The 253246-nt window shown below is 35.2% G+C and overlaps 2 protein-coding genes and 2 pseudogenes across 4 annotated transcripts; 1 reads left to right on the top strand and 3 right to left on the bottom strand.

Moving 5' to 3' along the window:
- Positions 1-28163: 28163 nt before the first annotated feature.
- On the bottom strand, positions 28164-213346 carry ATF6 (activating transcription factor 6). 3 transcript variants are annotated; one of them, XM_031936786.1, is made up of 17 exons: positions 213126-213346; positions 203584-203660; positions 199356-199443; positions 198217-198323; positions 194200-194329; positions 193216-193419; positions 182841-183061; positions 163254-163439; positions 161757-161848; positions 146162-146305; positions 142039-142152; positions 140306-140408; positions 138472-138510; positions 133642-133709; positions 130199-130310; positions 84363-84447; positions 28164-34138 (listed from the first exon to the last, which is right to left on the bottom strand). In XM_031936786.1, the coding sequence occupies exons 1-17, from the start codon at positions 213181-213183 to the stop codon at positions 33927-33929; spliced, it is 2040 nt and encodes a 679-aa protein (XP_031792646.1). In that variant the 5' UTR covers positions 213184-213346; the 3' UTR covers positions 28164-33926. The 3 variants fall into 3 exon arrangements, with proteins under 3 accessions (XP_031792646.1, XP_031792647.1, XP_031792648.1); XM_031936787.1 differs by lacking the exon at positions 213126-213346 and adding an exon at positions 208093-208126; XM_031936788.1 differs by lacking the exon at positions 138472-138510.
- Positions 112084-113409, bottom strand: LOC116419054 (annotated as a pseudogene).
- Positions 113698-117647, top strand: LOC111720374 (annotated as a pseudogene).
- Positions 213347-222056: 8710 nt separating the features above from the next.
- On the bottom strand, positions 222057-235266 carry DUSP12 (dual specificity phosphatase 12). Its single transcript, XM_031936785.1, is given in 7 exon segments — positions 222057-222409; positions 227934-228117; positions 229391-229487; positions 229615-229733; positions 229846-229959; positions 234852-235167; positions 235170-235266. Coding segments are annotated over 7 exon segments (1074 nt in total). The 5' UTR covers positions 235252-235266; the 3' UTR covers positions 222057-222247.
- Between the last annotated feature and the right edge of the window lie 17980 nt (positions 235267-253246).

The following is a 253246-nucleotide window of genomic DNA, read 5'->3' as shown; positions in this document are numbered from 1 at the left end:
ATAAATATCCACGTGATTCTGCCTTGGCTTGGGCCTTTTTGTTTGATTTGGACTTCCTCAAGTGGCCAAAACAACATAACAAGCTATGTTATTATATGGAGCTTTAAAGTCACAAAGAGATTTTCATAGATTATTTCACAATCTTTTCAATTCCATTGAACTCATTTCTAATTTAATAAGCACGTGCTAAACACCTGCTATGTACTAATTGTTATGCTGCATATTGGGGACACAATTCTGCCTTCAAGGAATATATGTTCTACTTGGGGAAAACAATAAGTATACAGACAAATAAACCATTAAATACAAAGCATATTTGGTGGGAGAAGGGAGTGCACTGGGGATCTCCTGCAGGAGGTGAAGAGTTGAGCTTTGGAGGGAACTAGGAGTTTGTGATGACCGAGTTAGCACCCTGGATACTTAAGAATCAGCCCAGAGTCAGGATAAGGAAAAGTCCTTGATCTTTATTCTTTGTGGACATGAGAGGAATGGACACAGGATTCAGGCCAGGAGTCACACAGGCTTGTCTTACTCCACCTTCTAATCCCTCCTCCAAAAATCTCTCTATACACCAACAGATCAAGCCAGCACAGAGTGGTGGGGTGGGCCATTTTCCAAGCATATGCTAATAGAGTATTGTCCAACTGGACACCAACTGGTGATTAGCCTTAAGTGCTTGGACCTCAGTGCATCAATTCAGTTTCAGCCCATTACAGGGCTTGAAAGAAGCAGGGCAGAAAAGAAGAGGGAGAGTATTGTAAATATGAAGATGGGGGGCATCTGCATAAGGAGATAGAGAAGAAATGAGAGATGGAAAGACACAGAAGAACAGGAATCAGACCAGCTTGGTTGAAATAGAGTCCATGAAGGGAAAGAGTATGTAATCACTCTGGAAAGAGAGTTTGGTGTTTGGGAAGGCTTTCAATGCCAGTGATCCTTTGATTTCCACAGTTGAGATATTAATGCTTCTTTTGTATAGAGTAAACTGGAACTCTAAGAGGCTGAATTGCCCAAGCTCCTATAGCTATTACATTGATTGTAGTCTTACTGAGTTTCAAGAGAAAGTTTTAGCTACTTAGGCACTTTAGGTACTTCTGAGGAATAGAGATCTGGATGACTTACAGGTAGAGAATGAGGCTGAGAGTACCATTCCACAGTGAAGGTTGCCAATTCAGGCTCTCCTTTCTGGCCAGGATTAGGAGAGCTCAAAATGAATTCTGGCTCAATGGCAGCTTGGTTAAGTTGGAATCAATAAAATGAGGTGAGTTGAGGCCACTAATGACTATAGAGTTTGGAAACTTTGGCAGAGATCCAGGCATCCATGGTCAGGAGACCCTCCCCCCACGACCTACCACTTCCTTCACCTTCAAAGCAGAGTTTCTCAAAAAGAACTGAGAAATGTTTTCAGAGCCAGGCCACAGTGAGAGACATTGGAGGGGAAATGAAATTAAACCTAGTAAAAATTAAATGTTGCTTTTACTAGATTTTTTCAAGAAAAAAAAAAAGAAAATACATGGTAGGTTAAGGAATTGGGGGCACATCAGGGCCATTCAATTCTTCTCATACTTCTAGGCCACCAAAATTTCTCTCAAGGACCCCCTCTTTTTCCTGGCTGCCCAGTTCTATTTGGAGGTGGTATTTTAAGATCAAAATAAAGATGAGGAGGAATAGAAGGACACATTCTCTACTTCCAGAGACTAGATGAATCAACATCTCTAAGTTATCAGCTCAGGAACTTGACTACTTCCACATCAGATATCTTCATTCATTCATTCATTCCTTCAACAAACATTTTATTAGGCACTTATAGCACACAACTATTATGTACCTATAGGCTTGCCAGAAAACTTACTTTAAAAAGGAACTTTATATTAAAGCATGGATTATTACCAAGAAAGAAGGGTTACATGGTACAGCCTGGGGAAGTGGGGAAAGGGAGGGAGGACATTCTTCTGGGAACAATAAGAATGTTTGGAGACTTTTGCATTTGTCATTGCTGTTCCTGGGTTTCTTCTCTCTCTATCCTCCCTCTGACCATCTCATCTACTGCTCTGGCTCCAGGTCTAATCTCCCTCTGAATTACTTTCTCTTTGACTGTAGATCTGCATCTTCTCTTCAATTTTAGGAGTTTTCTAGGATTACTGAGAAGTAAAATCAAGTCAACAAATATTTATTAAGCACCTACTAAGTGCTAAGCACTGCAGCATTTTTGAAGAAAAGCAAGCTTTCCTCAAGGAGTTTAAATTTGACAGAGTCATGTATGAGGGGTAGGTCTTAAATCCAGATTTTTCTGACTGGGGACCTGAGTTTTCATCCCATGGCTATGTGAGTGCATGGTGCATACATGCATACACACACACACACACACACACACACACACACACATACACACACACACACACACACACACACACACACAGAGCTACTAACCTCTTAGTACTCCTAGGAAAATCTCTAAAGTTCTGTGATGCTATTGAAAGCAGAGATTGTCTTTTTTGCATTGTATCCACAGTCCTAAGTTCAGTGCCTGGATAACAAATGATTAATAAATTAATAAATGTTTATTGACTAATTTGCAAAGAAGGTCTCAAGTCTGCTTTGGTAGAGGATATTTTCTATATCAATGAAATCAAATGTCTGGTCCCCATTGCCCACACACACACATACACACACAAATTGTAATATATGTATATTAACATAATTATTAATTCATAATTTTATGTGATAATAAGTGACCTCTAGTGACTGGGTTTATTCTCATTCACCCAATTTTCACTCTGACTTCACTAACCCTTCATGCAAATTAACATGTGGATTAAAAAGTCCTGAGTTCTAATCCCACTGGCTCAATTAACTTCTTTTAACTTCAGTTTCTTGGGTTACGTTTTTGTTTTATGTTTTTGGTTTTTGGTTTTTGGTTTTTTGGCAACTAGGTGTGCAGTGGATAAAGTATCAGCTCTGGAGTCAGAAAGACCTAAGTTCAAATTCAGACAGACATTTATTAGCTGTGTGATCCTGAGCAAGTCACTTAATCCTGTTTGCCTCAGTTTCCTCATCTGTAAAATGAGTTGAAGAAAGAAATAGCAAACCACTCCAGTATCTCTACCAAGAAAACTTCAAATGAGTTCATGGAGAGCTGGACACAACTGAACAACAATAACAACAACATGTTAACATTCATCATTTTATGAGTCCATTGTGAAGACTGTATTGACACTGGATAACCACAAAACTAACACTGTTAAGTGGTGAGCTAACAACACTTCTCAAAATGTACCTAGTACTTGCTCATTAATGTACTCTGTGTCTTTATTCCAATTCCCTTGGCACCTGAGTGTTTTAAAAGTATCACTTCCTTTTTATGGAGAGAGACATTGATTTAAAAAAAAAAAAAAAACAACCCACAACATTTTATCAAGCACCTAGGATCAAGGATAATCATGTAAGGAAATTAGTCCTTATCTTATTTGGGTCATTGCTGAAAGTTAAGAATGAACATTTGGAATGAGGATAAAAAAGGCACACTGTTAAGGCAAATCCAAGACAGAAATAAAGGTTCCATATACATCAAAATATTCTGATAACAAAGAGTTAGAAATAAAATAAATGTCCATTCACTGGAGAATGGCTAAACAAATTGAGATATAGGAATAGAATAGACTATCATTGTCATAAAAATCAATATGAATAATTTACAGAAGAATGAAAAGAGTGATATTAACTGATTCAGAATGAAGTAAGCAGAACCAGGAAATATATAGCAAATACAGCAATGCAAATGGAAAGGCTAACAATAACTGAATGTGGTATAATTATAATGACTAAGGTTGGACCCTGAGAAGACATAAGAAAATGTCTCTCTCTCTCCATTTCTTCCTTTCAAGACATGAAGAATATGTGTCAGGAATGCTGCCTATATTGTTGAATTTGGATCATAAGCTGCTTAGTTTTGCTGATCTGCATGATTTTTTTTCTATCTCTCTCTTTAAAAATTCTTTTTTTGCAAGGTATAAATCCATGAGTGGGAAAGTAGGGAAGTATATATTTAGACATGAAAGTAAAAAACAAAAGATAGTAATAAAAATAAAATTTAAATGATATTAAGTATTTTGTCATTTTCTAGTTATCTGTACTACTTACTTATAAACTTACAGGCAGGGACTTTCTCATATACATCTTTGCAGCCCTCACAGTGGATGCATGTGAAAATGAGGGTTGGGCACTCATCCTGTTTCAGGAGATATTTGGTTCACTTCTTACTCATAAGATTCCCCAGCTATGAGATCATGGACAAGTCATTTCCTTCTGGCTTGGTTTTCCCTTCTGTAAAAATAAATAATGACAATGTTTATTATGTTATTCTGAAAGACATGAATAATGAAATAATATGCATATAACATGCTTTTAAAATGTCTACTATTATTATTAGGTATTTAATTATTAGGTATTTAATATTGGATGAATGAATAGAAAATTTTACATGGATTCCCAAAGAGAACTCAATTTCAAAGCCAAATCAGTGTCTTGGGGGACTTGAATGTGGTGTTAGGGAATGACAGTCACTGACCATACTGCTATTGACTTTAGTGGTGTTATTTCCAAACATCGTCTGTGCTTTGCTCCAAGAGATTTTCCTGTATACAGAAACTCAGAGGGAATGATTTTTTTCCACTTGCTGAGGTGGAATGGATCTTGTCCTCTCATCTATGGGGGAATGAAGACTTGGGAAATAAAACAAAGTTAATAATTCTTTGTTAGAAGGAAAGGGGGTAATCCAAACAGAGACCTCTGGATAGTACAGGATAGCCAGAAAAGCCATATGATTTCAAGCTTTGAGAGAGTCCTTGAAGGTCTTCAAGTCTACTGCCCCCCTCAATTGTAGTGGAGGAAGTCTAGAATCAAAAATATAATTCTATAGTGATTGACAGAGACTAGACCCAAAAGGCTCCTTTTACTATAAATCCTGAGCTCTTGTTCAAGGTTTGAATTTATTACTGGGTCACTCAAAAATTTTCTGAAGGATTGTTCAAAATCTTCCCAACTTTCAGCAGTAATGATGTAGAGGAAAGAGTGTTAGACTCAGATTTAGGAGGAAACTAAATTTGGATTCTACTTGTAATTCTTAATAGTTGTGTAACTATGGACAAACTTCTTCAAAGCCATGAGGATAGAAAGAAATACATAGTATAAATTAATTAATCTTATGAAAAGAATCAATATCAGATGGATTCTTCTATGGCAACGTCATAACCTATCCTTGTTTAGTTTGGCTGTAGGCCTGGATGTAATCAACTATTCATGGGAATGTGGATTTAAAGTTGAAAGAGACCTCAAAGTCCTAATTTAGATACTGTTGGATCTTGACCATCATTAAACATGTCAACTACCTTCTCTGGTTTTGTGTCATCTATTCAAAGGTCCATATCACTGATTACAAAAGATCTTACTGACTGCCCTTCGAGACTTTGCTCCAAATTTATGTTGGTGGTTGTTTATTCTTCAAATATATCTGTCTTTTCAAGCCTCCATTTGTGGTTTCTTGGCAAAGATATTGGAGTAGTATTGCCATTTTTTCTCTAGATCATTTTATAAATGTGCTGAGGCAGCCAGGGTTAAGTGACTTGCCCAAAATCACATAATAAGTGTCTGGGACTAGATTTGAACTCATGAAGATGAGTCTTCCTGATATCAACCATTAATGACAGATCTTTTGATATAGCCCTTCAACTCCTTCTGCAATAGTCAGAATATAAGTGTGCTCCTGGTAAAGATTGGGCCCATTGAGAAGATACTGGTCAGGACAACTGGAGATGGTCCTGGATGCAGTAGGAGGCCTTGGTCTTTAGGAACTAAAGTCTTTAAAGTCTCAGTTTGATGTAGGCAATATCCAACCACTGATAAAATGCTAGGTAAGAAATAAGGCAGAAAATGGGACCTTTTACCTAGTTAAAAATAATCAGTCTGGGAAAGGAAGACCGGTAAGGATTTTCTTTTTCTTTCTCTTTCTTCTTCTTCCCTCCTTCCCTCCCTCCTTCCTTTTCTCCCTCCCTCCCTCTCTCTCTCCTTTCCTTCCTTCCTTCCTTCCTTCCTTCCTTCCTTCCTTCCTTCCTTCCTTCCTTCCTTCCTTCCTTCCTTCCTTCCTTCCTTCCTTCCTTCCTTCCTTCCTTCCTTCCTTCTTTATCTTTTTCTTCCTTCTTTCCACATAAGGTATTAGATCCTTACCTGCAGGTGCTCTATACAAAGAAATGTAGAACAATTTTTTTTTAATGCTGAAACATCCCAAGATATCTTAGAGTTTACCTGTTAGATTTCTTTCTTAAGGACCAACACTTAAACTCAAATCATTCTGACTCTCATTGATTGCCCAATTATAGGTCTCAGGCCAAGCCCCAGTTGGTCATTATTTGGGCCCTAATTGACACAGAATAAATGTAAATAGCAAACAAGATGTTAGGGAGGTAGTGAAAGAATTCTTTTGCACAAAGAGTTTAATTACAAAAATGTTTATAAGAGCTAAAATGCATGGGATGGAACTTATTAAACTTCTATACTTCATTTCCATAAAAGGCAGCAGTGCTGCTAATGCTAGGGAAATCACAGCCCCCACCTTTGATTGAATGTATAACTTTGGCCACTCCTTGATGTTTTCCTAAAACTGTATCCTCTGGAACTTCATTTTATTATGTGCTTCATTGTGTGCCCTGGATAGAGGCTAAAAACTGAGGGTCAACCCCATCAAGAACAGACATAGATGAGAGGCTCTGGTCTCCCTGTCTCCTCCCTCTTCCCTGACCCCCTTCACTCCATTCTAACAATTTGTTCTGAATTTGTCTCTCACTCCCTTCATAACCTATTCTTGAAATTAAATAATTGGCGCAGTTAGGTGGTACAGTGGATAGAGCACCAGCCAAGAGTCAGGAGGACCTGAGTTCAAATATGACCTTAGACATTTAACACTTAGTACTTCCTAGCTGTGTGACTCCGGGCAAGTCACTTAACCCTAATTACCTCAGAAAAAAAAAGAAAGAAAAGAATTTAAATAATAAATGTTAGTTTATGGGGGGGGGAGTCCATTTTATCTACATTTTATTTCCTGGGAGTTGGTTATTAAACATTTACAAGCATACCCCTGGGTGATGATGATGGAAATGCCAGATGACTTCTGACTTAAGCTGGGTTACATAAAACAAACCCCTTTCATTTTTCTGACTTTCTCTTCCTAAGTACACAGACTCTGTTTCATTTTACAAGAATTAAATTAATCTTTTGTGTGTGGTCATGCAGGGGAGTTCAATGCTGTATAGAGGCAAGTATGGTTGATTCCTCAGCAATCAACTTAAATTCATTTCCCAACTAACACACAGATATCACATCAAAGAGGGAGAAAAAGGGACACTGGAAACTAATAGATATGAGAAAAGAAAGATGTAGATCCAATAAAGTAAGAGAAAGAAAGAGAAATGCTGAAAAGACATTGTAGTTATGTACTTGACAGAAAAGGGAAAAGAGGAGAGGGGAATGAAAAAGATATTACTGTGGCTGTGTCTCTCTAAACTTAGGCCACATTTATAATTGGATATTGTACTTTATAGGATGGTTCAGCTTCATATTCTTTTAAATGGTGAGTTTTGCTTAAGGGGTAATAGAAAGAGTAATAGGGTTTGCTATATCAGATTGCTTGCTGTCTAGATCAGGGAGGGAGAAAAATTTAGAACTCAACACCTTACAAAAATGAATAGTGAAAACGATCTTTATATGTAATTGGGAAAAATACTCTTAAGTAAAAAATAATAATAATGGATTTGGTATTAGAAATGAGTCCAAAAACCAGCTCTGTTGATTATTCCCTGAATAACTTTAGGCAATTAATCAGACCTTTTGAGATGTCACAAACAGGAGAGTATCTCACTCCAGACATAGGGTTGCTTATTTAGGCCATGAATTTACCAGATTCATGATGGTTTGGGGGGAGAGAGAGTGTTTCTAGGGCTCCTCTGCCAGAGAAGTTCACACTTCTTACTACAACATAGCCATAGAAGAAAAGAAGATTGAGTTGCCTCCATAGGAGTCCTTTATGGAAATTCAGTGTCTGACTCGGCCAATTAAAAAGATGTTTTTTTATTGTAAAAAAAAAAAAAAAAAAAAAAAAAAGAAAGTAAGTAAGAAAGAAAGAAACATAGAATGCCTGTGCCTAATCTAAAGTTGGAGCAGAACCCTGCATAATATATGCCTAGAAATAGGTTCCTTAAGCATCCATGGGGAACATTATATGGACAGAGCACAATCCACATCTCTGAGGATGGGACTTTCATTAACTCCAATATATAGAAATACATACAAAATATACACTAAGTAATTGGGAGTAGGTGGAGACCTCAGCAATTCTGAGAGCTAGGCCAGCTTGAAATCCTATAATTCTTTAAAGTAAGATTTGATTTATACATTTTCAGGAATATGTCTATTATTGTAGGTTCAAATGACCATTTGTAGACAGGGAAAGTTACCATATGACTTAAGAATCTGGGCAGCCTCTCAGAATTCACTATAATTAATCCATCAACAGGTATTTGTTTATTATCTGTTATGTGTCCCACACTGGGCCAGATCCTATGGATCTGACCCGAAAAGCACTTAGGGCAATTGTAGACCATTGGCAGTTGCCCAATGTTTGATGAAGACATGTCTTAAGAGAGGGATAATAGCCTTAGAAATGTCAGTCCAGACACCCAGCAAAGGCCAAGCCTGAGACACTTAGCTCATCACTGGCCAGTTTTTTGTATTGATGCTATGTAGGCTGGGCTGGCACCTTTAGTATCCTGTAGAAACAGAGGGTCTCCTTGTACTAGTATTGGAGCAGGGGGCCACCAAGGGGTCACAAACTAGACTATTGTACTGGTTTCTCTTCTTGCATAGGAGGATTCCCAGAAGACTATATCTCAGAAGAAAATGCCTGCTTCACCCCAGCTGTGTCCCTGCTGCAAAGATCCTGGCAGACTCCTTTGCCTGTTCCCCTCATTTTCCCTGACTACAATAGGAAGAGCTGTGGAGTGAAAGAAATAGTTCAACTCCCTCATTTTCTCCATAAAGAAATGAAGAAGAGAAAGTTTAAGGTATTTTTCTGAGGTCACATAGGCAATAAGTGACAGAAATGGGATCTGAACTCAGTTCCTCTACCTCTAAACCCAGACTTCTTTCCATTTAGTCTCATAAATACTAAGCTAAAGGCAATGTCAAGATTGCCAGCTCCTGGCTGCAAGCAGTTTCAGAATAAGGGGAGGGCAATAATTCATTTTCCCCACCAGAATCTGTACCTGCTCCCTTATAAGGCTCCCTTATCAGTTACTCTCTGAGGGTTCTAGCAGCCTTTAGGTCTTAGTTTATGTAGCCCAGCCAACCCTTTCTAATTCAAAACTGCCTTTCAGGCAGTACTTAGCTCAGTGTATTGAAGAAAGGTCTACTACTGGTGGTACAATGGATAAACTAACAATCCTGCTGTCAGGAAAACCTGAGTTCAAATTTAGCCTCAGATACTCACTAGCTGTGTGATTCTGGGCAAGTTACTTAATCCTGTTTGTCTCAGTTTCCTCATCAGTAAAATGAACTGGAGGGGGAAAAAACCTAGTATTTATCTTTGCCAAGAAAACTTTTGAAGAGTTGGACACAATTGAAATGGCTCAACAACAAAAACAACAATGAATGGCTATCCTAGCTGGAAATGGAAACTGCTAGGAAAAAAGCAGATGACCACAAGCCAATAAACATTTATCAAGTGTCTACTATGTATCAGGCATTTAGCACCAAGGAAACAAAAATGGAAACAAAATAGCCCCTGCCCTCAAGGAGTTTACAATCTACATGGGGGAAGGGAACTCCATATGCATGCTCAATCAATCAACAAGTATTTATTATGCGCCCAGCATTATGTTAGGCATCGGAGAAACTAAGATAAAAGTTCCTGTTCTCAAGTAATTAATTGTTCCACAGAAAAGCAAACTTAATATAGGTTTAAAAGATAGTCATTATTGAGTTGGAAGAGGGAAATTAACAAAAAGGAGAATCAGGAAATATTTCTGGTTGGAAGAAGCCCATTTAGTGGAAAGGGATTTTTTCCCCCTATCCAGAGGTTAAGGTGAATTTCCAGATTATAATCTCTTAGTTGCTAAATCTAATTTTTTCAATTCTCAATCATCTTGACCTTTCTGCAGCCTGTGATATTGTTGCTCATCCTCCTTTTCTTTCTAGATTTTCAGGATAGCCCTCTCTCCTACTTCTCTTAGGGGTCTAACTGATCTTTTTCAATCTGTTTTGTTGAGCTTTCATCCAAGTTGTACCTGGGAGCCACTGGGGATATCCCCCAAGGCTTTGTGCTGGGCCTTCTTCTCCCTCATAAAATTTCATGTGTTGATCTCATTAGTTCTCATGGATTCAACTATCTTCTCTATGAAGATGATTCTCAGGTCTATTTATCTAGCCCTAATCTCTCTCCTGATCTCCAGTCTCTCATCTTCAAAGGCCTCAAAGTAACTGTCCCATTGACTTCTCCTTTTTAAATTTTATTTTTAAGATATACATATATATATATATATATGTGTGTGTGTGTGTGTATATATATATGTATATAGATACAATCATTTTTTACATATTTCCATATGAGTCGATTTGGGGAAGAAAAATCAGAACAAAAACTCAGAACAAAAAGAACTATAAGAAAGAAAAAAACAGAAGGAAAAAAGATGAATATACTATACTTTAATCTGTATTCAGTCTCCATAGTTCTCTTTCTGGATGCAGATAGCATTTTCCATCCAAAATCCATTGGAATTGCCTTGGATCATTGACTTGCTGAAAAGAGCTAAATCTATCATAGTTAATTATCATACAATCTTGCTGTTGCTATGTACAATATTCTCTTGGTTTTGCTCACTTCTTTCAGCATCAATTCATAGAAGTCTTTCCAGGCTTTTCTGAAATCAGCCTGTTCATCATTTCTTATAGAATAATAATATTCCATTACTTTCATATACCATAATTTATTTAGCCATTCCCCAATGGAAGGTCATTCACTCAGTTTCCAATTCCTTGCCACTACAAAAAGAGCAGCTACAAATATTTTTGCGCATAATTTTCCCTTTTTCTCATCTCTTTGGGATACAGACCCAGCAATGGCACTCTCTATTATTATGAAGGATACCCCCATCCTCCCAGTACAGCCTAGGTGCCATCCTTGATTCCTCATTCTCTTTTTGTCCTCCCTCACCCACTTCAATCTGTTGCCCAATCCTGTCACCTTTACAATGTTCTATGTTATACTCACGCCTGTAAAGCTACCATCACCTTGGTCAGGTCCCACATAGATTATCACAATCCCCTTCTAGTTGCTGAAGTCTCTGCTCTTTCCAGTCCTTCGTCCACTCAATTATAAATATGATCTTCCTAAAGTGCAGGTTTAATCATGCCATCCCATCTTTCAGTAAATTTCATTGGCTCCCTGTTACCTCCAGGATGAAATTTTAAATCTTCTATTTAGCTTTTGAAGTTCTTTATAACAAGATCTTTTCCACCTCTTTGATCTTTTTACACCTTTCTCCCATTCATGTACTCTATGATCAAATGAAACTGGACTGTCTGCTGTTCTTTGCTTAAGACACTCTAGGTCTCCATTATACACATTCTCAATGGCTATTCCCCATACTTAGAATGCTCTTCCTCCTCATTTTTGCCTTATCTCCCTTAGCTTCTTGCAAGTCCTAACTTGAAAAAAGCCTGGTTCTCCCTGAACAGTAATGTCTTCTAAAAAAACAAACAAACAAACAAAAAAAAAAAAACCCTGGTTCCCCCTAAATAGTAGTGTCTTCCCCCTGAGATTACTTCCAATTTATCCTGTATATATTTTGATGAAGGAAAGGACAATTGTTGCCTTCATCTGCATCTCTAATGCTTAGTAAGTGCTTATATAATAAATGCTTGTTGACCACTCTTGATGTAGTAGATACATCGGCTATCTCTATATTATCACTTCCTCATTACATCTGGAAGGTGGGGACTTAGTCTTTCATTCTCAGTCTTCACCAATTCTCTGGGCCCTGCTGATCTTGAAAAGCTCTGTTGACCCAGACTCTGGCAGCCCTTCTATTACAACACTCTGACCAGCCTTTGACCGGATAATTATATGGTGCAGGTCAAGAACTAATCACCATAAATTTGATGAGTATTAAAGTCCTAGTGTGGAGGAGAGACATTCCCTAGAGACAATGAAAACTCCTTCTCCAGTCCTTTCAGCCTCCTACTCTTCCCCTTCCCTAACCTCTGAGTTTCTTAGTCTCACAAAGGACACTACTGTTTAATAAGAGGGGCCACTCCTGCCTCTCTGCTCCACAGGGACAGAGGGCCTTCAGAATGACCTTTACCCTGGTCGAAGCATGCCCTGTGGGATGACCGCATGATGGCCAAGCAAGCTATTACGCCCACTGCTGCCTGGCAAGAGACAGGGATGTTGGTTGTTCCATGTCCCTAAGATGGCATCTCCCTTTTCCCCTCCCATCCCCAGTAAGTCAGAGTGATGTACTTCAGCTCTGAGGCTCTTTTTGCTCCAGAGTGGGGTCATGTTTCTCATGAAACATGGGGGTAGGGAAAGTCTAGTCAAGGAAGAAACTATATATAGTGGAAAGAAAGACAAGTTAGAGAGAGGAGAGGAAAAGTCTCACAGCTCAAGTTGCCATGTCATAGTTTATCACAGTTTAATGGGAATGCTGAGAAAGATTAAGCCACAACTGAACTTCCCCCAGGAGATGGGTTGCTGGGCAACAATGCAGCTTAAATTGAGAAATGTCCCACAAACCAGTTCTGCTAACCACGTTTTATTATTTTTCTAAGACAGTCTATGGAGAGCAAAAAGCCCTGGGAAAGTAATCAGAAGACCTTATTTTGAATCTGCCATTCTACAGTTTGTGGGACTTTGGGCAAGTCTGTGCACTTCCCCTATTCTCTATATTGTAAAATGAGTGAGTTGGATTAGATCCGTGGTGTTAAACTCAAAACAAAAATGACCACTAATCCATTCCTATTGACTTAGTTTTAAAATTGACCTCCTCAACTCCCATGATCTATTTATCCAACTCAAACTTTTCTCCAGTCTCTCATCTCCCACTGCCTTTTGCACATTTCAAACTGGATATCTTACAAGACAAGTTTCTTAAAACCAACATGTCAAAAATGGAACTTATCTTTCTTAATGTTATTTTTTATTATATTTTTCTTAAACATTTCTCAGTTATATTTTAAACTCCTGCTGGGAGTGTTGGGAATGTTGTAGGCTGCAGCTGGTGGGTTACCCTCTGAACTGGATGCCCCTAGTCAGTATTTATTAAGTGTTTACTATGTTTGAGGAACTGTGTAAAGTGTCGTGGCTACAAAAACAGTCTATCTTTCTGTAGTTTATCTAATGGTGAAGATGGCACTGCCAGGGGAATAGTAGCCAGGGCAGAGTGTTCTGAACAGAGAACTCAGAAAGAATGATGAAGAGAAATGAGATTGATTGACGGATTTGATTTATTTGTATGTTTAGAAAATTCTGACCTTAATAAACACCAGAACAAGCATTTACATTTCTTAATAGAAAAGGAAAAGAGGATTGTATATGAAGCTGTAGATCTCTATTATTCCATTTGCTTTTCTTTTAAAGGTATATGATAAATTCAACAACTTACTTTTTTCTTTCAATTAACATATTTTAGTAGTATTTTATTTTATCAAAATACATGCATAAAACCTTTTTATGAAATTTTGAGTTCTGAATTTTCTCTCTCCTTTCTTTATCTCCTCTTCCTGAAGACAGTAAGCAATTTGATATAGATTATATATCTATATTCAATCATATAAAACCTATTTCTATATTAGTCATGTTGTGAAAGAAGAAACAATTTTCAAAAAAAAATTACAGCTTGGAAAAGGAAAAAAAATGAAACAAAATCAAAATAGTATCTTCCAATCTGCATTTTGAATGTAGACAGAATTTTCCATCATGAGTCTTTTGGAATTGTCTTATCAGTGGTTTTTCAAACTTTTGTTTTCAGTATCTTTATCCTATTAAAAATTATTGAGGATCTCTCCAAAGCATTTTTGTTTATCTGGATTATATTTATAGACATTTACCATATTGGAAATAAAAACTATTTTTGAATTCGTAGACCCTCTAAAAGGGTTTCAGAGATCCCCAGGATTCTCTAGACCATACTTTGAGAACCACTGTGACTTAGATCATTGTATTGCTGAGAAGAGCTGTGTTTTAAAATTAATCCTCCACAAAATGTTGCTTTTGTGGTGTACAATATTCTCTTAGTTCTGCTCACACTACTCAGCATCAGTTCATGTAAGTCCAGGCTTTTATGAAATCATGTTGCTCTTCATTTCTCACAGCACAATAGTCTTCTATTACATTTATATATACTCAATTTGTTCAGCGGATTCCCCAAGTGATGGACCTTACTTCTATTTCCAATTCTTAGCTACTACAAAAAGAGCTGCTACAAATATTTTCCTTTCCCCCTTTTTAACATCTCTTTAGGACAAAGACCTAGTAGTGATATTGCGTAATAAAAGGATAGGCACAGTTTGAGTGCCCTTTGGGCATAATTTTAAATTGTTCTCTAGAATGGATTGGATAACTATTGTGCTATGAGAAATAATGAGTAGAATTCTCTCAGAAAACCCTGGAAAGACTTCCATGAGCTTATGCAAAATGAAATGTACTGTATACAAAGTAACAGTAATAATATAAGATGATCAATTGTGAATGATGTAACTATTTTCAGCAATACAATGATTCAAGATAATTCTGAGGGACTTATGATGAAAAATACTATTCTATACCCAGAGAAAGAACTCATGGTGTCTGAATACAGATTGAGATTGAAGCATATTTTTAAAAACTTTATATATATATATATATGCATATATATGTATGTATGTATAACATATTTTTGCTGAGGCAATTGGGGTTAAGTGATTTGCCCAAGGTCACACAGATAGGGAGTGTTAACTATTTGAGGTCAGATTTGAACTCCTGACTTCGGGACTGATGCCCTATCCACTGCACTACCTAGCTGCCCCTTAACTTTATATTTCTCGAGGGATTTTTTTTGGTCTATATTTTCTTTCACAATAATGACTATTATGGAAATGTTTTGCCTGACTAAATATATGTAACTTATATAGAATTGCTTGCAATTCTCAATGGAAGTAGAGACTAGAGAAGGGGAGAGAATCTGGAACTCAACGTTTTTTAAATGATTGTTAAAAATTGTTTTTACACATAATTTGGAAGGGAATAAAATATTAACTTAAATGAAAAAAGAAGAAAATAATAGAATGGTTGGATCAATTCACAACTCCACCAACAATGCATTATTGGACCAGTTTTCCTATATCCCCTCCAACATTTATTATTTTCCTTTTCTGTCATATTAGTCAATCTGATATGTGTGAGGTGGCACTTCAGAGTTGCTTTAATTTATATTTTTCTAATTAATAATGATTTAGAACTCTTTTCACATGATTATAGATAGCATTGATTTCTTCATCTGAAAACTGCCTGTTCATATACTCTATTAATTGGGGAATGATCTGCATTCTTATCAATTTGATTCAGTTCTTTTTATGATTGAGAAATGAGACTTTTATCAGAGATAAACAAGTAACTTTCTTTTTTTTTAAATTTTAAAAATTTTTTTAATTTTTAATTTTTTATTTATTTAATAGCCTTTTATTTACAGGTTATATGCATGGGTAACTTTACAGCGTTAACAATTGCCAAACCTCTTGTTCCAATTTTTCACCTCTTACCCCCCACCCCCTCCCCTAGATGGCAGGATGACCAGTAGATGTTAAATACATTAAAATATAAATTAGATACACAATAAGTATACATGACCAAAACATTATTTTGCTGTATAAAAAAGAATCAGACTCTGAAATATTGTACAATTAGCTTGTGAAGGAAATAAAAAATGCAGGTGGGCATAAATATAGGGACTGGGAATTCAATGTAATGGTTTTTAGTCATCTCCCAGAGTTCTTTCTCTGGGCGTAGCTGGTTCGGTTCATTACTGTTCCATTGGAAATGATTTGGTTGATCTCATTGCTGAGGATGGCCAGGTCCATCAGAACTGGTCATCATATAGTATTGTTGTTGAAGTATATAATGATCTCCTGGTCCTGCTCATTTCACTCAGCATCAGTTCGTGTAAGTCTCTCCAGGCCTTTCTGAAATCATCCTGTTGGTCATTTCTTACAGAACAGTAATATTCCATAATATTCATATACCACAATTTATTCAGCCATTCTCCAACTGATGGACATCCATTCAGTTTCCAGTTTCTAGCCACTACAAAAAGGGCTGCCACAAACATTCGTGCACATACAGGTCCCTTTCCCTTCTTTATAATCTCTTTGGGATATAATCCCAGTAGTAACACTGCTGGATCAAAGGGTATGCACAGTTTGATAACTTTTTGAGCATAGTTCCAAACTACTCTCCAAAATGGTTGGATTCGTTCACAACTCCACCAACAATGCATCAATGTCCCAGTTTTCCCACATCCCCTCCAACAATCATCACTATTTTTTCCTGTCATCTTAGCCAATCTGACAGGTGTGTAGTGGTATCTTAGAGTTTGTCTTAATTTGCATTTCTCTGATTAATAATGACTTGGAGCATCTTTTCATATGACTAGAAATAGTTTCAATTTCTTCATCTGAGAATTGTCTGTTCATATCCTTTGACCATTTTTCAATTGGAGAATGGCTTGATTTTTTATAAATTAGAGTTAATTCTCTATATATTTTCGAAATGAGGCCTTTATCAGAACCTTTGACTAAAAATATTTTCCCAGTTTATTGCTTCCCTTCTAATCTTGTCTGCATTAGTTTTGTTTGTACAAAAACTTTTCAGTTTGGTATAATCGAAATTTTCTATTTTGTGATCAGTAATGATCTCTAGTTCTGCTTTGGTCATAAAGTCCTTCCCCTTCCACAGGTCTGAGAGGTAAACTATCCTGTGTTCCTCTAATTTATTAATAATTTCATTCTTTATGCCTAGGTCATGAACCCATTTTGACCTTATCTTGGTGTACGCTGTTAAGTGTGGATCAATGCCTAGTTTCTGCCATATTAGTTTCCAATTTTCCCAGCAATTTTTATCACAGTAAGTTCTTATCCCAAAAGCTGGGGTCTTTGGGTTTGTCAAAGACTAGGTTGCTATATTTGTTGACTGTTTTATCCCTTGAACCTAATCTATTCCACTGATCAACTAATCTATTTCTTAGCCAATACCAAATGGTTTTGGTAACTGCTGCTCTATGATATAGTTTTATATCTGGTACAGCTAAGCCACCTTCATTTGATTTTTTTTTCATTAATTCCCTAAACAAGTAACTTTCAAAGCCATCCTGCTTGTCTGTGACTCTTTCTGGCTTTCCATGTAAAATCTAAGCATTAAAAAAATTCTAGAATGACCCTCTTTCATTATTATTTTTGTAATTGACTACTGTTATAAAATGAATAATAATAACTGACATTTATGTAGCTTTAATGTTTATACAGTACCTTACATCCAAAGCATGTAAAGGAGGTGAATCAAGGAATACCTTGATTATAGTGATAATAAAATAATGAAGCATTGTCAATTGCTGATCAAATTGAAAAAGATCTTCCTTCAGCTTGGTGAGATAATAAGACCTTAGTTTTCATTTATTGTTTTGCTGATTATCTAGCTTTAAGAAAGAGATGGAGAAAATATAAATAATGCAGATTAAATTAAGGGAATGTCTTAAGCACCTTATTTTTTTGATAGGGTAGAGTCATTGTTGAACATTTACCATTTTCTTTTTCCCTTATATACCTCATCAAGAGTACAATTTGGCGAGGGACAGTTATTCATTTCACTCCACCCCCAGCTCAAGCAGTAGTGGTGATATGGCAGAAGCACTTTGACATAGGAGATATTTGTTTGCAGTCTGAGAAGGGAATTACAGGCCATTATATCATTTTGTGTAGAGAAGGGAAGAAGTTGAATTCCCTAGAAATTTCATGTCAGGATCTAGTTTTTTAGCATCCCAAACCAAGGAGATCTCTAGAGAAGAACAAATTACGAGAATTGTCTTGAGGATAAGTCTAAATTCCAGAGTTAATGAGTTAAAAAATTCCTGGTAGTGCATCTTCTGGAGACAGATTTCCTAATGCAAGCTGTTCCTTGGAGAAAGAAGAAGTTGTTCTATATGGTTCCTCCACAGGGTTCCACTTGGATTGTAAAGCCAGATAAAGGTTCCTACCCTTTCTAAAAAGTGTTAATGGTTTCCTTGCCCAGGAAATGAATTAAGTTAGAAACTAGTGAAGACTACAGGAAGGAGCAGAGCCTGGGAGTGGCGTCCAGCAAAAGCTGATATCATTATTCTTTAGAGGCCATGAGACTTAAGACCAGTGGGGCAGAGCACAGAAACATGGATGACTCTTGGAGAACTATAGAACAGGAGGCATCAGTTAGTTGTCTTCTCAGATGAGTCCTATTCACACCCACATTTCCTACAGGCTTGTCTCTATACTTGCACACCCTGCAGATGCCAGAATCTTCAGTCAGTGACAGAGTTCTATTGAGAAATCTCAGGGTGACAGGAATATACAAGAGAACAGACTGATGGATAGAAAGTCACTTCATATTAGGTAATAGAAAGAGCAGGCAACTTTTCCTGGACAGTGGTTCTGCAAAAATAATCCATCACAATCATTTATTGTTTATTGGGAAGTTGAATGAACCTCTTTATGTAAAGGAAGAAGATTGTTCATAATCAGTCAAGCAGAATGGATAATAAGCTCAGAAGATGGTGACTCCAATTGTAATGTCTGGATCTACTCACTGGGGATTTCAGTACCAGCTCGAATCCTGATCATGGGTGAGGAGTGAAGGGACAGAACTCACATGGATAGTCAAACATGGAGTCTGTTTATTCAAAATTCCTTCAGCATTAGATATAGATATAGATATAGATATATATTAGCTACTTTTCAGGGCTGTTGTGAGAATCAAATGGGATATTTGTATAGCATTTTGTAAACCTTATAAAAATGTGATTAGAGGGAACCTGCAGAGCCAGGTGACAGTATCATCCCTTAGCCCAGGAATGGGACTGGAGTTTAGGAAGTCTGAGAATGTTGACAGGAAGCTTAGACCAGAGGCAATACCTTTCTTGACTAATTCTCCAGTTGTGTGTATGTGGGGGGGGGGGCAACCTAGAAAAGAGTGTACCTGCAGAGGCAGTAATGCTCAGCCTGAACCAAAAAGATGGTAGGCTCATGGGTTTGGGAATCATAAAATCACAGATTTATGCTTAGAGAGACTTTACAAGCCCTCAGGTCCAATACTTTCTTTCTTTCTTTCTTTCTTTCTTTCTTTTTTTTTTTTAAGTGTAGCTTGTGAGAGTTATATTATTTTTTTTCATTTTTCTCTTTTTTTATTTAATAGCCTTTTATTTACAGGTTATATGTATGAGTAACTTTACAGCATTAACAATTGCCAAACATCTTGTTCCAATTTTTCACCTCTTACCCGCCACCCCCTCCCCCAGATGGCAGGATGACCAGTAGATGTTAAATATATTAAAATATAAATTAGATACACAATAAGTATACATGACCAAACTGTTATTTTGCTGTACAAAAAGAATCAGACTCTGAAATATTGTACAATTAGCTTGTGAAGGAAATCAAAAATGCAGGTGGGCAAAAATATAGGGATTGGGAATTCAATGTAATGGTTTTTAGTCATCTCCCAGAGTTCTTTTTCTGGGCATAGCTAGTTCAGTTCATTACTGCTCCATTAGAAATGATTTGGTTGATCTCGTTGCTGAGGATGGCCTGATCCATCAGAACTGGTCATCATCTAGTATTGTTGTTGAAGTATATAATGATCTCCTGGTCCTGCTCATTTCACTCAGCATCAGTTCGTGTAAGTCTCTCCAGGCCTTTCTGAAATCATCCTGTTGGTCATTTCTTACAGAACAGTAATATTCCATAATATTCATATACCACAATTTATTCAGCCATTCTCCAACTGATGGGCATCCACTCAGTTTCCAGTTTCTAGCCACTACAAAGAGGGCTGCCACAAACATTTGTGCACATACAGGTCCCTTTCCCTTCTTTATGATCTCTTTGGGATATAAGCCCAGGAGTAACACTGCTGGATCAAAGGGTATGCACAGTTTGATAACTTTTTGAGCATAGTTCCAAATTGCTCTCCAGAATGGTTGGATTCGTTCACAACTCCACCAACAATGCACCAATGTCCCAGTTTTCCCGCATCCCCTCCAACACTCATCATTATTTTTTCCTGTCATCTTAGCCAGTCTGACAGGTGTGTAGTGGTATCTTAGAGTTGTCTTAATTTGCATTTCTCTGATTAATAATGACTTGGAGCATCTTTTCATATGACTAGAAATAGTTTCAATTTCTTCATCTGAGAATTGTCTGTTCATATCCTTTAGGTCCAATACTTTCATGTCTGAGGTGAGGAATGCAAAGTCCCAACAAAATGAAGATAAATTTGCTCATGGTCACACAGATAATCAGCTGAGATAAGGTTTATATCCAGATGCTCTAATGGGTAAAATCAGGTGAACCCCTTATTTGCTGCTTGGGGCAGACATGCAGTTCTACATGTGCCTTGATACCTTTCTATGGGTATGTCTTATATACCCTTCCTGAAAGACTCTTGCTTTGCTTCCTCCTTTCTGGTGGTTCCTGTGATGAAGGGATTGTGTTGAAGATGGCTGGTGACCAAGCCAGGAAGATACACCCAGTCCTAGAAGAAACAGCTCAGCCTCCTTGGGGAAGCTGCTCTTATCTTTTTTCTTTCTTTGACTTCTAATAAGAGAGTGAAGAAGAAGAGAGCAGAAGGAATTTCTTTCTTCTGCTTCCAACCCAGCATCCTAAGGGAGCTTGGTTATTGTCTATTGATTTCTGTTTCCTTCTTTGAGCATATGTCAGATACCAATGATTCTAAAAAAAAAAAAAAAAAAAAAGGCTATTTCCAGCACCTCATGAGTAGATCAAGATTTGGGCATCTGCTCCTCAGTAAAAAAAAAGAGCTTCTTGAAGAAATCAAACCAACAATACTGGCTGGGAGATCTGGAAGGTGTGAGTTGACTGCTCAGGGTAGCCCCAAAGTAAATTTTACATTTCTGTTAAGCAGTTGCAGTTATTCCAGTTGGATGAGGTGTTTTGTATTTTTCCATATTTGTTAATGTGTGCTTTGGAGTCATTTATGTTTTAAGCATTTTCTGTAATGGAAGAAACAAATCATTGTACCATGGCTAATGGGAAGCTAGTTGACCCAGTGGATGGGGCACCATAGTGCATAGAGTTCTGGCCCTGAGTCAGGAAGACTCTTCTCCCTGAGTTCAAACCCAGCCTCAGACATTTATTAGCTGTGTGATCCTGAGCAAGTCAGTAAACTGTTATCTCTGAAAATAAGATGCAGAAGGAAATGGCAAACCATTGCTTTATCTATGCCAAGAAAACCCCAAATGGAGTCACATAGAGTTGACTGAATGACTCACCAACAAATTATGGCTGGATATGTATTTATGATACTTGTGGTTCATGTTTATATTGAATACCTTTTCTAGAAAACTATTATACACATTTTTGGAGAATGCTGGACATAAAGGAATAAGCATTTATATAGTACCTACTATACACAGGGCAATATGCTACATGCTTTCTACAAATATTGGCTCATTTGATCCTCGCAACAATTACATTAAATACAAAAGCTGCTTCAAAGGCTGATTTTCGACAGATTACTGTGATAGAAGTGCTCTGCTATGTGTGAAATCCCCATCAATAAGTTATACTCAAGTTTTGTTTAAAATATTCCCCTAGTCATTACTCTGAAGTGAGGGGAAAGTTCAGAGAGAATAGTCTGTTGCCCAGTGGCTCTCTAGCCCTCCAGCATCAAATATAAAAAGCTCTGGCATTCAAAGTCCTTCCTTTCTCTTATACCTTACTCTCTAATATCTGCTTTTACCAAGTGACACTGGCCTCCTGGCTCCTGGTTATTTCCCAAGCAAGATAGCCTACCTTTCAGCTCATGACATTTTCTCTGGCTACCCACTATCCCTGGAATGCACTTTCTCCTCTGCATTCTGGTTTCCTCTAAGTCCCAGCTAAAATTCCTGGTATCTAACTGTTCTGATCTACATTGGATTGGATGCAAATGGCTCTAGAGTATAAAATGAAGCTAGTAACTGCACAATTCTCCCTCACTGAAATCCAATTCACTTTCAAGTCATGGCATCCCCTCCCTGATACCATGGTCTTCTTTGAGGAGGAAGGACACAGCAACTAAAACTTTGCCTTCTACTGGAAGCCTTCCAGAAGTCCTCTTAATTCCAGTGATTTACCTCTTTGAATTATTTCTCAAGTTTCCTACATGTCTCCTATATATTGTTTGCATGCTGTCTCCCTCTTTAGAGAAGGACTGTCTTTTGTCTCTTTTTGTATTTCCAGCACTTAGCGCCATTCCTGGCTCTTAATAAGAGCTTAACAAATGTCTATTTATTGATTGGCAGGAATACCTACTGTCTTTTGGAATAGACTGATTATTTTTTCCCAGCTTCTGTTGAGTCCAGCAGCCACAGATTTGGGTTCCCTTTCTTTCTCTCTTTGCACACCAGGCCCATCTCTTTGTCTTTCTCTCTCTCTCTCTCTCTTTCTTCCCTTCCAGGAATGTGCCCTTGCATGGAAAGTTCCATCTCCCTGGCTATTTTCATACACTTTCCCAGTTCTAACATCTCAAAGGAATGTCTGACATCATCGCTGTGAACGTCTCCAACACTTTTCCTTGCTCCCAGCCCCCTGATACTTTCTATCCCAGTCATTATTTAATCCACTAAGCTGGCATAATTATACAAATGCATTTTTCTCTTGCCCCTGTGTATCCCTTCAACTCTGAATTTCTGGGATATGGTTGTTTGATTCTAGTGCTAAAAGGGCTCCTTCCTTATGTCATGAAGGAATATAAAATCTGCAGCCAAAAACCTCCCATTGAGCCAGAGATTAGGATGGGCTCATCAGAGCTGTGAAGGATGCAAATGGGCAGATGCCATGATCACAAAAGGTTCTTTTGGGTGCCCTGGACAGGAGTATCATTCTGTTCTAATTCAATTTCAGATGCTTCTACTACTATGGGAAAATCTGTAACTAGCATTTGGGGCACCTGGAGCAACACATATCACACCTGGACAAAGCAGCATGAAACTCGTCCTCAAGGTAGTATTGGGCGTGAATTAGGATGACCCATCTTCCTGAACTCAAAACTGGCCTCTAATACTTAACTAGCTATGTAACTGGAGCGAATCACTTGAGCCTATTTGCCTCAGTTTCTCATCTGTAAAATGAGCTGGAGAAGGAAATGGCAAGCCATTCTAGGACCTCTGACAAAAAAAAAAATTCCAAATGGGGTCACATTGGAAATGACTGAGCCACATTAGCTTTCCATTTTAATTATTTTTTTCTTGCTACTTAGGTATCAGGTTCTGTTGCTACTATACTGAAGGCATCTAAGTGCTCTTGATCCATTCTCAATTCTGTTCCCTGTGGCAAAGCCCCAGTCACCTCACCCAAGTTATGGCTTAGGCTGGAAAAGAGAAAAATGCATTCTGAGTCAAATCCTGACTCGGGACCCGAGCTACACCTGAGCCTGACAGGTGTAACTCATTTTTGCTACTACTGAAAGGCTTTCCTTTTCTATAATGGCTACAGATAGCTTCCCAATTGCAGTTTCCTAGGATGCCAAATGTTTGTAGATCTAAGGCTGCTATTATAACAACTTAGACTCTGAGGCTCCTGGGTTCTATCCTCCTGCCTCTCATAATCCTTGCCCTCATCCACCACTGACTTTGCACTTTTGCTAATAGTCTGTGTTTCAAATGACCTCTTCTAATCTCTCCCTATTGGAATTCTTCCTATCTTTAAAGCCCAAGAAGAGAAGGCATCGTTCCTAGGCTTACTGCTAAATCTGTTTGTCAATATGAAATTGAATGGGATACAGAGTATGCTTGCCACGGAGATAATTTGCAAAGTAAAATCTGTATTCTTAATAGTGAGGAACATGATAAAGCCCCAGGGAATGTCATCTTTGTTTAAAACCTTCCCTGATCTTGTATTCCCCTCAAGTAGGTAATGACTTTTTTCCTCTTGGACTTCACATAGCACATTGCAATTTTATATAGTAGTTATCTGTGTGGTCCATGTTATCCCAAGTAGGCTAGAAACTCCATGAAGAAAGTGATAATGGCTTATCTGATAGTGCACTGCCCATAGTAAGTGCTTAACAAAAGTTAACTTAAGTTGAAGGGTTCTACGATCTGATTGCCACCTAGCTTTCCAGAATTATTTCATATCACTCTCCTACTTTTCACTTGTCATTGCAGTCAATTTGGTGTGTTTTTAACATGAGCGTTTCCCTACCTATTTCCCATATGGGAACCTTCTATCTATCTCCTGCCCCAGTATCTTTGCACAAACTGTGCTTAAAATGCATTCCCTCCTCCTTTCTGCTTCATAGTATTCCTTATTATTGTTGTTATTTAGTTGTATAGGACCCTTCATGACCTCAGTGGGGCTTTCTTGGCAGAGACACTGGAGTGGTTTGCCATTTTCTTCCCCAACTCATTTTACAAATGTAGAAACTGAGGCAAATTGAGCAAATGACTTGCCCAGGACTTGACATCAGAAAGATTATCTTTCCCAACTTCAGGCCCAGCATTCTATCTACTGTATCACCTTGCTGTCCCAATGCCTGAAATGAATTTCCTTCTCTCCTTTGTCTCATGGAATACCCAGCTACTTTCAAAAGCATAGATCAGGAGTCACCTCCCTTGTGAGGGCTTTGCTAATACTTCCAGATTTTACTGTTTTATCCCTCCTGAAATCGCTTCTTCTGACTTTGTATACACATTTTGTGTACATTAAATTCCTTTTTCCCCTCCAGTAGAAATATAAACTCCTTGAAAATAGAGGAATTTTTATTTATTAGGCTGGGGGCCAGGAAGATTCTCTAATAATCCGAGCTATCCTAAAGTGGAATGGACATCCCTAGAGGTAATAGGCTCTCCCTCATTGGATGTCTTCAAGCAAAAAGGCTGGATGACCACTTACTAGTTAGATTGTAGAGCAGCCTCTTGTTGAAGTTTAGATGGGGCTAGATGGCTTTTGAGCCTCCTTCCAACCCTAAGATCCTTGGAGTCACAGAATTTGAGATTTGGAAGGGATCTTAGTTGCTAACTGGTAAAACCCATACACCCAAAGGAACACTTACTATAACATCCCTGAGAAGTAGACCCATGAAGACCTTTGAGGAAGGGACTCAGTCACCTTCTGCAGCCCCATTCTACTTTAGGACACCTCGAATCTTTGGGAAATTTTTTCCTGATGCCAGGTATAAGTTTGCCTCTTTATAACTTCCACCCATCACTCCTATTTCTGCCTTTGGAGACAAATAAAACAAGTCTAATTCTCTTTTCCATATGGCAGCCTTTGAAACACTTGCAGCTGCCTTTAGTGTTCTTTTATCCATGCCCAGTTCTCCCAAATGATCCTCATATGTCATGAATTCAAGGACCACCAACATCTTGGTTATCCTCCTCTGAAGACTTTAACTTCTCTATATTTTTCTTATACCATTGTGTCCAGAATTGAATAGGATACTCCAGATGAGGTCTGACAAATGCAGACCTTCATACTCCTGGAAGCTATGACCCTCGTAATATAGCCAAAGATTGCATCAGCTTTTTTGCCTGCCACATCGCACTGCTAACATATTGAACTTGGAGTCTGCTAAAAACAACCAGATCTTTTTCATATCAACTGCTACCTATCCATAGATCTTCCATGTACTTGTAAAGTTGACTTTTTGTATTCAAATGCAACACTACATTTATCCTTATTGAATTTTCAGTCCAGTGCTCTAACCCAGGGATAGGCAAAACTACAGCTGAGGGATATATTCAGTGAATTAAGAATAGATTTTACATTTTAAATACAATACAATTCATTTTTAAATGCTAAAAATACATCAATTGATAGCTTTGATAGCAGTCTCCTTGACTTCAGTTTGTTCACTCCTGCTCTAGCTTGTCAAAATCTTCTTGGATGCTAATTTTGTTATTCACTAAGTAAGCCATCTGTCCAGTTTGGGATCACCTACAAATTTGATGAGCATACCATTTATGTCTTGATCCAAATTATTGAGAAAAATGTGCAATAGCCCAGAACTAAGCACAGAGTACTGTGTAACTCTATTAGAGAATTGCTATGTTGACCTTAAGGCAGTCTTTGAGACCAGCCATTCAACCTGAATTTGAACTGTCATCTAATCCTTATCATTTTCTGCACAGGAGTCATGACCAGTCGTTTTGACTTTTGTCTTGCCACTGGATTCTAAGTGTGGAGGAGTGAGACTGATGACTTTGCCCAACTCTGCCTCACTTTAATTCAATTCACCCACAAGTCAAGACATCACCCTCCTACCATTGATCCTCTTCAAAATGGAAGGACAAACAACATCCTCACAACTGTAGGAAATACTTTATCAAAAGCTTTCCTAAAATCTAATTAAACCTTTCTACCACAGCATTCTTCTCATCAACTAATTGAGTGCTCTTCTTAAAAAACTAGAATAGCATCACAGGTAGATGATGAACTGATTGGTTCTTGTAATCATTACTTTCTTTTCTTGATGAAGAACTGATTGGTTCTTTGTAATAATTACTTCGTTTCACCACCAAAACTTTATTCTCAGGAATTGAAATCAAGTTCACTAACTTATAGTTTGTAAATCATTCTTGACTTTTTTTTTTTTTAGTGGGGACAACTGTTGCCCTTCTCCATTCTCATTTTTCATGTTCTTTTAAATATCACTGACAATAGTTCCAAAATAACTTCTGCCAGTCTTTTTTTTTTTTTTTAAGGCGAAAGGTTTTAGCCTCTCCATGTGGCCTAAATTAGGATGCTGATGAATATATTCCAAATTCCCCTTGGATCATGGAGACAGTGCTAGGGCATTGCTGGGAACAGCCTGGCTAGATAGCAATAATCTTGGAGCAGGCAAGGAAGCTGCTGTTTCTGTCTCATTGTCTTCTTGAGACTCAGAGGAGGCAACACACAGCTCCCAGAGCCAGAAATCACAGAAATGAAATAAAACCAGAGCTAATGAGATGGAATGCATCACTCTGTGCCTTGGGGCCAACAGCAAATTATGTAGCCATGTTCTGTGGAGATGACAAAGGCATGGCTTTGGCTGACATATGACCTTACCAACCTCAAGCACTACTGAGAACTTCTTTGTCCCTGTGTGGCCCAGCTTCTTCCGCTGACCAGAATTCTCTCCATTTCAAGGGATGATGGGCTAAATGAGGATCCATGGAAATGATAGTTTGGTTTTTTTCCTTAACAGACCCTTTGCTACCATCAAACTTATGTTATTAATTTAATTCAATTCAACACCAATTAGGTGTTTTTTACAGGAAAGATACTTGCTAGGTGTTGAAGGTGAAATAAAATTCCTTTGTCTTCAGGAGCTAATTATCATGTGACATAGTAAGGGATTCCGGGTCTGTGAATTACAGAATAAAGCTTTGAGCATGGTGTCCTGCTTAGGAGAGGAGTGAACTCCCCACTCCCATTCCCAACCCCTTTTCAATTTCACATTCCTGCTGCTAGGATTCGGAAGTTAGAGGCCAGCTTGAGGTTATAAGCTGTGCCCCAGCCCCTTGCCCTGGACCACTGCTTTGGCCAAGTGTGGTCACTCCCACCCAGGCCGTAGACCTCCTCCTTAGTCCCAGCCTTAGTTCCACAGGGAACCTTTGACCCTTGTTCTTTGTATATTTCTTCCACTTGTGATGAAATATCATTTTAACTTAACTGGGCCTCATAATGGAAAATTTTACTTAACTAGGAAAAAAATAGTTTAATCTAAATAGCAACAGACCACAAAATCATCTCATATTTCTTTTTTTTTTTTTTCATCTCCAACTCACTTAATACTAAGTATTTATTTATTTTGGATGTTTTACTTATTTCTATGTAAAGGAAAAAAAAACAACTAAGCATGAAAATTAAAAATTCTTTATTTCAAACAAAGAACAGGTATAGCATTATAAAGACTTGTTGGAAAGCATTAAATTACATTAAATGACATATTGTCATTTGTTTCCTTTGTGAATTGTGATCCCACATAAATATCAAAGGAGAAAATGTTGTCTTCTCTTTTCCCCTGTCCTCATCTTTAATGCAAGTTAATTCAGCAAGTGTGGATATAATTTTAAAGATATGATCCTGGCGAAACAGCATCTCTTACAAACTCCCAGGTATCTATCTCTTTCAGGAAGAACTTGTTCATTTCCTCGACTGGGAAACTCAAGCTAGTTAAGTGAAACAACTGGATCTAGGCCAACTGGAGCTGCCAATGTGATGAGAACTAGAAACCAACATTCCTATATACAAGATTGCATGGTAGTCTCTAACTACCATGGGGGTTCATTGCTTGCTTTCATTCTGCACAAACACTAAGGGGAAACTACAAATTCATAATTTCACCATGGGTAATTTTAGTAAATATTTAGAAAATAAGAACAGGCTTGTTTCTCATCACCAAACTGACTCACACATCTTTTAAAAATCAAGCCTTGGTTCCTAGAAGAGGAGCAAATTCTGAAAACATAGAATCAATCTGGAGATGATCACCTGAATAACATCTATCCCCAAACCAATAAATTAGTGGGTTATCTCTGTGCTGACACTTCCATTCTTACTCAAAATGTTTTATTTAACTGAGAGCCACTGATATCATTGGGGAGTCTAGCACAGTGATAACCAAAAGTGATAAATTATGTCAGATTTATTCTTTTTATCTTAAACCTACTTTTCTTTAAAAACACACATAAAACAAACTTCTTTTGAGGTGTGAATGATAAACAAACCAGTGGGTGGCAAGCAAATGTGTGCTAATTTGACAGATCTCAGACACAGCATAAACGGTACATACAAAGATGAATTATCATGAGATAGTTTTGCTATTCTCTTCAGAAATGGGGACTGTTCTGGGTGACAAGATAGCTGAGAGGGCCACATAATAATCTAGTCACCCCAAATGTTTCTAATTTGCAATTTACATCAGCTTTTTAAAGATATGGCAATATCATCCCTTATTTCCTTGAAGTTGTGTTTAAAACTAACTTAAAAAAAAAAAAAAAAACCCAAATCCTGTGATTTTTTTCCCTCTCATTGACAATTAGAAGTTGGAACTCCAGTCTCTCTCAGGTCTCCATCTTTAATCACTCCTTTCATGCTTTTTTAAGCAAAAGCTACACTTGGCCACCCTAAGAGCAAATGTTTCTTGCTCTGCCCTGATTTTTTTAAACAAAACAGTTCCAGACTGAGACAAATGGCAATCCTGATCCTCATTGTTGCCAAATATTAATCTATATTAGGTAAATAGTCTATAGGCTCCCTACTGTAAAGGAAACCCCCTCAAAACAGGGGGTCAACAGAGATGGCTGTAGCATTATAACAGTTTCAGCAGTCAGAAAGAATGAGTAATTTACTGAAATGGTTTAATAGCAAATTCAGATCCTATGAATTCAGCTATATATCTCATTCTATTGAAGAAAGCCTCTATAGGCACTTGTAAAAGAAGAATGAGGTGCTCATGGGTAGACAGATTTCATGATGTCACACAGAAGAAAGGAGGACTCCATCTGTACACTGTTTCCTTTACTCCATCTCCAATAATAGAAAATTGGACACTTCCAAAATTAGTTATGAAAAGAGAGATTCCTTGGCATAGTAAGTACTTTCTCATTATTGGGCATTAGTTGAAAATTATTCTCCATGCAGTTCTCAGAAGATCAAATATGGAAGTACAGACCTGGTTACCAAGGCAGATGCTTGTCAAATTTCATCATATCAATTTAGTTCAATGACAGGAATCAGAAAATGGCATGTAAGGGAAAAACTTGGCACAAATCTAGTTTTAATGAGTTTAAGTAACATAAAGGAAAAATATCAGATTCCCAATTTTGCTTATAAGTATGCATGCACAGGACAGGAGGAATCAAATCAATAACATTTCTAATGTCATTTAATAACATTATTGTGTCTCTAATAAAATACACTGAAAATCAGCCTGGATCCAAAATTCCTCATCTATTTCCAAGAAATTGTTTTGTTCTCAACACTGAAGAGTGACTCATAATATTGCTGTGTTTGATTTCAAACACCTTTTATATTTTTTGCTAAAGTGAAAAAAAGAACCATGCCAGTGGAAGGTGGAGCTGGTAGTAATTAAGAAAAGAGAGCAGAAGATGTTGCAATTAGTCACCTCCTCCCCCAGCCCACAAATGCAATGCAAACATTTGAACAATCTGTTTGCTGAGAAAGGGATCACTTTCTCAAACTGCTAGTTTTGGAAAGGAGCTATTTAAAACTAAGGTGCTATCTTGAGTTGGACACGTATGCACTTTCAGACACAGCAGAGCCCGTTTCCAGGCTTGATGCAGAATGCATTAACCTAGTAATGGGAGAAACCGCCCAAAGCCCCTTCATCACCTGATTCAGTTGTCAGTGTGATGGAACATCTGTTTTACTTTTATTCTGTCTAAACTGTGCGGAGAAATCCTTCCCCTCAAAGTTTCCATTGTCTGCTTTGCCAGTCAGTAGAGTACTCTTGGCTGAAAGGCAAAGTGCAAGGTCACTTTGGTCACACAATATGTCCAACTAAGTCCTGCTGGGGTCTGTGCATCTCTTAAGCGGGCCTTTGAAAACCCACTAAAAGAACTTGCAACAACAAAAAAAAAGTTAACATTGCACACAGTTCTTTTGCAATGCTCCAATGGTGATGCTGTGGTTTGGTTTCATTCACGTACACAGTTATTTTTCATTTCCTGAACAGAAATGTGTCCCAGTCATTTTGTCTCATAAGGTCATTCAAATATTCAAAGGGAAACCACTATCAAACAATAGACTTAAATAATTTAAGAAAACAGTGAAGCATTCTGGGGGATAAATCTGAAGGTTGTCCTTCAAATTCCTCCAAAAACAAGTTTTGGAGATATAAATTTTTGGCAGTCAGGCTGTGACTTATGAATTCATCTAGAGGGGTTCAGTGTGTGAAGAGCTGACTGCCATAAGGCAAATGGACAGAGAGACTGAGACATAACTCTGTGGTTCCTCCACCATATTCACACAACATATTCAGACTTATCTGTCTATAAGCTCCCACGTGTCCATCACCATACTGCCACAAAGTTATGGCTGATTCCTATGTCTGTCCCACCTAGGAGAGGACTCAGGTTATGAGTTGGGGGATTTGCCTAGTGAATTAGTACAGAGACCCCGAGAAAAGCTGGAGAAATCACACAGAGATGAAACCAAAGAGTCAGGCAAGAAAAAAAAAAGCCCACTCAATGAACGGTTTCTTTTTGCCAAGTTTAGAGATTAGTGCAAAGAGATGGAAGATTCTGGTAGGTCCTGTTAGGACTACTCAGAGCTTAAAGTATTTGATTATAAAAACTGATGACAGAATTATCTAACTTCAAATCCTCCAGAGAATTACAGTGTGGGAATTTCTAATCCACCTCCCCAGAGTAATCAAATCTAGACAATCTGAATTAGCTCACATAAAGAGACATAAAGGAAATGTGCTAAGAGAAGAATTTTCTTGAGATGACCAATCTAACATTTCAAGCTTTTAGCATATGCTTTCTCCCATCATCAAAGTACACAGTATTCAGCAAGGAACACTCAGGGCTTTTCCATATTTATCTTCTTGATAAATATGCAGAAAGATTGAAAGAATATTCAGCAAGAGACTAGGTTGTCCTGATTTAAAGTGGTTTGGGGTAATAAAGAATAGAAAGGTTAACTAACCCTTAAAGTCTCAAAATTCTTTCTTGGTACATGTATTTCTTTTTCAGGCAAGTTAGGCTGATTTCCCATAGTGATCATCTAACTTCAGGGGAATGGCATTTGCTTAGAGAGGCGCCTTGCTTTGCAGAGGGTTAGAAATATTAGCAAGATTTCAAAATCTTGAGTTGAACCCAATTTCACAAACATGAAGATAACACCACAAATGGAAAAAAAACAAACATTAAGGCTTGATAGAATTGTTGTTTTTCCACTCCTTGCAAGGAGGAAAAAGAATGTACTGGGATGGCCTAAGAGGAATGGGATAAAATCTAACAAAGAAAAACTGAATCTGAGAGTCAGCAAATGTTTTATCCATATTGAGATTAATGAAGGGTCTAGAAAATGCCATTAGAAAGGCTAGAGGAAGATAACCGTTTTAAGTAATTGGAATGAGAAATATATGTCAAAGAATAACAATTCTACATGATCTGGGAGGAACCATGTGGACAATGTTCCTTTCCATCTTCAAAATTTACTGAAATACAATTCAAGTGGAATGCAAATGAAAACAGTAGTCATTTTTAGGGAGGTAAAGAAGATCTAATTCTGTCATGTCTCCTCCACAGCGAAGGTGAAAACTGTTGCTACATTGCCAAATGGACTTCCCTAGCAAATATGTCTGCTTTTCCCAAAATGAGCAAACAATCTATTAGTTTTCAGAAGAAAACTAGTTTCTGGCTTGCCTAGTTATAAGCTACACCAATACTTATCAGCTGGATCTGCTATCAGTGCAATACACAGAAAGAACACTCCCCCCTACCCCCCATGCAACAACCTTTCCCAAAAAATACAATGAGGTATTTTTCTGCAGGCCTCGAGAAGCTATATAAGATATCATTGAAGAGAAGATCAGAGCACATGCAAACACTCCCTGTGAATTAATTTAATAAAGCTAAGTCTTTATTTCAAAGAGGCCCCACAATATTTTCACAGCTTTAATAACTTTTATTACTTTAGCTATTTCTTCCTCCATTTTCCACATTAAACTTTCCTGCACTTCTGTACAGTAGTACTTCTGTACTCTCATTCTCAAATTATTAGTGAGAAACAGAAATGTCATCTTCTCAAATCAGCATGTTTTCTACATTCCCCATCATATCATCCATGCAATGTTAAACAACTTTTAAGCATTAGCATCAGACCCATTAAATAGTGAATGTGAGGTGAATGAAAAATTCTATATTAAGCTTAAATGTCACCAATTGAGGGCTCTTCTGCTTACCCTTAAGTTTGGGTCGAAAGCAATGCTGTTTTGAGTGTTTTCAATACAGATTCATAGTAGCCGAGTACTTTCACTTGTTGGGTTTTGAGACCTGTCAGTTGGATAAACACCAGCCCTAGAAGGGGCAATTTCATAATAACAAATGAAAAGATTAGATCTGCCCAAATGCTTTGACCTCCAAGTTTTGTTTTTGTTTTAAATAAAAATGATTAATGTGTCACTAAATTAAGTGTAGCAACACTAGGCATGCCTCAGGGAGGGATGGTGAAAGAAGCTGATGTGAGAGAAGGAGATCTCCTCTTAAACACAAGGCAGGGATTGAATGGCAAGTACAATCCAGAAAGTACAGAATAGATCTGAAGGGCAATGATAGAGGAACCAAGGACTGAAGTTGCCTCTTGAGAAACCTTGCCAGGGTTGTCCATTTGAGAATTAAAACAAAACAAAACAAAAAAAAAAAACCCAAGCACCACCTGTATTAGTTGGAAAACAAAAGCATTCCTCCTTTGCTCCCTCTATCATTCCCATAGATAGACTCTCAATTAGATCACTGGGCAATACTAGATTGCCTGTCAAAAAGACGGAGGCAAGATGCACCCGTCTGACACACAGCCCATCACCAATCTAGTTTGGCTGAGTTCTAGACTCGGCTGGGGAAGTCTATGGCAGCAAGCACATCAGCTGCCTACTGCAAGGATTCAGTGATAGCACTGACAACGTGGGCTGTTGCCTCTGGCGCGGCTGGTGGAGAGCCAAAGTAGCTGCTGGTCTGATTCCTCTGATGATCTCGGAGGTAGGGAGGAACAGCAGAACTCTTGATGTGGAGGATTCTGGTGTCCATCACTTCACAGTCAATCTGCATCATCACTTCATAATCTTGTCCATTGATTACATTTTCTGCAGAGAAGAAAGAAGAAGATAATTATTGGAACTCATACTTTTGTGGTGAGTTTATAGCACCAAGGATGTAAAGAAACTAAAAAGGGAAAAACTTGTGAGATATACTATCATGGATATGGAGGACTTTTGCCAGCTACTGAAATTTAATCTTATCCCTAACATGCCATTACAGTTGTGATTCATAACCTCTTCACAATTCCAATTTCTCCAAGTGCTTCAATGGCACAGGTAAGGAACAGTACCACAGCCAAATTTAATGCACAGTGCTTCTGTTCACAGACATTACTGTAAATGGGAGACAGAAGGGTATCGAAGAAAAAATACTGGTCTTGGGATGACCATTTCCCATCTAACTGACCTCCTGGATTTCCTGCTCACCAGATACTTGTTATTTTGCAAGATAAAATCAATCATGAAAGTCATACTTCCTCGGCATCTTTTGCCCTTGGGGTCCCATTCTTTCTATGATTGTAGGGGGTAGCAGGTGGACACTGGAGAGCTCCTTTCTAACCCTCTGTCATTTAAGGAGGTGACTTGGGAATTCACCTCATCATTTCCCACCCATCTGACTCAAATTTCACTATCTCCAGAAATTCATTATCCTACAGGACAGCCATGAGGCGCACACCTCTTCAGATCATTCCCTGTCCTGATTATGGGATGCCCCCAGGTTGGGTAACCTTCCCCTCCTCTCAGCTTTTTTTGATGCCCTTAGGTGTAAGCTCCTTGAAGGCAGACTGTGTTTTGTCTCTTTGAATCCCCAGTGCTTATGTAATGTTATCATTATCTGTGAGTTTTGACATTGTTTTGGTTAAAACATAAAAGAGTGTATAAAGAGAAATCTGGGGAAATAAAGCACATTACAAAGGGTCAAAGCAAAGTCCTGTATGGGGTCAAAGAAGAAAAATTGTTATTGACCAGAGAGACTAGGGAAGGCTTCATGTGATAAGATGGCATGTGAATTGGGAATACTTGGACTTCATTTGGTATACAATGGCAAATATGTAATTAGAACAATAAGGAGAAAGGGGGATCTTGAAAAGCACCCACAACTGTAGGGAAGATCAGTGTAACATGTGAGTAGAGAAAAGAGACCTTTGTTGTCATCTTACGAGTTCTCATTCATTAGTGAAATTTCTATTTTCATCAGAACACTCCCAATTAGGAATAAAAAGATAAGATAATAACTAAAGTAGTGGTGACAGCTTCAAGGCATCTGACAGCAAATTTAGCCTCCTTCCTGGAGATATAGCTTCCCTTCTTGACTGAACAATGTTCTAATTCTAGAATGCTTAATTCCAACTTCAAAGGTTCTCAATATATTTTCACATCTGGCACCAAGAGAGGAAAGAGGAAAAGCTGTTAAAGTATTTTAAGGATAAAATCAAAGTTTATTTTCAAAATTAATATGTCCAATGGAAAGTCCTATCATGTAGAGAATAATAGGAAATCCCTTTTCTTTCTTGATCTTAAATATGTATATGAAAATATTAAAAATATATACTTGGGAAGCAAGATGGCAAAGCAACCAAAAGCAATGTAGTTAAGCTCCTGTCCACAAAATTCTTCCAACTAGACCTAGAAAACACATTGCATTGAATCCTGATAGGAAAATCCTGAAAAAGTCATATCAAGTCCTTTGTTTAGGTCAGAGCAAGGGAGACAGGGAGGTCTGTAGACACCAGAAATGGAGTGAAGCCAGAAGCATGCTGCTCATGGAGCACTCCTACACAGGGAGAGGCTGTGTAGCAATACAAGAGGCCTTCTCAGACACATACTGGATACCACCAGATCTATACTGGTACATTGAGAGGAACAGATGCAATCCAGCAACTCTTGTCACCCATTACCCAATTCTGGGTCACAGACGTAAGACGGACTGAGAAAGGAATCTGTGCCAGAGGGCACAGATAAAGAGGCTCACAGATAAAGAGATCCTGGAAGTGTACTGAGAAAGGAGGAACAAGAAAGTTTGTTCAGAAACAAGCTGCAGAAATGTGGCTCAGATCACAGGAGTGCAGTGCAACCTCAGCTCCAGTATCTAGCCTAGCCCACAACCTTTTCGGGTACAACCCCCAGACCAAACAAAAGTCATTAGTTATGTCACTGTGGACCAGAAGAACTTCCCAGATGGGTGACAAGCAGAATCCTATTGTTGCTTTAACCAAAATAAAAATAAGAGAAATTGGAGGTAAAGAAGAAAAGGAGAACAAAAGAGTCAGGGAGAAGGATTAGTATTAAGCAAAACAAACTCTAAGGATGTATAAAAATATTTATCGCTATTTTGAGATGGCAAAGAATTGGAGGTGGCTCACAAATTGGGGAAAGGACAGACAAGTTATATTATCTACATATGATGAACATTTTTGTGTTGTGAGAAATGATGAAAGAAGTTGATTTCAGAGAAACTTGGAAAGACTTGTAAGAACTGATGAACAGTGAAGTGAACAGAACCAAGAGAATGATATCTAAATGACAGAAATATAGTAAAGGCAAACAATTTTGAAAGAATCAGTGTGATGACCAACATGATTCCAGAGGATTAATGAATCTCCTCTGAAGTGAGATTTTTGTAAAATACTTAACACAGTGCCAAAGCACTTAAAAGGTCCTTAATAAATGCTTGTTGCTTTCCTCTTCCCTATATTTGGGCTTATGGAGAGTTGCAGTAGCTTCTAGTAGAAAGAAAAAGGCACCAATAGCTTCCCCAGCATTACAGTCCATGTCTCGGGGCTTCCTAAATTCTAAATTCTAAATTCTGCAGCTACAGAACCGTTGCCAACTACACTCTCACTGGCTCGAATCTCCAATACTCATGTTATTTGGTCTCTTGCTACTTAGAAACTAGAAGAACAATCCATTTTTTTCTGTGGTGCTTTAAGCTTTACAATTTCTTCCACAATAACACTGAGAATTAGGAAGTACACATGTTATGACCATCACTTTATGAATGACGAAACTAACCCAGCTAGTGTCTGACTTTGCATGGAGACCCAACTTTCCAGATCTTCAACACTCTTTTCATTATCAGCAAACTGCCTATTCAGAGGAGATTCCATATCTTACCAAACAAACAAGTGTTACTATCCCCAATCCTCTTTAAAAAATATAAACAAAGACAGCTAAAGTTACCTACATAGGTTAAACAGCAGAAGATAAGAGTCATAAAGTTTGTTCAAGATTTGTGAGAAATTGACCAATCCAAGCCCCTTCCTGCCTTTAAGACTGTCTAGGGCAGATGAGTTATTTTATTGCTAAAGACCTTTAGAAGACACCTTTCTAATATTTTAAACTGGAAACCGATCCTTATACTAACAAGCATTATTAGTTTCAATCTTTATTATTTGTCAATTTCCTTCTGTTTCATTGTTAATGGAAATAGAGAACAGCTGGATACTACTTTATCTCAATCCTACATGAACTTGAAGACCATCACTAAATTACTCCTCATCTGAATAAAAGAAATGTAAATCTAACCAGATTTTCTAATTTTTGGACTTCTACAATATCAGCTGATTTACTTTATCTTTAAAGAATTAAATTTGTCCTCTAATTTGCTGAGTTATTTGGAACAGGTACTTTCTTTTTTCAACCAGGGAGATGGAAAAAACAAAGACAACTTGTTAATATGCTGTCATTTTGAGGGGAGCATGTAACTGGACTCAAATGTCAAGGGACCTTGTCAATCATTTCATTTTGGATATGAGGTTCTTTCCCCTCACCCCACTCCCTAAATACAACTGAAATGAGTTTCTGTTGTTGGTTTTTCTTTCTTTTTGGTGTGTCCCAAAGCATCGAATGGCAGTTAATGGGAAACATATGGATCAGAAACATGTAATACATATTACTAATTTTTACTGCTTTCTTAGATTAACTCTGAATCCAGATGACAGTTTAAGATCAGACTAGGTCTTCTCATATAGCAAAGCCACCTGCAGAAATCATTAACTTAAATGTATCCAGAATGGCTAAAGCTTGCTGATAACTGCCCCCTCCCCAATCCTAAATATCAATGAGCAACCACACAGCCAGGATGTGAAACTGAGAGGCTACAACACTGAGGGAAGACTGGAGACCAAGTGTGATGCATTAGCTTTGGAATCAAGAGATCTGGTTTTTAGCACTTTCTACCTATGTGACCCTGGGCACTTAGTGATTTCACCTCACTGGGCCTTGATTTTCCTCTTCTGTAAAATAGGAAGTTGGATCAGTCTCTAAAGTCCCTTCCAGCTATAAATCTGAATTAGGATTTTTAACATGACATGGCTGTGATGAAAACAATGTGATTTTAAGCTACAGCAGAGAATGATTTAGGCTAGAGAAACTCTATATTTTAAATGGCTTCCCTACCTCCTTTTTCCAATAGTAATGACTACATGGGCCACACCTACATGAATACATGGGATTGACACCTAACTAGAAAACTTATAAAAAAAAGAGTAGGATGCTGAGAGCTGAATTCAGAGGATTCCTTCTGAAGAAGAAACTTGACTGATCTGTGTCCAGGCAGAGGACTAAAAATTCATTATGATATCTATGTTATTCAGACAGAATTGCTTAACATCTCTATAAACTAAGTTTGAGGAGAACTGACAATGAGAGTGCAACAGGACTGCCTTAAATTAAGGCATTTTATTTTATTTTTTCTACACATGAAATTACAAATCTATTATGTACAATCTGCTTTTCCTTTTAAATACATGAGTTTCCATGTAATTTTCTATATCAGATTGCTTGCTATCTAGGGGGAGAAGAGTAAAGGAAGGAGAGAGAGAAAAATTTGGAATTCAAAATCTTACAAAAATGGATGTTGAAAACTCATCTTTACATGTAGTTGAAAAAACAAAATATTATTAAAATGAAAAAGAAAAACAAGCCCCCAAAAGACTTCAAAAATAAAAATAAAAAAGAGTGAATGAGAGACTTTAGAATGGAATGAACCAATGAGCTTTATCCAAAGAATCCAGGTAGTTGAAAGGGAGACCTAGTTGTGTAAGAGGAGAGCAGAATGAAGAAAACAGATTCTCCAGGCAGAAAAGCTGTGGTTACAGAATATTTAGAAGGCAGAGTCAGTAAACATTTTCTGTAAAGGATCAGACAGTAAATATTTTGGGTTTTGTGGACAGAAGCAAAATTAGATTATATTATATAGGCATTTATCTAATGAGAGAAAACAAATTTCCACAAAATTTGATGAAATTAAAAATATACTAATAACAATACCTGAGTACATTTTTTGGTAATACAGATTTAATAATGAAGAGTGGAATTCTTTTTGGGGGGAGATATAACATTTGCTTTATTGGAGTCCACAGTTGGTACTCCTTATCAAAAGTAGTTGAAAATGATCATTTTTTTAATGCTTATCTGTAATGAAATTTTACATTTATCTCTGAAAACGCCTTTTCACCCAGATATGTACTGCCAAACACTGATATCAATCCATTAGTATGTAATTTTAATTGAGCTTAAAGGTCAATAGTCTTAAATAAGTATTTTCTCTGGAAAAAATTTCTTAGGCTGTTACAATCAAACATGATTTAATCAATTCACCATTGGTAAATGGCTTTCCTTGCTTGGCTAAGCCACCAGGGAACTAAAGAGTGGTGTAGCCTCATTTAATTTTTTATTTTTCTCAAATTCTGCTGTGATGAGATATTCCATTTTAAATTTTCTCATTTTTCCGACCATTGCTTTCCTGTGAGTTGGGAATATCATGGTGAAGACAGTCCAGTAATGTTGTCTTATGTTATATTTCTCTAGCACATTTTCTAACAACAAGTTGCTTTTCAATAACAAAATAATCCACATTCCACTGTGCCTTAGAAGTGTGATATTCAAAGTCCTTTTTTTTTTCTTGTCTTGACATAATGGGTATGCACTGGTAAAAAAAAAAAAATGTCATGGCAAGACAATATGCTTGGCACTGAAGATGCTGTCTGTCAAGTTCTAACTGCATCACTACAGAGATTTGGTGCAAATTGATGACAGTACCACATATGGTCTGTCATAACTTCTCAACTCTGCCACTAGAGCATAAAAGCAGCCAGAGACAATGTGTAAATGAATGAGTGTGGCTGTGTTCCAAAAAAACTTTTATGGATGCTGAAATTAAAGTTTCATATAATTTTCAAATGTCACAAAAGATTATCCTTCTTTTGATCTTTCCAAACAATTAAAAATGTAAGAACCATTCTTAAGACACACACACACACACACACACACACACACACAAAAGGAATCTGACCCAATAAATACTGCAGTCTGTTGACCCCTAATTTAAAATATCACTCAACTAGAAATATTTTATATGCAATTCCAGTGTGGATGCTAGAAGTAGGAATCTAATAGTGGCAGAAGAAAATAGGGAAAAGATCATTAGGAATTTTACAGATATCTGAACCCAGGGAGGCAAGTATGCTCTAGGAGAACGAAGGTTCAGGAGGAGGCTTGCTACTTCAAATTGGGGCTTCACAGCAAGAGTAATAGGAGAGGGAAAGGAAAAATGGAGAGAGAGGAAAAAATGTCCTTGTGTTAAGTATGAAAGGCCACTGGATTAGTTTTCAGGAACAAGAATTACCAAGGTAATCAAGGTCAGCAAAGTCTGGGCTCTAAGGCTGAACTTTATGGGGTGGTACTTGCATTATGTTTTCTGGGGCACCAGGAAAATCCCTGTGCTTCTTCTAAGTCTTCTACTTGCTGGTAAATTCCTGAAATCTCACCCCTAGGGTTTTGTCATTTTAATTTACTGTTAAAATCAGATCTCACTGGGATCAGAAGGGTGAGGGGGCAGCGACACATCCAGGGCTTATCAGTCATTGAGACCTTGGGGTAAATGAAGAAACCAAAACTAACTCACATTTCTATAGCACCCAAAGTTTATACAAGGCCTTACATCAGCCTGGTGAGGTTATTGCAGGATAGGATCCAGAGAAAGGAGAAAGAAAGGGAAAACTTGAGGGCAATGGATAATTGGAGGGAGGAAGGACATACCAAAGAGGGAAGGACCTTCTGGGAAGTATTTTCCTATTTTTTTTGAGGCTAGCCCCGTTCCTTATAATTTTTAGTTTGTTTGGCTGAGTAAAAATGAGAATAACATAAAAAGGGAAATATTTCCTGAGGAAAGGCAGCAAAACAAGAATCAGATGACTAGAGAGTTAGGAGATATGATTTGAGAAGGATATTAAGGCATTTTGCATGTCTAAATGTTGAATAATAATGACAACTATAGGATTTGGTGAGATGGTTATGAGATATATTGAATGCAGAAAGTCAAGTTTTTCATATTTGGGTAGTGTTCCTTTGTTACAGTCATAGCTTAGTGCTGGGTTGCTGACAAGTTCTTTCAAGCTCTCTAAACTAAACAGAATGAGATGACAAACAGGTCAAAGGAATCAGGAAAGTATAGAATGAGTGTGTTAATCCATATTAAACCAAGCAAATAAATTAAAAAAACATGAAATATCAGACTTTAAATATCAGCAATAAAATTTGCCTTTTTCTCATAGGAATAGGCAAAGCCAGAGAAAGCATCTGACCACTAGAGGTGAAAAAACTCTTGAGCCACGATGGGATTCAAAACAGTCTGTAACACACACAGAGAAATAGGGACAGCCTGCCAAGACACCGTTAAGATCATCCATCGGGGAGATGACTAACTGGCAAACCATAATCTCTAATGCAAACAACTGAGGAGGAATGCTTTACAAAAAGTGTGTTTAACATGAAATACACACACACACACACACACACACACACACAGATTTCAGGAGCATGCAAATGAACGTGAAAGCCTAAATTTCACTCCAATCACCTCTCAGAATTTCTGAGACACATGCCCTACACTCAATTCAAGAATCTTTGCTGTCTAAGTCCGAGGACCTAAGGATTAGGTTCAACATAAAGTACTCTATACGCCTCATGGCGTCTTTCTCCCTATTATAGCTAACTTTGGTGAGTCTCCTAAACTCCTCTATGGAGTAAACTAAACTCCTAAACTTCTCTATGGATTTAACCTGCCAGTCAATGACATACTCAGATCTCAGGACATATTCCTTTAATAGATTCTTCCAAACTCCTTTCCTTGATGACCCTATTGTTCTCCCAAATCTACTTCATATCTATCCTTCCGGCCTATTTTACCTCTTCATCTTATCTGTAACCTCCAATAATAGCCTCTTTTGGCAAAAACAAACAAACAAAAAATTTTCTTTGTGAATATGAAGCTAGGTGATGGGCAGGTCTCTCTATGTGATACTGGATAATCAGTGGGGTGATGAAAAATCTAGCAATGAGAACATTGGAGAGAAACAATAAAAAGTCATGGATATATGTCTATGACCACTGATGAATAAATGAGATAAAGGCTGTGATGTAAAAACAAAAAGCTCATGAAAAACAAAAGGAACTTTAGTCAGACAATGGGTCAATAAGCATTTTTTTTTTAAAAAATGCTCACTATTTCTAGGCATTGTGATGAACCCTGGGCATGCAAAAAAGCAAAAATTACAGTTCCTGCCTTCAAGAACCTGACATTCAAATGGGGGGATGAGAAGGAACAACATGCTTAAATTTAACTATGTGAATGAGATGCCCAAGCATAGATGGAAGGTAATCTCAGAGGGCCAGAATGTGAGAGTGGGGGAAGGGAATGGCAATATGGTGAGGAAAAGGATTACACAGTTAGGAAGAGAGGGGAAATAGAACACTTTAGCTAATGCAATGGGAGCTGGGGACAGAGGGTCATGAATAAAGAACAGCAACTAGGCCAGTCCAGCTACGATGAAGAATGAATCAAGGAGAGTAAGATATGAGAAAACTTGAAAGGGAGGAAGGGGCCAGACTGTGGAGGACCCCAGAAGCCTCCCAGGGCATTTTCTGTTTAGTGGTGGAGGTAACATTGCAGTTTACCAAGCTCCTTGGACTGAGCTTCTGGAAAATCACTTTGGCTGCTGAGAAAGGATTTGAATGGTGAATGACTTAGGGCTGGGAGACAAAGCTGAAGTCTATTGAAATAGTTCACCTGAAGGGTGCTGCAGGTGCCACAGGTGACATGAAGGAGAGAAGGGATCATTCATGAGCAATGAGGGGGGAGACTGGACAAGGTTTGACAAGAGAAAGGAGAATGACCCTGGGGCTCTGAGCCTAGGGATTAACAGGAAAGTTAGGCCAAAGGGAGGGGTTAGAGAAAAGAAAAAAATGAATTCTGTTCTGGAAATGTGTCTGGGAAGTCTGATGGAGACTGAATTTGAGATGTCCAAAGGCAGTTTGTGAAACAAGTGTAGTTAGTGTTCAGGAAAGAGACTGGGGCTTAATACACATATAGGGAAATCATCTTCATTAAGAAGGTAATTATGGGATCCATTGAAACTGATGAAGTCATTGAATGGTAGAATTTAAAGGGAAAAGGGAAGATGGACCAGATTTGGGGCCCATTACAATTAGCAATGTTTGCTTGGGGGTTTGCACCCTGTCCTCAGAGACAGATACAGGGATCTGAAGCCCAGTCCTCAAAGTCCGAGGACATTGATTTATTTTCCTACTCTGTTGTACTGTCTGACCTCATAAATAGGGACCTTGTGCTGACATGGCAGGGAGGGGGATGCTCCTTACCCCAGGCACCCAAGCATCTAAGCTGTAAGAGAACCTCTTTGTTGTGGAGGCAGAGATGGGCCTCTGAGTTTCCTTTCAATTCTAAGCTCAGAATAAGATAACCTTGATTTAAAAAAAAAAAAAAAAAAAAAAAAAAAAAAAAAAAAAAAAAGCAGCACCTAAGGACTTTAGTGGGGAAATATGATTACAAGAAGCCTGGGTCAGGAAACTGAAGGAGGAGACTGAGAGAACACACATCAAGGGAATGGACCTTTGGGACAAGGCTGTTCTGTAAGAGGGATATCACAGTGACCAGAACCTGGCCAGAGAGGGGACACTTGGGCTGGGTGCAGCAGGTGCACAGTGACTTAGTCCAGGAATGTGAGGTTGACGTCAAGGGTGGTAGTCACCATGGAAGCCCTCCTTCAGAGGAAATCTGCCTCTCCTCCAATAAGAACAGCCTGGGTCAAAAGCCTCTTAACCTGCAGCTGCTAGTATCTCTCATCACTTGTGACTAGATTGATCAGCTGAAAAGGATCACAGGGTAGGAGATTAAGACCACCTAAAATGTCCTGAAAGTCAGCCAGACTAAGATGACAGGAAAAACTAATGATGAATGTTGGAGGGGATGCGGGGAAACCTGGGACAGTGATGCATTGGTGGTGGAGTTGTGAACAAATCCAACCATTCTGGAGAGCAATCTGGAATTATGCCCAAAAAATTATCAAACTGTGTATACCCTTTGATCCAACAGTGCTACTACTGGGCTTATACCCCAAAGAAATACTAAAGAAGGGAAAGGGACCTGTATGTGCCAAAATGTTTGTGGTGGCCCTGTTTGTAGTGGTTAGAAACTAGAAAATGAATGGATGCCCATCAATTGAAGAATGGTTAAGTAAATTGTGGTATATGAATGTTATGGAATATTATTGTTCTGGAAGAAATGACCAGCACGTGAATACAGAGAGGCTTGGAACTGATGCTGAGTGAAATGAGCAGAACCAGGAGATCATTATATACCTCAACAACAATACTGTATGAGGATGTATTCTGATGGAAGTGGATTTCTTTGACAAAGAGAAGATCTAACTCGGTTTCAATTGATCAATGATGGACAGAAGCAGCTACACCCAAAGAAAGAACACTGGGGAATCAATGTAAACTGCTTGCATTTTTGTTTTTCTCCCCAGGTTATTTTTACTTTCTGAATCCAATTCTTCTTGTGCAACAAGAGAACTGTTCGGTTCTGCACACATATATTGTATCTAGGATATACTGTTGACACATTTAACATGTATAGGACTGCCTGCCATCTGGGGGAGGGGGTGAAGAGAGGGAGGGGAAAAGTCGGAACAGAAGTGAGTGCAAGGGATAATGTTGTAAAAAACTACCCAGGCATGGGCTCTGTCAATAAAAAGTTATAATAAAATAAAATTTTTTTAAAAAAGAAGAAAGCCAGATATTTTACCTATATATGAAATGAGGAAAATAGGGGGAAGCCCTATAGCTGGATTTACAGAGAGTTATGAGAAGTCTACTATCAAGGTAAAGAGGCAAAACGCTCATACCTTAGTAAAGGAAATATAAATAAAGATGAATTGAGGCTCAGGTCCATACAGTAGCCCTATGAAGATTATCTTACAAAATCTAGTCCAATAAATATTACAGTGATGAAGAGCTGGAAGGAGCCTCAGATACATTTTATATTAAATTTTACAAATTAGGAAAGTCAAGTTACTTTGTATCTATGGCTGATCAGCCCAATACCAGCTTAGAGTGCTCCTCCACAGGTCAGACACAAATAGTCTGTATGAACATTTGGGGTACTTCTCTAACTTTGCACATCTCACATTTCTTTTGGGCTAATTCAACTCTGCTTTGTTCATAGATTACAGCACCTTCTCTGATGAGGGCATGCCATGATGGGCAGTCTTGGGCCATGACAAACAATCAATTCTATGGAAAATAAGGCTCAGAAAGGGAAAGTGACTTGTCCTAAACAGGGCTGGGATTTGACCCTGGATTTTTTTGGCTCTTAGTCCATGTTTTTTTCCATTACACCATTCTGCCTCTCTTGAAGAAAACTTTCTTCACTGAGAGATCTGATCATTGAAGTATAGGCTTTAAAAGGCTACCTGAAGTGAAATAAGAATGGACACCTCTGTAACTGTTCTGGTACTTCTGGTGTTTAGAAAACTCTAGTTCTCTGTGGGACTTGAAAATTCCTCCTCAGGATTTCTCCCTATGTTTTTAAAATGTTTATTAACTGAGATCATTAACTCTGTAGAAGTGCAGAGAAATGCTTTGTTTGTCTTAAACTCCTAAAAGAGCAACAAACAAAATGGGACTAGGTGTGTTATTTACTTTCTTCACATTTAGTTTTTTTTTAAATACCAACTTGTATTTGATTACTATATGGTTGATTACTCCATTTAATATCATGAAAACAAACCAAATACGTTTTGATGTGTGACATAAGAGGGATATATAAAAAGAACTAGTCTGGATTAAATTAATCACAGTAGGTAAACCTTGCTGACACAGTTGAATACCATCACAACACAAATGGGAGTTTGAACATGAAATCATTGACCAAGACAAGACCAAAAGCTTGTATCATTAATCAATAAAAAGCATTAAACATCTAAGTGCCTAGTATATGCTGAATGAAGATTTCTTATTTAAAAAAGTGGAAATTACTACTTTCAAGAAGCTTATATTTTATCAAAGGAGACAAAATGTACATATATACAGATACATAGAACATAATTGGGAAAAAAGGGCATTAGTAGTGGGTAGAAGGGGAGGAGGATCCATCACGATATGGTATAGAAAGTGGTGCTTAAGGTATTGAAGGAAACAAGGGATTCTTTGAGACAGGTGAAGAGAGTAAATTCTAGGAATGAAAGATTGACTGGAGATAGAAAGTCATATGTAAGGAAGAATGAAGGGCAGTTTCTATCACAAAGAAATTACATTTTGATCTTTTGATTTTCATTTTTCTTTTTTTCCTCCTTTGCTTTCTTTCGATAGTTAATAATAATAATAAATGTGACTATATATGTTGTACTTTAAAGTCAGCATGTACCACATACCACTTTTAACAATAAAAAACATTGATAGCCACTAAGTATTGAAGGTGTGTCCAAAGCTGTCAGGGATCTGACAACTGAACACTGATAAAAAACTTACTCCAATATTCAGGAGGATTCTCACATTACTTAAAACTCATCTGATACCATCAAGACAGACTAGATAATAATATTCTATTAATTTTATTACTGATAAATTCAAGTACTCTTGTAAAGGGCTGAAACTCTTAAAAGTATACTTAACATTTCCTAGCCGTGTGACCCTGGGCAAGTCACTTAACCCCAATTGCCTCAGCAAAAAATAAAAAATAAATGAAGCTGACATTTCTGTATTGCTGTAAATTTTGGAAGCATGTTATACACATTATCTTATTTGGATCTCAGGACCCACTCAAGTAGGTACTGAATTATTAATACCCTGACTTGACAGGTAGAGAAACAGGATCAGAGATATTGAGATATTAAATGCCTTGCCAATGGTTCCATCTAGCAAATATTGGCAGGCAGAATTTAAGACTAAGGGCTGTTTGATTCCAGAGTGGCATTCTATCCCAATATCCTGGTCATACAATGAGATTCAGGGCTAACAGGGCTAATGAAGGATTGAAAGGGTCCTTAAGGATCATGGAGTTCAACTTCTTTGCAATCATAATACAAAGCCCATCCTGACGAAGCGGACTTCTTTACTTTCATATGCTGTTGCTGATTGCCTGCTGATTGTCAGCTGATTGCTGAGCCACATTCAGAGTGAGAAGTGTGGTTGGTGATCTCATTAGGACTACTAGCAGCAGTTGCTGGTTTCCTACATCCATACAGTTGATAAGTTAACATTACTAATACCATCAAAAAAATTGCTTTCTTTGTGTAAATTTATCTGATAAGAACTAGATCAATATTTCAAGTGACAGAAAAGTTCAGTAATATGAGGCTTTGATTGACTAAGCCCTTGAATGAGGAGAAAGAAAGAATAAAAAGTAGTCAAGTAGATTTATTGCTGTTCACTAAATACCACCTTAACTTCGTTTCAATAATGCAGACTTCCTAACCTTTCTTTCTCAGTACTCATGACCAAAGAAAGAAGGATGTGATGAAGAAGTTGCTCCAATAATTATAAATATTAGAAAATAAATGACACACACACAAAAACCAAAAATATAAATATATGATATTCACCTTAGGGTAAAAGGTCAGAAGGAGTATGGTAAATTATGTTAAGATCTTTTATATTTGGGGTGAATTGTATAAATAAAGCACTTCTCTCAAAACAGCCAATTATTAATGCTACTGTTACTATAAGATCCCTAGCCAGCCCTGAAGCTGCTTGAACATCCTCATGTCTGATGTTACTGTCCATACCAGTGAAGTAGTAAGGGACTGGGAGCAGGGAGGATGGAGCCTAAGAAGCTGGAAGCCCAACTTACAAATGATTAAATGTTCCTGAAGGCCACTGAGACACTGCTATTCTGAGCTTCATTTTCTCCACTGAAACGTCAGCACTTCTCAGGCTGCATTACACTTGGCTGCTTTTCAATCACATAATGTCCAAAAAACGCTGAGATACTGAGTAGTTCCTTGTGTTTACTTCCCTGGGTTACCTACAGCTGATAGTTTTGCAGGATTACATAAGTGAAACCAAGGAAACGGGTCTCCTGTAAAGGTGTCTGGATTTATAAATAGTTTTATTGCTCCCTTTAAGCTTTGCAGCATGCAGCTCTGCATGCAGTCAAACTACATTAACAAGTCTTTGGAAGCAAAAAGCCATATATATTTTAAGAATCTGAGATGGCTACTTCATCTCATTCTTAACTGCAGTTTAATAAGGTGTTGATCATATAAGATTTTGTTTAACAAAATGAAAATCATTAAGTATATCTTTTGGACAAGGCAATCTATTTCAATTCAATTTGACTTTACACATATGTGTGAAGCGCCATACTGTAAATGCATCACACTGAATATATTTCTAAAATTGTATTTAGAAGCAGACTATTTGAAATAATTCCAGAAATGAAATAATTTATTCTTATTTGATGACAACATCCATTGATACCATCTGACTCAATTCATGAAGATTAATTTATTCCAACAAAAGCATTCAGAAAAAGAAAAGAGAAAGAAAATATACTATTTGTATCTAAACTGGAAAGGATACCTAATGAGGAACTGGACTGGGGTTTTGAGGCAGGGACTTGTACTTGAGTAGACAGGAGGAGGAACTCACAAGTACAAAAATATTTTGACTTAATGAATTTACATATAGGTTCTTAGAGACATACTATGCTCACTGACTATATCATTGTGTACATCTTGAGAATTTTATATTCAGAGAATTACCATGCATGAACAAAGAAGCCTTTATAAACCCAGAGAAAATGACATGTAATCTTAGTCCAAGAATTTGATATGATTTTAAATTCCAAGGGGATCAAATTGATTTAACTACCTATGTAAAGACTGCAATCATTCTGTTTGTCATAAAAAATTAACTTTTATTTTTTAACAGGGAATGTGTTCGTCTGTTCTGTTCTAGTTTTTCAGTCAGATGCTGGCTATTACATTTATAAAGAAATCTGTGATTGATAAGCAGATACTTTTCCCCCTCATTTTATAAAGATTTATTGTAATATATGTAAAAACTGTAAAAATATTTCAGTCATAAGAATCTAGTAGATTTAATATATAATTTAAATAGTTTTAAAATCTAGACTATATAAAGAATATTTTACAATTTCATAGTTTAATAATCTGAACATAAAAACAGGTCAGTGTCAGTGAAGGATGTAGACACTTCATGAATACAATGGAATAAAAAGATTGGCACATTAAGAAAAAGTAGTCCATGATTCTCAAATTTGGATTGGTGCTCTAGTTTTTTAGGAAAACTACTTAATAACTTGATTTTGTTTAAAAAAAAAAAAGAAATAGTGAACTTGTCATATATATATATATATATATACATATATATATATATATATATATGCATGCTAGTTAGTTTTTATTTCACATTTGATTTATTGTTGAGGCCATGGATACTGAGTTGAGGAATAGTGAATGATATCAATTGAAGGCATAACTTTATTAATTCAATTAAATAAACACTTACTGATTACCCAACTAGTTCAAGACTGCTAGAAGGTATAAGGGATGCAAAATGAATAAGAACATGCCTCCTTTTTCCCTCAAGAGCTATTAGATTGTTCCTACAATCTAATTGGGGTGATGGATGGATGGATACAACAAAAGATATCTAGAGATTATTTCTGTTACAACAGAACTGAAACTCCTAAAGGAATGGGTTCTTATCATTTATGTCTTTGTATTCCCCTAGAGGAGTCTCCAACACACAGCAAGTGCTTAATAAATGCTTGAGCTGAACTAAATGTGACAGTCAAGGACAAAAACCCAGGGAAGAGAGATTTGGGGGTTTTAGGAATAATGTGTACAAAAATATAAAAGCAGATAAGTATAATACTTGTTTAGGGAATGGATAGTGACTCAAATTGACTGAAGTGTAGGGTTAATGTAAAGGAGCAGTAGAATATACAAGTAGAAAGATAAGCTAGAGTCGAAGAGTTTGGGCCTTATTCAAAAGGTAATGGAGAAACATTAAAAGGTTTTCTTGACATGGAAAGTGACATAGTCTGAGGTGTGCTTTAGAGATACTTTGGTATCAGTGTGTAGGATATATTGGAAAAACTAGACACAGGGAAGCAAAGTTACTCTATGGATAGAGAAGACTGAAATAGGGCAGTAGCAGCTAGATTGAAAGGCATTATGTGGATTTGTGATGTCTTACAAAGAAAACACACAAACACACATTCCTCAAATATAAAATCTTAAAAAGACAAAAGCAAAGATCTGCCACATGAAAAAGTCCAAATGACAGATGAATAATGGCAGAGATGGGCAAATGTCACATCCTAGTTCTCCATTTGGCTGTGAACATAAACGTAGTGAAGAGTCAAAACTTGCTTCTGGACATCTTGAGGAATGTAACACATATTCTATCTGATAGTAACATGGAAACCAAAATCCCACAGATCAACTATGACAGATGAACCATCTAGTATGTCATTTTTGTTTTTGAATTCTGGAGAATTTCTCACGCTCCTGAATGACACATTCTTTATGAGGCTTCAGTTACAGCAAAAGCAGACATTTTCCAGGGAAGCTCTGGTCCCTTGGATTAGACAGATGTTATCATGCAGTTCCTTGCTGTATTCAGACATGTTCAATTAAATAAATGTTTATGACCTTCATTAAAGATAATATGTGCTTGCAGCTTCTGAGGTCTCTTTTTCTGTCTTTTAGTTTGGCTGAACTATGGCCAAAGGGAAAAGACCAGGGTAAAGAGCAATGGATTTTTATGGCCTTTCTATTCTAAAAATTCTATTCAGATGGGAAGATGAAAAGGAAGGCTACTGATTCCACAACAAAAAGACAGAGAATCTCGACCCTGAAAGTTTGCCTTGGCTAGGCAGCATGCCTGATGACAGACCACATCTGCTTATGGGTTCAAGTGAATCAGAGACAGATGGATATTAAATGCCTGTAGATGACTTTCCTACAGAACAAAAAAAAAGGTATTATACTATATGCACAGGGAGCAAATCAGACATTGCCTCCACATATCATACATTCACAAATTGTAATGTTGGGAGGAATTCATAAAAGGTTGAATGACTTATCCTACATCACATGGCTAAACTGAACCCTAATTCCTTATGTTAACTTATGTCTTCATTCAAAGAGCTAATATCTACAAGGAAAAGGCTCAATTTCTAAATGGTTAGGCAATCATTAAGAGGAATTCTCACAAAAACCTTCCAATCAAAACTAAAAAGAGGCATTATTCCTGGGTCTCAATCTCAACATCTACACAATGATGAGGTTAAGCAAGATTATATCTGACATCATTTCCAGCTCTAAACCTATAATCTAGTGTAGTCCATTCAACAGAGGCAGGCATTAGTCTTCTGGGTTTTATTGTGCTCTCTATAGCTCATTTTATCCTTCAAATGAAAACTAAATGGTCCCATGGTTTGTAAAAAGGTTAATAATGAATGAGTTCATAAAGCAACTGTTGAGTTTTGATGAACGATAACATATAATCACTGAGTATTTCTACTGTTAAACAAAGATGATCAAGACTCACATTAAAGATGTGAAATACTCTAGAAACAATGAAAAAATTGTTTATTCCTAATGATATTTTCCAGAGCCTCCTGAGTTCCATGACTTTTGCCATAGTAGAAAGGGTAGTTAATGTGTAGTTATAAAGCAGGGAGCAAGAGATCACTCTCACAAAGATAACATAAATCCAAAGAGGAAAACATGGCAAATATAGAAACTTTCTTCATGGCCTCAGAAAATCAACTACCAGTGCAGAAACATATTCAACTGTTAATGTGTCTTTTATTACCACGAAAACTTCCCAGAATCAATTGCTTGCATCTCACAGATTCCTTCATATATTCTTAACTGTTTTTCTATCGTAATAAAAATTAAAGCTCTGTGTCCCTTCCTAGGTGAAATTACTGAATCTATCTTTTTGTTGATAAAATGTGTGGCAAATAACTGAGTAAATCTTTTTGTTGGAAAAGATCAGATGATGGAGCCTCATTAAGGTTTATGACTTAAACATATGCAATCATGGCCTATGATTTCTTTCTTTCTTTTTTAAAAATTAAATTTATTTTTAACTTATGGAATAAAACAAGAATTTCCATAACATAATTTTTAAAAAATGATTTGCACATGAAATTGAAAATCTATTATGTATGACTTGCTATTCCATTTACATATGTAATAAAATTATTTCTATAACATTTATATATTCATTTTTCTTTTTTTTTCTTCCACGTTCCCCCAAGATAGCTACCATTAGATACAAATAGGTATATATGTGTAAAATTATTCTACACATACTTTTGTTTATTAGTTTTCTCTAGCATTTTTCTTCAAATATCCTTTGTAGTTAATTTGGGTATTTAAAATAGTCAAAATGATTTATAAGTCATTCTTAAAAACAATTTTACTGTTACTGTATATAGTGTCCTCTTGGTTTTGTTCATTTAATTCTTCATTATTTCAAGTCTTTCTGTTTTTCTGAGCTCACTTCTGATAGCACAGTATTCCATCACAATCATATACCATAACTTGGTTAGCTTCTCCTTAAATTGAAGTGCATCTCCCCCCCCCCCCCAAAGCTTTCTATAACACAGAACACAAGCATGAACTTGTCCAGCTTGTTCCACTGCCCACTGATGGCTCGTGATTTTCATCCTATGAGCTCATCTATAAGCACTGGTCAAACTATTACCTAGGTACAAAAAGCTACAACACACTCTAAAATTCGACATTACAAACCCAAAGAAACTATAAACTGCAATCACTGCTTACATTTAAAGGTTAATAGGCATTATGTAATTTTAACACACTTGTGAACTTGCTAAATCTAAGCTCTTTTATCTAGTACCAACTCCAAAGATTTAGTGGGCAGCACAAGACACCTGATGAGACAGCATTTTAAACAGGGGATAAACTCTACTCTTGGATCTGATATTCTCTCCTTTAAAAGATAATAGATTTGAAATTTGCCTCGAATTCTATCACATTTGACATTTTTTAAAAAGTATCAAGCCTTATCAAGTTGGTATTGCTTCTACAAGTAAAGATTTAAAATGCTTGGCATAAAAATCTTCACCACATATCAAAAATGTTAAAATATGGCCTAATCAAATCATGATTTACATTCTTTCTACCATTTCACATCTTCCACCTAACACTCTCCTCCTCCCTTCCTGACTTTCAATAAACTCCAGCGACTCCCTACCACCTCCGGGATCAAATAAAAAAAGTTCTCTGCTTGGCTTTCCAAACCCTTGATAACTTTCCCTTGCTAGTTTTTTTACCCTAACTCTCTGATACATACTTCTCAATTCAGTGACACTGCCTTCCTGGATATACCACAAACAATACACTCTACCTCTCAGCCCTGAGCATTTTCTCTAGTTGTTACTGGCTTCCTTTAAGTCCCAACTAAAATCCCAGTCTACAGGAAGCCTTTACCAAACCCTCGGAATTATAGTGCTACCCTCTGTAAGTTATTTGCTATTGATGCTGTAAAGAGCTTCTTTCTATATATTTGTTTACAGGTTGTTTTTCCCATTAGACTGTGAACTCCTCAAAGGCAAGGATTGTCTTTTGCCACTTTTGGTTCCACCAGCACTTAAAGCGCTTGGCACTAGCAGATTATCCTAGATTATTTTGTCTGCTTTCTTTTTTAAAGATAAATCCCATTCAAGATATCCAAGTACAAGAGGACAAAAATAACCCGAGATATCCATCAGGCATATAGTAAAATGTAGAATCACAGATTTGAGAATTGGATAGAACAGTACCAGCCATCTAGTTCAAAGGATACTCCAAATAATCCCTCCTATAATGGACTCAAGTGGCCATTCCATCTGTTTGAAAACCTCCAAATGACTGGGGATCTAACTATTTTCTGAAGAAGCTGAAAATTCTGAAGAATTTTATTTTTAGACAGTTCTAGTTGTTAGGAAGCCTGCCTGACATCAGGCCTAAATTTATTTCTTCCACGTCCTGTTACTGGGTTTGTTTCAGACAAAAAAGAACAAATATAATTTGTCTCCTCTCTCCTATGGCAGCCTTTAAAATACTTGAAGACATCCATCATGCCCTCCCCACTTCTTTTCTTTCCCAAGCTAAATATACCCAAATCCTTACATAACCCAGACTCGAGCCATTTAGCCATCTTGGTTGGTTTCTCTGGATGCTTTCTAGGCTATTGTTGAGTTTCTTAAACTGTGACAGCATCCATAAAGGAATACAGTGATTTCATACACTGTGTGGCCATGGCAGAGTACAGTGGAACCATCATCTCATCCCCTTATTCCTGTGACCTATTAATGCAATTCAAGATTACATTAGTTTTTCTGATTGCTACATAAAACACCTAGCTGACTCATTGAGCGTTGCAGTCCACTAAAACTCGGGATCTTTTTTTCCTCCAAAAATGAAACAAAAGTCTTATCCAGCCATTCCTCCCCAGTTCAGTACTTGTGAAGTTATTTTTTTTTTTTTTAAATTTTGGTATAAGACTTCATATATGTCCCTACTAAATTTGACTTTTTTTTAGATCAGTAGACCAATACTCCAGCTTGCAGACTCTTCTTGATACCCATTGTTCATGGTCATTCCCAGCTTAGTATTATCTAGTCATTTGGTGAGAATGCCATGTGCGTCTATATATGTCATTGGTAAAATAGCACAGTCATGCAAAAATCCTTGAAGTATTCCAATAGAAACAATTCCAAGATGATATTCAATCACTAACTACTCTAATTTTATTTTAAAATTTTAAGTTCCAAAACCATTTAATTTTATTATTGTTGTTCAGTCCAAATTTCTCCAAGAATTATATGAAAGAATTATATGCTTTGCTAAAAACTGGCATAAACTGTATCTAATGCTTTCTCTGATAGACCATCTCTTTTTTAATAATTTTGTCCAAAAAAAAAAAAAAAAAAAAAAAAAAAAGGAACCGTTAGTCTGGCATGACTAGTGCTTGGAGTGAAAGTGGCTACTTGTAATCACGCTTTCCCTTGTTAGATATTCACTCACCATCACTTTAATGATCCATTCTAGAATTTTCCCAACAATTAAAATCAAACTCACTGCTGAGTAATTTGCATACTATTTCCTCCCTTTTTTGAAAATTAGGACATTTACTTTTCTCCAGCACTCTCTCACTTTCCACAGTCTTTCAACTCTGTCAATACATAGTGGTGAAGTAATCATATGTATGAAAGAATAAGGATTTATTAAGCATTTATTATGTGCTAAGCCACTGTACTAAGCACCGGGTATACAATTACAAGCAAACATGACAGCTTCTGTCCAAAAGGAATTCATAATCTAACAGAGGAAAACAATACATAAAGGAACTAGAATGGGGAAAAGCAAAGTGTGTATGTTGGGTGGTAACAGCTGGGAAAAGAATGGCCTGGGTATGGTAAGATAAAGCAAGGGTTCTACTTTCTGAACCCAGGGTTCTCAGAAGTTAGGACTGAGGAAGATGCCACAAGGAAACTATTCTTTTAGCACCTAAGATGTCATCCATATGGGTTGGGTGATTTGATCTCATCAAAGGCAACTAGGCATTCTCTTTACTTATAATGGGGATCAAAATTTTATAACCAAGAGATAGTTTACCTATCAGATGATCTTTGGAGAAGGGAAAAATTTATGAGCAAAAAAATTTTTTTTAAATCTAGAGATTATAAAATACAAAATGAACAACTTTGATTATATTAAATTTAAAAATTTCTGCACAAACAAAACCAATATAAACAAGATTAAGAGGGAAGTACAAAGCTGGGGAAAAATTTTTTACAGCCAGTGTTTCTGATAAAGGCCTCATTTCTAAAATATAAAAAGAACTGGGTCAAATTTATAATACAAGTCATTCCCCAATTGATAAATGATCAAAGAATATGAACAATTTTCAGATGATGAAATTAAAACCATCTATAGCCATATGGAAAAATACTCTAAATCACTACTGATTAGAGAAATGCAAATTACAACAATTCTGAGGCACCACATCACACCTCTCAGGGAAAAGATCCAACCACTAGAACTATGCCCACTGGGCTATAAAATGTGCATACCCTAGGGGCAACTAGATAGGCAGTGGATAGAATACCAGCCCAAAAGTCAGGAGGAGCCAAGTTCAAACCATGTCTCAGACACTTAACACTTCTTAGCTGTGTGACCCTGGGAAAGTCACTTAACCCCAAATGCCTCAGCCAAAAAAAAAAAAAAAAAAATGTGGATACCCCTTTGATCCAGCAGTACCACTACTGGGATATGCAAAAATATTTGTAGCAGCTCTTTTTGTGATGACAAAGAATTGGAAAATCAGTAGATGCCCATCAATTGGGGAATGGCCAAAAAAGTTATGGTATATGAAAGTAATGAAATATTATTTTCCTAAAAAAAAATGATATGCAAAAGCCATACTTCTTGGCAGAGAAAACAGAAGTAAATTAAAGAGTAAGTGTAAAATTCTCTCTAAAATGTAATGTTCTCTGTTTAGGTTTTCTTGGGTTCTCTGGGAGCAGTCTTCCTTTCACTTCAGTAATCGCCACACAAGCAGCCAGGGGTTAAAGTCCAAATCCTTTATTGTCTCATTCAAAGTCTTGTCTCCTTCACTTGGGGCTTGGCTAGTTTTCTGGAGCCTTTCGGATCTTGGTTTCAGTGGAGAAGCCAAGGAGGAGAGCCTGCCACCATTTCTCTGTTTTCCCTAGTTCTCATTCTGGCTGAGTTTGTTTATATGGTTTTATATACTTATATACTTATACTCTCTTATCAAAGGTGTGAATCTTGTAGAACTATAGTAAGTACTAAGTACATGTACTGAACTACAGAACTGTAAATAACCATTGTCTCTATCAATCCCACTGACTTAGAACCTTGTTTCAAGTTCTGGTCCATAACAAATAAGAATAAATTAAATTCTTCAGAACCAGCATACTAATTGGAATAACTAACTGGAATAAATTATTGTTGATTGAATCACTGATTAACCTTTTTTGGAAACTTATATATTATGACAGAAAAACCTGGTTTTCTAACTCAACTCTTTTAAACTAATTTTCCCTGTAAACCTTGTCCTTCTAAACTCAGTAGAGAAATGTTCTATTTTTATTACTGAAAATGAGACCTCAGACTACTTTTCCACAAATCTATATGGGACTTCTGTCTTTCCCTTTAAATATGACAGAATCTTTGCTGCTGTAATACAAGTTACTAAAGTTCAATAGGAAGAGAAAAAGCCAGTGAGAAATCTTAATTGTTCACACATAGCATTCTAAATTAGGTAACTATTTCTCTACAATGTTAACATACAATTAATGTGATTTTGGTAGCCTTTTATTCCCCTTAACTTGCCTCATCTTATAGTAGTACAAAACATAACTCCAAATACTCAGAAATAATCAAATAGGGTGATCAAAACTTGTTCCCTATTAATGACTAAAATCAAGACCTTCACAAATAAAGTAAAACAACATATTTGTTGAGGAGACAACTTTCAAATTTGGATTCCTAATGTAATTCATAAGTTGATACCTGAGAAATTTTCCTTTGTTTAACTCAGAATCACTTATAGAGAAAAAGTCTAATTTTTAGTTAAATTTAGTGCACGTCTTCTAAATTTTTAAGCAGATGTAAATTTTTATAATTTTTAAAACATTCAACGAGGGCCCATTCGTATTTTAAAATACATAATATTTAAACTATAATGGACAAGGGAATGTGCTAAAATCTATGTGGAGAAAGAAGAGCAGATAGACTGTGTGAGATCTACGGGAAAGAAATTTAAGAATAGTATATCATGTCTTTAAAAACTGAATGTGATTTGTAATATTTTTTTCTTGCCTTCTCAGGTAAGGAAGGAGAAAGAATTAGGAACTGAAAATAAAATAATATTAAATTTTCCAAAATGGAACTGAGGTCTCCATTAGGTAGAACAGTTCAACTGCAGCAGCAGGTCAAATGAGGCAAGAACTCACAGAAGTTTGACTAGGAAGTATGTGGCTATATATATATTTGTGTTCTTACTGAAACACATGAGAGAGAGTGAAGGGAAGGGACACAGGGGCTTTCACAATTGATTTAACTCAGAGTCATATCTGAAATCATTATTTAGATAAAAGAGGTACATGACTGCTGGACAATCTTGGATAATAACATTTTCTAAAACAGGTAAGTGATGACTTGAAGAGCCCATTAAAATGTGAAGGATGCATAGATAATTTGTTGGAATATATATATATATATATATATATATATATATATATATATATATAATTTATGTATATAGTTAGAAGGGAAAACTCATAGGTTGGGTGGCAAAAGGTAATGAAATATATTCAAAAAAATATAATGAATATATCAAAATAATTTTGCTATCCATCATCGTTTATTCTAGTTGTATTTTCCAAAAAGAACAGAAAGGGAATAAAAATGTAAAAGGATAATGATAAGTGCTAATAAATAAATAAACAAAAAAAAAATAAAAAGAAAAGAGGATGGTAAAAATATAGAGGGAGAAGTAAGCTGAGAGATGGAAAAAAAATAAAAATAAAAAAAGAACCCATTCTTTAATTATTTTACTAGAGAGTTCCAAAATATCAATTCAGTCAAGAAGGATTCGGTACTCTAGTAATACAGGCACTTAATTGAATGGTTTACAATATCTGCTGTACTCAGTGACAGAAACATGTCCTCATGTGATCTCTATTGCAAGTTACAACATCATATATTAGACTCCTCTGTGGGCTTAGACTAACTTTGCCCAGAAATTTCAGCAAATTCTCATTATGGAAGATTCTTGAGTGAAGCTGAGATGAAACATAACAGCTGGCTGGTCATGGCTCTTCATATGTCCCCTGAGAAAATATACGTTGTCCTACAAGCCATGAACCTCTAGAATTGTTAGTGCAATAGTGTCTGAACATACTGAATTTAGAACTTACTTATACCATGGAAACATGTTTAGTCTTCCCAAATACATTTGTAAAATGCAGGCAAAAAAACATAAATCATGAAATTTGAGAGTAAGGTAAAAAAAACAACAACAATGAAATTCATCAGCACCTAAACTGTAATTACCACAGAAAAATATAAACTATTAAACCCACACTATAGCAAGTAACAAGAGATTCAAAAGTGGATGATGGCCTCTGTCATAAATCTCCCCAAAAAACCCAACAGGAAAGAATTCAGTACATTCAACAGAAGCAGCTCCCTGCCTGGGAATTAAGGAAACCTTGAGGAGAAAGGCAACCCAAATGAGGATTCTCAATTTCAGCACTCCTTTCAATAGGTAGGCTCTCCCCAAATAACTGGATTTCATCACTGAATAATTTCCTACTCTTTCCTTGACTCTCCCCTCTTTTCATCTGATTTGTTGGTGCTGAGTTCAGAGTATATCACACCAATATGGTTCCAAAGAGTAAGGTAGTGAGAACTTTAAAATTATTGGACCATAATTCATAGACCACCTGTTCCTTGTCAAGCCACCCGCACCATTTTACTCACTCCAAAGGTGGTCTTGATTATTGGGTAGCTGCTGGGTACCTAAATAACACAAGTGCTGCTACATGAAAGTGAAGGAGTTCAGGTGAGATAGAGGAGACAGGAGAATGGAGTCATATCATGTGCCCTCAAATGGAAGCCTTTTAATTGACCAGGTGGGCAGATAGACCCTACCTCCCCTCACACTTTATTGAATGTGTCTGGATTACTGTGGCCTGGCTTAAAAAACAAAACAGTCCCTAGGACGCAGCCTGAATGATTCACCACAAATCAGCATCTGCTCTCTTTTGGTTCTTTGCCCAGGTCTAAAGACCACTTAACAATTTCCCCAATTCTCCAGGTAACACTTTTCATAGCTCACTTTGTTGAGTATGAGTATCAAAGGTTTAGACCTAGAAGGACCTTAAAGGTCATATAAGCTAACCTCTCCATGTTACGTTCTGAAACTTAGAAGGGATTCCAGTGAACAAGAATTCACAGCAAGGCCTGGCGAAGAAAAAGCAAAGCAGGGCATAAATAAGGAAAAGGCAGAGAACTCTGAAGATTTCAGAAGATTCTCTAGGAAGGAAGCCAAAACTATGGCTCTCCCAACCTCTCTAGAGGACAAGGCTGGATTTTCTAGACTGCTGAATAAGACTCTGCTTTAAAAAAAATTAAAACCATATGCTGACAATTTAGTACAATTCCTCATCAGGTGGGCTAAGAGTATTGCTATAGTGAGTTCAGATCACTGTTAGATCAAACAAGAGAGTAAAGCAGGAAACAAAACTTTCAAGTACAAGCTGGAGTTAAGTGTAGAAGTAATGACTACCTCCCCTTCCATGTGGAGAGAAGTTGACATTATATACATTCTTAAGGGCAATCAATCATATGGATCATGCTGAGCCTGTAGTATTGGGCTCTGTGCTGTCTCCAAACCAATGGGTTCCCTTCTCCCCACTAAATTTCTTTTCTGTATTCATAGATGATTCCCTTTTCATTTGGGGAATTGTAGCTCAGGAGAGAGTCCTAAACTGGATATACAGATCTTAGAATCATCTCCACAGAGATCACTAAGTCCAAGGGAAAGATAAGATTGCCAAATGAGCTAGTAGAGAGAAAAAAACAGAACAGGACCTGGAAGAGTCTTGGGGAGTACAGCTACAAGTAAGGGACATAACAAAGATGAAGAATCAGAAAAGATGGAGATATAAATGGCCAGACAAGTAAGAGAATTAAGCAGTGTCACATAAACTCAGAGAAGAGAGAACATCCTGGAGGAGATAAAGGTTAAGAGTATTAAATGCTCAAGAAGGATGAGAACGGAGAAAAGGTCACTCAAATTGGCAATCAAAAGGTCAGTGCTACCTGCAGAGAGAGCAGTCCTAATGAAGTGGCTTGGGTCCTTAAGCTGGAGCTTGGGCCCCCAGAAGCCAATGGCAGCCTGAAGGCAGCCAGGATATGGTTGGGGCACTGATTCTTTAGTCTGGCCAGGAACCTCAACTTCACAAACTGACGTCTCCCTTTTTGGTTGATGATACACCCTTTCTTCTCCTTGGAATCTTAGGATCATTTCTGACTTATCTTTTTCCATCGACTCCCACATCTAATCAACTGCTAAATTCCATTAACTAAAATTTCCTTAACCTGTAACTGCCAGCACTATAGTTCAGACCTTCATTACCTTTGGCCCGGACAATTTTAAGGACTTCCTAAATGAGTTTCCTGCTTTCTTTCTCTCATCTTCCTAAAGGTCTAATCACCCCACGTCCCACCTCCAAAAACCTGTGGCTCTCTATTGTCTACCAAATAAAGATAAATTTCTTAGTCCAGCATTCATAGCTCTCTCCACAGTTTGGTCCCAATCTAGCTTCTTCTATGTATTTCATTCTACTCCCCTATCTTCCTATATATGTACTTCTCACCATTCCCCAATCTTGTCTTTTCCTTCCTTCATATCTTTAAAAATTCTCTTTCATATTCCAATACTTCCATATGTGGAAATTATTCCTTTTTGTCCAAGTCCACCTCTTATTATAATTAGCTGAGGTGTAAATTCCTTTAGAAGGTCTTCCTTATTTCTTTCTATTCTCATATTTCTAATAGAGGTTGAATTCAATCTTTTCTTTGTACTTACCAAATTTTGCCTGATATTTTTGTGTTCACATATACATACATGCACACATGTGTGCACACATACATCATAATTCCCTACTAGGTAGCAAGTTCCTTGAAGTCAGAAGCTGTATCTAATTATTTCTTTTATTTTTAACACTTAGAAGAGTACAATGCACACAAGATACTTAAGAAATGTTTAAGTGAATTAATAACTAAATCTAACAAGAAAGATAATAAGCATTTATTAAGCACCTACCACATGCCAGGCACTATACTAAGCACTTTATAAATACTGTCTCATTTGTTTCTCACAAGAAACCTAAAAGATAAGTTCTGTGATGAGCTCCATTTTACAGATGAAAAAACTGAGGCTGACAACAGTTAAGTGACGTGTTCGGAGTTATGTAAATATTAAGTATCTTACTATACAAAGATACATATGAATTTAGATCTTCCTGACTCTTAAGCCCAGTAATTTATTCACTGAGCTACCTATAGCTGCCTCATGCAAAGATTCAGAGATAGGCTGTAAAATAATTTTTTTTCCTTTTTAAAATAGCAAAAGTACCAACTGGCATCTTACTGCAACATTATATTGGAAATCCAAAATGGCACATAATTGTACTGATTTCTTCACTGAATGGGCTTTATGTTAACATGAAGATGCAGTGGATTTTCATCTGTCTAGAGTAGTTGGTGCAATCCTGTAGAAAGGCAAAGGGCTGGCCTAGTACCTTTCTCTTAATCATTGTTGTCCTTTCAATCTCTTCAATTCATCAAAGTAGCCTCTTACTTTTAAAGGTATAATTTGATGTTGTTTTCCTTTAACAAACCAAATTAAGAAGCAAATGACAAAGTCATACAATTACATTTTCAATATGAATTTTTTATTAAAAGATATTAAGAATCATTTTTCAAACTTGAATGAGTAATATTTTTGAAGGAAATGTAATACTTTCCAATTCATTACCATAAGTGCAATTTAAACTCCAAATGTTAAATCACATGCCCTTTTGTTTGCAATTGTGCACATGAGTAAGAAATGGATTCCTGAAACTAGAGACTTAAAAAGGGCTCTCATGGAGAGAGATGCCAAAAATAATGATGACAAATGCATTGAGTATTTCCTTTGCTACAACATGGCTGTCCAGGCTATCCTGTGTGGGAAAATGCAATTGTTTCATGTGTTTTTTAAGTGGGAGGTGAGAAATTAATTCTTTCAATTCATGGCAACTTAGCTTAATCAGAAAACAGTCATGATTTATTTGCTGTCTATGGTACACAGTTAATTTTCAAGAGATATTCACTGCTAACAAGCTGTGAATTTTGAGCTTGAAGGAATCACTTAGAACAGAGGTTCTTAACTAGGGATCCACAAACTTTAAAAATATATATTTTTTGATAATGTAATTTTGAAGCAGATTGTGTTCCCTTTAAGAAATTGTATTTCCTCTATCAATAAAAAGTTATTAAAAAAAAAAAAAAAGAAACTGTATTTCCTTTTGATCTGTGATCCCTTTCAGATTCTCAGCTCCTTCTGGGGAAGGCATATCCCCCTAGAAAATGATCTTTCCAGGACGCCAGAGCGTTTGATTCAATTAGAAATCCTGGTCAAAAAGCACCCTTTTGAAGTGTTGTTAATTCCAATAGGAGATCCAGGCTATCCCAAACTGCTCGGGTTGTCCTAGCCCCCACCAAGACACCCAATATAACAGCCTTCCTTCAATGAAAAGCTTTGCAGTTGAATCCAGACAGCTCACTCAGCTGTCAGAACCTTTCTGTCCACTAAGAAAGCATTCTCAGAGCAAAATTCCCTTTTCCAATAGATCTGCCACTATAGAAGTCAGTCTCTTGGTAAACTGATTTCTATCTAACAATAAACTAATAATTTGGGAATGAGTGAATTCTTTCATTCCTAGAACCTGCGGCCAATTTAAAAGGGATTCCTAACAACTCTTTTGTTATACAACTCTATTGCCACTAACCTCTAGACCAACAGGAATTGAGACCACTCAAACCACATCAATTTCATTATATGTGATTTCTTTTGAAATCCTAAATATTTCATTTTGTGCATTTAAAAGCATTACTCTTAGGAGTCCATAAGATCAATTAGCAGCCAAAGGATTCCAAAATGCAAAAAAAGATTAAGGACTCCTGATCTAGCATTAATATTTCTCTCTTCACCCTCAAAGATAAGGAAACTGGAGCTCCAAGATGTTCAGTAACTCATGTTATGTCACAGTTCAATTCAATTCAATAAATGTTCACTGAACTTTTTTTGTGCAAGACATTATGCCTAATGTTGAGTAAATAATACATTATCCTTGCCCCTAAGGTGTTTATTAACTTAGTACATACATGTATGTAAATGTATATTTCAAAGGCAAATGTAAAATACTGTTGTTATTTGGTCATTTAAGTGATGACTGACTCTTTGTGAACCCATTTGGGATTTTCTAGGCATAAATACTGGAGTGGTTGGCAATTTCCTTCTCCAGCTCATTTTTCAGATGAGGAGGCTGAGCCAAATAGGGTGAAGTGACTTACCCAGAATCACTCATCTAGTAAGTGTTTTCTTAAATTCAGGCCAAGTACTCTAATCATTGTACCTCCTAGAAGCCCAAAATGCAAAATACATATATGCAAACAACTATAAAATATATTAAGGAATATTTATTATATAAGTCTTATGTAATAACAGAATTGCAAAATTACAATTTTATCAAAGCTCACACAGTAGAGTTGGGACAGGAAGCTGTTTCTTTTTTTCCTTTAAATTTTTTTTTTGAAGTAAAAATTTATGCAATTATGTAAATATTTCTATACTAATCATTTGGAACAAGAAGACTAAATTAAAAGAAAAAATGAAAGTGAAAAATAACATGCTTCAGTCTGTATTTAATCGTTATCAGTTCTTTCTCTGGAAACACATAATATGCTTCATCACTAGTCCTTTGAGGTTGTCTTCATTCATTGTATTGCTGAGAATAGTTAAGTCATTCACAGTTCTTTATCATACAATACTGCTGTTATTGTGTACAACTCTTCTCCTGTTCTGATCTCTGCACTATGCATTGGTTCATATTAATATTTCCAGGTTTTTCTGAAATCACTCTGCTTTTCATTTTTTACTACACAATAATACTCCATTATAATCATATATACCACCATATAATCATATATATATAAAATCATATATACCATAGTTTAGCCATTCCCCGAATGATGAACATCCTTTTGATAGCTAATTCTTAGCTACTACAAAAAGAGCTGATATAAATATTTTTGTACAAATAGATTCTTTCTCCCATTTTTTTGCATATCTTTGGGTTTGTTGAATCGGTTTGCAATTCCACCAATTAATTAATCTTCCAATTTTCCAATATCGACATTTTCCTTTCTTGTCATATTAGCCAATCTGATAGGTGTGAAGTGGTACCTCAGAACTCTAATTTACATTTCTTTAATCAATAGCACATCAGAGCATTTTTCTATATGTCTATAGATAGCTTTGATTTCTTTGTCTGAAAATTGCCTGAACCTAAGTATCTCTAGCATTCTTCAGTGAACTGATTCTAGGGTAAAGATATCCTCACATGATTTCTGACCAGAGCCTGCCTCAACTGTAAGGTTAATATGAGCTCAACAAGTCCATCTCCTATAAAATCACCACTCTGTGGTTTGAAGACCTCCAGTGAATCCGTTACTTCCAAAAGTAGCCCCCAAATCTGTGCCTCTCGTTGTTATGATGCTTGTTTTCCTAGACTGAATCTGCTTCTGTAACTTCAATCAATTGCTCCTGATGCTGTCCAGTGGGGCCAATCAGAACAAGGGTAGTCCTTTCCCTTCTCAGGGCTGAAAGTTTTCAGGTGTGTCCTCACATTCTAGGTCTCTCCCATCCTGGCTGCTATACCGAGGTTGCAGAGTACAGCAGTTCTGAATCTGGAATCTGCTACTTACTTATTCTCTATAGGACTCTGGGTTTAGTGAGTTTACCTCTCTCGGGGCCAAAGATTCCTCAATCATAGAATTAGAGGGTCTCAGTTCTCTTTTAGGTCTAAATCTATGAACCAATGATAGTGTTGGCTTGTTTTATCTGCCATATAGGGCAGCTAAGTCTGCTTAGCTTAAATCCTGAATCTGCCACTTCCCCTCAAAGCGACAATGAACTTTTAACTTTCACAAACAAGCCTCAGCTTCATCACCTGAAAATGGTGAATGGAAAGGGGAAGGACAATGAAAAGTAAGTTTTAGTGATCTCCAACTTTCTTTCAAGCTCTAAGAGTGTATAACATCACAGATGAACTTAGATCTTCACTGACATAATTTCTGATGAAAGGTTCTGGAAGTGAAAGTTCAAATCTATCATATTACCTCATTGAGCAAAGTTCTGTTATACTCTGATTTGGTCTGGCGGCAAATAAATTTTCCTGCCACTCAAGTGCTATGTTTAGCTAACTTCATTAGTTATTTCAAGTTCCTATTGATAGAAGTAGCTATAAAAATGTTCCTTTGGGGAAGAGTTTACCAAATTTCTTTGGCTAATCTCAAATGACCCATAGCTTAACATGCTGGGTATGGCTCCCAATAGTAGAAACACTACATAAAAGAAGAAAGTAAAATCAATATGTTAGTGGGATTCTGAATAAATTAACAAGCTAACAGAAGAGGGAGTGATTTCTTATGTTAAGGGAAAGCCTGGCCCCTTTACTGAAATCAACCAGAAGTTTCAATATGGGCACACACATAGATTTCCTGGGAAAACACACAATCCCATCTCTGAAATTATAGACAGCAAATTAATTAAGGAGAAACATGAGGGACTTTGTTTTTACTCAGTTAAACAGTATGTTCTGTTTTATTTTGAGTGTAAAAGTGAGCTGTCAGTTTGTTAGACACAGTTTAGTGATTGTGGCTCTGAGGAAGGGGGAAAAATAGACAAGACAACAGTTAAAAGCCTTGTGTGTGTTCAAATGACATGGAGTAAACAAACAAATTTTGAAATCATTGTCTCTTGAATTTGACTCAGTTGGATCTACCTAATTAGAGAAATTTTTGCTTTTGATGCTAAGAAGTCTTGAGCTGGCATTTTCTCCATTTATTTCTCTACAGAATTTATATATAGACAAAATTGTCCTCAACAATCAAAGGGCCCTGGTTATCAAAGAAAATTCAAGGTGTTTGGCCTGGAAGTCATTTGCTTTATTACTAATACAAGCACACTTCATTTTTAAGTGATTCCTATGCCAGTTTTTTATGAAGGACATTATATTAAATAGTATGCCAAATATTAAACACTAACAGACCAAAACATATATGTAGCCAACAACTAGTTTTACACCTACATTCAGGTTTGCTCTAATTTTTGTCCTAACTTTTGTTTGTGAAACACAGAAAGCATTATAAGTTTCAAGGCCAACTGAAAATGACTGAGTGGCATATTGGTTATTTCTCTCTGGATATCTCAATTGCTAGGGCTCTGAATTTATTTAGGAACATAAGGAAATGGACAGTGAAAAAGCAATCTCTCAATCAATAAGACTTCACAATTTTATGTTGTAATATAGAAACATATATATATAATATATATATATACACACATATACAAAAACTTAGTAAGTCTTATAAATGCTGAATTTGACTTATTTCCATTTCCTCATCTTTCCAATAGTCATTATAATTCATATTAATAAGCCATACTTACACACATAATTTCTACCCCATTTCCTTCCTGATATTTTCACTTTAAAATAGTAAAATTATATGAGGATATAGCTGCCAACAGAAGCAGTACATAACCAGAATCAATCAATTAATAATCATTTATTTAGCACCATGTTAGATTCTGCTATAGAAATAATAATAATAATAATAAAACAAAAAAAAAAACTGAGATGGGTCCCTGTCTTCAGGAAACTTTTATCCTTTTAGAAATATATGGAAAGAATGCTTCATTCTACAGGCACAGTATTTCAAAGGTGAAAGAGACCTTAATGACCATTTAGTGAACCAGCAGTGTTTAATAATCACATCTACAACATAATTGACAATTTCTGCTATCTATGCATTATTTCTAGAAATCATATGTGAAGAACTATAAGAGAAATGCCTATTCCATTCCATGGACAGAAACCATTATTGATGCTACATGCTTTAAGTAATATGATTATGAAATTATAGTGAGGGGATTCTATAAAAGTCTCCTGCCTAATGGAGAAGGGATACACGAGTAGAGCTTATCAAAGATCATCAAAGATCAAAGATTATAGTTAGAAGAGTCATTTAGCCAAATTATGTTACTTTACAGATAAGAAGAAAGAAGGGTCAGAAAACTTCCAGGTCTAGGGTTTGAAACTCAGTTTCCCCAACTCCAACTTTTTCTTGCACACCATAATATCCTGGCTAAATGGTTAGAAGTCAGAACTTGATGAACAGACAGAATATCATGCACCTCTACAAATGTACTGAAAGCTAGAGGCTCTAAGATAGGAAATAGAAATTTAGTGAGAAGGTGGATGGGATCCAGGTTTTGAAATGAGTAGAAGAATCTTCCTACGAAAATTATGGGGGCAAGTAGCCACACAGGCTCCATCTTGAGAAGAGAGCAGGGTCCAGATGCTAGCTAGGAGAAGCCCAACTTTGCCCAAGCTGGGAGCCAACCTTAAGAAAACCTGCTGATGAATTTGTTTTGGGGAAGCAGGATGACTGCAAGATGCTTATAGGACATGAAGCTACTTAAAGGAATCACTGGGAACTTAGTAGCTCTTTAGAGAGCTATCCCACACGCAGATATAAGATTAGAAAGTAACCTCTAAGAGAAATGAAAATCTGGAAATCCTGCTCATTTGAATCTATAGTAGTTAGAAGGTTGATTGTTTAATCCCTCCACCAACCCAGAAAATCTGTGGTTGGCTATTCCAAGGAGAAGAACTCAATGAGAGAACAAGTGTTGTTAAAACAGATCAAGGCTTAGCTCCAATTTCATTCCCTATGAAGCCCACAACTATTTCAATAAGGGCTCAAGAGTTCTTATAGTTCTGTTACTTTCCTTATATGTTATTTCAAGCCCCTGTATGTGACCTTCATTATTGGCAGAAAAAGCTTTTAAAAGCAATGGATTGTGTGCATATTATAGAGAGCCAGGATAAACAAGGGTTTGTAATCTGGTGTCCTTAATTTCAAAATCAGTTAAATGAGAAGAACCAGGTGGAAAAGGATGAAGGCGTTATTGCCATAGATATGGTAGATTGGAGTCTAAAGGTGGGAAACAACAAGACAAGGGGGAGCCAGGAAGAGTCTATGGGGGTTTGTCACTCGGCAGCGCCTTTTCTACCCTTACCTCCCACGCACTCAGAAAGCACCATGAAGTATGTCTAAAATGCTCTTTTTGACAATCTACAGATTCTTTGATTATCCAGGAGAAACATAAATCTAAATCATGTTATTCTGGGAAACCTACAATGTGGAAAAGAAACTTCAGCTGTTGGAAAACTAAAAAGTCTTGGATCAGTAACGTGTATTTAAATGGAATCAGATCTCCAGTTTTTAGTATTTGAAAGCCCAACATCTGTTGGAGCAGCTTAGATTTGGTAACAGCTTCATAACACATTGGAGAGGGAGTTAGAATGATCTCACTGGAAGTTGACTGGACACTGAAGGTCAATTAGGTACAAATCCCAGGGTGCCTTAGTGGCTGTCTTTTTCAAGGCAAAGAGATATTAACATCACATACAAAAGAAATGTAAACTAACCTAAGATAAACTTCCTGGGTTATGTGAAAATCCTCCGAGACCAGCACATTAAAAAACCGATCACAGTACAAGAGGCAAAATCAAAGTCCTTAAAATTTCCTCTATTCCTCTTTATGACAATAAACTATAATGCTCTCCAAAGTGTAGAGGTAGGGTAGGTCTATAACTATATCCATTAGCTTTTATTGAACACATATAAGACCACTTTAACTACCAAACCTGGAGAAAAGGGATTTCTTTTTCTTTTTTTAAGGGAAGCCAAGAAACCAATGAAACTGTGTTTGAAGCAAGGAATTCTAAAAGAGCTGTTAAATCTGGGAGGATTGAATGATCAAGGCTTGAGAGAAACAATGAAAAATTAGGTACTTTAATGACTGTGGGAAATTGAAGGGCAATGATAAAATGCAAGCATTCACTGTACCTCTTAAGGGATAGTTCTAGGCACAAGAAGGAACTCAAACAGTAATAGTCTCTGACTTTGTGGGGTTTACAATCTAGTTGTAGAAATAAGAGTAATTTAATAATAAGAAGAAAAGTAATCACTATAGTGGCAGAATGGTTTAGTAGACAGAGGGCTGGACTTAAGAATCAGCAGGGGTTCAAGTCTTGCATCTAACAAATGCTGTAATGTTGTGCAAGTCACTAAAGTATAGGTTTGGAAAACAGTTGCCCATCTGCATTGATTGAGGAAATTTTCTCCCTAGGAATTGCCTATACCAATGAAATCATAAGTGCAGACAAAAAATATTATTGTTAGTTAACATAGAAAAAGAGAGAGAGAGCATTAGAGATTGCAAAGTAACTTTAAATACATAGCTTCATTTGGTCAGTAAAATGTGATCAGACCACAGGAGATACTCCAAAGCAGTGTACCATTAAGTGCCAAATGAGTGGCATGGGAAATAAGTACCTCACAAGATCAAAAATGGACAATCCTTGTGGACCATAGTCGTGTCAAAAATGACGAACTAAGAATCATCCCAGACTTGGTGACTGGAAGATGGCAATATTATTAATGGAAACTGGAAATTTAAAAAATGAGCTACTTCAGAATAGGAAGAAAATGGATTTGATACAGGACACGCTGCATTTGAGGGACTGGTGGGAATGTTCCCCTGCTCCCTAAGATCCCCTTCTCACAATGAGGAGTTTTTCCTACAGCCTCAATCCTGTAGAAGATCCCGGGCCTGCCATCTTTCATTTCCTCTCTAGGTTCTGTTTCTGGTGTATATGGGCACCATTCCCTACACTACTTTTTAGCTCCCTGTTAAAAGGGCTGTTTTTCCCACTAGACTGTAAGAAGAACTTGTTTTCCTTCTTGTATTTATTTCTCCTGTCCTTAGCACAATGCTTGCACATAATAAACAATTAATATTTGTTGACTTGCCTAGCTTAAAGCCTTTCCTAAACCAGAATCAGTAATGACTTTCCCTCCTGTATCTCATCAGCATCTAGTGTGTATCCTTTGCATACACTTAACATGTATTATACTGTATTATAATTAACCGTGTATGTTCCTATCCCATAACTGTTTGTAAAAGAGTCATATTTCAGGGCAGCTAGGTGGCACAGTGGATAGAGCTCCAACCCTGAAGTCAAGAGGACCTGAGTTCAAATCTAGTCTCAGACACTTAACACCTCCTAGCTGTGTGACCCTGGGCAAGTCACTTAACCTAATTGCCTCAGCAAAAAAAGTCATATTTCCCTACTACATTATAAGATCCAAAAAGGCTGAGACATGTCTAATCCAAACTTTTTGTATATACCTTAACATCTACTTGAGTGCTCTGCATATGTGGGAACAACGTATTTACTTAATTGAAAGAGGTCAGTAAAAAAAAAAAGAGAAAACGTCAAGTCAGCAGAAAACAGAGTTTGACAAACTTCCACACCTGAAATTGGTGGAAGAAGAGGACATAAGAATGGTCAGAGAGATCTTCATCCAATATTATCAAATCCTAAATTGCTTTGAAAATTAGCTTTAGCTACATACTTTATGTTTCTACATTCAACCTGAAATTATGAGGCAAAACTGCTTTTATATGTGAAATTTATACTGTGGTAAAATCAATTTAATGACAAGTGATATTGAATCAAAAGTCATGTCAAGCTGCTTTATACTCTTTGTATGCTGGGGGGAAACTTAAACCAAGAAGCAAAATATATATTCCAACAAAATTTTGTTGTGAATATATTTTCCAAATTCTATCTATAGTTTCAACAGCATGTTTCGGAGATCAGTGTGAATGGAAAATAAATTTCCATATTTCAAAATCCATTGAATTATGCAATTGAACAAATTCCTTTTAAACTCTACTTGTATGTAATTAATCTTCAATTTAATAATATGCTTAAAGAAAAATATCAAAAGGATAATCTGATATAGTAATATAAATGCCTTCCAAATGATGTGTATACTCAGTTAATAATCATGTGCTTGATCAATGAATTTTAGGCATGCAACTAAAAAAGCTATTAAAAGAACAAATTTTAAAACCTCCAAAAAAAAAAAAAAAAAAGAATGGTCAGAGAGATAGGAAAACTACTGACAGTTCTTCATGATACCTTAATGAAATAATAGCTGGAAAATACACATAAATGGGCACTGTGAATTCTTCATAAATGCCCATTTTAGGAAGGAAAAAAGATACAATCTATTCCTAAGCTAACTCACCATGAAATAGACATGCCATCATTATTATCATGTCAGCCAATTTCAAGAATTCTTTTAATGTTTTAAAAATACACCTGCTTTATGTGGATGGATAAATTCAAATCAATGAAAAACCAAATGTCCTTCCCAAAACCTTAATTAAGCATCAAGATAGGAAAAAATCAAATTCAGCCAAAATAGAAATTTAAAACAAACAGGAAAAAAAAAAAACTCACCAAAATTTTTTGTGGCCAGTCCTGGGAGCTATCAAACAAGTTCCCACCTGCACTTCCACCACACATCCCATTCTATGCCTCAGAAATTTAGCTAAATTTCTTACTGAGAGTCAAAGAAAGCAGTTGAGCAGTTTAATCACAATATAAATAAAAAACACTTTCAAAGGGAGAAAATGCTGATACATGAAGCTACAAGTGGAACCTTAAAATTCTTTTTTAATATTAAAACAATTTCATTTATCATCCATGATTAATATGCAGGTAAACATACAGAAAGAAATCTTCTTACAGAAAAGTAAACAGTTTACTGTGATTCAATAATTTTCACAACCAATCTTGCTTTTTACTTGAAGCACTTATTACATGTTTATCTTTTGACATAGGAAGAGCTCCACAAAGAGAAAAAGGGAGAATTCCTATTTTGATGCTTAAATCTTTAACAAACACATGTTATTTTAAACTGTTTTGAATAGGAGAGGGGAAGCAGAAACACTTGCAGAACAAAGATCAACTAAATTGCAAACATAAAAATGGGAGGAAGAATAAAGAATGATGCAAATGCCAAATATTTGAAGACCTAGATCCACCATAAACATCCTCATTATTGCGCTATCACCATTTAAAGCCACAATGTAAAATTGCAAGAATTAATGCTCATTTACTCCTTTTATCAATGTGGGTCTAAATCAACATTCTCATTGGTCCAAAATGCCTAATAAGGTCACAATCTTAACCTAGTATGTAAGAGTCCCTAAATCTGATTCTAACCTTTTTTCCCACTCTTTCCTCAAATTTTTCTTCTTGAAATTACTCTAAGTTTTATACAAAATAGACTATTCGTGATTTCCAGAATTATACCATTGTGTTTTTATTAATTTCATTTCAAATATATGGAATAGTCTCTTCTTTCCATTGCCATTTATTATATACTATTCATACATTAAAGTCAAATTCAAATAAAATCTCCTCCATTAAATCTCTTCTGATATTGCTGGCTAAAAACATCTTTCTTTTTTGTCTATTCTTAATCAACAAACATTCAACACTTACTGTGCAGTTCTCATAATGATACTCCAGTTTTTTTAATCTTTTATTTATTCTACTAGACTCCAAATTCTTTGAGAATACGAACTGTTTTATTTATCTCTGCATCTCTGTGCCTAGTATGATGATTTGTACATACTAGGTTCTAAACCAGTAGACTTGGTGAACTAAATTATGATTTTTTTAAAAACATCAGCCCCCACTGTTAAGATAGAATAGTGACAAAGAGAGAAGAAAAGGACTCACATGTACAAAAATATTTGTGGCAGTTATTTTCATAGTAGGAAGAAAACAAAGAGTTATTGATTTACTAAAGAATGGCTAAAGGGATAATATTATATGAATGTAATTGTCTAATAGAGAATTATAAGAAATGACAAAATGGAATATTTCAGAGGAAACTTGAGGAGACTTCTAAACTGATGTAGAGTGATACAATTACAATATTACTTTTTTTTTAATGCGAAAAACTTCAGAACTCTGATAAATTGAGAGTAAACCATAATTTCAGAGGACTCAAGATGAAAGAAGTGACCCATCTTCTACCAGAGAATAAAGAAATTAAAACATAGAAGGAGAAATAAAATTTCTGAAAATAGCTAAAATGACAATTTTATTTGAGTACTTCTCTATTTTGAGGATTTTCTTCTTTTAAATTGTTCAATAAGGAAAGAAGAGTGGAAGGAAGAGAAAATAAATGTTTGCTATTTGGGAAAAATAACATTAAATTCAAAAATGATTAAACAATGAGCATTAACCTGAACAGCATATATAGTACCTTCCTAAAAATCCTCTCTGCATACTCTCCTATTATTTTCACTCAGCAAATTGTAATTTCTTAGAAGATGAGCTTATTTTTTTTTCCTTTCTCTTTTTCATTACCTTCTCAAGAATAATTTAATTCAGTTCAAGAAACAATATTAAAAGTACCACTACAAGCAGACTACTGCTAGGTGATGGGAGTGATATAGTAAGATGAAGTCCCTGCCCTCATACAGCTTATATTCTAGTAGAAGACATGATGAAGTCAAATAACTACAAAACAAAACAGAACATGAAAAATACATGAGAAGTAGTCAGCCAAGAAGCATTTATTAACAATCATTTTGTACCAGTGCTAAATGTTAGACCCCACAGAAAGGCAAAAAAATAATCTTAGCTCTCAAGGAGCTAGCTCTCTAATTGGAGAAACAATACCCAAACAACTAAGTACAAATAAGCTACAGAAAAGACAAAAGGAAAATAATCAATAGAAGAAAGGCACCAGAAATAAGGGAAATCTGGAGAGGGGGAAGCCAAGAGATGGAAATGAAGAGGGAAGAGTATTCCAGCTATGAGGATAGACAGGGAAAATGTATGTGATTAGGAGACAGGGAATGTTCTGAACAAATTACAGCAAGGAGGCAGAGTACTAGCGGTGAGTAAATACAAGTAGGTGGTAGAGACAGGAAAAAACTAGGTTGTGAAGGGCTTTAAAGACCAAATAAATAATTGAAGAGTTGATTCTGGAGAGTTTACTGAAGTGAGGGTGGAGCATAGTGTGACATGCGCAGAACTTGAGCAACAGAAGATCTTTTTGACAGCTGAATGGAAAATAGTCAGAAATGAGAAGGCAGGGAGATTAACTAGCAGGCTACTATAATCTAAGGGGTGAGTTGATGAGTGTCTATATCAGGATATCAAAGGAGAGAAATAGGCATCCACAAGAGATGTTCTGATTCTCCTATCCCCGGGTCTGAAAGGAATTCTTCCTTGTTCCTCTAAATTGTTAATAATTACTACTCTTGATATTCAAGTCATGTCAGAGGCCAAGTGAATAAAGAGATTAAGTCAGTTAACAGTCAGTCAACAAACATTTATAATATAAATAAACATGTGTGGTCCATATTTTAAGACATTGGGGATCAGGTAAATATTAATGGAAAGATTTGTATTTGAGCTGGTTTGAAATATGAGTAAGATTTCAATAGGAAGATATATAGGGTAGGGAGGATTTGTGTGATAGAAAAGGGGCAGATAAGATACTATACGACACAAACAGAGCCAATGCAGTCAAGATTAGAAGAGAAATAGAAAGCTTGAAAAAATATTAACAGCTAGTATTTCTGATAAAGGCCTCATTTCTAAATATGTAGAGAACTGATTCAAATTTATAAGAATACAAACCATTCCCCAATTGATAAATGATCAAAGGATATAAACAATTTTCAAACAAAAAAATTAAAATTCTAGTCATATGAAAAAATGTTCTAAATCACATTCATTAGAGAAGATAACTCTCAAGTATCACTTCACACCTCTCAGATTAGCTAAGATGGCAGGAAAAGATGACAAATATCAGAGGTGATGTGGGGAAACTGGGACACTAATACAGTGTTTGTGGAATTGTGAAATGATCCAACCATTGTGGAGAACAATTTGAAACTCGTGTCATACCCTTTGGTCCATCAGTGATATTACTGGGATTGTATACCAAAAAGATCATAAAAGAGAGGAAAGGACCCACATGTGCATATAATAAGCAGGCCTTTTTGTAATGGTTAAGTGGATACCCATCAGTGGGGGAATGGCTGAATAAGTTATGGTAGGTGAATGTTATGGAATATTATTGTTCTATAAGAAATGATCAGTAGGATGATTTCACAAAGACCTGGAAAGACTTACATGAACTGATGGTAAGTGAAGTGAGCAGCACCAAAAGAACATTGCACATAGCAACAAGATTATGTGATGATCAACTGTTCTGGATTTGGCTCTTTTCAATAATGACATGACTCAAGACAATTCCAATAGACTTGTGATGGAAACTGCTATCCACGTTCAGAGAGAGAACTATGGAGACTGATCAAAGTATAGTATTTTCACCTTTGTTGTTATTGTTGTTTGTTTGCTTTTTTTCCCTCTCTCATGTTTTTGTTTCCCTTTTGATTTGATTTTTCTTACATAACATAATGAACATGGAAATATATTTAGAAGAATTGCACATGTTTAACCTATATCAAATTGCTTGGTGAAGGGAGGGAGAAAAAATTGGAACATCAACTTTTACAAAAGGTAAATGTTAAAAACTATCTTTGCATGTATTTGGAAAAATAAAATACTACTGAATTGGTGGTATGACTAAAAATTAAAAAAAAATTTAAATTAAAAAAAAGATGCTATGTGACAGAACCTTGTAAACATAAAGTGTTCTGTCAACATAAGTATTATTCCAGCTGTGAGAAATAGCATAAGCCAAGGCACAGATGTGAGAGGAAAAAAGTCAGGATATATTTATAGAGGCTGGTAGTTGAAGTAAAGAGTATATGGATAGGGAACATATGAGATAAGTTGAAAAGAGTAGGGAGTAATAAATCATATAAGCCTTTGATGTCAATTCTCTGGGTAACAGGGAGGTATTGCTAGATTCTGAGTAGAAGAATGACATGATTATATCAGTAAGGAGAATTTATCTGACAGTGATATGAAGAATGAGGAACAAAACTAGAAGTGGGGAGGACTAGTTAGGAAACAATAGTAATAAATTAGCTAGATAATAATGGAGGCCTGTTTTGGTAAAGGAAGTAGTAAGGTAAATAGAAGAGATATTATGTAAACAGCATCTGATTAGACAGAGAAAGTGAAGGAAAGGGAAAGGCAAAAGACATAAATAACTTCAAGGCTTTCAGTATGGATGATGGAGAAGCCGTAAAATAGGCAGTCAAGTCAAAGGACTTCTGGCTCTAGAAAAAGGCAATGCATGTGGCTTGGGACACGTAAAATTTGTGGGATCTGTAAGTCATCCACAAAGAGATGTGCAAGAACCAACTAAATATTTATCTTGGGAGACAGGACTAAATAATAAAAATTTGGAAGTCATTCAAGTAGAATTTAGCCCTGAAAAAAAAAGAAGGGAAGAGATTTCTAAGGGGAGAGTTTGGGAGAGGAAGGGGCCTTGTTCTAAAAAATCACAAGATTAACCAGGCTCTACTGGTCCTGGTTATCTCCAATCATTCTTATTTTAAAATTTCATGTGATTCTTAGACTCAATAATCTTAGAAAAAAGTAAATTATATTTAATTCTCTTAATTAGTTTCCTTAATCACTTAAAAAGGTTTCTGTTGAGGTGATGCAAATAACCTCAAAATTTCTGACTTTCCAGAATATAGGAAGATTACTAGAATAGAATTCATAAGCTTGGATATGCTTTATTTCCTCAATCAATTTCCCTTATAGGTCTATGTGTAAGGGAAAGAACAATGAACTTGAAGTGATACTAATTCCAGTACCCTCATTAGGAAGTACTATTGTAAGGAAACAGAAGCATAAGATGGAGAGAACTGTGATGTCTTTAAGAAAACAAAGAAATGTACTGGAATCCCTCTCCTTAAGCTCTCTTTGCTCTCCTTTGTTAATTCTTAAATGAAAAGGGATTTATATGTATACTCTGGTAATAATCTCTCAACACATATATTAAGCACTTACACATGCACAAAATCGAGCAGTACCCCCTCAAGAAAAACTTGGTCATTTCAAGATCCACATGCTCAGATGAGCAAATTTTCTTTTTTTTTTTGAGCTGGTGGGGAACAGAATCCACTTTTATTCCCTCATCTTTCCCTTGGTAGTGCCAAGTGGGTAAGGGAAGGGTAAGTTATTAGCAAATGATAAAGTAATCCTGGCATCTGCTCCCTCCTTTCCTTCTTTTGCTTTTTACTTGTTGGTCAGTTGTGTCCGAATCTTTGTGACCCCATCTGTGGTTTACCATTTCCTTCTCCAGATCATTTTATGGGTGAGGAAACTGAGGTAAACAGGGGTTAAGTGACTTGTCCAGATGTCTGAGCTTGTATTTGAACTCAGGCCTTCCTAACTCTAGGTCTGGTATTTTTTTCAACCATGCCACCCAGCTGTTCCCATTTCTACACAGACTAAAAATCAACATGAGTAGAAGTTCGAGGGCTTATTTGCGAGAGAAAAAAATATAAACATTTTCTAAATTATGCCAGGCTAAGGTAATTAGAAATATGAATTTAAAAGGAAGTGAGAGTGATTGAAGAAATCATTCCCCCAGAAGTATGTACCGTCCTTGAGGAAAAGTCACATTTTGTTTTTAGGGCTAGATAGATGGAGCCCTAGCCACCAAGCATGAGGCTTATTTATTACACAGGAATTTCATAAAAGCTTCTTGAAATGGGAAAAGAAAATAAAACAACACTTTTAAGATTTTCAAAATTTCTTGACAATTTATACTAAAACAGGAAATGAATCTAAACACAGTGAATGTAATTTTTCTAATACGAGTTTGGTTCTTGTTAGTTGCCCAGGGAAGGGGGGGAGGGTCAGGGAAGAGTGTGGGACGGTATCCAGATCTGTAATCCGGAGTGAGTGTGTGTGTGTGTGTGTGTGTGTGTGTGTGTGTGTATCACACATGCTGTGGGGCACCAGAACCAACTTCTGGCTTCATGAAATCCATAACACTCTGGACCAAATGAAAATGTAACTTGAAAATGTTTAACAAAATAAATAATAATCTAAGCAAACTTTTCTAAGTCAACACGTGTCCACAAGGATCATCATGTGCAGTTTGCTATTGTTCAAAAGTTCAGTCAAATCTGACGCCTCCTGACCCCATGGACTCGCCAAGGGTCCCACAACTGAGCACATGAGGCAGCATTTGCACTCGGGTCTTCCCAATGGCAGACCAAACCCTCGATGCACAGTGGCGCCACCTAGCGGCCACATTTCTCTTGGAGGGGGACATCTGGGCTGTTGGCAGCAGAAATCTGGTATGGAACGTTGGATGTGGAGCCACAGCCCCGAGTCATCTAAAGCTTCAAAGGCTCGCTCTCCGTGTGTGTAAAACTGAGGTTTGCCTAAATAATATCCCGGCCTCTAACTTCTAAATCTTACAATATCACGTATAAAGAACTCTACAAGAAAAAAAGATATCGATTTCTAACTATAGCATTTCTAGATCCATGAAACAACAGACTCAAATAAGCAGCTCTCCTTGCCAAGAAAAATGGAGATACAGCTGATTGATCTGGACCTAACATTAGGAGTTCACATCACTCTTTGTATAAAATAAAACCAGGGGTTTCCCTAAACTAGCACCAAATCTTGATGGAAAAAAAAAAAAAAAAGCAAAATATGCCTTAAGAAACAATATTTATTCCTGAAGCAGAAAAGCATAGCACTCTAAGGATGAATTGACTAAAAATAAGTTATACCCCATTTCTAGCAGCTTTGTGCACGCACACACACGTCTAGGAATTGCAATTTACAAAACCTAAAATAAAATAGTCCTCATTCATAAGGAACCCCTTGTAAATCAAAGGAAATATAAAAGGCATATGAAAAAAACAGATGAGATGATTTAGCCATTAAGACATTGAAGGGAAATTAGAAAAGTCTTTCTGCTGAAAGCAGGGCTTGGGCTAAGCTTTGAAGGAAAGCAGGAGTATGGCGCAGGCACGGGGAATAGAGATGGGAGATGGAGTGTGATAGGTGAGAAAAAACCAGGAAGACCAGTAGGGTTATACAGAGTGTAAGAAAGGCAGGAACATGTAAACTGGCTGGTGAGTTAGGCCAGATTGCAGTGGATCTTCAATGTCTGAACAAGATTAAGAAATCTGGAATTTCAGAAGTAGGAAAACTGTTAGAAAGCTCATAAAGAAATGTGTTCATTTTAAACACAAGGAAGCTGAGGTTCCTGGTGAGGAAAAGACTACCCAGGTCCACCCAGGACAAACAAGCTAACAATGCCCATGTGTCAGGGCCACACTGACAGTGCGGGCCCTATGCTACAAGCCTTGCTAGTGTACTGTCTACTGCATCCAATTGACTGCTTTTCTTCAGTTCGATTCTTCTGAACACACTTGTGTGTCTAAATGGATTTATGAGAATTTTCATGTCACTTTTCTTTTCTCAATTCTCTAAGTTGATTCATATAAACAGCCATGAGAAAGATAAACAGATGGCTTGTTTACTGCCCAGGATAGTCCATATATACCTCTATAACCTTAAAATTGACACAGAATGCTCAACATTTTCTACCCAAAATTTAATTTGCTTGGGATCTTAATAGGATTTTTTTTTTAAACAACAAAGAGAAGTCTGCTTTCTTTGCAGGTATTAATTCAGTACTCTGAGACACTTAATATACTGATAACACTACTAATTTTTCATCAGTGAATGGAAGTAAGAAAGGAGAATCTATTTCTACTACACTTTCTTATCAGGGACTTTCACTATATAGTGAGCATTCTGTTAAATACTCAGGGGTTCACATGATGAAGGTAGTCGACATCTTTTAACTTTAAAAAGTATTTTAGCTAATGTGGACAAGCAAGATAATGAATAAGAAAAAACAAATGCAAATGTAAACAAGTACACAACTTTCAACAATGGTACAAAAACAGAATTAAAATGTTGGTGGTTGGAAATGCCTGCAATAACAGGCAACCCTTTTTATTTAAAAGTATTTCCTGACCTCCAGTTAATATATGTCTGCCAATGGTAGTGATTATGAAATCACTTGTTACTTTCAAGCGCATCTATCCATGACAATGCTTAATAATCAATACATAGATCTTTCTTTACCTTTTGTACTAAATTTTCCCATGGGAATTATTTCTTGAAAATTACATTGCCTTATTGGGTGAGGAATAGTCAGTAATAAAACACTTTTGAAGAGGAACAAGGTGAAAGGAGAGAGAATTAATGAAAGGAAATACAGATAGCACTTAAGGCTAATTACCTATTCTGTTGGAATCTTTACAAATTTTAAGTCATTAGAATTGATAGAGACAATAATTATCTAATTTAGCATGGTTCATATGATTGATTTGATCTTACAAGGAGATGTTATGGGCCAGAATAAACAAGGTACTAAGTAGAATTGATAGACAATAATGCTTATGTTCACACCTTTAGAGAGCTCATATAAGCAAGAAGTATTTAAGTACTCATTGGAGTTCACAAGTATGGGAGATTCACACATTAACTGTGTAACTTTGTGAATTCACACCTCCCTTGAAGCTCTTAGGGCCAGAGAGCACTCTGGGAGAAACCCATAATCCCACTCTCTCAGAAGAGAGCATCTATAAGAAACAGACAGAGGCTCTCTCAGGGAGTTGAACTGAAAACATTGAGAGGGAAGCTTCAAGTCAGTTCAGGAGAAGCCCTCTATCGGAGACGCAACCAGATTCACTTCATCTCATACCACTGTGGTGGCTGGGCTCCTGCACTTCCCCCACTGAGACCAAAGCTGGTTGGAAAGGCTCTCCAGAAAGCTGCCCAGCCCCAGGCAAGGAGGTGCTGGCTGGAGGCTGAAGAAAGCAGAGGCAGAAGCAAGGGACAAAGCTGCAAGAGCTCTTAGAACCAAGGAGAGAGAGAGGCCTCTAAGAAAACTAACCAGGCTATATTGGAGACAATAAAAGATCTGAACTTTTAGCACCTGGCTGCATTTGGGTGATTATTTACTTGTAACTGAAACTAAGGCTGCCTCCAGAAAACCTCCCCAGGAAACCTCTCTCCCAGAGAGAACTCTTATATTTTAAAGAACAAGAACACCACACTATTCAACAATGATTCTATTAGTATATGTTTGGAAAAATGGCCTTTCTCACTGTTCTGTGCTGGCTCTATGTTTGGTGTATACAAATAATCGTAGGAAGGATTAGGGTAGGGGTCCTCAAACTTTTTAAATAGGGGGCCAGTTCACTGTCCCTCAGACTGTTAGAGGGCCGGACTATAGTAAAAACAAAAACTTTGTTTTGTGGGCCTTTAAATAAAGAAACTTCATAGTCCTGGGTGAGGGGGATAATCGTCCTCAGCTGCCGCTTCTAGCCCACGGGCTGTAGTTTGAGGACCCCTGAATTAGGGGGTAGAGTAAGACGAGGCAGACTCACTTTTCGGCAGGAAAAGGAGGAGAGAGATTGGTGGCGAGCCTCCCGCAGTTTTGTCCATCTCCTTTACTTCTCCCCCTAAAGACCAAGAACTTTTACTTAACCTGACTCTGGCTGTTCCTGAGGCCTCCAGAGAGCTAGCCTAGACTTTACAAAAATGACCTCTATGTACAAAATATATTCATAGAAACTCTCTTCTCAGGACAAAAAAAATTAGAAATTTGAGGGGACGTCCATCAACTGGGGAATGGCTCGTTAAATTGTGGTTTGTGTTTATGATGGAATATTATTGTTCTATGAGAAATGATGAGTAGCATATTCTCAGGAAAAAAAGAAAAAAAAAAAAAAACCTGGAAAGTCCTCCATGATCTCAAGAAAAGTAAAATCTACTGTTTACAAAGTAATAGCAATGTTCCAGAATGACCAGTGGTAAATGACTTTGAAGGGCTTATGATGAAAAATTCTATCCATACCCAGAGATGAAATTGATTGTGTCTGAATACAGTGAAGCATTCAGTCTCTCTCTCTCTCTTTTTTTTTTTTTAAACAATTTTTCTTGAAGGTTTTTATTTTCATTAGGGAGGAGATTTATGCTTCCCTCCCTCCCTCCCTCCCAACCTGACTTTTATGGGAAATGTTTTTGTCTAACTTCCCAAGTGGTTTCTTAATTGTGGATAAGGAAGAGAACCTAGAACTCAAAAATTTAAAAAAACAAATGTAAAAAAAAAAATGTTTTGAATGTAACTGGGGGGGAAATATTAAATAAATAAAAAAAGAAAATTATGTAGTGTTCAAAGATTCTTCATCAGTTCTAAATTAATTGGTTTTAATGAGTATATAGAAGCTTAGAGTTAGAGACAAATTTCACTGTGGCTATATATATAAGGTTGCAAGATAGAAAGCCTTTATTTAATTATTCTGAAAGCCTTGGATTAAAAAAGTCTTTTTATTTTTATTAAAAAGTGATTATACAGAAAACATTCTAAAGTCTAAGGCATGAAACCTCTCTATATTAGGAACTACAAGTCTAAGCTATAAGGAACTCACTATAGATATTTAGTTATAGATTAATACAACATAAAAATGTCTAAATGAAGCAACAACTTATATTGTTCTTAAAAGACAGAAATGTTCCTCCTGTCACAGGGTTTCCTTTTCATCTAACACCAGAAACCACATTTTTATATAAAATATTGAAAAGGTGTTTAGATCACAAACCAAGCCATAAATACCTTTTAAAACTATGATACAGAGAAACTAAAAAATATTATTAGTATAATAGAATAACTAATCACTAACATTAATTGTAAAATTCACAGTACTGTGAGATATTCAAGTACATTATAGCTACAATATGGGAAAATATCTTGTAAGTCCTAAATACTTATATTACAAATAAACTTTTGGAAAACAACCAGCTTATAACTGGAGGGGGTTTTTGCTATATAAGAATAAAGAAGGCATTAAGAGAATAAATCAGAGGAATGGAAATTTTTTCTTACCACTACTACTATTCCTCATCCTACACAGAATTGAAAATTACTGAAAATACACAATCACAACTGAATGATAGAACTTATTAAAACATGAATAGGAGGATAATGTTTAAATATAATATAACAAACGCTAAATAATGATCATTTGAACATTTGAAAAAATGTTTTTAAAAAAATGTTTAAAGAGCACTGGCTTAAAAAAAACTCTGATACAGTTGATAAATATAAGTTTCACTTACCATTTATGTTTATTGCTGGCAAAACTATTGACATCTTTGGTCTTGTGGTCTTGTTATGGGTGGTAGCTGGTAATAGTAGATGATCCTAAAAATAACACCAGAGAGAAATGTGTTATATCAGGCAGTAAGGTTTAAAGCTAGAAGTTAGGAGTTAATATTCATAATACACTAAAACTTCCTATTTTTATTTTTTGAATTGTGAAAACCAAATAATAATGAATACCACAAAAGGACATTTCCACATAAAAAGGTAAAGAGAGAAGGCAAATATTAGTTTGTATTTTTAAAATAATATTCTAAATTCTCTTGTGCATTTTTGAAAATGCTTTAATGACTCTTTTTAATTCTTTTTGGAGGGGCATCACTCTCACTACTTTCCCTCTGTCATATTACAGTCTCTTAAAAACTAATACTTCCTATCACCTAGCACAGTTCCTGACCCACAAAAAAGTATTAAATAAATGCTTATTGGGTTAAATTGAATGCAAATAAATTTCAACAAGGGGTAAACAGAAAATAACTCATAGAGGAAGTGGCTATCACTTAAGACAATGTAGATATCCTCAAATTTTAATTATATTTTCTCCCTTAAACTTTTCTAGAAATCATAAACTCTTTTAAGTAGTTTCAAGTCATCAGAAAATGGAAGTGCCTTTCCCAAACTGAACAATAAATGCAACTCCTGATTTTAAAAAAGCTTACAAAGTAATAAGATTAACTAGGATAAATAAGTAATGAAGAAAGGAAAAATGTGAACATAATGTACCTTTCAATATAAATGCGTTGATTTTGGCTTTCATGCTTTCTACCACCTACATAGACTTTGAGATGCCAAAACTAAAAATCAGCAAGTCTACATCCCGATGTAGCTGAGTATGAATATATTTAAGAATATATATGTGTGTATGACCATATTGTCTAAGATAGATACAACTGATAAGGGTTACCTATTATTTTGCATTATCTACATACATTTTTCCATAATGATGTAATTTGATTTATAGAAATTTTATAGAAAATGATGAGAATATTAACATCATTTTAGTAAAACTAGTTTAATTAGGCCAAATAATAATTTCACAGGTTTGCCTGAATAGCTTTTTGCTAGATCTCATTCAACTATTCATTCTTTCAACAAGGATTTATAGATGATGATGGCAATGATTATGGTCATACAGCATTGATTAAAGATTTATCACATACTAGACGCTGTGTTCAGTGCTAGAGTGAGGGTAAAGCAATTGATACAAATGTGTTATAAGAATACAGTTTCACATATAATCATCTTTCTTGTACTGTTATAGAATGCTTGTTTTATTTCTTAAATAAATTTTAAAAAAATTTAAAGTGAAGGATATGAAAAGCATATCACCACTGAGGCACATAAAGCAACATTATTGCTTGTACTTAATGTGTTTTATAGCAAAATTATCAGTCTGTAATTTTTATAAATTTTTCAGGAATATTTTCATAGAAAAAAAAACTTGGTGAAATCATTCTATTAGATTCTGAGGGTGGTATTCTGAGGGAGTTCTTGGCAAAAAACACATGGTTAGATATAAAGCTTATGCATTTCTGGGATATTTTGTAAGATACCACATTCCAAACAAGAAAAAAATTAATTTCTTGTTCTTAATATTAACTGAAAGAGTTTAGCTTTTATAATTTAAATATAATTTTATGCTATGAAAACTGAATGGGAAGACAATTGTAAAATATAATCCCTCCCCCTAGTTCTTTACATCTTCAACAAACCCTAAGTTTAAGGACATTGCTAAAATAAACACAATTAAACAGCACTGGTCATGGGATAAGGATAGTGTCAGACTTAATGTTGCATTTCCTGCTGAGATCTAGTTTCCAGTAAAAAAGTCATTTTAGAAATATAGGTTTATGAATATTACATCTTTCTCTTTTTTGTTAAATTTTAAATTAGCTATTAGAGGAAAAACATCCGGAAAACAACTTTTTAAAATAAAAAGAATCATTTCTTGAACACATATGTAATGAATAGTAGCCTAGATTAATATATCAATGTATAATTAATTATTGAAGTTTTCAAAACAAACAGAAAAGACTTTAATTTAAGGTTTTCACAAATTTTGCACCTTGTTCCAGGACTTTGAGCTCTGATAGGTGAATTTTTAACTTATCCTGTAATTAGGTCTCTACCTTCCTTCTAGATCAGAACTTCTTAAACTTTTTCCACTTGCGACTCCTATTTGCCCCAAGAAATTTTTACATGACTTCAGATATATAGGTATATAAAATAGGACACAAACATTTACTGATAATAATTCATCATTTTGTGACCCCACATTCAGTTACAAGACCCCATCAATTTTAGAAGCTGGATCCTGGACCATTTTCCAAATCATGTGTCCATATAAGTTACCATCCATTCTTCTTTGTATTTTGTCATAACCAATTAAAACATATATTCCTTAAGGACAAGAACTGTCTTATTTGCCTGCTAGCATTTAGCATAGTGTGTGAGACAAAGTAATCATTTAATAAATACTTATTCTTCTATTCCTTTCAAAAGTCACTCAGGGTTAATCAGGTAATCTGGGCATTAGGAACTACCATGTAAAAATTGTATGAGGAAAAACTTGTACAGCACAGGTTCATAAAGCATTCATCTCTCATTAAACCATATTTAGTGTTTTAGTTTCTTAAGCACTGATTTGTACTTAGGTAAAGGAATAAAAAAAAGAAATTTCAGCATATCTAATTGCCATGTGCCTGTTTCCATTTCTATCCTCTTTCTACAAACAGCACAACTTATGTCCAGAGGCAATATAAAGATTCTGAGATTCTTAGTCCCTTCAAACGTCTTGAGTTCATTCTTTATAGATGGATCATTTTCTGTATGGAGAATGTCATCCATCTGGGATAACAATTATTAAGTATTTACTAACAGTAAACAGATAGGTTCTGACAATAAAAGATACAAAAATGGCACATAGTTAAGTTAAATGGTGAGAAACAGATTATAAAAATGCTAACTATAAGTGCTGAAAAGAATCCAAAGAAGAGAGAGATCAACAAGGGCTGTTATATTCAGGGAAGGTTCTAATATGGTTCATAGAATATTTCTTATGCTACTAAGTCAAATTTCATTTAATTACCACATATAATATAATTTTCTTATTATATTTTCCAATTTTTTACTTGAGTAAGATATTAATGCACTAGCAAAAGAATTCTAGTTCAAGAGAGGAAAGTAAAACTATTAAAACATTTCAGCAAAATTCATTCATTTTCAGAAAGTCCATCATTAAATGCAATTTAAAATTACCCAAATATAATAAAAGCATGAAAAGATGAGAAGCAAAACTGCACCAAGAGCCTTTCTCATTAGAATTAAAGAGGAGAGTATTCTCGTCCTGCTTCAAGAAGACATCACCAATCACCAAATAAAATTTTCAGATTAAGTTGGAATAGCCTGAGATGCCATCAGAGACTAAATGGAATGGATCAGTATTAAAATCAACAGTTACTTAGTTACTCTTTATTTACAACATTTAGATAACACCACCAAAATATTTCACTCTAGACAATGAGTTTGAGATAAAAGGTTGTGCAATATTTAGCATGAAAAGAGAAGTATTTTCCCCTCTAAAGACTGAGTCTCTCCACACTAGCATTGCCCTTTAAAGCTCAGAATTTCAGAGTTCAAGAAATTATCTGGTTCCCAACAGAAGAGACTATAAGCATACACCACCAATCCCAGTAACATATTATTTTTAATTGAGTCCTGCTTAACATTTACAGAGTCTTCAGTAGAAAAATTATGAAATCTGACTATATCTCAGAGCACACCATTTAATTCTATAACATTCATAAGTGCTTACTCTAAAAAAGCACTGTTAACTCACATTAGAAATGTCCCACATTTTATAACACTTATATAGATAACTTTAATAAGTCCATTAGAAACATCAAAATTTTTCAGATTTTCAAAATATTACATGAAAGTCTGAAGTCATTATCAACTGACAGAACAGGAAAAGGCTTCATGGAGTAGGTGGTATTTCAGTTGGTTTAAAAGACAGCTAGAGATTTAATAAGCAAAGAGATAAAGGTATATGTAACAGTGTGACTAAAGAAAGGCATAAAAATGAAAAAGTATCTGCAGAATATTTTTAAGGAACAGTTTAGTGCAACACTGAACATGTGGAATGAAATGAGTTTAAACTGGAAAGACTGGGGGAAGGGGGGGAAGGGAAGGGGACGGAGGGGAAAGAAGGGTTAGACTGCAGAAGGCCTGGAAAGCCAATGTGAACAATCTCAGTCAGAGATGGCACAAAGCATCTGAGAGTAAATGTCACATTTTTACCTGAATGAGGACTACTGTGGCAATATGTAATTAATTAAAAGGTGAATATGTTTTGAGTTTCTTATCAAATGTTGAAATGATTTACTTGATTACTTAGAAAACTAATAAGCTTAAAATTTTAAAAAAGATTGGAGTCCACTTCCATGATAAAGCCATGACACACACACTTTTTAAATATATTGGCTAGATCTGGGATTTAGAATTGAAAGGAACTTTAGCAATCACTGAATCCAACCCCCTCAATTTTACAGATGAGGAAATACAAGTTTCCAAAAAGGTGAAGTGACTTGGGTGCCAGTCTGCAATAGATTGCCCACCTTTAATTAGCATGTACTAAGTAGTTCACTGTACTGGAAGACACAAAATTTAGTAAAACATAGTTCCTATCCCCACAGAACTCCTAATCTATAGTAGGGAAGAATAATACATATACACAAATAGACACAATACAAAATTATACTTGGGGTGTGCATAACAGAAGCAGCAAACCAAAATTATGAACAACAGAAGCCAGGTATTGATTTATCTGAGTGAAAGAAAAAGGATTTGACAGCAACTTCTTTTTTATGTGAATTGGAGCTCTAAAATAAAAAATTTAAAGATCTGTTTTCATAGCACCAGAGAAGCACAGATTTAGACCTGGAAGGGATCTCGGTCATCTAGACCAAGCCCTTCATTTTACAGATAAGAGGTGAAGCAATTTGCTCTATCATATATAGGCAGCAACAGAAACTGCATTTGAACCGAGATCCTCTCACTCAAAACCCTGAATTCGTTCCACTACATTATGAAAATGTCATCACTCTTTGTTTCAGAAAATAACTCTAGAGTCTCCTCTGAGAAATAACTAATTGTATTGTGGTTTCTTTAATCTATTTTTGTGTCCTAAAATGTTTCTGTTCTTTAATGGTATGTCATCTCACATACTGTCTTTCAGGTCAAAGATGAAAATAAAAGACATTTCCTTTTTTAAAAAAACTGGTATGATAGGAGAGTTAAAGCAGTAATAAATACTAGGCAACACCCTTACTTTAAAATTTTTCTCATCTGTAACCACTAAGCTCTCTGTTGATTTTCCAGTAGTTAGAGAAATTGTTGAATTGGATCCAATTCTGTCCATTCATTGAAGCAATGGTAATTAGAAATTTGAAATCACACAAAAATCTGACATATCCTGAAAATAAAGTTTGTGGAGGCAGTAAAATTAAGTAAATTGTGACTATTAAAAAAAACTATAAAAATTTTCTGGTCTAGAGCTTCCCATCATATTAAAAACATACAAAATGCATTACTCATCCTCAATTTGGAAATAGCTAATATAAATACTAATATGAATGCACTATTTGTGTCATTAATGTATGCAGTAAAACTATAAACCAATAAAAGAAAACTTACAGGCTTGCATCTGCTCCATTAGTATGTGTCAACCAAAGGGAGAATAAATCAAAATTATTACTTCACAGCAGATGGCCATACACTGAGCCAAGGTTTACACTTTGACAGAATGACAATTTTGGCACTCACCTCAAACCTGATAGCCCTGGCAAGGTCACCAGAAAAAGAACAGCCTGAAAGCCCTATGAGCAAGTTCAGCGTCTGTGTTAAAGCTTTGGGGTCCTCGTCAAACTCTACAATTTTTCTTTAAATTAGAGCCAATAACCAGAGGCTTCCCCCTGTTTACTTACCAAGAAAAATGGTTATATAAACCAGCATATTTTAATGAAGGGGGGGTGTGTGTGTGTGTGTGTGAGAGAGAGAGAGAGAGATTTATAAAGACTATGAAGAAGACTATATATAAAGAAGACTAATAAGAGCTGATACTTACATGATGCTTTAATGTTTACAAAGTGTTTTTAAATGCAATTTCATTTGAGCCTCATATTTCTATAAGATACCAGAGGTATTATTATTCTTTACTTTACAGTAGGAAAATGAAGCTCAGAAAATGTGCCAGTGTTCAGAGAACTGTATCCAAAAGAGTCTAATCTATATTCAACAAGATTTTTTTTCTTTTGATCAAGTCAAATCAACTGTACCGTAGACGAAAATAAATTTGCAAGGACACACAAGGACCCTCTCCATGTTGAAAAGTTATTTCTTATTGATTTATATCACCCCCACAAACTAGGCAATCAAAATGTAGAACTCTATTGACTGAAAAAAGAACTTAAAGATACAGAAGTGTGTGAATTTAAGATGAAATAATGAAAACCCTAAAACTTATTATAAAACATCTTTGTTTTTGAGTGCCAATAATGTGGCAATCATAAGAAATATCTTAAGGATCAAAAGCAAAATGTATCAATAACTTTAACATGTGAGAGTCTGTCACACATAATGTTTACAAGATGTTTTACTTCAGAAAACTCACTATACTCCTAACTGCTAATAGGAAAGTGGATTTCCTGAGGATTGAGCTGCATAGCACATAACACAATCAAAGTCATGGGCCATAGGCCATAGGAACCCAGTTCATTGGGTTTAAAAAAAAAAATACTACAGAGAAAATTTAAATATGGATTTAAAAAACTGTTTTAAAGCAAAACATCTTCAGTCTTTGGATGTGTGTATGAAAGAAGTAATACAAAACTCCTTGATATGTTGTATAAGTAAAATTGGGGTAAAGGCTGGCTGGCACATTAGATTGTGGAGCTCCACGAGTTTATAAATTCCTGAGCAAAGACTCTCAGAGAAGGTGCAAATCCACACAAGTGGTATAGTTTACAAAAATGAAGTATGAGACATATAAATGTAAAGGTTGGAACCCAATGGAATCCCATTGGGCATATGATCTAGTATGTACATGGTTAGGGTGGAGTATAGAGGAATGGAATAGAGAAGTTATCATTCCAGCTGACAAGTCTGATGGGCACAAAACAATTCTTCCAGTGTTATCTGACTGAATCTGAGGGATTGCCCTCATTTTGTATCTCCAAACTTCTCTATCTTTCAAGGATCTTTATTTCTTTATATTCACCCTTGCTTCACTGGAGTTTCTTTACTCTAAAAAGCATTTCTAGTCTTGAGACACCCATAGAAATTAATGTGTCCCTAGAGTATACTTTAGGAAACAGTACTCTTGACAACTAAAAACATAAACAGGAAAAAAAATATAATAAAGAAAAATTCTGTGCCGCTTAAACTTTAACGACCAGCTGGAATAACTTGATTCATCTGCATTATTAGGCAAAATTTTGCCTCTTGGCATTTAAAATCTTGGGTTAGCAAAACAGCCAAATTACAAACTTATCCACATTGAGAGCAGAGCTTTGTCAGCTATACTTCTGTTCAGGGTGACTAACAAAGATAATTTGGCCTTTTTGCCATAAAGTAGCATAATTTGCTAGGGAAACCTCTGCACAAATGGCCTTTAAAAAGTCCCTTAGACAGTTTCTAGCTCAGCAAATTGATCTACAATAATTTGTAAATCTATATTAAAATTATTGGGAAGAGGGGTCTCCCCAATTCAGGATTATGCCTAGGATTATGGAATTTACACATTAGAATGAGCCTTAAAAGTCATCTAGACCTTTTTACTAAAGAGTAATTTTTTCTACAAAACTTATGATAAATGGTTTTTATCATGCTTAAATGGTTTGATAAAGAAGTGTTTATTTAAAGACTTCCACTGAAATTCACCACCTCTAAAACAACCCATTTCACAACTGGATAGCTCTAATTCTTTTTTCAAATACACTTTCCCCTATTCTGCTTTTTATTTTTTTGCATTATGTAAATTTCCCTTTGCCCTTTCCCACACTCATTCTTTATATCAAATAATTTTTTTTAAAGAAAGAGAAGTATTTAGCAAAATCTATAAATATATTGAAAAAGTCTGAAAATATATACAATGTTCCATATCTATGGACCTCCTACCACAGCGAAGGAATGGGATAAAAGTATTTTCTAATATGCCTTTTATGGGACTACGCTTTTTCTTGGTAATTTTGCAACTTTTACTTGATTGTTTTTAAGATGCTTTTCATTCCATTTACATACTTGTAGTCTATATATGTATTGTTTTCTTGATTGTATTTGCTTCACTCTACATAAGATAAAAAAAGTCTTTCTATGCTTTTCTGTATTCATATTTGTCACTTCTTATGGTAGAATAATATTCCATTGCATTCACAGAATGGGATGTAGATACTGCCTTATAGCCAGGGTGAGATAAAGTGGTCCAGTCTTTAAAAAAAAAAAAAAAAAAAAAAAACTACTACTATAAATACATAGATATACCAGCATCCTTTATTTTTTCAGTGACCAACTTGAGTATTTGTCTACATGGGTAATTTTTGGATAAAAAGATATGAATATTTTAGCCATTTTATTATTTTGCATAATTTCAAATTGACTTCCAGAAGAGCTATATTGTTATAATTCTATGAATAATATATTAATATGCCAGTCTTTTCATAATCTCTCCAACACTGACTAGTGTTATTTTTTATCATTTTTGCCAAGTTGCTTATTGTGAGGTAAAAATCTCAGGACTGTTTTGATTTACATTTTTCTTTTGAGAACTGCTCATATCCTTTGAACATTTATTATTAAGAAATAGCTTTCAACATTACATATTTCCATTTGGACATCTCAAATTGCTGACAATTTCTATTCAATAATTTCTACCAATTATTCTTAGTTAACAGAAATGAGTATTAATAACCAATGATATGGAGAGATTCACAGCTCTCCTCTTTTTCTAAAATTCTGATTTTTAAGTTCAGTTTCATGAAGAACACTGCTTATACTGACATTGGACTAACTTTCCAGTTCAGACTCCACTCAGGTAGCAACTGTATTCTATTCAGGCTCTGGGTAGGACCCAAATTCTTTGAGTAGATTACTCAAGGCTGGTGATGGTCTGAGTAAAGAGGTAGTCTCTCAGTCTTTCATTGTACACATTATTCTCTCCTTAATTATTAACCAATCCGGACTGATTTCCACTTTTGGGTAACCCACTCTACTGAAGGATATGTTAGCTCTATACCATCAGATAGTTCCAGGCAATTGTTCAAATAAAATTTCCTTTCTGGGTTTCCCTTGATTCTTGTGTTGGTTTTCAAAGCTTTTCCTCAAGGCTGATATTTTCAAAGGAAAGTTTGAAACTCCTATGTTCCATTAAAAGTCAATTTTCCTCTGTAAGATTATACTCAGTTTTGCAGGCTGGGTTATTCTTGGCTGTAATCTCTTTTCTTTTACCTTTTGAAAAACTATTTCAAGATCTTTTTTTATTGTTCCTACATAGTTGAACTGCCTCTTTTGAGATACTTAATACTTTTTTTTTTCTGTGATTTGGGAGTTCTAGATTTTGGCTATCAATTTCTGAGTTTCTTCCCTTTGAGTTCTTTTCAAATGAAGATTTAGTAAATTCTTTTTATCTTTGCACAGTCTTTTGGTTTTAATAGATTTGAGGTGTAAGATTTCTATTTGTTTGTTTTTAGTTCATGGTTTTCAGAGAGTTCATCAATAATCATTGAATTATCTTTCTGCTTTGACTTGTTTTTCAGATCAGTTGTTTTTTATATATCTTCTAATATTTCTTACTGCTTCATGAAGCTGTTGATTTTGGTTTGGTCTATCTTAGTTTTCAATAATTCCATTGCTTTGGTAAAATCCACCATTTTTTTCTTCAAAGCTATTGAGCTACTTCCTTAAGAATTTTTACTTCATTTTAAAAATTGAATTTCTCCCAGACATTGTCATCCCTATGGAAAATCCATTTTTTTTTTTTCCTTTTAAGCTTTCAAAGTTCCCCAAGTGCTAAGATCCTGGGGTATTCTAAAGAAAGAAATGACTGTTTCTCTCTTATATTAATAACTAATTATTGAATCAGATTTTTCCCATTTTCTTCTTCTTCATCCAGAAATCAACCAGTGTGGGAAACAAACCAGGGTTTTCTGCTCACTTTTTTAATCAGACAGGTCTAGAAAAATGTGAATCCTTCCTTTTGTCAGACCAATGATGTGGAAATTGTTAAGTCTCTTTGACTAACATTTGAGTGATCCAAGTAAAATACCCAAACACCCTCACTGGAATATAGCCCAGTCCCTCACTGTAATATTCATTCTCTCATTAATTACTAATGAATCAAAACTGATTGCCACCCTCAGGTACACCTACTTTTCCAAAGGCACATAAGCTGTGAGCCCACCACCATGAAGGGTCATTGTCATTTGAGAGTGCCACTGATCTTTTTTTTTTTTTTAATTAAACATATTAGCCTTATTGACAGCATGATCAGGTTACCCAGAACCTTGAGCTAAAAAAAATCTCACTAACCAATCTGTCTCTTGAGCTAAAAAAAATGTCACACTAACCAATGTGGGGACATTTGATCATCCTTGGTTTTTCTTAGAAAAGCCTTCTGTTCTTGCTGCCTTTGGACACAGTCTTGCAGGCTATATTTTGGTTCTTCTGCAGGTCACCTTATTTGAGGTGCCACTATCCTACTGCTTAGGCTTTAGCCTGATTTTTTGTGCACTTCTGGGGGTATAAGAACTATACATATTATAGTTTGTCATTGGATTTCTTTTTTATTTTGCATAGAGCAAACTTTTAAGGACTTACTGATTTATGAGAGAGTTTGGGTAGCCACTATAGCATGATGTTCTACTAACAAGCTCTTACTTATCCAATCTAATGCCCTTTACTCAACTCTCAGAGCCCTTAATTTCTGTTGTATATGACACTGTTAATCACCTTTCTTTGGGATATGGTCTCCTTTTTGTTCTCTCTAATTATGCTTTTTTCTATGATTGCTTCTTCTGTCTCCTTTACTGGATCAGTTTTCATCCATAGCATGTCCACTAAATGTGAGTTTACTCCAGGGCTCCCTTGTCCTGGATCCTCTTACTTTACTATCTGTACTCTTATCAGCTTCCAGGGATTCAATTATCATCTCTATATAGATGCCTCTCATAATGATATATCCTGTCTTGATTTCTCTTCGGACCTCATCACCAAATACCTACATGTTTTAAACTGGATTTCTTGTAGACATCTCAAATCCAACATGTCCAAAAAATTACTAATTTTATCTTTTCCTCTGAAACTATTCCTTCTTCAAATTTGCCTATTATTGTCAAATGTACCACCATACTTTCAATTACCCAGATTTGCAATTTAGATTCTGTCATTCTTTGAACTTTCACTCCAAATATTCAATCCACTGACAAATTTTGTCTTTTCACAACTTCTTTCCTATATGTTAATTTCTTTCCAACCATATAATCCTACTTCAGGGCCTTCTAATGTACTGGACAATTGTAACAGCCTCCTAGTTGGCCTCCCTGTCTCAAATTTCTCTCCCATTCAATCCATCTATCATAAAGTGGGAAAATGATTTTTCTAATGTGGAAATATAACCACATTAGCAATCCCACTCACTAAACTCAAACCTCCAGACCTAAATATAAAATCCTTTGTCTGACATTTAAAGATGTTCATTCCTGTCTCCATTTCTTTGTACTACCTATCCTCTACATTAATATTCTCTCTATCCTCATATTTCCACCTCACAGAATCCCTGGATTAAAACACCAGCCTTCAGGACACTCCATTCACCTCTCATTATCCCACTAGCCATGTTAGAGATTTCCCTTCTAAGATTATTTTTCATATACTCTAAATATGGTGTATATGCTTATTTATGTATATTCCATCTCTTCCATTAAGAAGATATCAGACCCTTGAGGGAAAAGAAAAAAATTTTTTTTCTTTGTATTTCCAGTGCTCAGTACTCTGCCTAAAATATATTAGCTAAATTAATAAACTTGACTAATTTCAGATTTTTTTTTTGCCAGTATAACTAGTCATTATTTAATAGAAACTAACTACTGGTCTGGCCACTCTGTAACTATTGAAAAGCTATTGATAGCTTTTAGTCAAAAGATCTTTTAGTGTTTTATTCCAACACCAACTTTTGTCTGTTATCAAACTTCCTTTTTTTTGCTAAAAAACAAAAACAAAAACAACTTTAAATCTCCCCAAAAGTAAAATTATATTATCTTCAATCTTATTAAAACATGTCTGGGTTAGGTGAATACTTAAACAACTACAATGTGACAGAAAAGTTAAAATGTATACTCAGTTCTGATATTGAATTATCATTGACCAAATGTTTGCAATGTAGTTCCTAACAGTATTTTACATGTCAGATATCCCTACCTAGAATGACTGACGTTTACCTTCCTATCATCTTATTCAGCTTCCAAAACCCTGCTAAAATATCAATTCTTTCCTGCCTACTCAGTAGTTCGTTCTGTCAGCTATGATGTATGCTGTACAAAACGTGGCAATCACCCTACATTGAGTTGGTGCATTTTCATGTCTACAGCTTCTATCTCTAACTGGATTATAAATTCTGGCTTTTTAATTTACTTTTTTGTTGCTGACCCACAGTCCCTGATTAATATGTTTCCTATACAATAAATAACTCAAAAATTTCTAAAAAATGAGAAAATTCCATAGTTCATATGAAAAAGTAAGTTTTACATACAGTTTACATATTTCTAAGGGGAAACAATAGAGTTCAGAGTTTATGATGACACTTCTCTTTGTGTATCTTGCAGCTTTTGACTGAAGGTAGCTGAGACACTATGGGTGAGTGTTTATTCACTTCAAGAGAACACGATCATCTGGAGAAAAAAACGAGGTCTTTTTCTAACTTTCTCCAAGACAGCAAAGAACATTAAATAAAAGCAAAGGCAAAAGCATCCAAACACGCCACTGGAAGATCTGCATCTCCCCATAAACAGCAATGTGAGGATCTCAAACAGTGGAAACATCCCTAACTAGATTAAAAAACATTCCCTCTTAATATCACAGACCAGCTGTTAAACAGATGCCCATGGAAATGGAGGCCATTACTTTAAGATTCCAGGTTCTTGTTCTACTGCTTAACATTTTTCTTATGTAAACTGCCAGAGCTCTAAAAAGGGAATTATCTCCAAACTGCAGTTAGTCTTCAAATCTGAGATTCACACAAGTCTAAGTGATGATAATGTAACTGATTAATCACTAAGCACTAGAAAGAGACAAGCTGGTCTGTGCTCCATATTGAAGTGCTAAGCCATTGAAATTAGATAAAAGAGCTTTCAGATTAGTTTTCAATGTAAATAAACAACCTGAAAAAGATGGGAGCATCTTAGCAAGTGTGTATTTTACAAATGAAAAATCTTTCCCCCCTTTTTTAAGGGAAAAATTGCTTTTCATTTTTCTTCCTATAATGACTTTTCTTGTTCTTACAATATAGCCCTTAAAACTCATACTTAAAAAAATATTTATGGAAGCTTTTTTTGTAGTAGCAAAGAACTAGAACCTTTTATATCTACTGAAAAATAGCTAAGCAAATTATATGATGCAATGAATACAATGGAATGTCACCATGCCATAAGAAATAACAAAATATACAGTTTGAAAGAAAACTGGGAAGACCCATATGAAATGAACAGAATGAAGAACAATTTATATAACAGGAAGACTGTAAAACAACTTTGAAAAATTTAGGAATTCTGAGCAATGAAGTGACTAATCATAACTTCAGAGGAACAATCAGATAAAAAATGCTACCTATTTCTTGAAAGAGAGATTATAAACTCAAGATGGACAATAAAACACATAATTTTAGGCATGGTCAATATGGAAATCTGCTTTTCTTGACTATTAATATTTGTTATAAGGATTTTTTTAATGAAAGGGGAGAGAATAAATGCTTTTAAATTCAAAAAATTAATTTAAAAGATTTTAAATGAATTACACTCATATCTTTTGAGCTATATCTTTTAAGCTATAAAATTCATAGATGGATCATGAAGACTATCTTAACTTCAAGTTCCTATATGTACAAACACTAAATATAACAAATATGCAAAAAGAGGTCCTGAAAAGGCTGATTATAAAATCAGGATATAACTTAAAATATACGGAAGAAAAAACTAGCGATCAATAGGTACCTAGGCAACAATTTAGAAGACACATTCTTTCTTTCCTTTTGTTTTCTTTTTTTTTTTTTTTTGGCAGATACGAACTTCTTAAGTAGTAATTTGTACAATCAGGAAGAGAGAGAGAGAGAGAGAGAGAGAGAGAGAGAGAGAGAGAGAGAAATCTCCATGTCTTCCAAGGAAATGAATACTGGATAAGAAGATGTAACCCCAGGAATATTCAAAGGCCTACATAGAGAAAGTATGATTCATAATCATAGAATATATATATTTACATTAGGCCCCTTCCACCCATATTAATTCATCAAATAAGGATATCAATTAGGCAATGTTTCTTGAAGTATATAATATGTGTACTAAATATGCCTAAAGTTTCTCTGGAATTTGTCAACTTTCCCCTTCATATGACATAATTATATATCAAACCAACTTTAACTAGATGGTTGATTAACATTTTAAAATTGCATTTTAGAAGCATACAAATGTAGAATTCATCCTACCTGAAGATTCTAGACTGAAATTCTAGTGGTGCTCAAGCCTATGTCTCTGACTCATGGGCTATCTCCTATTAATAGCCAACTGGAAAATGCAACTTTTATATATATATTTTTTCATGTCTATGTCCTCTTAAATACCACCTTTGCTTTTTAGCAATATTGTTGGTGGAATTGTGAAATAATCCAGACATTTTAGAAAGCAATTTGGAACTATGCTCAAAGGGCTATAAAACTGTGCATACCCTTTGACCCAACAGTGCCTTTACTACATTTGTATCCCAAAGAAATAATAAAGGAGGTAAAGGACCAATGTGTGCAAAAATGTCCATAGTAGCTCTTTTTGTGGTAGCAAAAAACTGGAAAATGAGTAGATGCCCATCAACGGGGGAATGGCTGAACAAATTGTGGTATATGAAGATAACAGAATATTATTGTTTTATAAAAAATGACAAACAAGTTGATTTTAGGAAGGCCTGGAAAGATTTATATGAACTGATGCTGAGTGAAACAAGCAGAACCAGGGATACATTGTACATAATTGTACATAATACAGCAAATTGTACATAATAACAGCAAAAATGTGCAATGATCAACTATGGAAGACTTGGTTCTTCTCTGGTTCCATGATCCAAAGCGATGGAAATTGGACAGAAAATGCCATCTATATTCAGAAAAAAGAACTAAGGACTGAATGTAAATCAGCACATGCTATGTTCACTTCTTTTTTTCTTTTCTTTTCTTTTTTTTTTTTTTTTTAAATCTCTCCCATGGTTTTTCCCTTTTGCTCTGATTTTCTCTCCCAAAATGATTCACAAAGCAATATGTGTTAAAAAGAAATACATTTTTTAAAAAAGGAAAAAAAGAAGGCATAGACAGAATAGTAAATACAAAATATTCCCCCCATATAAATCAGGGGTTCAGCCTCCCACAAAAACACAATCCCTGAGGATGGCTATAAACACAACAGTGGTGTTGCATTGTCTCAGTGTATTTCAATCTCCTTGGATGTACTATCTCTGTTGGACAGGTTGCTTCCTGGGCTGACTCCTCACATCTGTTCTTCTTTGCAACTTGATTCTTTATTGCCAGGGCTATCTAGCTACACTCACAACATACACATTCACACACACTCTCCCCCTCCCCCTTTGTCCGTTCCTTCCCCCCTCTCTTTCTCCTTTGTGTGTCTCTTTTCAACTGGGCAGAGGTCCCACTCCTCAAAACTGCTTCCAGTTTTATAAATGAATGCCTCTGTATATCATTGTCTTTTAGGAGGATACATCTCTGCTCAAGGATGGATGCTGTATCTCCTCTCAAAGGCTTAAGTGGGTTTCAGCACTAACAACTCGGTCTTTTAAAGTTTCTCAAAGGGGTGCCCAATTTTCTGCCCAAGCTTCCTTGAACTGCCTCAGAATATAAACATTTTGTTAAGGAATGAGAAGGTTTGACACTTGGCTAACATATTAATACATCATTATCTCAGTCAGCCATTCTGACTGGTAACTTAAACTAGAAATGCAAGGCAGCTGGCCCTCACAGACACTCTTAAGTGGATTCTTGATACTCGGTGCCCCTTGTCCTTTTTAGCAGCCTTATCCCTCCCTACAGGCCCAAGTCATCGACACTATCATCCTTTCGGAACCACATGCTCAGGGTGCTTTTAAAGAACCTTTCCACTCCCTCATAACTTAGTCTGTATTTCTGCTAGGTAAGTGAAAAACTAATTTTTGTAAATATGATGATGACATCATAATGCATTATTTGCTTCTAATAATGTAAAATTTAATACATATACTATTGGAAAATAAAAATGTAAATAAATTTACATAAAAATGTAAATTCACAGAGGGCCAACCTAAGTTCAGCTAGACTGAGCTTTTTCATGTTCCCCACAGAATAAGTCCTCTCCCACCTTCGTGCCTCCACATTGGCATCTCCATCTGAAATTTGCCCCATTCTCACCTCCAGCTCTTGGAGCCCCTTGTTTTCTCCGCTCAAATTAAATGCCACTGTCTATAAGATGTCTTTCCTAATCCACCAAGGCAAGAGTGTCCTCCAGGCCAAATTATACTCTATTCATTATGTATCTATTTCCTATGCATGTATATTCACACATATTTCTGCATATGTATCCAAGCACATGGGTACTTCCTCTAGGAGACAAGCTCCTTACAGGCAGGGACTGGTTTCTTTTTGTCTTATACTCTCAGCTCAAGGAACACACCAGGTGCTTAATGGATGCAGGAGTAATGCTACACAAATCTCCTCTGGTGGCTATTAAGGAGGCCAAGGAGGATGAGAAGTGGCAGATACAATCTAGTCCCAGCCTAGCTTTCCAGCCTTCTTACCTATCAGTGTCCTCCAAAAAAGTCTACGATCCCGCAGAACTGTCCTAGGGGCTCCTCCCCACACCAAACATCCAAATCTGACCTCTGACCCTGGAAGGAACTTACTTTCCACCTGGCCCTCTCAGAGCCCTAGCTTCCTCAAGTACCATCTATTACCACCAAAACTCTCTGGATCCCCTGGGACTGTCCCTTTTTTCTCAAATGATTGAGCACATGTTTACTTTTCACCCGTGCTATCACTTACTTAACTGTAAGGCCCCTGTTGGGAGGGAGAAGTTATGGACAAAGCAAGGGCTCTGGAAGCAGAGACTCCCAGGTTCAAATTCTGCCACTGCCTGTGCAATCTTGGGTAAGTGACAACTTCCAGGAGCCTGCTTCCTCCCCTCCCACATGAGGAGAGATGGTCTCTGAGGTCCCTTTCCCCACTCTGAATCACCGGCTATTGGCCCTTTTATCTTTGTACCCCCATCACGGAGCCTGGCACTTCTCCCACTGTTTAGTAAAACAGTCACGTGAATAAACATTTATTAAATGCTTCCTATTTGCTAGGCACTTTGGGCATCCAAAGTCAAGATTTATAAGTTAGGTGAAATTGAGCAAGGTGAGAAGAAAAAGGTCCCTGAGCTTGCCAACGGCAGGCTCCACATAAGCTCCTGGGAGGTTTTGGGTTCCTGAACAGGGGCGATAGGTCTTGCACTCACCCCTGAGCAGAGCACACTTGCTCTGCCATGAGTGCTGACAATCACATTTCTGAGCGATCTTAGTGACAAGGGTTCAGAGAAACGCGGTGTCCTCAACTGAACATTAGTTAAGCACATCAACTGCATACAGATGAACAATTTATTGCTAAATAAAGCATTTTTGGCAAAGCTATAAGAACTGTGGCCAATCATTTAGCTGCTATTTGCCTCTTCTATATGATGGAAATAATAATAGTACCTACCTTCCAGGGTTGTTGCGAGGATCACATAAGCTTATCATAGTGCCTGGCACTCTATAAACAAATATTAGCTATTACCATTATATAACTATCTTCAAGAATTTGAAGGCCTGCCATATAGAAGAAAGAAGTGATAAGCCAAGTTCATGTGTGAAGACCTCATATATAGTTACATTTCCTTTATTCATACTTTGCTCAGTGTTAGTTTGAGTGTATTTGCTCTATAGTCAAAGCTGTTAGGGTCCCATACATTTTTATTGTACAAGTGGCACACAGTTTACTAAGAAAAGCTTTTATAGTTATAGCTTATAACAACTAGTCAAATATTTTAAAATATTAACAAACAGTATACATAGATGTAATCTTATTTTTTAGACCTTTTAGCTACACAACTAGTTAATGCCATCTATGGGAAATCAAAAATGAATATCCATTCCCTTTTTTAAATTCTCTTTAAGTATACCTCCAATGTGAGTATACAGTGTTATCCTCAGAAAATCCCAAGATTTGTGATTTGACTATGCATTTAATAAGCATTTACTAGATACTTACCATGTGGAATCTACAAAAGAACTTAGGGTTAAGCCAAAAATTTGTGAAGTGAATTCTTCTAAATCCTAGAGATCTGTTCTCTAGTTGGAATGAATGATAGACTGTACTCCATGAACATGATGAAAGAGGAAAAATAATCTAATTTGTACTGCTGTAAGTCTATTTTTATGGAGATTAAAATCAAAACAAGATAAAGTTAAAAATCATTATACTTATAGGGTGTAACAAAAGTTTTAGTGCAATTTTAAGTTTTGTATAACTTTAATAGACTTTTGGGACAACCTATATAGTAGTTTTGCAACACAGATACTTGGAAGAATATTATACAGTAAAAAATAAGTCTATAAATTAGACAACAGTGCATTCATATTTGGGAACAAAAAGAATTGAGTATTTAATTAGCTATCTAAATCAATTGAGCCAAAATTATGAATCTAAAACTATCAAATTTGTGGTGTGAGTAGAGTAAGATTCTGTGGTAAGATTAAGAAGACATTTTAAAGTCATTAAAAATAGAATTACTGAAAGCAGAAATTGTTACCTGTGCATGACAGAAAATCTGTTACTAAATACTAATGAAATCAAGAAGCTAACCATACAACACGGTTCTCTATTATTTAGATATCATCCTAGAGATCAACATAATAATGCCACTAAGATTGTGGAGCAGCAGTCTGCCCTCAAACATAAGTTAATATATGGATTTATACTATATTTTAATTGGAAAAAACAAAAGTACTTAGAATTTGTTTCTATAGCTTGAGATGCAACATTGTATTAAAAGAATAACAAAAAAGGATAGACCAAATACTCTACTGTCTGCTATGACTTTGAACAAACAAAAAAGCAATATTTACTCAGGATATTCCATTGAACAGAAAAGGCCTAAGAATCTAAGAAGATAAATCGGCATGAGTCTGATTTTTAAAAAAAGCTGGAAGTTTGATTTTTATCAACGTTATCTTGGAAACTGAAATCATTTCAAAAGTTAAATATTTTATGAATCTGGGACATTTATTTAGATATCATCTCTAGAAATTTGTCACATAATTAGGGTATTCTAAAGTTATAAGATTGCACAGTACTGATATTAAATATTATAAGAGCATCATATACTTATTCTCTTTTGGACTTATGGTTTGTAAGCTTTTTAAGTAGCAGTAGAAATGTCAAAAGACATCCAAAATATTTTATTATCTTTTTCTGACTGAGCTAAATAATAAGTCCCAAAACTTATCAAAGCTTAATTTTCTTAGCACAATCAGTTAGAAAGACACAACTAACACATATTTACAGCCAAGAATAACAATTAGAAAGATCATTAATTGGGCTTCTATTTCAAGTTCTATTGTCAATTCTGTATGTTTCAATGAAGTGCTTTTGCCTCAGGCCTATGACTTCAGCAAATGTTCATTAGCACCTAACACACTCTTGACAATATTATAATCATCAGGACCTAGAAGTGTTAGAATTTAACATCAGGTACCTTTAACATGGACTAATATTTACTCAACAGTTTCATATACTGACAACTGTAATCAAATCATAAAGTTTCATTTAAAATAAGAAACTATTCCTGACAATGTATAAATAGAATCATCATTTATGAATTTGTTTACTATTATTTCCTATTGTGGATATTAAACTGCTTACTTTTTAAACATAACATATGACAGCATGAACTAGAATATCAAAGTCCCAAAAGTATATAATTCTATCTTGTTCATTTAAAAACCATTAGTTTTAAGCTATCTTTTCTTGTATTGATCTAGTACTTATTATCTCAGAACAAAAAATTACTTTTCTAAAGTATTTAGTCCATGTGATTCATTCCAATCTTCTTTTGGATATCACCTGATCATTTTAACAAACCAAATGAATTCTAACGGGAGAAATGGGTACTGTAATAAGTCACAGTACAACTGTAGTTTTCATATTCAATATTAATTCTTCAATAACCCTTTTATTACCAAGGAAATGAGAATCATGGAAAAAAATCACACTGCAGAAAGAGACTGGGTCCAAATCCTTCCTCTGATACCTGTGCCTTAGGAAAGCTGGCTAAGTCACTTCACCTCCATCTGTTACATGAAGGACTGTCTCTGAGAATCCTTCCAGTTATAGATTCTTTGATTAATAATTAATTTTGACATGTAATTACTGTCAAAGTCAAAGCTCCAAACATAATCTGTAAGGTTTTTTGAAGACAGCCACAAAAATCAACTAATTCAAGTAGCCTTTTGACCCTCTTTCCTTCTGGGAGGTCACTGACAGAAGTCACAGTTAGCTCGTTCTGACTTAAGAGTTTCTGTTCGTGCTGAAGGTATGGAAGAGAAGCTGAATGGAGATTTTTTCCCAACAGTCTTTGCAAACAGGAGGTGCTTAGCAAACTAACTGAAAAACAATAAGGTCAATGATTTTGCTTTATATAAAATACTTTTAATCCAAAAAATCTTAGGCCCTGTGATTCATTATCAAAAAATTCATTAATACTAAAAAAATTACTCAAAGATGAGCATTACTTAAGTTCCACAATGGGAAGGTTAAATGATTTTCACAATTACAGAGAATCACTTATGAAAAAGAAGCCTGTGGATGATTGCAAATGGCAGAGTACTAGGAAGCAATGCAGTTATCTTCTCTTCACAGATTCCTCCTAACAGATATAGAAAATGCACCAGCTGGGGAGATCCAGAAAAGGTCACAGTACGTCCTCTGTCCAAGTCAGCTAGGCAAGAGGAAGACAGACAGATCTGCCAACACAGGAGAATGTTGGGGCTGGATACAGAGGCTGCCATGAGTGAAGCCTTTCAGCACCTGGGGAAGGGCTATACTAGGGTAAGAGGTCTCAGATTTTTACAGGGCAACCCTAGACCAAAACTGGGGCACCATCACATGGCAAGTGCCTCCTGGCAATCTTAGTGACCACTATGCCAGCCCCTGGTCGCAGATGCAAGGCAATAACAACGGTAAAGGATTCTGTCCAAGGGTAGAGAGGCCCTGGGTGTAGAAGCTGACAATATCTGCAGAGTTGGTGGTGGTGGGACTGTGGCTGGCTTCAGGAACAAAGCGGGGTCCACTCAGCCCTATCTAAAGAAGAATGGAGAGACTATGAGGAGCCTACAATTCTCCCACTCTGATCTAAGACAGCTGTTCGGGTAACTGATAAGGAGTGGAACAAGGAGCAATCTACTCTTGCTCAGCTCTAAACCCAGACTGAGATTTGCAGAGTCAGACTAGGGGACAGCAACTAGATTCTGTCTTTTTAAGAGTCCTGAAAGATTGCAAGTGGACCAGTGAGGGCTAGGCCTCAAGAAAGATAGATTTATCTTCCTCACTTCACATCTAAACAGAGACACAGACTAGCTGTGTGATCCTGGGCAAGCCATTTAACCCTATCTGCCTCAGTTTCCTCATCTGTAAAATAAGCGAGAAAAGGCAAACTACTCCAGCAACTCTTCCAAGAAAACCCCAAATGAGGTCTCCCAAAATAGGGAGATGACATATGTGTCTCCTCTGAACTCTTATCATCATAAAGGGATATCAGAGAGGGAGCTCCAATTAATCTGGGAGTGATTGTTATTTTTTGATCTTAAAAATGGAAAGTGAGAGGAAAAAAACTACACTAGGAAAAGGGGGAGGAAGTTCAGAGAAAACTTTCTCATATAATCAAGGTACATTAGACAGGCAGGCAAATAGGGAGAAGGGGGAGAGTAGCCAACACTTCAAATGAACTAATTAAAAGTTCATACACACAAAGCTAGTTATAGAAATATATTTCATTCAACAGGAATATAGGAGATGGGATACAATTGTGATAAACTTTTTATTATCAAAGTGACCAAAAAGAATTCCAGATAGATGAAGAACTCAGAATGCAAGATGAGACAAGTATTTTTTAGGACGTAGCCAGTGTAGAGATTTAGTCTGATTAACTATATATGGAATATTTTTTTCTGTGTTCTCAGTGGCAGAAAAGGGGTTATGGGAATAAGGTGAGAAGGCAAATCCTACCTGAACAACCAAAAAAACAAATAAGAAAACTAGGGAACTCAGATAAAAACAAAAAATATATTTACTCATTCTTAGACTTCTTAACCAAATCACTCTTACTTTCAATTTCATATATATATATATATATATATATATATATATATATGAATATATCTATCTATAGATATATCTATAGATATATATATATATATATATATTTACCAGCTCTTACATACAACTATTTGCAAAGAGATGCATAGTAGTTAATGTAAGAGAACTGTTATTTTTTTAATTAAAAAATTCTAACAGTCATTTTAAATTTTGAGTTCTAAATTCTATTCCCCTGCCCTTTCTTATCCCACTTAGTGAAAAGGCAAACAATATATCTATTATATATGTGAAGATCTACAAGTTATGTTGGGGTGGGGGTGGGGGGAAGGCAAGAAAAATAAAGCAGAAAAAAAAACTTCAATATGCATTCAGAATTCATCAGTTCCTTCTCTAGAAGTGGAAAGCATTTTTCATGACCAGAAAAACTACTGATCAAATCAACTGTTTTCCACACTTGATCATTATTGCAAGATTGCTGCTTCTGGGTACAACATCCTCCTTGGTCCTGCTCACTTCACTTTGCATCAGTTTGTATAATTCTTCCCTGGTTTTTCAGGACTCAACCCCCCACCCCCACCCCACCTCTTGTCATTTCTTATAGCACAATATCTTTACATCACAATAATATGCCACAACTCATTCATTCATTTTTCAACTGATTCCTCATCCCCTCAATTTCTCTATTTTTTTTTACTTTTTTTTTTAAATCCATTAATTTTTCTGTTAAACAGAGAAATTTAGAGAGATGTTTAGAATAATTTGCAGCTGATTCTAAATGAAATGATTAATGAAATCAATGGGAAGAAAATAAAAGAGTAAAGAAATAAAAATTAGCAAACTTCATGAAAAATCTACATGATTTAATTCTCAGCCAGAAAGGATTATGAAAGACTATTGCCACCATTTAAAAAAACCCTCCAAATTAAGGGAGATCTGACTATTATCATACTCTACTAGATGCTTCTCATCTATACACTCAGCTGCTACAAATTGTCTCAAATCTCATTTATCACAGCAAAAGTGGAAGGGATTTCTTTTTCTGCTGCAGATTTTTCAATCAGGTAAAAGTGATTTGCTAAATATTTGGTCAAAAGAACAATTTAATTTTTCTCTTTAAACCTTATACCATTTTGCCAAGTGTAAAAGCTCCCTTTTCCCAATAAATAGCACATCCAGAAAGGTTTTAGAAACAATGATTTTGTAATATATGAAGCAGAAGTTAACTCATGAATAAGATATTGATACATTTTTAATATGTATCAATGAAAATGAATAATGACAAGATTGTATAAAACTAAGAGACTGTGAGGAAAGGAAATTGGTGAGATAATTGTTTTTAAATTTCCATAATTGCCATAACCTAAAAGCAAAATATGACATTTAAAAAAGTGATTTAACATCATTTTTGTTATTTAAGATTAGTATTTCACTTAGCAGGTAAACCTAAATCATGCCAATTTGTTTCTTTTTTTAAAAAAAAGTTCTTACTAGAAATCTTTTGTTTTAATATTTAGTCATTTTTGGGCCAGAATTTCCCTTCTTTCTTAGAATCAAAGCTTCCTTGGATAACCAAGGAAAAACAGTTAACACACAGTATTTATGTGTTCTGATAACACAAGCAACATTACTTATTCACATTCCTACACCCTCTATGCTAAGAGGAGGTATGTTTCATCATCTTTTTTTCCAATAACACTGTTAATTGTTAGTGAGTTTTTTTGGAGGTTTGTTTTTTTTTTTAGTTACTTAGTTTAGCTTTCTTTTCATTGTTGATTGGCAAATTTCAGTAATTCTGACAAAGTTCAATTTCTAGTTCCCCATTAACTGGTACAAATATGTGAATTTTAAAATTTCCACAGTAATATTTAGATACAAACTTAAGCCCCTCAAATTTAATTTTTGTTAAAATAAAAACAAATCACACTCAGCTTTACTTATAAGAATAAAAGTATAAAAACCAAACCTAGGGCTTCTGATACTAATAATAAATACATGACATAGTGAATATGTGCTGACAGCAAGTCCAAAAGGTTTATTATAAAGAGAGCTATTCAACTCATTACTATTAACAAGAGTTCCTTACCCACAATGCCTCCCCACACACAAAAAAGACCACCAAAAGTTTATTTATTTTCAAGAGAAAGATACTTTAAATAAGTATTCTTAATATCTGATAGTGTTATATTAGGAAGAAAATTATAATTATGAATTAAAGGATTTCAATATTTAGCAAAAAGTTTGACTTGAAGATTTTAATTGAAATATTTTAATTTCAGCATGAAGTTTGACAGAAAGAGTAAAGACAACAATTAAAAATTAATGGTTGTGTTATAAACTTAATAAATCTCAACTTCATAAAGAAGTTGCTGATAGATGGATAATTGCTAAACTCCAGGATTGCTCAGACCCATTTCACAATTGTGTGTGGTCAAATGCTTTTGTCAATGTTATAAATTGAAGCAGTGTGCTTGGTACTCTCCTAAATAAGATGTAACACCTTAAAAGGAAAATAAGGAAGAGAAAAACTTCTTGAGAATGTAGTAGAATGTAAACAGATTAAGCATCTTTCTTATTAGACAACTTCTATTTCATGGCATGTTTTTTAAAGTTCAGATTTGGACTCCCCATTATTATTTTTATAGAAAAGTAAACTTGTTTTATCTATCAATATCACTTTCCAGGATTTTAGAGTGGGGGAGAGGGAGGAGAGAAGGGAGGTAAAGAGTTTCAATTATCCTCCATCCAAATTTTTAAATGTCTTTCCAGTTAGGCTTTAACTACTCTAGAAACGAACTTCATGTTTCAAATGTAATACAACTTTGGAGGAAGGGAGGGACAGACAAAAATTTGGAACTCGAAATCTTGTAAAAATGAATGCTTTTTTCTCGACATATAAATAGGGAGGGAAATAAATTTAATTCAAATATACAATTCCATTTTGCCATATAAATATAAAGGCTAGTCTAAGATAATGGGTACATTTTAAATATTCACCTATCTCTGAAATAAATATACAGGAGAATGGAATGCAAAGATTCATTTGTTTTAATAAATTCACACATGGTGAATAATTTTTTAAAATTCTTTTAGGGATAAGACAAAAAGTGAAAAAACAGAAAGCATGCCAAGAATACAACACTTTGAAAGGCTGGTTACACCTATTTTAATGAACACTGCTACCACACTAGGAAAACGAAAAACAGCCCACCAGAAAAGCAGCTTACTTCAAAGACTCCTAGATATTTCTCTAAGAAAAAAAAAAAATATGTGAAAGAAAACATCTCTGCTTTAAATCTTTAACTTCTCTAACTTTTAGAATGTTTTTACAGCAGTTCAGAGCAGTCTGTATAATAAATGTTCATGTTAATTTTCACTTACTGCAATCAAAATACATTGAAGACTACAAACTCCAATGGTTAAGAAGATTTATTCAAAAATGATTGCTTTCTTTACTTGATGATTCTTGTAAGCAGCTAGGTAAAACTATTTTATGATCACATCTTGAGAAAGAATACAAAATAATCTATGAGTTGATTGCCATCTGCTCTAAGGAACCTTTACAAGTCTAGATAATCTTACCCTTGCTCTAACAGAGGACTAGAAAAATGGAGAAATTCATGTCACATAAGCACCACTTTCTGAGATGATATATTTTTGTTTCATCTTCCACAAAGTTCTAAATTTTATGGAATCATCATTTAGATGAAGGCCTATAGGAATGTACCCTTATCCTTTGCACATTCAAAAATGTTGTCCCTGTCTATTATTGTAGACATTTCCTGGACAAATAAAGGTACCTTCTAGAGAAACATTGTAATATTTGTGTTCTTATAACAAATTATGCTATGGTAGTCTCATTTCCAGATTTCATTCAAGAACTTCATGGGAACTTAAGACATACCTCAAAGGATTACGGCTCAAAAACTAAAGGGAGTAAAAATAAGGCTATCAATTTTCCATGGAAATCATATTCTCACATATATAAAATATCAGCATTAAGTAGGAACCTACACATTCATCTTCAAAATCTGCATATCAAAATCAACACAAATGCCGATTTTAGTCTAAACTCAGAAATATAATTTGCAAGATATAAGCAAAATACTACAAAAAATTACTAACAAATTATTCAGTCATTCAGTCATATGAACAAGGATGCACATGTTTCCCTGGAAAAAAGTAGCTTTTATCCTAAGTAGGAGGAGATGAAGTTCAGTAGGGAAGGCACAGATGTAGCTAAACAGGACGAAAATTGCAGAAAAGGGTAGAGAAAGAACTCATCGCACATTTTCAAGAATTGCTCTGAAGTTTCTAGATCATTCGCTATGCTTAATAATTCACCCTATTTGTTCAATTGGCAGAAAGAACAATGGGGATTAGAATGAGAAAACCCTAACTCCCAGACTTTTGGTTTGGAAGCTGTTATGTGACCTGAGTTTTGACACTGTGCCTTTCACACCTGTACAATGAGGATAATATTTCAAACACATATTTCACAAGACTGCTGGAGGTTGGGGTAACTTCCTAAACTTTAAAATGTCATAAACAAAGAAACTACTATTATCATATATCCATAGCTTTGAAAATATCACACAACAAAACTAAACAACAAGAATAATGACCTATTAGTAATAAAGTTAATTCAATTCATAAAGCAGTCCATCAGCCGACAATTCTGGCACCTTTTCTTGGCTAGAGAGGAAAAATAAAGCAACAGTACCCATCTGTACATATGCAGTACACATCTGGGAAGAAGGAAGCAAATCAGATGGAGAAGGAAGGGACAACCTGTGACTGGAATGATCCGGCAATGTCTCCTGAAACAGAGGGAGCAGCTGGATGGACTAGGACAGGGGCTGCCCCAAGCTGCTTTTCTTCCAGTGGTGTTTGAGTTGGAAAATACCAAAAGGAATGAGTCAATCTAAAGGGGGAGGGGGGGAGGGGGGGAAACATACATCTGAAAATAAAAATCAGATAAGCACACTTAAGCCAACATAAAATGTTAAACCAAGTTTTATTTCAACTTGCTAAATTTATGGCATACAATGACCTAAACATACATCCCCTGAAACTCCTTTCTCTGCAAAAACAAATGATGGTGGAAAGGGAGCATTCCTGAGGTCTTAACAAAGTAACACATTGCAGAACCAAGGGAAAAGTTTCATTAACTTTTCTTTTAAACTTTTGTTACTAATGAACAACCTTTGGAAAAGGTCAGCGTCACCCATGCCACAGTAGTCACCGACAAAGCTGCTTTCCTCAGAATGGCAGTCTTTTCTGCTGGGCCCAGGTGCCCCCTCACACGAGATGGTCCGTCCCCACTGTCCCCCCAAAGGAAAACAACAACAACACAAAACGGACAGGGGGCTCGGGGGCGCCCGATGCCCGGCGCTCGCAGGCCGGGCCGTCCCCCCAGGCTGCCCGCGGCCCAAGCCTCAGTACAGGTTCTCGGTGTTGGCGCTGCGCGGGGTCTTGATCTTCTCGATGTTCTTGAGGATCACGTCGTGCAAGGTGGCATACTGGTTCCGCACATGCAGCAAGATCTGGCGCACGCTCAGGTACTCGTTCTCGTCCACCTCGGCCACCGTGCGCCGGTAGTCTTCCACCTGCGGGTACTTGACGATCTTGGACACGAGCTTGGCGCGCGTGTTGTAGTAGGTGGAGAAGCGGCGCAGGTACGAGGCGGCCGTGCTCTCCACGGTCCACAGCTGGTCCACGGTGTCCTCCTGGATGGACACGCCGAAGTTGTTGCCGTCCTCCACCTTGGGGATGAGCAGCTGCACCCACATGCGCACCGTGTTGCACTTCTCTCTCAGCAGCTCGATCTCGGGCTTGACGCGCTCAATCAGCTCCACCAGATGCTGGTTGCTGCGCAGCAGCTGCCCCTCGCCCCCGGGCAACGCGGCCCCCTTCCCGGGCGGCGCCGGCTGCAGGGCGGCCGGCGGCGGGGGCGGCGGATCCCGGTTGGGCCCGTCGCCCGCGGTGTCCGGCGTGTCCTGGGTGACGGGCGGCTCCGGGGCCGGCACTGAGCGGATGCGGGACAGGTCCTGCAGGCGGAGCTCCTGGACGCGGCTGTCCAACTCTGACAGCTTCTGAGGGAAAAAGGTGGACACCAGATCCTCGGCCTCCTGTGCGATTCGGGCCCGAAATGACTCCACCTTGCCCTGCACGTCCTGCTCCACCTTCAGCGGCGAGGCCATGGCCGGGCCTCCGGGCGAGCGTCGTCGGGGCGGGCTCGGCCTCGCTGCTGCCTCGACCGCGGTGGCGGCTGTCCCCACCAACTCCCAACAGCCCGGGTCCCGCTCACCGGAAATGACGCCCCGCAGCCGCGGCTGCCCCAGGCCCGCGTGCGGGGCGCCCGGCCTCGCGGGCCCGTAGGTGCGGGGTGGGGGGTGGTAGTGGGGATGCCTGGCGGGAGCCCCGGGAAAACCCCGCCCGTAGGCCCGGATCCCAGAGCCAATCAAGGATCCCCCTCCACGTCCTGGAAGACCTCCCCCTCCAGGCCGCCGGGGCCTACCGATTAGTCAGGCTACCGTCTCCACTGTGAGCGGCCAGGGCCCACCCGCGAGACTTCCACACACCCTTCGTGGGGTGCCCCCTCGATCCCTACCCGCCCACCTTTCCTCCTCAAAAGGAAGGCCACGGAGTCCACGGTACCGCTGGAGTTGGATCGTGCCTGCCGGCTCCTGTGGGGTGCTCTCGAGAAATGCTTCCCGCCCGTGCTCAGTTGGAGCCCTGGCTGCCCGATCAGAGTCGGACCGATCTCAAGCCTTTTTGGCTCCAGGACTGGCAGGGAGGCCGGACGGCTGCCAGTCTTTGAAAAGAGCTCGTTCCTCTACTCAAAACTGCCCACTACCAAAAAGTAGGGTCAAGGCCGTGGAGTACTAAACACCCGAGTACGACCTGCGACAAAACGGGACCGTCTCCAACTGACCCCGCCCGGACCTTAGCTGTGAGGAGTAGCTTGCGCGAAGTCTCTATCGTTACAACGAGTGAGCTCTTTTGAGAGCAAGGACTATTACTAGGCTTCGCCTTTTGGTCCGGTCTTTCGGTAGCCCCGGCACTGAAAAGAGTGCCTGCCATATATACTATGGGTCAAAATGCTTGTCGCCTGATATAAAAGATTTTATCCAGAAATAACGAATGACGGAAGAAGAGAATGGGCCGGTCATCCAGCCAAAGTAGTCACTCAATCCACAAGCAATTAGGAAGCTTCTACTTCTACCACTTCTACTGAGTACTGAGCGAGGTCCTGGGAATACTAAGAAAAAAGGGCAACAGTAGAGATGGCCTACAGCCTATTTCCCACATCACATTGTATGCCAGAAACGTGTTTTAATCACCTGTAAGGTAGTGGGTCTCTAGGACATCGGGTATATTCGTTCTATAAAGAATTTAAAGGATAAGTACAGCAATGGTCAAGGATGAGAGGACTTTACCTAAAGCAAGGGGAAGGAGGCAGATCTCACTTCCTACCTCCCCATCCTGCATCAAGATAGGTTCTGTGTTCATATAGCCGGAGGGGATAGAAGTGAAAAAGCATCAAACTGGGGGGGAGGTGACATCTGCCCTGCAATGGGTGCCTAGGGGCTCTCTAGATCTCCTACAGACCTCCTGCTAGCTTCCTCCCACAATCACCCCACCTACTGAAGTTACTTAAAAACTTCTGGATTCTGTCATCCACCTTGCTGCTGAACCCCAATGGCTGGGCCTTTCCACTCTTCAGTTTGATTATTCTGATGTGGTCACTCCTAGTGAGTGTGGTCCGCTGAGAGAGGCTGCCTCACTTTTTCTTCTAGTATCCCCATTCTCATTTTCTATTAAGTATGTTCAGTGAGCACATCTTGTATGTGTGGGTTTTTTTTTTTTAAGAACACTAAAAAATTGAACCAAAAAAAAAATCTATAATGAAAGCTAAATTGTTGAAGCCATTCTAACATATATATATAATCTATAACTTCAGCTAAGAGGAAAAATCACAAATAAAAATCCCTTAAGGTCAATGTTAACCTACTAGTAATTCAGGGATCTCTAGGACAATTCTTTCCTTACAACAACCCTAAGTTATTGTTTTAAGTCCCTATTTTATATGTGGGAAAAGGTTCAAAGAGGTCACAAAGTTTAGTATTTAAACAAGAATTCAAATCTAGGTCATCTGACTTCCAATCTAGTAAATTTTTCATTAATCCACTATACAGACTCAATTCTCTATTCATCATTTTACTAAGCATGTCTCAAACATAAACAGAATGTATATTGTTTTTTTATTAGTACATAGGCTCAAAATTGAAAAGTAAATTATTTGCTAAAACAGATGTAAAGATTACATTGGAAACACTTCTTTTTAACATCATATTTTGAGAAAAGTTCCTACTTAGGAACAATTCAACATGACTGATTCAAAGTCAGTATTTCTACTTACTTAGTTGTTGGAAAGATATATAAATTAATGAAGAGTAAAATAAGAATAGAAAAACAATATACAAAAAAAATCTGAATGTTATGTAATTATAATATTTTTTTACTGAACAAATGGGAAACTTGAAGGTAGAATACCTACATATGCTGTCAGAATCAATTGATGAGTTGGCTGTTTTTGCTTAACTCCTTTTTTCTTACAAAGCATTATCCTTGGGTATGACAGGGATAACTGATATATTCTGAAATGAAGATGATATAAGAAATCCAATATCACAGTACAAATTTTAAAAAAAATTAAAGTAGTTTTGATGTAAGTTATTTGCTTACACTTTTAGTAAAATTTTAATTTTAAATGCAGTGTAATGGCAACTGCATAACTACCAAAGCATAACAACATAGATGTAATTTCCTAGTTATAAAAGATAACGGTATTAGTTGTCTGTTAAAATAAACATAAATTTCTTCATGGATTCTAGTTTATTTTTTCAGGTGATGTATCTTAAAAATATGTCCTTTTAGAGAGAATGGTAGATTTGGAACTAAGACTGCATGGTTTCAAATCCTACATTTGACACATAACTAGCTCTGTGACCAAAGTAGCTTAACCTAACCTTCATTTGTAAAGTGAGGATAATAGTATTCATATGACCCATCTTATAGGACAACTGGGGATATATAAAATGCTTTGCAAGCATTAAAGTCCTGTATAAATGCCAGTTATTATTTGTCACTGACATATTTATTATCTTTGTTAACCAGAGTTGCATTATAGTATAAGGTTATTCAAAGGAATTCTGTCAACAAATTCTGTTTGATATATGTGTTCCTTGTGTGGTCTTTCTTGTCCTCTATGATCTCTCATAAAGATCCTGGTAATTCATTATTTGTTCTTCAAAGGTCACAAAGGTAGCTTGAACCAGGGAGTTGCAAACTTTTTGCGGGCCCTATGCAATCTGACCATCGTACTCTTGGGCTTTCTCAAAAAAGACTATGGTTTGGGTCTAGGATGCACATTTAGAGGCTTGCCCCTGGTAGAAGTCCAGTAGACAATTATGGGTCCTAGGCCATCATCTGGCTGGAAGATTTTACAGATTCAGAGGCACAGAGATACCTACTCCTATTCCTTACTGGGATTATTTATTTATCATCACCTGTCCTTGTCTTAGGCCCTATGATAAATCTGTAACGAGGAAATACAAACTAAAAAATAAAAAAAGAGACCACTAATCAAAATTAGCATTCCCTGGTCAAGTACCATGATTCAAGTCTCAGAATCTTTGAAGCAGGGGTCAGAGGAGTCCAGGGGGAGTAATAAAGGATAGTTTGGGTTTTATGAATGCATTTTAGTTTAATGGCAGTTCAATGTATCTTGAAGAAAGAAACTCAATCCTCAAGGAGATAAAAGCTTTTGTTTCAAGCAGGAAAGGATATCTTCTCAAGAGTGTTAAGCAAAGCATAAAGAAGCTATTACTAAAAGCTGACTTAAAGGGAGTGGTTTTGTCCCATTTGCCTTCAGAATGAAGATCATCCTTAGCAACCAGAAGGTTGACATCCCAGAGAAGGTTGACATCCCAGAGAATGTTGACGTGTCTCTTAAGAGTCAAACAGTTATCAAAAAGAATCCAAAGTCCTCTTCCATAGGGATTTCAACCATATCAAGCTCAATATCCTTGGAAAGAAGAGGCTCCAGGTAGACTAGTGATGGGGAATCATAAAGAACTTGTGACCATGTATACAATCTGCAGTCTTGCGCAAAACATGATCAAAGACATTACCCTGAGTTTTCATTACAAGATTAGATCTGTGTATGCTCACTTCACCATCAATGTTGCTATTCAAGAGAATGGCTCATTTGTTGAAATCAGAAATTTTTGGGGTGAAAAATATACCCGAAGAATATGCATGAGACCAGGTGTTGCTTGTGCTATATCTCCAGCCTAAAAAGATGAGCTAATTCTTGAAGGAAATGATATGGAACTTGTATCAAATTCAGCTGCCCTGATCCAGCAAGCCACCAGTCAAAAACAAGGATATTAGAAAATTTTGGATGGTATTTCTGAGAAAGGCACGATGCAACATGCTGATGAATAAGTTGGAAAAAATGCCAAAGGCCATGTCCTGAGTAGTCAACCAACACTTATTCAGGTATCAAAATAAAAATATTGTTTTTGTTTTTAAAAAAAAAAAAAAAAAGAGGGAGTACCTTCTTGGCCCCCCCCCCTCTCTCTCTCTCTCTCTCTCTCTATATATATATATATAAAATCTTTCACACTCTCTGGGAATTTCATAACTCTGAGCCATATACATTCCCACCATACTACTGAATATATTCCAAACAAAAAATGAATCATAGATATGATGGCCCCTATTCTAGGCTCCATAATGAGTCTTAGAGTCCTCTTTCCCTATTCAGAGCAACATCATTGCCTTTTTGAGGTTGACTCTGCAATTCCCTCTCTAGGTCAGAGAGTTGGCAATGAAACTTCTACTTTGGGGATGTCTGCTCTCTCCTTTCAAGGTCAGGGGTGTTGAGTCTGTAATACTGGCTTGGTTGTTAGATGTTGTAGTTTTCCTGTTATATTCATCCATCTGGCTCCACAATCCTGACCTACTCTTGTTCCTCAGTCCTTATACCTGGTCACCTTTTTGTGGGTCGATTTTATAATCTTATAATAGAAAAATGACATACTATGGTTTCTCTTTATATTTCCTGTTCACTGCTCCATCTCATACTCTTCTTGGATCTTTATTGGGTTGGTTGTGGAGAGTAGTGAGCTATGCCGTTCTATTTCTTCATACACTACCAACTGGATGGTCTTTTAATTGCCATATCTAATGGCCCTTTTTGAAACCTTACCCTTAACTTTTCTGCAGCCTAGACACTGCTAACCTCCCTGATGATCTTTTCTACCAGTTTTCATGACATTGTACTCTCTTCATTCTCCCCCTAGCCTGACCAGTCTCAGTCTCCTTTGCTAACTTTTCATCTAGTACATACCCATTAATTGTGGGTATCCCCAAAAGGTTATCCTGAGCCCTCTTCTCTCTACACACAATCTTGGTGATCACATTAGTTCCAATGAATTCAATTATCTTCTTGCAGATGATTGTGAGATCTATTTAGCTAACCCTCACCTCTCTTGACTTCTAGTCTCACTTCACTAAATGCCTACTGGACATCTTGCCTTGAATGTCTTATAGATAGCCCAAAATCAACATTAAAGGAATTTTTAAAAATTTCTTTATCTTTAATTTCAATTCTCTTCTAATCTAAACCTCCCTTTTATAGTTCAGGACCCACCATTCTCCCAGCTGCCCAAGCTCACAACCTTGTTGTTATATTCTTGAAAGCTCACTCACAATCAACAAATATATATTCCATATGTTGCAAAATTTATCACTTCAGCTAGGGACTATTACAATTGCATTCTAATTTGTCTCCCTTGCCTCAAGTCATTCCATAATGAAGGAAGAGAATATGGAACTCAGAAATTTAAAAACAAATGTTACAAAATGTTTTTACATGTAATTGGGAAAAATGAAATATTAATATTTTTAACTAAAAATAAAATAAAATAAGGATGTCTTTATGAAAAAGATATAAGCCTGCAAAGAGCAAGCTTTAGTTTGGTTTCAAATAGAACAAGAAATCATATCATTCCACAAAAAGAAAGAATGCTAACATATCTCCCTGGATAATGTACTAGAATTTATCATTTACGAGAATTTCACTTTTAGATTAACTCTGTAAGAAATGATCACAGCAATACACTAAATTTCTTCTTTTAAACTATACATTTAAGGTTTTAAAGCTTAAGACACTAAGATTTTTAGGATAGCCTATATTAATAGCTGATTTCTATAACCCTCAGGTTCATTGTTCAATCTGACTAAGTTTTAAAAGACAGATAAAATCACAACAATTCATATCACATTCTGCCCCCCCCCCAATCTACGCAAGTCTTTGGTCTCTCAGACAAAATGTAAAAAAGTATGGCATTACAGTCAATTCTGAAAAAATTTACCATAAAGTATCATAGGACTACAGATGAGGAAATCGAGGCTGAAAGTGTAAATAAATCACTTGCCCACGGCTACACAGCTATTGTGTCTAAAGAAATATTTGACCTCAAGTTTTACTTATTCCAAGCCCATTTTTCTACCCATTGAACTGCCTTTTCCAAAGACTTATAATAAAAAGTTATGTACTTTTGTATACATTTCTGCAGATGGAACTGTGTGATTCTCTCCTTTCAAATTTATGAAATCTTGTGAGGGGTTGGAGTGGGAGGGGGGAGACAAGGAATAGAATATGTATTCATATCTACACACGCATTACTAGATTTGAAGACCTACTTTTTAATCATTTTCATTTTTCAAAAATGTATCAATTTTAATATTCAAAAATATTATTTATTTGAGTAATATATTTAAATTTATATAACCTATTTGTATAACAAATTTTATTTAAATAAAAAATTTAATAGATAACAGATTTATTTAATTATTTATTAGGTGTTATTATTGGTATTCAAAAATAATTTTTCCAATGTTATTTGGCAAAAATTTTTTTTGCAAAAAAATATTTTGCTTCAAAAGATTACTGGTGTGTGTGAAGACCTAATATAGATATAACTCAATGTTCAAGATATCAAACTCTTGAGTTTTATACAGATTATATACAGTTTGGCCCACCTCCCAACTTTCATTGGTGTCCATATGGTTTCTTCTAGAAATGGTGATATATGGTTCATCTAGGTTTCCATAATAAAATTAAAACAACTCTTGACTTTCATACAAGCAATCATACTAACAGTATATTTAGTAAGCAACAGGCTTTATTTAATTCCCCCCAAAACACAATGCACAAAAATTTCATACTAAAGTCCCTTAAGCTATCCAGAACACTTTTCTTTCCTCTCCTGTGCTGCTCTATCTCTGCCATGGCTAATACAATCCTCCCAATGAGTAGTAGTAACCTAGCATTGAACTCTATTCCTCATCCTTCCTAGAAGGGAATACACACAGGCTGCTAAAGAGTCAATAACTCTTTTCTCCAGTAAACCCCACTTTCCCTAGAGATCTATATAGTTTTTTAGGCTCTTATTATACCAATACCATAGGTTTGAACTTTTCCACCTCTTGGTTCAGTCCCTTGCTGCTTCTCTGCTATATTACTCCCATTGAGTCCAAGAACTTGGCATTGTCAAGGAATAACTCCTCAGAGTGTGGCTTGATCCAAGTTCTTCTGCTTGCCCAACAACCAATAAATGACTCTGCCACTTTTGTTCTTTGATAATCACTGTGGTTCAAAAAGAGTGTTTCCTGGAGCACAAAGTTTCGAGAAGAGCCAACTTTGTTCAGGCTTTCTCCCAGAAAACCAAAATCTATGTCCAACCAATTTCTCTTCAACTCAGGTTTTTTCTCATCTGTCTAGCTCTCTGAAGTAATGGCCTAGAGTATAAATCAATCAATTAATCTTAATTTGTTAGCAATGGGGCAACAAGTACAAAGGACAAGGTGAATTTACACTTTCCAAAAAATCATTTTCAATGCCAAAGAAGGGTCTCACAGTTTAATCTTTCTAATGAGGGAGTAGGCTTGACTGATATTTTAACATATTCTTGACCAGATTCTCTACACAGAAATCAAAATAATTTAAAACGGTTCATTTGAGAAGAGCAAGTCTTCTTGTGGAGTGACGATCTCTAATGTTACCCATATTTAATATAACCTGAACCCAAAATCACTCTTCAATATAGTCATAAAGTTTAAAAAGTTAATTGAGTAATCCTATTATTGCATAAAACTAATACTGTAATATCCTAAAAATGAGCTATTTTTCTTTATAGCAAATGGAAATTTAAGAACTGAGGGATAATACGGAAGGAGCCACTTTCCTTATACTAGCCAATAAATAAAACAACAATGTTTTATGGAATGAATAATTTTTAATCATTTATTATACTTACCTACTCTTCAAATAATATTACAAGTATACCCCTTTAAAAATCTGTTTTAGGGTTTCATCTATAGTATTTTCCTGAGCTCAAATATAAATAAATAATAGGAAACACAAAGAAAGTGACAGACAAATATTACACAACTATGAATCTTTTTCTTTATATGTCACAGTGTTGTGATATATAAAAAAATGTTATGTCTGGTCTTATTTGGTCTCAACCATCTTGATCTTGTCAAATTATGCAAGCCATTGTTCTTTTGTTATACTCACAAAATAAGTCATGCTTTCAAAGAGTTTAAAAAATAAAGAACTCTACAAAATGAAGGTAAGAAGTTAAGTGTGTTTCAGGCATGGGAAGTAGCTGGTGAAAAGATAGAAGAGGGAGACGGAATGCCACTATAACACGTGAATTAAAAAAATGAGATTAGTTAATGTCTACAGAGTTTGAAAAGACTTTTTTAGGACTTTAAAAGAGAAACAGAGTTTATATTTAACTTTTAAAAGCAAAAGAAAGCCAGTGGAGTTAATTGAATAAGGGAGAAGTTATATGGCCAGAGGTATCTATTTTTTTCTTTTGTAAAAATTATTGGATATAAAAGTTAGTTCTCTATAGAGAGTGGCAAAATCTAGGTAAATGAAAATATCTACTTTTAAAATCAATAGAAATAGAGATAAGAGTTCCCAATGTTTTGCCAAATATTATAACTGGATTTTTAAAAAACTCTTTTGAGGCAATTGGGATTAAGTGACTTGCCCTGGGTCACACAGCTGGTAAATGTCTGAAGCAGGATTTTAATTCAGATTTTCCTGACTCCATGCATGCCTACTGTTCTAATCTCAATGCTCTCTAGCTGTCTACTTGGTCCCTCTTTTTTATTTTCTTAAAGACCAAGGTTGTAGTTGTTTGTGTGGTGGAAAAGTAATCCAAAGAAACAAAATGGAAAGCCTAATGGGCATGAACAGATGGAAGTGATTTGTGAAGTCCACTTTGTGCATACAACATTCATTCTATTAGACTCATTATATTAGACACTGAAGGGAAATACAATATAGTTAATCTACTTAACCCTTAATTTGAGAAAACTTGCAGAACTGAGAATATGGGGAAAATACATATAAAAAATTCATACAAAAATTCTCTATTAATTTAAAACAAAGTTAAACAAAAATAATGAGATGTTAGAATAATAGAATACAGCAAAACACTTTAAGTATGAATAATACTTACAAATTACTTAACTCAAAACAATCCTAGTGACAGATAAAATATTACTTCATTTTTATATATAACAAAATTGAGGGCAACAGAAGTGAAAGATAATAATACCAATATTGATAGTTTAGATAACCCTTTAAAGTTTGTAAAATATTTTACATGCATTTTCTCATTTGAGGAAGTGACTTGTCATCAGATATCAATAACTGGAGTGTTTAAGAGCTGACTGTTTTCAACATAAGAATATTTGCCTTGACTTATGCATCATCATTAGAAATTTAAGAAATCAAAATCTTTGACAAGAAAGCATAGTTTTTTTTAATCATTTCATATCCATGTGACATAAAAATTCTTGATTAAAATGAGTCCTTGAAAAGTCAATATTCAAACATTTCCTAAAACACAGTAATTTTTAAAGTCTAAATTCGTAAGTCCAAATAGTAGTTTTTCTCATGTCAGCTAGCAATCTATTACAAGACCAAGGAACAAATGACTAAATCTTCTAAAACCACACAATAGCAACTTATACTTAACGAGCTTCCAAAATATGCCAATCTCAAAGACCTAAGTGCCTCTGGTACTTGGCAAAATACATTTACACAAAATACTTCCCCTTCAGGAAGTTTTAGAGCACAATGAATATTTAGCGATGACTACCAACTTTTCAATTAAGTAGCAAATATATTTTCTCAATCTACTAGATGTAAAGTTTTTTTTTTTTTTTTTTTTAAGGAAAATGAACTAAAATGGGTTTTCTTAAAAACAATGTTACTTTCTTTTTTAAAGTTTCAAAATTAAACTAACTTTTAAATCACTGGGTTATGATTTAGCATTATGAAAAAATAATTTAAAGCTCCTAATTTATAATCAGAGTAGACAAGAAGGGGGGGGGGGAGGGTTTCTGACTCATTAAAAACAAAACAAAACAAAACAAAACAAAACAAAACAAAACAAACCCAAAACTCTTATTTAAAATGCCCAGAAAGGAGAAGGGTTCTAGGGACAAATGCGCAATCTTACTCTTTGGCTATAAATTATGTCACATATGACCATAAAATGGGAAAATTAAAGCAAGAAACAAGCATTAATAACAACATTTAGGCGCTTATAGGTTTGCAAAGGGTTCTACATGTAATAATCACATTCAACGTAGTACAAGTATTATTATCTTCATTTTTGTAGATGGGAAAAATGAGGCCTATGATTGTTCAAAGTTCCACAGTTCATAGGTGCCACAAATCAAATATAAATATACAACACTCTTTACATAATTATGTAGTTGTCACAGTGCTCTTTACATAATATATTTATCACATAAATCTAATATAATAATCATATGAGTCAGGTAAATACTAATTTAGCCAGCAGTGATTCTTCATTTCTGGATATGCTTTAAAATGTGATTAAGGTGAACCAATTAAAATGACACATAATCAAATAACTGGAAGAGAATAAGACCATGTATCTTTCACACCTACAGTTTGGGGGGCGTAGAAAGGAATGTCTAAATCAAATATGACATGAGTCATTTCCAACAGAAAAACAGAGAATTTCAATTAAGAAATTAAAAAGGGTTTTCTATAAACAAAATCAATGGAGCTAAGGCATAAAAGGAAACTGTCCATTGCGGGGAGAAGGGGCTGGGAATCTTTGCATCAACTATGAAATATCAACAACCATTTGAAAATTTGATCTAAATCACTAATAATAAGAAAACTGTATACAAAATAACTCTGGGAATTTTATCTCACAACCAGCAAACTAAAAAAAAGATGGCAAATGATGGAATTTAACATTAGAGAGGTTGAGGAAATTAAAAAAAAACAACACATGAACACTACTACAAGGCTGGTGGGGTTATTAACTTGGTCCAAAGAATATAAGGAATTTGGAGCTGTGCTAAAAATCTAATTAAAATGTACATATCTTGTGACTCCACAATCCTTCAACTGAGTATAAAACCCAGTCAGAAAAAACATTCCTATACATATAAAAGTACTAAAAGTAGTACTTTTTGAGTGAAGAAAAATATGAAAATAAGATGGATGTCTATCAATTAGGGAACAACTAAATGAATTAATGTACATTAATGTAAATGAATATTTTTGTGTGTGACATAAATGACTAGTATAAAGATTTATATATGGGAAGCTTTAAATGCATTGATCTAGGCTGAGGTTTGTACAAACAGGAAAACCATAAACAGAATAAATATAACAATCTAAATAAAAATAAAGAATGAAATAAAATACTGTATAATTATAAAAACCAAACTTAAGCTCAAAGAAGAGATAAGAAAACACAATTTCCTTCCATAGGGGTATGGAACAATACATTTACTATCAGGCTTGAATGATCAATTGATTATTTTTTTCTGAATTTTTCCTCTCATTTTAATTTCTTGTTGCTAGGAATAATTTGGCATATAAGGAAGGTAAGGAATATAATTAAGAAATAGTGATGTACAAATAAATGAAAAAAATGTGTATTTTAACTAGGGAAATCTATTTTAAAAGAATTTTTTTTTTTAAATCAGAGAAGGCTTTTAGGTAAAAAAAAATTGAAGGTAGATGACCTAAGAAAGGTCATTTCATTTTTTTCCCCTTTTAAAAATACAAATATCTTTTCTATCAAGTTAATTTATTTACTTTTTCCTTCAGCTGAATAAAGAATTTTCTTGAATGGCTATGGAAATGGACATAAGCAATAGAAAACTTCCAGAACCTATATTCAAATCTATGAATCTCAGAAACACAATGGGCTTTAACTTTTTTTAAGTTCAATTTTATTTTATTTTCAGTTCCAAATCTCTCCCTCTCCCTGTACCTCTTCTACTCATTGAGAAAGAAAGAAAAACAAAACCCACTGCAAATGTGTATAATCATTCAAAATCAATTCTTGCATTAGCAAGGGAAAAAATTTATATTCTTGAGGTTCATTAGTTCTTATCTGGAGGTGGATATGTTTCATCATGAGTCCTTTGGAACTATGGTTGGTCACAGATATTAAGTCTTTCTAAACTGATTATCTTTATAATATTTCTGTTATTTAGCTTTTTGTTGATAATTTTTTGGTGTAATTCAAATTACTCTATATAATATTGAATTAATTCACAGTTTCACCAACATTACAATGCATTAATGAACCTACTTTTTTCTATAGGGCTATAACTTTCTGAAAATGCCCTGATAAACTACCATATTTTTACCTCAATGACTATATAGTAAAGAACTCATACTTCTAAGGATTCTCCAGATTTAAATGAACTGTTAAAAAAAAATCTGGCTACAAAAGAAATGATACATAAATATGGAAAGCTCATATATTATATCAAGCTAGAATAATTCATTGTACTATCTTATATGAAGCAAACGGATTATTCGTGAAAATAAATCATGGTAAGCATTTTGAACAAAAAGAGTCAATCTACTCCACAAAAACTTTTCCACTAGTAGCTCTTCCCAAATTTCCATTAAATATTGCTCAATTAAGTGTGAAATGCATAATGGCTTCATTCTCTTTCCTAACACATAAAGAAATATGGCTTGATTATAAAACTGTTTCTGTAAAAAGTGAAACTGCAGATCCAATTCAAAAGATCTAATGACTTGTATATAAAGCTACTACATTTCTTTCACTCAAGGAGAATTGAAATAACCTTTATAGCTTACCAAAGTGAGAGATGTTATAAACAATATGTACAAATCAAAAGGTCAACTGTAACTTAAAATTGTTTGTCTTGTTTATTCAAAGAGAAAAGCAAAAAAAAGAAAAAAAAAAAACAAATTTTAAAGAATTAAAAATGCTGACATATACATTTTTGGACATTTTTGCCAGTGAGTTTATTGTGTGGATTGACTCTGCATGACTGATTTAAAGTATTTTTTCCCTTTCTTTTGATTTTTAATGTATGTATATCTAGGAAGGAGGCAGAAAAAAGGAGATGTTGAAGGAAAGAAGGTAGCAATATTTATATTCCCCACTAAAAGAGATTCATTGTCACATTTGTTTAAATGCTCAAAACAAAAGATAACTCAGAAGGAAGCCCTGATAAGTTGAACAGTTTTGAAAGTAAAGCAAAGAATTTACTTCAAACAAGTAATTTCCACCCTCATCTCTTTATCTAGGTCGTAATCCAAAAAAATATTTTTCCTTCCATTCCCCCAAACCTCGAAGGCATGGTGAGACACTGAAAAGTAGTACTTGTACCTCTTCTGGTATGCTGACTCGGCAAGAACCCATTCCCCCTCCATCCTAGACCCTTTCCTATCCAAAAGACTTTCCTCTAGGAAATTCCATCCCATAAAATATTACTTCACTAATGAGGGTATGTTAAGTTTTGTTTGTTAAATAGCTTTGTTTGTTAATAAATAGCTTTGTTAAATAGCTGAAATCATATGAACCTAAATTTCATATCTTTGGTTGTTATCTGTATTTGGCTTTCTTTCATTTTAACAAATTTTCAGATCCAATTTCTTTTTAACATCCATTTCTTATAGTTTCAAAACATTTTTTTAAAGAGAATGGCAAATTGGATTTGCTTTAAAAAAAAATCCATTTTGTTTCCCTGATAATTATGCCTAACTTTAGAATTTATTTGAGTAGGTACAAAATTCTCTCCTTTACTTTTCATTGTATCTTATTCTAATTGTTTCTTTAGTTGATGGTGCAATTTATACTGTTTTCCTTTTTGATATGAAGGGGTTTCTCCTTGTTGTTAATGTGTAATGAGAGAGTTCTGAACCTTGACCCTATGTATTGTCAAAGTAAGTCAAACTTAAAAGAGTTTCTTTTTGTTTCTGTACCTGGAGCTTACTTAACTCTATTTTACCATCCAGGTCCAGTATTTCTTATGTACTTTGGGGGAATATAATTTTCTAAAACATAGTCATTAGGTTCACTGTGTTTTCTTTTTCAAAAACTATGATTTAAGAATATCAAGTTGATATTTGTCTCCATTTTGTAATTGACTTTGCTCTGTATTATAGTCAATATTTTGTATAAGTGCCTAAGTCACATTCCTTTGTCTTTAGTTAAGTTCAGAAGTATATAGGTTCATATACTTCCTCTCTGAGCTATTTAAAAGTTGAGTTTTCCTATATATTACTTTAATAAAAGGAAGCCTCTTATCTCTATAACATCTGAAATTAGAAGAGATCTGTTATTTATATGCCATTACTTATTCTTGCAGGTGGACTAATCAATTAGAACTTCCTAGTAATAAGATGGGAAGGGGGGTTTGCTAGCCACACATTCCCAATTTCCAACCAATCATATTGTTTTCTACATCTTTCATGTTTCTGACTTTGTAAACAATAGTGTTTTTCCTTTCTGTGATGGTACATTCTATTTTTTGGAAAGATCTCTTAAGGTCTATAAAAATCATCTGTCAGTCCTCATTTGGGGTTGTAGACTGCTTAGGAGGCTATTGGCAAATTTACACTTTGCTAATAAATTGATCATGTTCAAATCTTTGTGCCTCAGTTTATTTGAACTTCAACAATGAAAAATTTTTAGATTGTTTCTATATAGAGGTTCTATATTGAGTTAGTTCTCAAGGGTTTGAAAGATTTCATGTGTTTTAATTTTGCTTGCCTTTATTTTTTTTTAATTTTCCTTCTACTTTTGCATTTTCTAATTCTATATCTTCCATCATCTTTTGTAGACAATGTACTGTTATGGAGAGATTCTCTATCATATAGTTAAAAATCTCTATTTTTATTTATAATTTTTCACTTCACCTTTGAGAATTCAGAATTCTGTCTTCATTCTAACTTTATTTCTTATTACAATTATTATATATATATTATATTATTACTATAATTTCTTTATTATATTTTTAATCCTTTAATCAGTTCAGTTAAAATTTCTAATCAAGGTAATTGCTGTCATCCTTTCTCCTTTACCACTAGTTATTAAATAATTTTATTCACTCTAAAGTATTTATCCATTGTACTGGGTCATTTTCTCAGTATTTTTGTTATCAGACTCTCTGATAGTTTTGTCATGAAACCTTTCCCAAAAAGGTTTTTCTTCTTGTTAATTTTTGTCTATTTGTCACATTATTGCTATTCACTATCCACTTCTGACCCATTCCTCCAGCTCTTGCTTTGGAGCATGTCTTCCTTATTGGTAAATAGTTTCTCTTATATAGCTGGCTTCAAATCTGCCATGCTACACTTTAATCATCTCCTGCCATGTCACCTCCCTATCTCTATAGTCTGAGATCAATAATCAAATGAACACTACCGTTCTTGGAAAGGAAAGAGAATATCAATTATTTGTAGTATGAATGAGTTTTCAGATGAAACCACATGTTCCTACCCTCTAATCTTTATCTGTGTTATCTTCTCCATTAGAATGTAAGCTTTTGGAGGACAAGAATTTATCTTGAATGTGTATCTATCCTCAATGCTTATTAGAGTGCCTAGCATGTTGCTAACAATATGATATTCAGTTGTATCTGACTCTCTGTGACCCCACTTATGGTTTCTGGGCAAAGTTAGTGGAACAGATCTCCCATTTCCTTTTCTAGCTTATTTTAAAGATTAAAAAAAAAAAAAAAAAAAAAAACACCGGGAGCAAGCACAGTTAAATGATTTGCTGTATTTTGGCAAGACTTGACTCGGGAAGATGAATCTTTCTGATCCCAGGTCCAGCATTCTATCCTCTGTGCCACCTCACAGCTGGCTGCACACATAGTGAGCATTTAATAAATTCTTTCCCTTTTATTCATTATAATCTAAGGTAACTGAGATAAGCTAAAAAGCTATAACCTTTTATTTAAATAACCTAATTAAATTTATTTAATTAAATAATTTATTTAATCTGAATATAACCTGAGATAAAACCTATAAATTTAATTTATAAACCTAGATTAATGTCATCTTTATTCCCCCCCTCCCAATTCATTATTTCTCCTGATCTCATGTATACTTCATTGCTACATAAAAATGTTTAATTGGCAAAATAAACTACTTATATGTGGTATGCTCTTCAATAAGAAATGATTTTGTGAATAGGCATCTAATTGTTCCCCAATAGACTATTCATTGTTTCTCTTATAAAAGTCATCTTAAACCTGAATTTAGGAATACAATCTATCTTCATTCTAACTATGCCAATACCTTGAAAATTTATGATACAAAATTGGTCATATAAGGAAAAGAAAAAATGTGAATAAAATTAAAAAGAATATTTACCACTCTTACTTCCTATCAAGCAAAAGATAAACACTGAAGATGGTGAAATAAGCAGACAGAAAAAGCAACATGTACTTTATGTAATACAAATATGAAACTTTAATCTTACTAATTGATTCTAGTTAATTGATACTAATTCTTACAAATAATTTGTTACCACATAATGATTTGTAAAGTAGTTACTAACATAACATTTTGTGCCTTCTACTATAAGAGTCTATCTCTTATCTCATCTGGTGCTAATCACAATGTTTTGTACAAAGAGGATGGTGTATTTATTGAATGAATAAATAACCAAATGTACTTACCCTTCGAAATGACACAACATAAAAAGTATCTCCTCTTCTTCGGATAGCATCAAAAAAGTCTTGATAACTTCTAGGTGAAGCATAATAAACTTGCAGCTCACTCCCTGGATTCCTATGGAAACAAGAAAAAAAGAGAAAGGTATTACTTCAATATGAAGATAGATATTCATGCCTTATCTGAATGTCTTTCATTTTAAGGATACCAAGACTTCCATTTAAACAATCTTTTCCCAATAATATACTTGAAGAATTAATTACTAGAAATAACGCAGAATTAATCAAAAACATTATCTAGACATCAATATCTGAAACAAGTAAAAATATCTAACAACCAACGCCTTACACCAAAAATATTCTAACTCATCTGATCTCAAATTATATTTCCATTTTTCTATTAGTAAGGGACTAAAATCATGGCAATATAATCAAAATATTGGCTTACAATTATTAATAAAATACAGTTATTTTCTTTGCAAAATAATAGCTTTGAAATCAGCCATCATCATTTGTAAAAAGCAAACTTCACAATTCCTATCCCCTTTGAATTATTTTATCCATTTTGTAAACTGAAAAACAAAAACATGCCAGCCAATTATGATTTGGTGAATTTCTAAATAAAAAAAAAAAATTAACAGTAATAACTAAGCTACTCGCTATTAATGTAAATTATATGTTTTGCCATGTTGGTGTAGAAATGTTATCTATACAAAACTTATATGAGATTAAAAATCAATTGCAACTAAAGAATAAAGGGGCTGAAAGCTAAAAAAAAAAAAAAAAAAAAAAAAAAAAAAAGAAAGAAAGAAAGAAATGACAACTATGGAAGAAAGAATTGGAAAAGGAATCAACAGCTTAGCATAAGAGATATAAAACCATGCCCAAACAATAAACTCTGAAAATTCAAATGGACCAAATAGAAGCCAATGATCTCATGAAGTCACTAAGAAATATTAAAACAAAGTCAAAAAACTGAAAAAAATAACAGCAGGTTCAACATCAGAAAATGCTATGATTTTATCAAAGGAAATGATATTAAAGAAGAGACATTATCATTTTCTTTGCCACTGTTCTGTAAGGATCATGAGACCTTTTGATCTGACTTGCAATTCCAGCGTCACACAGGTAGGAAGTGTTAAGTGTCTGAGACCAGATTTGAACTTGGGTCTTCCTAACTTCAGGGCTAGTACTCTATCCACTGAACCACCGAGCTACTTCAATATGCTTCAATCTGTTTTCAGACACAATAAGTTCTTTTCTGGAGTAGGATAGCATTTTTTCATCATTAAGTTTTTCAGAATAGTCTTAGATCACTGTATTGCTGAGAATAATAAAGTCATTCATACCTGATCATCCCACAATTGCTATTCTATTACTCTGTACACAGTACATTTCACTTTACATGAACTCATGGAAGACTTTCCATGTTTTTCTGAGAATATCTTTCTCATCATTTCTTACAGAACAATAATATTCCATCATAATCACATACCAAAATTTATTCAGCCATTCCCCAATTGATGGGCATCCCTTCAATTTCCAGTTTTTGCCCTGAGAAGAGCTGCTATAAATATTTTTGTAGATATAAGTTCTTTCTCCTTTAAAAAAAAAATCTCTTTTGGGATACATTCCTAGTAGTGGTATTGTTAGGTCAAAAGGTATGCATGATTTTATAGCACTTTGAGCAGTGGTTCTCAAAGTATGGTCTAGAGAATCCTGGGGATCTCTGAAACCCTTTTAGAGGGTCTACAAATTCAAAAATAGTTTTTATTTCCAATATGGTAAATGTCTATAAATATAACTCAGATGAACAAAAATGCTTTGGAGAGATCCTCAATAATTTTTAATAGGATAAAGATACTGAAAACAAAAGTTTGAGAACCACTGCCTTTGAGGATAATTACAAATTGTGCTACAAAATGATTGAATCAGATCCCAATTCCAACAGTAATGCATAAGTGTCTCATTTTTCCTACATTCCCTCCAACACTGTCATTTTTCTTTTCTAGCCCACTAGTCAATCTAATAAGTATGAGGTAGTAGCTCAGAATTGTTTTAATTTGCATTTCTCCAATAGTGAGTTAGAATATTTTTTTAATACAATTATAAATAGCACTATCTTTTGATCATTTATCAATGAAAGAATGGCTTTTATTTTTTATAAATATGATTCAGTTTCCTATACATTTGAAATGAAGTCTTTATCGTGAAACTTGCTTAAAATTTTTTTTCTCAATTACTATTGCTAACTGTATTTCTCCACTTATTCAAATTCTTTCTCTCCTTTCATCCTGTCCCTCCTCAAAATCCCCCACTATGACCTCTCTTCTATCACCTTCTCATTTCTTATCCTCTTCCCCTCCTATTTTCCTGCAGGCTAAGCTAGATTTCTATACCCATACTGAGGATGTATGTTATTTTCTCTTTGAGTCAATTATGATGAAAGTAAAGTTCACTCACTCCCTCTCTTTCTTCCCCTGTATTTTTCTTGCCTCTTTTATGGCAAATAATTTACACCATTCCAACTCTCCTTTTCCCTTTGTCCCAGTACATTCCTCTCTCAACTCTTAATTTTATTTTTTTTAAGATATCCCTTCATAATCAACGCACATCTGTAGCTTCTATCTGTCTATATTCCTTCTAATTGCCCCAATAATGAAGAAGTTCTATCATTCTCCCATGTAGGGATGTAAATGCACCCTTTGATCCAGCAATCCCATTAGTAAAATAGTATCACAGGGATATCAAAGTAAGAGGAAAAAGATCCATTTATACAAAACACTTTTGGCAATTCTTTTTGTGGAAACAAAGAATATGCTCATCAATGGGCAAATGGCTGATTACAATTATGGTATGTGAATATAATGAAATATGATTGTGCTATAAAAAATAGAGAATTTAAGAGAAACTTGGGAAGATGTACATGGACTGACTGAAGCAGAAGGAAATGAAAGGAATCAGGAGAACATTTTATAATAAAACATCAACACTGGAAAAACAATTTTGAAAGTTTGAAGAACTCTTATTAACACAGTGATCAATGATTACTTAAAAAGATAAATAGGAATACTACTAACTTCCTGATGAAGAAGTGATGAATGCAGAATAAGATACATATCTTTAGACATGATCACTATGGAAACTTATTTTACCTCATGATACTTATTTGTTACAAGTGTTTTGTGTTGGTTATTCTAGAGAAGGGCAATAGGAAGGAGGAAAAAAAAGTTTGATAATTGCAAAAAGATTAATTTAAAAATCAGTAATGTACTTAATGTACTAAAAAAGGACTAATCTTTAATATTTTTTCCAGTGGCTTTCATTTATTATTCTGTTTTAACAAAGAGCAAATATTCAATAATGCTTTACTCCCAAACAAAGTGAAAACTTGGCAGTGTCTCACCAAGGGCTTAATTTTTCATTAACAAACCTTCATCTTTTCTTACCTGATGCTAGTTGTTTCTGTATACTGCACAGCCATCAGCTGAGAATTAGAACCGTGTTCCAGAGAATTCTAAAGAATAAAAAAATCATTTTTATTTTACAAAAAAAAGAAAATAAGGTCTTTCCCTTGATTACAGGGTTCATGGAATCTGTTTAGGTACTTTCTGGTTAAGTACATCCCATATATAGTCTCTCTGTCAATAACAATCTTTTTAATAGACCTAAATTTCTCTCAAATGAACCTAATAAAACACCAGCACCTATACTTGTACTTACATGTGAAGTTCAAACAAATATGTCCCAGGATATCAGCTACTGATAAAAAAAGAACTAATCAAAATGGACGTCACGTAAAAGAAAGACATCTGTGTTCTAGCCAATAGGCTCCACAAGTTTTAACATCTAAGATATGCATAAGCAATGAATTCTGGGAACCTAATTTGTATGAATAGCTGTTTTGCAAAGTAATATAAATATAGAAGAGAAATTATAAAAACGTATCTTACTATTCAATGTATTTAACAGTGCTCAACACACAAATGAACTAAACCATAATTCAATACATGAACTCATTGATGATAAATAACCCGATTCTGAATACATAAAATAGCCCACAATTATGTTAAAGTTATTTTCTACCAAAAGATAATCTCAAGCTATATAAGGATCTGAGAATCCCAAAATTAATCACTTAGTATTAGTGTTCAAAAAATATCTTTTCTATTGCCCTATTGCAACTACTTAAATAACTAAGTTCTACTTATGAAAAATGTTCCACCTATTATTTTTTTCCTTTTTCCAAGCTGTTAACTGAATTTACTCAGCTCCATTCCAATCTAGAGAGAATAAAATTATAATGCAGTCTTATGATCTTAGAGTTAGCTCTAAGTAGTCCAACCACCTCAATTAATATATAAAAAAACTTAAAGCCCATAGTGGGCAGGTAGGTGGCACAATAGATAGAGTGCTGGGTTTGAAGTCAGGAAGATTCATTTTTCTGAATTCAAATCTAGATTCAAACACTATTTGTGATTGTGAACAAGTCACTTAGCTCTATTGCCTCAGTTTCCTCATCTGTAAAATGAACTTGAGAAGGAAATGGAAAACAGTTGTAGCATCTTTATCAAGAAGATCCCAAATGGGGTCATGAAGAATCAAGATGTGATTGAAAAATGACTGAACAACTGAAAAAGTTCACAGTGATTAAGTGACTTGCCACCAGCTGCAGAGTTAATATTCAAATTTAGGACCTAGGATTCCAATTCCACTAACCCACAAAGGATAAACTGACTGACACAATATATGTATGCTTAAGATGTACATAGTACCTAATTTAGTATTCCCTAGGTTATAACCAAAAAATTGTGTTGTCTTTTTGAATAAAAAGTCTATCGATGAATTAAACAAAATAAAGTAAAAAAATAAATAAACCAGAGCTAGGCAGATGTAACAACTTTATTAATTGATTAATTTTAAATATCTATTGCCATTTTGGCAGAAGAAAAAAAACAAAAAAGCTGACTTTCTTTTCCTCCTTTTTCTAGTCTAAAATATGGTCAAGGGTTAGATAAAGTTGAGTTGCAGAAGCGATAAGTAAATGAGAAATAAGTATAAAAGGAAGAAAATGATCCTTATTTATGCTAGATCTAAGATTTGTATCACTTAACAAAAGGAAAACTGACTCTTGGCTTTATATTTTTAAATATCATGAATATTACATAACATCAGCATTGCATATAGCGGTGTATATGCTAAATAGGTTATGGTATATGGATGTAAGGTAATATTACTGTTCTCTATAAGAAATGATGAGCAGGCTGAATTTAGAAAATACTGAAAAGACTTACATGAAATGATACTGAAAGAAGTAACCAAGTGAACATTGTACACAAATGTACAATTTGTGATTATGTGATGATAGACTATGATAGACTTAGCTCTTCTCAGCAATTTGGTGATTCAAGACAATTCCAATAGACTTGGGATGGAAAATGCCATCTCTATCCAGAAAGAGAACTACAGAGACTGAATGTGGATCAAAACAGTATTTTCACCTTTTTTTTGTAGCTGTTTCTTTACTACCCTTGTGGGGTTTTTTTTTCACCTTTTGATCTGACTTTTCTTGTTCAGAATGATGAATATGGAAATATGTTTAGAAGAATTGCACATGTTTAACCTGTATTGAATTGCTTGCTGACTAAGAGGGGGGAAGGGGAAGGAGGGAGAAAAATATGGAACACAAGTTTTTACAAAGGTGGATGTTGAAAACTATCTTTGCATATATTTGGAAAAGTAAAAAGCTATTAAAATTTAAAAAAAAAAAGATATTTTTTGCACCTTTTCTTTCTTTTTGCAGCAGTTCTTTCTCCTTTAAAAAAAAAAAATCTCTTTTGGGATACATTCCTAGTAGTGGTATTGTTAGGTCAAAAGGTATGCATGATTTTATAGTACTTTGAGCAGTGGTTCTCAAAGTATGGTCTAGAGAATCCTGGGGATCTCTGAAACCCTTTTAGAGGGTCTACAAATTAGAGGGTCTTCTATATACTTCTATATACTATATACTTCTACTTCTTAAAATGACTGTCATTAAATCAGGACAACTATATAGTGACTATCATAGACAATAAGTGCTCTGAGGTCATAAGAAGGAGGGAATATTTTGAGCTCGTTCAATCTAGAGAGACTTCATGAAGAAAGAAGAATCAAAATTTTTACTTGAAGGATAAATAGGAATTACACATGCACAGAGTCTGAGGCAATAATTTCAGATGGAGAAAACAATGGGATTTGGACCAAGAAAAAGCATAAGACTTGTGCTAAAGGAGAATATGAATAAATCAATCTGGTTAGAGAGAAGGGTTCATACATAGAAAAAAGGGAGAAATGAGACTATAAAGTTAGATTATGGAAGATTTGATTTGACAAACTAAGTAATTCTGATTTTATCTTATAGATAAGGGGATATTACTGAATGTTTTAGAGCAGAGGAGTAACAAAATCAGGTCTGATCTGTAGGGATCTCTAACCCTACAGCTTAACCTAATCAATTACTTGAGTGAAGCAGAAGCATTAATATCCTCCTCCTTCTTCCACAGGATTCAAGCCATTTAATTTTTCTGGGTCTCGGTTTCTAAAGTATAAAATGACAATCAATGACCTCAAGGGTCTTTTCATAGTTTAAATTGACAATCCTATGATATATATTTCAAGTGGGAATGGGTGACTTACCAATTCCCCTTCCTCAAACCAAGTGATTTATATTATCATATCCCCCTTAACTTTTGCTCCATAATCTTAATTAAGGAAATAAAAAATAGATCCTATTTCAGAAAGGATTATGCATTCCTAACCACAGTGGTGTTTAAGGAAGTTTAATCTGGGACTTGTATGTTTAAAGGATTAAAGGGGGGAAATTGGGAGGTAGAATAAGATATTAGAAGGTAAAATAATAATGTTATCAACATTGAGCCTAGAAGATTGTATGGTAAATTTAAATATAGACAACTCATTTTAACTACTTAAACATTTCCCATCAAATTTTTTTCACATAATAAATTGGATGATTTGAGATTTGATTACCCCTTTCTTCTGCCTAGTTTTAAAACAAACAAAAAAAAATTATGAAAATAACTGTGTATACCGTTTGACATAATAATACCATGATCAGTTCTGTTTCCCAAGGTAATTAGAAAAAAAAAAAAGCGAGGGAGTGGAGGGGGAGACTTACATGTTCTAAAATATTTACAGCAACTTTCTTTGTGGTAACAAAGAAATAGAGAATAGCTAAATACGCTGTGCTATGTGATTGTAATAGAATATACTGTACTCTAAGAAATGATGAGGTGGCAGGTAGATGGCGCAGTGGATAGAGCACCAGCCCTGAAGTCTAGAGGACCCAAGTTCAAATCTGATTTCAGACACTTAACACATCCTAGTTGTGTGACCCAGGGCAAGTCACTTAACCCCAATTGCCTCAGCCAAAAAAAGAAAAAATGATGAGCTGGTTTATTTTAGAATAATATATAAAGATTTGCATGAAATAATGAAGAATGAAATAAGCAGGAGCAAAAGAACACTGTACCCAGTAAAAACAATACTATTCTAAGAACAATTTTGAACAATCAAGTCATGAGTATTATAAATAATCAAATCAACTATAAAAGGACTTATGAAGGAAGATGTCATGCATATCCAGAGAAAGTACTTAAATAAACAGGAATGTAAAATATGATTTTTCACATATATACATTTTTGTGCCCTCTCTAGGATGGAATGGAGAGGGAGAAAAAAAAATCACAGGAGAGAACAAAAGAAAACTCAGAAGGTATAAAAGAAAAACAGGGTAGCTTTGAAAATGACATATAGTATTTATTAATTACATAGTTTTTAAAAAAGTAAACTGTGAAATGGAAATTCATATTTTTATAGTGAATCTTGTTTTTATATTGTGCTGTACACATAGAAGTGTCCCCTTTTTTGTCTATTTGTATTTAAGTTCAAAATGAGTATTTAAAAAAAAAAAGATGCTAGGAAGCTACCTTATAGCATGAAAAAGAATAAAAAAGAAATATGTCTGGATAACCTACAAGTTCTTAATAAAGAATGGTTACAAATTGCCAGTGATTTTTTAAGTTGGGCAGTCTGATTATCAAAAATAGTCTTTTAGTAATGCAGGCTGCTTCCTTTCATTTTCTTTATCCTATCTGCTAATTATTATGAAATCTAATTTATAAAGGAATCCATTAAAGTATGCAATGGCAAAATGTCAAAACAAAACAAAACAAAATAAAAACCATCATAGTTAAGTAATTCACCAAAATTTTATAGTATACCTTATAAGACTTTTGGGTCTCTTCAGAATCTGAAGGAGGCTAAAGGAAAAAAAGTGGAAAGAAATGAGAAATACTAGAGGAAGAAACCAAAAGTATTCTGTTATAAGAAAACTACTGTTCATTGGTTTAGGAATTACAGTCGTTGCTTTGCCATCAATCTATCATGGGAGGAAATATACAACCAAGAAAAGGCTATGAACTTGGCAAGTTAAAATTTAGACACAGTATATTCTCTACGATAAATTTGAATCATTAGCCTAATACCTCGTTTCTTTACTGAGGAACAGATAACCAGAATAGTATGTTTACACTAACACATAAAGTGATGGATGCTTGATATAAAAACTACAAACCTCTTTGAGGCCCCACAGGCAATTAAAACCAAGACCCTTAGCAATACCAATGACTCTCAGACTACCACCTCTATTGCCACAGTAACAGCAAGGTTATATGATGATCAAGTATGTCAGACCTTAGCTTTTCTGTGAAATACAGTGATCCAAGACAATTTCAAAAGACTTGGGATGGAAAATGTCATCTTTATCCAGTGAAAGAACTATGGAGACAATATAAATCGAAGCATACTATTTTCACTTTTGTTTTTTTTTTCCTTGTGGTTACCCTTTTTTTTTTCATAACATGACAAATATGAAAATATGTTTAAAATGATTGTACCTATATCAGATTGTTTGCTGTCTTGGGGAGGGAGAAAGGAAGAGAGGGACAAAAAATTTGGAACTCAAAATCTTACAAAAATGATCTTTACATGTAATTGGAAAAAAAATACTATTAAGTGAAAAAAAAAAAGAATGTGAGTTCCTTGAGGACAGGGATTGTCTTGTCTTTGTACTCCAAGACACTTTTGTCTTTTCTTTGTACTCCAAGTGATAAATATAATATTTACCTAATAAATACAAAAGCACTCAATGAATGTGTATTTATTCATTCATGCCAGGACATTAGACAAATTAACTATGCTGATAAATGTTTTTCCCTGTACTAAAAAGTTACCTAGTCTATTACAGAAAATAAGGAAGGAAAGAGAGAGGAAGAGGGAAAAAAAAAAGGAAAGAAGGGGGAGGGAGGAAGAAAGAGAGAAAAGAAAGGAGAAAAAGACAGAGGGGTAAGGAGGAATAACTAATAAATTAACATACTCAATTAATTCAACACAATGCAATTAAGATAACTATTTAAATAATATTTTTACAAAATCTAATTCCAGAGTTCATCACAATTAACTAAATTACCTAATTTTAATTTTACCTCCATTCCTAAAGACTGGCAAACCTCAATAAAGATACTGGTAATCAATGAAATCACCAAAAGGAGATAACAGGAAGAAAAAAAAAATTAAGGATTTAGACAGTGAATTCTAATCTTAGAATCAAAGTATGATGATACCTGGGCCTTAGGAGATCATCCAGGGCTTAATCTTTTTTTTGGTCATGAACTGTTTTCAAAACAATTTTTAAAATAAGTAAAATAAAATATACAGGACTACAAAGGAAAACAATTATACTGAATTAGTTATCAGTAAAAAAGTTTTAGAAACAATTTCATTGACCCCAAGTTAAAAACTCCTGATCTAATCCAACTTTTTACATATGGAGAAATTTGTTCAAAGAGATTCAATGACTTGCCTATGACACTTGTGGTAATGGAGAGAGAGGGTTTTTCACAATCAGTACCCTTTCCACTCCTGGTCAATATCTCCCTTTAGTACCCACATAATTTTAAAGCTGACTACATGCACAATATGTGCAGTGCTTTGATAGCAAAGAAATGAAGATAAACTGTTTTCTTTTTGTCATAAAAAAAAAAAATCAAAAGATACCTGTAGAACACGTGTTTTCTGTTGCTGACTATTTGACATTCTTCTTGACTTGGTCCTCTCTACTTCATGTCTATGAACCCATCCTCGAAGTTCATGATTCAACCTATTAAGCAAAATGTTCAATTAAATATGCTTCTAAAAAATAAATGTTTCACAATACTCTCAACATTCTGAATAAGTATATTTAATATATATGTAATATATGTATGTATTTATAAATATATATGTAATTTATAATATATATGTAATAAATATGTAACATAAAATATATATGTATTTAATATATGTAGCTTTTAAACAGACCATTCATATTTATAAGGCAGCTTACTCAATCACAAGTTCAAAACTGAAAGGATATTCACAGTTAAACACCTGCCAAGTATAAATAGAAGGAAAAAAATTTTTCCAGAAAAAATGATTCCAAAGTTTTCCTCTGCTTTTGAACTGCGCAAGCATCTCAAAGGTTTGAGGGAACTTAATATATTTCAGGATTCCTAATTATAAACTGATGTGTGAAAAACTTTGAAAATTACAATACTGAAGGATGGCATGATAGAAGGAGCATTCTAGCCAAAATCTCCCAACATTTTTCCTCCAAAGAACTTTAAAATAACTCATTAAATCAAATTGTGGAGCAGCAGAGCCAACAAAAAGCTTGGGCAAGACAGTTTTCCAGGACAAGATAACTTGAGAGGTTGGAAGGAGAGGTCTCTGACACTGAAGTGGGGGCTGGCCAGGAGTACATGGTAAGGCAACAACAGCTGTAGACACTGGAAGTAGCAATGCAAGCAGCAGCAGGAGCAGTATTGGGAGTTCTCACAATAGTGAGACAAAAAGATGTTTGGAAAACTGGTCAGAAAGAAATTAAAGGAGATTCTTTGAAAACTCCAAATGATGAGTTTTCATGCAAATAACATTTTAAAAATTTCAAAATGCTATATCTCCAACATGATGGAAGGTCCTTAACAGTAAGGACTGTTTTTTGCTTTTTTTATTCCCAGTCCCACACACAGAATCTGATACATAGAAATCTCTCTCTCTCTCTCTCTCCCCCAAAAAAAAGGGGGGGGGGAGGGAGGACTGAGGCAATTGGGGTTAAGTTACTTGTCCAGAGTCATACAGCTAGGAAATGTTAAGTATCTGAGCCCAGATTTGAACTTAGGTCCTCCTGACTTCAGGGCTGGTGCTCTATCCACTGCATCACCTAGCTGCCCCAGAAATCTCTTTAATTAATACTTAATTGAATTCAATTAAATGAACCACAACCCTAGAAGATGGGTAGTTAGGACTATTCTTAAGAGATTAGTGAGGAAACTGAGTGAACATGAGATATATATTGTTAGACAGTAAGAAAAACAGAGAAACATTCTAACTTCTTTTTCTTGCCCAGAACAGTAGTTCTTCAATATTATGTGCTCTCAGTATTTGTAGGCATGCACCATGTACAGGGCACAAAAACATGGCAGGGAGATTAAAAAGTCAGCGTACAATTAATACTTGTAATCATGGTGGTGTATGCAGTTTCCTCACTTATCCACAATGCTGCCAGTTCATTGCACCATAACTTCTGATAGCAAAAAAGAACCAGTGCTATAAGCCAAAGGTTTGAAAGATGCTGATCTAGATACTATTGGTGATCCAATCATCTCTTTGAAATCAAAGCCAGGCAAAGAGAGAACTGCTGATTACAGACAACTTTTCAAAAATTCTCACACAGACCAAACAACACTCACCTGAGAGATTCTGTACGGTTGATTATTGGCTGACAAGGAGGTGGAGGAATATACAACAGTGGCTCTTCAGTTACCACCATCAAAGCTTTGTCATTAGAGACAGACTGATCATATCTGGAATATATAAATACAAGCAATTATTTCCTTATGATTCCAGAAACTTAGAATAAAAGAAGCTGTGGAAAACCACTACCATCATTAAATGTAGAAAACAATATAGTGCCTATAGTCAACTATAAAATAGAGGACAGAATAAAGAGTAGTTATAGTAGCTCTATGAAGAGCAAATGACAATCTCGTCCCAGACTCTATGGCCTTCTGTAGTACCCTTATAAAACCAGTCTTTATAAAACAATTTTCTTTAGGCATAGCTCATACCTAGGGTAGTACTGAATCATCATATGTAATTTTTAAAGTAATAAATATAGCCACTTTAAAAAATACTTCCAATTGCCTGATCTGCTAACTTGAAATTTATGGGTAGGAATCTGGGTCTAAGTGGAAGAGTAATGTGGAAGCAATAAGGAGTCAGAGATGGTAACCTTATTGCTATTTATCCTCTCCAGAGCAGTTCTGATACATCTTATAAGCAACCTTAGTACTGCCTGGAAATGTTATATGTATTTATTACTTTATAAAACTTAGTTATACTACTACTCAGTCTTTTAAAAAGAGATCAACAAAGGGGTGATCATTTACATTTTGAAAAGATTATTTTCTTCATAAAATAACTTTATAGGGCAAATTCAAAAGAAGCTCATTCATTTAATTTATATGCAATTTGTAACAGATCTATTATATATAAGGTGAATCTATGTGGTTAAATTATAAAATTGTGCCAAACCCATTAAAACAGGTGAAAGATGATGCCACACATGCACAAAAACATGGCAGGGAGATTAAAAGGTCAACATAAAATTAAATGGTTAGAAAAGAAAGTCAATCCATCACTTGGCAAAAAGAGTAGACTCTTCTAAATGCATCAGACAGAGTAGTTGATTGGGAACAGAGGGGGAAAAAAAGAATCCAACATCATGTTTCTATTTATTTAAAAAACATTCATATATATATATATTTTAAAATATATATTCTTGCAAATACTCTGAAAATCCCTTTGAAAACATATTTCTGACTTATTACCCTCTTTCCATGTGATAGACAAATTCTAGTAATGATTTCTGCACATCTGTGTCAAAGAGCTTTGTTCTGTCAGCCAAAAATGTTCTTCTGGAAAGGAAAAATATGATAGGAGAAATACTAGGAAAGGGACTGGGTGGAGTTGAAGGAGAAGGGAAAGTGAGCTCCATAAGCCAATGTGCAATCTGGAAAAAATTAAACACACACTAACCCTGAAATGGTCTGTGGTCTAGGAGACTTTTTATCAAAGGAAAACACCCTTGACAAATGACCCATTATGGTCACATTAGACCACACTAAGACATTAAAAAGTTTCTGGAACAAAGTCTTAAATACAGATTCTGATGGCATGTGTACGAGACTGTACTGTCACATACTTCCAAGATTTAAAAAAAATAATGCATTTACAATATGATGAGCAAGTCAAAGTATGCAGCTACAAATTCAGAAATTATGGACAAATTTGGTTCTCTATATTTTTATCTCATACACAAGAGATCAGTCTTTTATTTTTAAATGAGCATTACATAAAATAGACTTCATTAAGAAGAAACATAACTTTGATGGGTAAGTGGTAACTGAAAATTCAGCTTTAATGTTCATTCAAATATAGCCCCTTTAAATGCTTTTTAAGCAATAACTGGGATCTTACTTTCAATACTGAGCACGGTGAAAAGAAATAACACCAGGCTAATACACTGATGTATTTCTTTCTTAGAAATATCAAATAATTTAAATATATATTCTCACATATTGTGATACAGATAGTCAAAAAAATTATAATCCTTTCTAATTTTTATTAGTTATCAGGTATCCAGGATAAAATTTAAGTGATGATGACTTCTGAAGCAAAAATAACATACCTTAAATTTCAGAAGCTCATTGAAACAAAAACAAAATTCAGTCTACAACTCACTAAGTAAAATTCAGAATGCTACATTCTAGAATATACAGTCTCTTTTGGAGAACCTAATTAATAGAGATAAGAAGATAAAAACTACTACTGGCACCTGAGTTGACGCTTGAAGAAAATTAGGGAATATTAGAGGCATGGGGACAGTAAGCACAAAGGTATGGAGATAGTAGAAGGAACATGATGTAAGCAGATCAGTATGGCCATCATCTCTTCCTCAGAGTTTTCATGATATTTTAACAGAGAAATTACATAATCTCAAGCTTCCATGAACATACTTTTAGGAGAGAAAGCATGGCAGAGTGGGTAGCCTCAGAGCTATTAACACCTGTGATACACCTTCCATAGGTTAAATTAGGACAAGTCATAGACTCTGTCAGTGGTCTGTACAGTGAAACTGCTAACCTGCACCAGGAGAAGTCATTTGTTCACCAGAGCCTGTCCCTATGTTTACATTGGGGTGTGTGTGTGTGTGTGTGTGTGTGTGTGTATACATACATGTATATATATACACACACACAGTATATATTGTACTATGGTCTTATGAGAACACGTAAAATTACTTGAGTAAAGCACTCTCTCCTTTTCCTTTTTTGTAACTCTAGCATCTAGAAGTGTGCCAAGTATATAAAAGATAGACATTTAATAAACGTTTATTCATTGATATGAAGGCCAGCAAATAAGAACCACCAGGATCTGAATTAGGTGATAAATTTGGATGAAGTAAAGGGGATATTGCCTAGAATTCCATGGCTATGATAATAATTCTCCTGGCTGGGATAGATTATGGCAAGAAAGGATCAGAGCTATCCTTACTTCCACTGGAACCATTACAGCCTGGTATAGTAGATATCAATAAAGTTCTTAAATATTTCTCTTGCTAGATCTTGCCTAATAGGAGACATTTCTAACATGACTATAGGCCATATTCTTTTCTAACTAGAACTACAAAGAAATTAGGAAATCTTGAAGGCATATTAAGTTTAAATGTTCAAAAGCAATCCTGTAGTATATGCACTGAAAGTCCTCATCTTATTCCTAAAAAGATGGGAAATCTTATATTTATGTTGTACATACTACATTAAAGAATAGTAATTTATTTTATCTAACTCCAATCTGCAAAGAGAACTCAAATACAATGAGAATGGGTGAACTGGGGCAGTAAGAGGACTCAAGCCAGTTCTCTCTGTCCCATACACATTCCTGACCACATCAAATCACTAGTCACACACGCATCACTATTTTCCTTGTACATTTTGTGCCTAAAAATCCATTAGTCCTTTTTTCTAATTGTCATTTTACATGTAGATAGGAAAATTATAAGATCATATCATAATGCCTGCCACTTACAGAGTGCTTATAGGTTTACAAAGTATTTTACAAATATTAATTTAATTTTAATAACTTCATAAGGTACATATAAGCTATTACAATTTCTACTCTACAACATAGATGAGTAAAATAATTTCAAAGAGCTGAGGTGGTATCTCAAAAAAACCAAAAGGTTTTTCCTATAGTTTCCCAAAGATGGTATTTCATCTCCATCTTCTATCTCTGTCTGTGCTTTAGCTGGGGCTGTTCTCAGAAACTGTCCTATCATCCAAAGCTTGCTTCAGGTGCTAGCCACCTTCTGCTTGAGATATTTCTTGATTCCAACTCCTTCCCCTAATCTGCCTTTCCCAAATAATGTCTTTTACTTATTTTCTATGCCTATGCATGTGCACGTACACACGTGCACACACACACACACACACACACACACACAGAGCTTCCCTCTAGAAAGTAAACTCCTTGAAATGCAGAGATAATTTAATTTTCATGCCCAACACAGTACTTGGTATTTTAATGCTTGCTGATTTAGAAAAGATAATTTAGAGATCGTCTATTCTAATCTTCCCATTTTTACATATGAAGAAAAACAGGAAGAGAGGAGAAATGACTTGCCTTTAATATTTACTGGTAGCACTGAGAAGAGAAACCAAATTTTATGATATATGAACAAGTATTAAATTACTTCTACTTTTTAGTTTTATTAAGCCAACTAAGAAGTCAAACTTTAACAGGCAGAATCACCTGTAACTGTTTTTCTGGATGGCACCAGCAACTTTTCTTGGAACTGAATCTTGCTCCTCAGTAGCTGAGAATCCTAAAAGATGTCTACTCTGATGTGCAGAGTTCATACTAGAAGTCACTGTGCTGGAATCCCGCTCAAACATACTGAAATACAAAAGAAGATAATAGTCAATATAATGACAATAAGTCACTTATAAGCATGTTTTAGACTGCCAAGAAACAAATTAAAATTTCTCCTAAGTCAAATTGTGCTAAAAAAAAATTTTTTTAAAGTAAATTGATACCATGTAGTCAAGTGCTTTTAGGGCAAATCTGTTGTTCATTATAAATAATTCTTATAAGATAAAAAAAAAATAGCTTTTTTATAAAGAACAAAGACCAATTTAATATATCTTAAGAATATTTTATGTGTCTACATACATACATATATATGTGTATGTATATATTTACATTTTATATATCTAAATACATATCTATTTTTTAAAAAATATCAATCTCAGGTGACAAGTTACTAAGTTCCTTCAGGATTATTGGAAATTTCAGTTCTTAACCATGAACAAAATGTTTATAAGAAAAATAAAAATCAATATACCTTCATAACTCCAGAGCAGACAGGCTCCTAATAGCAAATTATTTCTTAATAAAACTTTGCTGCTGTTCTTATTTACATTGAAGATCCCTTTTCCTCCTTGTTATCCCTTTCACCGAGATGGCCTCAATGTCTAACTCATTAATAATACACATGCAACCTTAAAGACTAATAACCTTTTAGTATACTTTAATCTTACAAGATAAAGAGACAAAAGATAATTTTTGTCCTCAAGGAATTTACAACTTAGTCCTGAAAAGGAAGCCCAAAAATGTGAGGAAGCGAGATACTTGAGAAGGGGAAATAAAGGATGGAAACTAAAGAGATGGCTAGCCTGGGTACTTACTTAAATGGAGGTTCCAGAAGGAACTCTCCATTATTCATTCTCCAATCAAAGGAATGGGGAAGAGGCCTCAAGGGTAAAAGGTACTGAGGAGGTATGAGGTCCTGAGCTGAAGTGGCATTACAAGGAGAAAAAGACAGGTGTCAAGGTCATCTCCTTTGAGGGAAATGTGGAAAAAGGAATGTATATGGGAGTTTATTATCTTCAGATTTCAGTCTGAGGGAGTAGAAAGAAGATAAATAGCAGTGGTGGGGGGGGGGGAGGGTGAATAATATCTTCCAATTGGAGAAGAGTTGATAAAAGGATAAAACTGTTATTTTAGTGATGATTTTTCCTTCAATAGCAAACTCAAGAGCAAGAAGGCTATATCTTTTTTCTCCTTCCTCCTTTTCTACTTCTTCAATCCTCTATTTCAATTTTCTATTCAAACTACTGTGCACAAAACTCGCCTATTCCCTTCTTATATATCCTTATCAAAGATGCCCTCAGTTTATGTATAATTTATGCTTATAAAAATATATATTTTTGAACCAGATCTTTGGCTTCAATAGTATAATGAAAAAAATCCTACAAAGCACATCAATATCTACTCTGAAACTTACACTCAAGCATGAGAAGTTGAGTGACTAGCCCACTGTGACACAGTCCATGTGAGTTATAATTTGGGCTAGAAACTATATCTTTGTCTTGAAGATTATCTCTTTAGGTAATACTGCTTTTCAAAATAATTTTCATAAAAAGGAAAGTAGAAATGTAGTTCAATAGTTATTAATGTTCTCCTGATTATCTTCTTTTGGGAGGTGGGGGTGGGAGGAAAGGCAATAAAAAGGTCCAAGATTTTTTCACACTTTTGTTATTTTCTTCTCCTTCAAGTATCCTGAGACTCCATTTCTCAATTCTCTCAACGTTTTGTCACCTCAAGTTCAGCCTTCATCTGAGTACATCTGATCCAATCCAAATGCTTTTCCAATCTTCATTATCCTCAATGCCATTTAAACCTCCCTGGTAAGAATAACTGGGACTGTGGGAATAAGAGCACAAATGTGGTATCTCCACTGTCCCTCATGCCAAAAAGTTTGTTAAGAAAATCTTTATAGTTGTTGGTGGAGTTATGAACTGATCCAACCATTCTAGAGAGCAAGAACTATACTCAAAGGGCTATCAAACTGTGATAGCCTTTGATCCAGCACTGTCTCTATTGGGCTTGTATCCCAAAAAGATCATAAAGGAGGAGAAAGGACCCACATATGCAAAAATGTTTTCTAATGGCAAAGAACTGGAAATTGAGTAGCTGCCCATCAAATGGGGAATGTCTGCCTATCATTTGGGGAATGGCAGAATAAATCATAGCATATGAAAGTAATGGAATATTATTGTTCTATAACAAACTATCGAAGGATGGTTTCAGAAAGGCCTGGAGAAACCTACCTGAACTGATACTGAGTAAAGTGAGCAGAACCAAGAATACATTTTACATAGCAACAACAAGATTATATGATGATCAACTATAATGGATGTGGCTCTTTTCAACATAGAGGTGGGTTCAGGCCAATTTCAATACATTTATAATGGAGAGAGCCATTGGCATCCAGAGAGAGAACGATGGAGACGAATGTGGATCAAAGCATATTTTCACCTTTATTTTGTTGTTGATTGGTTGCTCGTTTTTTTTCCCTTTTGATGTGATTTTTCTTCTGTAACATGATGAATATGAAAATGTTTAGAAGAATTGTACATGCTAAAGTTATATTGGATTGTCTGCTATCTGGGGTGAGAAGTGGGAAGGGAGGGAGAAAAATTTGGAATACAAGGTTTTGCAAATGTGAATGCTGAAAACTATCTTTGCATGTATTTGGAAAAATAAAAAGCTATTAAAAAAGAAAATTGATAGTAAAAAGATTTTTGAAGATGGAAAAAAAAAATCTCTGCAGACCATTTCCACCTTTCTTTTCTTTTCTTTTTTCCTTCTAATTTCATCCTTAAATAATTACAGTTTGATTCTATTTTTTTAAGTCTCTCTCAAGAAGTTTTCTTTAAAACTGATTTTATTGGCCACTAATTGTTGTTATTCTCTTTATGACTTGGCAAGTCAAGTGTTTTCTGAATAAGTAAGTTTTATGTTTTTCTGACCTCTTCATTCTAATAAATGATTTATACAGTTAAGTTTCTATATGAAATTATTATAATCACTGTTGATGTCAAGCCATGTATGCCATACATACTGATTTAATTTGGAGAATTTTATGAATTCTTTTTAGAACGTATCTACTTTTCCAATCTTTCTAATAGATGTTACACATTTTAAAAAAAAAAAATTTTAATGTGATCTTGTAATTATTTGTTGTAAACTTATTTGGGGGCACAAGCTGAATACAAGCTCCATGAAATGATATTTATAAATGGTCTGAAAACTGTCTTACTCTTAGCAATACTCACTCACTTCTTTTCTGCTATTCTCACACTACAAAAGTAGAAGGGCCATTTTGTATTTCTTTGTTTCATAAGTTACCATAACTAAAGGATTTGTCATTAAGAAGCCAGGCTATTAGTGATAAACCTTTGCAATATTAATTCATATTAACATCTAATGTTTTAAAATTTACAAGCTTTTTCCTTGTGACCATCTTGTAAAGCAAGAAGCATGAGTTTTTTTTTATTTCAAGCTAGTGCAAATCCTTCTTGTGTTTCTCTATAATCATTCTATAAGGCATTAAAAGTCATTAAAAATAATCTAAAAGTAATTTTATCATCATGATCACAAATAAAAAATTTGTTAACAAATTTACATCCTCTTCTAAAGAGAATACAATAATTAAACATAAGACTGAATTCATGTTTTGGGCCAATAGGCAGCAAAACACTGACTAATAAGATGCAGGTGATTTCAATTTCAACAAATTCCTTGGAAACTGTGCCACAATCGTTGCTGGTTTACTTTTCCTCTTCACTTACCCTTAGGATACAGAATGCGGTAAAGCCTAGCCCTGGCACAAAATTTCAAATTAGAAAATGAAGTTAAGAGATAACTAAACAGATGGTTACCACGATGAAGGAATATCATGGATCAAGAAATGACCAAAAAGTACAACTAAAAGAGAATAACTCCAAATTAACTTTATGTAGAGCCTCGGAGGAAAAAAAATGTCTTGGCCAAAAGGACCACAAGACTATTTGAAAGAAATTAAGATATTAAAAAAAAAAGAAATTTTTAGTGAAAAGGAGTTCTAAAATTGGAAGCTGAATAAATAGTTTGAAACAAAAGATGGAAAACAATACTGAACTTATGGACTCTCTGAAGATTAGACTAGAGCACAGGGAACTCAATGATGGAACAGATATATAAAATAGAAATAACAGAATAAAAGCAAAAGATTTTTTAAACTGAAGGATCTACTTATTAAAAATTAGTCAAAAAGAGATGATTTAAGGATCATTAAATTTCCCAAAGAAGATGACAAAACAAAAAGCCTAGATATCACATGTCATGGAATCACAAATTAAACTTGCCCAGATCCACTGGCATAAGAGAGCAAAGAGAAAACAAAAAGAATTGACTTGTCACCTACAGAAAGTAAACTCCAAAGTGAGAAGACCTAGGAAAGTTATAAATAAAATTCAAGGCACCAGGTCAAATAAAAAAATATGCAAGCAAACCACGAAGAAAGTATTAAAATATCAAGGAACCAGTTAGGACCACATAATACTTGGCAGCAACTTCCACAAAAGTGAAAAAAAAAAATTGAAATCAGATATTCCAAAAGACAGACAATAATGATTTACAACTCAAAATAATTTACATTGCAACACAGAAATATAATCCTAAAGAGGCTGAAATAAAGTAACAAAGTAAAAGCAAAGAAACAAGTAAATGTCCCTTCAGAATGTTTTCCAGAAGTCACAGGAGGAATCAAATAAGACAAACAGAAGACCTGAAGGCAGTTTGTTCTGTTGTGAAAGTCTTAAGAAAGGAAATATAAGAAAACGAATAGGATAACACTAGGAAACAAAGGGACAGAAGCTACTATTTCTTGGGGGGGGGGGGGGGGGGGGGGGGGAGGTAGGAGTACATAAGAAGAACATATAAAAATGGAGAACATAGGCATTATATAATATGATATGATGAGCTAGAAAATGGTTTAAATGAACCAGAAAAAAAAGGATTCAGGACACATACAAAATTTGGTTTTAGTGCTTACTAAACTTAACACAAAAACTAAGAGGAAGAAAGAAAAGGAAGAGCTGGGAAAGAAACTTTGGGCAGTAGTTTGTAAAGGGGGGATTAAAAGGAAAGAAAGAAAAGAAGCAAGAGACTGCAAGGAAAACAGAAAAGGGGCCATCGAGAGGAAGATTTCAGTTCAAGTTAATATAAGGCTCACAGTTCTCTTTCACCCAATTCTAAGATGTAAAGAAAGAGAAAGACCAGTGCTCTGCCACCTGTGTAGACATCTAAATTTTAATGTTTCTTAAAGCTGTCAAGAGAAACCTCTATAGCTGAAGCTCTAAGTCTGAGGTCTCTTACATGCATGCACACATACTCACAGATACACAAAATTTTGCATATGTGAAATATATACAATAGAAACAAAATGTTTGTATATAAATATATGTATACATACACACACACACACACACACACACACACTATCTCTAGACTTGCAACTCCAACTGCCTACTAAGTACCTTAAACTGAATGTGCCATTTTTGTTGTTCAATTATTTCAGTTGTGTCTGACTCTAGTGTGCGCGCGCGCACGCACGCACACACACACACACACACACACAGGTTATGGTTCTCAAGTGAAATCACAATTCTTTGTGGCTTCCCTGGGAAATTCGCTGATATGATGGTTAAGAGGTATTATCACCAAACACTTTTCTTACTTTAGATCTTTTAGTTAATCTACTTCTCCCATAAAGGTTATCCATTCTGCTTTCATATTATAACTAGCATTATGGGCCTGAAGAAATTGTTTCATCTCACTGTATTTATACTATGAACAATTTTCTCATCTGATTTGTTTTACTAATTCTTAACATATTCCTGTAAGATAGACAAAAACATCATTTATATTAATTCCAGGAGTAGTCACTGAGAGATTAAGCAATATTCAAGATTAGGCAGAATATCTGTCACCTGGTAGAGAGGTTTCTTGAGACTCAGTATGATGTTACTATGATATCTGGAGTCTAGGAGAAAGGGCAGTCAAAATTATAATTTAAAATTCCTGAAACTGCCCTTTAAGCTCTCCCAATTCCTATCTAAATGCCAAAGCTAAAGAATCAATAATAGTATTTTCCACATCCCCCTTCCCCCAATCCAGTGTAGTGCTAGCTCACATGTATACCCATCTCTTTATACCAAAGATGAAATCCAAAGAAGATGAAAGGATAACCAATGACTATACAAATATTTGTTCAGAGATTTGAATAAATTGGACTACTGGGGGGAAAGGAACAACAGTGGTCTTGTCTATGCTATCTCTATGAGTCTCCTAACACTCAATAACACCTGGTATTTAGATATATTTTATATCTTCAGTTTATTCGTCAGTTTGATAAATGTGGAAAACATTCTCAGCCAAGAATTGAACTGGATTTCATTTGTAAATCAAGCTGAACAAAATCCAGTATACTTGGTGGTTTGAATTTTGACATTTAAGTTATACTTGTGAGCTAAAGCCAGCAGTGACATCATACAGCAAAATGTGTTCAGTGATTAAATGAAAAAAATTAGAGCCAGATTTCTGAAGACAGGCTCATCTCAGAATAAGGAACTGGAATTTTTCATGCACAATAATGAAAAGCTAACAAGGTTAGGAAATGTTGGAATGAAGACTTTTTCCTTCTAACCAATTCCAGACAACACCAATCCAATACCACACGTTTTTTTGTGACTTCCTTTTTTTATAAATGATCTTAAAAGGAAGTTATGGACTAACTTATCCTTTAGCAGTATGATTTTCTCTCCACAAGTTTAACATCTAATGAAGAAAAAGTACTCAGGATGAAATAAATTAATATTATGCAATTATATTAATAACTAATTATTAAAATGTGATCTATCATTTATGTTAAATTCAACTCCTAAAAAGTCAGTCCATCTCTGAAGGGCAAGGCTAAGTGGTGAGATTTGCTCCTAACCATCCAGGCCCTTCCTCATTAGTGAAGACCCCACCCAACTGGGAGACCCAATTCTGTTTAGAGTATAAACAGAACCCAGTCAGGATGAACTAGCTAGAGAGGTGCAGATGGAGATGGCTTCCCTTTGCTCAGAGGCTTTAAGACTGCTGAGTCTTAAGATCAAGTTACATTTTCAGTAGGAGAAGCAGAAGGCTTTTAGTCCACCTTCCTCATTAAATGTCCACCAATCAGGAAAGATCCCTTTCAGAAGGGATTTATGGCATTGGATTGTCACTAATTAATAAAGAGGATTATTAATGACCTAGAAACTATTTCTCAGGATTTTTATTTGTCTCAGTGGAAAAGGTTTCCAAAAGAGGAAACAATGGCAAATCTAAGTATGTGGTACATTTTCTTTTAATTATTACTTTCTTTTAAGACCTTTTTGGTTTATTTTTTGTAGGGGAAATCCATTCTGTTGATCTTTGAAATGAAAGGAAAAAAACAAAGGCATATCTACGCAGCAAGAAAGAAAAGCCACATACACCATGATCCCACCATGAGCTCTTCCTAAACTGCCTCCCCACACCTATCCAGACTCTGGCCTCCAGGTGCTCCCAGAGCTCCCAACTGTAGGCATTTCCTGGCCCCATGCACAATGTTCTCATCATCTCTGCCTCTTGGCTCCTCTTGGCTTCTTTTAAGTCCTAATAAAATCTGATCTTCTTCACAAAGCCTAACTCTAGGCTCCTCTTTCAGTTAATTTCTCTAATCTAGCTGATATTACCCTCATTTTTTGTACACGGTTGTTTGCATCACCTCTTCCTCATCAACTTCCATGCTCAGTATTTTGCCCCGTGCCTGACACATAGCTGACACAGGGGCTGAATACATGTTTATGAACTTACTGACTGAGACAATTCCCTTCCGAGTTTGCCTATTGCTCCTCATATGTCTATGTGCTTTTTCAAAGGCAGACAAAATAAAGATCCGTCTATAATTCTACTCGGAGACAGAAAAAACTTACTATATACACTCTATTTCCTCCAATATCTTCATGATAAAAAGTAACCATCTGCCATTGATAATTACCAATCCACTTCCAAGAAATGAAAAATAAATGACACAATGGCATTTAGCAGAGAAAAATTAAGAATCCACTGAAAGATGAAACAACAGGCTATACCTCCTGCTTGTCGCTTTTCTTAATAAAATTGATGTTCTTCCAACAAATTCATCAGCCTTCACTACCCAACCAGTTGTTTTGGAATAGTTTCTTGCTCCTTGGGCTTTATTAAAAGAAGAGAAATTTCTTAATCCAAGCATGGTAGAACTTTCTTTTATAAATAATAATAACAATAATATACTATTCATTCTATTTACTTCCCCAAACTGTGTTTCTCCATATATAAGCTTGCAAGCTAGCACTAGATATGTATACACAAGTCTGAGATATACTTGTAGGATTTATCATGTGGTGGAGTTAAATCAAAATGGCTCCAAGCTACATAATCCTTTTTAAAAAGCATAACATAACAAACTGAACATACCAACACAGATTAGCAGAGAGTATAAAAATGAATACACTAATCTTATCAGCCCCCATGCAACTAGTAAAGCCAACTTCAAAAGTTAGGTGCTGGCCCACATTCAGAAGAGTAATGAATGGGATCTCTCAGATTGAGAAGGCAGAAATTCCAAAAGTGTCTAATCCAAAAAAAAAAAAAAAGTCTTTTCTCATTCCCCTTAAAATATGTAAATTTGTAACAGTAGACTGTTTAATGTCAATGATTACAAGTTTTCATATATGAAATGTGATGAAAAGTAACTATTTCTTGCTCACAACACAAAAAAAAAAAAAAATGAGGAAAATACGCAAGGAAGGCTTAACTAACAAGACTGAATGACTCAGGAAATGTATTCTAAATGAAAAACTTTATCAATCATGCCAATTAACACCAGTTCAAAGGCCTGGGATATGAAAAGCAACTGAGATGGCCTAAAATATATACAATTTGAAATAATCTCTTCCTTTTATAAATTTTAGGATCCTTTTAAGTAAAACATACCACACTCTTAAGTTCATTTATGTTATTCATCTAGTCTAAAATGCCCTCCTCTTCCCCTGCCACTTATCCAAATATTTTAAGTCTATTTAACTCATTTCCTCCATGAACATTACTTTGATTACACTTATACTTGTTTATCTCTATTTTCTGAGTTATAGCACTTACATTCTGTATCACACTACTTAGAATTTATGTACTGTCTTACACTGATCCCAAAAGTGAGCAAAGCCTAACACTAACATAAAGTCAAGAAGGAAACTGGAAGAATGAACAAACAAACAAACAAAAAACCCAACCATGAAGAGTCACTTAAATGACAAAGAAGTTCAAGGCAGAAAACCAGCAAATCTATAAACAGTCTGGAAAAAAAATACAAATGGACATAAATCTAATAAGAATTTCCAGGAAAGCTAAAGAGATTTTTTTAAAACAACAACAAAAAAACTTTAAAACCCAAATAAGAGAAGTACAGGAAAAGACAGTTTATTGTTTTGTTTGTTTTTAAAGAAAAGTATGCAAGAAAATTATGAAAAGAAAATTAAAAGCCTGATAAAAAGGAGATATAAAACTTTACATAGAAAATAATACCTTGAAAGAATTCACCAAATGAAAGCTAATGACTCCAAGAAACACCAATAAAGAAAAGTAAAAAGACTGGGGAAAAAAAAAGAAGAAAATATGAAATATCTCAAAGGAAAAAAGTGACCTCGAAAGATCAGTGAGATATCATTTAAGAATCATGAGACTACTGGAAAGACATGCACAAAAAAGAGATCTTACACAGATTTCAAAAAATTATAAAAGAAGACTGCACAGACATCTTAGAACCCAAAAGGAAAGCAGAAATTTAAAGAAATGACTGATTATCTTTTTTTTAAAAAAGTGAAAACTCTTAGGATTTAATAATTTAGTCAACATCTAAAACGCCCAGGTAAAAGATAAAAAAAAAACAAACAAACAAAAAAAAAAACTGTAAGCAAACAAAAAGAAAGAATTCAAGTACTATAGAGTGTCAGTTAGGATCACACAAGATCTAGCTGCCACAACTATAAAGGTAAAAAGTACTGGGAACATGATGTTCCAGAAGGTAAAGGAATCAGGATTACAACCAAGAATAACAAGCCAAACTAAAATTATATTAATTTTACACAGGGAAGGCATTTAATGAAATAGAGGAATATTCTTGATTAAAAGACCAAAGCTGAGAAGAAAATTTGACAAGAAAACATCATACTGAACTTTTCATTTCAAAATTTTCCTTCTTGGGAAGCAATAAACCGGAAAAACATTTTACATCCAAAGGATTTGACAAAGGCCTCATTTCAAAAATATATAGAGAACTGACTCAAATTTATAATAGTTCAAGCCATTCTCCAATTATAAATGGTCAAAGGATATGAACAGACAATTCTCAAACGAAGAAATTTAAACTATTTGTATCACATGAAAAGGTGCTCCAAAAATCACTATTGATCAAAGAAATGCAAATTAAGACAACTCTGAGATACCACTACACATTTGTCAGATGGCTAAGATGACAGGAAAAGATAATGACAAATATTGGAGGGGATGTGGGAAAACTGGGACACTGATACACTGTTGATGGAACTGTGAACAAATCCAATCATTCTGGAGAGCAGTTTGGAACTATGCTCAGAAAGTTATCAAATTGTGCATATCCTTTGACTCAGCTGTGTTTCTAGTGGGCTCATATCCCAAAGAGATCTTAAAGGAATGAAAGGGACCCACATGTGCAAAAATGTTTGTGATACCCCTTTTTGTAGTGGCAAAAAACTGGAAACTGAATGGATGCCCATCAATTGGAGAATGGCTGACTAAGTTATGGTATGTGAATGTTATGGAATATTACTGTTCTGTAAAAAAAGGACCAGCAGAATGAGGCCTGGAGAGACTTACATGAACTGATGCTAAATGAAATGAGCAGAATCAGGAGATCATTATACATGGCAACAGGAAGATTATATGACAATCAATTCTGATGGACATGGCTCTCTTCAACAATGAGAGGGTTCGTTCCCCTTGTTCAGTGATGAAGAGCACCATCTACACCTAGAGAGAGGACTGTGGGAACAGAATATGGAACACAACATAGCATTCTCACTCTCTCTGTTGTTATTTGCTTATATTTTGTTTTCTTTCTCGGTTTTTCTTTTCCTTCCTTCTTGATCTGATTTTTTGCAGCAAGATAACTGTATAAATATGTATACATATGTTGGAATTAATATGTCGTTCAACATATTTAGTGTGTATTGAACTACCTGCCAGCTAGAGGAGGGGGTGGAGGGAAGGAAAGGAAAAATTGCAAGGGTCAATGTTGGAAAAATTACCCATACATATGCTTGGTAAATAAAAAATAAATAAATAAGTAGAATTTTCCTTCTTTTATTACAATGACTATTTGGAATATCCTCAGACTATTTGGTAGTCTAGTATAGTAGAAAGAATACTAGATATAAAATCAAAACATTTGGTTTTGGCCTACCACTGAAATTTGCTAGCTGAGAAACCATGAGAAAATTCACTAAGCTTTAGTGATAAAACATGAACAATAACATTTGTACGTCTTTCTCACAGTGTGGTTGTAATAAAAGCACTTTTTAAAATGTAATATTACATAACATAAATTTGAGTCACCATTGTTGTTGCTGACTATTCACTTCATCTCACCACTCAAAACAAAAATTACATAATACCTAAAAGGAAAGTCTTCTAAAGTAGCCATGTAAACCAACAAAGGCAAAAAAGGAAAAAAACAGTATCAAGAGGCTGATAAGAACTTTTATTAAAACTCAAAACAAAACCCACTGGAAGTTTGTAGAAAGATGGCAACATTTTAGAACCAGAAGAGTGCAAATGCCCAAGAATCATCCCAGATAAGCTCTAAAAACGAACCTAAAGGAACAATAATGACAACCAAAGAGAAACAACTACAAGCTCTTCCATTTACCTCACAGCTGCACAAAAAGAATGCCAGGATCCTTCAGAAGCGTGAAGCACAGAGACACATCGGCAAAGAGGGGACAGGGCCTGATGAACACCCAAGGAAGACAACACAAAGAAAATTGGCAGCTCAGCATCTGGGCAGCCCCAAACAAGGAAAAGTAGAAAAAAGTTTCCCACAGCTCAGTGTGATGCACCCTAGAAGTTCTGGGCCCAAGTAGTTTAGAATCTGTTTAAGGCACAGTAAGGAATTATCAGAGACTAGTACCCAGGAATCCCAGTGTAGGTCAAGTAGTTCAGCTTCTAGCACCAAGAGAGCCCAAATCCAAGCCACAGCAAGAGAAAGTGTCACAGAGGTATCTGGGAAACAAAGCACCCATGGTCTTCTAAAAGGCCTTTTTACCAGCAATATCAGCAACATCTGGGTGGGACCTGGTAGGTTCACAGAAAGGTAACAAGCTTTCTGGATTTATCAAACACTAGATCGCTAGAGAACAAATTGGGAACTATGCCCAAAAAGCCATAAAACTGTGCATACTCTTTGATTCAGCAGTATCACTACTGGATCTGTATCCCAAAGAGATGATAAAAGAGAAAAAATGATCACATGTACAAAAAATATTTGTAGCATCTTTTATAGTGACAAGGAACTGGAAACAGAGCATATGTCCATTATCATATAACATCTATTCCACTGATTTACTACTATATTTCTTAGTTAAACCAGTACCAGATTGTTTACATAATTACTGCATTGTTGCCTTCCTTAACATTTTTTTCACTAATTCTCTTGATATTCTTTTTTTTTTCTTCAATAGTATTATATTTTTCCAGATATATGTAAAGATAGTTTTCAAATTCCTTTTGTTTGTTTGTTTGTTTTTTTGACAAATGGTAGGTTTATTTAGTCCACATTCATTTTTGTAAGATTTTGTGTTGTGAATTTTTTCTCCCTCCTCCATTATAGCTCCTCTTCCTAAGACAGCAAAATATCTGATCTAGGCTATATATGTACAATACTTTTCAACATCTTTTCCTTTTTGTCATGTACAAGAAAAATCAGTTGTACAAGAGAAAAACCACAGAAAGAAAAAGCAAGCAAAGAAACAAAACAGGAGAAAATATTATGCTTCATTTCACATTCATAGTTCTCTCTCTGGATGTGGATGGCATTTTCAACAAGTCTATAGGAACTGTCTTGGATCACCACATTGCTGAGTAGAGCTAAGTCTCTCATGGTGGATCATCACATAATCTTGCTGTTTCTGTGTATAATGTTCTGCTCACTTCACCCAGCGTCAGTTCATGTAAGTCTTTATGCCTTTTCTGAAATCAGTCCGCTCTTCATTTCTTATAGAACAATCATACTTCATAACATTTATATACCATAATTTATCCAGTCATTCTCCAACTGATGAGCAATGGGCATCCACTCAGTTTCCAGTTCCTTCCTGCTACAAAAATTTTTGAACATGTGGGATCTTTTCCCTTTTTTTAATGATCTCTTTGGAATACATTGGAGACACTGATAGATCAGTTTGATAGCCCTTTAGGCATAGTCCCAAATTGCTCTCCAGAATGGTTGGATCATTTTATAATTCCACCAACAATGCATCAACAATTTCCCCACATGCCCTCCAACATTTATCATTACTTTTTCCTGTCATCTTAGCCAATCTAAGAGGTATGAAGTGGTACCTCAGAATTATCTTAATTTGCATTTCTCTAATCAGTAGTGATTTAGAAAATTATTTTCACATGGCTAGAAATGGCTTTAATTTCTTCATCAGAAAATTTGTATGTTCATATCCTTTGGTCATTTATCAATTGGGGAATGACTTGTATTCTTATAAATTTGAGTCAATTCTCTATGTTTTATAATTGAGCTAGCTGTAAATTAAAAAAAAAATTTCTTAGCTTTTTGCTTCCCTTCTCATATTAGCTACACTGGTTTTGTTTGTGCAAAACCTTTTTAGTTTAATGTTATCCAAGTTATCCATTTTGCATTTTATAATGTTCTTCTTTGGCCATAGCCCTCCCTTCTCCACAGATCTGACTATCCTTTGTTCTCCTGATTTGCTTATAGTATCACTCTTTATGTCTAAACCATGAATCCATTTTAACCTTATCTTGATATAGGACATGAGATGTGGGTCTATCCCTCATTTCTGCCATACTATTTTTCAATTTTCCAAGCAATTTTTGTTAAATAGTGAGTTCTTATCCCAGAAGCTGGAGTCTGGTTCATCAAACAGTAGATTCCTACAGTCACTGACTTATTATGTCACATGTTCTTAACCTATTCTACTAATCTACTACTCTATTTGTTAGCCAGTACCAAATGGTTTTGATAACTGCAGCTATATAATATAGCTAGATCACCTTCCTTTGCATTTTTTTTCATTAATTCCCTTAATATTCTTGACTTTTTGTTATTCCAGATGAATTCTTTGATTGTCTTTTAGTTTTATGAAATAACGTTTAAAAATTTTTTTTCATTTTTTTTTAAAAAAGGCAACTGATGTTAAGTGACTTGCATAGAGTCACACATCTAGCAAGGAAGTATTTGAGGCGGAATTTAAATTCAGGTCTTCCTGATGCCATGGTTGCTGCTTTATCCACTGTGCCATCTAGTGGCTAGTAGAAGTTATAAAGAGACAAAGTTAAATTGCTATAAAGAAAACCTTTCTAAAAATCCAAGTTGTCCAAGTAGAATGCACTGCCTTAAGAATTAGTAGATTTTCCCTCATTAGAAGGACTCATGCATTCTCATTAAGGATGTTGTAATCAAAATTACTTTCTGAGTATGAGTTAAAAGAAATGACCACCAAAGTCTCTTCCCATTACATTCTGTAATGTCATTCGGCCATTATTAAAACAAGTGAGCAAAAGTTACAAAGCGACAGCTTTAAAACCATTACGAGAAAGAAATATCTCTATCACACACTGGTATCCAAGTGTAGATATAAGTGTTGAATTAGGAATCAGTGAGTTCCCATTTCTTGGAGGTATGGAAGTAAAAGTGAAAGGCCACTTTCTGGGACTTTTTGGAAGATAATTCTCTATGAGTTGCATATTAAATTACCTCTAGAAACATAAACTCAACTAAATACTTTACAAATACTCACTCAAAATCTATAAAAATCTAGCTAGAACACAATCTCTTGTTGTTCTCCCACCTAGATCCAACTTGTGTCTGACTTCATTCAGCTGACTTAGAATCAGTGATGCTAAATCATTTTACTGATTAAGCTGAATAATGAAACAGAAAGTGGTCATATCGGTAACTCAGGATATGAAAGCAAATTCATTTATAATATGGTTAGAAAAAAATGAAGGACTTTTTTAGCCATCTTTTTTTTTAAAGCCTCATCTAATATGAAAGGGATAATAATGCTGACCAACAGTTCTAACATCATTTCATATCAATAAACATTATCTTTTAAAAATGACAATGATAAATATTTTCCTATTTACATTTTTAATAACCAAATCAAAATATATAAATGTGTACCTTATGGGACCATAGTTCAGCATTATGAAGGCCAGCACAACCATCACACATACAGCTCTCCGTTTTGGACTGGGGACTTTGAGCTTCTGGTTCTACAAAGAAGGTTCACATTACACAATCAATCTTGCATTAGTTGCATCAAGAATTTACCAGCATATGATAACCATTTTACTAGCTCACTACAAGGAACACAGGGAGAAAACACATTAGTTTTCAAGTGCAAAAATGTATTTCCTCTCATCAAATGGGTGTATATCTGCAAAACTGTTTTAAATATTACTGAGTCTTGAGACTTCATCAAATTCTTGATTCCCTCTGGTAATGAAAGATAAAGACAGCAATGGATAGACAAAATATAGATCATCTAAACATATCATGTTAGTCATCAGTTTCAACTACCATTCATTCAAGTTGTTAAGCTTAAATATAAATTCACTAAGTTGTTACATTCAAACAGATTTCAATTTCATTTCCTCTTCCTTGCATGTCTCTGATAAACTAAGAATGAATAAAATCTAAGTAACAGGAGGAAAGAAAAATAAATTTCCAAATAATCACAAATATGGACAATTAGAATTGGATTAAAAATTAGCCTTATATGGCTATATAAAAGAAATTATCTTTTTTATTAGACTATGTAAACTATATGTTTCTTTTTAAAGAATTAATCAGGGGCAGCTAGGTGGCGCAGTGGATAGAGCAGTCAGGAGGACCTGAGTTCAAATATGATCTCAGATATTTATCACTTTCTAGCTGTGTAACACTGGGCCAGTCACAACCCCAAATGCCTCAGTCAAAAAAGAAAAAAAAAGAAGAAGAATTAATCAAAAGGTGAGGGAAAAGTTTTTCTACAGAATATAATTTTTAAATTACTACTATGTGGCACACAATCAGGAGAAAATAGATAAAGAACAATGAGTCACTCATATTGCCGCTCCAAAGTGGGTTGGTTGTAATATGTTTTTGCTATTCATCTGCAAAAATTTTGAGATGTTTGTAATCTTTACTGAGATATTAGAAAAACAGGAAAAACAGTGAAAGAAATCTTATTTAGAAACTATCCAATTGTACTAATAAAACCACCATTTCTTGAGAACATAAAGAGGAAATATGACTTGAATAACTCAATCATCTAAATGCCTCAAAATGATTGTCCTCATCAAAACAAAAAGGCAAAACAGCGAGTGGTGAGATGTATAGTAATTATGAATCTGAGAGAGCTTTCTTTCCAATGCTTTATCTTGACTATAGAAAAGATCACTCAAAACCTATTTCCCCAGAACTACTTTGCTCACAATAATTTGACTATGAAGTTAAGTTCCTTAATAGTTTTATACCTAGTAAGTTAATAGCTCCTTAACCCAACACTAAAGTCAAAGATAGGCATAAGCAAGGATTCTTTCATTTTTGTATTTCTACCTCCTGTGCCCACCCAGCACCCAGGATTTGTGTATCTTAAGTACTTGGTAAACATTTGTTAAATTGAGTAACACCTACCTCTGATACTACTTCATCTAGCTGCCGCTTCAGGGATCCATTTTCTTTTTTAAGTCTCTCATTTTCTGAAAGGGCTGCTTTTAACCTTGCCTCCAAACCTAACATATATTCTTTCTTCTTCTTACGAGATTGACAGGCTGACTCTCGATTTTTGATCATGCGCTGCTGTCTCCGTAGAACAGTCACCTAAGGAAAGAGACAGAGTTGATTAAATTTGAAACCTATCTTGTTTATTCATCCCTTAAATGTCATATAATCCTGGGAAGTTATTTGTTTACAAGTCTTTTACATGCTGTTAACCTCATCATAAATTACTTGTATTATATTAACAAAGGTTCATTTTCATCTTAGTGTAATTTAGAGTCCTTTTGCTAAATGCTGAGGTGACCTGTGTAAAAGATCCAATGATTGAACATATTTCTCTAAAAACTATCCTAGTTATATTCACAAAGAATCACTTCACTACACAATGATTATTTGCTAGATTATAGCAATTCTCAGAGACCAACAACTAAGTTATAGTGGGAATATCTACACTGACAAAATTATAGATCACTCATTTATTGAAATTATCTGGAGTCAGTTAGTTATTTTTCATTTAATTATATTTTGAAAATTGCTTAAATGCATAATTATGCTTATATGTGATTATGAAACAAATCTTACATACCAAATGGCCCTTTTCTCTCATTAATCTATGAACACAACACCTGATTCCTATATAATAGTGGTAGCTCCTTTTTATCAATGCACAAGTGATTTGAGAGAAAAACTCTCTTTTTCCTTTCCCTCCTAAACAATTTAGAGTTATTGCTTTAGATCATAATTATATTAATACACTCAACCACTTAAAGAATTCATTCACTGTTGAATGAATTTAATGAATGAAAGGATTTAAACAGTGACCTGTTTCTTTAACAATGAATCCCAGATTTACATCTCTAACCCTAATCTCTCAGCTATACTTCAGGCCTATGTTCTGAGTGGTATACAGGGTACCTTCTTTTGTAAGTCCCATAATCACTTCAGACTCAACATATACAAATTAAAGTTATATCCACCTCCTTACTGTTAGGAAAAAAACAAATAAACCTTCCCTCCTTACTGGGAGTTTACTGCCTGTGCTATATCACTAATGTTCCAGGCTCCCTGGCTAGAAATCCTGGAATCATCTTTGATTATTCTTCTCTCTCATCATCTGTTTAAAAATATATTTACAAGTCACCATGTTTTCTTCCTTCAAAGTATTTGTCAGATATTAGATTATTATTCACTCCATTTCCATCTATCACTGTTTGTGAAAATGGAGTGAAATCTCACATTCTGATTACTCCAATAGATCCAAGTCCTTTCTCTCAATCCATATCACTGAAAATCAAAAACAAATTCCTCTCTCAAGCTTTCTGAAATACAACTCTATCCTTTCCCCTCCACTACTTCCCTATTTCCCCTTCCCTATTCAACATCCAATAGTCAATATTTTCCATACATCCCAAACTCACTCCCCACTCTGTACTTTTATTAAGATTTTTCTTACTGAGAATGTTTCTCTACTCTTCTTTCTGCCTATATAAATCCTACTCATTCTTTATGTTCCGATATAATCCCAATTTTATTCAACTTTTCTAGTATATATATCTTTTCTTTCATTTTTTATAATTAGCACCACACAAACTAGTTTTAATCAGGGTAAAGAGGAAGTCATAAATGAATAGACCAGAAAGCACAAAGGGATGAGAAAATCACAGCAGTCTAACCAAACAAGAAATAAAGAGTTTTAAATAATCCAGTCTCATAAAAATATGTTGAAGAAGCCATAAATGAAGTCCTATTAAAAAATCCTCAGAGCAAGATGAATTTAAAATTATAGAGAATTCTATAAAAGAAAAATTAATTCTAGTACTTCATGAATTACTTGCAAAGTAGGAAATGGAAGCCTATTTAATTCCTTCTATGATGAAAAGGCAATAAAATAATATAAACTATTGCTCAACAGTTCTACTGAACATAAAAGATACAGTATTAGCAAAAAGTCTATAGTATATTTAAAAGATTATACACACTATGGTCAGGTTGGATTTATACAAAAAATAAAGGCCTCATTAAATATTAGGAATACTATAAGCTACAGATCACAACAGATTAAAAACAAATCACAAAATTATATAAATAGTTGCAGAAAAGGTTTTTGAAAAAACAAAATGTCTTAATAGCAAAAAGCACAATAAATGGATCTTTTCTTAATATGGCAAATTATATCTATCTAAAATCAAGAGAAAGTATTATATTTATTGTAGACTACTAGTATATCTGGAATAGTCTGATCCAATTATTATTTCTAATCATCTCATTCCCTAATCACTTGTCTTACCACCCTTAAAAAACCACATATAGTTGTAAAGTATTCTCCATTTAAAACTCACCACATAAAAAGTGGTATTATATTATTAAACAAGCATCTGCACATTTATTTGGCCATAAAAGAGGTTTATGTAAAAAAAACAAAAAAAAACAAAAAAAACTTTCATAAATGGCTTAATTCTTTTTAAAAGTTGGATTAATTCAACAATCAATATTCTAGTCATATTCTCTTTTATTTTTTTCAATTAAAAGTATTTGTGGGTGGGTAAACCATAGGTTTATAGGTCAAAGTGGAAGAATAGACTAATAACCTTTTCAGCATGTAATGCTGCTAGTACTTGAAAGGCACAAATGATTACATACTGAAGACAGAGTAAAATATGATTATTGGAAGTTCATACTAATATTATAGACTGATGCATATGTCAAATCTTGGTTATATTTGGCATGAATTATCTACAAGCTTCACATGCTTATGTGTCCTGATTTTTTTATCTCTAAATCTTCTGAGATTATGAGGTCTATCATTAAAAGGATCAATAGCCTCTCTATCTTGTTTGGTTATAAAGACTATGGATTAACCTGAGCAAAATACTTTTAATTTTATTTGAAACTGCTTCCAGGTCACAACTAGGTGGTAAAATGGATAGAGCACCAGCCCTGGAGTCAGAAGGATATGAGGACCTGAATTTCAAACTGACCTCAGACATTTGACACCAAGATAAGGTCAAAATGGGTTCATGACCTAGGCATAAAGAATAAGATTGTAAATAAATTAGAAGAACATAGGATAGTTTACCTCTCAGACCTGTGAAAGAGGAAGGAATTTATGACCAAAGAAGAACTAGAGATCATTACTGATCACAAAATAGAAAATTTGATTATATCAAATTGAAAAGTTTTTGTACAAACAAAATTAATGCAGACAAGATTAGAAGGGAAGCAATTAACTGGGAAAATATTTTTGCAGTCAAAGGTTCTGATAAAGGCCTCATTTCCAAAATATGTAGAGAATTGACTCTAATTTATAAGAAATCAAGCCATTCTCCAATTTATAAATGGTCAAAGGATATGAACAGACAATTCTCAGACGAAGAAACTGAAACTATTTCTAGCTATATGAAAAGATGCTCCAAGTGATTATTAATCAGAGAAATACAAATTAAGACAACTCAGATACCACCACACACCTGTCAGATAAGCTAGAATGACAGGGAAAGATAATGCGGAATGTTGGAGGGATGTGGGAAAACTGGGACACTGATGCATTGTTAGTGGAATTGTGAATACATCCAGCCATTCTGGAGAGCAATGTGGAACTATGCTCAAAAAGTTATCAAACTGTGCATACCCTTTGACCCAGCAGTGTTACTACTGGGCTTATATCCTAAAGAGATTTTAAAGAAGGGAAAGGGACCTGTATGTGCACGAATGTTTGTGGCAGCCCTCTTTGTAGTGGCCAGAAACTGGAAACTGAGTGGATGCCCATCAATTGGAGAATGGTTGAATAAATTGTGTTATATGAATATAATGGAATATTATTGTTTGGTAAGAAATGACCACAGGATGATTTCAGAAAGGCCTGGAGAGACTTACATGAACTGATGCTGAGTGAAATGAGCAGGACCCGGAGGTCATTACATATTTCAACAACAATACTATATGATGATCAATTCTGATGGATGTGGCCCTCTTCAACAATGAGATGAACCAAATCAGTTCCAATGGAGCAGGAATGAAATGAATCGGCTACACCCAGCGAAAGAACTCTGGGAGATGACTATGAACCACTACATCGAATTCCCAATCCCTATATTTTTGCCCGCCTGCATTTTTGATTTCCTTCACAGGCTAACTGTACAATATTTCGGAGTTCGATTCTTTTTGTACAGCAAAATAATGGTTTGAACATGTATACCTATTTTGTATTTAATTTATACTCTAATATATTTAACAAGTATTGCTTAACTTGCCATCTGGGGAAAGAGATGGGGGAAAGGAGAGAAAAAGTTGGAACAAAAGGTTTTGCAATTGTCAATACTGAAAAATTACCCATGCATATAGCTTGCAAATAAAAAGGTATAATAGAGAGAGAGAGAGAGAGAGAGAGAGAGAGAGAGAGAGAGAGAGAGTCTTTTATTCTAATTCTATTCTCCCTAAGTAAGGAGAAATGGTAAGCTTGATTTTCACTAAGCTGAAGATATGCATGGCTATGAATATCTCAAAAATCCATTTACAATGTTGGATGTCTGTTGTCTCAGTATTTTCTTTTCTTTTCTTTTTTTTTTTTTTTGTCCTAATCTCACCCCCCTTTCTTTGTTCCTTCCTCATATACCAGGAGCCTGGATTTAAATTTTAGTTCTAACATTAAGCACTTGTGTGACCTCCAACAAGCTACTGGGCCTCTTTGGACCTGTTTTGTCCTCATTAAAATGATCTCAGGTGCCAGTTAGCTCTATATCTTTGATGCTAAAAGGAAACTATGTACAGAACATGAGAGACTCCTCAGGTACAATATAAAAAATTTCCTAACAGTAACATTGTTAAATAAGTAATAGTGAAGAGATTACAATGAAACAGATTTAATTGTGTCTTCGTTTGCCGGTGTCTTCCCTGAGCATAGTAAGAATGATCTTGTAGGGTCATCCTTCAACATATGATTTAAATATGACCTTCTCTATCCAGACACCCCGAATACTTTCTTCTAATACCACTTCCCCTATTAACAAAGACCCAAAGCTATTACTAGAATCCCATCATTTGAAAATGAAATATATATATATATATATGGAAAAGCTTGATGTCTATAATGCTCTAATAGCTAGGTTTTCACACATGATGGCTTTCTGTGATCCTGGCAAGTCACTTACCCACTGTGTGGTTCAGGAAACTCTCTAAGACAAAGAATTGACACAAGAAAGTACCAATCTGCACTGATAAAGGGAGTTTTCAGAATTCCTTGTGGCCATTTCCTGTCATACTCACAAAATTACCTTTGAGAATATCTTTTTCTGTGGTTTCATACTCAAGAATTCATAATGATATTCTCAAAAAAAAAAAAAAAAAAAGACTCTAATCCATTCTCATTGGAAACTCCTACCCTGGTAGGCTTGACCAACTTGAGCAAGTTCCTCAATTCCTTCTCTTTCAAGCTCATTCAAAATTGGCCTGAGAACATCTCTTATTGTGTGTCCCAGTCCCAACTTTCTCAGAAACACAAAACAGGACACATTTCCATAAGGCCAAAAACAGTAAGCTGAGCCAGAGGAGACAAACAAATTCACACTAATAAGCTAGTGAATGGAAAGAATCCAAATTATCTAAGAAAAGCAAATTCCCTGATTCATAAATAAAGTGTTTCAAGTATGAAATTATGGTTTTGTTCTGTAATAGTCTAGAGAATTAGGTCAGTCAGAATTGGGTGCAATGGTTTTTTAAAATTCTAGCTATCTGTAATATCGAGTGGTAAATCATGTTTAGGTTATCCTTAAATTACTCTCCCTTTGTTGTTTAGCATATGCCTCTCTTCTTCAATGAGTGTTTGAAATTATAATGCTGAGAAAACCTATATGTTTTGCCTTCATCTCTATCTTCTCCAAATGGACTAGGTGCTCTGGTCAGCTAGAACATACAAGTTTATACTGGCTGAAACATCCAAAGACTTCTATATATCAGTTCATTCTCTTGATCATTACAGAATTACTTAGAAGAATCTTTGAGATTTACCTCTGTTACAGAATAACAAGATTAAAATATCACTTTGTAAATTAAATCAAAAAGTAAATATAGTCCAATTCAGCTATCATGGAATATACATCTCTAGGATGACTAATTCTAGCTTACAGACCAATGCTAAGAACAGAATTTCTCTGAACTAGTATTGTATCTTAATAACTAATCACGAAGACTTAACATAGAATGCTAACAAATAAAACTGCTACACTGTCTTTTCTAAATTAAAATACAATGAGAGAAAATAAAATGCCAATGATCAAGACCAAGACAGAATATAAAAGTTCATTGAGATGGACTCAATTCCTAGCTATTATGACCAATGGCACTAGTGTCCAATCAATTAATTCTCTGGATAAGATTAATTATGTAAAAGAAAAACAATCAGAAGACCTAACTCAGAAATCTTTAAATAAATAACATACTCTCATAACACTGTCTTTTCTAAACAAAGTATTAGAGCTAAATAATAAATAATAATCATGTGAATGATAATGACAAGACATTAATTGTTATTAGGATACATCAGACTTATGAAAGATGGTATTGTACTGAATGTACAAAAGATTCAGTCTGTCTTAACAAAGTCCAAATATTCTAGAAAAGATCTGGAGGATAGACAGTGACAGAAAAAATCCTGAGTCAAGAAATACAAACTAAAAACAGTAATCCATAAAACAATTCTTGCTAATTACATAAAAGTTGATCAGGCCTGTTACATATACAAAATTAAAAAATTATAAATTCATTGAAACAACTATTAGGATTGTGCATATAAGACAAAACTAATTAATTTGCTTATTCAGGGATACTCCAATCAGACTTACTAAAAGGGTATTTACTGAATTAAAAAAATTCATCTGGTTTAACAAAAAGTCAAGAATCTCAAGAAAAATATTGGGGGGGAGGGTAGAAGTGGGGAAGGAAGTGCCTAGCAGGTCTAGATATCAAACTGTACTGCAAAACAGTAATCCGCAAAATTATTCTACTCTAATTAAGCAAAAAGTTGATCAGTGGAACCTGTTACATATACAAAATTTAAAAACAATTTAATAAATTCATAGAAACCAACTATTAGGATTTTGTCACTATATAACAAAAACAGATGAGAAAACTAGAAAGCAGTATGACAAAAATTAGGTTAGACCAACATCGATATCATATACCCTTATAACTTCCAAATGGCTATAAGACCTAGATATTCAAGATCTCATTATAAATTAGAGAAGCATGAAAGAGGTATCTTTCCCAACTATGGAAAGAAGACTTCATGACCAACCAAGGGATAGAGAGAATTCTAGTAGATAAAATAGACAATTTTGTTTATATAAAACATAAACACTTTTGCCTAAATAAGATAAATGCTGGGTATTGGCTAAGAAATAAGAGTAGTTGATCACTGGAATAGATTAGGTTAAGAGGACAAAACAGTCAATAACCTTAATACTCTAGTGTTTGACAAACCCAAAGACCCCAGCTTTTGGGATAAGAACTCACTGTTTGACAAAAATTGCTGGGAAAATTGGAAACTAGTATGGCAGAAACTAGGCATTGGCCCACACTTAACAGCATACACCAAAATAAGGTCAAAATGGGTTCATAACCTAGGCATAAAGAATGAGATTATAAATAAATTAGAGGAACACAGGATAGTTTACCTCTGTGGAAGAGGAAGGAATTTATGACCAAAGAAGAACTAGAGATCATTACTGATCACAAAATTGAAAATTTTGATTATATAAAATTGAAAAGTTTTTGTACAAACAAAACTAATGCAGACAAGATTAGAAGGGAAACAATAAACTGGGAAAACATTTTTACAGTCAAAGGTTTTGATAAAGGCCTCATTTCCAAAATACATAGAGAATTGACTCTAATTTATAAAAAAAATCAAGCCACTCTCCAATTGATAAATGGTCAAAGGATATGAACAGACAATTCTAAGACAATGAAATTGAAACTATATCTAGCCATAAGAAAAGATGCTCCAAATCATTATTAATCAGAAAAATAAAAATTAAGACAACTCTGAGATACCACTACATACCTGTCAGACTGGCTAGAATGACAGGGAAAAATAATGCAGAATATTGGAGGGGATGTGGGAAAACAGGGTCACTAACACATTGTTGGTGGAACTGTGAATATATCCAGCCATTCTGGAGAGCAATTTGGAACTATGCTCAAAAAGTTATCAAACTGTGCATACCCTTTGACCCAGCAGTGTTACTACTGGGCTTATATCCTAAAGAGATTTTAGAGAAGTGAAAGGGACCTGTATGTGCAAGAATGTTTGTGGCAGCCCTCTTTGTAGTGGCCAGAAACTGGAAACTGTTAGATGCCCATCAATTGGAGAATGGTTGAATAAATTGTGGTATATGAATATTATGGAATATTATTGTTTGGTAAGAAACGACCAACAGGATGATTTCAGAAAGGCCTGGAGAAACTTACACAAACTGATGCTGAGTGAAACGAACAGGGCCAGGAGATCATTATACACTTCAACAATACTATATGATAATCAATTCTGATAGATCTGGCCATCTTCAGCAATGAGATGAAATCAGTTCTAATGGAGCAGTAATGAACTGAACTAGCTACACCCAGCAAAAGAACTCTGGGAGATGACTATGAACCATTACATTGAATTCCTAATCCCTATATTTTTGCCCGCCTGCATTTTTGATTTCCTTCACAGGCTAACTGTACAGTATTTTGGAGTTCAATTCTTTTTGTACAGCAAAATAATGGTTTGGACATGTATACCTATTTTGTATTTAATTTATACTCTAATATATTTAACATGTATTGATCATCCTGCCATCTAGGGTAAGGGGTGGGGAGAAAAAGGGGAAAAATTAGAACAAAAGGTTTGGCAATTGTCAATGCTGTAAAATTACCCATGAATATAACTTGTAAATAAAAAGCTATTAAAATTTTAAAAAAATAAATAAGATAAATGCAGTTAAAATTAGAAGGAAAATTTTTTTAAATCTTTGCAGCAAATTTCTCTAATAAACATCAAATATTCAAGATATATAAGAAATTAAATAAAAAATATAAATAAAAAAGTCATTCCTTAATAAATAAGTGATCAAAGGATGTGAACAGGCAGGTTCAAGAGAACAAAATCAGCTATCAACTACCACATAGAAAAAGATTATGCAAATCATTAATAATAATAAAAATGCAATTAAAACTTTGTCTGCCTCATACCCATGAGACTCGCAAAGATGATTTAAAACAAAGAAAAAAAATGACAACCCTTCGAAGACACATGAGAGAACAGACATACTAATGGTATGGTGGAGCTGTGAACAGATCCAGCCATTCTGAAAAGCAATTTGGAATTACAAATAATAATTCACTAAACTACACATATCTTTTAGCCCAGCAATACCATTATCACGCACAAACTCCAAAGAAATCAAAAAGGAAAAGAATCCATAAGTACAAAAATATTTATAGCATCACTTTAACTCCATCAAAAAAAAAAAACTGAACTGGAAAGTAAAAGTATGCCCCATTAATTGGAACATGATTTCCAATGTGATATAAATATAATGGAATAGGACAGTGCCATAAGAAATAATCAAGGGGACGAATCCAAAGAAACTTGTAAAGTGAGCTTAACTAGGAAAATCATTTATGCATCGACTACAAAGCAACTTAGGTGATACAATGGAACAAGCACTAATCCTGGAATCTGAAAGATCTAATTTCAAATCTGGACTGAAGACATTTACTAGCTATGTAACTCTGAACAGTCTGTCTGCCTCAGTTTCTTCTACTGCAAGATGAAAAAAAATTTAATAATAACACCTACTTTCCCAGGGTTTCTGTGAGGATCAAAAGAGTAAATACTTGAAAAGCACTTAATCTAGCTTGCTAGTTTGCGGTCTTCCTTCCTTTCTTCCGTTTTATAACATGGCAAAGGAAAGCAATTTGAAAAACTTAACTCTGACCAATGAAATTATCAATCAAAGCTACAAAAGATTGATATTGAAACAGACTACCTCCACCTCCTAACAAGTGATGAATTAGAGGTATAGAATAAAACATATAGTTTTGATCAAGGTCAATTTGTGGCTTTATTTTGCTAATTATACTTCTTTTGTTAAAAATTAAGAGAAGATTGGGAGTGGCAAAGAATTCTTGAATACAGAGGGCTACTAAAAGGGATGCCCCCAAAATAGAGTAAAATAAATACCATGAAAGGATTTGAAACATATATAAAGAAATTCAGGGGAGAAACCAACAAGAAAGTCAGTTCTATAATTTTATGTAATATAATACTTTTATTATAGACTTTTAAAATGTGTAAGCTGTAGGCAACAAATAAGTTTTATATAAAATTCTTTATCTTGTCTTTGTATATGAAAATATTTATTGGAATTTGCCAAGTTCAGAATAACAAAAAATTCAAAATTATAGAAAAAAATTAATTTTGTGAAGTCAAAATATGCAATGTAAAAGAATAAATACAAATATTTTAATAATTATATTTTTTCTTCTTTCTAAAGGTTTTTCACAGGAAGGTCATAATATTATTAGCATGTAACTTATGATCTCTAGATTCTACAATGGGGCCTCCACAAACCCTTGTCAAATATGCTCTTATGATTCCAACATGCACCCTGAAAAAATATCTGATCTGAACCAAAGGACTATAAAGATAGTCACACAGGGATTTTTGCATTTTCCTCATTAAAAAATATAGTGCTAAAATGTCTTGTCATCATTTATGTTATTACTAGACAGGCTGCACAAAGACAAATCAGAAAAGACTTTGACATTACAAAGGACTCAGTAGTGAAGACAAATTATTAGTTAAAGATGTCTCAAATTCCATTCTTGGGTTTTCAAAAACTAAATACTCCAAGTTCTTTTTGTTTTCTGTTTTCCATCAACAAAATTTTATAACTTCTTTAAGTTGGAACGGATTCTTAGTATCTTTCTAGTTGGTTACTATTAAGAGCAATCAGATTCAAAGTGCATTTGTTTTTCTTTAAAGGCCCAGAAATTCACTCACTTTTAAATGTGTGACAAATACTGAAATCATAGGCTTAATTTTTAAAGCACATCATGCCAATAACATTACAAACTCCAGGAAACAATAACAACTTGGACTTACTACTCTGCTTCTCCTCCAAAGAACTTTAAGTGCTTAATCATTATCATTAGAATCCAGACCTCTTCACTGCCAATTCCATTCTCTACCTTAGTCTTTAGTTCAGAAAGTGGCAAGTCAACTTCTCTCTCACTGAAGTGAAATCTCAAGGACTGTTTTTATTTTTGTTTTTGCATCTTGAGCAACTGGCACACAAATGAATGTCTGCTAAACTGAACTGTATTTCTCCTTGATCAAAGATTGATTTTCTTGATCAAAGAAGATCCTGCCAAACTAGAATAGTCTGCCTTCCTTTTTTCTGTTTCTTAAAGTGGTGTCAAACTCAAATAGAAATGGGTCCCTGAGGTCTGCATATTGACTTAGAAAACCACAAATTAAAATTATCTATGTTATATTGTATTTTTATATATTTTATTAAACATTTCTCAATTACACTTTAGTCTGGTTTGGAATGGACTCTTGCAGCCCAATATTATCCTTCTGTCTTAAAATCTTTTAAAATTTATTTTAGACTTTTTCTATTTCACTCAAGAATATTCAGCTCTACTAGTTCACTATTCCCATTCCCATCCTAACTTGTCTTTTTATGCCAACTTTCCTAATATAATTCATAACTTTTATGTACTCCATAATCACAGTTTATAATTCATTTGTTTACATACAATTTCTAAGTTACCTCAACTCACCACAAGATTCAAAGCAGTTAATCCAAATGATATAACCTAGTACAGAGACATGGTGTATCATCATCATGCACCCTGTGCATGCTCATAAATTTTGATGGTGACAATCATGGTAACTGGAAATAACAATGAATGTACCATAAATTAAAATGTTATTTGTTTTTAACTAACAAAACTTATATGTCTGGGAAAATTCAATGACCAAAGAGAGAGATCAGAGAGAGATAAACATGCTTTCCAATGAAGTGTCCTTAGTAGTTCTAGCATTGCCACTTACAAAGATACTCGTGAGGAAAATTTTCATAGCAAGTGGAGAGCCTGTGCTTGCTTTTTCCATCAGGAACAGAGCCAATAACAAACTGTGCTCCCTTTAAAATATTATGTAAAGTTTCCAAAGAAGTTAGGGCTCAAAGAGAATGGTTTTACCAGCAATGGGCAACAAGAATGGGAATATAATTTGAACCAGGGAGATTGTTTCATAATAGAAACTATGGCATTTAATGCTGTTTCAGGATATGGAATGCCAAGAACTTTGTTCATGGCAGTAGCTAGGCTCTAGAGAATGAAAATAACCAGATGAAGGTATAAGAAAGAAATTATGTCAACATTCCAGTCACAAAAGACCAATGAGCTTTTTTGACAAGTTCCAAATCTTTCCCCCCAGTCTTATGATTTAAAAGCACTTCACAATAAACCAAAGAAAAACGTGTAGTCCTTTTATTTATTTTATTTTACACTTGCCTTCTTATGATGACTTTACTAACGTAATTCATAACTTTTTTGACAAGATCTAAATCCTTCCCCTCAAGCATATGATTTAAAAGCACTAGTGTAGTGTGCTTCAATATATTTTTTTCTTTTGCTGAAGCAATTGAGGTTAAGTGACTTGCCCAGGGTCAAACAGCTAGAAAGTGTCTGAGACCAGATTTGAACTCAGGTCCTCATGACTTCAGGGCTGATGCTCTATCCACTGCACCATTTAGCTGCTCCAACAATATTCAAAAGTAAAAGGGGAAAAAAGTTTAAATATAAGTCCAAATAAGACACTTTTTTTAACCTAATCCTATTTAAGTTAATACTATTTCTTCAATACCTCAAGGATTGACCCTAAAGTCACTAAAATTCTGTTAACAGAACCTAAGACTATGTTCACACTTTTAGGAAACATGTATTATAACAGGTGCCCCAAAGAGAAATTTAGAAAGAAGCAGATAGAAACAGACAGCGTTATCAAACTATATCTTGCACACAAAAAGTGAAGCAATGAGCATCATTAAGGACATATATGAACTGAAAGAAAAGTATGTCAACCATGTTGTAAAAGAGATGAAATGGCTAATCTAAGAATGCACAAAAAAATGAAAAGATCAAGAGAAGGAATCTAGAATATGGAATAGATTACTTTTGAAGGATTTTTGAAAAGACTCAGACAAGAATTATAACAGATAAAAAGTTAGAGATGAGCCATAATCTAGAACAGGAGTCCTCAAACTACGGCCAGTGGGCCAGATGCAGCAGCTGAGGACATTTATCCCCCTCACCCAGGGCTATGAAGTTTCTTTATTTAAAGGCCCACAAAACAAAGTTTTTGTTTTTACTATAGTCCAGCCCTCCAACAGTCTAAGGGACAGTGAACTGGCCCCCTATTTAAAAAGTTTGAGGACTCCTGATTTAGAGTAATAAACAGAATAAATTCAACAGCAAGGTCAAAGATCCCTCTAATATGCCACTGACTCAACTTTTTCAAAATTGATTTCCTAAATATGTGTGTGTGTGTGTGTGTGTACAAACGCACACACATACACATACACACATATAATAACAATTGAAAACACTAATTATTATTGTTAGAAAGCTCTACAGAAGAAAAAACAATTTTACACATTTCAAAATGTACTAAAACCACATTTCTAAGAAAGGAATAGTACCTTAAAATCCTCTTTCTTAAATGATAATCTTTCCAGGTAATAATTCAGTTTGCTACCAACAATCAAGTATTTCCCATCAATCCTTTCACAGAAATAAGCATTGTGCTTATGTGGAAATAATTCCCAAAACAATTATGGCTGACTCCATACTATTCCCTACATAGCATTCTATTCAGATCCCACCCTGAGTCACTGGGATTCCAAATGATTGATTAGGTCTTACCATAGAGAGCCATGACCTAGATCCACTACAATACTCCCCAGTTATCTTCATGTTGTGCTGCTTCTTTAACACCCCTACTCTCCATTTGTAACTCTGGAAATATTAAACAAATTAATACTACTGTTCCTGGAAAGGATATTCCATTCAATTGTCCTACAGTTCCAATGACCACACCTGTGACTTCCTTGATTAACATACCCATCCCTGACTACCACTGACACACATGTGCTGTTTTCCTCTAGAATTTAAGGGCATTCATAGAAGAAACAAACAATTTCGATTACATAAAATGAAAATGTTTTTGCACAAATAAAACCAATGCAGTTGAATTAGAAGAGAAGCAAGAAACTGGATTGATATCTTTGCAACATATTCTATGATAAAAAACTCATTTCTAAAATATATAAGGAACTAACTCCAGTTAATAAGAATAAGAGGAATTTCCCAAATAATGAGTAATTCTCCAAATAACAAATGGTCAAAGGAAACGGGAATTTTTGGAGGAAAAAAATCAAGGTATCAATAACCAGATTAAAAAATGCTCTAAATTACTAATAATCAGAGAAATGCGAATTAAAACAACTATAAAGTACCACCTCAAATCCATCAAATTGGCAAAGTAGACAAATAAGAAAATAAAAAAGGCTGGAGGGATTGTGGGAAAACAGGTACTTTAAAATACTCTTGGTAGAACTGTAAACTGACACAACCACTTTGAAAAGCAATTTGGCCCAGCAAAACCATTACTAAGTCTACATGCAAAAAGATCAAGAAAAGATGAGAAAAAAAATCCATCCATACAAAAATAATTAGAACAGCTCTTTTTTGTGATGGCAAAGAATTAGAAACTGAGAAAATGAGGAATGGTAGAACAAATTATGATTTATGACAGTTTCAGAGCAACCTGCGAAAATTTGCATAAACTGATACAAGATAAAATGATCAGAACCAAGAAAACAGTTTATAAATAGCAATATTGTAAAGACAAAGACCAACGAAAGACTTAAAAACTCTAATTGATACAAAGTTCAACCACAATTCCAGAGGACTCATGATGAAGTATGCTACCTTCCTTAAAATAAAGAGATAATGGACGCGGAATGCAAATTAAGGCATACTTTTTTTTTTAATGGACAATATAGGAATTTGTTTTACTTGACTATATATATCTGTAACAGGTTTGTTGTTCTTTTTTGTTTTTTTGGTTTTTTTTTGCTTTCTTAGTGGGGAAGGGGAAGGAAGAATGCAAATCTGAAAATAAAATATAAATGATTTTTTTTAAAGAAATTTAAGCTCATTGTGGGCAGTAACTACCTAATTTTTTTTATATTTGGATCTATAGCACAATTTACATACCAAGTGTTTAACATTTGTTTCATACATTTTTTCAGTTACTCCTTCATGCCTTTGCTCTCATGTTTGACATGCCTAGACTTCTGACACTCTTCACCTCATTCCAAATGCATTTCCCTTAAGGTCTCTGGTCAGCCAGTCTCTGTTTAAAGAATTCAATTCCCACATTCCCACTGAATCTCAGCCAACCACTAGTCCTCAATCACTTCTCCCTCCTCTAAAATCCCAAAACACTTACTCCACTTACTATTAAAAACAAACATTTAATAATATACTGCTTTCTATCATTTGTCAACATTCTTTATATCCTATTTTCTGATGTATTTAAATGTTGTATTACCCCCCAACAAAATGTAAGCAGAAGAGTAGACTTTTTTTTTTGTTTTGTTTTTCTCTTTAAGCCCCAGAACCTATAACATATAATGTTTAATAAATACTTGATGAATTAAATTCATGTCAGTCTGGTCTTCCTAACTAGATAAGCACATGCAGCATTCCTCCCATAATTTTTATCAATGGACAAGTATTTATTATATGAAGAGATATATGAGGACAAGTATTATGTCCTCAGCTTCTCATCTGCTCATTTATTACATGTTAAATTTTGCTGGTTGAATTTTACTGGCTCTCCTTGAAGCAGAAGTTTTCTGTCTTGAATTGGCCTTGTATGCCCACTAATTATTGAGGCCAGCAGTACTTAATACTATTAAGAAATAGAACAGGGTATGACACATACTTATTCTATAAAATTCAAAGTGTTACATGAGAGTGAGCTATTAATTTCAATATTTAAAAGATATATTAAAAGTCACTTGACAAACACAGATCACAATCTTCCTGAAGCTTACTAAACAGTCTCCAGAGCTATCTCCTCACTAGAATTTACGTATATTACCCAGACTAGAAATCAAGCCCCAGAGAATTTAATCCCTTCATTTTCAGAATTCCCACCCTAGGGCCTTCAATTGTTTAGAATTGAACTACACTACATTTAGGCTCAGTTTCCACTATACTTCAACACTGGACATCTCCCCACTAGCTGTGCTCTCTCTATTATTCCCATCAATTTTCTGCCACCATTATATCTTTTCCCAATTCTGGAACAATAACAGAATCAAATGAAAGTGATCACTGAATATGTTAATATACCTTCCTGTCTCTATCTGTCATTCTAGTAAATTTTCAAATTAAAATATCCACCCCCAGTAAGTGTTGTCTTCTATTAGAAATTAAATTCTCTGGGGAAGAAAGTACCTTTACTTTTATATTTGTATCCTAAACATTTAGTACAGCATTTGGCACTACATGATTAAACTTGATAAATGGTTTTTCATTCATTTATTTATTCTTTATGTCTGTGGCTCTCCAAAAATTATCACTTAGCAGCCAAAGTTCTCTAAATATAAGCTTCTCTTCGGATGATAAACCCAATCCCTCAATACTGGGCTTTACTGAGTTGAGGGACCATGGCAGGTCCCTCAAAAAACAAAATAAGGTGTTAGGACAAGATTTGAATAAAGAACCTTGCATCTAATGCCTTTTGTGTCAAAATGAATTATTAATCCCTGTCTTGTGTCACAAAATTTGTATATTCATGCAGATGTTCTTAAAGAGAGGGGTTTAACCATTTAGAGCAAATAATTTAGGTTAGCACAAGTAAATCTGACAAATTTAGCTTACCTTACCATGGACACAAAACATTCTACTTATTGTTTGGTAGTTTGCCATTTAGTATACTCAGAAATCAGTTTATATTTAATAAACTGATTTTAATAAGTGAAAGCTTTGGTTCCTCATGAAATCTAATCCTAACCAAAGAGAGTAAATATAAATGAAAAAAACTAACAGCAACTAATGTAGATATAACCACATTATTGTTGTTTGGTCATTTTCAATCACATCTGATTCTTCATGACTCCATTTGAGGTTTTCTTGGCAAAGATACTAGAGTGGTTTGCTATTTCCTTTTCCAACTCATTTTATAGATGAGAAAACTGAGCAAGTTACAAATGAGAAAACACAGCTAGTAAGTGCCTGGGGCCAGATTTGAGCTGAGGATGATAAATTCCTGATTGCAGGACTGGCAATCTATCTTCTGCATCACCTATCTGCCCAATTTAAGCAAATATACATTCATAACCAATTATTTCTGCATCAAGTTATAAAGGGAGTTACTAACAGATATACTTAATAATCAAGTTTCCTAGAGAATGAGTAATGATGAGAAACCATTAAAAAACAGAACCTCTATAAGTCACATGTGGTAAATTCTGTATTATTCAACATGGCTAGGCAATAGAGTAATCTGGTTATTTACAATTTTCAAAGAATTAAAAGACAATAAATATACTTGACACTAAAAACATATTGAACATAATTAAATCTTTCTTTGATAAAAATCTCCCATTTGCAAATAATAGTTATCAGCTTTGGAATGGCATTGTCATAAAAGTATAGAAAATATAAATGGTCAGTGTCATAATCTATTATATAAATTGTTAAATTTATATAACCCTAGGCTTGCAAGAAATTCTATGTATAAAAAAGCTAGGAGGACACAATGCACACAAGCTTGAACAAGGAATCATGAAGACCTTAGTTTAAATCCAGCCTCAGGTACGTACTGTATGACCCTGAAGATATTAATTATTTGCCTTGGTTTTCCCATTTGTGAAATGGGAATAATAACAGCATTTAGAGTTGTAACAATAAAATGAAATAATATTTTTAAGTACTTTGTAAAACTTAAAGCATTGTACAAATGCTGTTATTCAGATTATTATCCTGCTAATTGATTTTCCTCATTTTCATTGCAGTAAAAGCAATCTTTCTATTCTGAAAAGGACACAAGGGAAGATGACAGATGTTTCATTATAAAACTTGGATGATCTCTTTTTAGAGAAAACTATGTCTGCTTTTGGGCTTTTCGAACATCTTCATGAGATAACATGAGCACTTAAAATTAGAAGGAACCTCACAGTACATCCAGTTTAATCAATTCATTTTATAGATGAAGAAAATTAAAGCCAAAAGTTACACTTGTAGTAATCAGCAGAGCCAAGATTCCAATTCAAGTTGTCAAATCCAACTGCAGTACGCTCTTTCCCCTATGCTCCACTCCATTAGCAGACTCTGTTGTACTTTTATAACTAGACACACATGGATTGAATAGGGTTTGGCTTAATAGTGTCCCAATTAGCAGAAAACAAATAACAGTCAGCTATATTATTAAATCTACCTTGTGGAAATTAAAATGTGCTTCGTAATATTTAGATAATAATAACATATTAAGAATTTTTTAATTCTATTTTCTTTTAAAGAAATGCACTGAATTTGCTTTGGCAAAACAAATTTTAGAATGTCTAGACTGGCATATTCCTTCTCTACTGCTTCCATCAAGCTTATTAGCCAATGAAAGTTAATTACTATTTAATATAGAAGGAGTGTTTCCACTTTTTAAATATATTCTTCACTGAACAAAAAATACTAGATAACTGACCACGTGCTATAACAGGGAGAGAAAGAGACAATACTCAAAAGCAATCTGGAGATTTCGACATTATTAAACAGTTCTCTCTCTACCACTTTCCCCAAAACAACTAAGAAACAGGTTGCCCTGCAGAGAACATTACAAAATACCAAATAATTATAATTGATCACCTAATTGATATAAGGAATAAGTTGTCATTAATCCGAAAGCAAGAAGACTCCAGAAGACCAAAAAGAATGCTAAATATAAATACTGCTTTAAAAAAAACCCCTAAAAATACAGACCCTTATCTGAGGACTACCCATTTCAAATTAGTGAAATTTGAAAGTCTTTAAAAGAGATTATTCTGGTGAAAGGGTGAGGAGCACACAGTTTACAAATTCATTTTTTATCAAATCATTCCAGACTTCCTATAATCTTTTTTTACCTGGATTCTAACCTAAAAGTTTTGTTTTAGGGCCTTTATCAAAAGTTCTTTCCACTAAGGATTGCGATTATCATTTTAGTATAATCTTTCATTGGATTAGATCCCTAAATTTACTGTCAAAAAAAAAAAAAAACAATCATTTTAGCTAGTATAGATTAACAGTAAATATAAATTACTTTGATTTTGTTTTTTGGAGGATACCAAAAAATAAGGTAAAAAATATCTGATGGCAAAGCACTTGAAAGTTGAAACTCACATCTGAGCCGACACCTCTTGTGGTAGTCTGCAGGATCGGTTTAGTCACAGATAGTTTGCCTGTGACTGGGTTATTCCCCACAGGAGTTGGTAACACATTAACCACATGATTAGGTAGCTGAGTGGTTCCCCTAGTGACAGCAATGACTGGCTGAGCAGAAGGCAGAATTCCAGGTGCCTGTAGCTGGACCATAGTCGGTTGAGAGAGCACAACAGGCTGACCTACATTGGGGAAAAAAAATTAGAGGTTATATATATATATACCATGGAAGAAGTAGTATTTCAGCATTTAGTGTATACCAATTTACAACAAATTACCAATTTTATTTGGGAGGCTGGAAGTTTGAATAAAATCCAATTTTCCCTTTTGAAATTAGTTATCATTAAAAGTGTAACTATAGAAATGCAATGCTTCCAAATTTGTGTTCTTTCTCAGACCACAAATATTATTTTCTTTCTATTTCACTTAGATACTTATAATATTACCCTCTGAACTACAGTTATTTATCTATGCATCCTCCTACCATCATGCCTCCATGAAGAGGCCATGGCTTTATCTACCTAAGTCTCCTCAAGGATTTTGTACCAAGTTTTACAGATTGTAAGTATTATAAATGTTTGCTGAATTAATATGAATACCTTCTCAACTTTACAAAGAGATCAAATTTGTTCATCTAAACCTGTCACAATTACTCTGATTATAATTACTCCTTTAAATTTGTTACAAATTAAAAGTGCCCTAGATATACTGTAATTATAAATATCAAGTTTCTTCTGCTGAATGCAGAAAACTAATAATTTTAAATCAATGACACCTGCACATATAGAGATTATTTAACCAGGGAACTACCTTAACTAATAAAAAGCAGCAAATTTCAAAAACTAACAATCACATGAAATGGATCCTCAGGTGAAGCAAAAGAAAAATAAAACAAAAACATGTGTACAGAGTTTTAACAGTGTGCAAATAAGACCTAATAGTAATTATAGTTGATTGAACACCAAACTGTTCCCTAGTCTTCATATTTATTAACACTATAAAATGATACTGCATTTGAACGCAGTGTGTACCATAAGTCTAAAGAAGATTAATATAAAACACAGCAGTGGTATTACCAACTTGTATTAAAATTTTTACTTGCCTACTGGGTGATTTCTTTTAAATATGGCCCACTTTATAGGAAATTGGATTCTAGGGCTAATTTCCATAGCTGATTTAAAATCCATATGGTGAAATAAGGTTCTCAGATTAACAGCTAACTTTAAAAAAAAATCATTTCTAATTCTTTTTTCTTAAAGATATCAGTCAATGGTATTTTGAACAATACAACATGAACCACATATACTTCAGCATGCCATTTCATAAGAATCAGAGAATACTAGAGATTAAGACAATTCTCCAAAACACCTGTTTGATAGGAATAGCTGTCATCTCTAAAAAAAGAAATCAGAAAGGGGTTTCACCCAAAAACTGGAAAAGAATTCAATCCCAAGGTACAAGTTTTGCAAAAACTCAAGAAGGTTTCAAATGGCTTATAAAGGTAGATTAATGATTTGCATTAATGATACAATTATTACCTATGTTCCTAGAATTACCCAAGATAAATTAGGTAGAAGGAATATCGAAACACCCTTTTATGGCATTTTAATTCCTACAACTTAAAAGGGTAAATGATCTGTAAAGACATTCATCTTGTCATTTTTCCTCTCATGATTTAATATTACTTTACCAAATCAAAAAGAGAAAAATGACTCATAAGCAAATGTAAAAAGATATTTAGTGGACTAAAGATACAAATAAAAAAGTAATTAGAAAATTTAAAAAGCAGCAAAACAAATAGTATGTGACCAAGTACTGGGTTTTTAACTTCCAAAAAATTCCTGTGCCTGAATTCCATGTGAAGATATAATAGATCATAATATAAAAACCAAGTCAAAACTCTGAAAGAGTATCATTAAGCATTCCATAAAATCTGAGGTTAAGTTATAATTAAAAGGATTTGAAAGATTCAGTAGCATTCAGTAGGTATTGGATAGTGTTCTCCAAAAGAATATTTGATATACCAAGAAGAACAGAAAAGAAAAAACTATGCAAAGGAAGGAGAGCATTATTGGTTCCAGTTTTAGCAATAACACATAAGTACAGTAGGATGTGAAATTAAGAAGCAAGTAGTTTTGGAATAGATCTCAAGATTCATCCTGGAACAAATTTATGGCAGTACTCCGGTAATGGACCAAAATTCTGTACTTGAAATAAGAATTCTTATAAGGTGTTAATTCACTGGAATTGATAAGACAATGGTTATCTAGTTTAGCATGGTGATTAATAGTTCTCTAGTTCAGTATGACTGATTTAATCTTACAACACATAATGGTTCCCTAATGATATAATGATTGGTTTATATTCAGTATACTGTAAATGATCTAATTATAATAGAGCATATAAACTGGGACAAACTCCAGAGGACTGGAGGCGAGAGCTCAATTACTCAGAGCTAAGGAGAGACATTCATTCCATCTCCCACCTTTGTGGTGCCTGGCCTCTCTTCTTTCATTTCTCCACTGAGACCAAGGCAATTACATTGGAGCTGCTTGCACTGGACACTTCCACTGGATTAACACCTTGTAAGAATCCTTGTTTCCTAGTATGGAGTTCTGGCCCATTACATGCTACCTATATCCATTGCAATATGGATAAAGCTATACTACATGGGAATGTTAAGACATATTTTGGGAGCCAAAAGTGACTTGACATTATATGAATCTCCCTCCTCCATCTACCGAGCCTCTTAATTCCACAATATTCATCTATATCCTAATCAACTAGCAATCTGAATCGAGGAATTCTCAGCATATGTGCTCTGGGTATCTCTTCATATCCAAAAGAAAATGGACTTAATGTTGCCTATTTTTGTTTTCAAAGGAAGAAATCAAAGCCATCAATATAATAATACGAAAAAATATTCCAAATAGCAGAGAAGTAAAAATTAAAACAATTCTAAGTGTCTAACTCATATCCATCAGACTAGCAAAATGAATAAAAGTAAAAAATGAAAAATGTAGGAAGGACTGAAGACATGCATATCAATGCACTATTAATGATGTTGTAAATTAGTCCAACTATTCTAGAAAGCAAAAAGAACACCCCCAAAATAACTAAACAGTGCATACTCTTTGATCGAGTACTATAACTATTACTCCAAAGAGATCAAAGAAGAAAATGTCCAATTGTACAAAAATATTTATAAGCAATTCTTTTTTGTGATGGAAACAGAACTGAGAACAAAGTAGATACTCATTCACTAGAGAATGGTTTAAAAAAAATTAAGAAATTTGGAAAGACTTGTATGAACTGATACAGAGTGGAGTGAATAAAGTCAGTTAACAATTTATACAACTGCAACAACATCTTAAAAAAAAAAAACTTTAAAAGACTTCATAACTGTGGTGTTCTCTTCTTTTGTATAATATAATCGTTTTCTCTGGGAGCAGGTTTCTTGGGGAGGTTCTCTGGAGGCAGCCTTAGTTTCAGTTCAGAGTAATAATCGCCTCAAATGCAGCCAGGGATTAAAGTACAATCCTTTATTGCCTCTTCAAAATAGCCCAGTTAGTTTTCTTAGAGGCCTATCTCCTTCCTTGGTTCCAAGACTTCTTGCAGCTTGTCTTTTAGCTCTTCCAGCTTCTGCCTCTAGCTCAACTCTGACTCCTGGCTCTGAATCTCCCGACTGAATTCTGGCTCTCAATCTCTTCAACTGAACTCTTCACTGACTTGTGGCTCTCAATATCTCCAACTGACCCTCACTGAGACTGAGAGCTTCCTATATATGATCTCTTAAAGGTGTGAATCCAAAGTTTGACTCCTCCTCTGAGAGAGTGGGATTGTGGGAGGTGTAAACTTGGATATCTCCCGACTTGTGAACTCCAATGTGTGAGCCAATGTGTGAACTCTCAAAGGTGTGAGTTCTAATGTGTGAACCAATTACATAAGCATTGTTTCTATCAATTCCATTGAGTTAACACTAGGATTCTAACACATAACTATAATCAACTCAATTCCAGAAAACAAGTAATTAATCATGCTACCCAACTCTTGACAGAAGTATTGGCCTCAGTGTGCAGAAGATGCATTTTTAGATATAACAAGATGACTTGATGTGCTTGAATTTGTTAAGCCTAATTCCCACAATGGTTTTTCTTTCTTTCTTTTTTTTTCAACAGAGAGGGAGTAGTAAAAAGGAAGAGAAAATAAATTTTTGCTAACTGGCAAAATAAAAGTTATTTTTAAAAAGATAAAAGAATCAAACTTTCAAAAATACTGCCTGTTTCAATTTGTATACATCATAAAAGTAAAACATCATGGGATATCTAAGTGACTTGCCAGACACCTAGGACCACAAATTTGCAAATCAAATGAACTTGTGATCTTCAGGCATCAGACAAAACTGGCCACTGAACTCGTATTATTCACACCAAAGAATCTGTACTCAGGTGAAAACAGAATTTCCACCTGGAAATCAAAATATCCTAACTAGTCTCCCAGACAACTACCCTCTCAAAAAAATATCTCTGGGTCCACTGATACATCATAATTTTGAAGGGCACGTCAGCAACATTCCTAGGATCACGGAAAAGTCACAACCTCTCAGGGGCTCTCATCTTCTTGAAAATAAGAGAGCTGGAATAGGTGATTTATCTTAAAGGTAACTTTCACATCTAAGCCTGTGATCAAAGTTTAGAAGATAAGATTGATCTTTTAAATTTTACTCAAACCAAGAAAAAATAATATTAACCAGCACCCAAAGATGAAATAGAACTATCTTAAGAACAAAAGGGTTAAGACATAGCCCCTATCCCTAAATTTGGCAATGAGAGGATCCAAATCAGTTCCAATTGATCAGTGATGAACAGAACCAGCTACATCCAGTAAAATAACACTGGGAAATGAGTGTGGACCACAACATAGCATTTGCACTCTTTCTGTAGTTTGCTTGCATTTTTGTTTTTCTTCCCAGGTTATTTTTACCTTCTTTCAAAATCCAATTTTTCTTGTAGAACAAGATAACTGAATAAATATATATACATATATTGTATTTAACATACACTTTAACATGCTTAACATGTACAGGAGTGCCCACCATCTAGGGGAAGGGATGGACACAAGGAAGGGAAAAGTTGGAACAGAAGTTTTTGCAAGGGTCAATGTCGAAAAATTGCCCATGCATGTTTGTCAATAAAAAGCTATAATAATAATAATGATTTTTAAAAAAGACATAGCCCCTATCCTTAAGAGCTAACAACTTATCAAAACTGGAAGACAAAGATAAACATGAATTGTTCATTAACAATAAATCAATAAATGATAAGATCCATATGAACTGAACAAGAAAGGCCACTCCAAAAAGTTCAGAGGAAAGAGAAATTTCTTGAATTCGGAAGGTCAGGAAAAAGTTTTTTGTAGGACATGGGACTGGAAGTAACCCTTGCATATGTGTGAGATTTGGATAAAAAAGGATATTTTAAAGCAAGAGAATGAGTCATAAAGGATAGGTAGGATTTCAAAATGCAGCAAAGGAGGTAAGAGAGCATTCCAGAAATAGGGAACATTATAAGCAAAGGCATAAAGCCAATTAAAACAAAATTTACTTGTGTGAAGATTTCCTATATATGGAGAGATCTTCCAGATGCTCCCATATAAAGACACTGCACTGACTGCATCAAGAAATTAATGATTTTTCAAGAGAATGATCTAATAATTAGGGTATAATGTGATACTGAGGAAAGAGTACAGTATGTACAATAAAAATTCAGGAAAACTAGAAGTTTCAAATCCTGATTCTGCCATTTAATACCTTCAATTTTATACTGAGTAGTTATAGAAAAAGAGATTGATGAATACATGCAATTCCTCAACTTTTTTTGAGACTCCAAATATGCCCAAAAGTTTCCTATATCTCTTTGGCCCTTTGTAACCACCCTCCTTGAAAAGGCCTACCCAACGGATGCCTTCACTTTTTCTCCTCTCACTTTTCTTAACCCCTTATAGCTTGTACAATTTCTGACCTCATAATTCCACTGAAACTGCTCTCTCCAAAGATCCTAACGATGCCTCAGGTGCCAGATACAATGCACTGCCTTTTCCTATATCCTGAATCTCCTTGACCTCTCTGCACCTTTTGGCACTATTGATTGCTTTTTCCTTTTTTGATACTATCTTCTAAGTTTTCAGAATACCACTCTCGTGGTTCTTCTCCTGCCTGACTCCTCTTTCTGTCTCCTTTGCTGGATCTTTCTCTAGATGACCCTCAATCTGTGTCCTTCAGGGCCTGTCATGAACCCTCTTCTTTTCTTTCTCTTTACTACTTTTCTTGGCGAATTTATGGGCTCCAATGGATTTAGTTACAATCAATGCTAATGATTCTCAAATCCACTAATCTACCCTGATCTCTATGCTGATCTCCAGTCTCACATTTCCAATTTTCAGACATCTCAAATTGGAGATCCACCAAACAGCTTAACCTCAATCTATCCCAAAGAAAATCCCAAAAAAATCCTTCTTTCTAAACTATCCCAGCACTACCACCTTTTCCATTTCTACAGATCATCCGAATACTAAAGAATCCTTCCATCCTTTTAATTCCATTCTCCTCCTCCCCCCCAAAGGCAATCTGCCAAGGCTTGTCATTTTCACCTTGACAACATCTCTTGAATATACCTCTTTCCTCCTCTGGAGACAACATCAACCATTCTAATATAGACCCTCATCACCTCACACTTGATTACTGCAATAACCTGCTGGTGGATCTACCTGCCTCCAAAGTCTCTCCACTCCAATCTATCCTCCATTCCCCCTTCCAAAATGACTTTTCTAAAGCACAGGCCAAACTATGTCATCCCCCTACTTAATTAACTCCAGTAACTTCCTATCACCTCCAGGATCAAAAACAAAATGCTCTGTTTAGCATATATTCCTCAACGTAGGAGCACTGAACTCCTGACTATTCCACAAAGATACTCCATCTCTCAGAATTGAATATTCTCTCTGGCTATGCCCCATATTTGGAATGATTTTGCTCTTATATTCCAACTATTGACCTCCCAAGCTTCCTTTAAGTCCCAAATAAAATTTCATCTCATGTTGGAAACCTTCTCCAATTCCTTTTAATTCTAGTGTCTTCTCTCTGTTAATTATTTCCTATTTATCCTGTATATAGCTTGCTTTGCATATATTTGTGGGAATGTTGTCTTCCCCATAGCTAAAAAAGGTTCTGCATATAGTCCCAATTACATAGGATGTCTCTGACTATTGTCTGAACATCAGTCTAGCTAAGAGGAATTCATGAAATCATCTACTAGGAAAAGTTCTTAACCTTTTTTGCATGATGGACCCTTTTAGCATCCTGGTAAGCCTACTCATACCTTCTTCCCAGAATAACTTTTTAAAATTCATAATTGAAAGAAATGCTAAATTTCAAGTAAGACCTTAGTGAAAGGGGCAATTAGGTGACACAGTGGATAGAGTACTAGCCCTGAAATCAGGCGGACCTGAGTTCAAATCTGGTCTCAGACATTTAACACTTCCTGGCTGTGTGACCCTGGCAAATCACTTAATCCCAATTGTCTCAGCAAAAAAACAAAACAAAACAAAACCTTAACGAAAATGAAGATACAACTTTTTCATCATCTGAATTCCATAAAGGGGCCTATCCTTGAAATAAATACACAAATCCTGAGTATCCTTGGACTCTAGGTTAAAAAACCTTGGCACTAAAGTATAGAAGATTTTCTCCTGTACCAATGCCAGGCATCAGTACAGGGATAAAACTAAAAGTATTAATTTTATTAGATAAGCCAAGTCATAACACTGTCCTATTATATCTTAAATAAATCCAACAAAGCTAAATCCAAAAAAGGAGTGGTAAATTGATTTGCAGAAACTTGCTTAAATATCTAACTTACTCTCATATGACATCTTAAAATCTACAAAATGATTTCCTCCCAACAATACCGTCAGATTGACAACATAAGTGCTATTATCTGCATTTCACAGATGAGGAAGGAGAGACTCCAAGATGTAATGGACTTAGGGTCACACATTCTCAGATTTGAGCTGGAAGAGACTGCAGACCTTATATTCAAACTCTTTATTCTGCAGAGGAGGAAGCTGAAGAGCAAAGAATGGAAGGGAATTGCCCAGAGCCCCACAGAGAGGGAAAGAGGACTCACAGCACTTTCCCTGGCGACCCCAAGGTCTTCCACTGCAGAGCCACCTGACACTAATGAAAGCCAATGACGAGCAATAGGCTTTACTGCGCTCTCCTGGCAATGCTTTTTCTAGCTACATGGGAACCCACAAGGTTTTTGATATTTTTCTCAAAAACCTAATTCATGTGTAGATGGGGTTACTTTGAGTATCTCAGGCCATCTGCTGGACAATATAGGCAATACACATACATTTCACTGAGATTTGAGCACACTTCCACCTACCAGTGGGGAAGCCAAAAATCTTAATTTTACAATTATAGAAACTGGGATCCAAAAAGCTTAAAAGAAATCTTCATCAGGACCTTGGCAGAGAAAAATCCCAAACTGCAATGGCCAAGTTCATTCCCAGGCTCAGAGAAGCCCATCTGGATCTAAAGCCAGAAGGTCTGTCAAGGCACCAAATGCAACCCTTCAGTGAGGCAGCTCAGCAAATTGTGCCAGGACATGGACAGAAGGGGCATCCCCACAACTCCAAGCTTTCTGCTCTTCTCACTGGGCTCCCCTGCCTTTCAGATTAGGAAAAATCAATCTACCACCACAATATGCACACACACACACATGCATGTACAAGCATACACACCTCTACAATGCACACACACACCAACCCATGCACACGCCCTGACTACATGCATCCCTGTTCTACACATGCACACACAGGCACACGCACATGTGCCCAATGTGTGGGCAGATATACACCTTTTAAAGGCATACCTGAGAGATTACATTTTCAAGGGACTGGAGACTCAAGAGAGCCAAGCAGCAAGATGCAGGTGAAGCCCCCAGGATCGCGCCTCTCCCGTTGTTGGGCCCTTAACCAGCCCAGACTCACTTTACAGAGGAGGAAACTGAGGTTAAGAAAGGACCAGGCCTTTCCCCATTCACCCAGCCAACAAATGCCCAAGGCAGAACTGCACAGGACTCTCTATTCACCAGTGTCCCTGGAGGTCAGGCTTTGGAATTGGGCCATCCGAATTCCACCTCTGGCCCTGAAGAGCTACGTGATCACAAACCAACCATTTCCTCTCTCAGGTTCACTTTCTACATCATCTGTCCAGTGGAGATTCATTATTCCTTCAGCAAGCAGTTATTAAGCACCAACTCTGTGCCAAACACTAGTTATAAAAACCAAAACAAGACAGCCTCTGCCCTTACAGTCTATTAGGGAAGGAGGGCAGTGTAATGCTTATATCACAGGGATGTTAAGAGGATTAAATGAGACTTAAAGAGCTTTGCAAACTTTTTAGTACCATATAGATTGCATTTATTCTTATTGTTGCTGCTGCAGTTGTTTTGGCCAAGAAAGTTTCCCGGGGTTTATTTTCATTTCCAATCAGTTTGATAGAACTTATTGGTCATATGCCTTCCACTAAGTCTTACTCTCATGACTGACCCTGGCCACTGGCTTTCACTGATACTGGAATCCTGAAGGCTACACTTACAAATCTGGGGATCTAGCAGATTTTAACAAGCAGGAAACACTTCAAGTATGGGCTTACCTATAGACTATGTCTTCTGTCTACAAAAGCTTAAAGAAGCTCCTTGGCAAAAGGCTAACCACTAGATGACTCCTCTTTTTTTTTTCCCCAAACAAATAAAATCATGAAAATATCTACTAAAGTGCTATGGAATTGAGATTTACATTGGTAGAGGTTACCCGCACTAAGAAAACAGATCTTTGAAGTAAATTTTCAAAAGCTCCAGAATCATGTTTCTCCATAGTTACAACTTCTAAATGAAACAACCATATAAAGAATTAGGAAACTCTGATTTCTGTCCAACACTAAAAACAAGACATCAAGGAACATATTCCCAATTTACCTCTTTCACCAGTATCTGACATCTTATAAAGATGTGTAGGAAAGAAACATTTATTGTCTGATAGCTACAGGGATATCATTAAAAATCATTTTTGTTATTATAGGTATCATAATTATTTACTCTATCCCTAAATAGTCATGTGTAAACTGCAAAATGCTAAATATAAAGAAAATTTTGTTTTTGTATTTAGTTACCAAAGTCTCCTCATATAACAAAGCTCTGTCCTTTAAGACCACATCAATGCTCTGCTTCTTGTCTTCCAAACATACACAGTCATAAATATTTCAATCTTGTACCTTTAGCAGGTGCAGGTTGAATGTGAATAACAGGTTGCTGCTTTGTCAAGGGTAGAAGTGTTGGGAGTGTCTGAATGATGATTGCTTTGGTTGGAATACTCGAGTTGGCTTGACTCTTGGGTACTGCTGGCAGAAGTAATGGCTTGGGCTGAATTGAAGGCTTAGAAATGACGTGACTTTGTTTTTTTGGAGTTAGTCCATTTACTAGAGGAAAAAAACAAACAAACCACAAATGAATCTGAGAAGATCAATTAAAGTTGTACAAATAAATATTAACATATTTATTTTCTATATATATATATACTCAAATATACTCTAAATATTATACTCAAATACTTAAGTAGATCTATGATCTAATTAACCAGGAATTCCCTCCAATGATGCAGATCATAACTTATCCATACCTGTCCATACTATTTGAAGCTCATTCTCATTCTCCCAGGTGTTCTAAACAGGAGATCGACCTTTCCTTACTTTCGCCTGATGTCTTGAAGGTATCAGTGGATCACTCTCACTGTCCACCTGCCATTCCTCACTGTCACCATGTGACTAGCCGACTGTTTCCTCCTCTTATACAATTCCTAGATAATGCCTTTTATACCTTTTCTTCTATATATTATTTTGGTTAAATATTGGTCATAAAATAGGTACATTAAATTACAATATAGATATCACTACTTAAGAAAAAAAAAAAGGCTACTTTTAAGGATTATTACATCTATTTGATGAAGTTATTAACTAGAAACACCAAGATATTACAAAGGAAAACAAAGAAACAAAAAAGACTCCTTCCTTCTCTAATAAGTGAATCAGCATGGACAAATATTACATCTCCATGTAATTTATGGAGATTTATCTCCATTTATGAAACAGACAATAAAAGCAAGAAAGCTTATTCATAGTAACTCATTCTAGAACTCCCCTGGAGAAAGTGAACATAAATCTATGTGATGGTAGAATAATTAATTAAAAGAAAAGAAATACCAGTCCTGTTTGTGCCACCAATGATGGGCTTGTCTTCCTTTAGTAACTCCGATGAGGAAGGACTGTTAGAGGTTTCACTGTACAAAGAGAGGGGAGACAGCTGGGAGCTAGATGATAAATCCAACTCTTCCTGTAGCAAAATGAAGTTAAAAAACAAATGTGATTTTATTTTGCTTCTTTTTTTTTCTTGTGCAGACGATAATTGTTTAAATTGGTATGCAAATATTGGATTTAACATATATTTCTACCATGTTTAACATATTTTGAACTAGTTGCCATCTAGGGAAGGGCCTGGGGGGAGAAAAGGGAGAAAATTAGACACAGGGCTTTGCAAGGGCTGATGTTGAAGAATTGTCCACACATGTGTTTTAAGAAATAAAAAGCTTTAATTTAAAAAAATGCAAAAAGTTGTAATTTTCTTTTATTAATTAAGTCCAAAAAAGCATTTTATGAGACTTGTAGGTCTAATATTATACTAGATATTGAATTATATGTGTGATAGCACATACTAAGTGCTAAATCAATATGGTGGATAATTTTTTAAAACCCACTTCACAGGGAAAAAACCTGAAATATAGCAAATATAAAACATGATTGTGAACCAAAGTTAGTATGTTACCAACCATAGATCTGACTCACCCAGATGCTTCTTCATTCCCTATGTTACCTTCTGTAACCTCTGTGACTCCATTTCTCAGCTCCAGACATTTTTTCTGGCCGTCTCCCATACCTTTGTTCCCTATCTTCATCTGCCTCTCCTGGCTTCCTTCAAGTCCCAACTAATATTCTATCTTCCACAGGAAGCCTTTCTCTATCTCCCTTAATTCTAGTGCCTTCCTGTTGGAATCTTTACAAACTGTTATGCTATTAAAGTTGATAGAGACAATAATTATCTAATTTAGCATGGTTCAATATGATTGATTTGATCTTAGAAGGGAGATATTTTGGGCCAGAACTTGAAACTAGGTACTAAGTACAACTGATAGAAATGATGCTTAGAGAGCTCATAGAAGCAAGAAATATTTAAGTACTCATTGGAGTTCACATGTTTGGGAGATTTCAGGGTTTAGAAAGAGATATCTGAATTCACACCTCCCTTGAAGCTCTTAGGGCCAGAGGGCACGCTGGGAGATATCTCACAATCCCACTTTCAGAGAAGCAGCATAAATACAGCTGCTCCAGTGAGCCACTGGAGAGTTTTTACTTGGGAACATTCCCAGGGGTCAGAGAGGAGCATTCTGGGAGGAAGCCCACAAGCCCTCTCTCTGAGACGAGAGATTCATTGCATCTTCCATCTTGGTGCTGGCTGGAGGCTGAAGAAAGCAGGAGCAAAAGACAAAGCTGCAAGAGCTCTTAGAACCAAGCTGAGAGATAGGTCTCGGAGCTAACCGGGTTATATTGAAGGACACAATAAAAGATCTGAACTTTTATCAGCTGGCTGCGTTTTGGGGTGATTATTTACTTGTAACTGAAACTAAAGCTGCCTCCAGAAAACCTCCCCAAGAAACCCTCTCCCCCAGAGAACTCTTATATTTTAAAGAACAAAAACACCAACATCCTCCCTCCAAAATATAACTTATTTGTACATAATGGTTTGCATGTTTTCTCCCCCATTAGACCATGAGGCTAAACATTGTCTGTGGTTTAAGGAGCTGGACGTGTTTAGCCTAGAGAAAAATGATTTAATTGCCATCCTCAAATACTTGAAGAAAGTTTGCATTTTGGAACAGAGATTAAACTTACTTGGTGCATCTCTGGAAGAAAGGAGAATCAAAACGTACAAGTTACAGGGAGTCAGTCTTTGGCTCAATATAAAAAAGAATTTCCTAAAAACAGAACAGACTCCTTTCTGAGGAAGCAAGTTCCCTCTTAATGAAGATGATAAAGCAAAAGCTATCCAGGATGCTGCCAAGGGCATTTCTTAATGTTCTCATTTAGTAACCTCCACAACTGCTGTGGGATAAATCATCATGTTTGTGCAGATGACCAAAAAAGGTAGCGAGATGGAAATTAAAAGATCTAGATGTATAGCCCCAGTCTCTGCCTTAGCTTCAGCCCTGGTCATCAATTTCTGGACATTTCAAACTGGCATCAAACACATCTTAAATTTGACATGTCAAGAACTGAAATCATTTTTCCCCCTAACTCTTGCTCTTCCAATCTTTCCTATTTCTGTCAAAAGTATCATTGTCCTTCTAGCTTCCCAGGTTCATAATCTCATTGTTTTCTTTAACTCCTCATTTTTCCTCCACCCACTTTCATGAACAGTTGTTAGATCTTGCTGTTTTTGCTTTGAAAATACCTCTTCTATTCACTCTCACATCTACTACTCTAGTACCCATTACCTATTGCCCATATTATTGTGACAGTCTTCTAGCTATATTCCCCCTCATCACTCCAATCCATGCTATTATCTGGGACCAAAGAAATTTTCCTTAAGTGGTAATTTTCCAACAGAGGGTAAGCTCACTATAAGGTATATTTTCATTCTTTATTTCTGTACCCTAGCATCTAGCAGTGCTAGACTACATGCTTAATAAATGCTTGTTGATTAATTGGTGGATATCACTGCTTCAATGATTAGATCAAATTAGAAGTCAGATCAAATGTATTTCAAAACTAAAACTCCATGATTTTATAAAATTAAGGAATAAAAAAAAATTTTAAATATGGAAGGGATGACAATGGGTTCAAAAGAGGCAGATAGGATTCTACTAAAAAGCTATTAGAAATAATCCACAACTTTAGTAAAGTTGTAGGATACAAAATAACCCACATAAATCATCAACTTTCTTATATATCACTAACAAAATCCAACAGTTAGAGTTACAAAGAGAAATTCCATTTAAAGTAACTGCTGATAGTATAAAATATTTGGGAATCTATCTGTCAATGGAAAGTCAGGAACTATATGAGCAAAACTACAAAACACTTTCCACACAAATAAAGTCAGATCTAGCCAACTGGAAAAATATTAAGTGCTCTTGGAAAGGTCAAGCGAATATAATAAAGATGACAATACTACCTAAACTAATCTATTTATTTAGTGCTATACCAATTAGACTCCCAGAAAACTATTTTAATGACCTAGAAAAAATAACAACAAAGTTCATATGGAAAAACAAAAGGTCAAGAATTTCAAGGGAACTAATGAAAAATAAAAATCAAATGAAGGTGGCCTAGCTGTACCAGATCTAAAGTTATATTATAAACCAGCAGTCACCAAAACCATTTGGTATTGGCATTGGTCATCTTGACCTTTGTCTTCCACTAAACTCCAATGACTAACTCAGGAGGAGAGAGCAAAGCAGATGTCTGCACAAAATTTGTGCAAAAAAATTGTGCAAAAAAAAAAAGCACCTCACTCAAATTCAATTCACATACAAGTCAAGCTATCATCATCATGATATAACTGATCCTCTAAGAAAAAAGTATGAACAACAAAAGGATCAAATATAAATGCATGTGTTTGCCATTCTAAGCCCAGCTTTCTAGCCTTATTATATATTACTTCCCTTGACACATGCTATGGTCCAACCAAACAGGCCTACCACTGTCCTTCTCAAAGAGCATTCCATCTCCATGTGCTTGCAGAGGCTGTCCTTCATGCCCAAAAAGCACTCTCTCTTCACCTCTATCTTCTGGAATCTCTAGCTTCTTCAAAGTTCAGCCTAAAAGCCACCTCCTATCTGAGGTATTTCCTGATACCTGATGAGTTCCTCTGTCCCCAGCCACTAGTTTCTCCAAAACTATTCCCTATGTTTATTATGAATATTATTATTTCTATCTGTACAAGATGTCTTTCCCTATAGAAAGTAAGCTCCTTGAGGACAGAAACTGTTTTATTTTTATTTTGTGTACATATCACAGTCTCTGGAAAATAGGTGTTGAAAAAATACTTGTTATTTCAAATCAGATGGAACTCATTCAAGGTGTCTGGATTAGCAAGGTTTTAAAGTGTTGCTTTTCCATTTTTTTTACAAACAGGTCAATGCAAAGGACCAACCAGCTACTTACAGGAACATGCTGGGTTGAAGAATAAGAATCCACTGATTGAGGGGAAGAGACTGAACAGCTTGAGGAATCTGGAGAAAGTGGTTGAGGCTCTTCCTTGATATATTTATCTGTAAAACATGGGGCAGGAGATTTTTCTATCTGGACATTGTAACTTATAGAAGAAAATGAACAAGAGTAAAAATGAATTTCATACTTACATATAAGGAACTTAAACACTGTATTTGTAAAGTTCAACTCCCAAGTGTAAATGTATGTTTAATGCCCAATTTTTATCTTTTTTTTTTCTTTCTTGGGTAAATGTATAATCAAGACATATGTATTTATCATTGTAATACCTTAGATATGGACATTTCATAAATATAGTTGAACTAAGCACAGGCTAATCTGAACCAGTAATTTCTACCTCATATTCAAAATGCAGTTTTTTAACTCAGTTAACTTTAGCACCAATGTAAAATCTTTCATTAGCAAAAATAAAGGGAAAAAATTAGAGAACAGTACTGGATTTTGTAAAACAAAAGAATAAATAACCATTTTAGTTCTAAGAGTCTGTTACCAATATGATCAAGGATGGGTACAAGAGAATAAAAAGGAAATAAAATAAAAAGCATGATCAAGGATTCAAAGTCCAGTTACAATGAAAAGCAAAATTATTTCTCGAACAGAAAACCTGCAAATTTGACAACCTGAAAGGTTTGGGATAAAAAACATCTGTATATATTTTCTAATCTTGTAAATGTTCAGATAAACAATTTAAAGGTCATACTTAATCAGATTTTTTTTTTAAAGTCCCGTCCTTTATGGCAACAGTGCTTCTAATGTAGTCTAGATCAGCACAAGGCATCTACTTCTCTTAGTGACAGCATATTTTTGTCCTGGCATGAATTTTAAATGAATTTATGATATTTGAGAGTTATGACAATCTTATTAATCCTGCAGAAATGTTTTTCTTTTCTTTCTTTTTTCTTTTTTTTTTTGGAATGACAAGTCAGAGAACAAGTAGAATAGAAGACACTATTTCCTTAAACCCACCACCAGAATTCACAACCAGGAAAAATTGAGCTGATGTACCATGAAATAACCCACAAGTCAATCTTGTTTATATAGCTCATTACAAATAAAATGTGGCAAATCATTACCTGTACAAGATTGGTTGGAAATCCCCCATGGGTCTGAGTCCCAAGGCATCAAATCCAAATCAAAGCCAAGATTATAGAAATTGTTTTCCTGTAGGTTACAAATCAGCAAAAGAAATTAAGAAAAGTAAAATACAAATCATTGTCCAACAAAGCATCAGAAATAACATGCCAAAAATCATATAAAATTTATATCACCCAAATAGAAAGAAAGGGGTTTTTCAGATGATCCAATCACATCTTGCAACAGCACTTATAAGATCTGCAGCATGATATTAATGAGATCAAGGCTACACATTTAATCATCACCTAAAAGTGAGTCCACAAAGTTGACAAATTTCATTGAGTGAAAACCTAACCTTCTTTGCCTTATTACATTTCTCCAATTCCTACTTATCTGGATACATCAATAAGTAAATACAAGTTGATTTTTGAAGGGAGGATTAAAAACCCAGAAGGCTTAAGAGAGAATATGAGAACTTATTATTCTTGCACTGTGTTCAAAAATAAAATACGTGGAATATAAGCAAACCAATACATCAAAATGTAGTTATCAAAATACTTTTTACAAGCAAACTGATGGACCTCAGGCTAAGAATTGCTTTCCTAGAAGTAAAAGGAAGTCACTTGAAAGTTTTTGAACAGAGGTCACAGGATCACAGATTTAAAGCCAAATGAGATTTTTAGAGGTCACCTAGAAAGTAACATGGTCAGATCCATGCCTTAGGAAAATCATTTTGGCAGTTATTTAAGGAGAAAAGAAACTGAGAGCAAGAAGACCAATTAGCTGACCATTCAAATAAGGGATAACACATTCCTAAATTAAGACAATGACTCTATGAGTAGAGGTATGAGGCAAGAGAAAAAGAATAAAAAACACTTGGTTCTAAAGAAACAAATGAGAAAGCAACACAAATGGCAATTTTATAACTACCATTCTAAATTTTATACTTAAAAACTTGTAAGTAAAATAAATTCATGGTTTTATATATACTCCTCTTTTTTGTTCTCTGAATACTAAAATATTCATATTTGTTGATGTTAAATTCAAAATTTCTAAAAACTTGTTTTAAAAATCAACACAAGGAAACTGAATGTGAGGTGTTAGAGAGTAGAAAAAGTAAAGGATAACCTGAGGTTACAGCTGGGTGGCTCAGTGAATAGGACTCTAGCCTAGAATCAAGAAGACCTGAGTCCAAAACTGCCCTCAGACACTTACTAGCTGTGTAACCCTGAGCAAGTCACATCACCCTGTTTGCCTCAGTTCCTCTTCTGTAAAATAAGTTGGAGAAGGAAATGGCAAACCACCGCAGCATCCCTGCCGAGAAAATCCCAAGAGGCTTCAGAAAGAGTCAGCTATGACTGAAAACAACTAAAGTGAGGTTACAAACCTGGATAACTGAGAAAATGAGGATACTATTGAGTATCCTCAATAAAACTAGCGAATTTTAGAGGGGAAAAGGCATGTTCAATTTGAGATTTTGATGAATATGCAGGTAAAGACATAGAGCATGTATTTGGTGATCTGGGACTCAAGCTCCAGCAAGAGATTAGAATAGATACATAAATTTAGAAATCGCATATATGGAGAAGATCATCAAAGTCATATGAATTAATGAGCTGTCACTGAACAGAGAGTATAAGGTGAGGAGGAGGCTCAGGCAGAACCTGAAAGAGACATCCATGCTAACTTGGGGAGGAAGGGGGAGGAGAAGAAGAAACTAAAGAAAAATATTCTAATAGACAAAGAACAGTGTTGTGAAAGCAATCAGAAGAGAGAGTAGCCAAAAGAAATAAATAAGCTAGAGAATCAAAAGGTGCAGACAAAACAAGGAAAATCAAACTGAGAAAAGATCATCTGATTTAGCAGTTGAGAGCTCTCTGGTAATCTTAGAGAGAAGTGGGTAGAATGATAGAGACAAAAACTTGATTTTACAGAGTTAATGAATAGTGAGAAAATAGTCTATTCTAGAAGTCTGGCAATGAAAGGAAAGAGAAACAGGATGATAGCCTAGGAAGATGACTAGGTCAAGGAAAGTACTATGAATGGGAAAAGACTTGGGAAGAAATAACTTGAAGAAAGTTCTCTAGGAGGAAAGATCCTGGAAGAAAGGGGATAAAGTAACAAGAAATAATTATTGTGGAATCAATGATGAATGTACTAAGAGAAATTAAATAGCAAAACTAAAATAAAATTTAACTTCTTTCTATTATTTTTGGGTTTGGTTTTCATAAGAATTTAACAGCTACTTATTGTTATTAAACCTATAAACACATAGATGAAAATCCAGGGCAGCATAATGAAAATTTTAAAGTGCTGTCCTTGCTTATAAAGGAATAAGAATGTGAGTGGATCAGGACAATTTCACCACCATTACAAAAACAATAATTCTCAAATCTGCCTTTTCCAGAGTCTACTTAGTGCTCTCCAAGCAAAGAATCAGTTCCCACAATTTCCTAATTCTGTTCCCTTTTCAAGATAGAAATGCTATTTTCTCTCTCTTCATAATCCTGTAAGTTTAAATCCTACCTAAGCCCAGGCTAAATGTCACTTCCTTCACACAATCTTCCCTGACAAACCTTTTAACCAAAAGTAAAGCCCTTCCTCTTATGAACTTATAGCACTTCCCAATAAACCATTATCCCCTGTAAGGTGCTTTGGTCTATTTTATCTCTCCTGGCTCAGAAGTCAACTCCTCAAGGACAGAGAACATTTATCTTTAGCTTGTACTCCCTTCTCAGGGCTCAGGGCAATGCCTTGCACATTACAAATGATAAAGTTCTACTGCATTAAATGTTCTACCCACTAGGATCCAGCTGCCCACCTTCACCTTTTCAGGTTAAGAATATCTACAGGTAAGAGAATAAGTTATATTTCGTGATTAATTTAAATACTAACCAATATATCTTTAATATGGTACTTAGGTCTTCAATACTGCTGTTAAAGGAAGAGGCATATGAGACGTTCAAAAGGACAAGCATTCTGGCATAAAGGCTTCATGAGCCCTTTTCAGGGGGCTCATCCATCTTTAGGGGCCACCTGATTTAACTAATCCTCACCTGTGGCTCCTAGAAGCCATAGCATCCACAGCAGCCACCCCAGATAAACCATCTAAACCAGGCTAAGAATAACTTATGTGTCTCAAATTTGTCTGTGAATTGGAGGAATGTCTACCCCACTTGCAAAGACTTCGCTCAGCAGAATGGACAGATAGGACAATTTGTTCCAATGGCCATGAAGATGGGTGAGGCAGGCGCTGGAGTGCAAAAAATAGAGGTGCTGGTCAGACATCAAAGATGCCAAGGTCATCACTGCATCCTGGGCCATCATCGGTCATGTTGACTTTTGTCTTGTCACTGGACTTTGATCACTCAGGAAGAAAGTGAAGCTGATGATTTTGTGAAATTCTACCTCACATAAAACCAATTCACACCAGAGTCAAGACACATTACTCCCATAATGCCACTAGCCCTCCTCAAAAATGAAGAACAAACAAGAAAAGAAGAAATAGTGACAGTATGATAGAAAGTATTTTTATGGTGAGGAGAAAATCCTTCCTTACACATGTAATTATTACTGAACACTATTAAATAGATAATGTGAAAGTAAACTTACTTTCAGCAGCAGACAACTGAAAAGCAATTTAGTGGTATAACCTGAGGAATCCAGGTCTTCTGATTCTAGGGCTCATTCTTTCTACTATCCAAATCATGTCAAACTCCAGTAGTATCTGGGGCTACTAACCACATATATGGATTCCCAAGGGGTTCATGGTGACTTTTAAAATACAATGTCAAATGTGTATCCCAATTCCATTTTCATCTGGCCCAGATCAATGTTTGACATGTATCACCCTGTATCACATCACATTTAATAAATGCATGACTGATTCTGTTTTTAATTTTTAAATGACAAACTGATTTACACAGTATTCTAACAGCCTAAATTAATGGATTTTAGAATTAGAAGTAAAATCCACTTTTATGTTATAGATAAAGAAGCTAATGCCAAGACACCTTAGATGAGTAACCAAAGGTTACACAGATAACAGGAGAACAGGGATTTGAACTTGTTTCCCTGACTTCAAATCCAGCGCTCCTCCCATGATATTCATGAATTGAAAGTTAGCCTAAAAATCTAAATCTGCTATTCTGAAATCTCTGAATAATTAGGATAAGGATCCAATGTCATTTTGAATAACATAATATTTCTCCTCTACCAAATACTTACATAAGTTTCATTCTCTATGTCCAGCTGCAACTCATCTGTGTCCATTAAATCCCCAAGTTCAGCAAAAAGGGTTGAATCTATGAATAGAGGGAAAAGAAAAAGATTACTTGATTGGGTGATCTAAGAAAAAAAAAAAAAAGGTTACAACTTCATTATGCCAATTGCGCTACTCCAAATATCAGTTATTATCATACCCTAACATCTTTAACTTAGAATTTACACTTTTCCAAGCTACTCAGGTAAGTTACAGCATCTCATTTTCTCAGTTTTTTTCATTATAAAAAGAGAAAATAATTCACCAAGGGACTAAGGACTGAGGGAAAGAAAAGTTGAAGATAGTTACCAAGTCCATGGGATTACTGAGAGGGTTTCTAAAAGGACTTATAATCACTGTTAACACCTAATGTGTATGTGACCCTTTAAAAAGGGGGGCTACCAAGTCCTTTTGTACATTGTCAAGTTGGAGTTTCACGTCTTCAGTCAAGACTCATTTCAAGCACCACCTTGTTCAGGAAACCCTGCAGATTAACTACTTTCCACCGAATTTTCTGCATACCTCTTTGTACATGTTATTTCACTTATTAAAAAGTTAAGTTTCCTGTGGGCAGGGACTGTTTCATTTTTGTATCCTTAATATTTAATAAAGTGAATAATAAATAGGAATAGACTCATTATTGATACAGTAATTATCCCTGAATCAATTGTCTGTGTATAATCATACTACAGATTTGTCAAGGCAATGAACAAAATTAATAAAAATAAAAGAATGATAAAAATACAACTAAAATAACTCAACCCTTCCATTTAAATGAGCAATTAATAATGAAAATGTGAAATAAATCCCAAAATGGCACTGTTTTTAATCAATGAAAATCGATTGCAACAACAAAAAGGCCAAAAGTGCCCAGAAAATGCAGTTAGTAAACACTTTTGGCTTGCCAAGCAAAAAGAGAGGGTGGCTAGCCAAAGGCAAAAAATCTGGTTTAGACAATTCAACAAACACTTCTCTATTTAAAAAAGAGAGAGACTGAAAGTAACAAAGAATGATAAGCAATAATGTCAATTATGACAGGCAGTATTGTCTCATAAAGCAGAGAAGTGGTAGAGGGTAAAACAAGTCTACAGAAAAAATTAGCAAAAGATTTAGCTAAACAAAGTTATCTCAAAGGGATTTAAAATAAAAATCAGAGCATAACAATAAAAGTGAAAAAGAACTATAAAGATTACTATAACTAAATATTTTCCATCAAGGACAATGGAACTCCTATATTAGAACCCAATCAATCACATCTTTAAATATGCTTATAGAAAAGATTGAAATGGCAATGATAAGAACAAGGATGAAAAAAGTATACACAGAGATGTGTACTACAGGAGATGCAATTGTCAAAGCACTGGGAGACTGATATTCAAGGTATTTAAAGAAAAATAATATACCAAAAACCTGGAAAAACAATCTCAAATCAAATAGTTAAAGAATGACTATTACCCACATTATGACATAAAGTTTGTTAGGAGCGGGGGAGTCAGGAGAACTCTGGAAGGTGGGAGATTTGGGGGGAAAAGGAGATAATATAGACAAACAAATTTGGTTCAGGGTGGATTTGGAGGAGGAAAGTAAAGTTCCTTTAAGGGTCCCAAAATTCCCATAGAAACAAAGTAACATCTTTTTAGTAACAACCTTCTTTTGGCATTGTTATATGGCTGCAAAACATCAAATACAAAAATCTCCAAAGAATTAAAAAGAATATTAACCAGAGGGTAATGGAAAGGTACTAGGTGGGTGCAAAGAAGATGCAACATATAATCAATAAGGAACTCTAAAGAATAATATTTGTAAAAAATATTATCAAAGAAAGGTATGAAAGGAATGGCGGGAAAGGGCTGGTCACATAAGATGGACATTTAAAGTACTCCACTAGAAACTACTAACATCAGGAAAAAACAAACACACTGGGTGGATACTCTCTGACAAACTTACAAGAAAAAACAGACAAAAGTCAAAAAGGATAGAAAAGCAGAGATGACCTGCATCATTGAAGAGAACTTCCAAATCACTGAGATCAACTTTTGATCCCTTAGGCTCCCTCTGTCTTCCATTCTCAATAAAATTCTTGCTAGTTGCCATTATATTCCTCCTATTCGACATAAAAATCACCCTCTTCCTACCATCCAACTGTCAACTATCAATACTATACTTGCCCTATCACACTCCCTCATCGTCCTACTCATGGGCAGCCTAGCATACGAATGGTTCCAAAAAGGTCTTGAATGGACCGAATAGGTTTATAATCTTAATTAGATATATTTATTGATCACCTCTATGTGCCAAATATTGTTGGGGTACTCTGAGAAAGTATCACTAAAACAAATTATACCTTTAAGGAGTTGTAATGGTAGATAATTATTCTACTTCATTTAATGTTAGCAAAATTTGTCTTGCTGAATTTAACATTTAAAGAAAGTTAACCTAAGTTCATGGAAGAAAATCAAGGTGTTCATCAGTCTGGAAAAGGAAATCTATAAAACAATGAAAAATGGGTACATTTAATTTGGATGCAATGCCAGAGCAGAGATAGGAAAGAGCTACAAAGAATGCTGTGCTTTAATAAACTACTTTATTATCATTAGGGCATGCCATCAGTTAATTCCATATCTGCCATTTCTATGAGTCTTTCAAGTCTGTAAAACATTTTAAGTATATTTCATTTGGTCTTCAAAATAACAATGGGCAACAGTTACTATAGTTATTTTTATCTCTATTTTATACATTGTAGAGGACCGCAGATTTTGGTGAACTCTGAGAAAAGTACACTTGAAGCAAAGATACTTACAAGCAGGGTATTAACTCAATGTGATTAATGAGATGATGGTTCTCTAGTTCACATATACTTAATACCTATTACTGTGATATAACAGTTCTCTACTTCACACATACTTAGTGTGCTGTAATGATGTAATCATACTGAGGATTTAAGGGCTGAGAGGACTGGAAATAGAGACATTTATCTTTGACCATCCTCCTGGTGGCTCTCCTGCCTCCTGTACTCCTCCACTAAGATCAAGGCTGGTCCCAAGATTCTCCAGAGAGCTAGCACAGACATTACATTTTGGCACCCACGTGCTCAAGCTCCATCTCAGACTCCAGACTCCAGAGAGATCCTCAAGAAAGCTATCCCGGGCATGAGGAAGCTGAGGCTTAGAAAAACTAAGTGAAATATTTCCCTAGAGACACAGAGCTTTCCCTGAAAAAGAGTGGGGAGGAAAACTACTTATGACCATACACTAAATACGTATCATAATGAGCAACAAAAATACACAGAAAAAGAAAAGAATAGTAGTACGAGTTTTTAATCTTGAGTTACATTAACTTTTTTTTTTATTCTGATAATTGGTTTCCATTGTAATCCTATGCCAAAGGGGTCCATGAGACCCCCCCCCCAAAAAAGTCAAGAATATCTGTAGCAGAAACATCCAAAAGTACATAGAGACAAAAATCTAAGAAAAAAACTGATAATAAAAATCATTGCTTCAAATATCTACATGTGGGGGTCCCAATTAGTACAAATAACTCCTGTGAAATGACTAAATATGGTCGAATTCACATTATTCAAAAATCACAATTACATAAAATACGGTCATTTCACCCAGCTGAAATATGTAAACTAAAAAATGCAACATCTTCATTGCATTCATTATTCACACTAATCAGCAGTTAACTGCATGTGCAAATTAACAAATAATAGGTTTTTTAAAAAGCTTACAGAAATAGATTTCCTAATACAAGGGTGTAGAATGTCCTACAGAGCCATAAGATTCTCAACATCATTTGCTAAGGCAACGGCAGGCAAATGCCATTAGGCATAGTTAGGTAGGACAACCTTCCACTGCTTGAGTTGTATAAATTGATAATTCTGTATGACCTGCTGATGCATTATAAATATCCAAATGGCCCTTGGCAGAAAAAAAGATCCCTATCCTTGTCTTAATAAAAGGAGGCAAATATAATCACATAAATCAAAGCTATTATTGAGACTTGATGGGCTAAAACCCAAAATTGGAATTTGACTAGAAAAATAAAATTTTTATAAAACAAACAGAACAGGTAAAACCTGTGTCTATTTGTGGCTAACAGTATGTGGTGCTAGTATTATTATGTATTAACATTTTATCATCATATGGGAACTCCTGTTTGAGAGATTACCTCTATCACTACACTTTAGAATCTTAAAGAACTGCCTGAAGCAGGAATGCCAAACTCAAGAACAACATATTAACATGATTTAGGCTGAATTGTATTTTTATTTATTTTACTGCATTCCCCTAATCTCTGGACCAGGAATCTTACATGAGAAAATCCAGTAACCAGGGAAGTGAAGAACAGTGGATAATATTTGGCTCACTACTAATGAAGACAGAAAAAGCAAAATTGTTATAAGGAGCATACACAGAGCAGTTGCACAGAGTCTAGGAAATAGGTCCCAAGCACACCTAAAAAGTACGATATACCAGAGACTGAGGGCTTCATTTATCTGGGCACATACTTGGAACTTCTTTCTATCAACAGTTGGGCAGCTAATAATCTCTTGATCTGAAAATAATAATTTGCTCAGTTAGTGAACAGGCATGTAGTAAGCACCTACTGTTATACTAAGCACTGTGATAAACACAGAGATATTTAAAAAGGCAAAGAGAGTCCAGCCCCTGTGTTCCAGGAGCCCAAAGCCTAATGGGAGAGACAGAAACAACTATGCACAAACAGGATTAGTGCAAGATAAAAAGGATAGGACAAACAAAGAGAAAGCACTGGCATTAAGACAGCAGGAAAAGTTCCTATAGAAGGCAGAATTGTAGGAGCAGGAGGCAGAGATGATGAGGGAAAGTATTCTAGGTTTAAGGGATAGTCAATGATAAATTCCAAAGTCAAGTGATGGAGAGTCTTAGTCTAGGAGTCTACTGTTAGTAAATTACAGAATATGTAGAGGGAGTCCCGTGTAGGAAGATTGGAAAAGGCAGGATAAAAACATATTACAAAGAGCTTTGAAGGCCAAACAGAGCTAGAGTGATAGGGAGTTGACAGGAGGTGGAGCATGGTCAGATCTGAGCTTTAGGAAGATTAATCTGATAGCCAGGTGGAGGATAGACTACAGCACAAAAACCTGAGGCAGAGGGACAACCAGAAGGCTACTGCAGTCGTCCAGACATGGAGTGATAAAAGCATGGCCCAAGAAAGCATCAGTTGTAAAGGAGAGAAAAGGCCATCTATGAGCGATGTTACACAGGCAGAATCAATCATTTTGGCAAGATATTTATTGGGTATTAAGTGTGAGAGAGAGTAAGGAGTAAAGGATGACACCTAGGTTGGAACCTGAGTGACTGGAAAAACGGTGATGTCCTCCAGGGAAAGAGGAAAGTAAGGAAGAAGGAGGGGCTTGGAGGAAAACAGAGTTCAAATGTCTATGGGTCAATGAATGTGAGAAGTTTAATAGGCAGGTGTAGATGTCAGAATGGAGATGAGAGAGCAGAACTGGATAAGCAAGTATGAGAATCATCAGCATAGAGAGGATAATTTAACCCATGGAACGAAGGAGATCTCCAAGTGACACAGAAGAGAACCTATGACCCGGGTGGGTAGGAGGGAGTGGCCAATTAGGGGGTATGGCCTGGAGAAAGAACTAGCAAAAGGAAACTCTTCTGGATCTGTCACCACAGAGAGGAAATTGTGCTAGGATATAAAGGAGAAGGAACCTTGTGGGGAATCAATCAATCTAGAAACATTTATAAAGCACCTACTATGTGCTTCAGCATCTGCTGGGAATTGTGCCAGACAATCCAGACACATTCAGGGCACAGGCATCTGAACTCCAGGATATTATCTGGGGCAGGAGGTAACTTGCACAAAGTAAATACAAAACATCTTATTCTTAGAGCAATGATTTTTTTTTTGAGGCAACTGGGGTCAAGTGACTTGCCCAAGGTCCCACAGTTAGGAAGCGTTAAGTGTCTTGAGGTCTGAATACCTTGCTGTGATCTTCACATAATACATGCAAAGTAATTTGGGGACACAAGAAGCTAGGGGAAACAGGAAAAGCCTCAGGTAAGTGGTGACATGAGTTGGCTCTGAAGGTAGCTAGACAGTTTAAAGGCAGAAGTGGAAAGAAGTGGATTCCAGACCAAGGGCAAAGAAAGGAGAGATGCTAAATGGGGTATGTGGAACAGGGAGTTCCTCAATCTGGCTGAATCTCCAGAGGGCATGAAGAGGAGTCATATACAAACATTCTGGACAGACTGGCTTCAGCCCAAGGGTTCTCAAACTTTTTTTGTGTCCTTTGACATAAAAGGATCAAAAGAAATAATATTTATAAAGCACTTAGCAAACCAAGTGAAGCCCATGGATGCCTTCTCAGGGAAAAGGTTTTTAAATGCATAAAGCAAAATACACAAGACTATCAAAGAACCAATTATATTGAAATACATTAACATTTAAAAAAAACAAGTTCAAAGGCTTCAGGTTAAAAACTTCTGCTTTAGCCAGATTGTAAAGAACTTTAAATGGCAAACAGAAGAGATTATATTTGATAACAGGGTCCAGAGAGAGCCCCAGGAGCTTTCTGAGCAAGGAAGTGACATGGTCACACCTATCCTTTAAAATGATGACTCTGCTAGGAGTGAGGATAAAAAAGATTCGTGGCAGAGAATCCAATGGAGAGGCTATTAAAATAATCCAAATAACATGTATACTTATATTGTATGTAATTTATACTTTAACATATTTAACATGTATTGGTCAACCTGCCATCTGGGGGGAAGGAGGAGAAAAATTGGAACAAAAGATTTGGCAGTTGTCAATGCTGTAAAATTACCCATGCATATAACTTGTAAACAAAGAGCTATTAAAAAAAAAAAAAAAAAAAAAAAACAATCCAAATAAGAGGTATAAAGATTTGAATCAGAATGGAAACTAACAAGTTGGAGATTTAGGGTGGCTGAGAGGGATATGGTGGAAGTAACCAGATAATATTTGGCTAGAATTTGCACAAGGGAAAATGAGAGAGAAGTAGTGATGAGGACTCCAAGCAAAGAAACCATTCCTCAGTTTGTGATAGAAAATGGAGAGAAAAGTAGATATAATCTGAAAATTTTTAAATTTTTGAGAGCACATTTCCAAGAATTTGAAGGAAAGGTAAGTAGCCTCCCATAAAAAACAATTCTATGACGGAAGTCAAATCTAGAAAGAATGGACAACTCCAAATATACTTCTATATACACAAAAAGAAACCATTCTGATGAGGAAGAAAAGAGGGAGTTAGTTCCTAAAAGAAGGATTCAGAAGGAACTCACCAATCAACTCAGATTTTTTTTAAAGATATCTACAAAAAAAAAAAATTGAAAGCAAGGACAAGTTAAAGAAAGTGAATTAAAAAATACTGCAGAAGCTCATAAGAAATGAAGGCTAGAAAGAAAAATCTAAGAACAAAAAGAAGGGTTTAACAACATCAAGAAAAAAATGAGGATCAAAAAACAAAAATCCCTGATCAGGGTGCTTTAAGTAATGACAAATGAGGCCTAAGAAAGGACTATGCTGCTTAATTCTTAGAACATTTCTGTTCTTTCCTCTAAGAATGAAGTTTGCACTGGAAGGAATGCTACAAATAACCAGGGATTGATACTGAAAATAAGTAAGGTGAGAATATCATGACAGCACTGTTTCTCATTATTGAATTCAAGCCACCTGAACTATTACATCTTTGCATATTGAAAGAACTAGATAATGTGCCCTAATCTACTGCCAAAAATCTCTGAGAGATCAGATCACAAAGAACAGATAAGACTCCACAGGACTGGAGAAAACTGCATGTAATTTGTATTGAGTGTGTTGTTAGATTAGAAAGCTTTTTTTCCTCCTCTTCCTCTTTCTCTTTTAAAAAAAAAAAATTGTTACTATGGATGAAAGGGGAATTTCTGGAAGGGGACAACAGAAGATGGAAGGAAACTGAGATGAAATAAAAATTAAAATAGCAAATAAAAAATTAAAGAGCTAATATCCCACTTTTCATAAAAGGGAGGAGAAAGAAGTACAATTTTTTTTTACTTTGATTCCTAGAAAAGTTTTCAATTCTTCTAGAAAAGGTGGAAATTAAGTGGCCCGGTTCTGTTTAACACTTTTTACAATGACTTAAATCAAGATAAAACAGTATGCTTTAGTAAATCTACAAATGACACAAAGCAAGGAGGGAAAGTTAACACAATGAATCATAGAGTTAGCATTTTAAAAGATCAAGAGAGGCTAGAATGTTAAGGCTAATGTGAATAAGATAAACTTAATAGATAAAAACGTAAAGTCTTAGATTCAAAAAAGCAACTTAACAAGTGAAAGACTGGGGAGGTGTAGTTATAGATAAGTTTGAAAAAAAAAACATAAAAGGGTTTAATAAACTCAAAAATTCACTACCAATTTAAGTCCAGTGCCAGCTGCTAAAGTCAAAGACAAAAATTCAAGTCCTTGCTTTCAAGGAATTCATGCGTTACATAAACTCACACATACACACAAACATACTTATCCATCACATATTTATACTCATATACAGTCACACATATACACTCAGTCACATATAACTCACTGTCACTCAAAGACACATATACATTTAAAACACATATTCACATTCTTATACACTTGTACATACTCACAAGTCATACTTGTATATAAGTATGTATACAAGTCCCACATACATGCTTATGCTTTCATATCCCCCTATACTCATAATGGAGTCATACACATACTGACACTCATACATACACACTTATATGCCCATACAGACAGTCGTACCCACCTATGCTCATTGGAGTCGCATACACATACTGAGAGTCATACAGTCACACATACACACTTATACACTGACAGTCATACACAGCCATACATCCTGTATTCACTGGAGTCACATACACATACTCACAGTCATACAGTCACACATACACACACATATACTTCCTTAGATATACATATACTGACGGTCATACAGTCACAGACATACCTACCTTCTTACACAGACATATACTCAGACCCAGACACATATACACATACTCACCCTCAAACATAGTCACATATACACACATACATACATAGATTCACATACACACACACACAGTCATGCTCACACTCACAGTCCCCCCCACAAACACACTCATTCACACACGATCAGACTGTCGCACACTTACACGCTCACACACTCTCATACACATACTCCCCCACGCACACACACGCGCGCACACGCACACACACACACACACCCGAGCAGAGACCCCACCATGTTCCGTCCCGTCCGGGCCGGTCCCATCGGCAGGAGCCTCCGGGGGCTTGGGGCTGCCCCCCACATGGGCTTCCCCGAGCTTCCTTCGCTCCGGAGCTCTTCTCCGGGTGAGGGGGTGCGGCAGCCCCGGGGTCAAAGACTAGGCCTGGCTCTGGCTGCGGCCTCCTCTGACACCTGTCACGGCGCATGAGCGAAGGGTCGAACCCCCGGATCCCAGTGCCTGGCCCCACTCACCCCAGTCCACATCCAGGCTCTGAGAGACAGACCGGCTCGGGCTGAACGGTGGCTCCATGGCCCCCGCGGCGGCGGCGGCGGCGGCGGCGGCGCCCCGACCCACGCCTCCTCCAACTACACGTCTCCTTCCCCAGAAACTCCGTGACTAATGTCCGGGAAGCAGCGAGGTACCAACAAAACACTGAACACTGACGGAGACGGCGGCCGCAAGAGGACAAACTACCTCGTCGTCCGACCGCGAACGCTGCGCAACGCCAAGCAACACCGGCTGGGAACTAGGGGGTGGGCTAAGGGAGGAGCGAGGGGCGGGGCCCAAGCGCAGGTCCCCGCGGATTCCTCCCGCTGCAGCGTCCCCTCGAGGCAGAAAGCTGCGCGACATTCTTCCCCCTGGCCCTTTTCTGGCTGCTTGCTTTTCTTGCAAGCTATCGGAGATACCCCCTCAGTCCCTCCCGGTATTCTTTCCCCAGTATGCCGCCCAACCCCTCCGACCCCGAGTTCCTGGAACCCTGGATCCGCCGTTGTCTTTCGGGGTCTCCCCAGGCGCTCAAAGTAGAGGCACCCGTTATGAGAATCAAAAACATGCGGACTTGTTAGGTTGGGAGTCCCAGATTAAGGAACAGAATTGATTTCTAGAGATGCTAGTCTCCCGTAGGAAAGATTGATCCACCCACGCACATAAAAATGTATACAGTATCAAGTACTGTCATTGTCAATTTACTGGATACTATCATCTCTCGCACATTTGCAACAGAGAAGAAAACGTTAAAAGCAAAAGTTGTAAGAACTTTCTCCTTTAGGCTTAAGTTCCTTGGATATGCACCCACTAAAAATAATATACTAAAACACGAAGTGCTGCAACCCTGAGAAATTCCGCTTCCAAAGTAACAAAAAATCAATCAATCCTTTATTCAAGTTCATTTTAAACATATCTTGGAATATATAATAAGTGGAAGTGGAAGAACGGGCGGCAAAGAACAAATCTCTCCAGGACAAGTAGGAATCTAGGGGGGAGGTACAGAGAAAGAAGTAAACAGCTCTCAGAATTCCCCAAAGCTCCCACATGGCTAGATGATTACAGCCCATTACATAATACAACCTATGCAATCAACTTTTATGATCAGAGTCCGTACTGAATCCTGGAAATCACCTATTTTTAATATTGCTCTCTCTGTCATCATCTTTCTAGAGCTTGATAACGATTTGATATGGAATTTAAAAAATTTTTAAATTATTCTTGCCTTCAGTTATAAATACAAAAAGGGAGTGAAAAACATGTGAACACCCCTCAAAGCATACAGAGTACTGGGCCTTATATGTAGTAATTTAACAACAAAAAAAAAAAAAAAATGTGTTTTTTCTGGTAATAATTTTTATTTTTTAAAATTCATTTTAAACTTAAATACAAAACGAAAAAATGTTTCCATGTACATACAGAAGTGAGGATTCAATAAAAAAAAAATTCCTATTTCACGAAAACCTATGAAATAAATTCTACAAATTGTTTTCAAAGCTACTCAACTTTTCTGTGCTTTCTTCTAGGTTTTCTTTTGTTCTCTGCTGTGTACTTTTTATTTTATTTTTTTCTCTTTCCCTTCTCTCCCACCAAGGCTTCAATTAAAGGCGAATATAGATATATATACATACATCTCTATAAACATGCACAACTATACATATATGTAAGAACATATTCCGCATGTTTATATTTGTCAGTTCTTTCTCTGAAGATGGATAGCATCTTTCTTCATAAGTTCAAGTCTTCCTGTGTTTTTCTAAATTAACCAACTCTTCATTTTTTATATTGCACTAGTATTCCATTACAATCATATCCTATTACCTATAAGCTTTTCCCCGATTTTTTGCTTTTCTTCTAATCCTGATTACATTGGTTTTATTTACATAAGAAATTTTTTATTTAAAATAATCAAAATTAGCCACTTTGCACATCAACAATTTATTTCTTTATAATTTTTCTCCTTAGTTTCTTGGAAATTCTTGTCTTTTGTTCTTCCAAGTGAATTTTGTTATTTTTTTCTAACAGTAAAATATTTTTTAGTAATTTAATTGAGATGTCATTGAATCAATAGATTAAGTAAAATTCTCATTTTTTATTGTAGTGGTTTTTACCTATTCATAAACAATTTATATTTCTCCAATTGTTTAAATCTGACTTTATTTGTATAAAGTATTTTATGTTTTTATTCATATACTCCCTATATTTGTTTTGAAAGATATATTCAGGTATTTTTTCTGCCTAGTTATTTTAAATGGTCTAAAAAGATATTGATTAATGTGACTGACATAACATAGTATAGTTTCCTTATTGTTCTCTTTCAATTAAATCTTTTAATCTTAACTCTATTACTTAATTCTCTCATTACTGAAATTATGACTCTACTACAACCCTCTTTTTTTAAGCTCTGTGTATCTCTCATTTTTATTGTTTCCAAAAAGCAACCTATTGTTGAATTCAGATTTTTAATCCATTTTGTATTTCCATTTTATGGATGTTTATCCTATTCATGGTCTAAGTTATCATTAATTTTTATGTACTTCTCTCCACCCTATTTTCCTCACAAATCTGTTTGTCCTATTTACCCTATCCACCCTTTACTTGTCTAATTTAATCCTCCCCATTACCTTGTGCTCCTATTCCTTAATCTACCCACCTTTCTAAAGAATCCCTCTTTTTTTCCCTACCTTACTCCCTACCGTAATCTACCTATCTTTCTAAGAGTTTCTACCTTATCTTCCCTCCTACCCAATTCTTACTGTATTCATTCTTCTAAAAGTTCCTCCCTTATTCTATCCCTTTGACCTCTTATTTCTAAATATCTATATGTTGTTACTTCTTTAACCCATTTCTGAGTATGGTTCCAACACCAGTTATCCCCTCAACTTGCTTTTTCTGTATCAGTTATTCCTTTCATGGCTCATTTCTATTAGATAATTACTCCTTTTTATCTTTCTATGTTCAGTTTTATTTTTTTTAGAAAAACCTTATCATATATAGATCAACTTTAACCTTTCTTTCAAACTACCCAAATAATGGCATAAGTCATGAGTACTGATAACAGCTTCACATATAAGAAGTATGAGTTTGACCATATTGAGTCTCTTATAATTGATTTTTAATGTTTACCTTATATTTCTCCTGAATCTTATATGTTGAATTTTCCATTCACTTCTGCTCTTTCTGTCACAAAAATCTAAAAATCTTTCAATTCCTTAAATAGTCCTTTTTTAAAATTTCATTCAGTATTACTCGAACTTTGCTGGGTAAATTACTCTTGATCATTATACTAGCTCTTTTACCCTACAAAATACAGTATTGTAAGATTCTTCAATTTAGTAGCTGCTAGATCTTATGTAATCCTGATTGTAGCTCTGGGATATGTAAATTATTTTTTTCTTGTTGCTTGCAAGATCTTCTTACTCTAGGAGCTCTGAAAATTGGTTATAAAATTCCTGCAAGTTTTCTTCCTGAGATCTCTTTTAGCCTGGTGATTGGCAATTTTTTTTTCTATTTCTGCTTTACCTCCTTTTTCTAGAACTTCAGGATAATTTTCTTTCTTTCTTTTATATATATATGCTTTTTTTAGATTCTATATATACATTCTTTTTCTTTTTTTTTTTTTTTTAACATATTTCCCTATGAATGTTGGGAGAGAAAAATTAGAACAAAAGGAAAAAATCATGAAAAAAAATCAGAAATATGCTGAGATCATTATTCAATCTCCAGAGTTCTCTCTCTAGATGACATTTGCCATTCAAAATGTATTGGGATTACCTTGGATTATTGAATTGCTGAGAAGAGCCAAGTCTATCATAATTGAATATTATACACTCTTGTTGTTGTGCACATTTTCTTAGTTTTGCTTGCTTCACTCAGCATTAGTTCATATAAATCTTTCCAAGATTTTCTGAAATCAGTCTTGTTATCATTTTTTATAGAACAATAATATTCTATTACTTCCATATACTATAACTAATTCAGCCATTCCCCAATTGATAGGCATTGCTAATGCTAATTATTATTTTTTTTAGCATTCATATCATACTGTTAACTCATATTGAATTAGTAACTATTAAAAGTTCTATATCTTTGTCACATAAACTATTATCAAGACATCCCATGCCTTGATTATCTGAACCCACATGTAGGACTTTAATATTCATTTGTCTATTGAATTTCATCTCATAAGATTGAACCTATTACTCTAGCTTATTGAGATTCTGAAAGACCAATTGGGATTATAGATCCAAATATGGAAGGAAATGGTGTTTAATATATTAACTGTCCTTCATTTAATGTCATCTACAAATACAATAAAAATAATCTTTGTATTTATTCAAGTTATTTATTTTTTTAGGTTGAATACCATAAGGTCTAAAGGGAGATTCTTGAGGCAAATCACCACCAATTATCTTATAGAAAAAGAGTCAGATTGGAATAAAGAGAAGGAAAAGTACAAGTGAGTATGAAGGAGAGAATGACACAATTAGCCATTATAATAATCTTGGTGGATACCTGTTGCAACTCCAACCCCCAAGGCATCTTCCATCCTGCTTACCAAAGTGGTCTGACCATTTCACTCCCTTATTCAGTGAACTCCAGTGACTTTCTATTATCTCTAAGATTAAAGAAAAAGATCTTCTGTTTGATTTTTTAAAGTTCTTCACATAAAGAATTTTGAAGCAAGTTTCTCAATGAAAGCCTCATTTCTTAATTATATAGGAAACTGAGTCAAATTTATAAAAAAAAAAAAATAAGAGCCATTCTCCAATTGACAAATGATCAAAAGACATGAACTTTGTCCTTTGACAAATACCACTATTAGATAAGAAAGGAAAAAAAAAAAGGAAAAGGACCTATATGTACAAAAAAATCTTCTCTCAGGACAAAGAATTGGAAATTGAGGGGATTCTCATCAATTGGGAAATAGCTAAATAAAACTGTAGCATGTGACTATGATATTATAATGGAATATTATTGTTCAATGTAAAATGATGAGCAGTATGGCTTCAGAAAAACTTAGTATGTCCTCCATTAACTCAAAGTGAAATGTACTATGTACACAGTAATAACAAAGTTGTGGAATGATCAGCTGTGAAGGATTTAGTGATTCTCAGCATTACAATGATCCAAAACATCGTGAAGGACTTATGATGAAAAATGCTATCCATACCCAGAGAAAGAACACATTGAGTCTGAATACAGACTTAAAATATTTTTGTGAGTTATTTTTTTTTTTTGAAGGAGATTTGTTTTCTTTCAAAACATGCCTTTTATGGAAATGTTTTGAATAACTTCACATGTGCCTTCTCAATGTGGGGCAGAGATAGGAAGGAAGGGGAAAAATCTGGAACTCAAAGTTTTAAAAATGTATTTAAAATTGTTTTACATGTAACTGGGGAAAATAAAAATATTAAATGAGAAACAAATGTTCTTCACAATTTGATCTCTTCCTACTTTTTCTTTTTAAAAAAGATTTTAGTCTTAAAAAATTCAGTTTTTTACTTCCTTCTATCTCTATTTTTTAAATTAAAAAACATTTATTTTCTCTTTCCTATTTCTTCCATCCCCTATCAATACAAAAAGAAAAGTAAAACCCTCATATCAAATATGCATAGTGAATTAAGTTTATACCAGCCACATCCAGAAATGTCTATTTCACTCTGCATTTTAAGTCCAACATCTTTCTGGAAGAAGGTGGGATGTGTGGCATTCTTTGTTATTAGTACTGTAAAGTCAGGGTTTGCCATTAATTGCCATTGTTAAGAATTAAAAGGCAAAGTTATCAAATGCTGTTATTGTATGAATCGTTCTCCTAGTTGTGCTCATCTCATTTTGCATCAGTTCATAAAGATTTTCTGAAATTATCAATTTGGCATTGCTTAAGGTGCGATAATATTCCATTAGGTTCACATACCATAATAGGTTTAATCATTCCCCAATAGATGAATACTCCTTTACTTTCCAGTTTTCCATAGAGTTACTATAAATTGTATATATGGGTTATTTTCTTTTTTTGGTTCCTTTAGGACATTATGCTTAGTAGTAGTAACACTGAGTATAGGGGTAGGCACAATTTAGTAATATTTGCAGAATGGCTAAACAACATTGCATGAGTATGCCTTTTTTTTCCTACAACCCCTCAAGATTTATAATTTTTCTTTTTTGACATTTTTACCAATCAGATAAGCATAAGGTGGAATATCAGAATTGCTTTCATTTATATTTCTCTAATTATTATTGATTTGGAGGATTTTTAGGTAGAAATGTTGATAAGTTAGATATCTTCCTTTGAAAACTTTATGTTCATAATCCTTGAGCATAAGGGAATGGCTCTTAATTTAATAAATTTAAATATACCTTGTATATGAACAGGTAGGTAGTGCAGGAGATAGAGCTCTAGTCTTGAAGTCAAGAAGATCTGAGTTCAAATGTGTTTTCAGACACTTAACAAATTTCAAATATGCAGATGATACCACTCTGATGGGAGAAAATGAAGAAAAATTAAGAAGCCTCTTGATGAGGGTAAAAGAAAAAAGTGTAAAAAAGTGACTTTTTAGCATTTGTCCATCACTTCCTTTCAGAGGAAAGAAAAGGGAGAAGTGGAGTAGTGTCAAAGTTTCTATTCTTGGGCTCAAAGATCAATGCAGATAGTGACTGAAGCCATGAAGTTAAAAGATTCTTTCTCCTTAGGAAGAAAGCTACAGGAAATCTGGACAGTATATTAAAAAGAACCTTCATGAGGTTTTTTGAGTAGCAATATAGGGCTGTGAGAGTTGGACTGTAAGGAAAGCTGAGTGTTGCAGAATCAACACATTTGAATTGTGGTACTAGAGAACACTTCTGAGAGTCTCTTTAGCAGCAAGGAGATCAAATAAGTCAATACTTATAGAAATTCTATTATTCACCAGAAGTTCAAATGATAAAGCTGAAGCTTAAATACTTTGGCCACATGATGAGAAAACACGTGTAGGTAAATATTGAAGGAAAAAGGAAAAAGGCAGGGTGGAGAATGAGATGGGTAGACAGTATCATGAAAGTAGTGAACATAAGCTTAGAAAGACTTTTGAAGATAATGGAAAATAGAAGGGCCAGGTTTGTTATAATCTGTGGGGTCATGTGACTGACAAAGAGTCAGTCATAAATGAATGACTGAACAACAATAACAATGATGCACATATTAGACAATTTTTATCCCAAAAACTTGTTGCAAAGATTTTTTCTCAATTATTTACTTCCTAATTTTAATTACACTGGTTTTGTTTATGCAAAAACTTTTAATTTCATATAACTGAAATCATCCATGTTAATTTCTATGATTCTCTCTATCTCTTATTAGGTCATAAACTCTTCTTCTATCAATAGGTAGATCTAAAAGATAATTTTGCTCCTTTAATTCATTCATGATGAATGAATTTATATCTTTTATATATCTTATTTATATTTATTTATATATCATTTATATATCTTAACCCATTTTGACTTTATTTTGGAATATGGTATGAGATTGGTCTAAAATTAATTTCTGCCAGACTGCTTTCCAGTTTTCCTAGCAGTTTTTGCCAAATAATGAGTCCCTCCTAGTAACTACTGTCTTTGAGTTCTTCTATCATCATGCCATTGTGTTCTATTGTTTCTATGTACTATATGCCTAATCTGTTCTACCAATGACTACTCTCTCTGTTACTCTCTCTGTCAATTTAGTCATCAGATCACAAGTCAAGTGACTTATTTTTTTTTTACAAATTTTACAAATAAAGCCTCATTTTAAAAACCACATACCAATACCAAAATATTTGGACAATATATTAGTTTTTACACACACACATACATGTACACAAATACATGTTCTAATGCACACACATGCTTTACATAGTTAAAATTAGGTTGGTTCCCACTTAATTTATTCTTCTTAGATACATTTGGCACATTTTGCATCCATGACCAAGAAAGAGAATATGAGGAGGCTAACCACACGAAGAAATGTATGTTCTTCAGACAATTTTCAGATGATGAAATTGAAACTATTTCTACTCATATGAAAGGATGTTCCAAATCACTACTGATCAGAGAAATGCAAATTAAGACAACTCTTGAGATACTACTACATACCTGTCAGATTAGCTAAGATGACAGGAAAAGATAGTGACAAATGTTGGAGGGGATGTGGAAAAACTGGGTACTGATGCATTGTTGGTGGAATTGTGAACGTATCCAGCCATTCTGGAGAGCAATTTGGAATTATGCTCAAAAAGTTATGAAACTGTGCATATCCTTTGATCCAGCAGTGTTACTACTGGGCTTATATCCCAAAGAGATATTAAAGAAGGGAAAGGGACCTGTATGTGCAAGAATGTTTGTGGCAATTCTCTTTGTACTGGCTAGAAACTGGAAAATAAATGGATGGCCATCATTTAGAGAATGGTTGGGTAAATTGTGGTATATGAATGTTATGGAATGTTATTGTTCTGTAAGAAACGACCAGCAGGTGAATACAGAGAGGACTGGAGAGACTTACATGAACTGATGCTTCAACAACAATACTGAATGAGGATGTATTCTGATGGAAGTGGATTTCTTCGACAAAGAGAAGATATAATTCAGTTCCAATTGATCAATGATGGACAGAATCAGCTACACCCAGAGAAGGAACACTGGGAAATGAATGTGGACTACTTGCATATTTGTTTTTCTTCCTGGGTTATTTTTACCTTCTGAATCCAATTTTTCTTGTGCAACAAGAGAACTATACAGATCTGCAGACATATATTGTATCTAGGATATACTTAACATGTTTAACATGTATAAGATTGCTTGCCATCTAGGGAAGGGGGTGGAGGAAGGTAAAAGAAAAGTTGGGACAGAAGTGAGTGCAAGGGACAATGTTGGAAAAATTACCCATGCATATGTTCTGTCAATAAAAAGCTGTAATTAAAAAAAAAAAAAAAAAAGGAAATGTATGTTCTTATGCCAGTTCCAGTGAAAAGATAATCTAACAATATGGCTGCCTACAAATTCAAAAATTTGTGACAAATAGTAATGAACAAAGGCATCAGATGTAAGGAAGTTTCTTTTCAAGTCAATCACTGAAATCAGTTTTTTAAAAAGTTTATGTTTTTCTTGCTTGTGATCCAAGAAGAGACAATGTTTTCATTTCATCCACTCTATTCTTATGTATCTGAAAAGCAGGGGTCATCCACCGACCACAGGAACACTGCTCACCATACCAGTTGAAAGAACCCAACTTGGCATTGCATTTTGGGCAAAGGAGCTAAAAATAAAACACAGAAGAGTTACATTTATAGATCAAACCTACTGACAAAGATGAATTTGCATTTAAAACTACAGGCAATAATCTAATACCCAGAAAAAAAAAGTCACGATGAAAACAAACACAGGGAAACAAACATAGGAAAGTAAACCAGAATTCAGGTAGATTGCCAATGAAATTGTGTAAATCATTTATCTTCACCTCAGTTATTCTATCTAGAAACCAACCTAAGTCTGTGAGATATTTGTGAAGCATTTTGAGATCAGACATGACCAAAAAAAAGTAATAATACTTGGCACAGATGTAGCACTTTTAGAAAAGTACTATTTAAAGGATATAAATATTGTGAGCAATTTTTAAATTCTTACCTACAGACTTCTCTCTGATAGAAAACAGGTATGATTCCTATTCTGCAAATTTGTTCTTACTTTTCTTTAATCTAGAATCTCAAAAAAATAATCATTCTCTTAAAAAAATTAAATAATATCACGATATAAGAGTAAATTTAGTTAAAGAGATCTAATTGCTAAAGAAAACATGATATTTAGCAAAACAACTAAAAAAAATTTCACAGAAAACATGGTCAGGCCAATAGTCAAAAAAAAAAAAAAAAAGTCAAAAAAGGTGAGTATCAAGTACCAAAAAATTAAAGAAAACCTTAACTGACTTCTAAAATCCAAGAAAAAGAACTCCCAAATACTTAAAACTCATTTCCTCTAAGAAGCTACCCCTCACTAATCATACCAGTTTAAGGAATTCAAATTTTGCTGAATATGTTGAAATTTAAAAGCAATTAGGAAAATTATAACAGTTTATGCTACAAATGTCCAGTTTTTTCTTTGTTTCAGAGATCAGGATTTCACGAAACACAGGACCTAGTCAGCCTTGAAACCAGAAAACCTAGTTTCAAATACTGTTTCTGTCACTGTTGGCTATGTGAACCGGGCAAATCACTTAACTTTCCAAATTTCTCAGAAACTAAGATTTTAAGCAGCTGAAAGAGTGACAATCTGCATTGGTAGAACTCCTCTCTGAGTTCTCTATACCAATGAAATCCCAAGTCTAGGTTTCATGTGCAGAAAAATTTATCCCCTGGTAGTCCATCTACTGGGAATTATCCTCTCTATATTTAGATAAGCCAGTCCCTGTAAAGCAGCCACAAAGTATCCTTTACATGACTGTCACACATTGTATGTCTCTAGTAGACCCTTAAGAAATCCAGAGTCAGATGTATGTCATGATGAAGGGCATAAACATAAATGGATTACCAATCAACAATGGAGCACAAGAAGTAGGGGTAAAAGATATCATCAAAAAATATATCAGTTAAAAAATACAACTAGAAGAGATACACCAATCATGTATCAAAAGAAAAAGAAAAAAGGTATTCTTCCCCTATGCTGTTTCCCTTCTCATATCAAAACATCCAGAAAGTTCCCAGCATGCAGAGCAGAATCCCGTAGAGGATTTATAGAAAGATCCAGATAACACCTTTATAAGATGAAAAGATATAGATGGGTTTTGAATTGCCTTCTTGGAAGGAAGTACCAAAATGGGGGAGATCAGAGATTTATTGGAGGACTGAAGCGTATGTATATAAAAGACAAAGAGGGTGTATCTGTTTAAATTGCTTTTCCACATTGTGATCAATGGAATAAAATGGAATGAATGGAAGAGTATTTAATAAATACTCACTATGTCAGCTAAGTGCTAGGGACAGAAATAGAAATGTGAGACTGTTCTCTTAGAATGGGGACATATAGAAGAGGGTTTGGTTTTAGGAAAGATAGATCAGGTAGTAAGTAAGATGCCTTGAGAAGACCCCAACCAATGACTCTGAGTTACTTCAGGGGCAAGGTTGGGTGTGAAGGAATTAGCATCAAGCCAAGATGAAGTGTCCAGTAGGAAGTGAGGAATTAGGGCCAGAGTGAAGGAAGGAAAAGGCAGATGGTAATTTCAAGGTATTGGAGAAGGATGACATTGCACTAGCAAAGAATGATATCTTAAAAATTATTACAGAAGAAAAATTAGAAAATTTATATAAAGGAAATCTCTTTAAATTGGAAGAAACCAAATTAAATGGAGGATTATGTCTCCAATTTAATTTCATTGTGGGGTATTAACCACAATTAACCACAAAAAAATTACTTTTATTACTAAAAATGGCCAACATTCAGAAATTATGACATTCAATCAAAATAGTACCATGAAAGAGATGGTTATTTCTCTTATATTAATAACCAATTATTAAATGAGATCAAGATTTTCCCTTTTCTATTTTCTCATTTAGAAATCAGTCCTTTGTAGATTATTCAGCTAGCATCTAAAGGACATTTTGGATAGATGAGATTCTCAAATCCTCAAGGTACTATCTTTTCTATCTCAGGTGAGACTCTACCCAACTAGAAGATCTTACAAACAGAATCCAGTCTAAATGAGGCCTTGCCCTTAGGAAAGAAACCTCTGTCTTAGTGCTTCCCATAGAATTTGGGGTGACACAGCTAATGAAGAAAGAAAACTAACCAGTGAGGTCTGGGTAGAGATGGATTCTTTTGCCCAGATTGCTGGAAGTAGTTGTGTCTCTTGATTAGGTCATATTCTCTGCAATTAGACTGAAGACTTTCTGCTATCTCCTCATTAATATATCCTTAATTGATATCCAATTAATAATAATAATAATAATATTAATATATCCCCACACCTTTCACAAATGATAACCAATTAAAGTTGATTCCCATCCTCAGGAACACACCCCTTTCCAAAGATTTTTTAAGCATTCAGAGGCCCCCAAGATTCTCCTTGTTTTGCAAGAGAAAGTCAACTGACTATTCTTTTATTAATTATTCGCTAGTTATAATTAATAAGGTGGTTAATTAGGTAAAAATTATGTCTCTTGAACTTTTAATTCATCACACTAAGTTAATGGTAAGAATCAGGGTCCTATTCATTAGTTTCTAGGAGAAAAAAACCTGAAGTTAACTAATAGTAAATTTTTATCAATTTTCTAATTCTGTTTTAATATATATCATTCATTTGACATTAGATTTTTATTGGTTCAGAAAGTTTATCTCTGCAAACCTTAAAGTATAATTCAAATGTGAGTTATAATCTTTATCTTATAAACTATAATGATTTATAGTCTTTCTTATACATGTCCTCCGAATCTAAATAATACTTTCCCAAAGCTACCAGACTTCTCAGTCACTGAAATAAATTTTGTTGTTGTAGTTTAGTCATTCTTCATGACCCCTTTTGGAATTTTCATGGCAAATATATTAGAGTAGTTTGCCAGATCATTTGAAGTATGTAGAAACTGAGGCAAACAAGGTTAGTGATTTTCCCAGGATTAACTTGCTGATAAATATCTGAGGCCAGATTTGAACTCAGAATGCCGAATCTTCTGGACTCCAAATTCGGCACTCTATCTACTGTACTACTTAAATGTCTGATACTAAAGAGGGATTTAAAAGATCTAGTTCAAAATTCTCACTCTTCAAAAAGAGACAGTAGTAAATAAGGGTAAAGAAATCACACTATCTTACTCTGACATCTAATGAGCACTTATAAATATATTATAAATACATACATTAATATATAAATATATTACTCTGTCAGCAAATATCTAAATGTCTACAACACTGTGGAAAAAAACAGAAAAATGTTACTTCTGTCATCAAAGAGTTTTTAACCTAATTGGAGAGTCAAGACATCAATAACAAAATGTAAAATTAAATGAGATGTATGTGTGTGTATAGACATACTCATATACATACACACAAACACATATATGGCAGACAGTAGGTATCATCCGATTTTGGAGGGAGAAAGATTATTAGGGAGTGAAGTAATTAAGGAAGAGTTTCATGGAGATATATTCATGCATATTGGGTTTGTCATTCTCTAGTAGTAGTTGAGTATGTTGCAATTTCTTATCTCCTACTAGATTGAATTCTTTCAGGGTGAAGATTTTATCCTCTATATCCTCACAAAGGCTTAATAGAGAGATAAGTGCAAAAAAGCTGATCAATGTCCCTGCAACTTCTCCCTCTGATTGTACAGCTTCTGTAAGAACCTCCATTTAAGGAGGACATCCAGGGAACCATAGTTTATTCCTCCTTGTTGACCTTCATTTCTCACTTTCACTATCATACTACCCCTACCTTGGTGGTCCCTTAACTCACCCTTTCAACTTTCTTTCTACTTGTATTTGAATCCCGAGTTTAGCAAAGTCGGTGCCCCACAATAAGAACTTAATATGTGCTTGCTGACTAAATGGGTTGAGAGAAATTATTATTAATAATCAATATCTTTGGGAGATATAGTTTTCTCCTTCTTCTAAATCCCTCATTTAAAAAAGTTCAGTTTCTTGAAGAATACTATTGATAATGAGATTGAATTAATTCTCCCCATCTAAGTTAGACCTCATCCAGCCCTACAAGGAATTTAATCTAAGGTGGGGAAGCCCATAGTGTTCTACTCAAGTTAGGATGGAAACAAATCCTTTTGTCTAGATATCTCAAGGCTGCAAGACCTGGGTATACAGACAATTTCTCAGTCCAAGAGTAACTCCCAGCTTCTCTTCCCAAGGGTAAATAAGCTGTGATTGTCTTTGTTCTAAGAAAGGGACAAAATAACCATTCTTTTATTAATAACCTGCTGGCCTCATTTATAAAATAATTAAATTATCCAGAACTATGTCTCTTGAACCTTTTTAATCATCACAGAATATTGGTATCCCTGAAAATTCAGAAGGAAAACTATACCATGCAAATTGCATCTTGAAAAACTAGGCCTATGCTGTAAAAATACCCATGCATATAACTTTAAATAAAAAAAGCTATTAAAATTTTAAAAAATATATCAATATCAAATTAGAATTATTAAATTTTCTCATTTCCTAAGGAAAAAAAAAAAACTAGGCCTTGTTAAAGTTTAACTGTTTAAAGGAAACTGTTTCTACTCAATAAGGAATATAGAATAAAAGAGAAATAGCAATTTCTTTTCATTAATTTAGGAAGATAGAGAATGAATTTACCACAATTATCAAATGCTGGATCAGGAGGGGCAATTGTAATTTCACTAATTAGAATGCCAATCTAGTGTCCTTCATACAGAAAAATAAAACAAGCGCAGATTTAATATTCAATTGTCCTTAACTATCCCATGAATCATATCAAAACTTTTGTTCCTGCATAAAATAAGGAGGCAGGATTTCATTATTCTATAATAGCTATACAACAGTTTCTTGATAAAATATTAATAGATTTTTATGAAGAGGCAGCATTTGAGCTGGGCCTTGATGGAAGTATACATGGTCAGAGCTGGAAAGAAACAAAGGTTTGTGATTTATTATTATGATATATTATATATACTATGTAGGAAGGCCATAATAGGATGTATTATAGGCAAATGGGATAGGACAGGACATGTATTAAAGAAATAATAACATCATGAGAATTATGAAAAGTGAAAATAAATTACAGTTGGTGTAAAACTGTATTACTAAAGTTGAATTTCTACTCACCTGTCCATCCATCACACCCAACAATGCAGATTCCATCCACTGAACAGGTTCAATGAAATAAGAAGTACATTTAGCCTCATTCCCTGTGTTAATTATTAAAGGTGTCATTTTCTTATGAGCAAAGGCTGCAGGTCCACTTCCTTCACTATGATCCAAAATACTAGAACTTCGAAATAAGGAACGCCTGAAATTCGCAAACCACACAGAACATTAGTAACCATAAAAAAGATTTTTAAAAATCCATGGGACATGTAATTGTGGAATGCTTTTTTGTTTATTCAAAAAATATTTCTTGAGAATCTAACTAAAAGCATTGTACTTGCAACTGAAGGGAACATAAAGAAGAATAACAATAAATACCTATTTTCATGGAGCTTATAGTTAGAAGAGTAAAGAAGACATAACTGTAAAAATAGATAGAATATGCATGTATAGCAAGAAAGGTACTGTCAAAATGACATAGAAATTCAAAAGAGGAAGAGATTTCTTCATGTTGATAAGACCAGGAAAGGCAGCAGATCATGGAATAGGCAGCATTTGGGCTGGGCCTTGATAGAAGTGTCAGAGTTAGAGGAAAAGAGAAGCTTTTGACTTCTTATTATAATACACTGCTATTTATAATTATAATTCATATTAATAATTATTTCTAAAATCAAGAACCAGATCAAATGTACCTCTTCTATGATGTACTCTTTCCTGATCTTATCAACTTGAGGATCAACTGAATTTCCATGTCATTTTGTCAGAACCTTTCTTGTTATTTTTATATCCTACACAATTTTATAATTATATATTAATAACTGTCAGTGTTGTTGTTGGTGATGATGATAGGCTGAAGGTTCACAAAGCCCTTTCAAAAATTAACTTATTTAATCCTCACAATAACCCTCTTGGGTACGTGTTGTTATTATTCTGATTTTACAGATGGAGACTAAGTGATTTGTCCTTGGTTACACAGCTAGGAAATATCTGAGGTCAGATAAGAATCAGTTTCCTGACTCCCAGCATAGCACTTAATCCACTGTACTTGGCCTCCTAGATAAGAAGGGCATTTTAGGATATGTAGAGAAAATGTGAGAAAAGATATGGAGGAGAGAAAGCATAGAGCATTTCTGGGGAATAGTCCAGTCAGGTAAAATGATGAATAATGAGGTGAGGTAGTGAAATAGAACTTTGAATATCAGGCAAATGAGCATGGGCTCTCAAGGAGATCTATATCACTCCACACAAATTTGAGACAGGGCCATTCCTATTATTTAAAATTATTTTCGTGTCTTTGTGATTCACATTCCTCTTTAAGCCTAATTTAAATCTGAGACCTGAATTAGAAATTATCTTTTATTCATTAGCACTGTCATTTTTCTAAATCCAATAAACTAGTAAAAAGGGTTGTAAACTTCAAACATGTTCCTGTACGTAACCAATTTAAAACCTCTACAATTTGCAAAATACTTTACCTGCACTTCCTACATTTGTAGAGGGTCTCATTTTTCAAATCTTGGGAAATAAGAGTTGGATCGACAGCAAAAACTTCCTGTGGCAAATTCTGTAATTCTGCAAAGAACAATTATAACACAGTCAATTGTGAATATATAAGCTCTTTGCATACTCAGATAATATTCTATTAATGTAAGCCTTAGACATTAAAAATGTTGTTCTTAGGCTGAGAATCCACACTTACCAGGATATTTCTCAGTAACTTTCTGTAAACGATATTGCTTATAAATTGCACTGGAGGTGTCCACTTCACAACCCATTGTTTGATAAAGCTTTAGCTGCCACTCAAAGCCCTCATTCATTCTGTAATAACCAACAAAAAATAAAGTTCAGTTTCTCTTTCAAGGAGGATACACATCCTTTCTTATAGAAACTGAAAAAAAAAAAAAAAAAAAGCCAAAAATAGTGAACATACTTAGCCTCTGGCTTGATGGTCTGTAGGTTCCCATAGGCATCTTCAAAAGTAAGCTGCTCAGTCTTCATTAAGTAAGCAGTCACGACAGCAACACTTCGACTGATACCTGCATGGCTGAAAAGAGTTTTTTTGCAATTAAATTGTCAATGACAGAGGGAAATAACATTTCTTTTGTTAATTACTGATAAAATTCTACTTCATTTTTATCTGATTGCAATTCAAGTAAACATTATGCTTCTAATCCAACTAATACACACACACACACACACACACACACACACATATACACAATACACACACAAATATGGAGTTTAAAAGTCCTTGCCTCTGTATTTCCCAACATGAAAGCATAACCAAAGTAACTCCAATTCCATGCAAAAATAAAATTACCAGTATTAAGGGATATTAAAGGGTTCACTGAATTTGTCTTTTTGAATTGCCATACTGTCCACAAACATTAAGGGGTGAATGGGAGGGGTGAGGCCTGAATATGTCAAGGAGAAAGCTGACAGTTTGTTGTTGCAACCCAAGCTGGATTTCCTGTATGTCCTTGGGAGACAATTTTGGTGCCAGCCAAGTTGTGCCAGGCTGGGATAATATTTTTGCCATTTGGGTCCTTTGCAGATAAGTGGGCTCTCTTCCTATCTTTCTAGTTTAGTAGTTCCCAGGAGAAAAGAATGTGGCTTTTGCCATTGCCTTGGTCCTCCCCTTCTGGAGAGGTTCTATTCTTTTCCTACTTTTACTGCACCTTTTCCCTCTTCTGCCATGCCTTTTGGATAGAAACGTATTTTCTCTTGTTGCTTTTGCTATAGTCATAACTATGCAATCTTTTTTAAGTACTAAGAACTCTTTGGATTCCCTATGCAAATTCATTTCTCTTGTAATAAACCTAGTTTTCACATAGGTCTGATGACATTGGGCTTGTCTATTGACACCAGTCTTGCATACATTAATCTCATTGTAAGGTACAAATTTCCACTCTGTTCTCTCAATAATTTGAGATGTTGAAATGTATAAGTTCTACATACTCCAAAGTGTTTTTGTATGAACTAGATGAGATAGTGCATATAAGGCATTTTGCAAATATGGGTTATTATGATGTCAAATGTAAAAGTCCAATTTCTAGTGAAATCAAATCTGATTCTTCTTTCAGACAGTGTAAAGACCACTGATTCTGGTGTCAGAAGGTCTAAGTTAAAATACTGCCTTGGCAATTTGGGGAAATACTAACTATCTTGGGCTAATTACTGAATCTCTCCAAGCCTCCACTTCCTCATCTGTAAAAAAAAAAAAGACAGAGTTGGAGATGAACCCCAAGGTACCCTGAAGTTCTGGATCTCTAATTCTATGACATGATACTAATTTGGAAGGTCTACGCCTACCTGTATAAGACAACAGGGCATAAGGGAAAGTAGAATAGACTTGAACGTCCTTATCTACAAAATGGGGTGGGGGTTGGGGGGGTGGCAGGAGGGCAACAGCATATGCACAATTCCCTTCACAAAGAAACTGTGAGGAAAGTACTTTCTAAACTGTAAAATATTATATAAATGTAAGTGGTTATTATACACTCGTGCATTTTTAAAAAATGAATAAATGAGAAGGCATTTATTAAGGGCTTACTGTATGCCAAGGACAGTGCTAGAACAGAGGATATGGTGTTGGAAATAGAAAAAGTACTATCTTTTCTATTTAAATGGCAACTGGGTCTATCACAATTGTGCAGGTAATGATTAAAATTTATGAAAATAAGTCATTTTCAAGTTTAAACTTAAAGCAACATTTAATCAGGATTTAAGTAGCACTAAAAGATCTACAAAGTACTTTACATATTATCTCATTTGAGTTTGTGAGATGGGTGCTGTTATTATTATTCCCATCTTAAAGATGAGAAAATTGAGGCTGAGAGAAGATAAGTGGTTTAATCAGAGCCACAGATTTGAACTTGGGTCTTGTTGACTCCAATTTTGGGCCTTTTTCACTGTGACACCTAACTCCATCTAGAATGTTGCAGGTAAAATGCTAGCAATAATGGCCACAGCAGGCCCGTGACTATTAATGGATTAGTTTCCAAAGAAATAAAACCAAAGATACAACATTTCTGCCCTTGGGTACTTCTTATATTCACAGGATATGTTGCATGCAAGCATATACCACCCTTCCACACATACAGCACACTGGGGACACTGGTGGGAAAAGGTCCTAACCCGAGTAGCAGAATGAAGAAAGGCCTGGTGTAGAAGGGGCCTGAACTGAGAAATTGCAGCGAGCAAGTGTGAGAAGGGAAAGCACTCTCATTCATGACTGCCAAAGGCCAAAATGGGGAAAGAGAGTGTTCTAAGGGAGGAATGGGGGCAATTCAGTTGGACTATAATGTGCAGGAAAGGGAATTATAATATACTAGGGCTAGGAAAGCAGCTGGCGAAAGATTATACATCAAATGGAAGAGTTTGTTTTATATGAAAGGCAATTGGGAGCCACTAAAATTTACTGATTAGAGGAGTTATCTAGTCAGAGGTGAGCTCTAGAAAATTGCTCCTGTAACACTGCAAAGGAGGAACTGAAATGGGATGAGAAATGAGTCTAGGTGGCTCATTAGGAAGCAACTGCAGCAGAACAAGTAAAAGATGACAAGGGCCAGATGGATGCTCCAGAAGGAAGAGAAGGTGACAAATGGGAACATTTCGAAGGAGTGTCCAGGATTCAGCTGTGTCAGGGTTAAAGGAAGGGAGGAGCTGAGAGTAGCACAGCATTCAAAGCCAGTGACTGGCAGAATGGTGCTATTCTTTAGAAAAATAAGAAATTCAGAAGAGGGACATAGTTAGGATAAAGATAAATTTTATTCTGGTCATATTGAGATTGAGGTGACTGTTAGATATAGTTGGGAATGAGCTGTTGGTGACATGGGACTTGAGCTCAGGAAAAGATGGCATGGCAGGCTGGATAAATAGATAAGCTGGGAGTTACCTGGTGACATAACCAAGACTGAGTACAGAGCAAAGACAGAGCGTCCAGGAAAGAGACCTCAGAAGTACTCATAGTTATGAGGCACAATGCAGATGATCCTGTAAAGGAAACTGAGATGCACCAGCAGAGATAAAAGAACCAAGAGAAAGTAAAGTGGAAAAAACCTAGAGAGCAGAGCCAAGTAATACACTGCTGTAAAGATTTCTCCTAATCATGCCCAAAGGGCTGTCAAACTGTACATGTACATACCCTTTGATCCAGCAGGGTTATTACTAGGCTTGTGTCCCAAAGAGATCATGAAGGGGGAAAAAAATTTTAAACATGTGTAGTCCTTCTAAACATATTTCCATACTTACCATGCTGCACAAGAAAAATCAGATCAAAAAGGAAAAATGAAAAAGAAAAAAAAAAAGCAAGCAAATAACAAAAAAAGGTGAAAATACTATGTTATGCTCTACATTCAGTACCCATAGTTCTCTCTCTGGATGCAGATGGCTCTTTCCATCCCAAGACTATCATAGTTGATCATCACACAATCTTGTAGTTGCTGTGTACAATGTTCTCTTTAATTTTCAAAACTTGTTTGACATATAGTTTTCATTCTGCTAAATCACAGAATTATAGAACAAACAACTGACACTTGAAAGGGACCCTAAAGCTTGTTTTACAAATGAGGAGTCTATGGCTCCAGGTGTTTAATGCTTTCTACCAAGTTCACTTGTTGTTATGAGTCCTTTATTCTCCAAAAGGACCGGGATGACTTGGGGGGAGGCGATTCCATGATTTGCAAGTGACTTGGATTTAAATGAGGGAGGGCTTTATAAATAAACCAGCATCATGCCTTTGGAGCCTTCTGGGTCCAGTATCCAGATGTACATCAAGAGGGCTGGAGTCTGTCTTGATTGTAATAGGAGCCCTTGGCCTTTTTAAACTAAAGTTTTTTTTTTGTTTGTTTTTGTTTTTTTTTTTGCTGAAGCAATTGGGATTAAGTGACTTGCCCAGCTAGGGAATTAAGTATGAGATCACATTTGAATTCAGGTCCTCCTGACTTAAGGGCTGGTGTAAGCTAAAGTCTTTAACAGGGCCCAACCAGTGATTAAGATCAGATAAGAAATGAGGCAAAGAATGGCCTCTTTTACCTAGTCCAAAAAAAAAAAAAAAAATCAATCAGGGAAGGGAAGATGCTCAGGATTTCTGCAACAGGTTCACATACACACTCCCTGAATATCTATTGCCAATGGTATGCAATTATGACAGAGGAAAACTATTGGCATCTAGAAGGCAGAAACATTGATGTGATGCTAGACGTATTATGATTATATTACATTATTATTACGTTCCAGGTGTTACTTATTATAGGACATCCCAATCTGAGGGACCTCGAAATGACAAGGACTTGGAATTTTCCCGCGTTTCCCATGAGTTATTGATACTTTGTTACAAATAAGCGCTTTAACTTTTCCTGTTAGTTCATTTTGTTCACAATGTAGCTGAATCGCTGTATGTGCTTATAATATAATATCTCTTAGGATGCTAAAGATTGACAGGGAAAGGGGGCGGAGTTGGGGAAACGTGACTCGGGAAACTCAGCCAAGGCACAGTGAGCAATCGGTGACTAGTCAGCATTGTGGTTCAATCGCATCCCATCCATCGTGACCCCATTTGGGATGTTCTCACAGAGCCGCTGGAGCAGCGTGCCACGTCCTTCTCCAGCTCATTTTACAGATAAGGAAACTGAGGTAGGCAGGCGCAGGGACGCGTCCAGGGTCTTCCTACCCCCAAGTCTGGCGCCGCCCACCTGGCCTGGATGCCCAAGACGGGGACGAGGGCGGGGCATATTAGCAGCTCCCCAAGAGTTCGCTTCTATTTAGAACACTTCCCGCACCCTCCGGAGCTGGAAAAGGACCGTTCCCAGGCCGGCTTCCACCCACAGCGGCCACCCTTCCCAAGAGCTCCCGCTCCGGGGGCGGGGCGGAGCCCATGCCGCCGCCGCCGCCGCCGCCGCCGCCGCCGCCGCCGCCGCCACCCCGCACGCTCACCAGTGCACGAGCACGGCGGCGCCGTCGGCGCGCGCCCGGCCGATGAAGGCGACGCAGCGGTCCAACTGACTGAGCAGGTCCGTCTCGGGTTCGTCCCGCGCCGAGATGAACAGAGTCTGTAGGCCCTCAGGGTCGCCCGCCGGTTCCTCGGTGTCCACCGTCAGCACGGCCGTGACGCCTGCCTCTCTTAGCCGGCTCCGCTCGTTGGCGGCCGCCCCGCCTAGGTAGAGGCCCGGCCGCACCTCTAGCAGCTCGGGCGCCGCCATGGCTCGGCACGCCGCCGTTGCTCGGGGTTTCCAACATGGCGGCGCCCAGTTTCCAACAGGACGACCGCCTTACCATCGAGGCGCGTAGCGGGAAATGTGGCTAGAGTGCCGCTTCCGGCCACAAGGAGGCGCATCCTGGAGTTTGGGAGGATTCAGCTGTTGGCTGTTCCACTCTGATTCCATTCCCTTCTGTAGATATTTGTGGAATATATTAGTACCCATTCAAAATCCAGAGAATGCTAAGTCAAGGCCATTTAATTCAGCTGCACCCTCCTCACCCTACCCATACTCATCCATTCTTCCCTAACCAAGCTAAGTTTTGCTCTGCCCAAGGGTCATAATGAGTTTTTTTTTTTTTTTTAACTGCAATTGAACAAAATTCCATTTAAATCCACCACCGTCTCTTTAACCAGCGCCCTCATTTATTCCTCACTGACACGTTTTATTATCTTCATAATTCTTGGGAGTGTGTGATTTCTCATGAAATTAATTCCCATGTAGAATTTGAGGTCATGGTAACCTTCACTTGCTCCATCCATCCCCCTTAAAATTGGCCTCCATTTTCACTTTTTTTGGATAATTTAAGCCATGGCAACCTTCACTTGCTCCATCCATTTCCAGTAAAGGTGTCCTCCATTTTCACTTTTTTTGGATAACTTAAGCCATGGCAACCTTCACTTGCTCCATCCATTTCCAGTAAAGGTGTCCTCCATTTTCACTTTTTTGATAATTTAAGCCATGGCAACCTTCACTTGCTCCATCCATCCCCCTTAAAGTTGTCCTCCATTTTCACTTTTTTTGGGATAATTTAAGCCATGGCAACCTTCACTTGCTCCATCCATCCCCCTTAAAGTTGTCCTCCATTTTCACTTTTTTTGGATAATTTAAGCCATGGCAACCTTCACTTGCTCCATCCATTTCCAGTAAAGGTGTCCTCCATTTTCACTTTTTTGATAATTTAAGCCATGGTAACCTTCACTTGCTCCATCCATTTCCAGTAAAGTTGTCCTCCATTTTCACTTTTTTGGGATAACTTAAGTCATGGCAACCTTTATTTGCTCCATCCATCTCCAGTAAAGGTGTCTTCCATCTTCACTCTGCTTGGATAAATTAGATCATGGCAACATTTACATGCTCCATCCATCCTCCGTAAAACTCTTCTCTATCTTCACTGTCCTTGGATAATTTAGGTCATGGCAACCTTCATTTGCTCCATCTTCACTCTCATTGGATAAATTCCTTAAGAAAGGTTTAGACACTGGATGCTTCCACTTTCGCTTTTTCCCAAATCCTCTGCAATCTGGCTTCTGATGTCTTCAGTTGAAACTACACTCCAAAGTCAAAAATGATCTCTTTAATTGCTAAATTTCTAGGTTTTCATGTCTGCTGGATCTTCATCTGTGTCACTTTAACCAGTGGCTCTGTGCTGATATTGAGGTCGAGAAGGGGGACCCCAAAAATCTCAGACCAGTGTCTTGAGGTATCTCAAAAGAATTTGCAGGCTTGAACCCATCTCCTAGTCAAGAGCAAGGTTTTATTGAAAGTAATGTGACACTATTACAAAGCAGACTGAAGTCTAAGGGAATCTAGTGAAGAAATTGAAGCAAGGAGATACACTTAAACAGCTTTCAATCATAGATACGTTCATTCTATAGCCCAAGGGTAAGGCTAGGAAGTAATCTCCAGATAAATTGAAGGTGGTCTCTGAAATTTGATTATTACTGACCAGATTATCAGTCAGCAATGAACTGAGAAGTAGTCTATTCAGAATCAGACAAACTTGGGATATTAGTTTCCTCAGGCCAGAAGCTATCTGGCTAAGGAGTAATCAGAATCAGATAGATTGAGCATAGGAGTTTCTTGAGGCAAACTCCCACACCAAAAATTTTAAGGTTTCATATTATATTACTAAGTCTACTGTTCTTCCTACACCATCTTCCTTGGGGGTGATTTGTATATTTATATTCAGCCTTTCCTGAGTTCCAATCCTACAAGACCAATGGCTTTTGGACATTTTGAAGCTTGTATCCCTAGGCATCTCGAAGCTAATATGACCAAAACAGAATTCATTTTCTTCCAAACTTTGCCATCTTCTACCTTACTTCCCAGCTTTCTTATTATTGTCCAGGGCATCATCATCCTTCTAATTATTCAAATTTGTAATCTATTATAGTTGATTCCTTTTTTACATTCACCCCATGTTATCTGTTATCAAGCCTTTTTTTCCTTTACAACTAATATATAAAAAATGTGTGTATATGTATGTATACACATATATACACATAACTTAAATATGTGTAAATGTACACAAATGCAACCAAGGAATGAAGATGATTCATATATCCTGGCATAGGCCCTCATCACCTCTGTATTGTACTATTACAGTAGCGGAATGGGACTAATTGGATGAAGGATTTCTCAGTATTGAGTCACATGATCCCTGTTCTCAGAACTGGGACCCTGGAGAGGTCATTTGATCTCTGAAGGGATGAACTTTGAATGCTGAAATACGGGAAGTTGCAGGAAGTGACATGATCTGTGTGAGGCAGCCAGCATTGGTGACCATTGGTCAAGGATGGTTACATACTTTTAATCTATCCAAGAAGAAAGCTCAAATCTTTTGCTTTTAAACCCTGGACAAGCCATTAACTGGCCAGGTTCTAGGTGCACATGGCACAGTTGGGATGGCTCCCAGGTATGTCTGGGCCTCTCCCTGCAGCAATTAAATAAATGCTTTCTCTTTATACCTGATGATGTCTCTGATTAGTTAATTGGGAAAGGGATCTTGCACCCCACCTGTCCCACACATAGCCTTCTAATTCATATCTTTGCTTCATCTCTCCCTACTATACTCCATTCTCCATTTATCTGCCAAAGTGAGTTCCCCAGAGCTTGAGTATGACTGTCTTCTCCCTATGAAATAAACTCCAATACCTCATTATGTACATCATCAAATATAAAATCTGGCATTCAAAGCCTTCCCATCCTGCGTACTTACTTTTTCAATATTATGCTTTGCTCCTTTCCACACATGCTATGATCTAGCTACAATAGCTACTTGCTGTTCTTCACCCGATATTCCATCTTCTAACTTTACATTTGTATGGTATTCTTTCATGCTTGGAATGATATGCTTCATTATTTTTCACTCCTAGCTTCCCTGATTTCTTTTGAGACTTAACTCAAATTCTACAGTCAGCAGGAAGATGTTTCTGATCTGCTACCCTTCACACTAATATCTTAATTCTTAGATTACCTTCTTTGTATTCTGTTTATATCGTGTATCTACATAATTGTTTACATGTTGTCTATTCCCTTATAATGTGAACCCTTTGAAACCAGGGACAATATTTTACTTTCTTTGTAAACTCATATCAGTATCTGTTATATAATAAATATATGAAATGTTTGGTAACCAATTGACTACCTATCTTTTGTTTTAAATTCTTTGAAAATACATTCAGCATCTAGGAAATATATTAGATGTTGCCTAGCAACTTGATTTCATGAAATCTAAGGTACCATGGAATCTTCTTTCTAGGGTCTAGTCATTTTGGGGCAAACTAGAAATTAGTCAGAATCAGGGAGGGATATATTAAGATGCCAACATATTAAAGATGGCAACACTGAATCTGTCTAGGTGTCTATTGATCTTTATTTAGAGATATATGTTTAAAATTTTTAACTCACTAAATACTTTGGAATTTGATGTGTGGGGATTTTTTTTTTTCTATTAGCAAACTGTGATTCCATTCAGTGCTTAATTATCTCAGGGCAACTACTCAGAAGGTTGAGGGAAATCTCAAGTACTTTGGGAAGGTTTACCTACCATTCTCCAAGTTTATGGGTCTGCCTTCCACCTTGAATTAGTACAAACTTGTTAGAAGAAGGACTAGTTGTAAAGGAGTCATTAGAGCAAGGGCAGAACAATGGTTCTTGGGCAGTCATTAATGAAGAGGTTCCTACAGTGCATCATCATTGAATGTGAAATTCAAATTGTTGATGGAGTCTGGTTAAGGAGAACAAGAAAGTGTCTCTCTGCTGTCTTTTTTCTCTTCAGGGCAAAACCTGAACTTTCTATTTATTAATCATTCCTTTTCATTACCTGTTGCCATTAACCCTTCTAGACTTGAAACCCAGCTAAGGTTCAGAAGTTTCTTTCTTTTTTCATATTGATCATTTATTTTTTAAAAAAATTATAATCTATTTTTATAATTACATGTAAAGAAATCTTAACATTCATTTTTAAAATGTTTTTGAGTTCCAAATTTTCTACCCCTTCTTACCTCCCCCCTTCCTAAAATAGTAAGCAATTTGATATAGGTTTTATATGTGCAATCATGTAAAACATTTCCATATTACTTATGTTGTGAAAAAGAAATAGACCATAAGAAAAAAACCCATAAGAAAAAATAAAAGTAAAAATAATATGCTTTGATCTGCATTCAGATTCCATCTGTTCTTCCTCAGGAGGTAGATATCATTTTTATCATGAAACCTATAAAATTGTCTAAGCATTGAATTGTTAATAACAGCTAAGTCATTCATAGCTGATCGTTGTACAATGTTGCTGTTAATGGTTCTGCTCATTTCACTTTGCATCAGTTCATGTAAATCTTTACAGGTTTTTCTGAAATCTGCCTGCTCATTTCTTATAGCACAAAAATACTTCATTACATTCATATACCACAATTTGTTTTCAGGCTTTTCCCAATTGATGGACACTCCCTCAATTTCTAATTCTTTGCTACCACAAAAAGAGCTGCTATAAATATTTTTGTACAAGTAGGTCCTTTTCCCTTGTTAAAAAAATGTCTTTGGAATACAGAACTACCAAAAGTATTGCTAGGTCTAAAAGATATGTAGTTTGATTATCCTTTGGGTGTATTCCAAATTATCTCCAAAATGGTTAGACCATTCGGTCTAGAATGTGGGTTGCTCTAGAAAGCAATGGTACATTTAAATCAAAACACAACATCTTCCTTCTTTCTTTGTTTCTCTGTCTCTTTGGTTTTTTCTTTCTTTCATAAAAGCCAGAAGTGATATGGAAGAAAGTCACTGCTTCTTCAGTCAAGGAGGTTTTAGTGGCAGAAATTGAGTGCTTCCAAAATTAACCTCTAGGGATAGCTAGATGGAAAGTTTGACTGTACACAGACAGTTTTCTCTAGAGATGCTATTATAGTAACCTAGTCATACTATTGGTGTCTGAACTTGATCATTACTTTCTTCTTCTCCTTCTCCTCCTCCTCCTCCTCCTCCTCTTCCTCCTCCTCCTCTTCCTCCTCCTCCTCCTCCTCCTTCTTCTTCTTCTTCCCCATGCCTGGGTAATTTTTTTACATTATCCCTTGCACTCACTTCTGTTCTGACTTTTCCCCTCCTTCCACCCCCTCCCCCAGATACTTAGCAGTACCAGATCTCAAACTGTATTAAAAAGCAGTCATCACTAAAGCAGTCTCATACTGGCTGAGAAATAGAGTAGTGAATCAGTGGAATAGATTAGGTATATAGTATACAGTGGTAAATGACTATAGTAATCTAGTGTTTGATAAATGCAAAGATCTGAGCTTTTGGGACAAGAAATCACTATCTGACAAAAGTACCAAGATAAGGTCAAAATGGATACGTAAAGACATAAATGAGCAAATTTGGGGAGCATAGAATATTTTACCTGTCAGATTTAAAGGGAAGAATTTATGACCAAATAAGATCATTATAAGATATTAAAATGAATAATTTTGATTACATTAAATAAAGAAAATGTTTTGCACACACACAAAAAATTAGTCATTCCCCAGTTGATCATAATTTTCAGTCTGATCATTCTTAAATTGCCTGTTCTTTACCTGTTTTCAAAATCATTTATTTTTTTATATGTCTTATATTTTCTTTTATTCTTTACTTTTTGTGGGATTTTGTTTTTGACATTTGTTAATGAATTGTTGGATAATTGGGTTTTTTGGTTTTTGTTTATTTTAAAGGAAGGCTTCAGCCCCCCATCTGTATTAGCAGGGAATATCCTTTCCTGATGCTCTAAATTTTGAGTTTCAGGCCTCAGGGAAGACCCTAGTTTAGTTGTATTTGGACACAAAGCTTCCTCATAACTGAATAGCATCTCTGAGCCCTGATAGAGTGTTTGTAGGGAATCTGGGATCCTTTTCATTCTAACATGAAACCATCTTCCCACAATTCCCACCCAAAGACAAACTTTCTCTTTCTTTCTTTACTCCCTTCTTTTGTTCCTCGGTCTCCTAGGAGGTGTCTCCTAGGAGGTTCAACATTAATGCCACACTTAGTATGAACACTTGAGTGCTTTTAATCCTACTACTGCTCAAAACTCCAGAATTTAATCCATTCATCTGCCTCAGCCTATGCAGTTACAGGAATCATAGCCATGTTTTGTCACATCTGCCAAGAAAACTTTTAACAGAGATGACTAGACTATATATGACTAGCGGGAGAGCAGTTCAGAGATGGGGTGCTATATTGGTCTAGAATTGTGCCAGATAAATATCTAGGATAAAATGAAATTGAAGGAAGGCAATGGAAGATACAATTTGACCTATAAGATAATTTAACAAACCAGGGAGTTTTTTCAGGATGTCTTTCACATCTGAATGCTTGGGTTATGTTGGTACAAATAGAATGGAAACATTCCTGGCTTATATATTTTTTGTTCCTGACCATAGGGTGGCACCACATTTACTTTCTTGGAAATATTCTTTCCCCAGATAGAGACTAAAGGCCCTGGAATGTGGAAAGATTTATTGACAGAAGCAAAATGCTAAATGCTAGATTACGGAAATGTTGGAGCATGAACTGGGGGAGAAACTTCTAGCCCCTGTAGCTAGGAAAGGAGAGGAGATATCTATCTCAGAACCTGCACTAAGGAGAAGGCCACTTTCCCTGCCAGGGCTTCAAGTGGACTTAAAGAATTCCTTTGTCATTCTTCAAGAGTAAATAATATTTAAATGATTTAAATGAGAAATCAGTTATTTAAGAATCTATGATCAGTCATAAAAAAAGATTTCTTTAAGGATTCTGGTGTCAGTTTTCTGTCCACGAATGCATATCATATTTGCTTTGTGATTTAGTAAACATTCTTTGTGGCCAAAATTTATCATCCTGTGGCCAATTTGGTAATGTCATTTTTAAAATTAAGTAAACTAGCATAGTTCTTGGACAACAGATGTGTAGTCTGTTCTTGAAACCCTTATGGCTTAGTAGAATCTGCTAAATCTTTCAGTTTCCTAGCATAGTTTTCAGGCACTCACAATCACACACTACACTATGCCTTTCTCATCTCTCATTCTCGGCTTCTCTGACTTCTTTTGTATCCCTGTAAAATCTCACCATCAATAGGAAATCTTTTTCAGTCAGCCTTAATATTTATTAATCTTTTCTCTGCAATCATTTCTAATTTATGCTGAACATATCTTGTTTGTATGTAGTTATTTGTGGTCTATCTCATTAAACTTGAGAACAGGTATCACCTTTTACCTTTTTTTATATTTCTTAGCACTAAATATAGTACCTGGCAATTAGTAGGTACTTAATACTTGCTTGTTGATTTGATACCTCAATGATACACCAGAAAAAGGCTTTAGTTTAGAAAATGATTAAAAAAGGGATATTCTTATAATCACTAGTAAAATAATAAGTTCATTTTTCCCTTAAGAAAAAAAAAAAAGATTGTTTTGTGTGGGAATTTCATTTTGGACAGATAATTATTCACAAGATAGTACAATTAATTCATGGGCCAAGTCACATGAGAATCTAAGCCATTTGACCTCCTATCATTTGTTATTTCATGTGTCCTGACTTCCCAAAATGTTCTTGGCCTTTGGAGGATAATCATATATATGACACGTCATCATATTCTGAAATGCTTACTGTAAATCTGAACCTGAACTGGGAACTGAGCCAGTTAGTGAGTAAACACAGACATGTTCCCTCTTTATGGCCCCAGTTCTTAGTTTTGTTCCTTGAACACAAGAGGCATTAGGTAAAAGTTTCTTGATGGCAATGCCCTTCAGAGACCCACAATCAAAAAGAGATTCAGATATAGAAAATTGGCTGTAATCATTCAATCAACAGGCATTTAATAAGAGCTTAATATGTATTAGACACTGTGCTAAGTACTAGAGATACAAAGAAAAAGTAATAATGGGAGGAGATAATATGTACATATATAGATATCTCAGGCACTGTGCTAAGTTACTGTGGTGATACATATTGAAGCAAGAAGTACAACTTCTAATCTTGAGGAACTTTACATATATATTTTTAAAGTACTATCTTTTTATTTTCAAAATATATGCAAAAATAGTTTTCATCATTCACTTTTGCAAAATCTTGTGTTCCAAATTTTTCTCCTTCTCTTCCCTCTACCTCCTCCCCTAGATAGCAAGTAATCCAATATATGTTAAATGTAAATATTATTCTATACATATTTTCACATTTATCATGCTGCACAAGAAAAATCAGATCAAGAAGGAAAAAAAATGAGAAAACAAAAAGCAAGCAAACAACAACAAAAATGGTGAAAATACTATGTTGTGATCCATATTCAGTCCTCACAGTCCTCTTACTGGATGCAGAGGTCTCTCTCCATCACAAGTCTATTGGAATTGGCCTGAATCACCTCCCTGTTGAAAAGAACCAAGTCCATCAAAATTGATCATCGTATAATCTTGTTGTTACTGTGTAAAATGTTTTCTTGGTTCTACTCACTTTACTTGGCATCATGTCTGACAGTATATGCAATGTTTCATATCTATAATCCCCTACCTCTGCAAAGAAGAGAGGAAATAGATTTTCTCTTCTCTTCTTTGGGACCAACCTTGATCATTATAATTTCACAGCATTCTATTTTATTTTTTGGTTTTATTACTTTTATATTGTCATATTTTCTGGTTTTGCTTTTTTAACTTTGCATAATAATTTTACTATGCTTGTCTTATTTTTCATATTTTTGCTCTTGATTACACAATAATACTCCATTACATTCCTATACCACAGCTTTTTTAGTCATCACTTAGTGGATATTCAATCTGTTTCCATTTCTTTGCTATCACAAAAGATGTTGTGGTAAATATTTTGACCTCCTGGTTTTCCTTCCTTGGAATCTATGCCCAGAATTAAGATTTATGGGTCAAAAGATATAGAAATTTTAATCACTTAGCATACTTACAAACTTCTTTTCAGAATACTTGGACTGATTCACAGTTCTACCAACTATCCACTACTATGCTTGTTAGATGGAAACATGATCTCTCCAACTTTCACTATTCCCATTTCTTATCTTTGCAAATGTGTTGGTTTTAAGGAAAGCCTGTTTTTCAAGCTATCTTGAGAATAACATTCCAATGTTCTTAAACTAAAAAAAGGGTTGGGAGAAGCAGTAAACTTTTCATTGGATTCTGTCACTAATAGCAATGACTGTCCTATTTTTCTCCAATTCTCTGTGGTATTTGCAGAATCATTCCTCTTTTCCAGGAAACCCAGGGGCTGAATTTAGATCATGGATTAGTTAAAAGAGAGTTGAATTTTGCTCTCAGTTCCCTTTTTGACTCAGAAAAGTTGTTAGCAAAGAATTAGCCCTGAGATATGGAGAAAGGAAAATTACAGATGTTCCTAGTTCTGCCCCTGTGGTTTGCTGATTTTCATTTTTATATCATGCATGACCACCTCACAAAAACATACAGCAGGCAGGGAAATCTATCAGGGACTAACTTTTTCCAAAGTCTCAAAAGCCCAATAGAAACTTCACTGCTGGGTCAAAGGGTATGCATAATTTGATAATTTTTTGAGCATAGTTCCAAATTGCTCTTCAGAATGGTTAGATCCATTCACAGTTCCACCAACAATGTAACAGTATCCCAGTTTTCCCACATCCCCTCCAACATTCTTCATTACCTTTTCCTGTCATCTTAGCCAATCTGATAGGTATATAGTGGTATCTCAGAGTTGTCTTAATTTGCATTTCTCTGATCAATAGTGTTTTGGAGCATCTTTTCATATGACTAGAAATAGTTTCAATTTCTTCATCTGAAAATTGTTTGTTCATATTCTTTGACCATTTATCAATTGGAGAATGACTTTAATTCTTATAAATTTGAGTTATTTTCTATATATTTTAGAAATGAGGCCTTTATCAGAAACTTTGAATGTAAAAATGTTTTCCCAGTTTATTGCTTCCCTTCTAATCTTGTCTACATTAGTTTTGTTTGTACAAAAACTTTTTAACTTAATATAATGAAAATTACCTATTTTGTGATCAATAATGATCTCTAGTTCTTCTTCAGTCACAAATTCCTTCCTCCTCCACAGATCTGAAAGATAAACTATCCTGTGTTCTTCTAATTTGTTTATAATATCATTCTTTATGTCTAGATCATGAACCCATTTTGATCTTATCTTGGTATATGGTGTTAGGTGTGGGTCAATTCCTAGTTTCTGCCATACTAGTTTCCAATTTTTCCAGCAGTTTTTGTCAAATAGTAAGTTCTTATCTCAAAAGCTGGGGTTTTGGGGTTTGTCAAATGTTGGAATCCTTACAAAGTGTTAACTCATTAGAGTTGATAGAGACAATAATTATCTAATTTAGCATGGTTCAGTATGATTGATCTGATCTTACAAGGAGATGTTATGGGCCAGAACTTGAAACAAGGTACAAAGTGGAACTGATAGAAACAATGCTTGTGTTCACACTTTAGAAAGCTCATATAAGCAAGAAGTTCTTAGAGCCACAGAGCACTCTGGGAGAGACACAGAGCACTCTGGGAGGAATCCCACAGGCCCATTCTCAGAAGTGGAGTCAGATTCATTCCAACTTTCACCTTGGTGCTGGCTGGAGACATTCGGAGTTGAGCTAGAGGCAAAAGACTAACAATGAGAGCTCTCGGAAACAAGGAAAGCTGAGGCCTCTAAGAAAGCTACCCAGGCCCAAGGAAGGAGAAAATAAACGTTTGAATTTTTATCAGCTGGCTGCATTTGGAGTGATTAATGATCTGAACCAAAACTAAGGCTGCCTCCCGAAAACCTCCCCAAGAAACGTGCTCTCAGAGAGAACTATATTATATAAAAGAAGAGAACACCACAGTCAAACACTAGATTATTATAGTCATTGATTATTTTGTACTGTGAACCTAACTAACCTATTCTGCTGATCAACTACTCTGTTTCTTAGCCAGTGCCAAATGGTTTTTGATTACCACTGGTTTATAATATAGTTTAGATCTGATACAACTAGGTCACCTTCATTTGCTTTTTTTTTTTTTTTTTCATTAATTCCCTTTAAATTCTTGACTTTTTGTTCTTCCAGATGAATTCTGTTGTTATTTTTTCTAGGTCAGTAAAATAGTTTTTTGGGAGTTTGATTGGAATAGCACTAAATAAATAAAAAGATCTCTACCTCTTTTATTTGATTTTCAAAATCCCTTTTGAGCTCTCCCATGGCCTGGGACCAATTCTAAATTTTTTTGGAAGATTTGAATGTAGAAGCTTTGACTTTTTTATCTTCTTTTGAATGTGTGTTTTGATCTTCCTTGTAAACATAGTAACTTTCTGTGCTCAGAACCTTTTTCTGTTGTTTGTTCATTTTCTCAGCCAGTTACTCAGCTTTTAACTCTTTATTAAATTAAGGCTCTTTTTCCAGGGTGAAGCATGCAATGTCCCAAGCTTCAGGGTTTTGTGCAGCTGTTTTCAGAGATCCTTCTAGAGATCTGTAATTTTCAGTTCTTCCAAATTAGTATGATCCAAGGAGAAGTGTTTTTAACTACTTTCCTAATGTATGTTGTGGTCTGTGAGTGACAACAAGCACTCCTTTCTATCCTGGAACTGTGAGGAAAATCCCTAATCCACTCTGGGTGGAAGTTCTAATGTGCTAATGCTTCCCCTTGCTCTGGGACCGTGAGCCAAGACTATATCCTAGATCCAAGAACGGGCAAAGTAAAAGAGTCCTACTATCTGTAGATTGAGACCTCTGGAAGCTATTGCCACTGCTGCTGCCAATTTAGTGGTTCCCAATTCAAGCTCCTGGTTGCCCAAGGTTCTTTCACTCTAGTATGACAATCTTTTCTGGCAGTTTTCCAAGTTGTCTTTGGTGTCTGTGTACTGAAACCACCAATGCTGCTGCTGATTCAGAGGCCCCCAGATCTCTGATTTGCTTGGGCTAGCAGAGCCAAAATGAAAATTTACAAGAACATAATAATTAAATATCAAAGTTTTCATATTAAGGATAAAATATTATAAGCAAATAGAAAAAAACTATTTAAATATTCTGGAGTTAACAGGATTACAAGATTTAGCAGCTTAATTATATTAATAGACTGAAAAGCACGGGAAAATATAAAAGAGCATGGGAACTGTGTTGCAACCAAGAATAACTTATCCAGCAAAGCTGGGTGATCTTGCATAATCTCAAATGGGAAAAAAATGGATATTTAATGATTCAAACAGCTTTTAGGTTTTTGTGAGGGAAAGGCCAGAATGGAATTTGACCTACAAGAATCAGGAGAAACATAAGAAGGTAAACATTAATGAGAAATTATATGGAATTTAATAAGGTCAAACTGTTTTTAAAGTTATCTGTAATTCATCTTAATTTTCTTATTTTTAGTAAATTATATTTTATTTTTTCCAATCAAATGTAAAGATAATTTTTAGCATTTATTTTTGTAAGATGCTGAATTCAATTTTTTCCCCTTCCCTTCTATCACCTTTTCCCAAGACAGCAAACAATCCAGTATAGGTTATATATTGTCTGTAACTCTTAAAACATTTTGTTGTCATTATTTGGGTAGTATAAAAGAGCATCCATAGATAGAAATCTTGGGATTGAATTAAGTGTGATGGGATGATCTTGAAAAAATAAAATTTGGCAAATAAGAGGCAATATGAAGCAATTATACAAACAAGATATTTAGAGAACTGTTACAATAGAAACAGAGGGGGTGGAGGCCTGGTAGTGCTAGAACCTTATTTTCATCAAAACTGAATTAAAGAGGAAATACCATATACATCTAGAAGGATATAAAAGTTTTCTTAACTTGCAAATAAATGGGAAATTGAAGGGATACGATAAGGAAGAAACTCTAAATGTAATGCTGGAGAAACTGAACAAAATAGGGATTAGAGAGTATTTAATAATTTATTAAATGGGAGAGATTTACTGGGGCCAAATGGATCCATGGTTTGGTCCCAGGGCTGAATGAGATCGTCTCCAAGAATCCAGCAGTGAATGTCAGATATAAAATTCATTTATTGGGTAACAAGAACAATGATATAATGGGGGAAGTACCTGAATGAGGATGACCTAATGTCGGGGAGACACCTAGGATGACATAATGGGAGGTACTGGAGAGGCTCCTGATATTCTAATGATGTCTAAAATGGATAAAGACCTTTATCACATCAAACATTAAGAAGGAATGATTATAGCCTAAGGTCTAAGATATAAGACCTTTATCCTAACATTAAGAGGGTATGGTTATAACCTGAGGCAGAGTAACTGAATAGGGCAATTAGGGAAACTGGGTCAGGATATTAAAAGAGAATTGTAGCACAACATTAAAAGGGTATACTGATCAAGAAATAGGAAGATGTGACAAAAAAGCTCAAGAGACATAGTTTCTGGGTAATTTAATCATTTTATTAATAAGGCCAGCATGTCATTAATAAAAAGATGGTCATTTGCTCATCTCTTAGACCAAAAACAATCATGGTGGTAAATTTATAGTTTATATATCCTTCAAAACAGTAGGTGATTCATCACACAGCAACAAAAATCTAATCGTTTAGTGTGTTTGTAGGTAGGCTATAGTAAAATGAAGAACTGGATATCTCTTAGGGAAAATATATAGCAGACCACCCACAGCTTTAGATTATCAATTCAAAGAATTCATATACCATTCAATTCTGAGTGAAACACAATCAAGTCCCCAACCCTAGATTAAATTCAAAGTTGGGTTGGGGTTTGATCAAGAAGAGGAATTATTTGTAATGTCCTTCTAAAGAAGAACTGAACTTTTTAAAATAAGGAATTTAGAAAAATGAGGGAGTCTCTGAATCTCCCCAAGATAGTGGTTATTAATAATAATTTCTCACTGGAGTAAGAGAAGAGAATAAGAGAAGGATTCTTAGCTGAAAAGCTTAAATGATAGGAGGAAAAGGTGAAAGGACAAGGAAAGGATTCTTAGAAGAGGTACTGATTAGGGGACAATGGTTAGAAGTAAATTAGAAGTTTGAGGAAGACTAGAATTAAAAGAAAGGACAAAGAGGAAAAATAGAATTAAAAATGCAAAACTAGTGATTATAATTTTTAATATGAATGAAATGAACTCATCCTTAAAATGGATAGCAAAATAGATGAAAAACTAGAATCCAACAATATGTTGTTTACAAGGAACACATTTAAAGTTAAGTGAATTGCAGGTGGAAGTAGATAGTAAAACTATATTAGTAGGAAACTTGAACCTTCCTCTCTCAGAACTAGAGAAGTAAAATCATTAGTATAAAAAAATGAAGTGTGAATATACCACTAATGAAAATGAAATCAAAGTAATTCTTAGAGTTATTTTGCCCAATTGTATGTCAACAAATTTAACAATTTAAATGAAATGGAGGAATACAGAATTAACCCAAGAGAAATCAAATTTCTAAATAAACCTAATTTTTAAAAAAGGGGGCTGTAAATGAGCTTTCTAACAAAAAAGTATCAGAACTAGATAGATGGATTTACAAATAAATCCTATCAAGCATTGAAAGATCAACAAATTCCAATGTTTAGACAATTTTTTAAGAATTATAGGCCATTCACAGGTTAATTGTACACTATTTCAAAGTCCAATTCTTTTTGTACAGCAAAATAACTGTATGGACATGTATGCATATATTGTATTTAACATATATAACATGTATTGGTCAACCTGCCATCTGGGGGAGGAGGTGGAGGGAAGGAGGGGGAAAATTGTGACAAAAGGTTTTGCAATTGTCAATGCTGAAAAATTATCCATGCATATATCTTGTAAATAAAAAGCTATAATAATAATAATGAAAAAGAATTATAGTCAAAAGAGTTCTATCAAATTCCTTTTGTGACACAAATATGGTGCTTATACCTCAACAAGGAACAGCAAAAAAAAAAAAAAAGGGAGAGAGAGAAACTATATATAGACCAATTTCATTAGTGAATATGAATGCAAAAATCCTAAATAAAATACTAGCTTGAAGACTACAACAATATATCACAAAAATTATACATTATGACTAAGCGGGCGTGATTTAACATAAGGAGAACTATGAACATAATTATATTAATAACAAAGTTACAAAAAATCATACAATTATATCAATATATGCAGAAAAAAATTCTTTTTACAAAATACAATACTCACTTCTATTAAAAATGTTTGAAAGCATGTGTTCATATGAATTTTTCATTAAAATGATAAGCATCAACTAAAACCAGCAACAAGCAGCATTTGTAGTGGAAATAAGCTAGCAGCCTTCCCAATAAGATCAGGAGTGAAACAAGAATTCCTGTTATCTCCAATATTATTCAACATTCTATTAGAAATGGTAGCAGTAGTAAGATGAGAAGAGAAATTGAAAGAATCAGAATGTACAATGAGGTAATAAAATTATCTCCTTTGCAGAAGATATTATGATATATTTGGAAAATCTTAAGAGATTTAACTAAAAAGGTAGTTGAAACAATTTTAGCAAAATAATAGGACATAAAGTAATCTGCATAAATCATTAGCATTTCTACATATCACCCATAAAACACTGCAAGAAGAGATAAATTTAAAATATTAAAAACATTTTGAAAGTAACTATTTAAAATAACTGTGGACAATATAAAATACTTGGCAGTATATTTGCCAAGACAAACCCAGATACCAAATGAACATAATTACACAAATACAAATAAAGTCAGATTTAAATAATTGGGAGAAATATTCATTGCCTATGGATGGTCAGAACCAATATGATAAAAATTACAATTCTACCTAATATATTTATTCAAAATCATCCCAAGTAACTTGGACTGCCAGAAAAGGATTATAGTTTCATGGCTACTACTGAAAATCTATCAGGCTCCGAGAAGTTACAATGTTGGTTACTCTCCCTGTTTGCTACTCTATAGCTCTTGAGACTCAATGATATGATTCCTCTGATTCCTCTCTACAAAAAAAAAAAAAAAAAAAAAAAAAGTCATTCAAAATGATGACATCATTAATTGTTGCACAGTGCCTGGCACATAATAAGCACTGACTAAATGTATCTTGATTTGTTAAATATAAAACATTTACTTAACAGTAAAGCAAAATCCCTAAATAATATTAGTTACTGAATTGAAAGCAAATATAGAAATAATACATCACTGTCCATACTTAAACCTCAGTCCCACAGTCCCCCACAAATATACAGAGTATCTGTGGAGAATAGGCATATACTTACAGAACCTAATCTGGGAATTATGGGAATCTTCCATGAATGAAGATGTTTAATATGCTCAGGACACTCACAACTCTTAATCTGCTATACTTTATAATGATCCCTTCATGAACAATATATGTGAAAAGATTTTTATTTGCCAATTACCTTTTAATATTCAACACTCTCCTGCTGAGTAAATCCACTCTTCTTTCTAATGAAGTAATGATAAGACTTTTAACTTACCATCACTCTTTTTTTTTTTTTGAATGCACCTCCCCTTTATTTATTTATTTTTAAATAACTTTTTATTGACAGAACTCATGCCAGGGTAATTTTTTACAACATTATCCCTTGCACTCACTTCTATTCCGATTTTCCCCCTCCCTCCCTCCACCCTCTCCCCAAGATGGCAAGCAGTCCTATACATGTTAAATAGATTACAGTAGATCTTGGATACAATATATGTGTGCAGAACCAAACAGTTTTCTTGTTGCTCAGGGAGAATTGGATTTAGAAGGTATAAATAACCTGGGAAGAAGAACAAAAATGCAAGCAGTTTACATTCATTTCCTAGTGTTCTTTCTTTGGGTGTAGCTGCTTCTGTCCGTCCTTGATCAATTGAAACTAAGTTAGATCTTGTCTTTGTTGAAGAAATCCACTTCCATCAGAATACATCCTCATACAGTATCGCTGTTGAGGTATATAATGATTTCCTGGTTCTGCTCATTTTGCTCAGCATCAGTTCATGTAGGTCTCGCCAATCCTCTCTGTATTCGTCCTGCTGGTCATTTCTTACAGAACAATAATATTCCATAACATTCATATACCACAATTTACTCAACCATTCTCCAATTGATGGGCATCCATTCATTTTCCAGCTTCTGGCCACTACAAACAGGGCTGCCACAAACATTTTGGCACATACAGGTCCCTTTCCCTTCTTTAGTATCTCTTTGGGGTATAAGCCCAGTAGAGACACTGCTGGATCAAAGGGTATGCACAGTTTGATAACTTTTTGGGCATAGTTCCAAATTGCTCTCCAGAATGGCTGGATGTATTCACAATTCCACCAACAATGTATCAGTGTCTCTGTTTTCCCACATCCCCTCCAACATTCTGCATTATCTTTCCCTGTCATTCTGGCCAATCTGACAGGTGTATAGTGGTATCTCAAAGTTGTCTTAATTTGCATTTCTCTGATCAATAGTGATTTGGAACACTCTTTCATATGAGTAGTAATAGTTTTAATTTCATCATCTGAAAATTGTCTGTTCATATCCTTTGACCATTTATCAATTGGAGAATTTACCATCACTCTTAAAAGAACATTGTACAAATGTTACCCTGTTATAGTGACCTGTCAGAAAATTGCCAAAATCTTCAGATTGCTTCTCTGGACAATGCAGAAAAGTTGATATTGATTACTGATAATTTTAGAAATTAACTTCTTTTAAAGAACATATATATATATATATATATATATATATATATATATATATAATCCATCTTGATCCAGTCTTTTGGCACCTTTCCCATTCTTTATGATCTCTCAAATGGTTCTTTAATATCATGTATAAATTATTTTAAGAGCCTAGAATATAATTCATCCTGGCCTAGAGACTTGAATGGACTTAAACTAACTGGTTTTTGATATCTCTTTACCTATCTTAACATTAATAATAATAA

Source organism: Sarcophilus harrisii, chromosome 4, assembly GCF_902635505.1.
Source record: "Sarcophilus harrisii chromosome 4, mSarHar1.11, whole genome shotgun sequence".
Lineage (NCBI taxonomy): Eukaryota > Metazoa > Chordata > Mammalia > Dasyuromorphia > Dasyuridae > Sarcophilus > Sarcophilus harrisii.
Note: the sequence above shows the minus strand (reverse complement) of the source record. Positions and strands in the feature narration are given on the sequence as shown.

Coding starts and splice junctions, on each gene's coding strand:
- ATF6 (XM_031936786.1), bottom strand. CDS start 213,183: ATGGAGCCACCGTTCAGCCCGAGCCGGTCTGTCTCTCAGAGCCTGGAT. Junction 194,330..198,216: donor CTTCAACCCAGCATGTTCCT/GTAAGTAGCTGG, acceptor ATTTTGCTACAG/GAAGAGTTGGATTTATCATC. Junction 138,511..140,305: donor AGAAAACACGTGTTCTACAG/GTATCTTTTGAT, acceptor TTTTTCCTTTAG/CCTCCTTCAGATTCTGAAGA.